Below are 279,962 nucleotides of genomic sequence, written 5' to 3'. Positions count from 1 at the left end.
GTAGTAGAACATCCTGGTACTTTTGGCATACTGCATCTGACATACTATGTATTGGGACACACTAATTCTTTTTCTGGCATACTAAATAGTATGGTAGTATGGGTATTGGAACACAGGGAGTGTCGGTGAAGATTCTCAGTCATCCAGGTCATGGTAATTGTAAGTGCTAATATCGTAGGCAACTGGACTTGCTTGCGTTTCTTGAAGACGTTTCACCTCTCATCCAAGAAGCTTCTTCAGTTATAAATGACTGGTACGAAGTTGCAGAGTCGTAGGGGTCACGTGAGCTCTTAGTTTCATAGTTGTTAAGGTCACAATGTTCCCCTATCCATGGCAATCCACCCCTACGACTCTGCAAGGGTCGTAGGGGTTAGGTGGTTAGCAGTAATTTTAAGGGACAGGGGTGAGGTACAAATATTACATTTTGTAAGTATCATTTGTCATTCAGCTCCAATTCAAGGCAAAGGTGTGTATAGCTGTTCTGAGTAGCCATCCTACTGCCCGATCTTTCAAAAATAGTTCTCTGTCTTTTGTGCATCCTTGTACATAGTCTCAATGCAATGGATAGTGCAAATAGAGATAACAGTGCACATGTTTGGAAAGTCTCTCCTCAAAGGCTTTCGTGGCACTGCATGCTGCAGCCTTAAATTAAGATTTAAAGCTGTTTCCAATCACAGTACTGCCTCCAATATGTACGAAAACACAGCAATGCTGTGAGAAAAAAGACAGTGAGAGTGTAATACCTCCACAAACTTCTACCTGAGGCAGATGTCTATTCAATGAGAATACGTGAAAACATCTGTGTGGATGTGCCAGACCTTCAAATAAATTGTTAACAATTCCTTCTATTTTAAGCCACAATCTATTTTAAAAGATATTTGTGATGATGATATGCACATACAGCAGGTGGTCAGCAGCAACCGGTATTATCTGGGAAAACTATGGGTAGACTCAGATATAGTCAGTAGCCACAGCGACAGATTTGCCTCCTGCAGAGTCCAAATCTGGAACACCAACAATGCTGGGCAGCAGCAACTGATCATTATTTGAAAGCACAGTTAGCTCTATAGCAGCACCTGAGTCACTTTGCCAGTGTTATACCAAGCATTGTTATGATATGAAACCTCCGGTTTTATAATTTACTTATTGTACCACAGAGGGGATGTGCTAAAAATGAATAAGTCAAAGTGCTAATGTTTTATAAGTTCCCTACAACTAAACAGGTTAGAAATGTGAAAATTCTTCTGAAGTCTGTGGTAAAATTAGTTGTTTTGGGTTGATGTTAATTAAAGAAAAATGTTAAAATTAAAGTCATAAATTACAGATATTGCTGCAAAATATTTTCTGAAAATAGAAAATCATAAAAACTTTTATTGCTCCATATAAATTAGTTTTAATTGGATAAAAAATACAACCAGTGAGGTCACTGGGTCAACGTAAAGGCTCTGCCTACACACACAGGTGTTTCCATTTATTCCGGCTGATTAGAACTCTGCTCAGCTGATCTCAGGAATGAATAATACTGATAATGGTATAAATTCTACTGCTGCTACATGGAGGATCAGAGAGATGTTAATAGGCCCTTTTGACAGCAAACTTTTGGACTTGTCATATCAGGAAAAGCACAGGTGTTACTTATAACAATGTCTCTGTCATACTGAAATGTCCCAGTGAGCCAGCATGCACAATACCAGGGCCGTGAAACTGAAGCAGCTAAATGGAATTCAGCCATCAGTAATTTCATCATTTCACACCTTTACCCCTTTTCCTACTGTGAAATGCCACATTTCTTTCATGAAAATGTCTTAACGCACTCACAAAACTAGAATAGCGCGCTCAGTAGAGTGCAGGCCACTCTGGACAATTCTAGCAGCATATTTCAGAAGTGTCCCAGAAAAATCTGCCCTTTGTCTATTTTTGACAGAGTCACAGCATGTTGCACAGAACAGATGTAGTTTTCCTGCTAACAGGCACTATATGTGAAATAAAATAAAATATATGAGTATGAATGTATTTCAATCTTTGATGCATGTCATTGTAGGCTACAGCACCACAAATTAGGAAATAACAATACACACAGATAAAAGAAAATAAATAAACTATTTAACTACATAACCTGCTGACGTACTGATGGTTGAAGCACAAATATCAAGGAAAAATGACCAAATCAACAAAATCTGAGAGTTCACAAAATCAGACAGGTAAAACTCTTTACTTATGCAACACTCCTGGTGTGGTATGGCATTGCGCAACCACGAGATGTCCTTGAGCATACACTCATGAATGTGCATAGATGATATTAAGCTGATTGTTCCAGTAGTATTTGAGATTAGCTGTTGACACACACACACACACACACACACACACAGGACCAATGCGCTGATGGCATAAAACAAAGAAGCAGTCCCAAGCGTTTGTCAGGAGGCAGGTTGGAGTGGTGGATGTGTCACAAAAAAACAGACTTTCGCCTGGGACTTCCCCTGGAGTGGCATGTTCAGATCTGTGTGAACTTTGAGTGAACTTTGAGTCATATAAACGTACATCCTCACCATGTTTCATTTCCAAAACCTAACCACAATAACTTTTACTGCTTAAACCTAACCTGTTAAGTTCATTACGTAACTGTACATCAAGGACGTAACGTCATTCATGGGGCGCAAATTCGTAGGATATCATAGGAACTGTTGTGCCTGCATGTTTTGAAGGATATCATACAAACTGTTCTATGAGACTATGTTGTGATGTTTTACATTTTATGCAGATCTAAAAATGACAATGTCATATAAATAGCTAATCTGGGATTGAAAAAACTTGACGGATGAAGCACAAAGCTAAATGTGCATGACTTAAAGCTTTAATACCTACAGTTTGTTGGAACTTACAGCTGGGTTGGCCACTTTGAGAGGAGTCAGTCTATGTATGGAATTTTAAATGTAGCAGCAGACACAACAGAGTGATTTATGGTTACACCTTAATAATTTATGTTTTGCAATCGAGCATACAGCAGCTGTCAATTCATCACTCTGAATGAGCAGTTAGCCAAACGCTCTGGTAAAACACAAGCAAAATCAAACAAAACAGGCGTTACTTGTACACTTAAACCTTGTTTTCCGGGGGAGATTTTGCATCTCATGTTTCAACAGTTTGCTTTGATCCGGATGATTTACGAGTCTCTCTGCAGCGGGAGCCCAAGGTTGTAACTGCGAATTCAAAATGACCCCACACAACCTGGTTCCTCCCACAATATGTCAGATATGACAGATAATATGCAAATGACCGGCAGTCAAGATTCCACTGATAATGCCTCTGTAAATTTTCACAGACAGTTAACACTTGTGACTCTTGTTTATGTTCCTCGGAATAACTGTTCTACAAGTGTTTGCATAGACACACAGTTTAGACGAAAGTAAACTCTAACCATACAGTTATATGTAGGGTTGCAATGTGTGTGTGCATGCATGTGTGTGTGTGTGTGTGTGTGTGTGTGTGTGTGTGTGTGTGTGTGTAGAGGTATCCCTATAAGACAGGGGGAATATGCTTGGCCCGCCTACAGCTGTGATGAATGGGTCTGAGGCTTTGTACCACAATGCCCCTCACTTCATTACTGTCACATGGAACAGATGGTGCCTTTCACCGTAGCATCACATGTACACACAGAGACACACACACACTCACACTTTCTTTCCGGGGATGCCGTCGTTCTGTGATGTGCACACACACACACGCAGGGGACAAGGAGGCTTAATGAATTCTACACCACATGCAGCTTCTGAGCTCAGCTGAGGCATTAATTTACAGATCTGAAGAGCAACCAAACAAAAAATTAGATCATGAGTATGAAATGTTAAACAAACCAAACAGGGGGTAATTGAATGTGGCAAGGAATAAACAAAGACCTGTGTTCCATCTTCCAAATGGAAAATTGTTTTGGTACTTGGGAATCTTGATTTGCCAGCACAGCAACACAAAACCCCAAGATGTTTGAGGGAAAACAACAGTGTGTTTCCATGTGTGTGTGTGTGTGTGTGTGTGTGTGTGTGTGTGTGTGTGTGTGCGCATAGGTGCCTTAGGGACAGGAGGTTACACATTCTTCTTTTCATACACACCTCAACTATTGCTCAGCGTTGGACAAACACACAAAGTGCAAAGTTTGAGCAAGTGCTTTCCTTTATTATGCATGCAAACACGTTTACTAAGTCAAACATAAAATATGCCAAGAATCACATGAAATATTGCTCTTGTTTTAACAGTCAAAGAGCACCAGATGCACATAAATCAGCTGAGAATAAAAATCTCACCTACATCCTGCTCACTTGTCTTTGTATTCTTCTTCTCTGCTTCCCCGATGAGGCCCCGAAGTCCTGAGCTTGTGGGTGTGTGTCACATTTGTGAAGGTCCTTTGCTTGAACAACTTTCTGCGCTGCCTTAAACCAAATTTCCCCAGGCCTGACCATTAACCCTTCCTTTCCACATGGGTCACAAATTAACAAGTCCCCGCTCACTCAGTCGTGCAGGAGCATCCCTGGAGCGCACAAATGTGGAGGGCAAGTGGAGCACGAGCCAAGGGGGCTGAGCTGTGGCATGGAGAGGTGTGAGGAAGCAAGGCTGGTGGGTGGTGAGGTCACCTCTGGAGAGATGGTTGGAATAGTGATGATGGATGTCCAGTAAGTCTTACTGATGAGGATGATTTTAGATGCTTCTATGTGGGACAGGCATAGGCGGATTATGAGACAATGGGGCCCTGGGCACAGATAAGCAAAAGGACCCACCACCTTTCCTACATAGGAGCAAGACATGCAGACTTTTGGTGATTTTTTTCAAAGAGTCTTTTTGAGGTTTTGTGTCTCTTTGAGTCAGTTTGTGTCTTTTTGTGGTTGTTCTGTGTCTCTTTGTAGTCATTTTTCTTTGTAGTCATTTTGTGTCTCTTTTTGGTTGATTTGTTTCTCTTTTGTAGCTGTTTTGTGTCGCTTTGTAGTCATTTTGTTTTTCTTTGTAATCATTTTGAGTTTCTTTGTGTTTTTTATGTGTCTCTTTGTGGTTGTTTTGTGTCTTGTGGTTGTTATGTGTCTCATTGAAGTCATTTTGTGTCTTTTTGTAGTTGTTTTGTGTGTCTTTGTGGTTGTTTTGTGTCTCCTTGTGGTTGTTATGTGTCTCTTTGTAGTCATTTTGTTTTGCTTTGTAATCATTTGTGTCTCTTTGTAGTTGTTTTGTGTTTCTTTATGGCTGTTTTGTGTCTCTTTGTAGCTGTTTTGTGTCTCTGTAGTCATTTTGTTTTGCTTTGTAATCATTTTGTGTTTCTTTGTGGTTGTTTTATATCTCTTTGTAGTCAGTGGTGTCTCTGTATTCATTTTGTGTCTCTTTGATGTTGTGTTATGTCTCTTTGTGGTTGTTATGTGTCTCTTTGTAATCATTTTGTGTTTCTTTGTGGTTATGTGTCTGTGGTTGCTTTTTGTCTCTTTTTGGTTGATTTGTGTCTCTTTGTAGTCATTTTGTTTTGCTTTGTAATTATTTTGTGTTTCCTCTATGGTTGTTTTATATCTCTTTGTAGTCACTGGTGTCTCTTTGTATTCATTTTATGTCTCTTTGTTGTTGTGTTGTGTCTCTTTGTGGTTGTTATGCGTCTCTTTGTAGTCATTTTGTGTCTCTTTGTAGTTGTTTTGTGCATCTTTGTGGTTGTTTTGTGTCTCCTTGTGGTTGTTATGTGTTGCTTTGCAGTCATTTGTGTGTCTTTGTTGTCATTTTTGTCTCTTTGTGGTTGTTTTGTGTCTCCTTGTGGCTGTTATGTGTCTCTTTGTAGTCATTTGTGTCTCTTTGTAGTTGTTTTGTGTCTCTTTGTGGTTATTTTGTGTCTCTTTATGTTGTTCCCTGTTTCGTTGTGGTTGTTTTGTCTCTTTGTAGTTATTTTGTGTCTCTTTACAGTTGTTTTGTGTCTCTTTGAAGTTAGTTTGTGTCTCTTTACAGTTGTTTTGTGTGTCTTTGAGGTTATGTCTCTTTGTAGTCATTTTGTTTCTCTTTGTAGTTGTTGTGTGTCTCATTGGCATCATTTTGTGTCTCTTTGTAGCTGTTTTGTACTTCTTTGTGGTTTGTCTGTGTCTCTTTGAAGTCAGTTTGTGTCTCTTTATGATTGTTTTGTGTCTCTTTGAAGTCAGTTTGTATCTCTTTGTGGTTATTTTGTGTCTCTTCGTAGTTTTTTTGTGTCTCTCTTTGTGATTGCTTTGTGTTTCATTGAAGTCATGTGTCTCTGTATTCATTTTGTGTTTCATCATTGTGTTTCTCTTTGTAGTCATTTATCTCTCTTTGTGGTTGTTCTGCCCCTTTTAGTAGATATTTTGTCTCTGTTTGCAGCTCCTTTATGGTCTTTTTTAGTCTCTTCCTGGTTGATACATGTAAATTACTAACACTCTGAGCCTCTGGGCCTGGGCCCAGTAGGCCTGTTCAGTAATCCATCCATGGAAACAGGCATCTTATCTCTCTCTGCTTCTCTTTCCTGTCTTTGCTAATGTCATTTAAATCTTTAGTAACATTCTCCTTTTAAAAATGTTATCAAACTTAATTGTTTTCACTTGTGCATGCTTGCACTCTTCTTCTCCTTTTATTTCTTAGTGCTAATTGTGTCTAACCTGTCCTGCAAAAAAAAGAAGCCAAAAGTCTATTCTACAAACACTTGCACTCTGAGGAGCAAAGTTCACAGGACTGCACACTCTCCTTTAAAGTTACACCTGCCAATAAGAGGGTGCAGTAAACCCTATCTCTAACTTAGCACACGTTTAAGCCGCATTATCTAACTGAAAATCAGAGCCACTGATACAAGGACTGAGACCACACGCCACACAGTCCCCAGTCCAAGCCCTATCTCTGCATGGAACAAGTCCAGACTACATGATCCCGGTATTATCTTATTGGTTTAACATTACTAAGCAAACTGTGGCAGCACACCAGACCACCAGCTATTGGTTCCCTTTTTGCTTTATCTTTTTCTATTTACTCTACTTTCCTTCTGCTATCTTGAAGGGGGCCATTAAAGATGCATCTTTCTTATTTACGAGCGAACCAAGACAGGGTGTGTGTGTATGTCCATATGTGTTTAGGTACTTAAAAGAGGTCAGGAGGAATGGAAGAGAAGGAGAAAACCAGGGTAAAGAATAAGAAGATCTTTGATGACCTTGTAGGTGAAAAACATCACTCAAATCACACGTTAAAATTGTTTTAAAATAAAATGAGTAAACAAGGTAGAATATGAGATATTGCATGAATTAAAAATAATTTTACTTGCAATTCCTGAATTTAGAGGACAGAAACTGCCTCTTTATTTCACAACAACATGTGCATACGTTAACACATCAGTGTAGCACAATATGCAAACAATGGCTGAATGAATGGACTTTTTTTTGGACTATTAGTGGAGTAACTGGTCCCAGTGGGCAGCAGATGCAGGACAACCTCCTCACCATGTAACAATAGCTCCCAGTCCATGCTGTCCATCCATCTGTATTTGTCCAATACAGTAAAGAATCCCTGCAGGAAAACCAACTGGCATTCTTCTGTTGTCCATTGTGATGAAACTATCACAGGAATGGATCACTAGGAAGACAATCCAACCTAATTCTCTGATCCCAAACCAAAAAGAAGGCCAGGGATGGACTTTGATTGATCAGGGAACAAATGGACCAGATTCTCCCTGCCTGCTTTTCTCTGCACAGACTAGAATTTGAATGGCTAACTTAGTTAATTTCCGCCGCCTGTGGCTTCATCCCTGTCAGAGTCTGATGGAGTAGCTGGTTTCAGTAGGTGGCTTGTAGTGACCTGGGGGTTCATACATGCTACTAATGCTGCTGGAGGTCCTTGGCTGCTGTCTCTGAGGTGAGTGAATGTGGACCCCCTAGTAGAGGTGAAAGCACATCACACATTCCTGCGTCTACAAGGAGATTGCTTATCACTGTAGTGACACTGAACGCCCCTGGGTCAAACAGACACACGTTCACGTCAACCGAATAGTAGCCTACAGCTGTGCTATTAAATGATCCGATGCATTGAATTCTATACATCAGTCCAAAAACAATGCAGACTTAAACTTACTTAGCAAATAGAACAGGGCAATGCACCATCTAAACATCAGATGGTTTAAATCATTGTATTTGTCATGTCATCGCAGCAGAGTGATCTATAGTTCCTGAGTTGGAAGCTGTCACAGCATGACAAACAGCATATGCTTCTGGGCTACTCTGGAGCGCCAAACTCTCTCAACGCCCAATGCCTCCACAAGTTTTACGAGCTAATCAGCCTAAAATAGACTGGAGATACACTGAGTCCAAATATTTGTATTGAAGATGAGCTTCATAATATATGGTCTAAGACACTCCAAAAATATTAGGAAGCAGGAAGCAACAACCTTCAGCCAAATCCCAAAACTCAAATTTGTGATGCTCTATAGGCAATGAATTGGGAACGGTATAGATGACACTGAGAGCATCTAAGGGAATGCTCCGAGTATATGGGGACATTTTCTGTGTCAGAGCTGTGACCAATAAAATAGAATAAAACTCATTTTAGTATAAAAAAAGACAACAAACATTCAGTGGGTTAATAAAATCAGGTTCCCATTCATTCTCAATAGAGCAGCTCCAGACTTTATACTCAATGATATCAGTAACAGTAACAGTGTGAGTAACAGTAGCTCATGTTCACAAATATTGACTGAACTTTCCTAGGCCATGGAAATAACATATTGCAATTGTTAATTAAGGCGGTGTTTAAATATTTTTACAGGCATAGAGGGGCTTGCTCGCTGGTTTGGTTTCATAATTACTCAGTGTTCCTATGAAATCAGCTACTTACTGGATATCCCAGTAGGTATAAGGGAATAAGGGTGATAAGAGTGTAAGGAATTTGTGTTCAGAAGAGATCTAGACATAAATCACACTGTTGGTACTTTCTTAATTACACAGGACAGGCTAATTACAGATTACATAGACATAGGGAACAGACAGGTAACAAACAGGTTTAGCTCATTATGTCCTTTCACAACAGCTATGACATACTGACTAACAGTTAGCCACAGAAATCTTCACAGTGTCCCTCAGCAACAATGCCAACCACATACCTTTATGGTATATGCCAGCGAGTGGTAAAGTTTTAGTGCTGATGTACTGTAAGTGTGCAGGAGTTGGCTCAAGCTCTGCCTCGTGGGTTTTTTGGGGGCCATGAATGAATAATATAAAAGAAACTGCTGGATCAGACACCTGACAAATGTAACCAGTTGGCTAAAGTGTTAGCCAGGCTTAAGATCTGTCCACACCATAACAATAACCATAACAGTAACTGTAATGATAACGATGTGAGCATCCATAATGGTGAATGATAACATTTTGTAGTAGCGCCAAGCATGCACTGCATGCTCAAACTGTGTCCACAGCTTAGGAAAAAGGATAATGTCAGTGTTTCTATTGTTCTGTCATTGTCGTTAGTGAAATGGACTCGCCATTGACTTGAGTTAGAATGATCCTTTAAACAATATATTTCTGTAGTTATTGTTCTTGGTGTGTACGGCCCTTCACTCAGTGCTATCCAGAGGCTTTAAACTTCAGATTTGAGCCACAGGAGTACTTCCTGATGCACTTAATATTGACATGGACATATTTTATTTTGTCTAGCACTATTTATTGTGGTGATAGACTGCAGCCTAGCTACACTGTAATAGGTTTTACAACATGTTATGACCTGCATACTCAATATTTACTTCGTAATGACCTTCTAAAAGGGGTACCATTATGGGTACTAGCATTTAAGTAGCCAAACGAGTAACATTACAGGACAGTTAAATTGTTATGGAGGCTGATTTAAATGGGTTTCCCTATAGTTAGTGTTATGAGCATAGGTCAGTGTGCTGTCTGCCTGACTGCAGGGTGGTAAAGCCCCAGTGTGGACTCTGCCCAGAAAAAAGAAATGGGGAGGAGGGAGGGATGAAGGGAGGAAGGTTTTCATCCTTTATTGCCCATAAACATCCAGGAGTGGAGTCACTCGTGTGCAGTAAAAAGCGCTCGACACCTGCCGGGATGTTGACTCAAAATCTTTATCACCAATATCTAATCGCTCGCCTTCTCCCCCCTGATAAATGGGCTCATGTCGGAATTTTCCCCCTCTAACTAAGAGACATGCTTAACACAGGTGTGAGTGTGTGTGTTTGACAGATAGAGAGGATATGTGAGGACCTGTGCATTTATTCACTTATGGCTGACGTGGTTAATGCTTAAGCAAGTGTAGGTGTGTGTGTATTGATGCCTGTGTGTTAATCTGTGGATCCTCTATACCTTTAAGGAGGCCATGAACCTGGACATAAAGAGGAAGGAGAGAATGGGGTTGTTGTCTAACGAGCTGTGATTAATGGCGAGCAGAACAGACCTGCTGCCACACGCCATCGAAATTAAGTGAAAACCCAAACGCACATGCACAGAAATTCAAAGAGAGATCGGCTGTTTATGCTTATTATGAGGCGGATAATTAAACTGAATGAATGCAGTGAGTCACTGCTCTCTTTCTCTTATGTCTGTCTTTCTTTCTTTGTAACTCTCCAAGAAATACCTCTGACATTCCTCTCAATGAATAAAAGAGCGGAGAAGAAAGTCAAGTGATGTTCAAAGCCGAAAGCAGGCTGACGGTTTCTTTAGATCAATAACAATGATAGGTCTTTTTCGGGTGCTCCTGTGTGATGTGAGATGCTAAGATCTTACACACTTCAAAGTGTTAGGATTACACTCTTTGCTTCTGTTAATCCCGGGAGTCAAATGACAGGAGCTGCCTGTCTTGTTTTGCGTGGGACGGCATGGGCCAAAGCTGTTACCACCGGCAACAAAAACACAAGGGGTGAGAAAGCCGAGCACTCTCTACCTGAGTCTAAATATTTACTCTGAGGTCTGTCACTGCGTCCAGTTTTCCTTGACTGCTATTCACACAAGAACAGTGATTAAAGATAAAAGCGCTGCACTTCAGAGACGCCATCACAAAAGCAGAAACCAGAAACTGTTGAAGCTATGAATGTTGTTCGCCCTAATTTTTCACCCACTGGTGAATACTCAGTGTGTGTCTAAAGCACAGAGCAAACACCACCTAGAAACTCATCATAAATGCCTTCGTGTGCAGGTACAGTCAATAAATTGGTCGGGTTTGAGGAGTGACAGTAATTGTGATACGCTGTGTCGGTAGCACAGGAGCACGGCAACACAATGTGGTTCAAGGACTCCAGCATATAACCTGAAGGTCTGCCGTGTGTGTGTGAGTGTACGTGTGCGTGTGTGTGTGTGTGTGTGTGTCATAAGTCAGCACATGTAAAAAGAGACTACTGTCAGTAGAACTAAAGTCTCGCCACACCCAGAGGTGCATGTTATAATGGTCCAAATACAATGTGAACAGACTCACACACACACTGAAAGACACAAACACACACACATAGTGACTTGTGCTGTCTGAAAAGGTAAACTGCGAAGTCCAAGTCCACTGGTGGAATGTAACAAATGACACGCACTATACTGATGTACGTATGTGTTGTTAAGTGTCACCATCGTATGAAACTTAGTTCAACTTCACCACATTTACGAAAAATATAGTACTTTTTTTTAATACCACAGAAGTCGTTGTTACCTCTCTCAGTGACAGCTTCCTAGCTCAGAATCGTAGCTGGGAACACGCTGGCTTATTAACATTAATTTTAGCTTGGCTCCTTGTTAGCTTCTAGCAGTCTGGACCACTCTGCAGCAGGAAGGATGGCGAGGCATTCGGGTGCCGTACACTAACAATGGCTTTATTGCAGCCCTCACCACAAAACAACAAACATGGCCTTCTCATGAGATTTACAGGTAGCCCTTAGCTTATTTAGACACTTAATTCTGCTGACTATCATCAGTCTTTGCCGCCTGCCATCTTCACCATGACACCCCGAGAGCTGGGTAGGGAGTAGAGAAGCAGCCATTGGCCTCCCACTTAACACTCCTGGCCGTCATTCCCTTTGAGTTGCAGACTGCTGTATTGCAGCTGGAGTGATTTGCAGATTAAGTCGAGTCAAGTAGAGTCAATTTTATTTATATAGCACCAAATCATAATAAAAGTTATCTCAGGACACTTTTCATACAATGCAGTTCTAGATCATACTCTTTAACTGACTTAATTAAATTAATGAACAGTATAAAAATACTACTGTATACTTAGTATTCTAGAATATATATTAATATAACACTAACTGGGCCTTTTTTTTTTAGCAAACTGGGTACTTTACTTTGTACTTAAGGTGCATTTGCTGATAATACTCTTCTAAAGCAATCTTCTTACTTGTAGTGGTATATTTTTCCACTGTGCCACTGCTGTTTTTACTTGAGTAAAGAACCTGAATACTTTTATCACTGCCCTGTGCACTCAAGACACTCAAGACCACCAACATAGTTATATTTGCAGACGATATAACCCTGGTGGGGCTAATCACCAAAGGCGATGAGTCTGCCTACAGAGAAGAGGTAGTGAGGCTGACAGAGTGAACACAGAAAATAAAATTATTCTCAATAACAAGAAAACGAAAGAAGTCATAACTGATTTCAGGACAAGCATGATGTCCATTCACCACTGCACATCAACAGGGAGAGGGTGGAGAGGGTGACCAGCTTTAAATTCTTTGGTACACACATTTCAGAGCACCTCTCATGGACAACAAACACCATGGCGCTAGTCAAGAAGGCACAACAGTGGCTATACTTCCGGAGGACGCTCAGGAAACCTGTCACAACAGCTTCTGGTGCCGATCTACCACTGCTCCATTGAGTCTGGTTTGGTAGCTGCTTGTCATAAAAACTGCACAGAACATCGTACACCAACAGCGACCTGCCCTGGACAACATCTTCACCTCCCGGTGCCTGCAGAAAACGTATAACATCCTGAAAGACTCATTCCATCCTGCTCATTACCTGTTTGAACTGCTGCCCTCCAAAAAACGCTACAGGTCCATCAAAACATGCATCACAAGATACATTCTCTACCCCAAAGCCATCACCATACTGAACTCTGAACTGAAGCAAACCCACTAAAACACATTACAGTTCTTTTTCTTAAGTGCAATGACTTATTTTATGTGCAATATTATGCACGAGCACTGTTTTTATCCCATTTTAACTGCATATGTTGGCAGTGAGCGGAAATAGAGGCATTTATTTATCTATTTTTATTACTATTAATTACTTATTTGTATATAAAAGCCAAGTCTTTGGGTGCACCTGAATTTTGTTGTGTGTTTGTACAATGACAATGAAGAAATCTGAACTCTGATATACTGAAAACAGTTCTGCATACTCATCTGTGCACGCTAATGATGACTATTAATCTCTTTGATTTCATTAGAGGCCTGCAAAAAGAGAAAATTACAGCTTTACAATGTTTGTGTGAAATCAGTCTTCGATTTTACAGCATTCTTTAATTGCAGCCTAATTACCCTCCTTACCCACATGTGACTCATCTGCTTTATTAACCATAGCAGAATATGTTGCTTATCTGCAACTAATGCAATGAAAGCAAATCTACAAATGAAAGTGAATTAGCGTGTATATATTATGAGGCAGCCCACCTACAGTGCAGGTGAGTACACACACATCTCAAGATGGTCAACAGATAGGAGCTGTCTCTGAACAATAGCAGCGGGGCTGAGGCCCAGCCGGCACTGCGACTGCAGGGGGAGTGCAGACACATACTGATAGTGGATGACCTGATAAATAAAGAGAGAGTGTGTGAGAGAGGGAGAAAAAGGAAGACCTCCTACCAGCAAGGCCACACAGGATCAGCCACGTTTTACTAATTCATCTGACCTCCAGTCGGCTTCCGTTTGTGTTTGTTTGTTTGTTTGTTTGTTGGGGGGGATAACACATCTAAATGCCAGTGATAGCAGTGAACTGGCACGCTGCTCTCTGTTAGAACTCTGTCTGGTTTCATTTATTTGACATACTGGGCACATAGATTGTTCAGTCCCCTGGCATCAGTGAATAAGGCTGAAATGGGATTACACAGTGACTTGTCTTCATCTCAGTCCTCCACCCTTTTTTGTGTGTCCTTTTTTTTTTTTTTTTTTGAGTCCTGCTCTGGACTGGGCCCTTCTCTCAGGTCTATAAAGCCACGCTGATGAGCCTGACTGGCCCGAGCTCTTGGGGCCAGTAATAATCTCTCTTTAGGAGGCTGAGAGGGTGAAGTGAGTCATAAGAACCCTCTCTGTCAGCTTTAACTGGCCAGCAGAAAGAAAAAGTCATAATTATAGTACTCTCTCTGGCTGGATTTAAATAAAGCTTCCTGGCTGGGCCCCTATAGACACACACTCTCTCACTCACACACACACACTTCAATAAAGAGGCACTAATCAATCAGGGGTTCCCCTGCCACGGCTTCATTGGAGCCCCTGTCTGAAAGAAGGACTGACAGCCCTCAACCTCCCAGTATTGTCAGACAAGACTGATTAGGCTTCTGACTGGCTACCTCAGCCACCAGCTAGAAAAGCACAGAGGTTAAAGGGTCTCCATTTGAAATCGACGAGCACTGAAAAGTTCTGGACACCTGCTTTTTAAAGTGATGCTTGTCTCTGCGGTCCTATCCTCCTTTTTTGTTATTTGCAATTTGAGGGCAGAGCAGGCGGGGAGGGAGAGAGTTGTTTGAGAGAGTTAAAAAAAAAAAAAAAAAAGGGGTGAGTGGGTTACTGTGTGTGCTTGTGTGCGTGTGTGTGTGTGTGTGTGTGTGTGTGTGTGTGTGTGTGTGTGTGTGTGTGTGTGGCTTAAGTTTTGAAGGGGGAGCTTGGCTGTGGGCCAAGGCTGGAACAAAGAGGGGACACTCTTTACATGCATAGCCAGACAGAGCAAACTGGCCAGCAGCGCTGCCAGCAAATACAAGGCTCAAAAACAGACTTAGAGAGAACGGAAAGAAGGAGAAAAAAAAAAAACTGGAATATCAGACTAACCCGAGCATCAGCTTGCTCCACCTACTAAAACTTTTCATCCTTCGTGTTTGGTTAAAACGAGTAATGTATTGGGTGGCATGCTCATAAGACGTTAAATAGCACAAGCTGCTTAGATTTTATTGTGTTTGCGTTCAATATGGAGCTGCGTGGCCGTGGGTAAACGGAAGCGATCCCTTCGCAAACACCCACATGATGAACAAATACAGGCAATTAGTGCAGTGCAGCAACAGAGAGATGGGAGGACTGAGGAGAGGAGATGGGAGGACTGAGGAGAGGAGAGGAGAGGAGAGGAGAGGAGAGGAGAGGAGAGGAGAGGAGAGGAGAGGAGAGGAGAACTATTTGATTCATAACACAAGCTACATAAGTAAAAATACAATTGTATGTGCACAGCTTTACATTTAAATTGCCAAAACATGACCATATCATGAGATGTACAGATATAATATTGATCTGTACTTCTTTGTAATCGTCAAGGTTGCCTGTAATCAAATGTGTGTATGCTCTCTCTAGATGAAACACAACAACACTTGGATCTTACCATCATCACAAAACTGTATCCCTAACCTCTGAATGGCTCGGTAGCAACTGAACAATTCCTCAGTGCCATGACACTTCAGATGAATGATTTCTAAAGAAAAGCTTTTTTTCTCTCCATCACTGTTATTTTTAAGAAGGAGGTGCAGTGGATTCCCTATCTTTTATTCTCTCCTTTCCTCCACTGAATTCGGCTTAAAGCTCTGAAACGACTTTGCCCTTTAAAAAGGAGAGCCACTCCATCAATGAGGGACAATAGCATATTCTGACAAAAAGTCCGAGGGCGTTACGCCACCCTGCCATCACCAGGTTCCTTTCCATACAGCCTCTGCCGGTGACTGGTAAATGCCACTTTCAATCTTTTCTCCTTTCTCTCCCTCTTTCCTTTTCACTCCTCCTGTTCCTTGGCCCTCAATGGGTGTGTTAAGTATTGTGCGTTGTGATGGGGGCGGTGAGTCAGTCAGGATCATTAAAAGCAGGCCGAGCCTATGGCCAGATCAAAATAATTAACTGGAGAGGTCACAAGCTAATGAAATGAAATGGGGGGCTGAAAGGAGCCCCTAAATGGTCCTCACTAATCCTCCCTTTACCTTGTTTTAGGGAGGGGGCAGGACTCTGTAAGCCAGGGCATCTCTGCTGATAATAGGTTGTGGGGTGCAGGGGGGACCTGGGACTATGGATTTGTGTGCCTATGTATAAGTGTGTGTGTGTGTGTGTGTGTGTGTGTGTGCATGAATAAGAGAGAGAGAGAGAGCTGCAAAAAACATCCACCTCAACATCTCATTTGATCACATTCTGAGTCACAAAAGCTTTTCCAAAAATGTGTCCAAAAGCAAAACTGTTTCCAGGAGGGTGTTTTCTTTTCAGTTGCTCTAATGCAAATCAGCTTTACGTAATCATGTGTCATTTAGGCGTGGAGGTGCAGTGGGGCGATCTCTTTGTTAGAAGATGTTGACATTTGTTTCTTTAAAGAATTCAGTAAGAACAAAAAATAAGTTAGGTGGCGATACCACACTGTTAAAATATTCTATTACAATTAAGTAAAACTCCTTAAAGGGATAGTTTGGGTTTTTTGAAGTGGGGTTATATGAGATACTTATCTTTAGTGAGTGTACCATACAGTTGGTAGATGGTGGGTGCTGTTCTCCCTTTTTGCAGAGACAGATATGAGTAGCGGGACAAGGATGAAAGTTGAGGCAGTGAAATTCCAACTGGGCTGGGCAGGAGGGAACCAAGAAAGCGGTGTTAACGTCCTGTAAGATTCTGAAGCCAAACCTTGTTCCTTTTTCCTTGACCTAACCACTTGTTTTTGTTGCCTAAACCCAATCATCTGTGTTTGTTGTTCAAGTAAAAAAAAACCCATCAATTTACAGTGTTGTACCAACGTAGTGTTTATTTTGACAGAGACTGTATGTAAACGTTAAATTTCCTGTGACAACGGAAGTGTATTTTGAAAGAAGACGATGCATGTAACAGGCAGAATGTCAACAACCAACGCACCCAGGGTACATTTCACGACGTGGTTGTGAAAAGTCCATGACCAAACGTCAATATGTGACGAGGTAAGAGTGAGAATGTGTTGGTGGATTAGGGTTAACAGCAAAATGTATTTAAGCCCCAAAAATATCAATGTCAGTCTAAGTGGACGCTATATTTAGAATATTTCTGCCGCTTTCGCTACACTTTCTCAACCATATAACTTCCATATTCCTATGCAAAAAAAATCGCACAACTGTGCATTATGCCGCTGGTCAGCTGTTTGGGTCAGAAAGTGCTGATATTGGAATGAAACTTCACTTTTCTAAAAAAAAAAAAAAAAAAAATTTAAGATGGTACATGCTTTTGTTTTTGTGGGCTGTTCACACAAAGAAATGATAACAGCAGTGGCTATTTACACTCAATATGGACATCAACACTCACTAATAAGACTGAGAGAGCTCTGCGTTTGCAGTTACCATTTCTCTCATGAGGTTAATGTAAAACCACCACCAAATATGCAGAGAGACACTTGCTGAGAACACTGCTGTACCCAGCCATCAGGTAAAATTACACTAAATACCTACAATAAATTAAATAACTTACCAAACAACCAGTAAAATGTGAATCGCTGGCATCCACAGATTCAGAAAGATCCTGAGGTTGTGTCGTAACCAAGTCTGGGCAGCAGTTGCTCTCTGGGTCAGTGAGCATGCATTTACAGTTCACAGTTAGCCTGTGCTCTTTCTGGGCCTCCAGTTTCCACAAAAGTTTCCTCTTTCTCTCTCTTTATCACCCTTTATCTCTTTTATCAGTCACCCTCTGCAAAAGTTCTTGCTTTGTATATTTTGGTTCACAGAGTTATCCTTTCTTTCTCCGCAGTCAACAGCATTTCGTCATTGCTGTCAGAATCAATTTGTTTATTTATTTTTTTGTGTATGTTTTCTCCTCCATAAACTGCTGAGAGTCTGACCAGATTAGGTGACCTGCAGTGTAGAGTGCACAGCACAGTTGGGGGTGTCTGTGTAGCAATACATAAGTTATATGGTTGAGAAAATGTAGCACCAAAGAAAAGGACTGTCTGACGGCATGGTAAAGTAGTGAAAATGTACATATAGTGTCAATGTAACGTAAAGCTTCAATTAAAAGCCTAGTCCCTTTTACTAGCTGGGTGTGGCTACACATTTTGACAAATAAAGGCCTGTCTCAATTAGAAGCCTGGTCTGGTTGCCAAGCAGCTCATTTTATAGAAGTTCTTTGGATGTATGAAACTAGGTTGTTGGCCACAGATCTGAGGTAAGGTGAGTTAGCTACTTAGATCACACATGAAAATATAAATGTTTAAACTGTTGTCAATATGGAGATGCTAGGAGAGACAAGAAGGAAAGACAAACATTATAGTGACAGATAATATCCAAATATGTCAATGTAGGTCTAAGATTAAAATGCGGGCAACATCAAGGCTGTGAAACAAGACAAGTGGACAATTTAACTGTGGTTTAACATTACTGAACCACCTTTTACTCAAGTCCTTTTTTATCCTAATCCTGCATGTGCTCTCATGTTTCCATTCAGAGTCCTTACACACAAACCTTTCATGACCAGAATCAAGTGTACACTAAGCTTTGATACCATAAAGAAGGCACTTCTATTGTGTCATGCAGAGATATTCACAAGACATATAAAAGAAAATATCTAAGTATCCCACTGTCTGTCTGAATCGAACAATGGGAGAATGAAGCATGGGATCCGAAGCTGAGGGCGATGCGTGTCAGAGGCTGATGAAGCCATAGTGTGTCACTGTGAACAGGTTCTTCAGGGGCAGGCTGCAACCTGCTGAGGACCCTAGGACATGACTATGTGTGTGTGTGCTTGTGTGCGTGTATGTGTGTGTAGGGAGGGACAGAACTTCTTTGAGTAAAAAAGAGAGTAGAAAAGTGGTTTTCAAGGTTAAAGGTTTGACCTCTGACATGCAGACAAACATACAATTAGCTCCTCAACACCCGCACACACAATCTTTAGGACATTTCAACATATTGCTGAGTGAAGGAATGCACCTGATCAACAGAGGCATGGACTATTTAAACACACACACACACACACACACACACACACACACACAGACAAAAGTGTCCCGCCACCACTACCACACACACACAAACACACACACAGAGCAAGCCCACACATAACATGTTTTTAGAAAGTTTCAGAAAGACAGTTAAACGTTTTTTTCTTTGATGACTTAACATCTCATTTCATCACACACATACACAAGTGAGGGTGGAGCAGGGCTGTATGGGTGAGCTTTTGATGAGGTTACAGGAGGTCTGTAGAGCAGCAAACATGATAATGATACTGTGAGGAAGAACTGCCAAAAATGTATATGTAAGCAGTTTATAGTATCATATACATGAGGCAATCCTGCTGCAGAGATGTGTCCAAGTGTCAGTGTCTTGATGCGCAGTTCCTATAATGGCCATAAGATGCTGGCTCATGAAAAACCTGTATCAAGGTGATTGGGAAAAACCCAACGATTCTTTCTGTGTGTTCAGATCATTGATGTGAGCAGATCATTGATAGCAAATAATAGAAATATTAAATTACAAGTGAAAAGAAATACATGTAAAATTTCACTCAAGTAAAAGCACAAAAGTAAGCAAAAAACACTCCATGTGTCAAAAGTGAAAGTATTCTTGACAATGGGCATGTAAACAGTTCTTGGATTTTACAGCTTGTTGAGGTGGAGCTCATTTTAAATGCTTTATATATATACAGTATATATATATATATATATATATACTGTATATATATATATATATATACACATATAGGTTAAATCTGTGACGCAGCATCATATTGTGTTTACTCATCACATGTTTTGCTTGTAAAATCTTGATATGAAAACTAACTATATCTGTAAAATAAGTGTGGTGGAGTAAAAATATAAAGTAACGTGAAAAGAAAACATTCTAAAAAAGTGCCTCAAATTTGAATTCAAGTACAGTACTTAAGTAAAAGTACAGTACACACTGATTACATTACATTTGACCATTACTTTGTAAAGGATACATTGAAACTTGAAAACACACTTGGTTATAGTCAGGAAAGGCTTAAAACATCCATGTGTGGTGACACAAAAGTCTCAGGTTGGTGATGTTGATGATAAACACCCAGGCTCGGTAGCTCAAACGCCGCTGGGAAACGCCGCAATGTGTCGGGGGGAAAACACCCAGGTTTGGTGCCACAAACACAGCTGGGAAACGCCGCAATGTGTCGGGGGGAAAACACCCAGGTTTGGTGCCACAAATGCAGCTGGGAAATGCTGCAATGTGCCACTTAAAAAAAACGCCTAGGTTCAATGCCACAAGCATTGCATCTTCTGCTAAAGACACCCAGGTTCATTGCCACAAATTCCAGTGGAAACATGGCAAAGGATGGCCAAAAAACAAACAAACAGTGGTCTTGAACAGTGGTCTGCAACTTGGCAACCGTCTCACCTATGGGTGTTACGCCATCCACCATCCCCTTGACCTCCTGATGACAAATTCAGCTTGTACATTTAATTTCTTCAGAAACGTTGGTATGGTACATATGAAATGAGCAAATATAAAAGTATTCATGGTACATGTGAATACAAAAAGAGGCATGTTTTGGGAAAATGTAACAGGTGTCTTAGTCTGTCAGTTTTCAACTGTGATGATTGCTTGTTGCTTATCCCATCACAGCTTTGCAAAGGCTTTAATACATTGCCCAAATTTGGATTTTATGGCTCCCTTAAGTGAAAGTGAAACTAAACCTCAGTCTGAAAAATGTCCCCTGTGAAACCTATGAGTGACGTCTCAGAGGCTGCACCTATTGCTTGTTTGGTCATGATGAAGAGATCTCGAAAAAATGTTAAAATCATCAGTATACATGATCTAAATAATAGATATAGTCTAAGAAAAGTATTGTTTTTACTGCATTCACTCTTCTGTGTCATCATAGGCAATCTTCCTCTCACCACATGTACATTAAAACGTATATTCTTCTACCACCCATCACTAATTATTGTCTCCATCACTAACTTGGTTCTCATGACACCAGAACATGTTTTCCTCACCTGCCTGCAGACTACCCTGCTCTTAAAGGCATCATTCTGTGCCACTGTTTCAGTAGCAGCTCCACTTTATGGTCCCATCATTGTGCCCATCATCCTCTTTCCAAACCCTAACCTTAGCCATCAGCTCCAGCTCTGCTCCTCCTGCCCAGTCAGGCCACACAAGTACAAAAAAAAAAACCTCTCCCTCTCGAGCTCTGGACAAGCAGCCCACTCCAGGCTGCAGGCTGCAGTCTCTCTGAACCATCATTACAGTCATTAGGCAAGAATAAGCTCTGTATCACAGGAGTCCACCAGCATCCAGTTTAACCCAGCACAATTAGCACATCCGTTGGAGTAGAATTACCCTGTAAAATGAGAATGCTCTGGACAAAAGAGGCAGGAGAGTTGGAGTTGAAAAAAGAGGGTAAGTGTGAGAGAAAGGGGGAGAGAGGAGGAGAAGAGAAGTAAGGGAGGACGGGGAGAGATTAAAATTGTTTGAATTGGGTCCACGCTCGCCCCATTCATTTGGTATTCTGCTCAAATCAGGGCTTTTGTTCAGCCTGGCGTAAAGTAGTGTCAATCATCTCGACCCGGTTTTGTAGAATGGGGAAATTTATTATGAATTTGCTCCTGCAAATAATGAGGACTACCCCCTGCCTGCTCTCCCTTCTCCCTCCTCCCTCTCCCCCCAAGCCACCTCTCCTCTCTCCCCCTCGCCTCCACCCCCATATCAATGCTGCAGAATAGGCAATAGAGAGTGAAGTTAGCAATCTCAGGGCCACTCGCACTCTGGACCCACATCAAAGTGACAGAGACGTCCAATCAGATTTGTCTTACAGGCATTACATGATGAATATGGTGCGGCCGTAGCACAAAAGCGCCTTTGTGTCTCCTCCGAGCAGAGACTATTCACAGCCCGCCACAGCCAGCCAGAGTGGAAGTAAATGGCCAAAAGGGCCCAGGCCAAAAAAAAAAGCACCCAAACTTGTGCAGCACAATGGCCCATGCAAATCACAGCCCCCGCCACCTCCACCCTACCACACATCCCCACCTCTTCCATCCCTCCACCCTTCAGGCCTGGGCTTGGTTCCTCCTCTGCTGGGTCGTCTGAAGTTTAGGGCCTATTCACACACACACAGAGGTGTCAGTTAAAAGTGCTGAGCTGCACGCATTCAAACGTTCATTTGAAAAGAGAAAGATTTCTTTTTTTTTTTGGAAAGATAGAAGAAAAACACGAGTCGAATGACTGACTTTTTTGTCAGAAAGTAAGAGTGACTTGGCGGCTGTGGGCGAGCCTCCTATTTAGCAAGACTTTTGCTGCGGGGAGGAGGATTTCCAGCACACTGGAGTGGCCTTGTGGTATTTGCTTGCATTGAGAGAAACGATAAAATGAATGTGATGGCCCCATCTTGGCACAGAGAGGACTTGTATTGATCCACGTATATTCCTTCAACACAGCCATGAACAATAAAACTCAGAGCGTGACACTGACTCTAACTGTCGAACATCTTTAGCAGATATTCACTGCGATGGATAACTCACTCAGGCACAGCGTATCTCCCACTTTGAAAAAATGAAATGTCTTAATAATGATGTCTGAATTTGAACTGCAGCAACTAAACTATCAATAACATTCGCTTTAAGGGCCTGCTTCATCACAGCGTACATTTGCATCTGCACTGGCTCAAATGTCAGTTCCTGCTGTGCTCCTGCTGTGCTTGCTTTTTAAGGAAAATCCGACAAGTAAAACTTGCTCGGGGAAGAAGACTCTCCAGTGAGAAAGAAAAAAGCTTAGGCAGCATCTGCAACACAAAACTCTCTAAACTAAGGAGTAAGGAGGGGAGAGAATACTTTAACTCTAAAAGGCATTTATTGTAATGGCTGAGGACCAATGTGACCTGCAGTGATTGACTATAACCTCTATCAGAGCAAAAGCGGAGTAGCAGCCGCAGTGATTAGTGCAAAATGCAAGTGCGTCAATAGTGCCTCTACTACACAGGACCATACTCAATCAATAGCCGAGGGGTCAACAGATTTGTCTCTGAATCAGCTACATGGCCCTGTGTGTGTCTGTGTGTGTAAATGAGCCTACTCCAAATCAGTTCAGTATGTTTTCAGTCTATGTTAAATATAAAAGTGTCTGTGCCTCTGCTTAAACATTAACACCTCTGTAAGCATTGCCCAAGGTCGTGCACCATCTCTGTGTCTGTGGTCATCCCTCCAATGTCGTATTTGCATCTTTGCAGCTGTAGCTCAGTGTTTCACAGCTAGGTAAGTGTTTCATTAAGATTTTTGCATTGGTTGAAAATCTATCTGTGAAAGAAAATGTAACCATTTCATCAGTTGTATCAAGTTAAATGCTGTGGAAAACTTCCTCATCAAGTTGTTGTCAAAAAGTTACTTGTTATGGAGTGAATGATTTTTATTGAGTCTTAAGCATCATAAAATGATAGTAAAAATGTAACTATAATAGTCTTGATCTGCAACAATTGTTATATATTAAAGAGACACGGACAGATGTGATTGTTGCCTGAAGTAATGCATGGTGAGAAAAGGTCTAGTTTCACTGTGTTATAAGGTGACCTTTTACTCTAGTCTGCAGTTCCTGGTGTTGCTGACCTGCAGGCAGACGTGGCGCTGAGCTTGGATGAGTTTGGATGAGTCACTCACCCACATCTTCCAGGTACTGACTCTTGTGGGGCTATGACTTTGGATTTTTTTTCAAGTGAGGTCAACTTAAAATACTGTTATCAAAATCAAGTGATAAGTAGTCCTTCATGATAAGGAAGAACTGCTGGTGACGGATTTTCATCATAAGACACTTTTCTTGGGGAAAAAAATGAACAACAACGGAACCATGACGACTAAAATCCACTTCAGCACCTGTCAGCTACCTCTACAGATGCTGGCGCAAGTCATCACAGCTGCAAATTTGACATCCAGATGTGCAAAAGTGCAAAAGAAACTACCCCTGAACCGCCTTTTGAAATAATGAATACTTTGTCTATTTTACAAGCTCAGACCAGTTAAATCAGCTGAAACAACTGAAGAACAAACAAAACATCCATGATTTGATCTGTTATCTCATATTATATTGCAGCTGGACTACTTATATGTAATAACTGAATGTTTTCACTACATAGTTTTTGTTTGTTTTGTTTTTGGCCAAATGATAATTCTGTGCATGTCCTGTCTACGTGACTCACAGTGAGATGCTCATACTGAAAGAGAAAATAGTTGTCTTCCAGTGGCAGTTAGATTGTTATCATGAAAATATTGTCTACCTGTAAAATATTTCATGTTGTGGGACATACACTGATAAAAGGGGTTGTTTTTGCTGACGGCATCAAAACATGAACTAGTCCAGCATTGCGTAATTTACGCACGTATTGGAATGGTCTCCAGTTCCTGCAAAACATGTTAAACCTCCATGAGGCACTCTGATGACTGCATGCAGAGCAACAGATGACCCCTCAACACCCCACTCTTGGATAGTTTAGCCCTATATTATAGTCTAGGTGTGAGCGCATTTGGCGTTTCCATGGTTTACGCATACATTGACGCACGAACACGCATGCATAAATGAGCCGCATTTGATTGATTATTCACCATTGGATTACGCCGAAATTAACATCGCCCCTGTGTATTGTCAAAGTGAAAACGACCCCCGGACAAGATGACATGAATAAATCTATTTTCGCCCCTGCTCCTCCCTGTATGGCCGAGGAGAAAATTGCATATCCATCTCAGAGGACAAGAGACAAGCGCTTACTTTCACTCGGTGCCCTGGCCTCTGCCTGACACTGAAGGACATCAGAAACTTCATTTCAAGCGTATAATAATGGAGCAGCGGGGTATTTTGTGCCCAACATTGATTTGTCTTTTTGAGTCCCGGTGACGTAGGAGGTTATAAAGCAGAGCGTAATTAATGTCATTTATCACTTGTTGGATGTTGTCACTGCCTTCGCCGACAAGCCTCACATACGCGAGCCGTTAACCAATGGGAGCGCCGGAGCCTTTGTCACCGAGTACAGGCACGTGGCTTACACCTGCAGGCTGCAGTGTGTGTGTGTGTGTGTGTGTGTGTGTGTGTGTGTGTGTGTGTGTGTGTGTGTGTGTGTGTGTGTAAGAGAGAGAGAGATGAAGTGTGCATATGCCTGTGGCACACTTTTAGTTGCAAGAAAAATAATTTGTGTTGTGTAAGATTTCAAAAGTCCAGAAGGAAAGTTGTGTTCTTCTGAGCTACTGGGCCTACTGTCGCCCATAGACTTCTTTATTTTTTTTTTTATTAATGTTGGCTGGTATATTGTATTTTAGTTTTTGAATCTATTATGAAATACTAAAGCTATAAGACCAGCTTCAATCAGCCTCTCTTGTTCCCTAATTTCCACTCCCACAGAGAGCACCAGGTGAAATTAAACTCGTTATTTCTCGTTCTGCCTCGCTGAATTTGGCATCAGTGTTTAATTACAATAGAAGATCTTCCATAATTGGCATAATGAGGCGCAAAGGCGCGCACAATAGCGCTCACAATGTGGTGTTGTGCTCCCCATTTTGCAGGAGATGGGCTTTTTGGTCGGGGCTGTGTGCGCCGTGAAAAACACAGTTGGGGATACAACTAGTCTACAACCCCAGGTTTTATTTAGATTGATCTCAATCGGGCAATAAGAATTTTGACCCCTCTCATTGTCTCGCTGACTTTCCCCGGGCCGTATTTCAAAGTGTCTATACCCTTTGAGAGGAGTGAATTGCACCCCCCTCCCTCTCTCCCTCCGCTCCAGGCCCCTCTGGGCTATTGGGTAAAGGCAGAGTGCGCAAAAGAAACAATGCAATGCATGAAACGTAATATTAATCTCCCCGTCCTGAATGCAGACAAAGCGCTGTAGAAGGTGCACGTCTATAATGGTTATTGAGTGCTCACCCAGCTGCGCAATTTTCCCCCGTGTGCCCAACCAAGTCGGGAAAAGGTCATGCAGGGGCTTTGAATAGAAGCTCCCTAGTTTGCTCAATTACCGCCACACACACCCCACAAACACACACACACACACATCTGAGCATGAATGTGTGCAACATCAGCTGAAGAACCAAACTGCTGCAAAGGCATATAATATAAATAGATTCATCTTTATTTATAAAACTTGTTTTACACAAAATATATCTGTTAAAATCGAATATGTACATTTTAGGCTACGGGAAACGGAGAACAAGTGCATACATTGATAAAAGTCTCCTTACCACCTATTTTTAAAAAACAAAACAAACTACAATCTGTCACAGGTAGTAGCCTTGATATTGCTGTCCAGTCACTCAACTCATACATGCCAACTCACTGCCTCACTGACAGCTGGCTCTCACAACACTGTCAGGGGAAAAAAGTGGCAGTGGCTGTTGTTCAGGAACATTATCTGTTTGACTCAATGTACAAAAATATGTCTTCATGTTAAAACAATTCGTCGTATGATACAATTTGTGTTATGAATGGGGAGGAAAACAATGTACAGCACGAAAACAAAGTCTTGTTGACGCATCATCTTTTTGCCGTGTCTTCCAACAGACGTGGCAGCTGAGGAAGGCAGTCCTGCTCTGATGAAACTCATCAAACAAGTCCTCTGGAGCTGCAGCGCCGTCTCTGCAGAGCCTGCTGTGTCACGTATTAATTGCACTTATTCAAACATAACATCAACAGTTCTTTACGTCCACGCGCCAACGTGACACCGAGTCCAACTCCCTCCTTCTTGTGGGGACTTCGGGGCGACTATTCATGCGCTATGCAACAAGAGGCTCCCTCTCTCTCTCTCTCTCTCTTTCTCTCTCTCTCTGAGACACACACTCTCTCTCTTTCTCTTTCTCACTATTGCTTTGCTCCTGCAGAAGCAGCCCGGGTGAGGGAGGGTGGCAACAGATCACTTCCAAGCACTGAGGGCGAGACTGATCTGATGCCTTTACCAAGTCTTTTGTCAGCGTTCCTGAAAGAAGTCAGCCGCTTTTACGCACAGACGCTGCTGTGTGGCTCGGATGCTGTCAGCCTCAGTACCTGTCGAACCAGGTCGTAAAGTCCAACAGCTCCTGTTCCTCGGAGCTCAGAGGCTCATAGCCGCCTTCATCTGATGAGTAGGTGGAGTGAGGCGACTCCGGGTCGGCGGAGTAGCTGTTGGAGAGTGTCGGGGATGGCAACCCGCACTGGAAAGCAGCCGACACGGCGTCATGTTCGTCCAGAAGTTGCTGCAAAGCTCTGATGTACTCCACCGCAGACCTCAGGGTCTCCACTTTGCTCATCTTCTTGTTGGCGGCACCGTTGGGCACATGCTGACGCAGCGTCTGGAAACCCATGTTGACTTGTTTGACCCGGTTCCTCTCCCTTTCGTTCCGCCTGGCCACGGCCACGGGCTGCTGCTGAGGGATGGAGTAGCCGAGGCCGTTGAAGCTCAGACGCCGCTTGCAGCGCAGGAGCTCCGGCGAGCTGGAGCGCTGTCTCTTCAGCACCTTGGTTTTGTTTTGGTAGCCGGCACCGTTGGCGTTGGGGTGCACGGCGGGAACAGCGCAGTCCTGGGCCGGGGCGTGCAGGCTGATGCTGGCGTGTCTTTCAGTAAGTCCAAAGGTGAATGCGGTCTGCGTGGTGGTGATGGTGGTAGTTTCCATCTCGCTGACAGTTCTTCAGAAGTGATGGATGCAGAGGGCGAGCGCAGCCTCTAACAGTGGGACAAGAAGAGCGGAAAGGGGTTGGCAGTGTACAGCTCTCGTGTCCTTCGCGTGGGGACCGTGTGGCTAACTCTAGTCCAAGTCTCTCTTGACTGCTTACTCCACGAGCCGATCTGACCCAAACTTTGGCAGCACTCCTCTTTTTCAACACGCGCCCCAACACACACCCCACCCACCCCTTTTTGGAGACGCACGCTTCGTCGCGAGGCCCCGCCCCCGCTGTGTGATTCTTCTGCACGCCGACTCCCCCGGGCCAGGCGCGTGGCTCCGGGAGCTCAATAAACAATCCCGAGCTTTCACTGCGCCGGGAGCACGCGCTGGGCTCATTTACATTCCAATGTCTCTAACTTGAAGGCCCATTGGTCGATTCAAACGGCCTGCAACCGTGCGAAAAGAAAGAAAGGCGGAAAAAAAAGACAGAGAAAGAAGGGAAAAAAAGAAGAGAGAATAAAAAAGTGAATGGTTTGGTTCTTTGAAATGCCTTTTGAATTTGACAATGTACCCCTGGCAAGTCTTCAAATTATCAGTCTTTTCCCCCCTCGGCCATCTTTCTCCTCCAGCTCTTTACAATCACAAATACCAAGGACGCTCTCTCCTGTATCCAGGCTACAGCTTTACACAGCTAAATAAATTGCAAGCGTGTCTCTGAGCACAATAATTGGCAATTATAAAGCTCGCGTTAAATGTAAAGGTTGACACTATTTATGACATACAGGCGTCCGGGGGCCACAACACAGTCACCTCTCACCTCGGTGCTCCACAGGTCCAGTTTGGTGTAACTTGATTGACAGTTAAGTCTTGTTAAATTCAACACAACTCTTAAACTCATCTGAATGCAAACATTTTATTTAATGTTATAGCCCAAATTTGTTCTCCTTTTACGCGCATGGGCGCCCGCACAGACTCTTACAAGCCAACTCAAAGTGCAGATGCAGTAATGCAGCATTTCAGCACCACATCTGACTGGACAGTTTAACCCAACAGCATAAAACATCCTCCATCTGTGTTTACTTGCCGATTTAAGTCGCACTATTTGTTTTAATCAAAACAAGTTGGGCCCAATATCGCCAGAAGACATCTGAAATGTGTCTCGGATGTGGAAAAGTCTCCTTACCAGCAAATTCTGGCAGTGAGGCACTGTGTGTGGAAACTTAAAGACCGTCGCCCGTGTAATAACAATGGGACACTTGCGACCTCTGGCGGCGAAACACGGCAACTGCATCTTGGAGCTCAACTGTTGTGTTGTGTCTGATTGAGGGAGAGGGGGGATTTCCCTGACAGCTAGTCGTTAGTCTCTTCCTCTTGGCTGAAATTGTGCTGATCTAAAAATAAAGCAACACGTTTCACAATCAGATTTTAAGGCAAGATTCAACAACATTCATTCAGAGACCAAAAAAAAACATGTGTTTTATTATGTAAAACTAGAGAAATCAGAGTGAACACTAATTTAGTGACCCTTCTTGGCTTTTCTTCCAGGCTCTTGCGTCAAAGTCAGCAAAATTCAAGCACTTTCGTGTCACTTATTTGCCAGAATATTTCAAGGTTTTGTCAAGCCTCAACCCATTTAATGAGTGTCACTCTTAAATCATTATAGTACAACACAAAAAAAGAGTTCCTTTCCTCTTTCACCAATACATAAAGTTCCCTGTGATGTTTTTCATCGGCCAACCTTGGTGTCCAGAGGGCGACTGAAGATCTCTGACTTCTAGATAAGCAAGATGCAGCACATGACTCAAGGCCAGACTTTTCTTTGATATATTATTCCCCCAGTTTTGACTTAGACACAATGTTTTCAAACCATTTTTCTTCAAACTTGAATTAAGTGTACTTCATAAAAGTGAAAATTACACAATGCAAAGACAGCACATGACCAAGAAACATCTCTTTCCTACAGACAATGTCTCCATAATCATTTTCTTCCTTTGTGGTTGAGGTGTCAGTCATGTATAACCCACACTGTGTGTGTTCTGTACATAATTTGACTGTGCAGTAATACAGAATTCCATTAGCCATGCTTCTCTGACTGACAGTGCTTTGTGTGGCATTCCCCCCTTTCTAACTCTCAGATTTCCCCTTTCTCTCCTTCCTCCGCCTGGCCAACAGCAGAGGGCGCTGAGTGAAAATAAAAATCTCTGTTACACACTAGTTCACTCAGCACAGACTGTTTATTTCCACAGCCCTTATATCTTGAAAGGGCATCTGCCCTGATGCTACATCTGAACCAGTGTCTGATAAAGCTGTCTGTGTCCCCCTGGAAGGAAACATGTATCAGCTGAAGCCTATGGGACCTTAAGCAGAACAATAAACCACAACACTTCATCAGGAAACACTCAGGAATGTTTCACCAGAAAAGTGTTCTGGTTAGTCAACAATGAGTCACGGACAGTCTTTAAAACCAATGGAGGGATATGAAGTATGTAGATAAATAATAGTCTCAAACATATTTTTTGAATTGATGCACACACACTACAGAACTGTGTATAACAATAGAAGCTGATACAAGATCAAATTCGAATGACTCATGCATCACTTCTTAACTATTGTTTTTCTCTGAGTTTCACCCACACACACACACACACACACACACACACACTAATTTAATCTGAAGTCTGACAAAGTGTTATTCATAGGTAAGGGCGTAGCCATTTATGGGAACCCTAGCAGGTTTTTGGAAACACACTGAAACTCCTGTGTCGAAACAACCACCATTTCTGAAGTTGAAAAAAAAACAATACCTGAAGTCAGCAGTGCTTCACATCTAATACATACTTGAGAGATACATGAGGGTGGTTAAGTATGTACATCTGTCTGAGTGTGAGTTCTACAGAGATAGAGAGAGAGATAGCAAGATACAGAGAGAGAGAGAGAGAGAGAGAGAGAGAGAGATGAAAGAGGAAGGGGAGTCTTTAGCTAGAATTCCCTGTTATAAATGTCCCTTTCAGAAATATCAAAGTTTAACCGTAATTGTGCTTGCTTAATACAAGTTCCTCCTCCGAAGACTTGTATTCATACATGTGGCATCTACTGTGGCATCATGCCAGGAGACTAGAAAATGTGCTCAAAACAAAACAGTTGACTTCCTTGTGTTATATGTAGACAGCAGTGAAACAAGTATTCAGATCCTCCAAAGTGAAAGTACCAATACCACACTGTGAAATTACCCTATTACGAGTTAAAGTCCAGCATTCAAAACCTTATTGAAGTAAAACTATGTAAATACACTGCTCAAAAAAATTAAGGGACCACTTAATGGTCACAGTATAACACCAAGTCAGTTAAACGTCAGGGATATTAATCTGTCCATTCAGGAAGTGCAAGTGATTGTGAATCAGTTTCAGCTGCTTTGGTGCAAATGAAAGTGACAACAGGTGCAATGGAGAGGCAAAAGCAAGACAACCCCCCAAAAGGGAATGGTTTTACATGTGGTGGCCACAGACAGTTGCTCTCTCCTTATCCTTCCTGACTGATTCTTCTCTACTTTTGTGTTCTGCTAGTGTCCTTGTCACTACTGGTAGCATGAGGCAGTACCAGCAGCCCAATCAGGTTGCACAGGTAGTCCAGCTCCTCCAGGAGGGTGCATCTATACGTGTGGTTGCAAGAAGGTTTGCTGTGTCTCCCAGCACAGTCTCAGGAGCATGGATGAGATGCCAGGAGATCAGTCCTGAGAAATGACCTCCAGCAGGCTACTGGTGTGTATGTTTCTGACCAAACTGTCAGAAACAGACTCCATGAGGGTGGCATGGGGCCTCGACATCCTCTAGTGGGACCTGTGCTCACAGCCCAGCACTGTGCAGCTTGACTGAGAACACCAGAATTGGCAGGTCCACCACTGGTGTCCTGTTCTCTTCACAGATGAGAGCAGGTTCACATTAAGCACATGTGACAGGCGTGACAGAGTCTAGAGTTGCCATGGGGAACGTTATGCTGCCTATGACATCATCCAGCATGACCCATATGGCAGTGGGTCATTGATGGTCTGGGGAGGCATATCCTTGGAGGGTTGCACAGACCTCCATGTCATAGCCAATGGTACCCTGACTGCTGTTAGGCACCAGGATGAAATCCTTAGAGCGATTGTCAGACCTTATGCTGGTGCAGTGGGCCCTGGGTTCCTCCTGGTGCAGGACAATGCACGGCCTCATGTGGTCAGAGTTTGTAGGCAGTTCCTGGTTGATGAAGACGTTGATGCCATTGACTGGCCCCCTTGCTCCCCTGACCTGACAATCCAGCACCTATGGGACATTAGGTATTGGTGCATCTGACGCCACCAAGTACCACCACAGACTGTCCAGGAGCTTACTGATGACCATTGACCACTGTTACGTCATTTTGTTCATGACCTGAAGATCAAGACCTGATGTATGATTTAAGTGTTCCCTTTTTGTTTTTGAGCAGTGTATTATCAGCAAAATGTACTTAAAGTATCTATGGTTAAAGTATTCATTGTGCAGGAAAATGTCCCTGTCAGTGTTTATATATGATGTTTTTGGATTAATATTACTGCTGTATTAATGTGTATGATGCATTTTACTGCTGTAGATGTTTAAGGTTTTACTAATTTTAACTCCTTTATCTATCAGTGAGTAGTTTCAGCTACAGCAATGCATCGTATTCTGTAAGATCATCATATGTTTGTCATGTGGTTCCCTCTTGAAAACCACATATCTCTAAAAAGTAAGTTTTTCATAGTGTCAGAGAAAAGGCCCTATTATGGGCTTTGTGACAATGCATTTTCCAGCTGATCCAAAAGGGGTTTTAAAAAGTTTATTTAAGCTCGAGAAGTAGTAGAATTTTCTGAACCCATAAAGGAATACTTCATTCTTCAGTTTACCACAAACATTCAACATTAACACATCTGGAGACACATTGTTTTAAATGGACATTCCACCACTGCATGTATGTATAATCTGCTCTATGTTCTGCCTAAAAATATTCTATATTTCCATTTGCAGACAAGTCAACACTAATGATATTGCCTTTACATTGTGAAAAAAAGTGTGAAATAGGATGTGCGCCCTGCATGTGGTCTGTCAGTGACCAGGTTACATCCCTCCTGAGTGGCCTGTGCTTTCTACGGGCACTTTCTACGAGGGCTGAGAAGTGTTTCCAGTCATCATGAAAAGGGAAGCGCTCCATTAGAGCATGTATCACTTCCTTATTCCTGACACATGTATACTGAGCTGTAGTTGCATGAGCCATATTTCTTAAACAGTCAGTGGCAGACTTATGCATAAGCCTTCCTGTGTCTCAGTTCTTCGTGCGCAGTCTGCGGTCAGGACACGGTTGGACAATAAAATGCAATTTTACCCCAGAAGCAAGTAAAGAGAAGTGGGCTTAGTGACCTTTATACATGCACACAGAGAGTACATTAAGTGTTCCCCAAAGAGGGCGAAGAAAATAAATGTCACAGTTATGCTTTCCTGTGCAGTGAAGCTAGGAAACACTCATGGCAGAAAAAAGGAAGCGAGGCCTCATTTGGTGCAAGCTGAGTAGAGTTTTTCTGAAAATATAGATGAAAACGTATGTCATGGAAACAAGGGAGTCCCCACTGCACTCCCATTCTCTATTAATATTCTGTCTCATTCAAACACATGATACAACCGCGCACCTGCAGGATTCTGACTCTGAAAGTCCCACATTACACTTCAACACTGCACATTTGTTATAAATGACGGTGCATTCACTGGTGGATTCTTTTGTCTAACTTCGCTGGAACATGGTTGGTTTCATGGGACACTATTTTTGCAAGCAATACCTCTTAAAAGTACAGGTCAGAGCAGGTGGGGGCTAAATGCCTCTGCCTCCTTACTAACAGTCACAAGTTGTCATCTGAAGTGAAACTACTAAGAAAATGTTCATCCTTTGATCTTATCATTAATATATGAAAATGCAGTGGCATGTTGTAATGTATCCTGGAACCACACAGAGAAAATCATGCAGCAAAAGTATAAACATGATAAAGTGCCCTTATGAATGTTACTTTTGATTCCTTTCCTGTATAAATAAATAAATTAAATTAAATGAAAGGTGTGGTGGCGAAAAGGCCTAGACACACTTGACCCTTCAGGTCAATTTACTTGCGAAGCATGTTTACTAAAATTGAGCAACCCTGAATGGTCCCACTCTGGGGAGGTCCTAGAATAAGGTGACCTGGCAAACATTGTGATGGTGAAACATTGTGATGGGAAACAGATGTCGTTGAGATACAGTGCACAAATGGGTGCCCCTCCACTAGAGAAATCATGATAAAGTGCCTTTAGTGTGGCCTTAAAATGGAGAAAACATGGTCCAATGTCATATAAGCTGCCCCGTATGTTAGAAAACTTGCCGTGCACTGGTGCCCCACTGCATGCAGCTGGTGCCCTTCTACTTTTTTTGGCCTCTGCCCTTCAGACAGCCTCAGTCCTCAATTACGTAAAACCTTTGTAATATAAACCACCTTTTTGAAGTATTTTAAAGGTCTAGTGTGTAGGACAGTGTAGAGGTGAGTTTGCAGATTGCAAGCAACAAAAAAACTTCTCCCGTATGCCAAGTGTGTAGGAGAACTACGGTAGCCGATGAAAAACCACCCAGTTCCTTGAATGTCTACTTGAGACTGGCTCAAGAAGTGAACCAATCCCCATAGACCCCCATGTTAAAATGCTCAACTTTACAGCAGAAATATGTTTACAGCCTGGTACAAAAAAGGTTTCAGTCTCTATGGCTAATTTCAATATTCACGACAACTGTACAGGGGTGGATTTTGATGTTATGCATATTTAAGAGCAGCGCTGCTTGAGTGACAGTGCAAGGTGTCCCTACAGTCTCTGAGTCAGATGTACCACTCGCTCCTCCACAGCTGCACATCTCGTCTACATATGATCAGTTCTGGCTCCCAAAACCAAGATGGTGACGACTGACATGCTGAACTTAGAGGCTTCAAAACTGCACTCCATAGACCAATGGGTGACGTCACAGTAGCTATGTCCATCATTTTATACAGTCTATGGCAAGATCCTGGAAATGCAAATGCCCCTATTCAGAGCCAGTGTTTGTTTGTCCTTTACGGGCTACTGTGGAACAACAATGCGGCCTCCGTGGAAGAAGGCCCGCTCCGTATGTAGATATAACTGGCTCATTCTAAGTTAAGAAAAACACAACAATTCTTGTTTCAAGTAATTATACAAAAATGAAAACATAGTTGTAAATATTGTGTTCAGTTTTTGCCAACATATCGCCTTAAATCCTCAACACTGGACCTTTAACTATTGACCTGATTGTGCCCTGGAGGCACAATCAGTGCCCTACTTCCTCCATCAATCCATCCAGCAATTTCAAGAGGGTTTGTCCACGAAGGTGCAGAGCAATCCCAGGCCTGTACAGTAAAATCAGACACCAGCTAACTGGGAGGGGCACAAGACTGGAGGTTACTGGCAGATCTGAATCAGTGGCTACGCTCCCTATCTGAGATCTGCGCCTCATCTACATCATTGAACCCACTGCGCCCTGGGAGGATGCTGTGGATGAGGCCTGCGAGCGCAAGAGCCTTAAGTACGCCAAGCTGGCAGCTGATGCTGAGCAACACGGCTGGAAAGCAAAGGTTTGCCCAGTTGAAGTGGGCTGCAGAGGCTTTGTAGGGAGGTCAACTGCCACACTGCTTAAAGATATTGGAATTTGAGGCCAAGCCGAATGTCAGGCCATCAAAGCCATCTCTAGCACAGCCTAACAGGCAGCCCAGTGGCTATGGATTAAGAGTAAAGGTGCCACTTGGGCCCCAAAACACCACTCACACATCAGGGTTCAAGAGACTGAAAGCAGAGGGGGTGCCCACCTGGGACGCCAGGTGTTGCCAATGAGCCCTCTGGAAGTGTCTTGAACCTATCATTGAAACACCAGTGAAGGAGGGTACCCACCTGATGATCCCAATTAAGCTTTTACCCCCCCTTAACCCCCATCCCCCCCAAACTCTAACCCACAATCGCAAGTATGTGCAACAACAATCAACCTCCACCTTGATTAATAAAGTTAGGTAAGATTTTCTCCTGTTAGTTTCTTCTCTCTTCTCTCCTCTCTTCCCTCATCAAAATGAGGGAGTAGGGGGAGGTAGGGTGTAGAGGAGAGCTCATTACACACAGATGTCTCTCATTGGCTCTGCCCTCCTTCTTACTTTTCTATCCATCTAAACCTTTGGCTCACACTCGGACCCCCAGACAGCACTATTACTCCCACTCATAGTCTGAGTATGTATGTCAGGGAGTGTAACATCTAGTCCTAAACTGAACTGAACACAATTCAAGAAATACTGTCACTCTTTTTGTACAGTACCACATTATGTACATGAAGTGATCACATCACAAGTTCTCTTTCTGCTTGTTCCAATCTATATTGGGTGACATAATAAAGCCTTCTTATTCTTATGGATGCACCACAACATTTTATAATCTGTGACAGTAATGACATCATAATTTGGCATTAAACTATAGGACATACAGTAGGCTTGTCATCACCCTCTAGAAAAACAAGGTTTGATTTAGATGGATCACAATGCAATGAAGTTATTTGAGGATTTAATATAGCCTATCAATCATAACATGGGGGAGTGTAACATTATCAGCAGGTAGTCTACAGTGTCCCTCTGCATTACACTCAAACACATGTGTTTTTAATGGTGTATTAAATGTCTATATCTCCAGGCGTATGTGGGCGACAACACCTACGAGGAAATAGACTATGATCTCGGTAGGTGGATGATGAAATGCGGATGACGCAATGACGCAAGAAAAATTACATGAGACGCGCTCAGCATAACTACTTTCACTTTCTCCCGAGTCCGATTGAGAAATTCCGCTTTTCTATCCAACCCCATTCCTGCATCCGGTCACAGGAGGGTGTCTTCAATTTCTCAACCGTGAGCGGCTGGATCGTCTGTGTCCTGCTCTGTGTGAGGGAGTGACGTAATGCCTGTCCCTGAATCAAACTCACCCGTTCGTGCCTCGGAAATGCCAAAACAGCTGCGACCTCCCACTGGGGAGGAGTCAGCCAAACCTCATATGTTGTCGCTGGGTTTGCTCCTATTAATTCAGCCAAGGTGCTCCGAGGATCCAGAACAACAACATCTCTGCAGAGAGCAACACTTCTACTGAGAAATATGCAAAGGTAAGGAAGACAAACATCCTCATCTCGTTCCCCCCATACATATTTAGGATATTATCATCCTGTTCTTTTTGCTGTGACATGATTGTGTGTGTTATGGAGTAGAATAGAAAACATGCTGTTTATTTTGCTGAATAAGTTTAGTAAAGTGTGCATGTTGCTGAATATTAATTGGACAAACCATGTTGGGTTACAGGCCTTCTTTATGACTGTCTGTATAAGAACAGAAAAATATTTTACAGTGTATGCTGACTGCTTTCACCACAATGCTGTGCCTCGTGTGTGTGTATGTGGTTAAGGCTCTTGTGACACGTTTGACTCAAGAAGAACACTGATCTATCATGTTCCCTCTCAGCCCTCCAAAGCCCCAGTTCGCCAGCTGGCTCATAGAGCAGGTGGAGACGCGCCAGTACACGGGCCTGTGCTATGTGGGCCGAAACAAGTTCAGAGTCCCCTGGAAGCACAACTCCAGAAGGGACTGCAGTGATGAGGACAGCAAGATATTCCGGGTAGGTTCAAACTCTGTTGAACTTGTCACGGCGATACTGGTGTTATCTGGTACAACAGCATGATTAGATAAAATGGTGATGGCTTTGTTGACATCTGTCTGACACATTTATAGTGATGCTGTTTGTATTTTTGGGTCGTTGTTGTGCCAGTAGCACTCCTCATAGCCGGTTTCTGAGTCAGATGACTGACAGACTGACAGGTTATTAAGGATTCCTTCAAAAACCGGCAGAGTGCTGTTGTATGGCAGGTGCTGACAGAGGCAATTATAGCATGCCAACAATAGTGGTGCACTTCCACTTCCCTTGATTCTAAGTAGAGACACAGTAGCAATACCACAGTGTAAGTAGTTAAAAATACTCTGTTACAAGGGAAAACCCATAAGCAAATTGGACAATCTAATATTTTGAATTTTTTGTACTATTTAAGCACTTAGTGTGAAATACTTGCAAACTCTAGGTTTTTTTCCAAATGCAATTAAAGGGAAAGTGTGTGAGATTTAGGGGGGTTTAGTGGCATCTAGTGGTGAGGACTGCAAAGTGTAACCAGCTCAAACTCCTCCTGGTTAGAATTCCTTCAGTGTTAGTTGTCCAGGAGGTTTTCTTTCAAAGGTCTTTTTTATTACTTTGCAATAATGGACAAAACAGTAACTGTACAATTTAAGACTTTTTCCCCCAAACAACATTCCCCCAAATCCCAACAGGGGGTTCAGGAGGTTTTTACCGGGAGCCAAATTATCCCACAGAGGTCTCCTGCTCTCCCAAACAAACGTACCAGGTGATTAAAACTGGTAAAAACACTGAATAAAGCAGTTTCATGTTACAAATCAGTGTTTCTCCAGTGCAGTTTGGCATATCGGAGACAGGTCGCAAGCCTAGCACCTGCTAATGCGCGCTCACCTTTTCCGTCTGATAGCTAAAGATCCAGACATTCAGTGGATTTTTACCAGGAGTCAAACTATTTGCAGAGGTCTCTTACCCAGAAACAAACAGACCAGATGATTAAATCCAGTAAAAACACAGAGTAATGCAGGGTCACATTAGCATTAGCAAAAAATTAGCATTTTTCCAACACTCTAATCAAGGAGGGGTTTCAATGGCCCTATTAAGCCAGTGTTTAATTTGTCCATTCTGGGCTACTGTAGAAACATGGTGGTACAACATGGCAATCTCCATCGATGAGGATCCGCTCCCTATGTAGCTATAAACAGCTTACTGCAAGTAACGAAAACGCAGTTGCTTATTTTCAGGTGATAATACACTTTAGAAAACATACCTATTATATTACATTTCGGCCAATATATGCTCCTAAATCTTACACACTGAACCTTTAATGCATTTATGATGTAACATCATAATTTGTGTTTGTCAAGTAATCTAAATTCAGAATTCAGTTTCAGAGTGATGGCAGATTCCTGTATGGTGTCTTAATTTTTAATGCAGGACAGCTCCTTCTTGTTTACATGTGCATGTTAATGGAGTGTAACTTATCTTTGTGTGGTTCACAGGCATGGGCAGTGGCCAGCGGGAAAATCAATGAGTTCCCCACCGATAAGGCCAGGTGGAAAACCAACTTCCGATGCGCTCTCAACAATCTCTCTGTGCGCTTCAAGATGATAAAAGATAACTCCAAGAATTCTGACGACCCTCACAAAATCTACGAAATCATCAACACCGGATGTAAGATTGTAGCCCTCTCAATCCAAGCCTTCTACTTCCACCATTTTGAGTTTGAATGCAGTTAATGTTGAATTTGTTTTGTTTATCTGTAGACAACCAAGGCAGCCTGCCAGACTCCCAGGAAGATTCTGACATGGTCCCAGATATCTACAGCTCTCCCATAGAGTACTTCCCCTCAGGAAATGAGGTGCAGTATTACCTGGAGTGCACTTTCACTTCTGTTTTTTGGTTTAATATCAAAAGGATTGTGTTTGCTGCCCTTCAGTACTTACTAAATGCCTTTTTCCTCCAAACAGCACAATCTGCTCAACAATTTCATGGCCTTGGATCTTGGCAACCAGCAAGCAGGTACGGTGTCTCAAGCAAAGGGGAAATATTATATGTGTCATAGACGAAAATCCTCTCCACCTGTTTGTGATTTACATGTTTCATAATAAGGGTCAAATGTACTTTAATCTGCTTTTTATTGTCTGTAATAGAGAAGCAACCGTGGGCAGAGGGCTATGGTCAGCACATTCCAGCTGCCCTGCCCTATGTAGCAGTTGAGAACCACCCACAGCTTCTACCAGATCAGCCTTCCTACTGTGAGGGTATGTGCAGTCCAAATAAAATCAAATTACTTTATTGAAATGAAAAGCCAGACCAGGAAGAAATGTTTCCAATTGATTTAATCATGTTTTTTTTCTTTTACAGTAAATCCTCCACCAGTCATCGGTTCACCTGTGCAACCATCTATATATGACCTGGAGATCTCCATCCACTACAGGAAGAAAGAAATGCTAAAGACCACTTTGTCCACTGCCCTTCTCCAGCTCCACTACCAGCAGGAGGCCCCTGAGCTCAATGCCCATCGCCTCTGCTTCCCCTCCACTGACGGTCTGCTGGACCAGAAACAGGTACATGATGACATCAGCTTGACATTTTGTGCAACTTAATTAAAGACGAACACACCATTCACAACTGGAAAAACACCTGCTAACAGTCAATCTGACTCTCTTTGGCTAGAGTATATTTTCTGCAGTTGACAGTTTTGTTAGCAGCCTCCCATTTCACTGTATTTGCTGGCACGTTATTACCTTTGATGCCATGTTACCAGCACTTGTGGAGCAAAGACCAAACAAAATGGGAGACTCATTCATAAAAACAGTGCTCATTAGCACTACTAGTGGTCAAAAACTTCACAGGGTACCTTTAAAGGAGCAGGCTGTAGGATTTAGTGGCATCTTGAGCAGATAGCAACCAACTGAATACCTTACATTAGGGCTGGACAATTAATCGAATTTTAATCATGATTTCGATTTTGGCTTCTCACGATCATAAAAACATTATAATCGAAGAAAAACGATTAATGCGCCGCACGGCGTGGCGTGTATGTAAGTTCCTGTGCTGGAAAAGCACCGTGAATGCACCGGTGTTACGTGCAGCAAGCATGTGACGTGTGTGGATCAATAATATGTGGAGGGAGCGATTGAGAACATGGCAGAAAGGTAGCCTTTGGTTGAGAAGAAAGGTAGGACAACTTCAGTCATCTGGAAACATTTTGGCTTCAAGTTGACGGACGTCGAGCAAAAGGAAATTGTTTGCAAAGTTTGTCGCGCTGTCGTGTCTGCCCCCCAAGGCAACACGACCAACTTATAATCGTGTTTATTAATCGTGATTTAAATATCAATCAAAATAATTGTGATTATTATTTTTGCCATAATCGTCCAGCCCTACCTTACATAGGCCTTCAGGTAATTATGCAACAACTCAAAAAGCACTCTCCAGGCCATTTTGGTTTGTCTGTTCTGGGCTACTGTAGAAACATGGCAGTGAGACATGGCATAAACCTATGTAGATATAAAGGGCTCATTCTAAGCTAAAGAAAACATCAACATAAACCTCATGCCCGAAGAAGCCCTGCATCCTACACACTGCTCCTTTAAGTGTATATGCCAGTCTAATTTTAATTTTAAGAAAGTTCACCATGTGACGTGTTAATTTGAGCATTAAGTGGAGGAACAAGTTTTTAAAAAATGCACACGGGCTCTAAAAATATCAAACACTTTCAGTTTGAAAGAGAGCTGTAAAGAGTTTGGTGTTTTCCCCTTCACAGAGCTCAGATTTTGTGTTGTGCAAGCGCCTCTTTTGACACTCAACACTTAGAACTGGCTTTCACTAAGAAACAGAAATTCATTACAGGAAGGAGGAAATATTATGAAATATTTAAGGCTAGAATTTTCCCTTATGTTTTTCTCATCACAACTTTCATTACACTAGGTTGAATACACCAACCGCATCCTTAGCAGCATCCAGAGAGGTCTGTTCCTCAGGGTACAAGAGACTGGTATCTACGCCTGGAGGCAGGACAGGTGCCATGTGTTTGCCAGCACCAGTGACCCCAGTGCGGCTCACCAAGGCCCAGCCAAGCTGCCACAGAACACCATGGTGGAGCTCCTCAGCTTTGAGAAATATGTGAATGGTAGGTGTGGATTTTTTTTATTACTGCATATTACTTGTATCACTACTGTTATATTTTATGTAAAGCCTGCTTTGCATTTTCAATTTGCAATAAAAGGTCCCATGTTTTTGTTTCAGAGCTGAAGCAGTTTAGAGAGAACAATGGCAACTCTCCTAACTACACCATCAACATGTGCTTCGGAGAGAGGTTTCCTGATGGAAAACCTTTGGAGAAGAAGCTCATTGTAGTCAAGGTAACAGTCTTTTGTTTTTCCTGAGTTTCACCTCAAAGACACATGTAGTATTTAAAATCACCTCCCTTCAGTTTAAGTTTTTAAGTGCTGAACAACGTCTCAAATGTCACTCTGCCCCTATAGGTGGTCCCTCTGATCTGTCGACACTTTGAAGAGATGGCCCAGATGGAGGGGGCTTCGTCACTTCACAGCGCTAACGTCAGCCTACAGATCTCACACAACAGCCTGTATGACCTTATTAACTCTGTCTTTAGCCTGCCGACAGCTGAGGAGTCAGCACGGGCTGCTGAGTCTTTTCTACCTCAGATCTGAATTTTTTTCTGTCACTCAACCCTACTGGGGTCTATCTTAACTCCCTATGGGACACACTCCCTGCTTTTACCCAAAGCTTTGCTGACAAGTAGCCAAACTGGTGACCTGTTGAATGTGTTAGAGTAGCTGAAGCAGGAGTACATATAATTTAATCGGTCATCGCATTCTGTGCAATTACTGATAAGCTGTAACTCCACCCTCCTGCTTTGCTTTATCTCCTGTTAACTATTAGTGTCACATTAGTCACCAACTTTAGGCAAAAAGTGACGTTCTTATCACTACATAAATAGAAATGAGCTCCTCCACTGTTAGACTGTTACTTTACTCAAGGGCCAATGGCCTTGCCTTCAAACAAACTTGTATATTATTGCTGTAAATGTCAAATCATCTCTTAATGAAATGTGTCCTTTCCAATTGATATATGTATGTTGTGACAAAATGATGCCTAACATGACGGAAAATCCTGTTAAACGTGATGTTTTTGCGCTTTGCTCACGTATTTGTGAGCTTTTAAAATGCAAATTAAAGCTAAATGATGTATGTGACAGGGTTTTTATTATGTGTCTTGCAGCCATTGACTGCAGTATATCCATGTTTGTGGTGGATTGTTTTGCACTTCAGAATTTGTTCACCTTTTTTTATCCTCTGCTGGTCATTTTTGCACTTTTCACACTGGAAAATCTAAACTGGCATTATTTAGATTTCAAATAAAGTCTTTAACCTTGAACAAGGCCTCAGTTCTTTATCCATATGGTGAAATGTATGACTTGTAAATGCTGAAAAGTATTATATGGAGATCATACAGTGGATCAATACAAAAGTAGATTATACCCAAAAGTTCTGTTTTCTTAAAATCAAGCCTTTTTCATAAGCTTTCAAAATGTAAAAGTCCCTTTAGTGGCTCCCAAAGCTGAGCCCTTACAGTGTAACTCAGGTTTGTCCACTGTAACCAAAAAAGAAATGAATATATATATTTCCTAATTAAAACATTGTCCCTAATAAGAAAATGACTACAAAAAAAGCTGTTTTCAGCCTGCTGTGGTGGCTCAGTTTGGAACGTAACAAGACTCACTATTACTATGATTCTCATAGTATATCTTCAAACCCCAAACCCTTGAACGGTGGAATCAGTAATTCTGAAGAAAGACTGTCGACACCTGAACTGAACACTCAAACAAGTAGATTTAGGCTGAATCCAAATGTCCACCCTCTGTGACATGTTCACTGTCATCACGTTAAGTCTGCAAGGGCAGAGATTTCAAGCTGCTGATAGACAGGCCTCAAGTTTGTTGGAACATTCAAGCTGATCACTGCGGTCATATTCCTCACGCAAGTTGATGAATAGTGTCTGCTCATCTGTCCCTGCAGATGACAAGATATAAATCTTATGTATAGCCTTTTTTGGGACTGAACAAAATGATATTCCTACATCTCTATATAACATATAGGCTACACACACTCAAAAATCAAAATGTCTGCAAATAAGGACACAACTATGACTAAATAAAGTGGGTATCACGTACATTAGAGCAGTGGTTCCCAGTCACAGTGGGTTGCGGGTCCATTCTGAATGGACTGCAAGTGACTTGCAAATGTGTCAAGTTTGTAAAAAAACACTTTATTTTTAGGTGTAGTGTATTTCCGGCACATTGTCTTTATTTTGACGTGCTGCTTCCTGCTGTAGAGTTAGTGAAGAATGGACAGCTACTTAGAGAGACTGGAAAAGTAGCTCCATGACATGGCAAAATTCAGGTATGATGATGAATATATTAAACTGTGTGGACCTTGAACTAATGACTCAGGAGATATCTGGAAATCTTTTGTTGTTTTTCAGCCATTTTTTTAGCCTGTTGGGCTGTAATAATAAAATTCGTTTTCACTCTATTCTCTCTACAGCCTATATTTAATACATATATCTGGAACATGATGTGGTTGAATAATATTTCTGACTTACACAACTGAAGTAGCATTTTAATGGACCCAACTATCAATAACTATTTTACACATTCATTAATTGTTTTTTCTTTAGTCAGGAATTGAAAAAACTATGTCACATCTGTATAGCAATGAATTGTGGGTAGTTAAATCAAGGATGTCTGGTTCATTTTGCTCCTAAGTGGACGCTCAGGAAGTCTGCAGAAAGTCTCCTTGAGGCTCCTTGTGGACTGGATAGATTGTGGATTGGGACAGCCCTAAGCACTCCCAGACTCCCAGAACACACCCGAAAAGTCTGCCGTCTTAAAGTGCGGTATAGTCCAGACGTGGATTCAGACTTACTGTCCCTTTCACTTTCACGGTCTTTTTCTTTATACGCCCATGACCTTCCCCCTGTCCCCTGCTCAAGCATCCAGCCAGTTCACTGGTTATGAACACCAGATTTTTTTTTTTTCAGCACACACATCTAGCGGACCATGAAAAAAAAGTGTATTGGATTAGAACTGCTGACTGCACCTTTAAATTGAAACGTCAAGACAGAATGAGAAGTTGTAATTGAATTAAACTGAGACGAAATCCTATTTATTATCAGTGATTTATTATCATACGTGTTCCCTCTTAGAAACACCTGACCTGTTTGATCAAGTAAATGCAGAAAAAAAGTAAAATACATTCAGATAAACATGAGCACCTGTTTTTGTCGATTCTTCCACTCCTCGTCCTTGGCTTTATAGAGCCGCATTAAACGTGACAACACAGTACAAGGCAAGTCCAACCACCCACCTAATTAAACTGTACAGTTGGCAAACAAACTACTGTAGACAACAAAATGGTGAACAAGCAGAATAAAGATTCTGTTAAATAAAGCAATGCAGAGCAGTTAAGGACGTCACCAAGAGTAAGGTTTGGACACAATGACAAAGCAGTCATAATGAGGCTGTAATTACGTACCACAGACGCCTCAGGGTGAACACTGAAAGGATTCTTTTAATGTTCCCAACTAAAGGCATGTGTTCACGTCTATCATACCTACTCGACATGAGATTTTCTATTGTTTTTATATGTGGAAATCGATCCCATGAAATTAGCTTAGTGCTTATTAATAAACATTAAATACAAAATGGAAAAAACTGTAGTTAAAATGTTTATGGACATGAGAGCACCGGGTAAGACTGACAAATTACAGACGTTAACATTTTTGCAAGATAACGGGGACTGCAACACAGCCCATTCAGACATGAAGTCTGTATAATAAGCTTTTTTTCACTCAAACATAAAACCTATACTACCTACTGTATCATGGAGTGGTAGTCTCCACTGGTTAAAAACAGAATGCCCAAAAACAAAATGAATCTATATTACTGAGGGAAATAGTATATTTTTATTATCTTTTTTTTAACTACTTTGACACAGAAACAAAATCCTCCCTGGTTTTCTACATTTCAGTTATGGGTTGAAAATCGGATAATGCTGAGAATCAAAGGTTTGTTTGGAACATATGAAAACAAGTATTCCTAAAAGCATAGGCTGTTTTTCAAGAGGAGTATCTCCATTTTTTGTTTCAAACTGCTTGGCCTAGATTTAACTCATTAGACATGGACATTGGAGATGTGGAAGGCAGATAACAGAGGCTTTCAAATACAAAACATAAACCAATCAACTCTATAAACTAGAGCCATTTATGCCAGTCATTCACAACAGGCAGCACAGATGAAAGAAACATACGAGTGGATATATCAAATCTATATTATTTACAACCAAATCTAAAATTGTTTAGTTACTCTACTGATAAATTTTCTACAAAAATTGCATAACAGTGTTGTTCCTTAATGTGACAAACTTGTTCAATATGCATACTCTGCATACTTTCACACCACTTACGAACCAACAGAATTAGTTTTGCCACTGATAAATACCCCTCGACTCCCCACAAAACAAAACAGCCATAGGGAAACTCAACTCAAAGCCGACGCTGCATCCTCCCAGTGATATGCCTGTGGAGAAAGCTACCTGACTGATCGCTCCATGGGAGGGTCATTGAGATCTGCCTCTTTAAGGCACAACCTCACAGTTTCCCATTGAGTTTCAGAGCTGTACTACACATAGAGACCAGTTCTTGGCAGTGACAGTCCAAGCACAAGACATCACTAGGTGCAGTTCAAGTGATCAACAAAACAAAACAAAAAAAAAGGTTGTCCTCAAAATTCAGTGAAGCTCGACATTATAGAAAATGTTCCGTCTTGAAGCTGAGAGTAAATCTTAGTGAACCGTTTAGGTAGGGTTTGTCAGAGAGATTTGAGATCACACCCAGTGGTAGGACGCAAATAAAAGATAATATAACATAGGAGAAAGTGTTGTCAGTGGGTGTGGCTGTCCTTGCCTGGAATTCACGCCTCCTCAGGGGCTATCAGAAGTTTTCATGGTCTCAGCCTCCTGCGTCTGCCCTAAGTCCTCTCCTTTCTTGTGTTTCCTAGCATGCTTGTATTTGTCCACATATGCCTTGACCAGATTGCCCACCTTCACTGGGTTGATCTCCCCACTCTTGCTGTGGCACACCTGATGACCAGAACACAAGATGATTACATGTAAATTCTCATTCAACTGATGACCCCAGAAACAGATATGCCTGAGTTTAATACTCAAAAGTTATTAGCGCTTTACAGGTATACTACGCAGGATTGTCAATTAGTGTTTGTAAAGGCACTCGCCGGCAAAATGAAAGTAAAAGCCAAACTCGTTTGTTGTTTCGCCTCACTATATTTGCATTTTTCTTGGCACTGAGTCTCTTGGATGCCTGCTGGTTCGCTATCTTTTAGGAAAGCCTCAACCTCACCTGAGCGCTGTAGGCGGGTACACGCCCATAAATGTCCCAACACAGAAAATAGGAAAATATATGCAGAGGGCAGAGACTCTGCAGACACGACACACTTCTTTTGGGTCATAAGTGATGACACAGAGGGATTACTTCTGTATTAGTCTATATATTGTTTTTTTCCGGAAAATCCTGCATAGCATAGCTCTAAGCAAGTCTTGGCAAGACTTTGAACCCACCTTCTGGACAGCTTTGCGTAGAATCTCTTTGTATTCCTCCTTGTTGATGTCCCTCTTCTGGTAGAAAGGCTTGATGGCGAGCTTCACCTCTTCTATAGCTCTCTCCTGCATGTGCAGCTTCTTCAAATACTGATGGTGGGATTAAAACAAGACAAATGCCATGATATAGTTTACACATATATTCACAAAATAGGACGGAGTCATAATGCTTACGCAAAACAAAATACAACACAGGACTAATCTACACATTTTGTTTAAAGATTAAATATTAAAAAGCCAGATTCACCTGGTCTTTCCTCGACAAATCTCCCTCCTCTGCCTCTCCTTGTGCACCATCAGGTCTAGAGGAGGTACCGAGCGCACCGGCAGCACCCTTCTTGGAAGGATGACTGACAGCTCCAGTGATGTCCTAGGAAAATCAAGACACAGTATATGCATGGATGTGACTCAACTAAAAGATTACCCAAAGATAGAATAAAAGATAGATTATATAATTTAGGGCTGCAACTAAAAATTATTTTCTCAATTAATCATTTTGCCAGTATAACATCACAAAACTGAAAATGCCCATTATAATTTCCCACAATCCACAGCAATGTATCCAAACTGTTTGTTTTGTTCAACCAACAGTCCAAAATCTTATGTAATACAGGTCTGTAGATGATGTAATGGAAAGAGTCTGGGATAAGTGGTTACATTAAATGTGCAGACAACAGTTTTGATTTCCTCAGAATGGCTTTTACTTTCATTTACCCTGAAAATGCTTCAGTATCAGTTTTAGTTTCTATCATGTGACTTCACCCAGACAATACATTTGCTCCACCTAGAAGAGCACTGCCATCATGTGGCCATTTAATCACATTAAACACTTGATGTCTGCAAATAAAAGTTGTTTGAAGTATTAAGTATTAAGTTTGCAGTGATTCTGTCCTACCTGACTGGATGTCTGGACAGTTGAGGAGGGTCTGCGACCTTCCTGTTTCAGCTTCAATTTATACAGGGACAGCTCTGCACAAGAGAGAGTTCAAAAAACATTTAGCTAAACTTGATCTAAAATCACTCTTACATCTTATTATTATCCGTATTTTTAGTTGTATGATCAGCAAGAACTTGTGAGGATAAATCTGCTGGTGGATTGCTTTTACTTACTGCTTGGAGATTTCTCTGGTTGAGGCCCCTCAGGCTCCTGTATATTCCAGGTAACCCTCTTCACTTGAGACTTGGATTTGGCCCCCACTGCAGTCGATACCTGTTCATTCTTCCCCTCCTCCACTTCCTTCTTTTGTTTGAGAGATTCACCACTTTCCTCTGTGCGCTCAGACTTCACATAGTCCAGGTTGTCGAGCATCACATCAACATTAAAGTCATCATCAGAGTCTGAGGGTTGCAGAACTTCCTGCTTTACAGGGACAGTCAACCCAACAGTGTCAGATTGTTCTCCAGTGGCTATTAACTCTTGATGAGATGGAGAGACTGTGTCCTGGAGACAGTCTGTTGTAACAGATGTGGTCAATGTAGAAAATGAGGTGACGGGGGGTAATTGGCATAAATCTGGGGAACTTGGCTCAGATTTATCTATCTGGATTTCACAAGTCTCAGTCTTGATTTCACTTGTCTCAGTCCTAATTTCACATGTCTCAGTTTTGATTTCAAATGTCTCAGTCTCAGTCTGGATTTCAATTGTCTCAGTCTTGATGGGGTCTTCTTTGTTTCCTTCCTCATCTATGCTTTTAGCTACCGTCAAGGCATGGATGTCAGTTTCTTCTTTCTTAATTTCCGTAGTAATAGGAGAATCTTCAAACATATCAAGAAGTGGTTGTTTTTCTTTCTTAATCTCTTTTCCAACCTTCATCTCTTTTGCCATTTCTGTTGTTGTGGCCTGGACATCTGCCTTGAGGTCTTTGTCTTTCTTACTAACTACAGAGGTGGCAGCACAGGAGGAAGTCGTGTGTTTGTTCAGTGGAACAAGTTTTTCCTCTTTGAGGGAGCTCCGAGGGATATCCTTCTCTTTTTTCTTGTCCTTTAACTGTTTTGTGTCTTTCAGGGACAAAACACTAGACCCTGAAGTTTTCTGAGAACTCTTGGATGATGATCCTTCATCTTTCCGTTTTTCTCTTGATCTGGATCTAGACCTTTGTCTTCTCTTGTCTCTTGACCGGTACTCTACCTTGTCTCTATAGGAGAGAGAAGATTGTTGCGGTCGTGTGTGGTCTTTCCTCCTTTCCCTGGATCTGGACCGTGATTTTGAGCGTGATTTTGAGCGAGAATGACCACGTTTATGGTCCTTTGATCTAGACCTGGAACGTGATTTTGAGCGAGACCGACCACGTCTCTTGTCTTTTGACAAACGTCTTCTTTCACAGTCTCTCTCTCTGCCGTCATTTCTTTCCTTGCTCCTTCGTTTTTGCTTCCTCCTTCTTGAATGCTCTCTGCTGCTGGAGCTGGAACCAGATCTAAAATCAGAAACAACAAACAAATAATAAAGGTCTTAACGTCAAACAGATGCTTACTACATAGTTGATACCAGGAATTTTGGATAAGTATTACATATTTACCTAGATCGTCTCCTGTCTTTGGATCGCGACCGGGATCGCCGCCTCTTTCTGCGAGTCCTATCCGGGGAATTGGACTGAGAGCTTTCTGAGGATGAATGGGCCCTCCTCTTCTCTCTGGACCTTGAACGCCTGGAACTCCTTTGACTGTCCTTCTCCTTTTCTTTTCGTCGGCCTCCCTGGCTTGATGCATGATGGTCTCCTCTCCTCTCTTTGTCTGTCTCCAAACTGCTCGAGCATCTCTCCTTTGAGGTCTTGTTATGGCCCGAATCTCTTGACTTGGGAGAGGATTTGGAGTCCAATTTAGAATCTGATTTAGTTTCTGGTTTTTGTCTGTTCGTAGTGGGAGCAGAGCTGGATGCTGATGAATCGTTCTTAGAGTCAGGGGGAGCACTGTTGGGAGTTCCAACAGTCTGTCCACTATCATCTTCTAGAGTCTCTCTCTCAGTCTTTAAAAGATCCAGGCTGTGTTGAACAGGTGGTGTGGTGTTTGCTGTCTCTGAATTCAAACTTTTTACACTGTGACCAAACCTTTCAGCATCCCCTGCGTCATCTAACCCGGGCTCCTTCTTAACTTCAATGTCAAGTAATTGGGTTTGTTTCTCAGTCTTTGTCTCTATTGATGACTCTTTTTCGACCTTGACATGTTCCTCTGAGAATATGACCTCTTGTGTTGTGGTTTCCTGAGGACTAGCTCCCCTCGGTCCTTCCTGGAAGTCCTCATTCTCCTGTGTTTCAGTTTTCACAGGAACTGGTTTCTGCTTGCTTTGCACTAAACCCTTCTCATTTCTTAAACTAGGGGCCATCCCCTCAAGTGTGGCACGTCGGGAGCTACCATCCAGGCTTTTGTTCTCAGCTTCATCCTCTGAGCTGCTCGAGTCTGACAGAGTAGGATTAAAGGGATCGTAGATAGTATTACTGTCTTGTTCCTTATTGACCAATGTACGTGATGCCAGAAGCATCTGTTTATCCCTGTGCAGCTGTCTCTTCTTTGCTTCATCTTCTTTTTCTCTGCGGTGTTCCTGCGAACTGCCTCCAGCAGCAGAGGATGAGGAGCTGCTAAGCCGCCTTGCCTGCCAGGAGTTCCCACTGGAGTTAATGCGGAAGCTCACTGCTGATGAAGAAGAGGAAGACGATGAGGAATAACGTTGCTGGTTGGTAGAGGAGCCAGTAGAGGAGAAGGAGGAGAATGAGTTGGAGAAGGCTGAGGATGAGCTGTTTCCATCTGGCCTCTGCCTCTGGGCCTGACCGTCAGCCCTACCCTTTTGCTGGTCTACGCTTTGCTGCTTTCCCTTGTCCCCAGCAAGGCTGTTCATGCCTGTTTCTGGCATGCCATAACCATTACTACTGGTGGCAGAATTTCTACCATTTCCCCTACTACTGCTGCTTCGATTACTGCCAGTGCCGCCCCCTTGACCAGTGTCATCATTTGTGATACCACTGCTCTCCCTTTTTATTTTTGGTATCCTTGGAAGAACCGACACATCTACCCACATGGGCTTTACAGGTGCTTTTATAGTTTGGGACTGTGATGAGGTCTCTACTTTGCTCTTAGAGCTGGAGTCAAGGGTAGGTTGGATGGATGAGGAAGGACTGGGGGCTCTAACTCCATTGGTTCTCCAGTGACCAGGAGGGGGTGTGGGTCTGATTGGACGAGGTGGCAGCAAAGTTGGGTGACCTCGGGGTGGTAAATCAGAATGGGAAGATGATGGGATGTGGCTGGCTGGGGAGTGTAAGCGCGAAGAGCTCTGGGAGAAAGGTCTGTTGGTGGAGCTATGGGAGGATCCTGGCAGGTCTCTGTTGTAGTGAGGCGATGGAGAACTGTCTCCCTGGTTGGGCGACATCACTGGGCTGATCTGGGTGCTGCCATCTCCTGAGCTACAGCTATTGCTGCAACTTGGCTTTAACACAGATGGCAACACTGTAACACAAAACATTCACAAATTATAATGCAAGTTCTTTTGCCTTGCTCAGCAGATGACCTCGATTTACACATTGTGTACTACTCACAGCACTTATTCAGAGAAACACATCACAGTGTTGGGGAAAAACAGAAAATAGGAAATGGTGACAGCAATAGGCTCAGTCAGTCATAGTCAGCTGACACATACAAAACATTTATCTAAATCTGAATGTGTAGTCTTTGTGTTTGAAAATGTGCCACACAAACTTACTCGGCTTCGTAGTTTTAAGGGAACCATCTCGATTAATAACAACATCAGAACTGTCCATTAGCAGGACACTCTGTCCTGATAGGATGCTGCCCAGGAGGTCAGGCACGGGAGCAGCCTCCACAACACTCCTTGATTGTGGAACATCCATACCTCTCCTGGTTTAGCAAAGCAAACCTTTAATTAGATAATCCATAATACTTTAGTATCCATCAAGTTAGGTCTTCTCTTGATCACAAAAACTCAGACAGTTAAGACACCTCATGTTACATATATGAGCAATTGTGATCTCTAGCAGTATGCACAGTAAACTTGTTCAAAGTTTTTTGGTTCTTTGCAAAACTGATAAAGGATCTTTTTTTAACCGATCTAAAAAGAAAAAACAATAACTACTTTTACCTTCAGCAGATTTAAACTGCCATAAACACATTTGTCCTAAAAACCAAGGTACTGTTTCTCTATCACATCATACACATGTTCACAGTTTACAACTGTGTGCACTTTCAGCCGGTTTCTGGGGTCATTATAACTAAAACAGAGGACATTAAAAAACCCTGCTGCAGTAAATGCTTGCTCATGCTATGGATTGATAAGCAGAAACATGTTCTGGATAACCAACCCTGCACATCATGGCAAAAAGGGGACATTACCTTGAAAGGCTCGCAGTGACTGGTCGAGCTACAGGCTGGTGAGAACGAAGAGCAGATCGCGAGATCCCTCGTCGCTTGGCTTCCAACAGTGATGTAGCCTGCTGCTCTTCTTCCTCACTGGTAAAATTAATACCATAAGGCACAATTTGCTTAATAATTAACACTGTACATGCTCAGCTATGCAGAAACACATAAACACAGTGAAATATACAAAAACATCATCCACATATGTACTTTATACTTGAATAGTTAACAGTGAGAACCACATGATTATAATAAGGCTGAACCAAACTAATCAAATATTTGTTTGTAACTGAATTTGTGATCTTAAATCATACTGGGGAGCTATTTGTTTTTCTTTGTTTGTCTACTTGTAAAATAATATTTGTATCACACATTCAGCTGTGTAGAATCAAAACAAAGCACATATTGGGCTGAAAGGCTTTCAGTATATAGGAATGTCAAATAAATCAGTGGCACAGGAGCATTTAACACCATCAGGTGATAAGATAAAAGCTTGGTTCAAAGCATGTGATAAAGGGTTACTATAGGCCCGTTTCCACCGCAGGAACTTCGGGGTAATTTTACGGGGCCGGGGCCATTGGTGCGTGTCTCCACCGCAGGAACCACCCCCGAAGGACAGAGTTCCGGAACTTTTACAGGGGCTAAACAAGTCCCTGCCTCGGGGTAGGTACTCAGAACGGCCCCGAAAGACTCCTGGCTGGGGCTTGGGGATTACTTGGTGCTGATTGGATATACTCAAGGAGGGATGTGACGACAACAGAAAGCAACAAAATAGCCGGCATTTTTAAAACTCAGCAGACGAGAGTTAGCTCGTTCATATAGCTTCCGCCACCATGTAAAAAAACCTCACTAAATGGCCCGTAAAAAAAATATTTTTTCCAGCGAAAATCTTAGTTACAACATGATTGAGCTAGCAAAGCAGTTTTGTGTTGATATGTGTGGTATTTGTTCAGTTTTGGGAAATCACGATGTCTAGAAAGCATCAGCTGACAGGGACAGCTAACAGCAGCAGCAAAGCTAACATCAGGACGTGATCTGTTAAAAGCCTCCTGTTGTCGGCTATGACATGAAACTACTCCAGTTCGCTCAATCATGTTGTAACTAAGACATCCGCTGGAAAAAATATTTTTTTCACGGGCCATTTAGTGAGTTATTACAGACACCGCTAAGGGCTAACAGCTAACGGCATCCCTACGTTGCCACGGTCAAAATGGTCGCGCAACGATTACGTCACATACAGAGCCCGTAACTTTACAGGATCCTTCCTCCTACTCCGCTCTCTCAGTGGAGACACGGCCGTTGAGAGGGCCAAGCGAGAGGACGTTCCTGTAGTAGTTCCTGCCCCCCAAATAGTACCAGGAACTTCTTCAGTGGAAACGGGCCTTATGTCAAGGAGTCAGATCCACTAGACCAGTATATGAGTGGCACTAGTAACCATCTCTATTCATTCCCCACATATTATGCACTATCACAAACATCACTTGATAAGTGAAGCCCATAAAATGGCATTTGGGTCAGCACTACAATTTGCACAAGGGTCTTACCGTTCCACAAAGGGATCCAGGTCAAATGGATCTCCGTAGATAGAGAGGGATGCTGCACCTATGTCAGCACGCATGCTGCTCAGTGTGTGCTCTGACGGCCGATATACTGTTGGAAGTGAAGAGCTCTTCTTGTCCTTTACAATTCCAAGATTGTTAGCGATACGGCTTCGAGGAGTGATTGACTTTTTTAACGCCTAGTGGGAAAAAAAGATACGAATTTATTTTGAGTGAAAATCACCAAACAGCTTCAAGGGATTTTTTAATATTACTAATTATTTATGTTGATTATTAGAAATATGAAAAATTAATAAATCATGGTTCACATGTAGTGTTATACTAAAGATTACAAAAGCACGCACACTCAGACAATAACAAACTAGGTGCTGGACGAGAGATAATGCAAGATAGGAAAAACAGAGTCTGCACACTAGACTACGCTCCCATAAACATTTAATTAAATTCCCACCAAGGTGACGTTTCAAGCTTCACACTCTTCATTTGTCACCTTGGTGGTAATTTAATTAAATGTTTATGGGAGCATAGTCTAGCGTGAGTCTAAGCTAGTGATACAGCTAGTGAAATTTTTAAAACCAAATCACTCAAATCTTAAGACTGATGTTAGTGACACACTCACCAGTTTTTTTCTGGACTTAGTCCTCCTCACTCTCCGTTTCCTCCTCTTGACTCCTGTACCTGCTGCTTTACCATTTTTAGCCATAGAAGAAGACGTCTTCTTGCGTCTGACCTTTCTGCGTCTTCCTGTTCCAACAATCATAAAAGTTGTCTCTCATCACAAGCACATCACCATGTCAGCCTCATAGCTATGCCCTGCTTTTACTTTTGCTACATCTGTTCATGTGTGTTCTTGTAATTAAGTAACCCTTTCTGAAAACTGTTGTGTATTTGTTTGTATGTGCTTACTTACCGGTTTTACGCCTGCGGCTAGCTGGGGCGCGGGGTGCGAAATCCCGTACATACACAGCCGTGTTGAGCCCAGCCACCACAGCATTAATAGTCTCATCCAGCCAAGTGGACTGAATCAGATATGTGGGCGCCAACTAGTAAGAAAAAGTTTGCCTTACTCCACTGGTTCATTTTCACAAACAACTGCTGTCTTAACAACTTCCAAACACATGGACACACGAGCATTTCAATCAACAATCAAATATCACAAATGTCAAAAACTCATGCCATCATTTCTGCTGTCAGGAACACCAAAGTGCATTACCCAAATGCCCAACTCAATGAGTCATGAATGTCATCAGTAAACCCAATCCACACAACAACAAACTGTGGAGCATCAACACACTTCTGTAAGATCCAGCTAGCCTGCCCTATGCTCTGGTAGTGAATTAGAAAGTAAGCCAAGACTGAAGCGTCACGCCTCATGCCAAACCTGTGATGAGCGTGCCTGTGTGATGCGATGTCGGTTGACGTTGGCTCGAACCCTCTCACTCTGCTGAGTTCGGGCGATAGCTCTGGTGGGAGCTGCAGCACCAGAGTGGGAGCGACTGGTGGCAGGACGGGCAGTAGAAGGTAGGCTCTCGGTATCACTAATTTCTTCAGCTGAACCCCCTGAGTGAAAAAGATTTTAAAGTCTGACTAGTGTAAAGATGCTAATGAGTGCAAACAATTCTTAAACATGGCCATCAATTCACTGAGATATGTAAAATACTGTACAATACAAGATTAAATATTCAGATTTAGTTTTCTTCCAGTCTGTAAAGGACTGTCGAATCCAAAATATTGTTTGAGCAAGTATGAATTTAGGAAGTCAAATAACTTAAAAGCCAATGTCAGAACTCACTGGCTATCGTCAAACGACAACATAACCTCTAAGGGCAATGGACAGTATTTTACGGTTTTGGGTGTAGCCAAGCACAAATGCAGGCCAAGACTTCCTCTTCCGTTTGCCGGTCATTGTTTACAGTTTGATAAGCAACTTGAGACAGGTCCAGACAAAATTCCGGGTAATCTCTATAAAACAAATATCTGCCTATGAATGCAGGTAAATTAGAAAAAAACTAAAAAAAAGCTAATCCATTGTCAGACTGTAGCCGATGGGTTTGAAACTCGGCCAGTACGTTCTGCCTCCTTTGCTCTCCACATGGACTGTTAACCTAAATGCGAACAGAAAACAGAACATTTCCAAAACCCAAATCTTACCCCTTGCCTACAGATTCTGCACACATATGCAGATATCTGTTCATAGAGGTTACTTGAAGGCTTACTTGAGTGCCGGTTGTTGGCTACACACTCAGGGCAGAACCATTCCTCCACAGGAACAGAGTCAAGAGGTGGTGTGAGACACTCCATGTGATACCTATGGAACAAAAAGGCTTAACGAATTTCTCTGATGATGAGAAACCTGACAGCAGGTTTTAAGGGTGTAACAATGGCAAAAGCTGCAAAAGCTGACTTTCAACACACTTTTACAGCGGTTATTTAGTACAATAATATCTATCTCACCCAGCATCACAGCCATCGCAGAGCAAAAGGCGGTCCTCACGGTCACTGCCCCCACACACCTCACAGCTGGTCTGCTCCAGGTCCAAATCTACTGTTTCCTCTAGCCCTTCCTTCGCAGGCTTTTGTACTGTGATCTGGATAGAGCATTCATCACAATAAGAAATAAGTCCACATGACACAAACGTATACAGAGTAAGCTGAGTTACTAAATGTTCCAGAAGTTATGCCAAAGACTGAACACACTCACCATTTTCTTCACTTTGCCTCCATAAGATTTCCTTAGGTATATGCTGTTGAAGGCAAGACGGTCTACAGGACACGAGTTTACATTCTGAATAAAGGAGAACAGAGACGCAGAAAGTTAGCCATTGAGCTCCCTCTACCAGAGATGTTTTTAAATGCAGAGGATATACTGAAAATAAAAAAATATAAGATGCTCTACAACAAAATGCTTTCTCCTTATCATACAACACTGAGTCAGACCCACCTTGGCCCATGCAAGGATGCAGTCAAGACAAAAGTAGTGCTGACAGTTCTCTGGCGTTGCAACAGGCTGGCTGCTGAATGAGTTAAGGCAGATGGGACACTTATCTGCGTCCTCATCCGAGCTCATCCCTGCAAGGTCTGCGGAGGCTGCCCCGATAGCTCCATCCTCAGCCTTAGCATCTCCCTCCTCTTCCTCATCTGATAAAAGTGGGTAGAAATGTGATTGTATACATACAATATTTCTAGATGATATTGTTGCATCAACTCTCCAGGAAAACTAAGGCTTCTTGAATAACAACAATTCCAATATAGAAATACGATGAGCAAAGAATAATAAATCTTCTAAAAGTCAGTCACTCGTACCATCCTCCTCTTCGTTCCCTTCTTCTTCTTCCTCCTCATCCTCCTCATCATCCTCCTCCTCCTCCTCCTCTCCATCTACGTGATCCTCCTCTTCTTCCGCACTACTGTCAGATCCTCCTTCCTCAGACTCCTCTTCCACATCATCCGAGTCATCTGAGAGGAGAAACAGTATTAACACACACAAAATACATGAGGTGCTAAACGCTTTTCAGTATGTTTGATTCTGCACTTGTACTGGAAGTGAATGCAATCTGGTGTACAATCAAGCCATCAGCTCTGGAGCTTATACATAACAAACCTGTAATACAAACTACCTGAGATGGCCCACAGCGCAGCCCTTTTTCCTTTGCCATGGGACGTACTGCGGTTGATCAGCTCATCTTGGCTGTCATCTTCATCCATGGCTGACCATCAGAAAAACAGCTGGACAACTTCTCTGACAGCTGTTACTTTAAAAGAGTCCTTGGAAGACAGACCAGAATTAAAGATAGTGTTTAAATAAAAGATAATGTCAGTTTCTTGAGTGTTGGTTTCATGTTAGCCACTCTACTCACTATGTCAAGGACAAGAGGTGAAGGGATGATATTCAACCAACTTTAAGGAATGACAAGGTGATATTTTGCCTCAGTCCTGGAACAGAGAGGGAAAATGATCATCAAGCATGCGCTCTTGGTCTGTGGGATGTGCCGTTAGTCATAACTACAGTGTACACATTAAATCAAGCACCCTTTCCTTACTGACCACGATATTTGACATCTGGGAGCACGTGGGTAGACGACAAATTACAAAACAGCAGTTTTAAATGGACAGAATTTGGCACAATCCTTTATGATTTGCGGACAAACAGGAAAAGGTTATCTAACATTAGCTTGCTAGCTAGCAGCAGTCTGCAAACTATGCTATGGCTACATTTGTAAACAAAGAAGAAAACTCAGCAGCAAACTGCTGTCTGTATGCCTCGTATGAAATGGACATGCAGCATATGTAGAGATATAAACATGATAGATATATGCACTGACACGAATAACGGACTAATCTGTAAGGTTGTTGTTAATGAACAAATGACGGCAGCTAGTAACATTAGCTTCGCTGTAGCGTGTTAGCTAGCCTCAGAATAGCTAAATTTAGCGAACGTCAACTACAAGCTCCTCCGGTGTCTGCACCAACACACTCAGTGTGTGAGGGGATTTACACACGTTCCTTATTTAACACTAATAACTACAGTGTCCTATTCGAGCATTTAATAGTAATTTCAAACCTACCGTATTCAGTAATGTCAGTTATTATTTGAAGTGATTTGAAGTCTCCACGGTTGTTGAGTGACACCACCGGCTGGCTAAAGACGGAAATGGCCGAGTGCAGTCAGACAACTGTGACTCTTAAAGAGACAGTGTCACTTTATTTCAGCTCATACTTCTTCAGTGCACCTGAATGCAGCTGAAGTATTTATGCCTATTAGTGAGGCTTTCAGTGTATTTATGTCTATTACAGTGTCCAGTCACATTAAAGGAAGGTATTTTAACACATAACAAATAAATCAAATGTTTCGTGGTGCTAGATTTATTTTACAGTTGCAGAATAGGCCCATAACAACCTATTTTAGTTTGGGCTGAATGTTATTAGAACTGTTTGAGATGAATTATTTTTTCTTTTATTCTAACAACATGCACATCTCTGCTACAAATAATCAACTATTGTTTTTTCTAGAACTTACCTTTCTTCAGCAATTGCACTGAGAAGTGGTGAAAGTGAAATTTTACACAACATATCCCATGGGTGTGGTTGATTGTAACACGCACAGGGATAGCTGTGAGACACTTGCTGGGAAAGTATGTTTAACACAATTAATTCAATACAATTCTATCTATATACTATAGGTTTCCATCTACATCAGGGGAAGGCTAGGAATCCGCACAGGTATCCATCCATCTGTTAGTCCATCATGGATATTCAGTGACTGGACCGATAGATGTACGAATGTATGAATACTGTGAAACTGAGTCAATAAGATACTTAAAAAATGAAAAATAGAAATTATGTCTCATGTAATTAAGGACATTGGTTCAAACTAAACATAAGTTTGAAGTGCAAAAGTAGAGAAAATGCATTATAGAAGGCTTAGTTGTAACACCGCATTGTTGTAAGGTGTAGATTGTAAGTTGTAACACTGTGTTACAGCTAGCCCTGCCTGGTGGTAATATTAAGTCTAGCTAACACTAGCTGGGAGTTGGTTACATATTTCAAAATGGTGCTTTGTGTTAGGCAACAAGACAGTTGTTAAGATGATATAGTATGTTTGGATTTGGTGACTTAGACAGCTCAGTAATTGACAAACAAGTATGACAAAGTAATTTACTTATGTACCCCCCCCCCCCCCCCACTCCAGCTCTTCATGTGTTTTGTGCAAATGGCGTTGCATTACCCCAGCACAAGCTCAGTTGCTGTGGGTAGGCACAATCAGTGTTAAACACTTTACATTTCTCTATTTCATGACTTCCAAAGGTACTAAAAGGTGGAAAAATAGAATGTAATGTCGGTGTTATGCAGGCTATATCACTGGCAATTGTTATAGTCTTTGTAAAATGTAAGTAGTCTATGTCATATAAAAGGTAGGCTAATAAAAAAATTGTGGTAGTGTGTCACGAAAACATCACAAAAAAGTCACAAAAAGTCACAGTGGAGTAAGTCATAAAAAGTAATTCAAATGGCACAGTATAATATGCAATAACAAAACTTTTAAAGTCAGTGTGTGCACTTTTCCTGTGTGATTCCAATCATAACTTTGAGAACCTCTGATCCAAGGTTTTTGTTTCTAAATGCTGTAAAATGGTCAGTTTAGCTGCTAAGTTTTTAAAATTTCTCCCGATGGGAATCCACCCAGATCCTCTGGAGGGCTGGGTCGCAGACGGTATAGTAAATAGGTGATCACGGCCCTGTTGTTAATGTTGGGATTTTAGGTGCCTGTCTATATTCTAACAGTTGCAAAAAAGCACAACACACTAACTGACATGGTATTGGTATTTAAATGATAGTTCCCATCTTCACAGTTTATATAAGCCTTGTTAAGCTTAGTTCAAAGCGCATGTCACACTATAGTGGCCAATCTAGATGTGTGCAGGGGTAGACTGTTTGAAAAAAGAAACTTTTGAGATGCATTTCCTCTACATCAGGGGTGTCAAACTCATTTTAGTTTATGGGCCACATACAGTCTGATTTGATCGCAGGTGGGCCGGAACAGTAAAACCATTGCATAATATCCCATAAATAACAAAAACCTCAAAAATGTTCCCTTTTTTTAAGTTTAATTAAGTACATTTCAGAGGTGCACATCCATTTACAAAACCAGAAATTCAACTTTAACGATATGTATCAATTTCACATTCAGTCCATTCTATTTATTTCATTTTTTAACTTATTTATTTAGTTGACCAGGTTAAAAAAAACAATAAAACAAAAAATAAATAAAATATATAAAATGCTAAACTAAAGTGGAGGCTATTGAGGAAACAGCAGGTTAATTCTACCCCTGCCTTACAAACCATTTACAAATCAAAACTTTTGGTAGTGTCTGAGCAGCAGGGCTCCACCAATATTATTTTTAAATAGAAGTCCAACACAGATTACAGAGGTATTAGCCTGTGAGTAACCTATCCCAGTAATCCTACTACTAAGATACAAGGGGTGTCACAGGCAGGTCAACACAGTAATCAAGCCTCACTGTCGCCCCTCAGTGGTTACTCTCACTCAGACAAATCAGCTGTTACATAATATAATGTAATCCTGATTTGCTACTTTATGTCAAGGGGTTATGTGTATCCTGGCTGTGAATAATCCGACCGGGCTTTGACAGATAAAAATTGTTCAGAAGGAAGCTCTACCATACAGGTCTATGTATAGGCTACCCAAAAAGTTGTTTGATAATCTCCAAGAAACAAAGAGGGAACATGATGTTCTAGCTGACATGTTAGAGAGGAGGTCAATGAGTGCAGTGATATTTATGTGTATCTTTTTTAATCTATATTCTTATTATATACTGTAATACATGTTCTCTTCTCTAGTAATGGAGTAACCTAACTGAGAAATTAATGTTGTGTAATGAAGTTTGGAAATGCGCCTGTAACTTTTTTTTCCCATGTCGATGTTGCAATTTAAAGGGCAACCATTTTAAAATCCAAATTGTAGCTTCTAATCGTTTTGATGCCATTACACTTTGTTAATGATGTCGGGGAGCACTAAACTCTCACTCCGTTAATAATTGAGTGTTCATCACCGTCGCCCTCCTCCTCCACCTCCTCCTCCTCCACCTCCTCGCCGTCATCATCAGATCAGACTGTCATGCTGCATCCTTGGTACGTGCACAGCCACACTCTGCTCATGGCAACACTGTACACAAGTAAGCCGAGTTCAACCACTTCGCACTGTAGGGGTAGGGGTGTCCTTTGTCAAAGCGGCTCAAAGCTCGCTTATCCCACCTCCTGTGGCAGCTGTCGCATCATGTGGCATCTATTTAAGGGTAAAGAAACCTATGTGGCGTCGGTGTTTGCGATAAATAATCGCCCAGGACAGGAAACTGTTAACAAGAGAATGGTTCGTTCCTAATGTACGACGTGCAGAACTGAACGCGCCGCACCCCAACTATAACTCTACACGTCAACCGAACTTGCTGGCGTCATAAAACCCACCCCTCTTAAACGTTTATTCGTCAGCTACCCGCAATGGGCGTGTCCTTTAAGCTAAACGCGGCATCCTATTGGCTACACACGATGGCAGTTCGCTTCCTAATTTGCATAACCAGGTCGGGTTGCAGATGCAGGGGAGTGGGCAGGGTAGGGGTAGTGCAAGTGAACTCAACTTCTGCGTCGCGCTATACTATATCCTTAAAATGCACCTAACTTTGACCGTGCACCGTGATTTATTTTAGAGAAAAAACAATCTGGATGTTGGGAGAGATGGTCGGCGCGGTCCTGTGGGCGAAAATGACATATTTTTTCTTTTAAAATTAATCCAAAAAGAAAACTTGGAAGTGGTAAGTAGCTCCCTTTATCTGCCACTATTCTTTATTCTGTCTATATGGTGTGGATTAACAGGCCACATCCAGCTTATCATTTAATTTCATTCCTCTATAAATTGATTAACAGCTGTCAGATGTATTTGTGTATTATTTTTGAACTTTTTTTCACAAGTGAAATTGAAAGCATTTCGGTTGATTGTATCGTGGACTGCATGTCAGCTGTAATTTATAATTCTGTGGTACAGTTTGTTACAGTGTTGGGATAATAGAGGATATAAAAGACTGGTCGATTTATTTTAATTGTTATATAATTTTGTGCTGTGTAGATTCATTTTAATAACGCTGTAAATGATATTATTAGAAGCCCCATGATTTATAAGCCTACTGTTTTATTACACAGCCCCATGTCTGTGTCACTCCACAGATTTCTGTGTGCTCATGGCTGTCTGTTTCATATCTCAGATCTAAAAGCAGGTAAGCCACTGACTAACGCACATTGTGCCAGTTGTCAATTCCACTGTGCGTGTGACAGCGGCTAACCTGGTTTTGGGAATACTTCTCAATTGTTTTTTTGGGGCTCGTCCAAGACCGGAGCAGACAAACACCTAGATCTCCCAGCACTCCTTGATCCTGTCCTGTGCACACTGCTGGGACAGGCCTGCTCAACACGACTGCTCTCATGTGTACTGTAGCCTACTTCCTCCTATGTTCACATACTGTTCCTTATTTAGGGTCAATGGCTTTTTGCATGGCCTCCTATATAGAGTCGACCTCTCTCTTATGCTACCTTGCTGGCAAGGCTATTGGTGAGTGTTTTGTTTCAGTTTCTGTTTCATCTGTGTGGTTTAGACATGATTATCATCGTCATACTCACTGGTTTCAAATTTGAGGTCAGAGGGTTCTTGGAGAGGCTCCCTGGGGGCCCTCTGGCAAAAATGAGCGCTACTGTAAAGACACTGAACTTGTTTTTAAACAAATTGGATTTTTAAAAATTCAGAAAATCCAAATTGATTGTATTAATACATCATGTACCATGCTTATTTGTAAAAGGTATTCCTCAAGTAAGAAGTAAAGTTTCTACTCAAATCAACTGTGGCATCGTGCATCTTGCTTTCCCTTCCCCTGTGTAATGCATTTCTTGGTATGGCTAAGGACGTCTCATTCCCATCAGTGCATAATGACTCATTGTGACACAGAGGAATAGATAAGTGCAGTATGTCAGACTCATTAACTTGTGGCCCCCCATTCATCATCATAATGTGGACGTGCAGATGCTCACTCCCGTCCAACAACATGGTGGTTCTTCTTCCCACACACCCACTGCCTTTTTTTTTTATAAATGCACATCGATCAGTTTTCATCCAAAACTGGTCAAACGTTTCTCGACGCCTCGCTTTTACATTCACCGGACACCTTCTAAAGTAGATGTGGATGGGGTTCATGTAGAGTGTATGAGCAATAATAATTCCCTCAGCGTGGTGTCCTGACTCTGAAACATCATCATAATCTGTTAATGTCCTGTTTATGAGATTGGAGTCCTCTGGGTTTAGATTTGAAGTGGGTGAGGTTGGATGTATTTCACCTTGCATGTAGGATAATGGGGGGAAGTACATTAACAACACTGGCCTGAAGTCATCTGAAAATAAAACTGAAGGGTTTGCTTGTAATGTAATTTTTTTCAGAAATGTATTTTTTCTCTACATCATGAAACATCACATGATCTGGCATTTAATATACACGGATTGTCAATGTGAATGCAGTAGGTAAGAAACACGTTGTGCTCTGACTTGTATGCAGTATCTGTCACGTCCACAGGTCGGCGTCAGCGTTGCATCGTGCTGTGGGCTTGTCCAGACAGTGGGAACTAAACAAGGATTTGGAGCTTATCTAACCCCTGCCAAGCCAGACAGTTCTAAATCTTCTCAGTAAAATCCAATTCTGCATAATTAATCATAATATCTAAACTGGGCATCTCATGCACTCCTCAAGAGTGAACAACAGTGGCACAGAGCGGAAATGATTGATATAAAAAAATGGGATATTTTTGACGACTCTTTAGAAATCAACTGGTGTTTATACTGAAATAATAACAAAATATATGCACGCTGTGGATTTTACCTGGCAAATGTCACCCAGATGAGTATTTATAGAAATCCACGGGGTTTCGGTCAGAGGTTAGCCAGAGCGCAGGGGACGCTAACGTCATTCAGTGTGTGACAGCCAGCATATTTACTCTCCAGGGTAAACAAACAGGAAAGGGGTGGAGGACTGAAGTGCTGTCCAGAAGCCCGTAGTTGTGCAACTGTGTGTTTATCCTACCAGGCCAGAGTTTGATTTTTAATAAGCAATGACATAATATAACAAAACAAAGAGCTGTTTTGTTGTCAGTGTTATGAAGAGGGAAGAAGAGAACATAAACATCAACTGATGTCCAATGCAGCTAAAGAAAAATATGCTATTCACTGCTATTAGCCAGGGCTGCTGGATATGCCGAAATTTAAAAAATCACATGGGGATTATTTGACAGATATTGCAGTTGCTTGGGTCTGTATCAAACAAGTCTGATCGCTTGCGTCTAGAATATGATTTGAAGGCCAGGGCATCTCTGTGTCACCACAATGCTTCATTTGTAATGGTATGTTGTGACACATGTAACCTTTATCAAAAAATTACAGCTCCTGTGTTTTGGATATTGCAGCTGGTCATATTACAATTTATATCACACAATGAACCTCAAAAACAATCAACACCTTACAGTCACAGCTACTCAGTCAGCTCTTGTACATGATCACAGGTCACATGTCACTTAGATATACTGTTACATCACCCCTATCAGTAGAGGCTGCGATCCCAGGATGTCTGCCACATTTCCCTCTGCATCCACAGATGCACTTTGTGAACTTCCAATCAGCCACCTGTGAATACCGGCTTTAAAGTGCCCAGCGATGATTCGGCATCACAGGACCCGCTGTACCACAAGCAATGAGGAGAGCATGCATATTTCAGTAGCTATAACATATTCATAATGCATTTCACATAGGAGCTTCATGGCCCTGTCATTTTCAGAAAGTGTGCGGTGGTTGTGTTAATTATTCACTGCAGGGTTCTCCAAATGCACCTCCACTCCTACTGTAGTTAATGCAGTCACAAGGATGGGTAGAGAAAAACAAATCACTCGACAAGAGATTATCTAAAACACAATGCACATGTTTATTATATTTAAATACACAGTAATAGTAATAATTGCTCTAGGTAAAAGGTTTCTAAATTATTTTACATTTCATACAGATACTTTGCAGTGTTTACAGTAGCAAAACTCTGTAAATATATTTGTCTTATGTATATACAGTATGTATATCATGGTCGATTAAATAATGAGTTACAAAGAAAGGGGGTTAAATTAGAGGTGACGGTGACAGAACAGTGAACAACTTTCCTTTGGCCCTGCGGTCCGTGTTTTATCTCCATGATGACTCTCGGGATGTCAGGACTGCAAGACACACAAAAATAAGTGGGGATGATGATCCCTTTGTTTGGAAACATTTTTTTGTTGTTGTTCAGCTAATACACAGCAGGACAGACCGGGGTCAATCCTGATATTCACACATGCCAATGAGAAGCAGCACTCGCTGACAAAAGACCAGGGTTAATTCCTTTACCCACGGAGGGTTCTGGACTGTGACTGAAGTCTTTTAGCCAGTGTGGCATTTTTAGGACAGAATTTCAAGCATGTTTCTATAACAGGCATTGAGATGTCTGTAGTTTACCAAGCAAGGAGCGGTTGTCTAATCCCACAAAGAAAACACCACACTGTAGACGGTAAGGAGAGTGCAAACTCAAACACACGTCACTTTGACCTGTCAGCATAACAGAGACACATAATAAGATGCTAAGTGCTATGATAAAGTAAATATTGGTTCAGGTGGTTATTTGTGGATAAAGGTAATGAGGACGCTAAAAGCACAGAAACCAGCAGCTTCCCTTGTTCGCTTGATGTTTGTTATTTGGGCTTATGTAAGTAAGCTCATCCTAAATCTACAGTACACTGAGGCACAATACAAGTTATGACAGGTCAAATGTTAGGTGTGATGACAGCAACAGAACCATCCCAACAGAGGAAAAGAAAGATATCTTAACAAACCACGGCCCTGTTGCGCTACTTGTGAAATGTATCCCTTCTTTTAGCACAGAGCTTGATAAAAATAGACTGGCAAAAGCTATAAGCTCCCAAAATAAATTGTCTTCAAGCAGAGCGGAGAGAGAGAGAACAGAAGGATACATTTCTCTGTAGGCGAACCAGGGCCGAGGCTTCACACAGGAAGAGAATGGGACAGTGCAATATAATTTTTGCAGAGCCCTTCTGTGAAAGGCTCTTGCTCTTTGGATGTCAAGCGTCACCAAAGTACAAGGCATTGTATAGATACACCCCACCCCCTCACATATAAATAGTATCCATACATAAAAGGCAAACTGAAATGGCATTGGTCTCATATCTTTCCATGTCACAGTATAAAAACAACGCTACAATCAGAATGTCTGCTACAGTCATTCCCAGCGCGACCGATGTGTTACATGGAGATACGGTGGAAAAAGCAGCTGTCGGGAGACGGTTGTTGACTTGAGGGTGGGAAGGCCGCTCTGTATTACAGAGGGAGGGAGTTAGAAGAGCAAGTTCCCAGATGTATTAAAGTATAACGAAAGCAGCTACTGTTAGTCCAGAAGCAAACAGTGACAGAGGAGGGCGTAGAGACAACGTGAAAGGACAGATAGGCCCACAGAATTAAAGCGAATGTGAGAAAAGGGAAAGAGGAATGTGTTAAATCAGCTGTAGAAAGTTAGAGGAAGGAACCAGCAGAAGACTGAGAGGCACACAGGACAAGTCTTTCAGCCTTTAAAGGTAGCTGCTGAGAAGTAGCATGGACCTCCACCAGACAGATGCTTCCACTACCCAACACCAAAAAAAGGCAGCTGTAGCCTTAAACCCAATCAAGCTGGGGTAGAAAGTATGGGGGGGGGGCAAGGGGCTCTGGGACCAGGGGACGGGCAGGGCAGGAGAGGAGCAGAGCGGGGTGGACTTGGGAAGCAGCAGGGTCTCACACATACACACCCTCAGGGTTGAGACTGGACACTAGAGGGTTTTGCAGGTTGCGTGGATGTCCCAGGAACTGTTTGGCAGTGGGGCGAGGCGGGGATTCCAGTTGGGTTACACTGGGGCCTGATGGAGAGAGAGAAAAATGTTTAATTTAAAGCCATCTGACCTTAACAGACGAGTATACAGTATTGAGTTTGAGCTTTAATATATTTTTTTGCTTCCATACTTCCATTCCTGTATCCATCCTGCAGGAGATGTGCCAGCTCTAACTGCTCCAGCTGCTCCTGAAGCTCTGTGCGTGAGTGGGTATGTGCCGGCAGGACACCTGTCTGTTGGATAAACTGCTGCAGGTTACACTGCCTCAGCTCCTTATTCAGCTCCTCCAGGTCCTCCTGTTTGGCCTGAGATGGAAAAAGAACATGGATCAGCAAGGCAAACAAAGGACGATTCAGAGCTCACGTCAGTCAGCTCTGACTCACTTAACACTAACACCTTGTTTGCCCGTAGATGGGCGCAGCACATGGAAATGGGGTGAGCTAAACACGCCTGTTAACCAGTAGATATAATTATGTCCTGCATGATTTTAATGATACGTGTACAAATAACACACCGACAGCAGAATGTATTAATGTATTCAGAAGACATGACTCCTGTATTTTGCCTTTAGGTTACATTATTTTTACTGTAAATGCCAGGTGACTTTTCACCATAAGGGGGCAGCAGAGCCTACGAGTCTAGTGTCAAGTCACTCAAAGAGACTATTGCCTACAACCCATCATCCCAAAACTACCATAAACATTTTTTCCTCATTCCACCAGCCTGAGGCGTACTTATATAGATTGATATGTAACAAAACTAATTTGCCTGCTGCATTTTCCACGTTGTCCTAAACACCCATATGCCATGGGGCCGAGGCATCCATCAAAACGTGGAGTTCAGAGACGCTGGCACCACCTTTTGCGCCCACAGATTAAACTGTGATGCACACAAACAGGCCATTCAATTAGTCTTAATCGACTATCCATTTGTGCTTAAATCAATGTGTCTGCACACAGTACAGGAAGCAGCAGCAGTATGCTACAGTCCTCAACCCCATTGCCTGTGTGTGTGTGTGTGTGTGTGTGTGTGTGTGTATGTGTAATTGATGTTGGACTGAGGCAGCCTGCTGAGACAGTTCACACCTGCAGGTCTGCCTCCATTAGCCTAATGACAGGAACGCTGCGCTCATCACCACCAACACTTAAACACACGGCTGGCAGCCTTGAACCATCAGCTGACTGATGACTGACACATGCGGACATGCTTTCCATTACTATGGATTGAACTTTATTATTAACATGTCATTAACAGGAAATACAAGCCTCGTATTACTTTCAAGTGACAACTGCCTGGGTGGCAGAATGCCTGTTTTGGATTATACAGTGTCGCAGTCCTGCTATGACATGATGGTACCTATATCAGGATGTGTGAAAAAACAAGAGCCTAATATCTCTGTTCTGCAGCAGGATGCTTTCTATGTAATTGGCAAATTGATCATGACACAGTCCCTTTCTGTTCCATCAATCAGGCACTAAATCTGTTGAGTTCACCCCCAGAGTCAGACGCATCCCCACGAGGATGACTGACTGAAAAGCAAATGAGCTTATCGTTATGTTTTAATCAGTTTTGCAGCCAGTTTGCGAGTTATTACTCGTAGCCCGGTGGACTGAGAGCGGGACACAAAGGTCTTTCAGTCTGGCTGGTCTTTGCTAATGAAGACATGGAAACACTGCACTACAAATGTTTTCACTGTACTCCATTTCCTTGTGGCAAAACATTCAAAATGCCCTCAACCATACTACAATAAAAGAGGAATTTAATTTTCTGCACTCCCCTGGCTGGGACTAGTCTGAGAGAGCTTCATGAAGTGGATACCAGAGTCTTGGGTTTCATGTGGATTATGAGGAAACTTGAGGTTCGCTTAAAACTGGGTTAGGCTTTTATTGATACAGCTGCGTCTATGACAACCGCCAAAAGTAAACAAACAATGACACCACAAACTACCATACGTTAAGGCTGATTAGATCCAATAAAGGGGCTCTTGTTCTACGAGTCAGTCCTCTTTAATCTCTTTTCCATACACAGGGTACAAAAACATGTAGATATTGGCAAGGAAATAGAAACACTGTTAGTAACCACGTGTTCAGGAACATTTATACAAGATGATACCTGAATACAAGATGATATCTGCCTAACCAGTTTGGCTAGACTCTAAATAGTTCTTGAGACAAAACATTTTCATACCAGGTAGGTATGAGTATACAGTATTCATGTCATCATAATGTCTTGAATAATTATTTATATATAAAAATGCCATAATAAATCATGTGTTCAAGTGTCTCTGCAGTGCTGTTTGTCTGCTGTGGTATGCAGGTAGGAGAGGGATACAGGTTTACAGTATGGCTAGAAGAGGGTCTGTGCTACATCCCTCAAATAACAACACTCGGGCTGATGTGGATTTATAGCCCTTTCTCCTGAACCGTCACCTCTCTCCTTACCTGCAGCAGAGACTCTGCCTTCCCCAGAGCCTTTTCAGTCTCAGATAGCTGCTCCTCCAGCTCTGTCCCGTGAGCCTCCCGGCTCTGGAGCTCCACCTTCACGGCATCGAGGGATTCCTCTGGTCTGCTGGCGGCTTTCCCTTCAGTCTGGCTTTCCCGCTGGATCTCTTGCTCCAGCTGAGCGGAGCGAACGGAGAACTCGTGGAGCCGCCGTCCACAGTCGTCGAGCTTGGCGTGGAGCTCCCCCAGTTTCCTCCTCATTCCTCGCTCTCGCTCCACCTCTGCCTGAAGCTCTTCCTCCCAGTACTGCTCGTGGGCAAGCTCTGCCTGGTTCCTACGCATCGCTATCTCCAGAGCGTCCAACTCTTCTTGCAAGCGAGCGTCAGAAACTGGTGAGGGACATGGAGATGGGTAGGGACGCTCCCAGGTATGTGACTCCCTCTCTAGGGCTTCTAGCTGGGCCTCCATAGCCCTCAGTCTCTCCTGTTGTTGAAGAACCTTCCTAAAGACCTCCTCTTTGGATGGGCCTATAGGTGGTGATGGAGATGGGGATGGCACGTGAGGGGATACGGGGCTGGGGGAAGGGGAGGGGGAGGTTCTTTGCTCTGGAGAGTCCCGAGGAGACCTCTTTAACTGTTTGGCTTTGGTTTTAGGAGAGGTGGATGGCCCCAGGTTAAAGGTGAGTGCTTTCTTAGGTTGGCTGCGTTTTGAAGGCTCTGGCTCAGGATGCTTGGGCAGCGGGGGTGGAGTTGGTCTGTCCTGTTTTGAGTTGGGTCCATCACTGCTGCTAGGGCCAGTGCGGCGCAGGAAGAACTGAACTTCACTGCCATGTTGGCCTAACTTAGCCAGAGACTCCAGAGGCTTCTCTGTGGCCAACAGTTGCCTCTCTGTATCTCTAAGACGCTGGATCAGAACATAACGGCCTGTCTGACCTGGGGACAGAGAGAGACACAGAGTGAGTACAAAGAAATAAACCCACAAACTGAAAGACAACACAAACACTACCATATCAAACCAAAGATGCTGCAGGACACTCAGCTTTTACAAAAAAGTGTATTACATAAATCTGCCGAGACCTTTCTTCTCCTTTAGTGTAATTACAGCAGTTGGTTTGACTCCTCCTTGCACTTTTATGCAACTAACACCAAGTGAACAAAGGCCATCAGACACAGTGTGATGATGCTGATACCTTTAAATCTCTGCCTCCGTGGACTGGAATAAAAGGCTGCTGCGTAAGACTCACACAACATGTAAAAAATGTTCAAATAAACTGAAGTTTCCACAAGGACCTTGAAATTAGGACAAACCCTCCCTGATGACTTGGCAGGCAGCTCACTCATGGAAGGAGGAGAGTGCTAAATCTGGATTTATGTTGTTCAACGCCGCTGCAGCGTAAGGCTTGAATAAAGCCGGAGGATACAGGGACAGAGAGCCGGCTCAAATCCAAACTGACCCGCTGACAATCCAACAGAGTGCTCAATTCGGGTCGGTGGAGAATGAAAAGGTGAGAGCAAGAAGCGGATTGCTGCAACCTTAGCATGTACAAGTTGATTTGTCTGCATCAGATTCTCTTTGCTGGCCTGTTATCTAATCACTTAAGGCTGTTAAGTTAAACTGTCAAGCAGACAAACAAAGTGCCAAGTAACAACAGCTTGGAGGATGATTGAACATTTTGAGGTACTCACCAATGGCCTGGGCCAGAGCGATGACTACATCCTGGCAGGACGTCTCCTCAGACAGGCCGCACACGACCCGCACCACTCCGTCCACCCACACTTTGAGCTCCATCTGGGACCGAGCAGGACAGGGTGAGGGGTAAGATGGGCTTCAAAACAGATCACTTCAGCTTGGTTTCACTCAACTCAACACCGCATGGCACTGATTCTAAAAGACAAGAACAGAGAGTCATGTTGGAGGTGTGCTGATACGAGTCGTCATTAAACCAGAAATCCGATTTTCCTGTTGTAAGAGAAGATTTTTTTGTCAGTGTAGTAACAATGGCAAGCTCTTCACAAAAAAGACACCACACCAGGTTTCTCCAGGCTTCACTGATGATGATGTAATCTTATCCCAACATGTGACATAACTTGTTGATAACCTAAACAAAACACACTGGAAGATGTCACACACACACACACACACACACACACACACACACACACACGGCACCTTCACTTGTTAGTCATTTTGTTGAAATACCAGTTTCTACACCAAACAGTGCTGACGTCAGAAATGTTCTGTGCTGAGTGAGAGTATGATTGAATTGTAAATTTTGAGACCAGCAGCCGAGGGGTAGAGCAGTGTAGCATTTTGTTAAGTTCCTAGTGGTTAGTTAAGAGCCCCGGCAGTATCTTGTGGACCTGGAAGCATAAATGCCAATCTGTAACCCAATTAAACGCTCTGCTGCCCTCCTTCAAAGCCGTTATGATAGCTTACTGCCGAGGGGAACGGACAGGGAAAGTGGAGCAACTCAAGTGTGTCTATGTTTGGGAGAGGGTGTTTGTGCGGGGTAGAAATACATAGAAACACGGCAGGAGAGATAGGACAAGTGTGTGTCTGTGTGTGTTTGTGTCCCTCGGTTTGATCCCCCCCCTCAGCAGGACCAGAACTGGGTCTCATCAGACTTCAGAGAGCAGATCAGCAGGTTGCCTAACACGCGTCTGGGCAGCAGGTTTAACCTAAATGAATATTATGTTCAGTCCTCCCTCCGTCTGTCTGTGCTTTTTTTTTTTTTATAGCTAAGCTTCAAAACAAGGTAATAAAATACCGCAGTGCTCATAAAAAGTGAAATGCCTCAGGCGGTGGTAGGATTATCTATAGAACTTGGCACAGTAAATGAAACTTTGTAGCCTAGGTGGGTTAAAGACAACTCTTCACCCAGAGTCAGACAGATGGTGTTCTCTTTCTGTCTGTTTCTCCGGTTCTCAATGGGAGGTGTTTAATACTGAGCCCCACCATTATCTTGCCCCTCATTCAGTGCCTGGCTCTGCTCCACTGGCTGCCTATAGGGAGCTGCTTTGGAGGAATGCACTGACTTCATCTGCCAGCCGGAAGAATTCCTGCTTTTCTTAACAAAGCCCTCGCCCCGCCCCTCCTCTGCCGCTGACCTGGCTGCCCCCCCGCGCCACCATTACTTCTCCGCTGTTTAGACGCCAAACACAAACTCTGCTGGGGAGCAACAGCCAATCTGATGTGGCAACAACATCACACAGCTCAACGTGACACCACATACGGAGGGAATGACGGCACAAGCTCAGAGACTGAACCCAGCGGATCAAGATCACAGGAAACAAGCGGGAGATAGAGACGGATGATCACATGTGGTAGAAATTCTTTTGAGTTATGCAAGCGCGGTGATTTCATATGGGGGAGAAAGTTGATATAAAAAAGGGAGTGCTTACCGAAATCAAACAGCAGAAATTTCAACACAGCTGAGATGTGGATCTTTTAGAGGGTACAGAGTGTGCTGTGTCGCAATACATAATTAAGCCTAACTGGTTGAGTCACAGAGTCAGCAGACAATCATTTACTTTTGCTTTGAGGCTTCTTTTTAAAAGACGCAGAGGTGAACAGGAAGAAATACTTAAAGTCGTCAAGCCCCATGCATAGGAATGCTACCTTACTGGCCAGGGCCAAACTTTCCTCTTTGCAAAAGCATCTTCATACCTTAGAGTAAACTGAGAGGAAACTGTTTACATAGCTTTAACAGAGGATGAACTCTTGAGATTTTTGTCAAATACATGCCTGTGTGCATAGGGAAAATAGGTCCTACCTAACTGGATTTGACACAATTTGCATGCTCGCTGAAGAATAAACTTGCAGGCAGTACCCCACCTAAAGGTTTCTGTATCTGTCCAAGATCCCTATGTACCGTAACAATCTCATTAAACGAGAACACAAACACACAAACATCTCTCAGAATGTCACTCTCCCATGATGCTTAGTTCTCGTCCCTCCTGGCTGGTGAAATGTGATAATCTGCACTAACAGGAAACAAACAGGCCTGTGAGTCTCAGGTTGCTGTCTATTCTCTTTGTCACAGGCATAACAACACTGAGAACCAGACATCCGCCTGACCCAGCTCCTTTTCACAGCGCAGCTCTGGAGTCCTGTGTCACCTCTCATTGAAATACAGATGGAGGAGAGGCACCTTTATACTGTTTGTGAAACGAAGTCTTAGAATCGTGAAGCGTACCATCGACGTCGGCTCTGAACAACGATGATGGGGGCTGACATAATGTTCAAAATACTGCAGAAGCCAAACAGTCTGTCAATCAACATGTTTGCTATCCCAAAATGAGGGTGACTCTACATGTGCAAAGTTTGGTTTCAGAGTCAACATGCAAATGCTGTTGACAAACACAGGCTGCAGACTGCTTTGCACGTGTTCATAGCCACCATGCATGTGCACTCATTCTAATCTAAGCCACTAAAGTTATCCGAAACGCATAATTTTATCCATATGACAACACTCACACTTCCACACCCCACCCTTTAACCTCAGGTCACCACCAAAACAGAAAAACACGTCCCAAACGCCCACCTCTACTTTCACCCAAGCCCCACCCACCCAGAACAACACAAGAAACAGTTTCAGTGAAACTCTGAGCTCTGGTCTGTCATGTGTTTTTCTCAGGAGGAAAGGCATCAAGAAAATGTACCACTTTGGAGGTAATAAGGAGACTGAAGCAATCAAAAATATCACACTCCAGGCTCAGACACGAGCACATCCACACCAAAAAAAGCCACTTGAGGAGCTTAAGTTGAATTAATAAAAAAGACTAGCCATACTGCGTGATGAAAGGGAGAGAAAGACAGACAGTGAAGAGGATAGACAGTGAGCAAATGAGACAGAGAGAGAATAAACGTGGGGGTAAGAGAAGTCTGACAGATAGACAGATAAAGAGTGGTAGAGAAAAGAGCAGTGATTGGAGCCATGTGCTATTCCCTCCTCTCCCCTCTCATCATCGCTCACCCATCCAGCTAACCCGCTTTGCGTCTTTCATCACCCTGTCTGTGCCTCTGTCTGTCTCTCTTCAATAACAGCCTCCCGGCTCCTCGCTGAATTCGTCTCGAGGCAGAAGTGGTAAGCGACGCAGCCCTGGGCTTGATGCAGCTCGCCTGTGTGCCATCCGGTGTGAGCAACAGTGTCGGGCTGTGAATTAATGGGCCTTTTTGGACAAGCTGGGCACAGAGAAGTGTCCATATGCCAGAACTACAGCATGGGAGACACCTACTCTCTGCTTTTTCTTCCTTACACATGAGAAGAATCCAAAAATTAGACACTAATACCCAAAAAAAAAACCACACACACATGCAAGCACAAACACTCACGCAGCTGGACAGACACACCCTTAGCCCTCGAATTCCTTTTGAAAAGATTCAAATCTGTTAGTCATGAGCAGTGTTGAGAAACATGTGGAAAAGAGTTGAGCTTATCAAGAAAAATTCCACACGAGGTTATACATGTACTGTAGCTTCTCAACACCTGAGCCCTTAGGCTACATGAAGAGTATGCTTACTGGGTGTGTAATGTGTCTGTGAGCGAGGGAAGCACAGAACACTGTGTCATGCTGGTACAATGGTCAAAGGTTGGGTATGGTTGCGTTCATGTACGAGCCTGTATGTGTAAGTGTGTCTGCAAGCAGACGTGCCATTTAGGCCTATCTTTATGAGATGCTGCTCCAGCTCAGGGTGATTACTGTGCTATCTCTGCAGCAACAGTAGTCCAGGGAACAATGGCAAGAGTAAAGGGAAGAGTGTACATCGCACACAACACACAGGAACACAACAAGAAGTGGACAAACAGTTATCCCTATCAGTATCAACAGAGAAAATAAGACCCTGGTCCAGGCTGGGTAAAGTGTACATAATGGGTTAGACAGTGCTGTTAGAGGACAATGAACAGTGCTGGGAGAAGCGGAGTCCTCTGTGCCACTCTGGTCCAGGTTGGCAGAGACACACAAACACTCAAAGAGCCAGTAACATGCTGGCACCGAGCAGCCTGGTCTCATCTGTACTGCAGAGACACTATTGTTGTCCCAGTTCCACACTCAGCAGACAGTGTTGCCTCTTTTGTGGCCCCTGGCATCGCTTGGTCGTCTGCCGTGCCACGCCAGCTTTTAGTGCCATTCTGCTGTGTCCACATGTTACTGCAGATAAAACTAATAAAATGGAGGACAGACACTTTCTTTTGTCCTCCCTCGCCTCCCGTTTTGCATTCTTTATTCCTCCTCCCCCTTCTTCGTCGTCCAGTGTTTCAGCCAACAAGTGAGCATAGTTTATGTGCTCAAGGACCGATGAGAGCAAAAACAAACACAAAAGACCAGAATATGCCTGTGGTTGAGTGCAGCACGACGATTATTCATAATGGCAGAAAGATATCTTTTTGCTTCAGTAATTAGAAGTGGTTCTCTGTGGAGATCTTGTTAGGAATCACATGGGTATTCTCAGTCACTGCTTTATTACACAGCAAGAAAAATGTCTAATGCCTGCTTATACACTCACTCCAAAAGTGTGATGATACACACACACACACACACACACACACACACACACACACACACACACACACACAGGAATCATACTGTACCGGGACTTTAATCATTTCAAAACGCATACAAACAACTTATCTGGCTCAGGGATCTATCATTGCTTATGCAAGTGCTTAAATTTGGCCAGAAGTACCCAGGTGGTGCTGAAAGCAACCAACTGTGTGGAAAAAAACCATCATCATCATCATTAACGATGAGCGAGCTTTTGCAGTCATAGCCTCGGGGCTCCGGAAAGCTTCCCTACATAGAACTTTAATGAACGAGGCTTTTTACAATTGTCACTTAGTTACTTTTATATTTCTCATTCTCTTCTCTTGTACCTGCACTGTTTGTCTTTTTTGTCATTGTAATTTGCATGATCAAGTATTCTTTGGCTACTTAACATCTCATTTTAAAACATCAGAACTTTTCCTAACAGCAAAAGTTGCTTTAAAGATTAAACTGTGCTAATCCCCGTTTAAAACACCTGTACAAGCTAGGACCAACTTAGACCTCAGGCAAATATAAGGGATATTTGCCAAGATGTTTTGTTACATAGCAAAACTGACAGGCCTGGCCTAGCCTTATCTCTTTAACTGGTCATGACTGTATCTTCGAAAGCTTTCGTCTTGACAGATCTGAATGAAGATCTGTCAAGAAGACAGCAATGCTTTCTAAAGTCTCCAAGAACCAACAGTAGCTCCCACAACACCATAAATCCCATGAAGAAGTCATTATCAGCGGGGCTCCAGTGCCTGCGGTCAGAGAGCAGGGAGTGGTCCACTGGGTACATGAGGAAACTAGATCCAAGATCTAAGGGGTTCTATTGAGCGATATTAAATCTTAATAACTTTCCAATGTAGACATATCTCCAACGCAGGAGATTATTTGCTTTTATAGTTTGTGACAAGGCAGTAAAATGTTGGAAAAATAATTAAGTTGCAGCTGGATGGTTGAGTTTGTCTAGGAGGTGTTAACAAAACATCAAACAGCAGCCTGTTCACTTTGTGGTTTGTGGAAGTTGCTCTACTTTTGAGAAGAAAACTAGGTTATGTATGTTTCTGTTCACGCTGCCGAGATAACATTTAATTTGTGTGCGGGCATTAGTGTTTAAACATTTGTGCGACTGTGTATTTCACTATGACGGTGACTGTGACTGTGCTGCTTCTTCCTCCTCACAGTTAAAGGCCAGGCTGCGGCAGGCTCTCCAGACACGCTGCTTGTTAATTAGACTGAACGGTTGCCTGGTTCCCCGCTAACGGAGCTTCACTGAAGCTTCAACACGCCTAATGAATAATGCAATTTCTCACAGCACATTAATTTGGCAAATATTTCTCGGAACAAAAATCCAAATGCTTGTGACCGACCAGCTCTTTGAAAATGTCCCACGTCCGCCTGTGTCTCCCCTCTATTGACATGCTAATGACTCAGCGCCGAGGAATCAGAAACAGCACTAATAAGCTTTAGTCGTCATACTTGCATACAGGGATCTGTCGCTGCACCCTTCAGCCTTCTCCATTATAATGATTGGCTCGTCCAAGTGTGAAATCTCAATGAGAGTGGATCAGCGGTTCATTAATGCAGGGGACACCTTTGCCTCTAAATCAAGGGCAAATATAGGCAGTGGTAGCTGGTAATTACAAAAGTAGACTTGCTAGTATAAAGGTTGCAAGCTCAAATCCCACATCAGCTGTACAAATGGACAAATTATTCAACTCTTTGCTGCTACATCTCATGTCCACTCACTAAACATACAAGCCGTGTAATCATTGTGCATGTAATTGATGATTAAGGGGGGTTTAAAGGTTGAGGTCGATTACTCCAGTTGATCTGAGGCGGGCCATGACATGGTTGTTCAAAGTCTGGCCATCACCTGTGGCTGTCACTACCACTACAGTCACACTGTGTAAAACAGCACTTAGTGAGAAATCCCAGTCATCATGAATCACCAGCAGCACTCACACAGACAGATGGCAACCTGGCCTGAACCACAAGAGAGAAGGAAATGGAGAAGGTGTAAGAGAAAGAATGTTTATTTAATTTCAACTCAAAAATGCTCAGAAAGAAGGGTTTTGTTATTCTAACTTTGAAAATATAAAGAAACCCTGGCACACTTATGAGTTTCATTGAAAAGCAATAAGGTGAATTCCAATGAGCGTGTGGCCACAATAGTTTACACAGCCCTGACCACAATAAAACACTTCTACATTATTCAACTCACTGAGTGAGAGACTTACTCATACCTTGTTTGGCAGTAGTCATTCACTTGTTCGCTTCGATACCGGAAAACCGAGCCGAGGCGAGTACATTAGATACCAGGAATTTGTTTGCGCTGACTCATGGATCCGCCTACAGAGCCAGCAGCTAATGTTGAGAATGATAATGCAGGACTGCACACAGCCTGTGGAAGACCGGGCAGAGCTGGCGTCCACCGAGAGCTCAGCTCAGGATGAGTGGTTCGACTGCCTGCAGGCTGAGCCCTACGAGTACAGGAGTTTGTATTGTTGGTTGAGCCAGGGAAGAAGGCTCTTTCAGACTGCTGATGGGCACCCATGTGTAATTATATACTCCCGACCTGACTCAGCAGTGCTTGCCAGGGAAGGAGGACATCGCTCTGTTCCCAGCAAAACTCATATGTACACTGCACACACACACTACAGAACACACACACACACACATATAGGTTGTGCAGTGAGTGCATGCACACATGCATGCAGCCATGCAGACATTCATTTATCACAGAGCCAAAATAATATGTTGCATAGACGGCAGACAGGCTGACTCAAACCTATAGATGATTCATGTGGGACTAAAATAACATATAACTGTAAAAGTGAACCCACTAATTTAAAAGGATGCAATTTACACCATATGAATGGAAATTAGTAGCTTTATAATTACCAACAAATGCTATTTATAGTTGAGTTTTTCGCAGGTGCGTGTGTGGGTGCTCTGCTCTCACTTCCTGCGTGCGTGTGTCATTGAGGAGTCAGGAATGCCACGGCCTCCAGTGTCACAGGTTTGAAGCTAAACTCATTAGTAATTTAAAGGTCGCTTCCATGTCTGCTCATATCAATTATGCACACTTTTTTTGTTGTCTTTTTTTTGCCATCTTGGATTCTTGAAGCACAATGTAACATAAGGCCTGAAATTATGCACAAGAAAATGTTGAATGTCATTTAATTTAGTCCAAAAGTCCTTCGACTGTAGAGTTATTGAAGGAGGGCTATTTTGTCAGTGAGTGAGACTGGTGTTAGTCTTTCATCATACTTTAATTCCATGCAATCCATGATGCAATATACACTTGCCAGTCCTTATCTGAGCTGAAGGGAATATTGCCATTAGCATGCCTGAGGAAACAAATATCTATGCGTTGCTGCAAAGAAAATGGCACACATGAGAGCTAAAAGCCGCAAACCTACAACTAGGCACAGCTCAAGCTGTCACATCATGTGCTACAGTGACATACAACACTTAAGTTCAGTCTTAGGTAAGGCAGTTATCAATCCAGGGCAGAGCAGGTGCACATTCTTGTACAGAGCTGGAACGGTAATATTACAACAAAAACATATGACTCCAGCAGAAAGAAAAACACAGACCCGTCTCCTGAATGAATGTCTTCACAGATGAAAGCGAACCAGTTTCCTTCCAAGACATCAATCTGAGGTCACGGACATTACACCACTAATGCAATCCATTCACTGCTGCTTTTGATTAGATACAACTTTGAAACCGAAAGCCAGAGTTCCCTGCTGTGACATTCTCTGAACAACAGCCAGGAAAGTTTGAGAGAAAAACCACAGGCAACATATTACGCCACTGCTAAGGTCAGCCTGCTATGCAAAAACATGTCTTCTCAAACCCTCCTAATATTTACCTAGGGAGTTCCAACATACCTGGCCCTTGGAGAGAGGGATACAGGTAAACATGACCATGGAATTAGAGAGTCAGCATGTGCGCGTATGCGTGTGTTAGACCTTCAGGTAACCTATTGCAGCGTGTAAAATCCTGTTACCGACTGATACGATGTTGTCTTTTCGTTACCATAAAGAGATTCATCCCACAAAAATGCTGTTGTGTGTGCTGAGATACGATTCATACTCAGGGAGGGGGGGCTTTTGAGCAGACAAGAACTGTGGAATGTACAATACGTCATTATCAAACTATGCACAATGTTTTGACTTTAGTTAATAATAAAGCTCTTGTATTGTGAACACACTTCCCAACATTTCCAGTCACACTGCTCACCTGTGGGTACGACTTTATCGTCATATTATAAATAAACAACCTCTCATGTAAAGAACAAGAGGGAGAAACTTCTGAAACATATTATTAGAACAGAGACTGGAGCGGAGATATGAGTTTAGTTGGTGCAAAAATAGAAATAACTCTCAAACAGGAAGAAAAAAAATGATACAATACGTGAACAAGTATAAGAGGAACAAAAGGACTATTACCAAAGGTGGTCAGGCAGAGTGCAGCTTTTCCCTGCAGGCATCAATGAGATATTTTATTTTTTGAAAGCATGAATGAGCAGAGGTTCACCAGTAACCAGTGCCAAGAAAATGAATCTTGCTGGGATGTTTAATGTGTTGGGAAGACAATAAAACCATGTTAACGATGGTGTCAATGCAACTATGGCAAGATACTGTTTAAATGTGTCCACACTAAAACCACTGGCACACCACGCCATGACTTTTGGGAATGATAACAAAACTCTTTCCATTGTGTTATGTAGCCTTATGAGAACACTGCCGAACTAAGACAGTCACATTTAAATCACAAAGTATCTCAAGTAAACATGACTAAAAATCTCACCAGACATTTGATACAGCTAGGTTTTGACACATAGTTCTTGGTTGAAACAAAAAAAATATCGAGGGTTATTACCCAGCCCTAAACGTACCCATCTAAAATACACAGAAAGTAAAGGGTGGAATCTGTTTGTGTTGCATTTGGATCACAAGCCTTAGGGTGGGCCTCTCAATACGCCTGATTTATAGTCTGATGGGGAGGTATCACACACGACTCTCTCCCTGTCATTACTCCGAGGAGGAGCAGCCATCACGCCTATCAGAGCAGTGTGTGGGGAGAGGATGTATGGACGGTAAAGATGAGTAAGGAAAAGGTGGGAGGGCAGGGTGCAGATTTATGGCTAATTCCCAGTATCCTAGGAGCACCTTTAGGACCAAGGCGGTATATCTGTCTGTGGTGCCCCTTCACTTCCAGGGAGCTGCCTTTCACCGCCCTGACTCAAGATCACCAGGGTGATCTTTGGCATGGATTCACATGCATATACGCACTGCTGAATGCTGGCAAGGCTGCTGTTGTTGAGTTTACATATGAGAGATAAGTCGGCTACCCCTCTGGAATGACAAAGCAAGGGGGAGGAGGGGTGATGAAGGGGAGGCTGGACAAGACAGCACAAAGATAACTGTTTGTCAAAGAGGGGAATATTCAACAGCAGGCAGACCGGCACAAACACCATGTCTGAATTATGTCAGATTGAAACTCGCCAAACAATTCCTGTGGTCGGTTTCGTAGGGATGATGACTGGGGCTTTTCATGAGGATCCTGTTCTATGAAGCAAGTTCACCACAATATGTGTATGTGTATTAAGTTTGTATTGTAATCCTGGAACAGTTCATGTTCCACATTTTAGGAAGATTCAGGTTTCATTCTGCCAAGGCGCCCAGGCAACTCAGTAAACCTGAGTCTTGGAGCAGGGCCCAGGTCTGACTCAAACACTGCACCTTAAACCGCAGAGAAGCGGGTAACTTGACGCTGACAGTATGTCTTATCTGCTCATCTCTACGGATGAGAAAAGTGTCCGCTTTGGGCTCTTTGTCACTGAGCGGGAAGCATGGCAACCTAACAGATACACTCATATCCATGTCGAGTAGCACAGATTCAGCTGTGAAAGGTGGAGGTTTGAGTATATTCCTCGTACATGCTGGTGAACTGATGGAATGGAGATGTATGTGACAGTTCACTAGGACTTGTTTGTATCACAGCAGGATTATGGGAAAACAACTAGCCTGATTTTTGAAAAACTCAGTGGAAGGGTGTTGCACAAGCCAAGGAAGAACCCACCAAATAATGAAACTGATGTTGGCAGCTAGTGGTGCAGTGCTAACAACAGCAAGGGTGCTGACAGAGCTAACACTATTAATGGGGGTTAGCTCATGCTTACAGAGGCGACCTCGGGGGGAACTGGAGGGTGGTTGTGGGTGTGGCTTCTGTAATGATATCGTCCCGCCACTATGGGTCAGGACAGCATTATCCGTGGTAACAGCCACATGGGCGACGCCGGCATTTGGCCTTGGCAGAATTCTGTGCTCTCTGAGTGTCCTTCTAGTTTGTTAAGAGCTTTTGAGACCCACTCCTAAAACAACTGCAACACCCATCTTTAATGCTGCTGTCACATGCTTCCACCTCGTCATCATTAGTTTAAAATCTGCATACAAAACAAAGCAATGCTTTAATATTTAGTATACTTGTCATGCGATTTCTTTAGCAAATCATATAAGGAGGAATTTATGTTGATGAAAAGATGGCACATTTGAAAGACTTTATATTTTGGAGCTTTTTTAAATTTATTAATATTATTCAATGTATTTTTGTCAAATTATTGCAGTTCAGATTTTTCCCCAACCTCACTGCAGACTGCGCACCAATGTCAGTGTGTGTACCAGTGGCTGCCATCTACCCATTTGCTTGTTTTGCTTCTAATGTGCTTGATCAAACACATCTACATCCAATGACAGGTCTAACGTCAAGGCTCCTGGCGTGACAGACGAGTCTGTCAAATCCACCTGCCTCTCTCCTCCCCTGTCTGTTGATTTAGTATCTCCAAGCCCCGAGGCAGACATTTTCTCTTTCTTTCTGGCGTCTTGACCCCCTCTCCTGGCCCTGTCCGGGGCCCTTGGCTAAGGCACCATGTTATTTACTGCCCAGAGAGCTCTGTGTGCAGAGAGTCAACACAGCATGGCTGGTTGAGCAAGGGAGCAACCTGCTGCTCACTCTCACATACACATCCACGGATGCGTGCAAACACACACATGTAGTCATGTGACAGTCCCAGGGGGCTGGCAGAGATGTTTACCCGCGCGACAATCACTACACACAGTAGAATTGAGAGCCATGGACGGAGAGACAAACAGACACAGACATCTATAACCTCAGCGACTATAACCTGCCAGCGGTTTCAAGCTGTTACAACAGAACAGGAAATGTGAAGCTATGGGTTTGATGACGTGACAGTGCAAACACCCACGAAGGCTACGGAAAGTTCACCGTGACAGGACATGACAGCATTCACTCAGGTGAACTTTACAGTCAGGTGGACTCACCTGGGAACATATCCTTAGGTTGACTGAGCTCTGTGAGGACATTCTGAGAGTAGGTGGTTTAATCTGACGTCTGACCTGCACATGTTTGATGAATGAAGAGAGATTCAGGCTAAGGATGTGTATGTCGCCCAATGACCTAAAACTATTTTGACAACATTTCCTAAAAAGGTTGACTGAAGACAAAAACAAGTACAATGCCTCGCAGTTGGCAACAAACTATCCCCTCAGGGATATGTTTCTCAAACCTCCAGCTGAGATCAAAAGACTTGTACACTCGTTTCTGATCAGTCCAGAAATTTCGGCAGTTTTACAACACAAAAAAACTGTTTTCAAGTGCTCTTGAAAGGTTCATGTCTTAAGATCTAAAAGCAGTGAAATTCCTTCTCCAAATCCCCTCCTTCCTCTCGGTAATTATAGCCTCCCAGCTGACAAAGTACAGGTCTGTTGTGTTTTTCTTTGCCTCCTCGGATACAACAGGTGAAGCGAGGCCTGTGTTTGCTGGGCTGGATGCCAGTCTCTTTCTGGTTCTGCTACCCAATTACATAATATCCTTTCCTGGGACAACAAAAAAACACCTGGGGAGTGAAGGAGAAACAGTCCTATTTCTTAAAAAATGTACCGTCCAGAAAATCTCGTAAGAAGGAAGATATTTTCTTTGCATCACTGATAATTTGTAACCTTGTACAACAGGCTGAGTACAGCATCCTGCACAAGAAAAACAGAATGTTCCCCTTTATGAAATCCTGAGGGAAAAGTCTGCCATAGTAAACTTGGTGAGGATGATTTATTTAGAAGAGTACAGATGATTTGATAAATTGAAAACTGGGTTGACTTTGGATTGGAAATAGGGGTGTGAGGGAGGATGAGGGAGCAGGGTGTGAGGGATGTGAATGTGATGCAAGGAGGACTGGGATCAATCTTTTATCACTGCAGTGTGCTTTCATCCCTAATGGATCCGACATGAGCACAGCACTACCTTCCGTCACATTGCACAGGCAGGGGAAGGACGCACGGAAAGAACAAGAGGGAGCGAGAGAGGTAGACGGAGCAACACGTGAGAAAGAATGAAGAGAGGGAGGGAGAAAGTGGCTCGAACCACCTTCCCGAAAATAATCGCAACCCCAAACATGCAAACATATTATTTCGCAGACATGCTGTCACAGAGTTTCCAATTACCTCTGGCCCTGAGTGCATCCGCAGGAGTTGGGGAAAAACACTTCTGATAAGGAGGGCGAGAAATTAAGTCACTTCACAGCATGAAGAATGACTTTGAAAATTCCCATCAAGACTCCCAAGAGATATCTCAGTGTGCATGGGTGGACTTGCCTTCCTTGCCATGCGAGCGGAGTGACAGACAGACATCCTGACAGGGACACAGACAGACAGAGAGACAGACAGACAGACTATTCTAGAAGAAGAGGAGAGTCCATCTGTGTATTCGAGCAGTGAAAGAGCAGTAAAAATAACATTGCGCAGAACAAGGCACGACGACTCTCAGAGGACACTCTGCTCTCTCCATGCTGAACAGGCTCATTCATGTGATAGAAAATAAGAAATATCTAGGCAGTGAGGGAGACACAAAAGGGAAGGGGAGAGAAAAGAAGTGCTAACTAAACAAGGCTGGCAAGAAAGTTGAAAGTTTTATAATGTGTTCAGACTGCTGGCAGCCACATCATTATCCTGCCATCTGATAGTTGCTTTAAGTAGGATATCTTTAGTGCTTCAAAGAGAGGAGACATTTAGCAGCACATTATATCACCACTGCTCCGCGCTGTCCATCAAGTAACTGAAGCAAACATACTCAACTTCCTACATTTTACTAGTTCCAGGTAATAAATAGGCTTAGCACAACTGGTTTCTCAGGAAGCGTGTGGTATGCAGAATGAGTATCAGCACCTGACACAGGTCAACTGGGACTAATGGCTAACTTCCACTGCATGGTTGGGCTCGACACAATTCATTTTTAGAACCAGGTGCTTCTCTCTATTTCGATCTCCACAGCAGGTAGTACCTCCTCAGTGTAGGTGGGATTCCCAGCTGACGCCATAACGACACCAAGTAAAACTGCCATGACATCATCTTCAAGGTGACAACCAATGAATCCTTTCGTAGATACCCTATCAGAGGAACTTCTGCGCGTAGTGGACGGTGTAGTTTTACAGGCTGTCATTTTATCTGGGTAAATAACTACCAACTTTTGCTGTTTAATAAAAAGGACAGGTTCATATCAAGCCGCAACCTCCATGGCTGAAGCAAACACAGATGTGCCAAAAACTCCCACTTGAGGCTTGCTCCAGAAGCCAGTCAATCCCACACGTTAAAATGCCCAACTTTCCAATAGAAACAAACATATTTACAGCCTGGTTCAAAAAATGGTTTCTGTCTGTATAGCTAGGGGATTTTCATATAACTCACCATATAAATTTTATTAAGGCTTAAAGTTACACATAATTATGCGTGGGCCGCTTTTAGTGATAGGCTGCCTGCCAATAGTGTCCTCAGCTTCTTAGTCAGATCAGCCTCTCGCCCAAACATGGTCATTTCTTGCTCCAAAAACCCAAGATGGCAATAGCCAAAATACTGAACTTGAGGCTTCAAATAGGAGTCCACCAACCAATGGGCAACGTCACAGCAGCTCCATCCATTATTTTTCCAGTCTATGGTTTGTACAGGATGTCCCGTGTTGCCAAGTGACGATCATCTCTGACCAATCAGTGATCTGCAGTGTTATAACTCCACCTTCTAGTATCGGCTCAGTTTGTTTTGAACCTCAACTGAGGTGATACCAAAGAAAGTGTCTGGTACCAGGTACTATCTACAGCTTTTGCTACATGAAACCAAAACAGAGTGAGCTGAGTTGTTTAGAGCCGTGCTGTACCATGCTGTGGAAACAAGTGTTACCAAGTGCAGGTGCATGTAACTGAAAAAAGAGCTAACAATTAAATGGGATTACTGGAACTAAACTAAATGAATGGGAGCCAAGTTAAATCCATAACATATGCTTGTGTCAACATTGTCCATTTGGTTCTTTCCCCCACAACAATTCATTATAATGACATTATCTCTCTGGAACCAAGTTCACCGTGTGCAATACACAAACAGAGATAACACATGGGGTATAAACTGTGTAACTCCCACAGTCAGTCAGGAACAAAAATAATCACCTCCCGAGGGGGGGTTGGGGGGGAGTGTGAGGAGTGAGGGGTTTCCAATCGATGGCCCCGATTGGATAACAAATACAGCCTGCTAATGAGCTCCAGGTTCCACTATCTGACACATACCATGCTGGCAAATGTTAAATAAGATGCTAGCCATGCATAACGATGAGTCAATGTTTAGATAGGCTTAGAGTGGTTTAGTGCGTTAGTGTTGGCATTTGAGATGTGTAGCACGTTAACAGTTAAATGAGATAGGAACACGCAGCGAGTGAGCTGAACTCTGCTTGTGCCCTCCATAAATTAATCTTTAATCCTACAGTGGTAAAAGGAGCAGCCTGTGTGATGGGAGACCTGTGCAAGAGATAGTCTGCACTTGTCTCATAGTTCCAACACACAAAAACGTGCACACAGAGGCCGGCTCTCTGACTCACACTGGGAGTATTTAAAGCACACACACAAAAAGGAAATACACAAAAAAAGCGAAAAAGCACGAGTGCCCAAAGAGTGGAGTTTCACCCAAACAGGTTTGAGTCCTTTTGTTCCATACTTGGGTGGCGGGTCTTGTGTCAACAGGTACATGTAATGACACAGCTCGGCTCCCCAAAGACGCAACACAAGATTCTCTTTGTTTCTCTGCCACTCACAAAAAATACACACACACTCTGGCACTTATTAATAATAACAGCTGTCTTTACACACATGCTGGGACACACAGCAAAGCCACAGACAAATCGGCTGACTTCAGAGAAACTTCACGACGCTGACATTCAAACAGGCAAGGACACATTCACACAATCCCCAAAAGAAGCTCTTACACTCACCAAGTGAGAGGATCTCCTCCTTCTGTTCTTTGTCTTTATGTCCTCTGTCTGTTTACTGATTTTCTGTCTCTTTGCCTTACTCGGGGAAATCCTTTACTTCTGGCAGAGCAGCAGAGCCGGTTGTGCGGCTGGTGTGCGAGGCAGCGAGTGAGTGCGTGTGTGTGGGTGTGTGTGAGAGAGAAGCGTGCGAGTCCAGAGTCCGGAGGTCAGAGGCAGCCGGACGTGTTCGCGGAGAGATTTAAAAGGATGTCGCGACTCCTCCGCTGTATCTTACTGCCTTCGCCTTGCTTGCTGCCTCAGGAATGCACTTCTCCTGGGTGTCCTTACCACAGCCAAGATCTGAGAGACTGCCAGGCTTCTCTCTCACTCTCTGTCTACACCCCTCCTCCTTCTCTCTGTCTCTCACCCACACAGAAACACACCCTCTCCCTCTCTCTCCCTCTCTCTCTCCCCACCCTTTCTTGCCGTGCTGACAGATCAGGTACCTCCCCCTTTTCAGGTATTTGAAAGCGGGTTTTCGGCTTTGTCATTCTCTCTCTATATCAATTTTCTCAGTTACTCTCTTTGTATTCTACATTCCTGAATGACACAAAAGGCTGCTTGAAAGAAAGTGACACGATAAGACCAGAATAAACCTGAAACTCTTTGCATGCATGTGTATTTACATATGAGTCTCCACTGTTTGTACAATCTATAACTTCAGGCATTAGACATCCACCCTCTGGCCTCCAGTCACATGAACAGCTGATTACACAAATGAGTCTGTCAGGTGATTCTCTTCCTTTTCCTGGAATGAGGTCACAGTCCAGCAGACCAGGTGCAATTGGAGAGTGTGTGTGTGTGTGTGTCTGAGGTGGACAACGCCCTGTGGGAAAATGAGCGGATGAGTCAACCCAAATCTGACCACCCAGGTCCAAAAAGCAACACATGTACAAAACAAAAGCCTTATCGATTATTACTACTCTACATTCATTTATCAGACTGTGCCACAATCCTGAACCTTCTCTCCCCACTGCTTCCCTCCCACACACAAACACAGAGCTAAGACATGCGTGACCAATGGGTCCGGCAGAATGGGTGGGAGCCCCTCGGCATGAGCTGACACCTTTTTTCTATTGATACCTCTCCTCTCACTGTCGTCACATCTTCCTAAATCTTACATTTGAACCATTATTAGCCTCTTTTTCTGCATAAAGTAAAAGCCTATGAGTCTGCAGACTGTGCGCATATGATAATGACAGTAAAATCACGTGAATAAGCACACAGCCGAGCAGTGCCTGCTGTTATCAGCTGTTACTGTAAGATTACCAAGTCTGTGCCACACTGTTGGTGTGCAAAATGAATATGCCCATGGGAAAAAAATACAATAAAGACTTTGCAGGTTTGTTTAATTAGGTTTTAAAGCCGATACTAATATCAATATTTGACAATTTCACAATCTGCTAACTATATATGTATATCTGTGGATATCATTTTGCTTTTACAAATATCTAACACACACAAATGCTTTTGATGTCAATGCCCTATTTTTTTTTTTTACACAGTGACCAGGATATGATCTGAGCACAACATTTGACAGCTGAGAAATGACCTTTTTGGTGCTCTCTGGTGGATAAATTATGAAGTCACTGTTTCTAAACAACCTCGAAAATGTCTCTGGCACTCTGATACACACGCCATTACCGATATGTCCGTGATACGCCAATATCGGCCGATATCTCAATCGCGTTTTTATTTCAACCCAAATTTTTCACGTCCTTCTGGTTAAGTTATTTGTTTCGGCAAACATATCTACTTAAAGTCTCAGAATTTTTTACCATTTATTTGCAACTTTAATTTTATTTTCCATTTGTGAGCTGAGGATATTAGATGATGTTCAAACAAATGCTTGTCGCACAATAGTTAGAATTTGGTGGCAAAAAGGTCCAGGAAGGGATTCAAAAAGTTTAAAAGACAGCCACACAAAAGTCAAAAGAAAACACGAAGCCAGCTGCAAAAACCCACTAGAACATTTCCTGCATAAAGCCATTGCAGCTATGATTCAGCGGCAGCAGGCCATCGACAATACCTACTTCGTCCTTGTGTTTACTTTGCCTTTATCTGACGTCAGATTGTATTCTGATCAGACTAATGAGGACATGCAGTCACAGCGCCTAATAACCAGTGTGCACATTGTATAAAGCAGATGTTCCAAAAATAGACGTCTTGGATTAATTGCATTAATTTGATGAATTAAATCATGCAAACAATAGACCGCTGTGAAGAATGCCGCAGCTTTTAGCCAGGCTGAGTCACAAAGGCCCGCAGAGAGTCAGTTCACATCCATGTGAACCATTTCACTGTTCTGCCCATAAAGCAGAGCTTTTGGCACATCTAAGAGCTGTGTTGTCTGACAAATCACTTGTACCACACTCTGGAATAAAAGTGTGTGTGGGGGAGCCTCCTGAGGCATTGCTAAGGTACTGAGGGCCACAGTGAGAAGAGGCTGAGGTGCCAAGGAAGAGTGACGCTTTAAAAGCAGCAAAGAAGTAAGTACACTTTATGGATCTTCAGTGGCTGTGTGCTTGTCCATCGTCAGACCCACGCCAAGTTAATTTAAAGGCTTTTTTCTTGTAAGACATGACTAATCAATGGTTAACAGGCAGCGAGTCCTCCTTATCGCTTTGAGTCTGAAGATGGAAGGACAACAGGGCTAAAATGTGGTGGGTGGGGGTATTGTGATGTGATGTGGAGGATTATCAGTCCAAAGCCTTCCAGACTTCTCTGACACCTTCCAGGCATTCCTCAGGGAACCTCCCACTGCTGTGCCTCCCTCATCCCACCCGCCCCTGTCAAACCCCACATATCATCCCTCTTTTTCTGCGTGACTCAAACATTCTTACAACCCCCTTTCCTCCCCCTCCTCCTCCTCCTCCAACCCTCCCTCTGCATTCAGCAAAGAAAGCTAAAGAAAACAAAGACGAGGTCTAAAAAGCTTTAAAACCTGCGCTTTCAGAAGAAATCCTCCCCAATTTTGTACTTCTTTACCATTTATCCACATTGCACAAAGGCTTAAAACGCACTCAACTACATACTCTGAATGGCTGTTTGACTGCTTTCAATCACCACCTACTACCAAGTTAATACCTCCACAAATGATAGTAGGTATAAATTTGTCCCAAGAGTAGTGAGCAAGCCATAACTCAGCCCAGACGAGACAGGAAGATGGCTCTCAGGCTGAGAAATAGACTGGTTGGGGCTGGCAACAGTTCAATAGGTTCTGTGGAGGAGAGCAGAGTGAGGGGAATACATGCTGATAGTGTCTTTGTTGGCCATTATTCACCAAGAATGAATAGCATTAAGTTGCTGCCATGGCTCACCCCTTCCCGTCTTCCCTGTTGAAACCCCCAACACTTCTTCTCTCCCTATTTATTCAGGCTTTCACCGAAAACAGCCTTCAACAGGTGGACAACAGGTCGGTCCGGACTAAAGCCTGGAGAGTGAATGGAATGAGAGCAGACTACGTTAGCTCTATTTTCAGAAGCCCAAACAAGTTACAAAATCCTGAACTTCTGTTGACGTCGGTTTTCATATTCATGGCGAGCGACGCAAGGTAGTAATGCTCTGTTTCTGCCAAACACGCCTAAGTATAGCATTGCTGTCTCATTATGGTCAGGCCAGCGCTGTTGCTCCAGGAGTGTAGCTATGTCTTGTGTGTCATTATGACAAGCGCGATGGCTTTCGCCAGCGAAGGTAATTGCACTGTTGAGACGTAAATATAGCGCATCCCACACCATGGACGGACAAAGACTTTTGTTTTCCTCCCAGAAAACCTGGCTCAGGAGATGATTCATGTTTTGGAAGCAAGTGCATGTCACTATATCATCTCCGTACAAACAGCAGCTGTATTGAAGATACATTGCCGAGGTGAAGCTGAGGACAATCGGATAACAGGGGAGTACAAAGTGAAAATGACAGGAAGAGAGGGTCAATTGGATCAACATATACACTGCTGGTAAACAAACTTTGCATTCCTCCAAACACAGGATAGAATGGACGACAGAAAAAAAAAACACCTTAGCTTTTTTTTTTTTTCTTTCTGGACACTCTTTAGATCGCACTAACGAAGCACATAAGAGATTCTCAGTGGGCTTTTAGCAGCTTCCAAGTTGTCAGGACTTTGGCCGCACTCCGGCACGACTCTTTCTCTCCCTTTTTATTCAGAACCAGCCCAGACTGGCTCAGGAGTAAGTAACCACCATTCAAAAAGCACTCCTACCTCTCACATGGCCTCGTGTTGCATTTTTGAGGGGCTATATGGAAAGCTATTTTTACAGAGGAAATACATTTGTACCTGAATCATAGGCTGCAACGTCGTCCTTCAATGCTTTCAAGTGGTCATGTTGGAAGTGGCAAACTAGTGCTTCAGGATGTCTCAACTCCTTCCTTCATCCCCTCTGGCAATACCAGTTTGTTTCATCCTACCTCTAGATGTATAGTCATTCTCTGTCTCTTAAAGATAAGGCTGTACCATTAGTGTCACACTGTGCTGCTCGGTGCTGTTCTTATCAGTAAATGGAAATAGGCTACAGCCAGCCTGAGTGGTACAGGGAGAAAGAGGTGACTGCTGTGCGGACCTCAACTTTTCACTCATGCACAAAGTTGGATGGGATGTTGAAGATGGGGCTTTTTCATTTGCCCCTGTGTCTTCCCATGTAGGAAGTGCAAGTGAGCCAGGGAACAAAACAAAGTCAACAAGACGCAACTACCAGTGACCCCTTCCATACAAGCCTCAACACCTAGCTGAGCCAGGGTCTGTGACGTGAGTACATTTTAGAAGAGACATGTGACCGATGAAATACATTGTAATTGGCTGAAATACACGTGGGGAAGGCAGAATGCTTTGTGCAGTCTTGGCATGGCTCTTACCGGTACTTGAAAAAAATGTCAACAAAAGTTGCTTACAGGGCTACAGAAAGAAAGAGGGGCTTTCCACTTCTGTGGAGGCAACAATACTCCTGGGTGTGTTTTATAGTATCTTATATCAACATTACATATCAATAAGTAAAGGAATGCAACCAAATCTAAAGGGAACTTCATTGTTGTAAATATTTTGTATAATAAATCAGCAAAATTATGAGGAAAAAGAGTTACTTTTCCTTTTTTTTTTGGCTGCCAGGTCAGTAAAAATATACAAAGGACCGGTAAAACTATATTCTACTGGCTAAGTGGGCTGGTGGGAAATGTTGTGTTGGACACTGTGAGCTGAGGATCTTCGGGACAGAAAGGGAACCCAACCCACAGACTACAACCCTGGTCACTGCACACCATGTGCACTGACAGCAAGGAAACAAAGCCTGGGCAAGATGAGATATTGGCCTGTGGGGGGGTTTGAACTGCAGACTTAATGATAATCTCGGTAAAAACAAAAGCCGGTGGAGAGGGGCACTGGATGCACAGGAAATGCAAGTTAGTGACAGGGGAGCAACCAGGTGGGAGCGGGTCAGGGGTCGGAGGTGAACAAAAGCTTAGTAAGCCCCGCGCAGAGCGAGGCAGAGGCCCCCGGACACACTCACTGACGCCCAGTATGTCTGTCTGTCTACATGTCTCCGCCTCCAGTTTGTTTGCCTGACAATGTTTTCTTACATCTGTTTGTCCAGTCTAAGTGCTTTTTCATTTGTCCTAGGTATATACTGAGACGTAACCCTCGCTTTTCTGTCCATTTATTCAAAACGCTGTTTACAATACTGGTCTATTCCACTCAGTGTCTGAGGGAAAGGGCTATCCAAACACCTGCAGGAAAAACAGCATTTAAAAGCTTTCACTGCACCGGGCCTGTCATCTCTTTCCTTCAATGGCTTTGCTGGATCAAAGGAAAGCTGTAGCTGTGTTATAGTAAGAAAGTCTTTTGTAGCTACAATTATGACCTATGAGCACACACAAACCGAGAAATGTATGCACGCATGCGCAAACGCAGACAGACATGACGACAGCAGTGTATAATTGAGTTCTCTAATCATACCATTCTAACAACAGACATTTTAGAGTTGAAGCAGAGGATACATGCATAACGGATTCAGCAGAGCTTCAAGTACAGACACTTGAGGACCTGTTGAATTTTAACGAGGCCGGTGAGACTGCCATCGCAATCTTTATTGGGGTAGTGGAGGGTCGGAGTGTGTACTGGAGTGGGCATGGGCATGAGACTGAATTAATGACATGTGTGTGTGTGTGTGTGTGTGTGTGTGTGTGTGTGTGTGTGTGTCGGTGGATATGCCAGATTACTAATCAGCGCTTAGACAAAGGCCATATGTGTGCAAGTCTGTGCATCTCTCCCACATATCTCCCACATATTGCCCTCCACGTCTGCGTAAAAACCGTATCAGCAGGAATGTCAGGATTGTCGGGTCAGCAGTGGTGACATCATGGCAGCCCGTCAGAAGCAACAACAAGGCCTCAGCGCCAGTTTCCTCCTGGTTGCATCAGCTACGCGATACCAAGGCTGGTGGATCAATGACACACACTCCAGCCCTGCTTCCTGCTCACTTTATGAGTTTTCAAACATTCAATGCAGACAAGCAATTGGTATGTCTAAAACATCATATTCCTTAAAATTTTTCATTTCCACACCGTCTGACCGTGCAGCCTTAAATCAAATATATATGCCAGCAGGTAACAAGAGACTTGAAATGGTAAATGGTCAAATTTGTGGCCTCAAACGTAAGTTGACTCTTTCATTTCAACAAGTCCTGATGCATGATCTTACACCAAACATGGGCTTTTAATGAGCCTGCAGACTCTTCACCTGCTTGAGGTGCTCTAAGGTCAACAAGCCAGACATAAATGGTTTTATTGTTTACAAAGAGACAAAAGTATAGCCTGAGGGGAGGCTAAAGAAAGGTATGCATATGGACTACTTAAGTCCATGCAGCTTTTTACATTTGGTGGCTATTTATTTAATATATATTATCTTATAAGCAGCAAAAATCAGCAAACCTAACCAGCCCAACATGTATGACCACATTATTCCTACAAGAATCAGTCACAAACTCTTCTTTCATGTGTCCCTTGTCAATGTGAGGGGTCAAGTGTCAGCTAACAGATGCTAGTACGTGGTTGTGTAGTGGAGTGTGAGTGTGTATGTGCAAAGGATCCTTCAGGTCATCAGATAAAGTGCACCTGAGGGAGGGGCAGGGAGCCTGTTTTTTCGTGTTGCCACAGTAACCCAATACAGACGCGACCACCTGGTTGGTGGAGCCCGACAAGGGGTGCACAGAGGGCACCACTTCAGGACGGTAGCCATGCCAGAAAATCCTCACAAAGTGGCCCGATTCCCAAACACAACCCGAGCGGAGAGCGCACACAGCTGTTGAATCTTTCATGGAACATAAAAAGGAACTAAGCCTACTGTGCAGCTCTTATTACTGCGGAGAAATAGCTTCTCGGCCCATCTTGACCGAGTTATCTACACATGGTTTTAGTCACAGTCTATCCTGTTGGACATTCAAAAAGCCATGCCAAGGCCAACAGTGGTTATTCACTGGTTATTCAAGTGCCATACCATAACAAATGTAGAAAATGTGTCCCAGACACACACGCTCAGCAGTAATCACAGTACATGATCATACTGGGGCTGAGAGAGATTTCTCAATGATTCGTCATCAGTTAACATCACTTAATCTGATAACATATGGTCACAGGGTTAAGCAGGCATTTTCTAAACATGTCAAATGATGTTACCGTGATGACGAACACAACTGATAAGAGCACCTGTCACATAAACAAAGACTGACTTAAAACTTATTTTAAAACAAAAAGTAATTGTTCAATCAAGGACTAACATCACCTGGCTTCTCTGTTTACTTTTTATGATTTTTGCAGTATTAAAAAGAAGTTCAGCTGTGTGTTCAACTAAAAAAACAACAACAACAAAAGTGTAAACTTAGTGGGGGAAAAAGCACTTAAATCTCAACAAACAAGGCCATTTGTTTCACTCACCTCCCGCAGTCTAATGGTCTCTGTGACTGCCTGCCCGCTGAAAAAGGAGAAGAAGGAGAGGAGGAAGAGCTAACACAACCCCGTCCCTGTCTGTGTGTGTCGTGCTCACGGGCTACCTGATCCAGCACAGCCTGTGGAAGAGACAGAGTGACAGAGAGAGAGACCGGCTCAGAGCAGTGCAGAGGGGAGGGAGGGGGCAGCTGCAGAGAAAAGTGAAGTGGTGCCGCCATTCCCCGTCACCCGGGAAACCAACGCTCTTTCAAAGAAAACCGGCCAATGGAAAACACCGGCAATTGTGTTCAGACAAAAAGTCACATGACTGCCAAAACACCACTCCCTTTACACTGAGTGAGAAGGGAAGAAGAAAAAAGACGTATGGTGTTGGGGGGTGGAGGGTGATGAAGATGGAGGATATAAACAGGCGGGGACAAAAAAGAGAAAATGAGAAATAAAAGTGAAGTAAATCACATAGTGATAGAGGACTTGAGTTGGGTTTCAAGGGCAGGGAGTAGGTCACCAGGCCCGACTTCATCCCGTAACTGCCTGCAAGAGGGAACAAACTATTTCCACCTCATCTTCCTCGCAGCCCTATCTTCACAGCAGCTCTTGACCAAACAGGTTGGCTGTAGCCTATTTCTGTTTGCTAAGAGGAACAATGCTGAGTAGCACAGTGTGACGCTAATGGTACAGCTCTACCTCCAGCTGGCACACTCAGACATCACCTATCTACTTCCATATTAGGCTATTTATATAGAGCGTACAAGGCATTCAAAGTTCCTTCCCTACGCTGTGTTCAACCAATATAGTATTGATCATCACTCTATAACTAAAAGCACTTTTAAAATCTACCTTTGTGTCAATGGTTAATTTGGCAGATAATGTTACATGCTAGGGTTCATGTCATAATAAACTGATCAACTGTGATGTGTCATTTGTTTCCATAGGCTGTAAAAATGATGGTTAAAGCTACAGTGACGTCACCCACTGATTTGTGCACTCCTGTTTTGAAGCCTCGGGTTTGGCATTTTGGCCCTCAAACCTTAGACCCTCAATTAGGTACACATGCTGTCCACGTTACAAATCGCAAATGCATCTGTCAATTAAACTCCATCTTACCATCACTCACGACAGGACCCAAAGATACTTTAACTCTTTCATTTAAGCCTGCACTTTGCTTACAATCCACCTTCTTTCCAAAACAGTATCGTTCTTTAGATTCAGAGGTGCTGCTGACCGTCATCAAAAATGCCTGCCTTCAAACCACCCCCTGTGCGCAGCAGAGGTCAGAGCTCAAATGGAGCCAGCAAAGTGACTTCCTCTGCCATTAGCAGCGATGCAGAAATCCCTTTTCAGGTTGACTAATTTGATTCAGTATTATTAGGCAGCCGAGGAGAGACCTGAAAATGCAAGTGCATAGTATAAGTAATTTTATCATCCTATCCCCTATCAATTTTTACTCCCCTAAAATTATCCTTAGAGCCTCAGGCTGGTCCTACTCAGTTTGAGAACCACTAGTTTGCAGGTTGGTGTCATCTATCATCCTCGACAAGACTGGAACATTTTATTTTAGCGATTTGTATAAGTAGGCAACTTCACTTCTGTCTCCCCAAGTCTCAAAATTCCCACGAATGCAGCTCATCATGTTTTTACTGAGCACACTGGCATCTGCCCAGGGTAGTAAACTAAATTACAGTGAGGATCTCCGGCATATACTCCCAACAGAACAGCGAGACAATACAGTCCACCACTGTTAGACCACAGGTTTATTACCCAGACTGAAATCACACATCTATCACTTTCTCGGCAATGTACACTTGAACACAATCATCTGCCTTGTAATACATCGCCTCAGCCCCAGTAAATTGCCCTACTTCAGCTGCGGCAGGCAGATCTCATTCTCAGCAAAGCATTTACCAAGTGAAAAGAGGCCCAATTACCTCTCCACAGCGTGAATGTGACAGGATAGCAGATGAGCAGGGGCAGGAGAAGGTGACAAAGCCGGCAGTATCCAACAGCATGGACAGCAATGACAAGTCTAACCCTCCGTCATTGATTTTTTTTTAAAAAGGTAATTGAGAGGACTACCTGAGGATTAACAATCCTGTATCAGCTTGTCAATAGATAATAGGCACATTCTGGCTCGGGGCTTACAGCAGATTCTTGGGATATGCTTGCAGATGGAACATGCAACCTGGAGATTAGACCTGATCGTGAAATGACACCAAAAGCAGTCAGCCTTACAAGTTTGGGGAACAATAACTTTAGGATCATGAATTCAAAAGGGCAGATCTGGTAGCTATAAAAAGGTGCAATCTAAGTGTCTTACTCATGCAAGTTCGATCTATAGTGGATCTAAAAACTATCTGAATGCTCCTTAAAGTCAATACATTAGCATAAGGGGTGAGAAGAAGTTGGTGTCGCAATGATTTAGTGTCTGTCAGTGTGAGTGTGTGTGAGTGTGTGTGTGTGTTTCTCAGCTGGTACACAAGCCTTTATGTTCTCTAGTGCTGAGCAGCTGGACAGATGAGTCACCATGGAGGGATTTCATAGTGTGGAGGGTACAAAGAGGTCAAGCAACTCTGACTTTTCACTGTATTCCAGCAGCATTATGACCAGAGTGAGCTGAAAATTTATTTTGGGAAATACCAGAGGAAATTACTAAAATACATTTTGACTGCACCATTGAGCCTAAATCAGAAATACTTGGCTGTTTAAATACAATTGTCCCTAGCTATCACCAGGCTGAATTCCAGCAGGGGTTTTGCCTTAATGATCAATCTGAATAGACAAAAGCAGATTTTGCAATAGATGAACGAGACAAAATGCTGTGGGAAAGCATCCTGTCTCAGCCTCACTCTCAAACCTTTACTCACGCAAACATTATCTTGTAAATCTGTCAAGAATTACTCCACAAACTTATCAGACAGAGAAGACCACACACACTAATGGAAAAGCATCACAGCTTCCAAAGACATACATAAAATATGTATCAAATGCTATAGCCAAGACACGAAGAGACCACAAAAACCATTTATAAAGCCGAGCTATTCACTTGTGGTCAATCTGTGTTGTGGGAAAGATAAAGAAAAGGGAAGAAAACAACATAATATAATACAAAAACTAGGAAGTAAAAGTAAAGAAGAACAAACAACAGAGAAGTGGAGGAAGTACAAACAACAGACAGGCAATAGATCCACAGGGACCAACAAGAAAAGGAAGATGAAAAGTGCATATGTTGTCAGACCAAAAACTGAACAGCAGATTAAAGAAATTTAGACAGATGGGTAAACAAGCACAGATATAATGTTGTGATTGCACGTATACAAAAGTCTTTATACGCATTCAGAACATGTGTGGTAAATAAATACACCTCCACCCCAATGGATGCTGCTCGGGGTGTTTTGGGTAGAGAGCTAAATGTTCAGGTTAATCAGGTTTTGTTCATGCTGAAGGTAAAAAACAAATATTTATGAGTGGAGGTAAAAAAAAAAAAAGACGCAATCAATTTGTCAGTCAATACACATATTAATCAGTCATTTCAATCATTTATCAAGCAAAAACGCCAAACATTATCGGATTCCAGCGTCTCATCTGAGGGGATCAGTTAAGTGATTTATGTAAATAAAATAAAATTACTGCTATTATTGGCAGATTAACCAGTAGTGAAAATAATGATTTCCTGCCCTACAGTAAATGGGAATCACACGAGGAACAAGAGACACAGGAAGAGATCAAAATGTAAAGTACTGCCTCGGTATCATAAGTAAGTTAAATGACAAGCTCTTCAATATATAAATCCATCTATTTATCCAGCAAAATTTAGGTTTTCTCAAAAATTAATCAACAATGGGAGGGCAGCAAATATGCACTATTACTCTTGAAATAATTGAAAATAATACTTCCTTCTGATACAACAATTTGTAATGAAACATCGTTATTATAAAAAAATATATAAAATAAAAAATCTTTTTAAAAAAATCCTAATTCAATCCAAAATGCAAATATGTTGTTGAAAACAAGGGAAATAAAATAAAATAAAACATAATGCATATATCCTGACACAATTTGACAAACAGCAGATGATGATGGTGATAATTAGTAGCCTGATCTGTAATGCTGCTGTTGCTGCTGTTGTTGTTGTTGTTGTTGACAAGTTTATGTTATTTTCATTTCACTTAATTTTAAGCATGATATTCGTGTTTTTTGAACGAACCCAAACTACTTAAGTTACATTATTAACAACTTAACTGAGTTAACTAGTGACGTTAGCATATTGTTAACTAGATTTTGAACATATTTTGTTGTTTAAGTGACTGAGCTAACGTAGTCCACAAATATTTTACAATTTTGGCATTTAATTAAAACAGAAAACGAAACCAACAAACTTACAAACAGCAACTCCGTCGACGAACTTAAGTAAAACTTGTCTGTTACACAATAGAGTGAGTGAGAAAAGTTCAGTATCCAGTTTATCGTCAGCCTCTCATCACCCAGCAGGTGCAGCGCTCTGAGCACACTAACCACCACTTGTTGCACACGTTACCGATGTTAAAAACATTTTAATGTCGCATTCATGTGGCAGAAAACATAAAAACAAGGTGAAAACAACTTACAGGGGTTTAGCAGTCGATCCTGACACGACGGACAACCGAGTGCTTCATCCTCTGGTCGTCCGCGTTGTCAAAAGTCCGGTGTTGTCAAGCTATCCCGGAAGTAGATATAAAACAGCTTCCGGTCAGTAGTTACAAATTAAAGGCATCAAGTGAGAATATTTTTGTAAAAAATAAATGAAGTGAACATGAAACAATAAAACTATACTGGATATATGTGGAGAAATAGTCAATATCTTTTTTTAAATATTTTTTTAACAGCACCCACTAACATACACTTTATTGCAGGGGTGTCAAACATACAGCCCAGGAGCAATTTAAACAGTGATTATACTTAATGTAAAATGCTGCCACAGAAGTGTTTCCACCCTGATCAGAATACAGCTCTCTGAAATAACAATGAATACCTACTGTGGTCATATTTAAAGATATTGAACATTGTGAAAAATATTGTCAACCAGCAGCTTTAGTAGCCTATAAAATAATCTGTATCAGACTTCCATCTTAAAACAGTATTAGTGGAACCCTGTTGCTGAAGCACTGACAAAACTTCAGACTGTAAATGGTTTGTAAGGCAAGGGATGACTTAACCTGCTTCTTCAATAGCTTGCACTTTAGTGAAAAATCTTGAAAATGTGGAAAAACTGAGACATACTGTTGGACCTAATTTGTCTTAGGATATCGTGGGCTGTTCATCATATGTTTTGTAAATGGATGAAAATTTTCAGAATGAACTTCTTTACACTAATAAAAGGAATCATTTGAAGGATTTTGACATCAGTGGGTTATTATGCAGTGGTTTTACTGGTCTGGCCCACACAATTTGATCTCTACTGACACCAAATTACGCTGTATGTGGCCCTTGAACTGAAATGACTTTGACGCCCCTGCGTTATTGATTTGAGAACCACTTCCTTACCTATTATAATAACCAGTGTCAACATGTAGCTTGAGAAAGTCCCAAACACACAGCACGTTGCCAGTAGTAGACTTAATCTGATCCAAATTAAGAGAACAGTGAAGCTTTTATAGTACAGGTAGGTTAACTGAGATGGCAGCAGATGGATTACAATAGGCCACACTGTTGGATTATCTGTTGGATATGTAACTGATTACAAGAGATTACACTTTGGAATCCACCCTCCTTGCACTTCCCCAGACTAAATCTGATGTGATCTGAGATTGGGGAAGTTGACATCATTCACAGAGGCCATGAGGAGATAGAGTGTGACAAAAACAGATGCAGGGAACGTTCTCTTAAAAATATGCAACATGTCACCACATGTGTTTCAGCTTTGATAAGAAGGGAAGTGTTGGAAGCGTAGGGGTGTAATTGCTTCTGTAATCATCCTTTCATCACATAAAACTGTCACTGATAAAGTCAGTGCTGTTGCCTAAACAAAAGGAAGATTGTGTGATCAAAAATGTCTTGAACAGTTATCCACCATAAAGTGCTGAAAAGCTAAATGACCCACAAAATAATCTAGAGCATTAAAAGTTTAAATCATATCACTTAATCCAATTAAAATGGACGCCGGTTAAAATATTTTACATTTACCTGTGTCAAACATGCCCTAAACCATTAAATCATGTTTATGGGGTGACATGTGGCTCTGCCAACATACTGAAAACCAAAGCAAATGTTGCACAAATTACAATTACTCCTCTAAAACAAGACTTTTTAAGGAGAAAACAACAATAGCAAAAGAAGGAATCAGAAAGCATAAAACAACAACAGCTGTCTGTTGCTTTGTTCTGCTGAGGTAGATTATTAAACACATTATTATGCCTTCGTCTTTTTTTACCGAAAGCATGCCAAGGTAAAGTGATATTAAATTCATGTATGCAATACTAGCAGGCCAGAAAACAGGTTTCTGTCCTAGTCCCAAAGCATTTCTTATCTTCCTCTTGAACAACAGGTAATCCCCAGTGCCTCTTGCTGCACATAGTTACTGAACACACGACCTTGAAACAGATTGAGGGGAAAAAATGCAGTATTAGTTGTGGTATATCAATTTAGCATTGCAAAACAATGAGTCAGAGGTCTTATTGCTGGTATAACCTCTCCATACAGTGTGACATTGCTTTAAATAATCTGTTTTATATTTTTAAAAAAATCACAAATGCACAAAAGTTAATTCATTTTATGTTGGATTTAAGTTAAAAACAATTATCTGATATGTGCTTGACACTGCTGACGGCCAACAATGACAAAATTCAGAGAGCTGCAGGTATGAAGGAGTGAATGTGATTACTTTTTTTCCTTTTTTATACCATTATGGACTAAGTGTCTGCATTTGATTGCAAAGGTGTCAAGAGTAAATGAGTTACGGCGCCTAAATACGGTGAACTGAATGGAATGTTCCTTTCGGCGGTATCTTGTGGTCCTACATGTACTGTACAAACTGCCTCTACAGGGCCTGTCTGAACTTATACTGTAGGTATTTCCATTTGCAACGCCTGCAAGGAAACGTGGCCCGTCACAAGTCAAAACAAGAGGGAAGCTTCCTATGATGATAAAATTAAATGAGTATTCTCTTTGGATCAGAAAGTTGTGCTGGTGTGTGTGTGTGTGTTTCCCTGTAATTTATTCACACCCATCTCGTTAGCTGCAGTTACAACACGAAGAAACAGCAGCATCGCATGCGGATAGATTATTATGTGCACCTCCTGTCTCTGACAGCTTTGAGAGAGTCTTTTGGGGAATGCAACTACAACCTACTCGACATGATCCCCGAATTTAATTGAATCACATCAGCCACATCTGGTATTTGTCTTAGTGGTATTCACAGTATGTGTTGACACAGTTTCCCCCACTTAAGTCTGACAGAAATGAATGTAGTGTGCTTAACCCGTGTGTGTATTTGTGACAGAGAGGGACTTGTTTTGCTGTTGCATACTCTATTATCCATTATATTTGCCTTAATAACATTATCCTCCTTCTGTTTTTTTATAATCATCTCTGGGGAAAAGGGACCACAAAGCAAATTTGTAATGCAGTGGCACTGCAGCGCTATAATTGTCTTTTTAATTTGATTTTTGGTTAAAAAGACCACCTCCATGGATCCTGGCTTTTCTAAACACAGCGGCGTTTCATTAAATAAAACAGAGACAGAGGCATGCTTTTTCAGAAGAAACCATTCCCTCTGTTGCAAGTCACAATGCTGTACGGTAAATAAATCAATGCTGAGAAAGCCACACTGTTGTTCACTACATATCAGACATATTAGGGGATATTGTTTTCCTTTACAATCTGATTTCCAGCTTTCCTCACAGCTGTTTACCATCCCAAAGCCACAGAGGAAAAACCAGACCCTTCTGGTTTGTCATATCATCTGGTAATAAGTGGGGAGTGGAGGAAAGCTTCTCACAGGCCAGATTAGGTCCCCAGTCCCAACCAGCTGCGAGAATGATCCCTTTCATAGAAATTACAAGACCATTCAGAGAGAGTAGGTGGACACTATCCCACTTTCCCACCATAAAAAGGCCTCTCCTTTCATTCCACTCTCCTCCATCTGTGTCTTGAGACGTAATAGTGCCAGTGAGACTGGAGCGTGGCTGAAAACACCTGACAGGGAGCAAAGGAGCAGAGCAATCCCACAAATGAAGCAACCCTGAGGGAAGATGATCGAAGGGGATGCAGTTAGTTATGCGAGTTGCCTGAAGGTAAGACAATGAGCCAACCTGTTACATAAGAGCTGTCACATGGTTGAGTGGCTATACACACATCATACATTCCTATGTCTGACATGTGTACATCTCCTAATCCATGTGGTGGGGTGTAGTGGTGCTCTCAAGGTTTAATTACTGCCCATGCCTTGTTGCTTTGACTCATTTATTTACATCCTGTTTCTATAAACAGAGCTGAAGCATGCTTTTTAAAGTGTGTGTGCACACATCAGGTATTTATATAAAAGGTCGGGCAAGTTTGGAAACGTCTTTGTTAAGATCAGTGTGACATCTTCAACACAAACTGCTACTCACAACATTTTATCCTTAACAACTAATAAGGCATTAGATGTGGCTACTGCTCTGGCCCTCATCCACCCAGATACTAAAAGTCACAAATGTGTCTCAAGGAAAAATCAGTCTGAGATTGTCCTTCATGGGTAATTTCCCATAGCTGGAAGAAAACAACAAGCTATGTCACAGTTAGAACATATGAACTCTAAATGGACTTGATTCGTTCCACTCCATTACTCATTTTGTGTGTCAGTCAATACATCATGGAACATTGTCTCCTGGGTTAGCAGTGTGCAGAGCCAAAGCTGGCCTGCTTAGTGCGTGTTTATTGCAAAATTCTGCCTTAGATGTGGACAAGCAGGCAACACAAGAATGAACATTGTGTTTCCAGGTAGTGGATTTGAGGAATTGTTTGCCCAAGGTGGTTGAAGAGTGAATTTATGGATTTAATGTTTACAGATAGTGCCTTCAAGTGGCAAAATTTGATTATTACACCATGACTATCAATACAGTCACTGTCTCGACTACTTCAATGGCAAAATTCAAAGCCTAAAGATGAATGAACACAACCTAATTTCTATATTTTCAAATGTGCACACAGTGGGAGATACTAACTAAAAAGTTAGTTTCGAGATTGTACTGAAATATCCAATTTTAAAGAATCATTCTTCAAAATATATTAAACAAAAATGAAAGAAAGAATCGGACGTACGAATTACAGAGGGGAGGACTGGACAGAGATATGGGAGGCACAGGCAACTACTGCAAACTCAAAGTCCCTGAGGGAGTTTGGCCTGCTATTCTCTATCACCCCTAGACTATCAGCACTGCGACCAGGCCTACAGAGCCAGGGCTTTTGTCAGAGGCAATGCAGAACCTCACTGGCCAATCATTATCATGTTTTCTGGGAATGCCCAAAAATACAACCATACTGGCAAAAGATTGCAGCTGAGATTCATAAGATAATTGGTATGGATTTAGTCTACTCTTTTGTCACATTATACACAAAGGGAAACATTTATTAAATATACTTTTGGCAAGTAGCAGGAAAGTGCAAATGGTTGCAAGTTTGTCCTCAAACACTGGCCCAGTGGCTGGGGATTATAAACAAAATATACTGTATGGAAAGACTTACTTTTATTTTAAGGCTTGAGATGGAAAGTGTACAAATTATTGGGAGAAATGGATTGTGTATAGACACTGTTGAGAAAAAAAGTACGTGAAAAACGCACTGTGATTTGACCTTGTAACACCCATGATGACCTTATGTTCTCTGTTTCTGAAAAAAAAGAGTGACAAAAAAGACTTGTAGGAAACCATAGCTGAAATTATTCTTTAGATGTGACCAGCTTTGCGGCTCAGTTTTGAAGAAAAACAATCTAAAATTGCTAAAAGATTTTTTTTTTATTTAGTGAAACACAACAAAGCAGTAATAATAATTCAATACTTAACCCTGAGAAATGTCAGATATTAGTCACATTCCCTTATTTTTCATCAGGCTAAAACCGCCATCAGAAAGCCAGTAACTCAGTCGCATCAAGAGTAGTGTTGTCAAAAAGATCAATTTGCCAATACATATTGATTTGGAATATTTAAAACTGTTTAAATACTCATTTTCCATAGTATCACTACACTGATACCAGCTGTGCTTTCTGGTTCTCTCTTACTGTTAATGTTTACTACAGTCTTTCTGCTGTTCTCTGCTACTTATATAACCTTATTATATTTATCTTTTAATTAAAAAAAATATATATTTTATACCCTCAATGTCAATTTTTCCCCATGTTATCAAAATCGGAATTAAATATCAATATTGTTCAAGGTGTTGTATCAAAGTTAAATAGTTAAACACTATATCAGCATAGAAAGTCCTCCAGTTACACTGTTACTTGTGTTAATTACTCAGTTACTCATGTTAGAGCACTATGAGTTGAGAGCTCACTGGATGTTGGTATATAGGTTAGTCCCAACATTTATAGGAATGCTTTCACTATCCTCTATATCTTCATTAAAAAAAGGAGAGAGAACATCATATGGCAAAATACAGGTCTTTCCAACACACCTCAAAGCACGGTGTGAGCGAGCAAACATGGGGAACACCCCTTTGTGGTCTCCATGCCGCTACTCTGTTCTTAATTGTATGTCACAGTCACATTGCTGATCACTGGCCAGGCAACTGAACATCTGCCTGTTCTGGTGTCAGTCTGGGTGTGAGCTCCCCCTGCAGGGCTGGTGTATGTGGTGCTGGTGATGTTTCTGTAGAGCTGCCCTGGCCGTGTGAGGGCGAGTAATGGCTGGTCTGTCCACCGGTTTGGATGTCTGAGGAGTTTGACGATGCTTGCTGCCAGACTGAATGCTGGGTAAGTCCATCTCAGCACTGAAAGAGAGAAAATCTTTCTTTAGTACCACCTGATATGAATAATAAACTTAAACTGTTAGACAGTAGTCATTAACATCTGGTCCCTATCAGTTGAGGAATTTAATTCCTAAATGATCACGTCATGCTTTTCAAAAAACACATGACCATCCTTTTTACACACTGACTAATGGTTTTTATTTGAATCACCAGTTCAACTCAGTATTTTTAATAAATATACAATACAGGAGCTTTAAAATCTATCGTTTTTTATACTGTATAAATACACATTGGGTTATAAAAGTAGCTTTTAATGATGCATTACCATGAATTCATGAGCCTTCCACCCAGGGCGTTTGTTGGAGGTGGGCGGGGTATGTGTGCAGGTGGGGGCAACAGAGGCACATTAGCCCTGGTCAGCTGCTGGACCCTCTGGAGCGCCTGCTCCGTGCTTGTACCTGTCCCCGGGGAGCGCCCTTCTCTGCTGAAATCAGGTATATAATCTGAGTTGGTCTGGCTGAGTCGAAGCCTACGTGCGCGGATCCCCGGTGGTTTGCGATTACCAGTAGCTGCTGTGGCGCTGAGAGGGGGTGAAGGGGACAGCGTGGCGTCTGGGGACAGGGACAGCTGAGCCACTTCGGGGGATAAGGCCTCTCTGTGATGCGGGTCTGAAAACAGAATCATTACAAAAGGTTCAGCAGCTGCCATTACAGTTTGTAATCTACTAGTATATTATTTGTTATGTTAGATGTTATTGTGGATTGATTCTCTCAGTCTCTTTATAAGCAGTACGTTCATTCAGTGAGAACTGACCTGGGGAAAGAGACAGGAAAGAGGAATCTGGCGAGGCAGTATCTAGGCTGTCACCACGCTTCTCCGCTTCATATTCCTCACCACTACTGTCATTTTTCATACCGCCAAAGCCTTCTTCTTCATCATCATTATCATCTTCCCCCTCTTCTTTATCACTATGCTGGATAGCCAGGACCTGTGGCAATCGTTCTTGCTCTATGACCTGGAGACGCCTGAAAAATAATGCAGAAAGATGTTTAGTTTCATCTCTCTAAGGTGTACAGAGGAAGCCGAGGCGAGGAGCAAACTTAGAAGACTTCTAAAATCTGTGTTAGCTGTTAGGAGATGCCTCATGGATTGGGACTGGATCATATTCCAATAGCAAGATGTAAAATAAATGCTTTATATAATTCTGTTTGTTTCCATCTTAGGAGAAATGCAGTGAAGTGTGTAAGGAGTTAGTACCTGCTGTGCTGCTCCCTCCAAGCTCTAAGCTCAGCAAACACATCACCGCGTTCTCTCGCATCAGGCTCCTCAAGGTCGTACGTGTGCTCTGGCACATGGATGGGCAGGTCACGGGGGGTGAAAGCAGACCTGGTGGGTGCTGTCTACGAGACCGAGGAGAGGGAGAATGAGCATGGAGCTATGAGAGGAAGCTAGAAAACATAACAGAATAGAGGCCTGAGAGCTGAGGACATTAATTATGGATAGAGTAATGGTTAGACAGAGAGGGAGGGTAAACACAGGAGGGGCAGGCAGACCAGGAGGGGAAGGTAAGAGGAAGGCAGAGAGTGACAGCAGCGGTGTGTATGCGCCAGTATGACAGATAACATGGCATTGGCAGCGAGAGCCCCATCTGTCAAGCAGCTCTGACACCACTGCACCCTTCACACATCTCCATCCCCCGCGACCTCCTCCTACCGCCCGTGCCTGTCCTCTCAGGTTTCTGTCCTCCTGCTAATAATTAGCTCCTTCTGTGTATACTGACATGACATTAAAGAGATGAGCTGGTGGTGTCAGACAGCCGTAATGGCCTGCCAGAGCACATAAAGCGTGTTGTTCCTCTCAGAAGACACTAAATGCTAACAGCATGCACAAACTGATAGACTGGTGTGGAATCATCTGATATCTGATCAACAGAGATCTGTGTTCCCTGGAACAAGATGTTTTTCACTGCAATGAGGAAATTTTGTTATTTTTCCTTCCAACAAAAACCACCTACCCTCAACTTTTCTCGCTTTGCTCGGACAGCCTTGACTAGGTTTCCACAGAACAGGATCTTGCCAGCTCCTTCAAAAAACATGAAATAATTTTTAAAGAGCACAAAATGAATAAAAGAAGGATTTCAGTCAAACTGTTTTCTGACACAAAAAGTCCACTTGGTGGCACTGTTGAGTAAAGATTCCTCTTGACAAAGTTTATGTGTAAATTATGATAGTAAAGAGAAGAAAAAGGAAGTGGCACTTAAATAAAAGAATGTGGCTGTATGTAGAAGATCTCACTGTAGAAACATCAATGCCCCCAATGTGCCTAACCATGTGTCAGGGTGCTGGTTTCTGCTTCCACTGTTGCTAGATCTGAGCCTGCAGATCCAGGTCTGGATCCAGGAGGGGAGAGAACTGCAGGTCTGCTTGCTGACATGGGTCTGGAGCCAGTATGGGGTCTGGAGCCTGCTGACGAGAGGGGCCAGACGTAGGAGCCGCTGGAAGCAGGGCGCCTGGCTGACCCAGGTCTGCTGTAAGGACATGCACTGTCTGCTGTTTCTTCTACGGAGTAAAAAGTGAGTGGCCCAGTAAATACACAGCTGTAATTAACTGGCACATCAATGCACTCAAAGCAACATACACACACCGTCTTCAGTAGCTGCCTGAGAGAAACTGCAGTCTCTTATGGTGTTTCGAAGAATGGCCCAGTCCTCTCCCATGGCGCTGCCGCAGCTCAGCTTGTCCTCCTCCACCCTTAAATCGTCTAGGTAACACAGCTGAGGGACCAACTCCCTCACTGCAGCCCGATAACTATAGTCTGCCGTCTGGGTGGAAGGGAGGGAGCATAGGGGAGAGGACAGACAGGTGTTTAAAGAGGCAATTAAAGGGGACAAAAAGGGGTCATTACAAGATGGATGGGACATAATATTAGTGAGAAACTGTGACTTTAATGTATGAACAGTAAGGTTCACTGTGGTACGCCTTAGTGCTCTTACTCTGTTTAGATTTTGTGACTGTTACTTTGAATGAAATGCAAACGTTTCGAGTGATGTATTGTAGGATAATGAAAAATGGTAACCTGTGACAGACTTAAGCGCCTCATTCATAACAAGTGAACCGTCAAATATTAACTCACATTATGTCATTTTATTCTAAGTCTCATTGACGTCGCAACTGTCTTATTCTTGTGAACGTGATATCTCAAGAAGGTCTGGGGGAATTTCCTCAAATTTGGCACAAATGTCCACTTGGACTCAAATTTGGTGGTCAAAGGTCAAGGTCACTGTGACCTCACAAAACATGAGCCATGTGCCACTGACAATGATACAAGACACTGATACACTAGCAGTCCAAACGTAGGATAGCTCTAGATGTGTCAATAGTCACTAGCATCGTATTAATATACACTCACTGGCCTCTTTATTAGGTGCACCTTAATAGTACCAGGTTGGACCCCTTTTGCCTTCAGAACTGCCTTAATTCTTTGTGGCATAGATTCAACAAGGTGCTGGAAATATTCCTCTGAGATTTTGGTCCATATTGACATGATAGCATCAAGTCGTCGCTGCAGATTTGTCGGCTGCACATCCATGAAGCGCATCTCCAGTTCCACCACATCTCAAAGGTGCTCTATTGGATTGAGATCTGGTGACTGTGGAGGCCATTGGAGTACAGTGAACTCATTGTCATGTTCAAGAAACCAGTTTGAGATGATTTGAGCTTTGTGACATGGTGCGTTATCCTGCTGGAAGTAGCCATCAGAAGATGGGTACACTGTGGTCATAAAGGGATGGACACGGTCTGCAACAATACTCAGGTAGGCTGTGGTGTTTAAACCATGCTCAGTTGGTACTAAGGGGCCCAAAGTGTGCCAAGAAAATATCCCCCACACCATTACGCCACGAGCAGCCTGAACCGTTGATACAAGGCAGGATGGATCCATGCTTTCATGTTGTTTATGCCAAATTCTGACCCTACCATCTATATGTTCCAGCAGAAGTCGAGACTCAACAGACCAGGCATCGTTTTTCCAATCTTCTATTGTCCAGTTTTGGTGAGCCTGTGTGAACTGTAGCCTCAGTTTCCTGTTGTTAGCTGACAGGAGTGGCACCTGGTGTGGTCTTCTGCTGCTGTAGCCCATCTGCTTCAAGGTTCAACGTGTTGTTGGTTCAGAGATGGTCGTCTGCAGACCTTGGTTGTAACAAGTTGTTATTTGAGTTACTGCTGCCTTTCTATCATCTTGAACCAGTCTGGCCATTCTCCTCTGACCTCTGGCATCAACAAGGCATTTTCACCCAGAGAACTGCTGCTCACTGGATATTTTCTCTTTTTCGGACCATCCTCTGTAAACCCTAGAGATGGCTGTGTGTGAAAATCCCAGTAGATCAGCAGTTTCTGAAATACTGGCACCAACATCCATGCCACATTCAAAGTCACTTAAATCACCTTTCTTCCCCATTCTAATGCTCGGTTTGAACTTCAGCAGGTCGTCTTGACCATGTCTACGTACATAAATGCATTGAGTTGCTGCCATGTGATTGGCAAATTAGCTATTTGCATTAACATGCAGTTGAACAGGTGTACTTAATAAAGTGGCCGGTTAGTGTAATGCATATTAGCTAACCTTTATTGTGTTTTTTTGCACTCGTTTTGACCATTATGACACTTGAACGGATCTGTGAAACTTAACTTCTTTGAGAGAAAGAGAGAGAGACAGAGAGAGAGTCAGTCCAGTAAATGACCGAGCCACTGAGCAATCAAATTAGAGCTGGGCACCCCTGCCATTCACCAAGCCACACAGATGCAGTGAATGAAAAAGAGAGTGAAGGGCTGGCAGGGAGGAAACGAGAGAGAAAAGAGGAGGAGAATGAGGGCTGGGTGAGAGGAAGTGAGCGGATGTGTGTGTTTGATGGAAAGAGAGAGAGAGCGAGAGGAGTGATAGTTTGGCAAGCAAGTAAACCCAAGAACCCCTCAGTCACTACAAAGCGCAGACCTAATGCATATTCAGCTCAGCATCTCCCCTCATTGCCCTAGTTTCCTAATTAATGCTCTGCTGGTGGGTGTAAATAAACACATTCACAGAGGCCCAAAAAACTCACAGCACACTGTGTCTCGAATCAGCAGAAGGTGGAAACACAGCGTCTGCCCTGCATCTCCAGATACACTCAATATCACCGAAAAGATCCACGATGCGCTGATTTACGCGCCAAATAAAAATGTATCGGCCAGTTTTCAAAGCGATCAAAACCACTCTCTAATGTAGTAATAAAACATTCTGTCTGTGTCATGGTGACTAGCGATAACTTATGTTTGATTATTTTGATGCCTCCTGCTCTCCCAGTGTGCTATCCGGTGCGTTGAGGACCCAGATACAGAGCGGTGAGATCACACAGATGCTTTCATGTCTCAGTGCATGCTAATTACATTTCGGTCATTATCTGACAAAGCCATGAGGGCTGACGGCTGCTCGCACAGGAGAGACAACTCAGGAGAGACGCAGAACCACAAGTTGCATTTACAAGTTGGTTTTTACAACATCTACAGAATACTTTCATTTGAGGAACCTGGCCCAGCTACTTGCTCAGCCTTGTTTCACTTAATTCCAGGCAATAATCCAGGATTTTAAGGTGTATATCTGGATAAGAACACCAGCTTCATGTCTATTAGACACATGCACAGACAACATGTCAACACACACACCTCCATCAGACGCTCTCCTTTCATTATCATCAGTGCATCATCATGTTTGGACGGTGACACCATTGCTGATCAGATATAAGTGTTGAACAATACAGGCAGGCAGATACATGACTTTTGTAGCTAATTTTGGCTCTCGCTGATGTCTCCAGTTGCACAACAATCCCTTTGGAACAATGCGTATTTATCAAATATCTGCGTCTGCTGAATTACAAAGGACAAACGGGGGCCTGAGAAGAACAGGAAGATAGGTCTGGTGAAGGGACAACCAGCATTTGGGGTTAAACCTGATCTGTGTGGTGACAGATGTAATCATGTTTAGTTTTATGGCATAAATGACATTAGCAGATCGTTACCCTACCTGGACAGCGGTGGGGTTTGGGCGTACACACACAGGGTTTCCCTCCAGGGTGAGTGTCTGGAGTTTGCCACACAACCCCAGATATTGAACCTGAATTAGGTCGTCCACATCATTCCCTTCCAGATCTAACAGCTGCAGGTTCTCCAGCATGCCAACCTGACTCAGGTCGGACACATTGTTATAGGCCACGTACAGCTCCTGAAACAGAGATGACACAAATGACAATTTGGATATCAATTACTCAGCTCATGTTATGTTGAATTCCTGAAGAAAAGATTGTTTTTCTCGCATGCCTCTGGTGACTGAAAAATCCAAAACATTAGTGATTTTTTAAAGAATTTAAGTAAAAGGGGGTCCACGTTTCACAACTGCATAATTATGTCAAAACATCTGTTTACAATCTGTCAGTATAATCCAAGTCTCTTTTATCCAACCATAAGCTCAGTACATCCCAAACCGTATTCCTATAAAGAAATCTAATTCTAAACATAGGAAGTAGGAAGTCAGGAAAGCATGGCACTCGTTTACCCCCAAAAGAAAAAGAAAAAAAAAAGGGACACACTGAAGAAGACTTTCTGTCGAACCGTCTGTGTTTCTGGTAACGCCACCCAAGTTGGTTTATTAAATTTACCAAAAGGACATTTGTGAGTGCTGGCATCTTTTCTTTTTTTTGTTGTTTTTGGCCGTGCACCTGTCGAGTGGATTTATTTTGTCTTTCCGACGTGACTCGTTTACCCCCACCCACAGCTATTTGTAACTGACAAACTCCACCTTGAGGGAGAAGAAAGTAGAAATGCCATCTAGGTCTTGTAGAGAGCAGCGAGACATCCACAGCACCTGCAGGTGGGAGAGGGCGGTTCCCAGGTCTCTGAGGAGACAAAATAGCACAACGTGATTTAGAGGCAGGGGAAGGGAGTTGCACAATGCTGTGAATCATGGGAAAGGCTATCCAGTCCCTTGGCCACTTTTCTCTTCCCCCAATATGCAGGCCTCTCTTCTGCCTCCCACTTGTCTCCGCAGCACACCCCTGCTCTGACCCTTCCAGCAGACTCTCAGTCAGTGTATCTACAACCCTGTAACACCCTCTCCACTACAGCTCCCACAGCCCAGAGCAGGAAATGCTATCAGAGGCAGTGCACGTCCGGCTGGCTCTGCTCTGCTCCTCTCAGGGTGGAGCAGACAGCTCCCTATCTTTCTGTTTGTATTCTCCTATCCTTCAGCAGTCTCTCGGGTAACAATTCTCCACCTGTTCTGTTATAAGGACAATTTACACTGTGTATGTGTGTGTGTGTGTGTGTGTGTGTGTGTGTGTGTGTGTGTGTGTGTGTGTCTCATCCCGGATTTTTATTGCTTTACTTCTATCCGATTTTGATGACACAGCTGTGGCTGCAGTCAAATTGGTAGGACAATCCAGGAGAAACTGTGCATATATCCTGTTTTGTTTCCAGCACTATCCAAGTGGAGACATCCGAAAGCTGATAGGCCACAAACCCCTCTATGTCCTATTGTGAGACAGGTGGGTGAACCTGTTCTCCATGTGTATCTACTGTATCTCCAAATCCGCACTGAAAACCACATCTGTTGGTATCTGCTTTATAAGCAGCGACATGCATCTTCCACACAGAAACACTGTATTACAAGTCCCTGTTGGAAAACCTTGGCAGAAGCAGAGCAGACGACTCCTGCACTGCAACAACGCTCAGTTTTTTTTCCAATCAAGTACACATCCCCGTGACTTCTGACCTGCTATTCTGCTTCAAAGCACTGTCTTTTTATGGCCTCCAAGGCCTCCCACTAAAGAGTGTCTTCTAGCACACATGTGACCGGTGTAAAGCATGACAGTAATCCCCATGTGTCCATCACCGCTCCAGGTCAAATTACAGCTCTCTTTATGGGAAGACCTGGACCTGCTTGCTTTGTTTCTAAACATAAGCTAAACATGAAATGGGTCATACAGTGACAAAACGCTAACATTAGTAGCACCATGTTTCACTTTTGGTTTCAGGATTTGCAGCTTCTTGAGAGTCTGTAGTATTCCATGACGTAATATCAACATAATGTGAGTGTGATCATGTGTGTTCTCCTAGGAACAGGTTGCTTTTCAAGAATAGAAAGCAGAAGGAGAAAAAAAAATTGTGGTCGTGTTGTGTAACTTTACGCTTACCTCGCTGACATAATTGTGCTGTTGTTCATTTTGAGCTGCACCAGCTTGGGCAAGTAGGCACCTGCAAGATGAGAAGATAAACTAATTCTCTCACAATTTCTCTCACTGTCATGTAACAGCGAGGTGATTATTTATCTGGTGTCAAACAAGTCAACTGGTTCAACTCCAAATTCACCTCATCAACGTCAATTAGCTTAAAGGAAGGCTTAGCATGACTCACACGTGCACAGACACTCCTGTGTCATGCCTGCACTTGTGCAATGTAGGATTTTCTGCGAACAAAGGTGGGCATAATGAAGATGTTCCTCCACCGTTATCAGCCCAATCATCCTGCACTGAGGTTAACACACCTGAGAGGAAATCTAGTGTGGATACGTTACGTGCGTCACAGCTTTGTCTTTATTTGTCTCAACCTAGCTGTGGTTTATGATGGTCTATGTGGTCATTAAGCATCTGTTATGAATCATCATTGTGCATATTGCAAAAAAAATCTTGATGTCAGCCTCTCAGTTTTTAGAATCTGAATGTTAATGCATTGGTGTTACTGAATGTCTGGCCAGGCTCGCTTAAAAAACACTCGATATAAAGAATAAAACCGAACAGTGAGTATTATGAGTACACATACAAACTTGTGTAAGTTGTGATTTATGTTTGTAAATGCCTTGATGTGCTGTTCATCTTACCAAAGTTACCCAGTGTGTTTTCTTGTGTGTCTACGCAGATCTCCAGCGAGGTCACTTGAGACAGGTCCCGAGTTCCACACAGCAATTCCTGTTAGGGACAGAAATTACCAGTACACTAGCTGACCTGTACTGGTATACTGAACTAAATTCTGAATTCCCTGTTCAATATTTACCTTAGACATATACCTGTGAATTTGATGCAGCACATTATGTGAAGCCTGTGATGTGAAATAAGTCTGTCTGCCCACCTGACCTTGATACAACAATCTGTACAGTGTGTGCTGCCTTTTCTGTACTAACTGCTCATGGGCTGTTCATCAGGCATAGGAACGAGCGATACAGAATTATTTAATCAAAAAACACACATAATAATACAGGGAGGATGCATACAGCAGATTTTCTCCACAGACATGTTGGAATTCAGCTACAAAAATGCCTCTCATATGGCTGTAAAATACACTAAAATAAAAATAACATAGAGATCTAATTAAGGATATCCTATTATACACATGACCACATGAATCAGACAGAGACTGGTTGTATCAGTTGGATGTACACTTACTGTATCCTTTACTATTTCTGCAAACTTACCAGCTTCTCTGGAGTGAGGTAAAGCCCCACTGCTGTGTCAGAGTCCTCACAGGGTTTCGTGGCAGGAGTTGGGTTGATTTGGCCTGATTCACTACACTCAATCACTTGGACCCGTGCTGTGCCAGGCCGGACCTCCTCCTGGGACACAGACCCATGACAGCAACTCATCACTGACGGCTACCTAAAAATGAAATGAACAATGTGGAAGAGTCGCGCCAACATGCTTTAATGGCTTTCTAACGAAAATGTATCTATATCTAGCCTAACTAGCGTTAAATAAGCTAACAAACTAGCTTTAACTGCTAACATTAGCTAAATGTTGTCAAAATGCGGGGGGTACATTAACTAATATTACTCTCTAACCTTCCAACGACATGTACTTTTAACGGAATATGATTGTTTTGTGTTATACAATGTATATTTACCTGTTGCAGGCAGTTGCAGTCTAAAACGATGTATACATTTCACAGACTGAGAGCACTTTGCTTACAAGCAAAAGTTTGCTTGACAACCATAGACCACTTCCTGGATACGAACCCCGTGGCCCCCTGGGATATGTAGTGCGCTGTTAACAGTTGGCGCCTCAGTGAAACTCCTGAGGTTAATACTTACCCATTAGTTTCCTATATTGCTGCTATAATCAGAGATTAATTTGTAAGCCTCTGATTTTACTACCAAAACCTTAACCCGCTTACGACACTGGTCTGGTGTTGCCTTCAAATGCTCGTTGTAAACTCTGCATTTGGAAATGTGAGCTTTAAATTGAATGAGGTCTTAATTCAATTTTAGATTTAGAAATGCATCTGTTCCTTCTACAAGCATATTTTTTCGTTGATGGTTGTGTTTATCTAAATTAAACACCATTTTGTATAGAGCTACTGTTTGTTGCAGTTTCAGAATAAAGAGGAGCCATACAGGCATAACCTAATTCATGTTTTCTTCTACTGTGATGAAAATAGAGATAATATCAGAGAAAAAATGGACACACATTGTATAATCTGGTCAATTATGTAACTGCTCCTCAAGCCCTAGCTATCATGGAGGACACTGAGGCCATGACCTTACACCCTAATACAGTGGTTCTCAACCAGGGCTCCTTGAGGGACTCCCAGGGGTTCTTAGGGGAGTGCCTGGGTCTCAGAAAAATGGGGAATCATTTATTTTCAGTTTTTGATTCACTAGAAAAGTGAGCTCAATGTGAGGAATGGTGGAAAGAATGACTACTGTGATCACAGATTTAACTTCCTCAATGACTGATTTCACAACTGTACTTGACAACTACAGAATTAATCATATTTAACAACCAAAACCTTTTCAGGCTGAGGTCCCTGAGGTAAATTCTTACCAATCTGGGATCTGTGACCTAATTTGTATCAATTTAGGGGTCCTTGCCATGAAAAAGGTTGAGAACTACTGGTCTTATATCCTCCTCTGACTCTGCATTCTCATATGACGACATCACCTTTTGGGTTAACTTGACCTTATACTTCATTCTACTTGACTTAGACCTGTTGTCCTCACTCATGGATGCTTTTTTGTGGTCTTGATAGCAAGACCACAATACACTAATCCATGTTAAAAACAAGATGGCAGCCATCTCTGCCAAGTCAGTCTGCAGCTGATCCCGACACAAAAGAGGACAAGGTCCAAAACCTGATCAGATTTTATGGATGAAACTTGTTTATTTATGCTTAATAATGTTTGTAGTTTCATATGACAACAAATTTGACCAACTTTAGCAACAGTAACAAGCTAAGACACTGGTAAGTAGTGAATACTTGTTGGAAGACATTTGGACTTTATCGTTGTCTCATATGAGGACATTGGGACTTTATTAACTTTGACAGTGTTAAGCTTTTTATACTTATCAGGTCCTACTGATCCCAAAAAGCTAGGAGAAATTAAAAATGCATACCAAACAAAAGTTAAGGTCTCAGGGCGGATATCTGTGAATTTTGAGGATTTTGATAACAGTTTACATTTTATGATTTCACACATATAACTTTTAATGCTTTGTACTCGTACTCGTCGTACTCGTACTAGTATCTTAGAGTCTGACTGTCCTTAGACGAAAAATGAATGAATGAAAATCTCAACAATTTGATTCTTGCTCACATCTGTAGTGTATCCAGAAGCATTTTTGAGCCAAAATCCTGAGTAGAAAAACTGAGAATTTAGAGATTAAATCCTCACTCAATTCAGTTATTTCAATTTGAACAACTGAGAAAAGTTTTCACAAAGTCTTCCCTATATAGAGGAGGTTTAGGGCCAAAATTTACTAAAGAAAAACAATGAAATTAAGGATTAAGGTCTACAAATTCCAACTTTCAACACTTAGACATTCAGTTTAGCTCAAATGTTCTCTTTAATGTGATCTTAGATTATTTTACAAAGGCTTCAATGTTCTTTAGATTTTTTAAAGCTCAGACCACTTTACAGAGTTTGTTTGGTGGTTAGTTTTCAGGTGGGTGGGGTTGCACTGGGGAAGTGGACTCATTACCTCAGTATTTTTTAAATCATGACTACTGTTATAGCCAAATAATAAAACAGGCCCTCATACCTACATTCAAATATTTGCAGGGATTCCTTGTCTGTCGCGTTTAAGTGACAATCTAAAAACTTGGATTCCGTGGTGAATACAGGCAGTCAGCTGTTCTATACGGTGTTCTATACGGCGAGGTCTCCTTGTTTCCGACGGTCCATGAACGCATCAGTAACATGCATGGTAACCGGGGCGGTTCTATGTTTGATAGAGCTGGGCGTGGGCTCGACACTCCTCATCCCCTCTGCTCTCTGTGGAAGCACATTGTTCAACGCGGGCTCATTTTACCCAGAACCAATGAATGCCTTGGTGCATTTTAGCCACTGAAAATTAAACACTTTATCGGGACACAATACGGTGCAGATATCCGAAGACGGCGGGAAGCGGACCAAGAACATTTTGTTTCCTACTGATTACAGCTGAGAGGCAACAGAGTTGAAAGATTTTTCTTCTTCTTCTCCGGCAGACGAAACGTCGCTCTTGTCGCTAATTAGACCTCTGCTTGTTGTAAGTATGCACTGCACATTCCTGTGTCCGAAATATGTCGGCAGTGACTGTTTTTTTGTCTAATGGTTACCGCTTTCAAACGCTTTCAGTGGTTTTTGGGGGGGCACCGCTGGAGATTGCGGTCCACTGTTAAAACATGTTAGCTAGCTATCATAACATTTGAATTCACGCCCGGCGAGCTTTATATGTCGAGCTCAACAACTCACGCTTGCTTTGTAGTCTTGGCTACATGTATGGGGAATTACACAGGATATGAATTTAACCTACACCTCAGCTTTCAGCTATCTATTAAGACAAACAGTGTCTGTGCAGTTGGGGTGTTGTAACGTTAACTTGGCCATGGAGGAATAACATTACCTCGCCGTGGGTTTCCCCATCTTCTCACTTTAAAATAGAAACCGAAGGCGTTCATGTGAACACAGCAACACTGGGGATTTTACTTTCTGTATTTTTGTCCAGTGTACAGACATTGTTGAGTGTGAGGCTGCTGCTGCTGCTGCCGATAGTGGCCACACAGACAAGTAACGTTAGGGTGACGCCCCGTCACACTGAGTAAAAACCTGAATGTATCACTGCGGAAGTTAGATTCCATTACAAGGCATTTAGAAAGCTGACATCGGATTATTTCTTCTCTGGAAGCTGCCAAACTGTGCAGCAAGTTTAAAAAGGTAGAAGATGGCAGAGACAGCACTAATTTTTAATTGGCTATCACTCAGATTATTGCTAAAGGGGTTGTTGGACTGATGCAAAAACAATCCAGCCATCCCAAAGTGAGGTAAATCTGTGGCAGAATTCACTGTAGTCATCATGTAAAGTAGAGCTAACATTTAAGTTAGAAACAAATCAAAACGTGTTTAAGTTATTGTTGTTTTTTTGGCATATGATTGTGACTGACAGCTGTTCACATCTCATCTTTCTATCCACCACATCACTACTTAAAGGTAACAATAGTTGGTTGGAATACATTGGACAGCATGGGCTCCATTAAAGAGGTCCAGTGTCAGGCGTGTGAATTTGACATCAGCCTCTGTAGCGTTCAGAGTGAAGGCAAGAATTTAGGCAGCTGGAAAACAGCTGGAGGTAGTCCAGCCAGTGATAGAGGTGTGATGTTAATCTCTTGTCCCTTTCTCTGAACAGCTGTAGCCTGGGTGGTGCCCAGCTGCATGCCAAAATAAGTGTGATTCTTCTGGATACCAGGAATTCACAGATTCCAACTTTTCACATTCATTTCACTCACTTGGCGGGTTTTAATTTGTTTAATGTGACAGCTTGAGACTGAGAAATCGCTCAGGGTATGCTCTTGGGTATACTCTACTTTGTTGTTTTCTTTTAGTGAGTGAGTATGATTGTGAATACAGTACATTTCAGATTTCATGTGTAACACAGATTTCCTGATTCACTCCTGTTTGAGTCACTCATCCACAAATACTAATGCAGTCATATACAGTTGTCATCACATGGGATGTTGAATCCTCACCCAGAAGGGGTGTTTTATATATCAAACACTGTCATACTCCTGACGTGATGTTGTTGTTTCTAAGTCTTTAGGTTAGGGAGGTTAATTATTTTTTCTTTGGTTAACTGACCCAACTTTTGGTTGGATCTCCTACAGGTTGTCCGGCAGCTGTGTGACCCACAATAGTGTTGTCACACGCACTCACAAACTAAAACAACTGGACAAAATTCCTCTGATTGCGCAAAAAAAAAAGACCACTGATGAGTTTCAGGGTGTTTGGTGTCTGATGATAAGCCCCATGGCTCCTCTAACTGGCAGGCCTTTGTGTGGAGGTCAGCTGGCCTTTTCATCTCTGCTGCTGCCTCCACCGTCTCACCCTACCCAACAAGCTGAAAGGATGACCCAGTGGGGAAAAGGTCACTTGTACTCTAGTGCCTTTAAGAGCAGCTTGTTTAAGCATGCACGCAGATACACACACACACACAGATGCACGCAGCAACTCTTAATATAAATGTTTGTAAGGGAGAAAATGTGGGGAGGAGGAATTGTTTATTAAAGGATTTGCCCTCAAGATTCTCTTTGAGCAAAATCATAGTTTCATTCATGTTTCAGTGTTTTTTCTGACTTCCTGCCCCAGAGGAGGACTTAAATGGATAGTGCTGCTTTAATAGTGGAACATCTAGAGTTTATAGACTTTGCAAGAATTGCATAAAGTCCTCACGTACTTGTTTCATTGGCCTCAGACAGCAGAGTAGTGATTCCTCAGCTGCCGGTCAACACTAATGTTTGGATGCCGTTTAGGAGGATGATGTCATTGGAGAGCAGTGGGAGGGTGCGGTGGGCTATCGGGGCTCCAGGATGGGTCTTGGAGCCTCAGTATTCGACCGTGATACCTCCCTAGAGAGGGTCTCCTTACCATCATCGCTCCATTAAAAATCTATTATCTCTGCAGTGGGCTTGTGGCTCTGCCAGTATGGATCCTTTAACCAATTAAGAACTTTAATGGAGAGCAGGATGCATGTTGAGGAGGATGGCCATTCATGTGCCCTCCCTCTTGCATCATGTGTTTTGAAGTGATGGAGTTGTTTTCCAGGTTATAGGAAAAAGTAAAGACATGTTTATTGGCTGTAGTTATCAGAGCTATGCAGCTGAATTAGTTGAGGGGAAATGCTTGAGTATGTTGAGCATTTTCATTATTGATTTTCTTATACATTTTTCAGTTTCCAGGTCGACCCCTCCCTCCCTCCTTTGGTTTTCTGTGCCCTTGGCATATAGTAAGAGCAGCCCTCTCCCTCCCTCTGTCGCCCTCAGACACTCTCCTCCCATCACCCCTCTTGCTGCTCTGTACTCGCACCCTCCGTAAGCTGTCATGTAAGATTATCCTCCTGGTCCAGGCGGGGCTCTTGGGTTTCAAAACGAACTGTTAATTTCCCAGGCTGGAGGTGGCGAGCTATAAATAACCCTAAACACAGACATACTGTATGGTGCTCCTTGATCAAAAGGGGAACAGCTTTGAGAAGGTTTCGGGGACTGTGGAATGGAATAGATCAGCGACTTGTAGACGAAACTGCAGCTATAGCCTGTCTCAGAGTCATGTATTTGACAGTGGTAGTAGGAGGCTTGCTCTGTTCATCTTTGCTGTAGGATTATTCGTTTGTCAGATATGAAGTGGCACATTGCGTGTCCTCATCGTTGCTGTACGTATGTTTTTACAGGTGTACTTGTGCATGTGCAAATGTGGCCAACTGTCGCACGTCTGGGGGCAATTAAGGATTTTGCAGGTTAACCATGCACTGACAGTAATTACTGTACAGTATGAACATCTGAACTGCAGAGAAGGACATGACACCGCTATAAGGGCAGGACAGCCATCTGTGTGTACAAAACCAAAAAAAAAGCGTAAATGAAAAGTTCTCGTGCTTCATCCCCATGTGTGGATGAATTATGTAAAAAAGATTGATGCTTTCACTGATAATTATTATCTCCAGCTGCTGTGTCCTCGTCCCTCCTCTCTATCGCCTCAAAGACCAGCTCTGAGCCCCCCACTGACAACAAGTGGCTCAGAGAAAGCCACAGCATCACTATCAATGATTAATTTTTGCCATTCATCTCCATATGTATGTGTGGATTATTAATCAGCTGCTGACTTGGCCTAGTTTGTGAGAAGATGGCACGGCTGTCTGTTTTCCTTCCTCCAGTCTCCCGGTAGCGGGCGCGGGTGTGTTGAATTAGCATTTTAGGCTGTAAATTTTCAATCGTTTGGCAGGTGTACACTCGAGATCTGGTTATGTGGAAGAAACACGGCAACCAAGCGTGTCAGAATCTGGAGAGATGTGGGTGTGTGAGAGAGTGCTGGTGTCAATCTCTTTTTGTTTTTATTTGTGTGTGTGTGTCCTATATTTTCCATCTTAACTGCTTATCAGTTCAATTCGGTGCACTTATTCAGCATGAAAGTTCATAGAAAATAAAGAAAAGGTTTCTATTGAGTTAAGTTTAGATCTGTATTGGTGATTAAAAGGCGTATATCATCATGAGCATTGCCTTGACATAGTAGTGAAGCAGGCATTGAACTTAAATGTATGAGTAAAGTTTGGGTTAGGCATGTACACTGGAAGGGTTGGGAAAATCTGATTAACCAGTAACGTAATTATTACATTTATTGTACAGATTTATCTCCAAATCTTTATGTAATCCATGCTAGTGTTAAAGCCATCACTTGATTGAATAGTTAAGTTAGTGACAGAAGAGTAATCAGCATTCATTTTTATATTTTAAAATTGTAAAAGCCATTTGTCATTTTATATTTTTGAAGCTGATACCGATATTTCAGAGTTTTAAAAAATTCTGGTAGCAATATATCAGCCGATTATTGAACATAAACATTTAAACTCTTAGACGCTGTCTGATAATTACGAAACAATTTCTAAATTACCTCAATCTTTGACATTTCTGTACTCTCATTTCTTGTATTTTTAATCTGAAATATCCACCAATCCTGATGTGTCTGTGCCAGTATTAATCAGTAATGAACACAATCATTGAATCTAGTAATGTCAAAAAGATGCATATCAATACTGAATATTTTAAACAGTTTCAATAGTCATTTTCTGTAGTATTGATACACAGGTACCAGCTGCACTTTTTGCTCTCTCCTCATGTTAATGCATACCACAGTCATTCTGCTGTTCTCTGCTACTAACCAAGAAAAAAATAGTCGTCGTTATGATGTTTGAATCCTATGCCCTCAATGGTACTTTTCCCCATAATATCGAAAATGGTATCGGCTGGTTTTCAAGGTATTGTATTGGAGAGAGAAATTCCAGTATCATGACAGCACTAGTTGCAGCCATGATGGCACACCCATCGTCTCCTGAAAATCCTCCTTCTCTTTTCCCAATGACCAGTCTATGATTTAACATTTCATTTTGTGTCCATGCTCTTTCCATCACATTAACCCAGCCCCGATGTGAATCCTTGCCCTGTCTCGAGCCGGTAGCCAAAGGTGTTCCGGCGTCTGTCTGCCCCTGCACAAGTCTCTCCGCACAGCTGCTGTTTATTTGGTTAAAGGAGGCTGCGAGGAGCGAGGCTGGCTCTGCTGCGGCTCTGCCACAGTCTCTGTACTCCAGCCAGGGCGGGCTGCACTGTGTACCAGGTTGATTTATTTACAGTGAGGGAAAAAGGAAGCTAAATGTTTGGCCGCAAGATTGAGGGGTCAGGATAATTCCCTTCCTGTTGTGCTTGAGAATTATAGCAGCGAGGGTGTTTTTACAAGGAGGCCATTGTTGATATTGGTGACGGTGTTCAGAGCTACCTGTTCCATTAAGGTGAGCAATGGCTTATGGCGTCGAGGATGCTTTGCAAGAACAGGAGTGTGTGTGTGTCTGTGTGATTGAATGAGAGCGGCTAAATGGCCGTGTCTTAAGTTAGCAAGACTGCTTTCCTGTCAATCATTAACATCAGTGAGCCAGTCGTAGTCTAAGCTAATGTTAGTCTGCCCCCTCATCAGCACAACAACACACATCTCAGACACAAATAAGTTTTTCACAGATGTGCACGCAGATTTCACTAATACACCACCACCCTAAGAGACAAATATAGGTGCATGTCATTACTCTTCACTCCACATGACTGCATTGCCTCAATACGTGTAGTTTTCTTTCAATGCTTTGCATGTTGTCGTTTCAGTCAACTGTCCAAAGGATGCATTCATGTCACGAGTTACCCCTCTCTTATTCTACAAGATTCTCCCCAGCTGTGTGTGTGTGTGTGTGTGTGTGTGCTCCCTTGGGAGAGAAAGCACAAGAGAGAGGGTGTGTATGTGTTCTGCTCAGGCTGGCTAACGCGCCAATGTTCACTTCTCTGTAGTGAGCAAGGACTCAGGAGTTTGCCTAACAGAGCTACACGGAGTGCATTTTATGTTAGGGATGACAGTCAGTGCCCTGCAGAAGGTAAAACAGCATATGTGACCCGTGGTGCTCATGAAATCCTGACAGATTGATTACACACTCTAGCAGGTGGTGCAGGTTAGTGATTTTCTTCTTGAGCTCACTTAAGGAACATTCAGCAAAGTGAGACACTGTCGATGAACAGGCCGAGATGCTTAACCACGCGTGACCTTATTTTACTCTGACCTGCTACAACTGAATACGAGAAATGCGACAGACTACTTTTGAGGAACAGAAATTTAAGGCAGCTATGGGTGTTAGGGTGATGCAGATGTAGGTAAGGGTGTCGAACAAGGTATAGCATGATTTGAATGTCATCACTGTAAGTTGAGTTTGAAAGTGGCATTGACTTTTTAATTAAATTCAAAGTATAAAAGCGTAAAAATGTCTGAAGTTGAATTTTTGGCCAAACAGAAAGTGAAACTATCTATTCTGAGGCGTACAGGAATCCCAGTGATTTTCCTCTGCACTCTGATATCAGAGATGACATCGCTGTGATGACATCACCCGACCACTCATTGTTGTCTGCATGATGTCAAACCATCACTGTAACCACGAGAGGCTCCTGCGGTTGCCATGGGCCTCCAGCAGACTTAACCTGTGGTTAGCATAGGTTTGGCCACACTAGCCCTAGCTTGTACTGCATTTAATCTGTCAGAATCTCCATGAGAGCTTCATGTCTTACTTGCTCTGACTCATCATGTGCCAGCATGTCTGCCACAGGGCTGGCATCAGGTCATTTTCAGGTCATAAATTTGGTAAGTTTGTGGTAAATTTGCAATAAGCTGAGTCATGCTTTGCCCCTGTATGTAATGGAAACGCCCATATGACTACTTTTGCTACCCACTGACTCAACACGCCTGGAATTTTACTGGCCAGCGGTGTTGTAAGGGTGGTGGTGATGACAGGGCATGGACATACATGCATGGTTCCAGCTAACTCGATAGTTGACATTGTGATAGTATAATTGGCATTTTCTGCCAGTTTTCACACACCTGATCTTTCTGATGAAATCTGGGAAAGTTGTTCTTCATTGCTAGCCTCCTCCTGTAAAGATGAAGGTGTTACCCATCCTCTTGACAACATCTCAATCTGAGTTATAGAAAATACTCATCACAACTAAATTATTTCAAAACCTGCTTTCAATAAATGGTTTCTTAGATGTTTAGCACTGTGAGGTGAAAGGTGAAAACTTGCTTTTAACATTCTTTTTTGGATGATTAAGCAAAATTTTGCACCTCTTTCCAAGTCTGAATTCTACTTTAAATTTCACCTGTTGATGCTGGAAGTGCTTCACTTGCCTTATTCTGCTTCCAGATACCATCCATAGGTCCATAAATTCAAGTAAAGGTAATGTTTGCCTGCGTTGTGTAAGTTTAGCCAACAGAATATGGATATCACTTATGTTTTCTCAAGAGGCCGACATGTTTCTTTAATAACATGCCTTGATTTATAGTCAGGGCGGCCCTGTTACATCGACTAGACCTCTTAAGTGGGTTCAGTGGGTCCATAGGGGACAACTGCAGGCACACCTGGAGTCATAAAATCCTCTTTTAGGCCTCTCATTCTGTTGCTATGGATTGATCCCGATGGTGAAGCAAGGCAAACCAACAAACAGCTCAAAGCATTAGCTTAGCTTTGTTAGCAATAGTGAATACTGACTATTGAAAGGCAGACTGGTGCTGATCCTTTTGAGAGACACATTTTACTCTTTGAAATCGTTTCATTCACTGTGTTTCTGTCACTGCTCTATTTTTGTGTTTTTAAAAAATTTGATATTCCTGGCGACTGTCACCTTGGGTTCAAAGTTAGACATCAGTAATGTGAAGCCTCAGTGATGAGGACCAGTCTGCCAGTGTCATGCCCCCTTCTTTCTCTCCCCTCGCTGCCTCTGTAGCTCTCCCTCTCGTGCACACTCTCTGCTGCTCACACTGAGCGGGAGAGCATTGGAACATTGAGTACCTTCAGCACATTTTTCACATTCCCCTTTGAGGGTCTCAACCTCAGCCCCCACTACACACACACAGACAGACACACTGCAAAACACACACACAAAAAAAAACCACTAATGTTTCTCACCACTGGGCAGCAATAGTTGCGGACCACATCATGACAGTCCAGTGGCAGAAATTAGCCTGCAAAGGCTCTGTGTGTGCCTGTTTTCTGCTGATGTCTCTAGTCAGACTGCTAACCTGCACCTTTCTGTCTCCCTTTCTTCTCTCCAGCAGCGGTGTGTGTGGTGAGCAACAGCGGCAAAGATGACGGAGTACAAGCTGGTGGTAGTGGGAGCTGGAGGCGTGGGCAAGAGTGCACTCACCATTCAGCTCATCCAGAACCACTTTGTGGATGAATATGACCCCACCATAGAGGTATGACTCTCTTCTGCATGTTCTGCAAATTATCCTCGTGGGAGGCTTCTTGGGTGTTGGGGTGGGAAGGTAGACAGGGGATGATTGGATTGTTAAAAAAATAAAGCATTTCCAGCTCTCCCTTGAATTGTTGTGTGGTTATACACTACTTTTACACCTATGTGGGAGACGTGCATGCTTTAATCTGTGTTTTATACACATGTCCAGTCCCTCAGTCACTGCTGAGCAATATTGCCTGGACCCTACTGCGACGACAGCTCACTCTAAATCAAGCTAATTCAATTAGGTTAATTTAATTAAATTAATCGAATGTCTGTGGCGATTCTCCAACTGATCAGGCCTGATAGAAATTCCTAAATTTCTTTTTAGGATAAATATTTCTTCTGACATTCTGTAATTCTTATATTTTCCTGAAAACAAGATGCTGGAAAAAGATTGCAGACATTGCAAAGAGGCCAGTGAGAATGTTTTCTCCTCTCTTTTTTCCCTCTCCACACTCTCCCTCTCTTTCTCACCACGCCTGCCTCTGGCCAGACAATGTCCTTTTTGTGTATTTGCATTCCTGGCCCCTATGCTCTAACAAACAAAGGGACGGCACTCCATGTTTTTGTGGCTGCGTGTTGGAAGGCTAAACATTGGCTCCAGTACCCTGGTCCTCTGATCTCTAGATGTGCGTTTGACCCGGAAGTGGACGGAGAATTGGTAACGGATACCAGTCATACCCGTATCCGTATGAACATGCGCCTAAACCATAGATCTGTTTTGCATTTCCACTGTAGACAGTACTCTTAAATGTAGGCGGGGTTGTTACCAGATGGTAAGCTCTTAACTGTATTTGCTCTTAACCAATGATGCGGGGGAACCTCTGCACCTCGTTGACCATCAACAGACGGGGTTGTGCAACAATTTCACAACAAAATAGAACAGACTGAAGTCTTTAGAGTTTCCTTCACAGTCGATGGGATGTATTAAAAATAGTGGGTTTATGCTTTCTGCATCGATTCCTTGGTAGGCAAGAGTGTTAAATCTCTCTGTTGACCAGTCAACAGACTGCAGTGTTTGTAGATCCACCTTTTAGTATCGGACCAGTGTGCTTGGTAACGAAAAACGGGACAGAACAGAACAGTTCTACTGGTTTCATCCACATTATTTGGCAGTGGGAACACAAAAATAAGTCTTCTAATGTGTGATGAACTGAACTGAACCAGACTGCTTGGTGGAACCGAGGCTTTTGTATATGGACATGCTACTTAGCACTGAGTGGCCAAGGATGTAACAACCTCAGTGAGCTGCATTTGCCTCAGATTCCACCTGAACCATCTGTTTTGTGTCTGACTTTTGTTACAGGTCTCTCACTCACATATTTTTACCTCCTCTCTAAATGTTGGCCTCTCTCCCTTCTTTTTCTGCAGGACTCGTACAGGAAACAGGTCGTGATTGACGGGGAGACCTGCCTGCTAGACATCCTGGACACTGCAGGTCAAGAGGAGTACAGCGCCATGAGGGATCAGTACATGAGGACAGGAGAGGGTTTCCTCTGTGTCTTCGCCATCAATAACACCAAGTCTTTCGAGGACATTCACCAGTACAGGTGTGTGTGTATCAGTGAGGCAGAGGACGAGGGTTTGGGTTTAGGGATGCAGGCGCATCACAAATCACGACATTGAGCATCGTGAGATCTGTCGTCTCAGATGTGAACACAAGTATTTGCTGGTGGGATCACAGACAGGTCGGGGTGGAGTTCAGACACAAAATCATCCCTGTTAGTTCTAAGGTTCTGCATGTGTGTGTTTGTAAATGCAGTGTGCGTTTGCAGGGACTCCCACGGGGTCTGGATAGAGAGGGGTGTGTATACGTATGTGTGCCAGCTCTCTGCAGTAGTTGGGTGATGTCATGCTGTAGCGTTTAACACGGCTAAAGAAAGCTTAGCCCCCAACTGGAGGATTACAGCACGATGCCAATGAAATCGATCCTGACTCAATTAGAGGAGCGGGGAGAGGTAGCACTTTCAAGGACAGGGAAGGAGACAGATAGGGAGGGAGGAGGGAGGGAGAGATTCAGCTGGAGATGACAGTGTTCTCTCTCTTTGCCACATTTTGTCTTTCTCATCACATTAGACACCCACTTGCCAGTTGTGTGCACGTGGCAAGTAAAAGAGGCTGCGTATTTACTTTGCCACCTCTTCTACAGATATGAAGGATTTTTTTTTGAGTTTCTTACATTTATTTGGCTTGCTGCCATTGCAACCCAGCCTTTTTTGTGCTTTGCTTTAACACAACTGGTAGTATCACTGTAAAAGCATTACGCAACTTGAGAAAGCACACATGGGTCTTTGGTTGGATGCTGGAATAGGTGGCAGCCCAGCTAGAGCTCTTGATTTATTTTAAGATCTGTTTTGTGTTTTACTGGCAAAAATAGTCAGAGGGATTTTAGCAAAACTTCTGCTCTGCTGTTGGCACATGCTGGCAAGGTACCTGCGTAGAACTGAGCAGTGCATCTTGATTTTTTTCTTGAATGTGAACCAGCCAGCATTATTTTATCAAATGCACCAAATATCTTCTTTTTTAACATTCTTGATGACCTGCCTCACCAGCATATAACTAGGCAATGGTCTAAACGGGGCAACATGTCTGCTGTGACATCAGGACTCAGAGCAACTGTGGTCATGAACACCATCAGCAGTGTTGACTGCAGATGGGCAGAGCTGACTGTAGCAGACGCATCCTGCTGTACTGTAGCTTAGGGAGAAGAAGGGCTGAGCTGATAGATTGATCTGACCCACTCCTCTCACTCAGTTCCCCCTGGCTGCCTGGCGTTTGGCGCTGGCTGCTGTAGTGATGAGGTAATGCTGTTCGCCGCCTGCCTGTTGTCCATCCCTCCCTCCCCCTCCCTCCCTTCCTCTCCACATCCCTCCTTCAGCAGTGCAGCACAGCCCAGCACCGGCGGGCCCCGGCTCTTCCTCAGGGTCCTAGAGCTCCCTGGGTGGTTGGCTCTCCAGTGGTGGAGCTGCTGTTGTTTATGAAGCAGGGAGGATCCCAGACGAGAGACATGTCACTGTGACTAAACGCAGTGTTGGGGCAGGTTAAGGAAACAGACAAAAGTTTTGCAATTAAACGGCAATTTCTCTTTTTCTGCAATTCACAGAGAACAGATTAAACGTGTAAAGGACTCAGACGATGTTCCCATGGTGCTTGTGGGCAACAAATGTGACCTCCCGGCACGCACGGTGGACACAAGGCAAGCCCAGGAACTTGCCCGCTCCTATGGTATCCCTTACATCGAGACCTCTGCCAAAACACGACAGGTAGGTAGTGAACAAGAAGCACACACCCACAGTCTCTCCCTCTATCTCTGGTATTTAAAATTACCTTTAAATTTTGCTGATATTTTCATTTTTCCTCCCATCTTTTCAAGCCACAAAACACAGATTCTTTATAAATCTGAAGTCCCCTCTGTATCGCATCATGCTATAAACAAGTCATGACAGTGGGCTCCAGTATGGGCTCTGTGATTTTACATTTTGCATGTGAATTCAAGCACATGAAGAGCAGTGAATGGCCCGTGGTGTGATGTGATTTGTGTTGCTGGAAACAATTTATTATGCTGCAGGCAATGACTCATAGCCAGGTTACCTTGGCTTGAGAACAGTGCTACAGTATTTGAGAGGCTTCGTAAGGACAAGTCGCAGCACAGCTCCCACTGTCTCTGACTCACTGTCACACATTATGAAGGTACATACAGATTCTCGCATTCATCCCTGAACTCGCAGAAAGTCTGTCATTCAAACAGAGCAGCATGCAAAGAACCAAGAGACGACTTCTTTCTAGACATTATGAATTCTCGATTAATGGCATCTGAAATATCAGGGTTGCCATGGTGATGTTGCCAGGCCCTTTCACTGGCGACTACACCTGAGAGGTTTGCTGTCAGTTGTAGAGAGTGCATGCAGTGAACTCCACTTGTGATTGACCATTGTGCGAGTCCAGATCTTTCCGTAACCTTTCTGTGTGCTTACAGGGAGTGGAGGACGCCTTCTACACACTGGTTAGGGAGATCAGACAGCATAAGCTGAGGAAGCTGAACCCACCGGATGAAAGTGGTCAGGACTGTATGAGCTGTCGCTGTGTGGTATCGTGATGCAGGTGAGACACAGAAATTTCTCTCTCTTTGATAGCTATATAGTTACATGGGAAGTCTCAAAAAAAAAAACATAAAAAAATTTTTTAATCAAAAAATAAGGCCTTAGTTGACATTTAAGTGTCTTAACCTTTTAAAATCTGGAGTCACATCACTAGTGTTGCTTTCTGACGCCTATAGCAAGTACTTAAACCTTTGAACCTTGAGGAAATTGGTGTGATATCTTTTATAAACATTGTACGATGAGCAACTTAGTAAGAAATGTCCCACAGATTGCAAAAAAATAAAAAATAAAAAGAAATAAATAGGGTAAAAAAGCTACAAAAACTACAGTAGATTTATAATTATTATATATTTTCAATAATGTCACAGAATTCTTATAATTTTTAAGCACCTTTTCCAAGTCATTTCCCTGTTTGTTTGTTTGTTTGTTTTTATCTGTTCTTAGCTTTTTTTCTTTTCTTTTTTTTTAAATTTTCTCTTTCACACCAATTTCTTGATAATTTTTTGGCTCATTTCTTCTTTCATTGCTCATTGCCTTCTCCCCACATTTTTAAAAGAAGCCAATTTGCGTAGGTTTCAAAGGGTTAAATCAATCCTTGAAAAGTTTTTAAAATGCTAAGACATAGAAAGTAGGATTTTATTAATCTTTTTTTTCTGACTTTGCATAGGAAAATCTCAAAATAATTAGTACCGTCAATTTTTTAAATTTATTTGTAACGAATTTTCTGAATGTCTCTCACATGAACGTCATGCAGATCAGGACAGCGTAACCAGCAGCACTCATTTTGTTTCCGGCTGGAATAGCTATCATTGTACCCTGGATGACACGGGGAAGTTTAAATTCAATGCAAATTGGCTGTTTCACCAAGATTTCATGACATGGCTAAAACTGGAACAAGGCAATCCAGTTGCAGTTTTTCAAACTCAGCACAATGAAGAAATCCAGGCAGTGGTTTTCTACATGCAGAGTGAGAAACATAAAATTAGCCCCTTTTCCACTGCAGGAATTTTTTTCATTTACCTGGGATTTTGAAAAACCTCAGCGCGTTTCCACCGAAACTACCCAGTGAAAAAACTTTCTCTCAACCCCAAACTTTCCCTGAAAAAAGTACCTAGTAGATTACGCGGAATTCTTGAGGGGCGGGGCGGGGCTGTGTGCTGAAGAACGCTGATTGGTGCTCTTACACTTGCAGTGTTCCGCACTTCCTGGCACGGACAGCTGCTGCAAACTTTCATTTCTACAAGCTTCACTTTGTTTGTGTCGCTGAACTCCTCCACACACATACACATCCACACACACACACATACACAAAACGCGACACAGTAATCACGCTAAATCTAAGACATTTTCTTTGAGGTGGGGTGGAAATGCAAACCACACAGATTAGCAGGAATGATTTTACCCAGGTAAATAAATTCCTGGTAATAAAAGTTCCTGGAAATGTTGGTGGAAAAGGGGCTATAGCCAAGAAAATGTGCCAACCAGCACCAGGTGTTTCTCGGTCCTGTTCTACATGACGTCTGTTTATGTTGTTTTTCTTCAGTTTTGATAAAATTGGTCTTAATTTTCATTCCGAGTGGCAGTAAAAAAAGTTTTAAATCTACCTTGTCTTAAGCTACATAAACCCTGTATGCTGGAACTTGTATGCCTTTTATGTGTATCACTGTCTGTTGTAGGTGTAGAAACATCTTGCTCAGTTTAACTTCTCACTATGTCTCAGTTTCCCCAGAAGTATAATATAAAATGGTGCTAACATCTGTCTCCCTCTTGTGTCGTTTGATTCCCCAGCTGACGTTTGCACGTTGAGGAGAAATGCTACAGCGCGTAGTGGCAGCATGGACTTAAAGATAGAACGATAAAAACAACTCAATGATGAAATATAAACTTTTTCAAAAAGAGGATGATTGAAGCAAAAGCTCTCAAGGAAACCACCAGAGCTGACTGAACCATAGACCTTCATGGAAAGGAGGATTTTGGACTGTTGCCCAAGTGGCTACCTGAACTGGCCCGGTCCGGTCCCGTTTTTTTGGTCCACACGTCGACCTGTGAGCAACTCCACTAATGACTCTTTGTCAACTCCAGTGTGGTCTCGCTGGGTAGCTCAACAAAGTTTCCTGCTAACTTATTGTTTTCAGTCTCAACACTGGTCTTAAAGGGGGTGTCTCGGACCCCCTCCCACCTTGAAAGCCTAATTCCACTCCCCCCCTGCCTGCCCACTGGAAGGACTGACCGTCTTAAAAAGGAAAGGACTGGAATGGACGTTTAGTTGCCCCAAACACCTCTCACACAACCCCCCCCCCCACCCCACCCCACCCTCCATCTTGCTCTACCTGCCTTTTGGTTTGCCTCGAACGGCTGTGTAGTCCCCTCATCATTACTGGATCCAGGGGGTGGAGGCTGACATGGGAGTGACTTTAATTTGTTGTTGTTTAACAGTTAGCCTCGCTGTACAAAATCCTTTGATTTTGTTTTTGATAATGGAACATTTCATTTGTGATTTGCAGAATCTGAAAGTCACAGAGCAATATGTGAGCAGATCGCACCTGGTTTGACATTTTTCACGACCTGTAGTTGGAATTCCTTTTGGGATAGAAATGTTGGACGGAGAGTATAAAGATGGGTGAATTTTCCAGAATGCAGCTGCCTTCTCTCTTTACAGGCGTTTTCTTTGCTACAGTAAGAGTTGTCTTTGTGGAATAATAATAGTAATGGCTAGTGTACGTATGTTCTGGTGCAATAGGATTCTTCACTGTCCAATTTACACAAAGTATTGGGAATAAACCACCTGTCATTGCTACTTGTTTTACTTTGGTTTAGGACGGAGGGGGTGCTGTGCATGACGATGTAGTTGTTGTCTCTCCAGTCGCTGAAGCTGGAGAGGTTGCCTGTAGAATAGGAGGAGAGCCCTGTACTTGTACAGTTACACAATGACAGGTTATGGTTTTAAACAAAATGACAACCAGTTGATTTCTCTTGCGTTGCATTTCAGTAGCTGTACGCTGTACAACTCTTATTTACGACACGGTGATCACAGCTATTTTCACATCGCAAGAATCATTCTTTGTGGATTTTAAGGCTCAGGAATCAGGGTCCAGGAACGTCTCACCCGACAGTCCCGGAAACCAGAGTTAAGGATGTCACCGGTTAGCTTTGCAGAGCGTAACGCACAAGTCCTGCCTCAGAGTCGAACTTGAGTTTTTCCACACACACCTCACTATCCTCAAACTGCTCCTCTCTCTCTCTTTCTCTCTGCCACCTCAGCTCTACAATGGAACAATAACAGTTCAGGTGCTAATCACGTCAGAACCATAGTTACTGTATATGTGGGACTATTGTGTGTGACAGGTGATGGATACCGGGTTATGGGAGTGCGTCGCTTTTTGTTTCTTAATACTGACTCGCTTGTGCTCGCCACAACTTCCATTAATTTGCTGCCTAAAATGAAAAAGACTGCTCCGTGTTTACTTTGCCTTATCTGTTAGCTAGTGTGTATGTACCTCATGTGTGCAGCGAGATGATTACGTGTTCTGTTGGCTGCATTGTTTTGTTTATGTTTGATTATGTGTGCAACTAAAAAAACAAACATAGAAGTGTGTTGAATTTAGACATGCGCTGTATAGAATTTGAAAGACAAGGCAAGCCTCTGAAAACACTACACTGATTTTTTTTTAAAGGTGTCTGTAATGGCATTTGCATCTGATTGTGATTCTCTAACAAGACGATAAAAAAAAAAGACAGTTTTAAGATCCCAGTATGAGCGACGTCTTGTTCTCATGAAGTGTCATTCCTATTACATCGGAACATGTGGTAGTGATTGCTAGAAATTGTTACTTTAAGTCCAAATTATACTTGAACGATTCAGAGAATCGGTCATGTATGATTATGTTCGGAGTTCCACACACTACAGGCAGGTTTTGACAACAAGCTTCAGATGCACACCTCAAAGACCTCTTCCATGAAAGACGTCAAATGTTATTTTTGCCTTTGTCTCCTCTTGTCAAGGGAAACAAAACCTTTATTTCTGACCTGATTTTGTACAGTTGAAGTGACTCTTTTTCACTCATAACATGGCTTAAAGAATCGGTTTAGTTACTGCGTGGATGATAGTGGTCAGTTAAGTGTTCATCTCTCTGCTCGGAGGAAGGATAAGAACTGTGAATGTGTTTGAGTCTTTAGATATTGTCTGAAAGAAGCCTCGTGTTTAAGATTTACATTTAAAATAATGCAGCAGATGATTTTCGGTCCCATTTTGGCTGTGTTGTTGCTAACTTTCATTTTTCACCTATTGTACTCAAACCTTTAAACGTGGGGGGAAAAGGAGTGTGGCGTTTGTTACCTGTAATTACAGTCCTGATAGTACACTTGTCCTCTCCCTGTCTTTAAACCGTACATCCATGATTATAATAATAATAATAATAATACATAGAATTCCACAAATCTGTGCGTTCAAATTCCCGTTTCATTCGACATATCGGCGTCATGTTGCCACAGGGACACTCCAGCCAGCAAAACCACAAGTATACATGTCAGAAAAAAACCTGGCGAGCATGACAAAGACTGTACGTAACGGACCACTGGGAGTTTTGCACAAGGATACAGTGGGCTTAAGGGCTTGTTTCTCCCTAGCAAACTGTGGATGGAGGTTTGGAAGGAATTTGTGAAAATGTCAACTGTTTAGCTATTTAAGATGTATTTACTCTTTGAAAATGTGGCAAATGTATTGCGGGACAGGAATAAAGATGTCAAGATGAAACAGTGTGTCTCAATCATTTAACTTTTACATCATGTGTCTCTGAAATTTGGGATTTGCTGCCACCTACAGGCTGCTTTGTGTATCATAATGAGAGTATGACAAACAGAAGGGGACAGATTTTTACACATATACTAAATAAGTGTTATTCAGCTTGTATAAACACAGCTGAATTTAATATCCTTGACATTTTTTTTTGTTTTTATGCAAGAGTCAATTTACAACATTGTGTCAACTATACAGTGTGGGCAAATACAGCTGTGATGAAGGTTCAAAGGACAGTCATAAATGTGTTTACACACGAGCTTTACCATCAGCAGTGCCATTTACGGAAGGTTTTAGGTGGCACAGGCAGACCTGTTTTCCTGTCAGGAAACTTTATCAAGCATTTCAATGGCCAAAGGAAAAAAGATGTCATAATTCTGAATCATTTCTTCGTAGAGTTAACTGTTTCTAAAGTTAGTAAGTAACTGATGTCTGATTATTCACTGGAAACAACTGTATTACACAGAAAAGAGGGTGTGTGCGTGAGTCTGCGGTCACTTCCAGCAACTGAAAAGGAAGGAGGAAGTATGCAAGAGATACCATCTGGTGGGGTGAAAGAAAGCAGCTCAATGAGGCATGGCATCAGAATATTATATACTTGTAATTTGATTCTTCAATTATATACAATACAACATAAATGTAATATCAGATCTGTTAGTTTCAGTGAGACTGGGCTAAATGTGAAGATGTTAAAGAGGAGCCAGTTTGCTGATAAAACTATAGTAAATATGCCTGTTCAAACAGAGCACGAGGAAGGTCTTTGCATTTTATTACTGCTGGTATTGACTTTATTTATATTGCCATGTATGGTAGCCCACACTGAATGGTTTGACAGCAGCCACAGATCAACATAATCATTATTTTTACAGTAATACATTGTAGATATGACTTAAGTGCTGAATAGATGTAAAAGAGAGTGATTAAGCAAGACAAGTGCACCAAAAAAAAAAAAAAATCAGTATGATTTATTGATCCTATTATTGATCCTGATCCAAGAGATGAGACAGCCAAAGCATGAGGTCATGAATTGTCATTATTAATCATGCTAATATACATATATTGGTTTATTGGGTCGCTGTTTTTCCCGTCTTGTTTGTCGAAGCCATGCAGCCTAGTTATTGCTTTTTAGGGCAGATGATTTGCATAGATGTGGGACTGCTCTGTCACTGGCTTTCAGTGGTCATAAAAGATAGAAGGTTATCCATAAACCCAACACAGAGGAAAAGCCGAGGGTTGGTGAGTGTTTGTGAACGAAAAGAGACGCAGAAGAAGTGATATTTTTCTTTCTGGATAAATCATAATCATGCCACATGAGGAAACGATTAAGAAAATGCTGCCTAAGGTAAGAATAATCATCAGTTATTAAAGGAATTCTCTCTAAATCAACATATACTGTGGATTATGTGTATTTTTTTCACTTTTTGTTTCGTATTCTTTTGTTTTGAAGACGTATCTTCGCAAACATGTGGCCAGTGAAATAAGCATGGTGCTGACTCACTTCAAAAGCCTTGTGCCCATGATGGATAGATACGGTAATAACTGCTGACAGTCTGTTAATGAACTTATTCAGCATGTGCTCAAAATAACATTTATTTATTAATGTTCACAGTTTACAACGATGGAGCCACAAAGGACTTGATGAGTCTAACTGGAACCATTCCTGTCATGTATAGTGGTAACAGTGACTTTGCATTTTACACAGTTTGACCCTTTAAACAGCTACATTATTAATAGAAGCTGACTTTGATGTGGATTCTGATCTATTTCAATTAAAATAAGAGAGATTAAGCTTATTATTTCTCAGAATATGCTGGATAAACTAACTTTTTCACATGTTCTGATACAAGACAAGACTTACAACATCCCTGTGTGCCTGTGGATTGAGGAGACCTACCCCCAAACTGCTCCCATCTGCTACGTCACACCTACACGTGAGATGATGATCATCAGTGGGAAGTTCATCTCCAAGAATGGTGAAGTTATGCTGCCGTACCTGGAGGAATGGAATGTGAGAATTTAACATGTATTTTGTATTCTTTAACAATAACTGACATCGGGGTTATTACTGATGCCATGCTACATTGATGTGACTTTTTCCTTTCTTCTATCAGGGTGAATGTGACCTAACTGGCCTACTGCAGGTGATGGTTGCCATGTTTGGAGACTTCCCTCCAGTATGTATGCAGCCTCATCCAGAGCCTGAACAAGCTCCTTGTAAGTAAAACTCACACAGGCAACAAGCAAGCCTCCATGTGGTTTCAAAACAACACCATCTATGCCCTAGATACAAGTTCATGCTGATAAGATAGATCCAAGATTCATGATAGCGTGACACATCAGTTTGAATCTAGGTTCATCGCTCATAAATCTAGGGCTGAAAAGACTTCTCCCTTGTCAACATGTTTATGAACTCTGTGACTGATAAGGACTCCTCTAAAAATGCAAAAATTTTCTTGTAGGTTGGCTACAGTTCCAGAGAAATGCAGAGGTGCTTTCAAAGACAGATGGAAGTTTGTATCTGCATATATCCACAGAGGATGGTCTACCTTTTCAGCGAGAACATGAAACCAACTGTTAATATTTTGTGGGATTAGACAAGGATATTTTACTGTGTGTGTAGTGCCTGTGATGAAGTGGTAATCCTGTATACAGTGTTAGATGGTATCCATTTATTATGTTATGTTACTTTGTTGACAATTTCAGAAAAAATAGCATGTTGCTTTCTATTCTTCAAATGATTTAGAGTGCAAATATCAAGCAGCACCTGATGAAATGAAAACACATTGACTGTTTGGTGTGTATGTACTGACGTCATTTTAATATGCTTTTGTAATTTGGCATTTGAATGCCTGTGTGTAAAAGGCTCCAATTGCTTTACAAGTGGCTCATAAAACTGTACCTTGACCTCAACCAAAAGCATTTATTGTGTTCTTATCCACAAATGTTGTGGACTTTTGACCAGTAAACAGAAATGTTGGTAATTTAAAGAACACTCACGCAGCTGTGTGCAGCCCAAAAAACCTGATAACTAAGAACAAAAAGTAAGGAAATTTGTGTTTAGTAGATTATTTCTTTGTTGTAACAATGCTTCTTGGCAAAAAATCTTAGAAAGCCTGTTTATTTCCCTTTTAAATGGTGCCACATTTGTAAGGAACATGCATTTGTGGGATGAGCAGCAGAGCTGAGCATGTGGGTTGCGCCCATGAAAAATTTGTCAAATCTTCTCTGCCAATGCCGAACAGCTTTTTTTTTTTTTTTTTTTGCTGTTGACTCTTGTTTGGTGTTGTTTGGTGGATTGGATGATTGAAGTCTGAAGAAACAAGACATATTGACAGTCTAACAATTTATTCATTTAACAAACAGGAGCCTCAGTAGCGCCATAGTAGTGACTTGTTTCGTAAAAAGTTGCAGTGGAAGCGTTAGCTATTAACCTCAACTTTTTACACAGAAAATTAAGTCAAAACTTTCCCCAAGGACAGGACGATGAAGGTCTCTGTAAGTAAAGAGTATGGTCTAGACACTATATGAAAAGTGTCCTGAGATAACTTTTATCATGATTTTGAGCTATATGAATAAAAACTGGCTTGTTGTATAAAGTAACTGATTGATTCTGGTATTGTAAATAATGAGTAATTGAGGGATACGTTCAATAGAAAAAAAAAAGTTTTATAAAATGACTTAGTAGACTACACTTTAGATTTTGCCCTATATGTGATGTGTGATAAAAACTCACCAAATTGGGACCAAGCCTTGGGAACCACACATCTACTGAAAATTTAATAGAAATGCTAAAAAACCACAGGCCTTTACATCTATATATTGGTCCTTGGCTTTTTAATGTCTAATATCTTGATCTTTTGTGCATCTCGCCTGTTTTGTTGCTTTTGTTGTTTAAAAAAATATATGTTTCTCTCTTGAATGCTGTTTATTTTGTATTAACTGTGTTGTAGTAAAGCCTAATTTCCACCATTTACTGAAATAGATACGTCATCTTTCTTCTTTTCCTAGTGCTAAAAGGCTACAAATAGATAGATACATGAATAAAAAATAAATAAATAGCTAAACACTGTTGTTAACGTCATAGTCAGACCGGAATCATACAGGCAGACCGGAAGCTGTCAGTGGAATACCGGAAATTCCTTTTGTTGACCATCGGATATTTGTTTTTCGCTCCTCCTGAGAACTTTTAATTATCTGTTTCCTGTTCTTACTTAATTTATTGAAGCTTGACACGTTAACAACCGTGACATCGCTCTTGTTGGACTGAAGGGTGTCATATAGACACCTAATAATTCGCTTAATAGTTGTCGGGCCCGAGGCTGGGCTAACTTTAGCCTAGCTAGCAATCAGTGAAGTCTTGCTAGCTAGCGTTAGCTTGCGTTAGCTGCCGCTCTAGCTGGCTTGTAAGTCGGCCGTTCGCTTACTTAACTTATTAATAAGAACGGTGTAAACAAAAACTCAAAAACAATGGCAGTTGTCAACGAGGGTGCCCTGAAGAAAATGCTGAAGGTAAGTGTTGCGGCACTTGCTGCCCAACTGTAGCACGTTAGCTTAGTCACCGATACCAAACATGAAACTAGCGATTAGCAGGGTAACATTTCCTGGAATGGGTAATGCTCAATAAACGGCCCATTCTCCATTTAAGTCTAGTACGTTTAACATTTGGTTTTGATAAATGATTACTAGTGTGATGCCTGTAGCAGATACACCTTGTACAAATCTTCGTGTCAACCAGCATCTTACAATATAGAATAGCCACCCAGCTAACATCATTAGCATGTTAACTATAAACATGACCTATGACTAAGCCACCATTCTTAGTTTTATATGTGGCTGCTTTGTTGATGCCTTTCAATTATGGACAGGATCAGAGTAAAAATTAATAATACATTAATAACACAGACTTAAGTGTAATCTGTGTGGATGTCTGAGTGATAGGCGGTTCCACCCCTCTTTTTAAGGAATTTAATTATTTCCAAAGTTTGTAACTTTGTTGGTGAGGTAACAACTTTTCAAATTCATACCACAAATTTTGTCGATGAAGACCAGATAGAAAACCTTTTGTATATAAGCAGACAGCAGGTACAACAACTGCAAACTATCGGCTATGCCAAAATGACTTCATAAGTAAATAACTTCGAACTCCAACTTGAACTTTCAGTATACTGACACACGTTTTTTTCCCCTTTCATCTTTTGTTGTCCTTATCCAGCAATATAAATACAGAGATCTGACCGTGCGTGAGATAACCAATGTCATCTCCCAGTACAAGGACTTGAAGCCGGTTATGGATGCTTACGGTAAATTAAATCATACTGATCTTCTGTTCTTAACTGTCTGGTCTCAGTGTTTGTATGCTTATATGGTTGTATATGTCCAAATTGTTTAGCTGGTTGACATGAGATGTTCTTCTATTTCAGTGTTTAATGATGGCTCCACAAGAGACCTGATGAGCTTGACAGGAACTGTTCCAGTGAGCTACAGAGGTAAAGAATGTTTACCTTGCTTTAAAAAAAAAAATCACATTGTTCCTTTGTAGAATCTGAAAGACTGGGACATAAAAGGTTAAGTGGGAAGTTTCTGTTTAGTGTTGTTTCTTTGCTCACCTTCTCTTTCTGTCTTGTGTGCTCACAATAGCTTATAAACAAACGTGTCATTTGTAGGCTCAAGCAGAGTAAGCAGGAAATGGGCAAAAATGCCTTTTTGTGTCATCTGAGGCAAGAATCTGCCTGAAGCAAAACACATACAATCTCAGAGGAAGCATGTGTACCTGCAAACAAACGTCATCTTGTACTATGTTGCTCTATTTCTTCTTTAATGTGCAAGCTTTCCTACTGTTCTGATATTATGACTTAAGTCACATTCAAGAAATGGAACACATCTTTTGACAGAACATTTTATAGTGACTTTCAAATCAAACCCATAGTTTCCCAACTTTGTAGGTTAGGATTACTAGTGCATATTGCTATCTTGCTTTCTATCAAAACAAAGTAGCAGTAGATTTTTAGACTGTAAAATAAAAATTTGTTTGATATACAGTACATCATAATTGTTGTTTAATTCATATAGAGGTTCTTATTACTCCAGAAAAAAAACGAAAACAGAAGTGTGCCTCAAAATAACAAAGTTTCTCAAGTGTGAATGGTGAAGCGATGAGAATTTTAAGTCTTAAAAACATTTAATATAATCAAATATTACAACAAAGTGTGTGTTTCTGTTTCCTGTAGGCAATGTCTACAACATCCCAGTGTGTCTGTGGTTGCTGGACACATATCCCTACAACCCTCCCATATGTTTTGTCAAACCTACCAGCGCTATGATGATCAAAACTGGCAAACACATCGATGCCAACGGCAAGATCTACCTGCCTTATCTACATGAGTGGAAGCATGTGAGTGTGACGTCTTCAGTCAATACTTTTAATCATACAGTGTTTATTTAGGGAAAGACTGTGAACTGTTTAGAATGTAAAAACATAGATTCGAAAAGAAAGAAAGAACATTTAAAGAGCAATACAAACACATTGCGTCATGCTGTCATAGAGGAATTAAGGTCTCACTGCAGTATTGACATGTTTAAAATCTGTAGAAGTGGTTCTATCACTGTATCATACAACACTGTTAGTATAAAGGTAATTTAAACTGTAGCTTTCTGGAATATTTGGCAATATGTCTATGATTACCAGTCAGTCAGCACAAAATGGCGCAATCATGATGGCCATAAATGTACCTGTGGCTGTAGATAATATCTGAACAGTGGCTTGGCTGTTGATCATTTGAAAAAGCTTCCTGTATTTGTTGTCTTGCTTAATTAAACATTCCCCTCACTGTATGTCTTACAGCCTCAGTCAGACCTGTATGGTCTGATCCAGGTGATGATTGTGGTTTTTGGAGAGGAGCCTCCTGTGTTTTCTCGCCCCACCACACAAGCCCCCTACCAAGCGTTCCAAGCAGCTGGACCCCCTAACCGTGAGTGACGTACATTTTTGTTGTGAACAGGGTGATCCAAGGGGCCAATGCATTGTCTAAAAGAGTAAGAAGAACAGGCTGATCCACAGACTGTTTTCATACAGAGTGATATGCTAAGAGAAGTACTAACATACTGAATGCTTCTCAGTACACTGAAACATGCTTCTAATATCAGTGATAGCAGTCTAAATATTAGAAACTTTTCTCAGTATAAAACAATGCAGTTCATAAGCACCACCCACTACAGCTTCCAAAATATCCATAAAGTTGAATAAACACTTTTCTAAAACAGAAAGAAACTTTATGACCTTCATGAAGGTACGTTTAATTACAAGGCCTAATTAAACTGCTTTAGGTTTAGCTAGGTGTACCTAAAAAACTGCTAACTGTGTGTAATATATTCCAATTATTAATTGACTAAAGCACAGTTGGTAACTTTTATGAAATTAACTTTTTGTTATATTTACTGAAATTGTCGCTATATTCTGAAAGAAGCACATGAGACGCATAACCTGCGAAAAAAATCATGTTCCTCCATCTCGTCCTATTGCTTCTATGGCATTTGCTAGAATCTATCACAATGCACTAAAAACAACCAATCAGAGCCGAGGAGACTCCAACACAGCTGTCAATCACTGCTCCCAAACCGCGGTCAATCTGTCAAACTAGGCAGCGCTGATCAAATATAAATCAAGATTCTGTTCCTGCATTGCCTGTTTCTCACCTCAAATGTTTTCAGAAACAAATTTTAGGGTACTGTTCAGCTGTATAATGAGAACGTTTGTGACCCGTCTGCCATGATGGGTAAAGTCGAGCCAAGAACTCAGCACGGCCCACTGGCTGGACCAGCTATGAAAGTTACCATCTACAGCTTTAATTGTAATTTCACACATGATGAAACACTTACAAAATTACAAAATTACAAAATAAGCGTGGGTCATATTCAGTTCCTCAAATTACTATGAATAAGAAAGCATTTCCAGACTTCTTACTTGAGTGAATCTTGAACAGATATGTTACTTACCACAATTATGTGAGCTTTTACTTATACCATAGCTTATTATTTTGTATATTAGAGACGAAAGGTTGATATTGTAATGCAGCAAACAACAGATTTAGCATAGCCATACATGCTCCCCTGTGTATGCATTCACTCTTAAATTAATTTCGGTTTTGAGTTAAATTTACGATTTTCATTTTCATGTTGTGGCAGATGTTTAGCTAATTTCTCAGCAGAATGTCAGGAGTCATGTTCAATATATTATGTTAGTAGAAGTTTTGTATTATTGTTGATATATATTGGTATACGTGCCTTATTTCTGCCTTACAGTTCAGGTGATGCATTTATTTCCTTAAGCACTAGATGGAGCTAAGATATCACTTCAGCACACCACGGAAAACTGAATATGTTTTTGTGATAATGAAAGAGATAAAGAATATTTCAAACTGTTTGTCCTCAGATCTGATTCCTTCACAATCTCTCTCTACCTCAGCTTCCTATATGCCTGGCATGCCTGCGGTCTCACCCTATGGCCCCAGTCCTAACCCAGGGTAAGATGTTCACTAAGCAGATCTGAACCTTTCCTCCAGATAAGAGTGTGTAGTGTATTTCCAAACAAACCTGTCCTGGCATGTTTGTTTTCATAGTTTCTTCAGCAGCATATCGCACAGAAGCATATATGGTAGTGACTCTGTACGACTGGCTCACTTATGTTTATCACTGAAAGTTAAAGTTGGAAGTTATAGGAAGAATGACCTATTTCTTGATCATTCAACTATTTGCAGAGGCTATCCAGGATACCAGTACCCAGGGGGCAACTCTTACCCAGCCACTGCTGGACCTGCACACTACCCCACCCAGACCCCGGTTTCCACAGTGGGTATGTATCACATTTAGTATCTGGGGTGCTTTATTTCCCTTTCTTGTGGGCACATTTTAAAGTTTAAAATTAGCACAGGTTTCAGATGTTTTCACAAACGGCACAAGCACAGCAAAATTAATATGTCCACTCAGAACCTGTCATTGTCTGCACCTGCAGGTTTCCTTTATGTCTTAATATAACAATAGAATAATTCAATACTTCATTCAGCCCGGAAAAAACAATACAATTTCTCCTTTCCTCAGCCTTTAAATGACCCTGAGTTGAGACACTTGACCTTTTGACTCAAACTCTTTCGCCCTCTCCGTGACTTCAGTGGTGCGCCGAGCCGCCAGTGAAAGGTCGTTAGTGTAACCAGAGTGGGGAGCATTAAAGGTTAAAGGGTAGGATGGATCTGAAGGGAAAGGCACAGTCCCCCCCGTCCAGCCATCACACCCTACACCTCAGACACAGTGTTATATTTAGAATGGAAACAGTAACTCCACACAAAGACAGACCTATGATCAGGGTACCCATCTGCTGCCCCCAAATCCGTTGGCAGCACTGTACTGAAATGCAAGTGAAGGACCAGCACGCAGGAGGGGCTTTGAGCTGACTCCTATATTTAGTAAAGGAGGAGAAATGGGTTTGACCGTTCAGAGTGCTCAGATCTCAAGACTGAATCAACTCTGACATTTGTAGTGCTGACTCCAGACTGCACATGAGGTGGTCTTCATCCCTCTGTGCTTTTACACTTACATAACCTGGTATTTGTTGGCTTTTAGGCTTATGTAATTCTCATGTACATATACCTGGGAACAAAATATCATAAAACCTGTAGCATGGAATTATATTGAGTTTGTGAACACTAACAGAATTTTGATAAAAAAAACATGACAAAAAATGCAAGCACCTGAACACCCCTCTGCTCACCCCTCCTTTTCCAAGCATGTAGTACAACCTATGGTGACCTTCAGATAATGGAAAAATGTTACTGGCCCTCTCTAGAGCCAGTGTTTGGTTTGTCCACTCTGGGCTACTGTAGAAACATGGTGATACAACATGGTGGAAGAGGACACGCTCCCCATGTAGATATGAAGGGCTCATTTTAAGCTAACGAAAACCAAACGGTTCTTAGATCCAGGCGATTATACATAAATGAAAGCATTAGAGGTGTAACGGTTCACAAAATTCCCGGTTTGCTTCATTATGGCACTGTGGTGTGTCACAGTTTGATATGTTTTCCATACAGCAAAATATAGGAAATGCCAGAGATATTTCCTTGATTTTTAAAATTTTAAATGTATGAAAACTAACTACGTTACTACTGATAATAGAGTGCATAGTATCAGTGTCATTTCTATTGCCAACTGTGTCAGCATTGAGTTTGCTATGTCCCCCGAGCTCTCTGAGCTCTTTCAGTCTAATAAATACATGAATAAACATCCCTGTAAAATGCCACAATTATATGAACACAATCTAATAAGCCGTCACTCACATACCTTTCAGTCGTTAAGCCAGAATCGCCTACCTGGTCCGCCAGCAGTTACTTCTCAGTCACTGCTGTGGGTGTGTGCTTTGTAATAACATTAGCTGTTGAACGAGAGGCTAAGGCCGCACAGCAGCGCTCGCTCCCTGATTCGGAGTGTGTGTGTGCTGTGACTGTGAGTGCTACTGGCTTAGCAGCTAAAGAGGGTCTGTCCCTGCACAACAGCTCGTGCTTTGGCTCAGGGGTCGTGTATGTTACTGTACTTCTGTGTTAGCTGCTAAGGAGAGTCTGCAGCTGTGTTGGGGCTCGTTCTTTGGTTCAGTGTGTTTTCATCCCCCACTCTCTCTTGCAATCGCCCCCATAATTACAGCGAAACTTGAGTGACCCCAAACACCAGGCCTGTAGGTTATTGAAGGAGCCTCTATTTTCAGTCTGGTAATGGTGTTACTAACCATCCTGCAACGAGGTAGCTTAGCATAGTGGGCCTCCCAGTGTGTCTCACTGGAGTGCAATGTTTTGGTTTGGGGATGGGAGGGGCAGACAGCATGTTGCCTGCTCTGTTGTGTGGGCTGCCTTGTTCACCAAAAGCCTCGTACTGAACGGCTCGATACAAATATGTGTATTGTTACACCCCTAGAAAACATGCTTATGACTATTACACTCCGTTTCTGCCAGTAGATCCCCATAAATCCTACAAACTGCTCCTTTAAATAAAGTGGCATAACAGCTCCACGTTGAACAACTGTGACCTGAGGATCCCTTACTCTGATGACTTTCTTTTTCCTAATTAACATGGAAATTGAGCACTACTGGGATTCATTTATTTCTATGGCGAGAACACAGAAGTAGATCTATCTGGATTAAAAACAAGTGCATGTATGTATGTTCGGCATGTTCATACTAAACTGGATTGTTACCTGGATATTGTTTTTTTGTTATTACTGTTACTTTTTGTATTGTTTGTCCGCTGTCTCACGTCACTTCCTAACCTCTTTGTCTTAAGGCCCAAGAAGTGACGGCACCATTGGCGAGGACACCATTCGCGCATCTCTGATTTCAGCCGTGAGCGACAAGCTTCGCTGGAGAATGAAGGAGGAGATGGACAGAGCCCAGGCAGAGTTGGACGCCCTGAAGCGAACAGAGGAGGATCTGAAGAAGGGACATCAGAAACTGGAGGAGATGGTCTCAAGATTGGACCAGGAAGTGGTGAGAGATCCTTCACTTCTTAATATTATACCTATATTTTTTCTTCCCCCTTATACAGCTGATTTTTCTTTAATAACAAAAATCATCTGGTTTCTACTAGTCTGAAGTCGACAGGAATATCGAGCTGCTGAAGAGAAAGGACGAGGAGCTGAGCGAGGCCCTGGAGAAGATGGAGAACCAGTCGGAGAACAATGACATCGACGACGTCATTGTGCCCACAGCTCCACTGTACAAACAGATCCTGAACCTGTATGCTGAAGAGAACGCGATTGAGGACACTATCTTCTACCTGGGGGAGGCCCTCCGCAGGGGCGTCATAGACCTGGAGGTTTTTCTTAAGGTAACCACATCAACACAACTACACCTAATGTCTAACATGATGTCTACTGACCCATTTGTGGTTTTTAAACTAATGACTTGTATTCCGTTCTGTTACAGCACGTACGGCTTCTGTCCAGGAAGCAGTTCCAGCTTCGTGCCCTCATGCAGAAAGCCCGCAAGACTGCCGGCCTTAGTGACCTCTACTGACCCTCGCCGACGACCCGGAAACATTCATATCTTCATGCTTTCTTACTCTCTTCTCTTCCTCCACTCTTTTATTCCCTTTTTGTCTTCGTGTAGCTGTCCTCTTTTGAATCTCTCCATCAAATCTGTTGTGAGACAGAAATCTGAACAACAGAACATTCATTCATTCATGAAGAACGGACTGTCCACATCTCGTAGGACATCATTTGTGTTTTGATCTGACAGAATACTTCTTTGAGATCATGATGCATTAACAGTCGCGACCCATTTGCAAGATATGGCATTACTTTTGTGACCCACTGTGACGAGTCTCTGTGGCGTAGCTGGGTTGGCGCACAGTGAATTAAAGAGGTGACCTGTATGCGTTGCACCACAGGGGCAGCCTGCAGGTGCTGTTTGCGATCCCTTTCGCCAGACAAAGTCATTTGGCTAGTAAGCACAAATTGTTAGGGGCTAGTAAAGAGGGGCTTTGTAGAGAGCTGCAAATGTCCAGCCCTCTCATAATGAAAAGGTTACGCTCTGATATAAATACCCAGGGCAACCTTTCAGGAGGGACAGCGGGTTCAGCCTCAGGATTTAATGCTCTCTGGGTCATGTTCAGTAGCCGTGGGGTCAAAGGGATCATTTTTCATACAGTAGAGGTGATGATGAACATGGATATGAACTGTGAGTGTTTTAATGGGTAAAGTTTGAGCTTCTCTGCCACTCGACTACACTATTATTTGTATTTCCTGTGTCTCTTTATAAGGGTGAGTGAGGTTCTTCGTGTCGGCTGCTCAGGTCTGCCCTTCAGTCTGACTGCATTAACCAGTCAATCGTACTCTGTACAGCGTCTTTAAAGTGGATGACAGTCTTCACATACTTTATTCTAAGGGATTACAAAGGAAATCCCGTATTTGTTTCTTTACTGTTCTGTTTTCCTTGTGCTGTTCACTTATTCTCAGTCCTGCTGAGGTTTAGGTTTTCAGTAAACGGGAGAAAAGTTGTGAATAAAGTGTGTCGGAGGGTACAAAAAAAAAAAGTACTAATCAAGAAGTTAACTTATGTAAAGTTTAAAAACAGGTCTCATTTAAATTAGCCTTTTACTAAATGCACTTTGAATTGTATGATAGAATATCTGCTGTTATTTTTTTTTCTTGTTTCCAATTCAACCATAGACCACCTGTTCTTTTATATCTGTAGATTAATGTAAATCAGTACAAATAAAAGAAATCTGATTTAGTGGTTCATCTCTTTGTCGTCATTTCATTTGGTCAGTATTTCACTGTATTCTTTGTCACACACAAACCACAGAAAGTATTAAAACATTTACACTGCCATATATAGAAGCTTGGGAATCCATTTGGATCTCCTGCATTAAAACCTCTTATCTGCCTCATGTATCGACCCATATCTGTGCACGAAGAGCGGCTGAGTCAGCTGCTCTGCAAACACACACCAACTGCTTTTTGCTAGTTTCGACAACAAACACAAGAGAGGACAAAGGACACACTTGTATTATCATTATCCTGGCAGATTTATTCGATGTTACAGAAAATAAAAATCAATATCCAGCTGCCGTGACGGATACAGTTCTTAGTAAGTCAGGTGATTCATAGATCCTATCCAAGGTTGTAACATTAATACATAAATAGATCTTAACAGTATTAGCAGTTATAAATAATACTTTCTCTTAATTTTCTTTTTTTGTCCAGAGTCAATTGAAGTAGAATAAATACAAAACCCTTTGAGGGTATTTAAGGGTGCGCAAACAAACAACATGTTCAAGATTATTACCTCCTGTTATGATTCATAACTTGACCCTAGGTCATGATTGAAGCCGACTCTTTCCCCTTTTGGTTCTCTGTTATATCTTTGCTAAATTGAATTAGACCACTTTAATACTCTCAGATGGAACCGTGTTGCTTCTTGCCAGTTCTTTAAACCTTTAAGCCTGAAATAGTTTTTCTGTCAGTGCACTTGTGGTTAGGTATGTTTACAAAGGCTTCAATGCCAACCAGTAAAGCATTGTTTTCTTAAATGTTAAGGTACTATCACTGGATTGTGGCCCAGTGATATATGCAGCAGTGTTGTTATAAGTGTAGGTGGGTAGGAAGCCCTCCTCATAGGGAATGGAATGTCTCCATTATACTCCAAATAAAAAACAGAGATTACCAAGTGGAAAAAACAACTGGCAACAATCACAGCATAAATACGAACTACAGACAAGGAGTGTACGGATTAGGCAGAAACAGTGTACAGTAACATACAGTACATAGAATGTATACGCTCGATATGCAAAGGCCTTACTTTTCTCGTGTAGACAGGACAACATATATATATACGCCCTCACTCCAGCACAGGCTGAGCTCAAAGGCTAAAAAGGTATGAGTGGGGTTTCCGAGAATTCAGTCATGACGGGAGGACGGGTGGGAGGCAGCAAAGGAAAATGACACCACTGTGTGAATATCTGAAGGTACAATCTAGCTTCCAGTGGTTTTGCTACAAACACTTGGCCTTTTTAGATATTCAGAGGTTTCATTCGCCCGTTGCCACGAGGGGGCACAGGAGGTAGGGTAGGAGGGATTCGACCACACGGTTTTGAGTGTGGTTTCAGTGGAGTATTCAGAGGAGCGCTCTTCACAGGGTGAGCTCCTTCTGTACGCCCCACAGGGTCTCAGCGCTCTTCACCAGCTGCTTCTCCTCATCGGGCTTCAGTGTCATGTGAATCACGTCTGTAAGGCCGCTGTTGCCCAGGACGCAGGGGATGCTAAGGAAGACCTCATCCTTCACTCCATGCATGCCCTACCAGAGGAAGGTCAGGGTTAGCGTGTCATTTCATCATACATGGAGAATGTACAGTATGTTTGTGTGTGAATTAATCAGTGCGATGAATTTCATCATGTGGGATTTGCCAGACAGCTAATGTGTGGCTCGCTCCTTCTCACCTGGACCAGTGTGGACACAGGGTGCACTTTGTGCAGGTTCTTCATGATGCTTTCCACCAGGTCGGCCACAGACATACCGATGGCCCAGGAAGTGTAGCCCTTCAGCTTGATGACCTCATAGGCTCTGCAGTGCATACACAGAAGAGAAGACATTAAAACTGAGAACAGAATACCTCCTGGACTCAAGAAAAAAATCAGTCTGCTTTGGTATTTGGGACTTTGGTTGCTCCCACTTTGTCATTTTCCTCTAATGTCCCTCGTTCATCGTCTATCCAGATGTTTTCATGCTGAGAACTCAGCTGTTTATCACCATGAGAGAAGCGAAAAATTGATTCACACTCTCTATACACACTATCTATGGTTATTTAGGGGAGCTTTTTAACTCTTCCAATGTCTGCAGTGAGCTTGATATATGCATGTATGCAGAGTGATAAATAAATAAATACCTCATACTGAAGTTAACACCCATTAAAGTCACATCAGTTACTGTATCTGGATTTGTACAGTACTGTTTCCTGAGTATACCTTCAAACTAACTCATGAACAAACAGATATGTCTTCCTGTTTCACACAGTTACCTAAAAATATCAAACACGTCTATTTAAAATAAGGCCTCTGCTCTACGGGCCATGCACATGTAGAATGCTACGCCTTTGCTCATGCTGTTTTTTCATTGCATGCATTTACAACCTGTCATGTCTCTCTTTCGACATCCTTTATTTCATACTTCCAAACTATGCAAACAGCTTTGATAAACCACCTTTTGTCTAGTACATGACTGACCTGCCTTAACACTGAGCTATTGAGAGATAAGTCAGGCTAGCTGACAGTAAAATAGTGGCACAATATCAAAGTTTACGGGACAAACTGTCGTATAACGTAACTTTGGAAGGAGTGACACAACTTCAGATTATAAAAGCACAACAACCGGCTGAGTAACAAACATAGCAACACTGATTGGGTGAGGTCATTTCAGTTATAAATTTATGGCGAAGCTGTCTTTGATCAGGATTTAACATTGTCTTTGTATTTCATCAGTGCAGGCGTGGGAGCAACAGTGAGGTCACGGGCACTACTGTACAGTATTATGTTACCGGGAGTAGCATAGCTATTGTGTTTGTGCTGGCTGCCAGGCTCTAGTGAGCCCTTAACATAGTAGTGTACAGTGTGCACCCGCCTCTGCCTGCCTTTTGGCCCACAGCCCTGATCAAATTCCTCACCAGGGCTAGTCAGCTCCATGGGATTTAATTGTGCCTGTTGGCAGTTTGTCTCCTGTTTGTAGGCAACAGTGACTGTAAGCCATTAAGCCCAAAAGGTCTGTTTCAATAAATCATAACGTGTATGGCTCAGTGCTGTGGCCTGTATGCACATGGCCAACTGCTTTACAGATTAGATTGATGAGTGTAGGACAGAAAATGAGGTTTGCATGAGTTCAAGGATTACAGGATCATAGTTTGGACTCACCCATCAACCACCAGCTTATGAACTGCCTTCCAGTTCTCACTGTCACCCTCAGCACCCATCTGTGGGTTAAGGGCCTGCAGAGAAACTCCAGCAACATTCACACCGCTCCATACGGGCACTATGGGAAACAGTAATAGTGATAAATTAGTTTTTCATGAATACAAATTCTATACACAAAGGCAATCATGGTAACTATAGCTATATTCAAAGTTTTGCAGCAGACTAACAAACAGGTACAGTAGAAGGCTGGCTGAGATTTTATTTTTAGTCAGGGGCTACATACCACTGGAGTCCCCATGCTCTCCGATGATCCAGCCGTGGCAGCTGGAAGGGTGGAGGTGGAGCTTCTCTCCCATGAGGTGGCGGAAACGGGCAGAGTCCAGGTTGGTGCCGGAGCCGATGACGCGGTGACGGGGGAAACCGCTGAGCTTCCAGGCCACGTAGGTCAGGATATCCACTGGAAGTGTAAAAGGGAAAACTCTTTAAAATGATAATTTTATCTGTGCTGAGCTACAGGTGTTCCTTTCCAGTGCCCCTCAACTCTATTTCAAGCCACACCGCACTTTCTCCTCTCACATTTCCCTCCACCCCTTCACCATCACTCATCCACACCCCCCTGTCTGACTAACCTGGATTAGAAACCACCATCAGGATGCAGTTGGGGCTGTACTTGACGATGTTCGGGATGATGAACTTGAAGATGTTAACGTTGCGCTGGACCAGGTTAAGACGGCTCTCGCCCTCCTGCTGGCGGGCACCGGCCGTCACCACCACAACTTTGGAGTTGGCTGTCACACTGTAGTCTGACAAGGTGACAAAACAAGAGGTGTTCGGATGAAACTACAGAATGATAGTCTCAGTAAGGGTGAAGTGATTCTTCATGAGCAAAAGGTTGTCATTATTTTTGTGCATTCTCACCTTTGTCCGCTACAATCTTGTGTGTCTTGAGAAAGAGGGATCCATGCTGCAGATCCATGGCCTCACCCTTCAGCTTGTCCTCCATCACGTCAACCAGGGCCAGCTCATCACACAAGTCCTGATTATATACATAAATACAATAAGTCATCCTGACAACTCTCTGCACATTTTATACAGTGTATCTTAGAATACAAAAAGCTAGAGTAAGGCTCATTTAAAATGGATGACCTCTGTGTTACTTCGAAATACGGATATAAAAGTGTGCAACAACACCATTCATCACTGCCTGGAATGTTCAGCAGCATTGTTAGTTGTAAGACGTGTGACCTGGTTTTTCTCTCGCCTCGGTTGTTTCTCAGATGGCACAGATCCAGCTCTCACTTGTGTGTTAACAGAGCAGGACAATAAAAGGGAAATGCAAGGTTTCCTGTCCAGTTTTGTATAACAGGGTCACATGCAGGTCCTTGGTTCTAACAAGCTTTACAGAAGTTGATTTCACTGTTCAGCACATTCTCACTGCAGCCCTTTGAGGCTTCTCAGTCCAGAGACTATTTTGCAAATCCATATTCTTCCATTCATAATGGAATTGGTGATATTTACAGATTTGCTTAGCCATACAGACCACAATCAGAATTGGTAATACTTTATGGATTCCCTGAGGGGAAGTTGGGACATGTTACAGTTTCTTTTATACGGTATATAAGTAATAACCGGTGTAAAGATTCATTCATCATGATACAAAGTGTGTTAAATATAAATGCCAGAATAGTATAAGTAAGAATCTAATAAGGAGATTGCTTTAAAAGAGGATTGAACAGTTGAATTATGGTGCGGAGAATTGCGTGGGGGGAATTATTGCGCAGGGTATTGCACAGCTTAATCATTAAACAGAGTATCGGACAGTTGAATTATATATTGCACAGTTAAGTTAGTATGGCAGAGAATTATATTCATGTATATTTAAATTGATACTCTTAAGTAACTTAAGTTTATCTAAGTTTGTGCTTTTCAAAGATTTATCTGAACCACTTATACACACTCATGAGCTCTCTTTTGTTTCTTGTACTTTGTACTTTAATAACTGTGGCCCAATTTACTCTGTGAGCTGTCATCTACCCTACTTTCAGTTTCCTGATTTCAAAGTTCTTTACACACCCAGTAACACACCTCCGCCACCTCTCTCTTTACACCGTCTATTTTCCTCTCTGACTCACCTTGAGCAGTACGCTGATGGCAGAGGCCATGCCCACCATGCCAACACCGACCACCGTCACCTTGTTCCTGCAGCCAATAGGCTCCTCCTTCATCACATGGCCGATCAGCTTCTCCTTGGTGGACATCTGTGGAAAAGTGAAGAGGTGTTAGGAAAAAGTAGGCAAGCAGTGAATCGAGTATAAAAGGGGAAGGAGGGAGGGTGAGAGTGGAAACAGAGAGGTAGTAAAGTAGTCCTGCATAATACATGTGACAGTTTGAGGGTGTTGTTTCTAATAGGCCCACACAGAGGTGTACGTGACTTCTCTCTCATCCGACAGTGACTGAGTCAAATGCGATTTCTCTTTTCATGTTAATCACAGAGCTGAAAATGTGCCCTTTTCATAACCTAAAAAAAAATCACCTCCTAAAACCACAAGTTTCAAATTCATTGTCACAGATCTACCGCTCTTGCCTCATGTCTACTTCCTTAAATGGTTTCAGACTAATTTCTCCCTCACAGCGCCTCCCTGGGTCTCCATGGCAACCACTGCCTGGGAAAGTACTGCAGCCTGCCTCCGTGCAGCACACAGGCTATCCTTAGCTGACGTCACACACTGTTATTTATGTTTCCGGGTTGGGCATGCAGGCAGGCATGGCCAAGTGCTCACCCTTACAGAGGTTTACATCATGCAGCGTGACTCGCCTGGTTCTCTGTGATGTGGAGACAAGCACGTAGTGGAGGACCTCATAGGATTAATGCACTGTAATGCCTTCCTTGAGAGGATATTTAAGACCTCTCAATGGTGAGTTTGCACACAATAGTAGGATGTGGTAAGTGGGACGGTCATATCCCTTCATCCAATTATCTCACACTCAGAGGTGATCTGAAAGCTTACTACATACCAGGCCCCGACCCTGAGGTGAGCTGGGTTTGTGCTTTACAAGAGGACCCTTTGTTCAGTGTACAGTGAAGGATTACTGTACATGGTCAATACTGGCCAGAGTTGCTTTCTTTAGTGTTGAAATTTGAAGCACAAACCAGCCAAATTACAACTGTAGCATACCTGAATGATGATTACAGACAGAGACTGTGACAAACTTCAGATTATATATTTCTGTGAATTAAAATAAATTGCTGTGGCACACAACTGCATCATGTAACACGTGTATTCTCATATTTCCCTGTACTTTCTGACATTTACATAATTTGATCACCAGCAGGTCAGCAGGGCTTTACTCAGCTCTGATGCGGTGTCCGGTATCATGACTGAAGGTCAGCGTCTGGTCTTTCACATGACCAATTTGAAAATGACTGTAAATACATCTTGATACTCCCTCTATTTGCCTTCAACATGCTGGAGTATCAGCAGTAGTAGCAGGAAAAACTAGATTTAGGTTTCCACTGTGTATTCACATTGTGTAGCCAGACAGTCCACTGCAGCTGCCAACAGGCTGACGCTGACATCCTGAACACTGTGCCAAGTATAACATTAGTGTGATTAATCAGAAAGTGTGAGCAGCAAGAAGTGGTAAGGTATATCAATATTGTAAAAGGGAATTTTATGCTTATGGCAAAAACACTGAAACACCACTTCCCTCACTCAGATCTGCTCTCCCATGTGTCAGCACATGAATGCAGTGCATTTCCTGTGCCAAGTTCATTCATGGCCCAGACTGCAGTGTGGATGGTGGTCGCCTTGGGCATCACAGGGCATGCGTGACACACGCTTGTGTAACATTGCGTACATTACATCAAAGATGGAGACAGATTCACTTTCACTTTTTAGGTAATTTTAGAAACCTTATCCTATTGCTTGTTTCATATTTTGTATATTTTACTCGCGTGGGCCACATGATACAAGTCGTTTCTTAAAAGGTATATTCCCATAATTCATGGCATCATTCTTAAAACCCATTCATGAACGTCACTGCAACAAGTAGGAAATCAAACCGGTAGGCCTGCATCCTGTGGCTAACCTGCTACTCTGTTTTACACACGCCCGAAACTTAATTACAGACATGGAAAACATATCAAGAGTCAACCTGTCAAAAAAACTGGAGTTAGTGCCAGCTTCATTCACAACCAATCAACATTATCGATGTTAGCTAGCGACACGCCCCTCTCCGTATCCTCTAAAAATGCGCATCAAGTTGCTGAAGCACTTTAATCAATGAATAAGTTAATGCCTCAAAATAAATGCTAGTTTCCGGATGTACCTGAAGTGTACACGCTCCGTAGTGTGAAATAAGCTTGTGTTACCTTTGGGTTTTTGTTAGGCAGGTGGAAACGCGAGCTGGAATGTGTCTTGCTTCTCCTCAGCACAGTGTCCGCAGAAGTGGTGCGGCAGTGGGGGTGTCCTCCGGTATTTAAAGACAGCCTCCTCGGTAGACGTTACGTGCGTACATACTAATGAGCTCGGGTGGGTCTGTGTGGACGCCGCGCGTGCTGCATGTCACGTCCTCGGCAGGATGCGGCGATGAGACATCTCCATCTCTTGTAGCGCTGCTGTAGGTAACACGCTATACGTCATAGTAGTAGGCTCTAGGAGTATGCGACACCATTTGTTTCCCTCCTTTTATCATAATATTATAACTATCACGGGAAGGCTGTGTGCTTCATAAACGTGCACGTGCCAGCTTAATTAGAATGACATTAACACGTCATTAAGTTAGCCGGCAGACTTCCGGTTACTCAGCGAAGATGTAGCTGGAGGATGGTGGAAAAGATTATGGACGGAAAAGATGCTCTCAGTTACTAGAGAACTTCTCTTCCGCAATTATTCTGCACGTATGACCACAGCAAATGACCCGGATTTAAACCCTTACAACTACAGCTCAGTTACCATATATAAGACACGTAATACAGTGGTGTAATAATGAAAGTCTATAGGGTATTTCCTGTGACTAATGTCAGTGATTCAACTGGAACATCAGCTTCTGCAAGTCCATTCATTTCATTGGGCTGCTGGTATGAGAGAACGCTATGTCCTAGTTGTAATGTGGCGGACACAACCAGGAAATGGTCCCTGTTTATCAAATAATTCTACCAAATAATCAGCACTACAGCGCCCCCTCCTGTCTAGATTAATTAATTACAACACAAAGCATTACCTAAGAGTTGACCAGATCTTAACCTCTGCTGTTACCCAACCCAGCAAGCCTTTTGTGTCACCAATCTGAGGAATTTTCTCAGTCTGATAGTGCTGATTCGACACAAAAGGCACAAGAGTTGCATATTTGTTACAACATAGCCTTTCCATTTTAGTATTGTTCTGTGTCTACTGTTTGGGACCAAAGATTCATGCTCTTAGACTGTCTAGTTCTAGATGTACTGTAGCTTATTTGCACTTCCTGGGTGTTCTTGGGTCATCTCTGTTGAGAAATGTGTAAAGGCCTACTTGCCGTCATTTGAAAGAAAAAAGATAATAAACTTAATTTATATAGCACCTCTCTGTACAAAAAACTGAACACATGCAACACAAGGAGAATAAAACAACTAATATGTCTTAAAATGTCACCAAAGGAAAAGATAAAATAAAGAAGGCCTAAACTAAAGTAAAGATAATAAATGGGAATTAAAATCAATAAGATAGCAATAAAATAGACAGCCCAGATAAAGTCAGGATATGCTTTCCGATAGAAGTACGTTTTTAGGACAAACTAAAATGAAACCAGTGACTCAGACATCCTTATATCCTCGGGCAGGTAATTCAAAAGCCTCGGGGCCTTCATTGCAAAAGGTCTGTCCCCTTGGTCTCCAGCCTGGACTCTGGGACAAGTAGAAGTAATCTGCCCGAGGATCTCAAACTATGCAGAGGTTCATAAGGGACTAACAGGTCTGAAATGTATTCTAGAGCCAGGCCATTAAGTGTCCAAAGATGAGGCTCTTTGTAGTTTAGCAACATCAAGCACTGAATGTCAGGCCATGATTCACATTACGCTGACAAAACACCAGCAATAACGAACAAAAAAAGGTTAAAGCAACTCCACGATGGTTAAATCAGATATGATACTTTAATCAGTAAACTGTATCCAGTAAACAAATCTGGATGTTTTTGGTTGTGAATCCTCTGAGAAGCAAATCAAAGCAGATTATCACTTCCATCATGCAAACAGATGTGCTCGGTTTAGAGCGAACCACAGGTGTAGAGTAGAAAACTGCCTGTAGCTTAGTTCTTAAATGGATACAAAATAAATTCCTTTTCATGCCATCGTAGATTAAACTCCTGCTTACATCTATGTTCCTTCTACCATTTTTGAATATTTGGTATTAAACTGATGCAATGGGCCCCTGGACACAGATATGTAAAAGACCCTACAACCTCTCCTACAGAGGAGCAAGACACACAGACTTTTACCTCTGTTTTTTGTTTTTTATTCCTTTGTAGTCGTTATGTAGATAGTGTGTGGTCATTTTGCGTCACCTTGTTGATGTTTTGTGTCTCTTTGTAGTTGTTTAATGTCTCTTTATAGTCACTGTGTCTCTTTGAGGTAATTTTGTGTATCCGTGTAGATGCTTTGTGTCTGTTGGAGGTAATTTTGTGTCGCTTGGTAGTTGTTTTGTGTTTCTTTTGAGGTCATTTTGCGGTCTCCTTGTGGTTGTTTTATGCCTCTTTATTGTTGCTGTGTGTCAGTTTGAGATCAATTAGTGTATCCTTGTAGCTGCTTTGTGCCTCTTTGTAGTCATTTTGTGTCTCTGTAGTTGTTTTATGTCTCTCTGAGGTGTATCTCTTTGTGGTTTGTTTTCCAATTCTTTAATTCATTTGTGTCTCTTTGCAGTTCCTTTGCTTCCTTTTTATGGTCATTTTGTGTCTCTGTGGTCCATCCTGATTGGTACCTGTTAACTTGTGTGACATTTTGCAGGTTAAGGCCAGGGCGGGCGACACACTGGGCCTCCTAAGCTGTGCCCAGAAGGTCCACTCAGTAATCCATCCATGTCTACATACTCTAGATATGTTTTTGAAAAAAGTACATTTTTGTATAAATGTACTTTCTTTGTTTTGTCTTCCTTTCCAGTCAGGTCAGATTGCAGCCACAGATGACCATTACTTGTGTTTTCCTGGTTTTAGTACTTTGCTTTAGGACATATTAGCAGGCTAGATATTTACTGACATGGAGGTTTGAATCCTCTAGATAATTTATGTGATTTCTATACTTCATAAGGCACTTCCACACATCATTAGAATCAGGGTGTCAATCACGAGAAAACAAAAGTGTGTGTTGTGTTTGATACAATTCATTGATAGGACTAAATGCTCCATGATGGCAACATTATGCTAGATTTACTCTGATGGAGTCCAGATACCGTGATATACAGATAGAATTCTAAAATCTATCCCATTTCCAATTTAAAAACAAATATAAAAATTCAGAAACAAGATATGCATTATAATGCTTTTCCATGTAAGCCTATATTTGATCATTTACAACAAGTTGCTTACACTAAATAGTGTGTTGGCTGCTGACAAAGATGTCTGTTTATGATATGATGATGTTATTAGTCATGATGAGCCTTCAAACTGCCATCTCTGCTCTGTTATTATGTGATGATTTCACATCCTGCCATCTCCTTTCATACAAATATGTAGTGTTTTAGCATTCTGCAGTAGCTGTACATTGGGCAAACACTCTAATCAGCTGTAAGGTGAGGTTGGCCTATTGCAGGGTAATTTTCTTTTATTTCTTTATTTGGTTTGGAGGGGCAGTACATTTACACAGAAAGAGGTAGTGACATTTGTACATTCAATCAGAGGAAACATGAGAAAACCAGACGAAAAAATAGATGTAACAATAATAATATGGACGCCAGTTATTGTGGTTATACAGGGCACACACATTACAACAATACATTCATGGCATTGCGAGGGTACTAGGGGAGGTCAGCTTGGATGAGTCACTCAGTTATTTTGAGTTTATCTGTCTCAAACCAAGCCCAAACTTTATGCAGGATGCTGGTGCAGGATGATGGACTGAAACCACCCACCACAGGGTAGGAATCTATCAGCACAATCACAGGATTCAGCAGTAGTGATACAACACAGTGAAAAATATGATAATTGAATGATGTGTGCATCATGTGCAAATGAAACGACTTCCCTGTCTTCCCAGACTACTGCAATAATTGCAGCATTTTAAAACAGTATGTGCCAAGCCTTTGTAGGTAGTTCAGATGGGAAACTTAAGTTCATTGCTGCTCTAACAACACATCCCACCCTTTGCAGTTTCGTGGCATGTTTACGGCGTCAGTGTTCTAGTAACTCTTTGTTCTGCCACGCCTGTTTATGTACTGCTCTCCTGAAAGCTGCTCACCTGTAACTGTTGCAATCACATAGTGCCATCTCTGCTGCTCAGTGGCTCCACCTGTTTAATTTACGCCTCTACTACAGCATCCACCTGTGGGCTCTGAGTTTGTAGTCAGAAAGGTAATATTGCCACTCCTCAGTCCCTGTTGTGCTGAGCTTTGTGTATCCTTTAGAGAGAAGGAAGCCTAGATGCCAGATATAAACTACTATATGTAGATAATTCTGCATTAAATCATCCACACTATGTGAGCTGGCTGACTAAACTGTGTCAGTCAGTTGTCTGATCAATCTGATTATTATAGAAGAGGATAGATGACTTTAGATCAGAATAAAAAATAAGTTGAGAGAATACATTTGGTCTCTCACACACACACACACACACACCAGTACATTAAACTGTATATTCGATTAATTGTTTGGGCTACAAAACATTTAAAAACAGTGAGAAAAGCCTGTTATAAAATCCTAGAGCCTGGGTCTGCAATAGGGGGTCCATGACCTCTAGGGTGTCCTCAGAGTTACTGCAGGGATTATTGTAAATCAAACATATCCAAACATCACTGAACCTTTTCATTTAAAATGTATTCATTTTCATTCATTTCTCGTAATAGCTTATCCTGTCAGGGGTCACAGGGGGGCTGGAGCTTATCCCAGCTGACTTTGGGCGAGAGGCGAAGTACACCCTGGACAGGTCACCAGACGGTCGCAAGGCTAACACATAGAGACAGACGTTCATTTATGTCACATTCACACCTATGGACAATTTAGAGTCACCAGTTAACCTATAGCCTGCATGTCTTTGGAGTGTGGGAGGAAGCCGGACCCACGCTGACATGGGAAGAACATGCAAAGTCTACACAGAGGGGCTCCCCAACCCTGGGGTCCACTCCGTCTCTCTTTGAATTAAGGGGTCCTTGTCCTGAAAAACAGTGAAGATCCCTGTGTCACCAACTGGCTCAATGAATGTGACAAGCAGGCAGTCCACACAAAAGATTTAATTAAAACAAGCATACATTTTATTAAACTAAGATTAATGTAAATAACCAATGGAGTGTGTAGGTCAGCAAAGTCAGTAATGAAAGCCATGCATGGATGTGTGTCAGGTGTGCTGTGGAGGTGTCGAAAGTGAAAACCAAAAAGCAATGACACATCCGCTGTAGGAAGAGGGAGAGTGAATGATAAGCTGCTTTTATAATCTGGAAGGCCCAGGTCAGCTTAATCAAGGCAACAACCCTCCAATGTCAGCTAGCTTCCTGATGAGGTTGGCTAGAACATCCTCCAAGACAGTGGGAGGGGCTTCACGCCTGTCTTTTCGCCTAAAGTAACTTCATCAAATATCTCGTTTTGTCCAACCAACATTTCTACAGCCCAAAATTATAAATTTCCTTTAACGTAAGACCAAAGAAAAAAGCAACTCCTCACATTAGCATCTTTGCTTGAAAAATGGCTTAAACAATTAATTTGTTATAAAAATCATTATTTGAAAAAATATTAGTTATTCTGTTGATTGAATTGTATTATTGATCAGCTCAACTTTATATGCCATATGAATTCCCTTTTCATAGGTATTATCGAGCACTGGCTGAATACAAGCAGTTTACCAGCAGGCGGTGCTGTCATAAAGGCAGTAGAGCAACCTCTAGGCTCCTCACCACTCTGATAACATTGCCACATGGAGTTGAATTTTAATTTTAGCACTCGTTTCTACTTGAGTAACATGAAGCATTACCTGATAGTGAGGGCTGTAAGTAGTCTGTGGAGCATCCCACAGTGCATACTAACATCACAAAGATGAATCTGCCTCACCAAGTATTTCCATCCAGCTGAAGTCTTTGGTCTCAGCATGACTGATTAAGTTATTGGTTTATGATGATGTGATCAAATCAAATTCTATCACATTTAAACTTTAATGTTAAATTAAGCGATGGCATGCACTGCATATGCATATAAATAGCAGGCCTTTAGCTGCTGACCCATGCCTAGGAGTTCTCTAGGTTATCTTCGTGGATCAAAGCTGGAGAAAATTGGTTTACCGAGACTTACTTCACAGGTTTGAGGCAGACCTGTACTCTATCCTTAATAATATACAGTACTGAATTGAATCAAAGGTGTCTACATTTTCCACTCAGATCCCCAGGACAGTTCTTCTCCAATTGCAGTCCCTCGCTTTCAGTTTAAACAACATCTATCACATGGGCCCTGACTTGAAAAATAATGAAAACTTCACTTAAAGTGTGTGACTATGGCAGTATAAACACTGCTGGAGACAGATGAAGTTTCATTAGATGTGTGTGAAATCACACTTCATCTCCCGTTGTTTAATGTCCTCAGTTTGCCTACAGCGATGTACTCGAAACTTTCCCAGACTCCAAGCAACTTCTTGTCCTTGCAGCTGAAATACTTGTCCCCATCTTCCATATCCTCTTTCAATTGGTCTCTGAAGCGTGTGCCAATTGGATCACTGCTAGCCCCCCAGTGGAATAAAGAAACACTAGTTTGTCATGTTAGCTTCCCCTCTCACACCACAGGGTCAGTTGCCAACATGCTGTTATTGCACAGGGCATTGGGACCGAGGTGTGTCTGCAGAGGGTGATATCCTACCTGTCTCAGCCTGCCGTGTAATGGAGAAGAATCTAATCACCTCGCCACAGCCTCCTCCTCCTCCAGCCTCTGTTTAGAAATAGAACTGAGGCCGAGGAACAAGGCCACATCAATCATAAAAGGATTCTCCCGGGAGCGAGATCACTCTTACAACTCTCTGTCAGAACAACATCCAGCCCACTGATGTTACCTCACTTCACCTCGGACGGACACACCCTGGAACACAAACATTTCACCCCACAGTTTCTAGTTTCTCCCTTTCCCCCTCTAATTTAACCTTCCTTGTCTTTCAACATGAATCAAACACTTCTTCAAGTCACTTTCATCCCGCAGTCATTTCTCACCTTCCTTTCCTTCACACACCCCCCCCCCCTTCCTTCCCTGCTCCCAGCCCTCCCTCTCCTTCCCTTTCCTGCCTTCCAGTTTCGCTCCATGCACACCTTCTGTCTACGATTGATAACATCCCTGATGGAGCTCCTTTATTAGCCACCCACAGGCAGATTAACCAGAGCAATAATACACCAATCAACAGCAATTATGCTGAGATAAGCCCAGGGAGAGCTCTGCTGGGTGCGGGGAAGGATGTGGCAGTTGTAGAGTGATTGGGTGTGCTTTAGTGCAGAATTAAAGGTTGTGTGTCTGTGCATACATTTACGTGTGTTCTACAAGTACATTTAATTGACTGTACTCTTTTTTTTCTGCAGCCTTAATCCCTTCATAGGGCATGTTATTATAATCAGATATGAAATCAGTCCTAGTCCCGTGGTCCTTATCAGGTGCTAATTGGAGTCATGATCAGGCAGGTTGTATTCTCATCTGTGCAGTCTCAAAGTTATTATTGAAAGTACGAGCGTGAGTGCAGCAAAGCAGCAGGGTAAACAGAGGTTTTGAATCAATATGGTGGCTTCATTAGTCTCTGAGTGTACTATTATGATTGAAGGCATCCCTTCTATCATTACAGCATATTAAAACACTTCATTTGCAAAGTTGGCACTTGTTGGTTTTTGGACTTCGCTGCCTAAACAGCAGCCTGGCATTGTTATAGAGCAGCTAAATGATGATGAAAACGAGTGGAAGGGTAGATATGAGTTCCCTGCCTGCAGGCATTCACGCACCAGCCAAGTCTGATTTCAAGAACAGCTGTGTGGATTTAACCTCCCCCCTCCCCCTCTGTTTTTTTGGGTTTTTTTGTGCACACACACACACACAAACATGCATTCACACACATGCAAGCACACACCGGCACGTGCACATCAAAACACACGAGCAGGAGCTACTTCTAATGGCAGATCAAGGACCCTGGAAGCTGTTTGCTGCTGTGTAACTGGGAAGCCCACCAATCTTTCAATTCCAGATCTGCTTTATACCAGAGAACTTGCCAAACAGTGTGTGCGGATGCATCAGATTAGTTCCCCCCCAACTGGCTTCAGAAACAATGATCCGACTCTCATATCAAAGTGGACCTCTAATTATACTTTGCTTATTTCATTTGGCTCTTTTAAGATTCAAGCTCAGCGTGGCAGAATTTGATTAATTCTTTCAATTTCGGTGTCAAAAGGCTGCGGAGTAATTCGGGAAAGTGGCACATAGAAACTCTCACACACTCGTAGTGTGTAGACGCTTCCTTTCACCTTAGTTTCACTGAACATGTATGTCTCCTCCAACCTTGAGGTGCCTCAGCCCATGACCTCCAAAAGTTAATCCTGGAGCAGAAAATGAAGCAGACATTTACCATTTCTTCGAGCATGAAATTAAAAGCGTTTCCTTTGGCTGTCCCGGCTCTAATTATTTCAGAGGATTTATGACAGTGTCGCTGTTATTTGTTTAAGTACAGTGTATACACTGTGTTGTAGACTGAGGCAGGTAGCCTCACATTCTTTCACATGTCACTGGAGGAGCTCTGCGAAGCTTCTGTCACCAGTCCGGTGACCTCAACACCTGTGATTGATATGGGAGGGGAGATGTGCGTGTGAAGGCATGTGATTGATATGGGAGGGGAGATGTGCGTGTGAAGGCATGATCTACCCGGGGTGTGTGTGTGTGTGTGCGTGTGTGTGTGCGTGCATGAAGGGGTAAGGTTAATTGAAGTTGTTAGAGTGAAAATGATTCCCTCAGGGGGGGACTCGGCAGGTTGGAGGCGGTGGGTGGGTTCAGCAGTGGATGACGGAGAGAGACCAGTAGAAGGGGATGGAATTCAGGGGGTGAAGCAAAGGGGGGTGGGTGGGGGAGTCAAAGGGATTGCTCCTCACCCCCAGTGCTTAGAGGCAGTGATACACGAGGACAGAGAGATGAGATGATTCATCTAAAGGTCAGGTGCGTCTGTCCTTCCCTGGATCCGACCCCTCACCCATCCCTGTTTTTGTCTTTCTCCGTCGTTTTACTTCAGCTAAATGTGGACAGATTAAGTGTTTTGTCACTGGGCGTCCTATTAATTTACACAATAACCTTCGCTAAACCAATCTGCGCGCCCCTCCCCTCTCCTCCCTGTCTCTCACACGTCCCTCTCTATCTCTCGTCCTGTCTGTCTGTCCCCTCCTGTGGCCTTTCCCCTCTTCTCCCATACTAGCCTTCATTTCACAGATGACAGGTTGGCTGACTGTAATCCAACAGATGCCGGGGCGGGAAGGCCTGACCAACTGTTTTAACTCCAATCAGCTTTTATTGCTCTCTGGAGGAACCCCACACAACCCCCTGCTAGCCTGACATTTCAGAGAGCAGGAGAGGATAGGAGAGAGTAGGGCAGAAAGCAGCACATATGTATATGTGTATATGTATCTGTGTGTGTGTGTGTGTGATTATGTGTGTTGATTATGGCAGGGGGCTGATGGGGAAAAAGGGTGACAGTCATTACCCTCTGTGCCTGGTGTGGGGCCAAACCGCTGGCTTCAATCAACGAAGACGCATGTGTGCATGTGTGTGTGTGTGTGGTGTGTGTGTGTGTGTGTGTGACAGGGAGAGAGTCCGGCGTCAGCGGGGATGGAGATGTACAGGGAGAGAGTCCGGCGTCAGCGGGGATGGAGATGTCGCTGGTAATGCATCTGCCACTGTCGCTCATCCCCAGCAGCCTGAGCCACCCCTGCATCGCCCACGTCTGTCGCCTCCCTTCTATTCTCCATCCATCTCCCTCTCTTTGTCCCACCTCCGTTCTCCACCCTCTGCCTCCCTTCATCCCTCCCTCTGAGACAAAGACAAAAGCCGCTGCAAGTTGCTACAGTGTGACTTTGAAGCTGTTGTTCAAACGAGATGATGCTATATTGCTGTTTGAGTCATCTGAACGTCCTTCAGTCTAAACTACCTCTAGAGTCTCCCAAAATGTCACAGTACAAATGGTTATTAGCTCGAGTGTAGCATGTTTACCACATTACCTGAAGTCACAACAACATTGTTTTTGAGTTGTTGGGTCCTTGAGGATCGTTCAAAGAAAGAGCAGCCTAATTTCCTGGACATTATGCAGGCAATTTTAAGCTATCATCATTGTGCTCTGGTAACTTTAATGCAGCTACTTAAACTGATAAGCAATGCCAAAGGTTTAAGGAGCGGTACTTCAAGCTAATTTAGTTGAGATCTGTGTTTGGATTTATCGTCTGGTAATTGAACCTCATCCTTTGTGAGCTGTAAATGAGATACCTCAGAGTCTGTGTTGTAATAAATACAGTAAAAGTTCGTGCTATATTCTCAGAGGTGTTCAAATGGTGTTCTGCTCTCTGATTGTGAAGGCATCCTCATTTTTTTCCACTTCAACAGCGCATCAGCAGACTTCCAGAAGCCATCAGTCATTTAGTAAAAGGGTACCTCAGTTTACCTGATGATTAATGGGGTTTTAGTGCTCTCTGTAGAGCCGTGGGCCACTTGAACTCTGCAGCCTGACCTGCAGGATATTAAAGCCAATAAAGATCATAGAAACATTTTACTACTGCGAACACAAAGGCATGATGTGACCTTGGCCGTTACGGTGTGATGTTCAAACACACAAGCACACTTTCAACATAAGACACATGCATACATCTTGTCATACATGTGCATGCTCATGACAAGGGTGGCCCCTGGGCACAGATATGCAAAGAGCTCCGCCATCTCTTCTACACAGGAGCAAGACACAGACTTTGTGATGGTTTTGCGTGTCTTTGTGGTAATTATGCATCTTTTTTATCTGATTATATTTGACTGTTTAACTTTAACCCCCCTTTCCCTTCCACCAAACCAACATGAGAGTAGTACCCACACAGACAGAGCAGAAGGTCCTTTAAATTAGGTGTCAAGTTTGTCCACATTAAAACATGTTTGGACGTGCATCATTGACTCTCGCTGAAGACAGTTCCAGGTAAAAAATGTCCAAAAAGCTTTGGAGCTAATGAATACTTGGCATATCATGAGGGGGTTTCCAACACTGGACCAAAATCTTCTTGGCTGCAGTCAGGCCTGCCAGCCAGATATTGTGAATTCTAAGGGACAGGTGGGAATCATCATTTAAAAGATGTAGAGCAAGATCCATTGGTTTTTCCACTCCCGTTAGTTCAGCAATGGTACTTATAATCTTTCCCCAAAACCCAAACCCTGTGGACATTCCCATACAACATGTATAGAGGAGCCAACAGTTCCATGGGGGCAGAATGAGCAACAGTCTTTGTGGTTTTGTGTCTCTTTGGGGTAATTTTGAGTCTTTCTTAGTCATTTTGTGTCTCCTTGTGGTTGTTTTGTGCCTTTTTGACATTGTTTTGTGTCTCTTTGAGGTTGTTTTGTGTCTCTTTGGAGTAATTTTGTATCTTTTTTTGTGTCTCCTTGTGGATGTTTAGTGCCTTTTGTAGTCGTTTAGTTCTTTTTGAGGTAATTTTGTGTCTTTTGTGGTTGTTGTATTACACTTTGTAGTGCTTTTGTGTCTCTTTGCAGTTCTATTGCATGTTTTTGTGTCTTTTTGAGTCTTTCCCAATCTGAAAGTGATTTGAGTGATATTTTGAAGATGAAAGCCAGGGGGGGCCCTGACACTTTGGGCCCCTGGACCAGTGCCCAGTTGGCTTGTTAAGTACTCTATCCATGTGTCCTCATAAGAACCCACTCACTTCATGCTGACACAGCACATGATATTGCAGTCAACACCAACTGTATGAATAGTATGTTGGACCACTTTACCTGCGTTGCAAATTAAAGAACAATATATGCAATTATACATATTGCTTTAGGTGTTTTTTGGTTTTTTTTGCAGTCTCAACAAGCCACTGACTTGCTTTCTTTTTCAAAGCAAGCACCAGTAATAAAGCTGCCTTCACACGCACAGCATCTTGAGGCAAGTTTTCTTAACTGGCTCATATGAATGAAGCCAGAGCAGCATTGGAAGCTCTCACAGAAAGGTTCAGTCAGCCTTCATCTCCTCTCTCCCTTCAGAAAATATTTTGCCTTTATTATCCTTTCAGCAATTACAAGACAGGTTTAATGTCCCAGAGGAACATTTCTTTGGATATCTGCAAATGAGGCGTTTCATATCTTCTGACGTAACTGCTTCACCAATTAGCCTCCCGTACAGTGATGTGAGGGGATTCATTTCTTTTTAGCTTAAAAATGGAAAATTTGTTCTATTCACTGCTCCGTTTCTGACGTGCGAGCTGCCAAGTATAGCTCGGGGAGTGGAGGAGGGAAAAAAAAATCCAGCTTCATACACTACAATGTACATGATACATGATGTGCCATATGTTTTGCTTTCAAGGAAGTCCATTAGAACATGTAGCTAGCGCACATAGCGAGGTTCTAAAGGCGAGAGCGAGTGACATTGCCAGGAGCAGATTTTGAATTGGCTAGAGAGGAAAGCATGCTTTAGTATGTGTGTGAGTCATTTTCAAGGGTACTCAGCCAGTTTACGACAGGGAAAGGTCACCTATGTAGCAAGCCCCACAAGCAACTGCTCTTAATACTGGCTAAATGGGTGTTGGCAAATAGTCTTTTAGAGATGGCTGTGTTTGCTTTTGTCAGGTCAGGAATCAGAATATACATAATAGGTGGTAAAGTTGGAATGATGGAGGGTCAGTGTGAGGATTAACTGTGGATAAATGGGAAAAGTGTGAGGAAATAAGCACTGGATAAGCAACAGACACCTGGTGACTGATGCTTGTCTAATGTTCAACATACACAATATAAATGTACAGCAAAGGGTGCTGCTAATTCAATCCAAGAAAGCTGACACCATGGAGTGATCACAGCGGAGGATAATGTTATATTCTTGTACTCTGATGCGTTGCGTTTCTCCAGACTCAAACAGATAATGAGCCGGAGATACATCAGGGATTGTGCGTGCTGAATCAGGGATCAGTGAATTTATTACAGCTAAATGTAGTTGTTTTAGTCCTTCACCCCATGCTGCCATTAAATGTCCCTGTGATTAGTGAGGTGCACACAGCCAACCTAATTATCCAACGCCACAGCCAAACCCTTCGCATGATTACAACAGTTTGCTTCTTATACTGCAATTATGTTCTTTGCAATGGCAAAAAGCTATAATTAAAGAGGAAATGCTTGCTCTGTGTGTGCGTGTGTGCGTGTATGTTTGTTGTTTGTATAAGTGCTCAGGTATGGACATGCATACATGCATGAAAACAAACAATATGCTGCAACACATTAGCTGCAGCTCCTCTATCCACCTCTTTCTGTTTTAGGAGTTTTCAGGGTTTGGTTGAAGTGGTCTTTTGCTGTGCAGTACAGGGATCCAATTTTCTGTCTCAATAGGACAGAGAAATCCACCTTTTTCTTTCGCTGTTAACGGTGCTGTTCAGGGCTGCAGCACCACAGAGAAGAAACAGAGGTAAAGTGGGTCAGATGACTGTGGTTGTGATTTCATAAAGAGGTGAGATATGCGAGACAGTGTGAGAAAATCCAAGACAGAGTCTCTGATGCTCTGCTGAGATCCTGTTTCAACAAAATTTGTTTGAAAGTGTGTATTGCCATAATTGGAGAGAAATAGTGCTTCAATATCCTATTATTAGAGCAGTATGGATTTCCCTGTGGGGAAGGTTGGGGGGTTTCGGGAGCGGGGATGGAGTATGAGAATGTGCATTTTTCTAACCAGCAGAGGGCAGTGGAGCAGCAGCTGTGCGCCTATGTGTGTGTGAGTGTGCGTGTGTGTGAGGGGAGAGGCTTATTCCCTCTGGTGAGTATTCCCTTCACAGCCTCTCTCATGGGCATGTCAGTGTACAACCAGCATACTGTAGTGACATTTGAAATGAACACCAGCCGACCACTGATCATGGTACATGAACATGCTGTATAGTGGAGCAAATGCACATGTGTGTGTGTGTGTGTGTGTGTGTGTGTGTATGTGTGCATTTGCACGTGTTTGTGTGTGTGATCTGGCTCATTTGCATACAGAAGTGGCCAGGGCTCAAGTGTCCCACACTCAAAAGTCCTCACGCGGACTCAGAGACGTGCACAAGTGTCCTCCAGTGTCTGGATAATTACAAGATTTCTTCCCTACATACATGTGACTACAAGACACATTTCTGCTCCTCACATGGAGCCATCTTCTTTTGTTAACCCTGAAAGCTATATCTTTGCTGGGTGTATGGATATGGTTACCTTTTCTATTTGTAATGCATCTTTTATTTCTTTAAGAATAGCTTTGCAGACAAAACTTGTGCACACAAACCTGCATGTGAGGGATGGAAATGAGAGCCTTCCTGTCAGTCATGTGCCTCTGACAGAGATCTGTGAGGGAATATGGAAAGAGTAACCTGTCCCATTGTTTCCCTTGGGTGCACCCTTCTTGACCTTCCCTGAATCCTTTGTGTCTGCGGTGGGAGGGTGAGCTATCTATATCACGAGAAACAGCGTCACTTGAGCAGATTCTTTCACTTTCTCTCCTGTGCTGTCACTTTTTCTGTCACTCATGCCTTTCTTTTAAGTCTGACACCCCTTTCCTTTCACTTCTTTGTATCTGCACTCAATAGAAGACTCTTACATTTGTCAGGCAGAGGTCTGGCCATCCCCAAACCCACCTTCATTGCCCTTTCACTCATTTCTCTCCCCTCCAGTTCTCTAAATGTTTGCAGATGAACACTAATAGTCTCCTCTGTATGTGGATGACACGCTAATTAATCAAGCACACCATGCTGGCCAATCCAGTAATGGCCAACAGCTTCTAGCACACAGCTAGCTGGCAATCACCAGTTTGTACAACCCTGAAGGGCTGCGAGTTCACGTGTATTTGTGTGTAGCAGTTGTTCCTGGGTGGAAACATTTGTACCAGTTTGTGAATTTGTGTGTGTGTGTGCACATTTAGTGTAACGTAATGTGTTTATGGCCCCCTGTTGAATCCGTCAGACTCTGCTATGAAGCTGCTCATTTTTCGGTTGCATGGTGGAGATATTATGCAGTCTGGGCTCCCTCTCACCTCCGAAGGTTATTGGACTCTTGCCACACATCAAATATGTTCCACTTTTTGGTAAAACTCTCCCTCTCTGTCTCTCCCTCTGTTTTTTTTTTCTCTCTGGCACACCTCAACTTTCATCACACCTCCCTCTAGCAAACAGAATTTGTTAAAAAATAAACTTGATAAAGAAGTCTTGCACTACACACAATATTCCATGATTTGTAGCCATTCGTTATTGTTTAGTTTGATCAGTTGTTTGGGAAGAGACTATTAGTATGCACATCCTGTTGAGTACTGGAGCTTGCAGTTGCACACAATTGCTATCTGTCCAATGGTAAATTTATCTAACAGGACTCTGATAATTCTCGCCTTAGTGAATATTCCACAAACATCCAGAAGACAAGGAGTTGTTTTGAATTTTGTTTATCCAGTTGATTGAATTCTGCAGCGCGGTGGCTCTGTGGGCTAACACACCTACATATGTGCATAAACACATGTTCACATGCACACAATGACACACGAGCTCAAATGCAAACTAAAAAGACTTCTCATTAATTTCCTCGCAGGGAAGAGGAAGAGAGGGATGTAGGCTGTGAAGGAGTGGAGAAGGATTGATGGGAAGCAGGGAGGTACAGGCAAGGTGATTAAAAACTCAAGCTACAGATGTTTCTGGAACACTTCAAAGTGGTGTGCCTGCCAGTGCCAGCGCCGGGCATGATGCATTATTGAGATGGTGCCCACCTGGCACCTGGCGCTGACATCACATGCCCGGTCCACCTGGCACCGTGCAGTCACGTGGGTGACACTTTGGGTCACACCTCCCCGCACAAACCCCAGCTCCCAGCGTGATGAAGGGCATCGGGGGAAATGGCACACATGCTCAACACAGACCTCAAAGGCACTAAACTGGGGCATGTGCAGTTTGTAAACTTCAGCTTCATGAATGAAAAGTGAAGGGGAACTGATCATGTGAAGCTTTGCAATGCATTTCCTCTCTTATTTTTCTTGTATATTGACTAACACATGGCAAGGTGTGAATATTTCTCTACAGGATATATACCTTACATAGAACTGTATTCCCTCACTGGGCTTGTAGCTGTCTGTTTAAGTTTACAACACAGCACAGTTGTGTTATGTTAAAGCAATATTGTGCTTTGTCTTGCGTGCGGGGGGAAGATGAATGGATATTAGATGATGCACTACAACAGTGTAATTTCCCATGCAATAAATTATTGAAATGCAATGACGTTAATTCAGTTAAGTCCGCATTATTAGGAATATTAAGAGAAAAGCCTGGGAATCTTTCTGGAACGGCTTTGAAGTAGCCCACGGTGAGGTGTTGATGCAATCCCTCCTGCTTAATATTTCAGCAGCCCCCTCAACCTTGTATAAAGAATAGTTAGAGGTCACATAGTGTGTTTGTGTGTGCGCATGAATATCCGTGTGTGTGTGTGTGTTTCTCCTGCATGTGTCCCCTGACACCTGTACTCTCTCAGGGTGTGAGGAACAGACAGAGGCCAGAGCCACAGTCACAGGTCTCAGACCAGTGGGGTGTGAAATGAATCAGAGGGCCAACACACTCTCCCCCTGCTGCACACAGACACACACAGACACATTCAGTGTGCGGTTGTGTTTGTGTGAAGTGTACATGTGTGTGTGTGAGACTGAGAACACTGGAAGTGCACACATAAAAAGAGAGACGAGGGGACAGAGAAGAGAAATTCTCCTGCACTGTTGTGCAGCTCTTTGCTGAAATAGTAGCACCTCAGTAAATAAAGTCTGTATAAATATTTGAGAACGTTGTAATGGTTTCTGGTAAGAGATGGCGTTTGGAGTAATGAAGGTTTAGCTTCAACAGTTTACTTCAGTCCCCGAGGCTGGATTACCAACTGGGCAAAGTGGGCAACTCTCCCAGCACTCCACTCCCCCAAGGGCCCTAGAAGTTCCACGTTCACTGCATATCAATTGCTTTCGGCAATTTGGTTAATTTCAAATTTGTTTGGGAATTCGTACCACTAAGGTGCATGGACCCTGTGTTAAAATCTGGCTTTATTGCTCATATTACTGTATTTTATAACGTGCTCACATGATGTGTTCTCATAAATAAAGTTGTGTTTAAAGGTGCTGTATGTAACTGTGGAGAAAAAATAGTTGAGTGTTGAGTCTCATTCCCAGGTTGTCAAATATCAATGCTTTGGATTGTCGGACTGATCACCAAACCAAAGCACTGGTATCCAACAACCTGAGAATGAGACTCAACAATCGACTATTGTTCTCCAGAGTCAATTGTAGAGTCTCATTCCCAGATTGTCAAATACTGCACTTTTAAATGACCACAAATTAACTCAAGTCAAGTGTTATTCTAGCATAGGAACTGGATTTTGCACCACACTTGATGGGAATTTGGAGGAAACAAGTTGTACAGAGCCCAGTATGTGGAGGGGTCAGTAGGGGTCCAACACTAACAGGTTAATGCAACCACAGTTTTCTGATGTGGGGAATTTGGCTTGTAGCATGGCAAAGCCAGGCACGCCACACCAAAGGAAAAAAAATGTGCTGTGTTTATTGTTTTACTTCTTTTGCATATTCATTAAATGGCAGAATGATGCATGTGCAGAATTTGATACTAGAAGGCTGTTTTCACATCCATGGAGGTGGAGGTGGAAAGTTTAAGACGTGTGTGTACAAGATGATTTTGTGAGATTACAAATAGTTTCAAAGACAAATCCTGGTCCAAATAAAAAAACAAACAGACAAAAACGCACTTCAACTTGCATCTTGAGACCTCCAGTGTACATAGACTGAGGATGGCTTTTCAGTGAAGTTTCAGTAAATTTTGCATCTGTTTTATAGCTTGCTTGCATTTTTACTCTATCCATCCATCCATCCATCCATCCATCCATCCATCCATTTTTATCCGCTTATCTGGGGCTGGGTTGCGGGGGCAGCAGGCCAAGCAAAGCACCCCAGACGTCCCTCTTTCCAGCAAGGCCTTCCAGCTCCTCCTGAGGGGTACCAAGGCATTCCCAGGCCAGATGAGATATGTAGTCCCTCCAGCGTGTCCTGGGTTTACCCAGGGTCTCCTACCAGTGGGACGTGCCCGGAACATCTCTAACGTGAGGCGCACAGGAGACATCCTGATCAGTTGCCTGAACCACCTCAACTGACCCCCTTTGACGTGAAGGAGCAGCTGCTCTACTCCGAGCTCTTTACCCTGTCTCTAAGGCTGAGCCCAGCCACCCCATGGGGGAAACTCATTTTGGCCACTTGTATCGGCGATCTCATTCTTTCAGTCACTACCCAGAGCTCATGACCATAGGTGAGGGTTTGGACATAGTGCCCACATCACTGCAGAAGCCGCACAGAACTGTTGATCCATCTCATGCTACATCCTACCCTCACTTGATAACATGACCCCGAGATACCTGTTACCAGTAACTCTCTCCAAATCCAGAGCGAGTGATTCACCGATTTCCGGCAGAGAACCATGGCCTCAGATTTGGAGGCGCTAACTCAAAATTTAATTGTAAATCTTTTACTTTTGTTGTATTCTATTTTTGTATCTTATATTTGCCTCACCTTGAAATTAGTGACATCTTTCCAGTAGTTACACTTGAATGAGTAATATTTGAATATTCATAGACTCAGTTTTTTCCACTGAGGAGTATATCTAATTTTTTTTTTTAATTTTAACTAAATAATTGAACTTCTTTGTGTAAAGAATAATATAGGCTATGTCTTACATTATGTCAGGAGGGGATCTTTAATAAAAGGTTTCAGCATCTCAACACTTACTGAACTTGAACAGCAGTGAACAAAAATCTATTTTTATTTTCAAAATGGCCAAATTGATTTTTAAAATGCAAATTGTGCTCTTAAATGTGTAACTGCGTTCTTCAATTTGCTCTAAAAATAATTATGTTAAAGGTAAGTTTATGTCGGTTTAAACACTCCTGATCATAACCTACAACTTTTCTGGAAAAGAAGCAGAAATGCTCCAGCAACAAGAAACAGGGCGGTAGCGTAGAGCGCATCCGGCTCTCTGATTGGCTCAACCCCCTGTCAATCATCCCCCTGACGGCTCCGCAGCACCTCCCACAGACGCACAGCGGCAGCGCAGCCTCCACCGACAATGATATTCGAGGCACTTGCGGCTTGTCTGCAGCGCTAGGAGAAAAGAGGAGAGAAAGAGAGAACCTCACCTCCTCAAACAGCGAGTGAGGTAGAGGAGAAAAAGAGACAGAGCGCGAGAGGAAGACAAGAGGCTGTGGAGTAAAACGGAAAGACAACAGCGGCTTGGACCTCCAGCACAGGAGTGTTTAATTGTCTGCAGCTTTATTGTAAAGTGTCTAATTTCCACACAGATCCGACATGTCATCGTCCGGTAAAGACAACAGCGGTGCCCAACATGCCAATTACGTGGGACCTTACCGTTTGGAGAAGACGCTCGGGAAAGGACAGACAGGTTAGTTGGGACAGCTTGCTCACCGCATCCCCTTTTAATTGCACTATTTATTTTCGGAGCGCTCCGCAGCGAGTTGATATTTGGCCGGCTGGGTGTCTGCAGGTGATAAATAACTAACCGCTTAGTTACAAACACCTGCCAAGGCTTGTGGGGAATATTTTGGAGGGGGTTGTTATTTCTTCGGCGAGCTGACATAATCATTGTTCACACAGCGGGACGAGGGAGAGAGGGGGGGATTTAGGTGATGTTGCTTTACATTGGTTTTGCTGGTTGTGCGTTGGCGTTGGACTGGGTGTGTGTGTGTGTATCCAGGAGCCGAGCAGCGTGGACACCATCCAACGCCGACAACGATGACAGTGAGATGGGGCTTTTGAAAATGAACTTTTTGTGCCCCCGTGTTTGTGTGTGTCCTGTGATTGAAGCACAACGCCGGCCGTTAATCCCGATTTGCCTGATACATTGATCTATTCTTAGTCCGCAAGCAGGCAGGCAGCGAGGCAGGGAGGCAGGCGTTTCTCCTATAGGCTCTGACTGCAATACGTGGGTTTCCTCCGATATGGAGTAGAGGGTCCCACCTTGACAGATTACACCATGGGCTGCTTACATAGCTGGGAAGTGCAACACTGATCCACATCCACACAGCCCTGGGGATGCAACTGGGCTCACTCAATAAGGAGCACATGCTTTATCTCAGCACAGACAGCAATGACACTGCAGTTTGTCAAAGTTGCATGGCACATGTACAATAAATGCCACTTCTTTTAATATTGTATGCTATTTTAGGTGATGCTTGCATCTTGGTGTGGCTTGTTTGTGTGTGTTTTTCCTGCACAGTAGTTGCAGCATGGGTGCCACAGTGAGAATCCTCTGCGGTTAACTACATGCAGCCAGTGGAGCCATGTGAGAGACAGAGGCAGGCACAGCCCCTGTGTAGGCAGAGATGGCAGGAGTGATGCAGCATGCTCCGTAAGCTCACCACCCTTAAAGAGAGGGAGAGAGAGTCAGAGACTTTTTCCCTCTCCTCTCTTCTCCGCCGAGAGATTTTCCTCCCATCTGTTGTCTAAAACGGCTACAATAGGCGTTGCTTCCCCTGCTCAGTCCAGCTGGTCATGCTGAGCAACCCTGTGTGTGTGTGTGTGTGTGTGCGTGTGCGTGTAAATGTTTGTGTGCTCTCTCTGACAGTATGCTTTCTTGAAATATTCTCCTCTGTCACTTCATTCACCTGGCGAGTCCCCGGTGTTCATTAATGGAGTTGCCCTCCCCATGGTGTCAGTGTGTGCCTTCATAACTCATGCCCCTCTTTGACTGTAGAACAGTTCGGCACATTTTAGTCACAAATCCCCAAACATGTTGCATCAATGGTTGGTATAATTACAAAGCGAGATATCTGCTGTTATCTGCGGTGTGATGCCTGTAGTATGATCTAACAGTGGACATTGATGTTGCAGGCTGTGTTCCAGCTGGTTCTTTCATAACAAACGCAGCATTAAAACACATTGGCTCGTCTCCCTTTCTCCTGCTACTCATGTTTAATCATTTGTGTTTACAGGGGGATCTCTCGCTCACAGCCAGACTCGGCTCTCTTTTAGATCGCTCTCAGGAGTGTGTAATGGCTGTTTATGGTGGTATAGAGCTGGCACTACGGTCTGCTGGGTACAGACGTTTAATGATACAGTGTCTCTGAGATCATCCAGCTCAGGATGTATTTTCCTGCTACCCTCAGATATCCGACACATGGAGGCACAGTAGGTCAGCGTGGCTCGTGGCAGCTTGACCCTCACTTGCAGTGTAGTGATAGTTTATGAAGTAGGCGACTACTAGGTAGATGGGTAGGATACCGAGGTGGAAGTGGGTATGCTGTCCTATATATTCCAAAGGCTAGGTGGGTGCACTGTTAACGGCCGAAAAAAGACCTGCATACACCCTCTGCAACCCCACTTGCACAAGTCAAACTATTTTGATTTGAAATTTGGCAAATTTCACTTAGAGGGAAATTTCTAATTAAATGATATGTATTCATTTTGAATGCTTTGGGCCTGGTTTTTCAATTACATTTCCATGTTTCAAATGGGCAGCAATAACAGGGGCCCGGCATTATGTGTGTGTTCTGTGTTAGAAAAATCATTTGGTTACTGGCGTCTGTGCGGCCAGTCCATGCCAACCCCATTCAGATTAATGACAGTGCATAATATCCCATTCGCCCATTAACCATTCGTTAATCTGTCAGATCTCTTTCCCAGGCCCCACGGAAAGGGCTGGCCTGGCAACCGTGAGCGCCCAATGGGCCGGGGCTTGATCATGAGTGGCAGCTGGGACCGTCCACTGGGCTAAATCCCCCGTGAGCTTTCCCAGGCTGCAGTTGGCTGGTATTATTAGAGGGGAGAAAGCGGAAGGCCTCTGGTTGATCTGGCTGTTCTGCTCGGAGGAGTGGTGCTGTTCCGTGTTCATTAAGTGATTAGGCCTTGTCCTGACACACACACAGACACACACACACACACACACACATGGCCACCACAGTGGTTCTGGTTTGGCTTCCTGATTTAATCCCCTACACAGCCAAAGTCTCCTTGGCTCGCACTCATGCACTCACGTGGCCAAAGGTAGCGTGGGACTAGCAACTTAGCACCTGAGCATTGCTGCTACATTGTGTAGTGCATACTATAAGCAGTATGATGTATTTTCTTTTTAAACATTTTTTTTCTAGGCAGAATACATTGACAGAATATCTACTCAGTGCACACTAGACTTGTCATGTGTACGATTCCTTCCTTGTCAGGTATGCAGTAGGGCCTGATAGGGGCTATAGATATGGAGTGTCTGCATGGCTGGCTACTGATTGGAGCTAAAGCTACAGAAACATGGAGGCCATTTTCAAGCCAAACACAGTTATCACATGTGAATAGTGGAACCTAGCGATGGTGTTGTGGAATGGTTTGTCTTACTGTTTAGGGTATCTGTGTATGAATACATCAACAGCTGAGCAATATCCTCATATCTGCGACATTTCCAATCAACTTCTTCTATCTCACACTGAATCAGCCCCATGTGTTGTCTACAATGCACTATATTTGCCTCACAAGCCTCTAACCGATGTCACAATGCGACGGCAGCTTGACAACCGGGGTAACATTTGTTAAAATTCAGAACTCCCTTTGAAAGTCTCCATCGCAGTCGGGTTTGGAGTAACAGCCTTGGTGTATTTCGGAATCTCGAAGCTTTGTTTGACAAAGCCGAAGATTGTGGATTTGTGTTTTTGCCAGTGTGAAGACTTAAGACGGGCTGAATCACTGCTCTGTTCCACTAATGCATCAGAAAACAGTGCCGTGCTTTGCCTTTTTAGTGCGTTCCTGAAGGCTGTTGATTAGCGGAATAGAGGCCTATTGTGTGGAAAAACACTGCCTGTTAATCCAGTGTAAGTCCTTGTTTTTTTTTTTCACGAGACTTGGATATTGACAGGCTAAGAGTTGGAGGTTGATGTGTAGGCTCCTTGATTCTTTGATTGACATTTAAAGAGTGAAATCATCTGTGCTTCGGGGGCTTTCATATTGACTGTTCATCTGACAAAAAGCTGCCTGTGATGTTGCGTCTTGCTCTTTCTTTCTCTGTTAGGCGCTCTCTGTTTCTGTCTATCTGCCGGAGAGTTCTTGCTCTGGGTTCACCGGGCTTACAAGGCATTTAAGCCAGCGTCCAGCTGCTTTTGTTGTCTCCGTGTCAGCGAAGGGCTGGCCAGTTTGTTACTCACACTGTTGCACCGTTTGGTCGTATTTGTGTAAGAGACTGAAAGAAAGACTCTCATTTGTCTTTCTTTTCACATTTATACACGTGCACACATTAACCGGAGCGTTCTGGGGGTCTGGTTTGTTGCAAGGTAACATAAAACCGTTAATTCGACGTTGATTGATAGCTGGCGAGCCGGGTATGGTTGATTCAGATCAATGGGCACTCCCAAAGATTTCCTGTCTGGTGGAAGAGATCCATACTGTTTCACAGCACATGATATTCCTGATGATGACAAGTGAGGAGGGGATGCTCAGTCGATGCTGTCAATGAAAAACCACTTGGCAAATCCACAGAAGCCAAAGGCGACTGTGTGCGTATACTTGTGTGTGTGTGTGTGTGTTGCCTGTGAGCGGTGCAGGTGCTCCAACACCTGGTGACCTGTAACCCCATGTGCCATTAAAATAATCTTGATACCCGTGTCAAGCTCAAACGCAGGTGTCTATCTCCCCTGTGTTCGCAAAGATTACCCAGAAAAAGTTGGCAGCTTTGACCTGAAATTGCAGAGTGAGGGGAAATAAATGAAAGGCTGCGATGATAGACCCATGTTTCAGCGGAACTGCTCAGAGATTCAAGACAGAGAAGCCCTGACCCAGTGGCTGTGCCATGTTGCTCCCAGCTGGGTAGAACCCTGTGTTAGCAAGCTGGAATCAGAGCTGTAGGAGCAGGAAGCCAAGCCTGCATGGTCTCAGCTGTTAGACTGTCTGGCTAAAGCCAAAGCCCTGTTCCCTGAGCCCTGAAATGTATCCTAAATGGTGGGAGTGTATGTGTGAGTGTGTGTGTGCCTCAGCTGATGCATATGTTTACTATTTGTGAGCTTTTATGAATGTATACCCTCTAATGTGTATGTGTGTAAAAGCGCTATTGCGTCATTGTTGCAGATATTTCTTGGCATGGCGAAGAAACTATGCCTTAAGTAAATTGAACCAGGACTTAGCCCGTGGTCTTTTCACTGTCTGTGACTTTGGCTGAGGTTATATAATGATGATGGTCTCTGTCATTTAGTGCTCCTCTCCTCTCATCCGCCTCACTCCGTCTCTCTCTCTCCCACTCTGTCCCTCTTCCCCTGGCCAGTCAAGATTCATACAGGGATTCAGCCATGTGGTAAATCAGACAAGACCTCGGTGGAATTGCATCGATTGGGAGGAATGTATGTAGCCAACGATTTTCAGAGATTAATGATGAGGAAAGAGGTGGAGAACTGGGAGGAGGGGACGGAGAGTAGAGGGATGAAGGAGGCAAGGCGAAGGAAGAGGAGGAGGAGTTGAAGAGGAAGGGAAAAAAAAGAAAACCTTGGACTGAGAGAGCATGAAGCGGTCTTGAACGTCCTGACTGCAGCGGAGGTTATTAATTAAGGCCAAGTATTGATCACTCTCTTCATTATTCTCCCCTCCTCCTGGATTTTCATCTCTCTATTGCTGACCTCCAGAGGAGAAAAGGGCTCAATCTTTAGATGGGAGGTCAGTGAAGAAGTGAGGGATTGCTGGGAACACTCACTGTGGCCAATCATGAACGAGTGTGTGTATTGTGTGTGTGTTTTACGGACAGGCCCCATCGCGCCCTATTTGGGTTTCATCCTAACTGTCAGTGTGTCTCTGCCATGTTATATAGCGTGGAGAATCAAGTTAGGAGGCATGGTTCTAGGGTTTATTTTCCCTCGTTTATACCAGGACACACACATCCATGCTCGTACAACACAATATTTTCCCCCTATTCTGTCCATGTCTTTCTCTCTATCGGAGAGGTCCCTGGCCCTGCTCAGCTGCCGTGTTTCGTGTAATGTGTTATCGCCTCATGCTATTTACAATTTCATTGTGCCAGTTTTCCAGTACGGCAGAGAGAATGCAAGCAGAAACGCATCATTTCTCTTTTCACGGGTGCTCCAAATTGTTACATTTATATATGACTTCACACTGTTGCTTCAGTGAGATACGCGTGGTGATATGCTTCTCTCTCTGTGCACTTTTGATGCCACCAGGCAGCATTCAGGCTTCGTCAACACGGGGCATTTAAGACGTACAGTATATTAAACGTCTGTGCGCGCAGCAGTAGGCTTAATCAGCCCGGTTCTCTCTCCCTCTCCTCTCTCGCCCAGCTCAGATTAACCCTTGCTGAGCCGCCTGTCTGGCTCTGACTGTGAGAACGCTGGGTTGGTTGCCAAGGTTGGTTGTCTGGTTGTCATGGTTTCCCTGCTTCTTGCTGGTTCCCAGTCTGCCCTCGTGAAGAAAGAAAGGGAATGCTCTCTCTCTCTCCTCTCTTACTTACTCTCTCATGATAGCTCTCTCTTTCTCCGGTGCTCTCGTTTCTCCTCCTCTCACGCTCTTTAAGTGGCTGCAATCTGAAGTTAACATCCTCCGTCGCCGTGCGTGTTCAAGTTTGTCTGTATGTGACTTATTTCGGTGAATCTGCCTCGTCTCTCGAGGTGTCTGCAGGAATGAGTATATGAATAACTGTGTTTTGCACATGTGCGCTGCATGTGTGTGTGTGTGTGTGTGTGTGCGCGCGCATGCCGTGTGCTCAGACATACGGTCATGGATCAGACAGGCTTGCCCTGCTCTGTGCTCTGCGCTCTGTGCTGTGTTCCCATTTAAATCTGGGAGATTAGCACATGTGGGGAGCCTCGGCTTTAGTTGCTGTCAGCTCAGCTAGCCTTGGCAGGCTGTCCTCAGATCAGGGGGGAAGCTCTGTGCTCATCCCCTCATTGCTGTCTGCCCTGCTGTACCTTATCCATTAACAAATAGATGGGTGGGCCGGTGACCTTGACTTTGGTACAGTTTTCGAACTGCTGCAGCACACTTGTACAATTCACACGGCAGCGTTCGTCACAGGCCTGCGTTACAGTGAAGTTTACAACATAGTGAGAATGAGGATTTTGTTTCATTATGTCATAATAAATTTGACATGATCCTGAAGGTTCCCAGAAAAGTATTACGTATTATAATTTTGGTGCTTAACCATTTCCTGTAAGGTGTGCCTGTAGGTATATTTAAGCAATTTTTCTTGGTGATGGATGGCATTGTGTGAATGTTCTTCAATTTTTTAATATCACTTTTTAAAAATTGAATATTTACTCATAGATGGATAAAATGCTGTATTGACAAAACACACACTAAAGCCCTTTTGCACATGTGAATAAAGTTTAAAGTCAAGTAATACAGAATTTACATAAACCTACTAAACTTTTTGCAGTTTAGTATTAAAGTATAGGACTTACTTTAATTTACATATTTAGTCAAGTTGGCCATTTCACCTGGGATGCTTTGCCATTAAGAAAATATCAGTGTGCAAGTTTTACTTCCTGAAGTATTACTGCATTTCCAGGGTGAATACACTGAATGACTGACTTTTAAATTGCATGAAACAGTGCCTTTTGCTTCAGCAGACCTGCTGGCAACTCCCCCTGGACTGTTTTCCAAGAAAAAGTACATGAATGAAAATGTGCGCTCATTTACTGTGTGCAGCGCATCCCAGATGGCAGGGCCAGGGTAATTGTGATGCATTCAGAGTTCTTCGCCGCCACTCGCTCTGTTGTCAGCTCTTTAGGCTATGAAGCACAATGTCGCCCATGCCTGAAACACCTGAGATGTGGCTTGGCATGTGAAGCGAAGCAGACAGCCCTCAATGAGATTAGGTTAGATGAGCATGACTGGTCACAAACCAACAACCTGCGCTGGGTGCTCGTCTCTGTGTGGCAGCTACTTCTGACACTTGGCCAGACTAAAGAGAATTAGCACGATGTTAGCCAGGTCGACTTATTTTATCTCAGCTGGGGACATCAAGGAGTCTGTTATTCACAGAGAGGGGAAGGAGGGCAGGCTCGGTTTGCTATGCGGATGACGTTGTGGAGTGTTGTTGCCAGTTTACAGGGGGGAAAAAAAAGCCACCTGGATCACAGGTGTTACTGCATCAGTGGTCCAGCCAAGACAAACTGTTTCTTCTGTTTGCTTTTCCTGTGTTGCCACTTCATCAGAGAATGGGTCAGCGCTCTGAGTCCGCTGCCAGTTCAAATCCTCTGTCATGACTATGTATTAGGATGAAATCAGATCACAGAGAGGTGTCGTACTCGAAGCAGCGAGTCCAGTACGAGTCTTTGTGTTTTCCCCTCCAATCTGGCCTGAATTGTTGGTTCAGCCTGTGCTACTTTCCTCCAAATCTCTGGCCTTGTAGTGCTGTACTGGTTTGTGAAAGTATTTCAGCATAAATCTTTTAATACGGCCAGCACGCTCTCCCATTTGGATTTTGCCCTATTTCTATTGGCTGACAGCTCACCAACAAACATTCAGCCTTTCCCTCTGTATTGTGATGTAACCTCTTTTAATGGGCGGCTGCAGTGTACTCACAGGAACTCTATAAACATCTGAAGATCAGGGGCTGTGTTCATAATGTATTATGCATCACCAGACGATTTCCACTTTGCTGCAAGTTTTATGTGCTTTGTCTGACCCAACCAGAAACCCTACATCGATTCTGCTATCATTGGTAGGTTTAAAAAAGAGAAACATGCCCTTCAATCTAAAGCTCATATTTGTTTTGTAATGAATAATACGTTTGCTTTCCCCTTCAACAGGCTAAAACTCTGAGTAATGAAGGAATAATCCATCAGTGAAATGACCTCTTGGCCTTTTACAGCGCAGTGGGTGCACTCTGTTACTGCAAAAAAAAAGGCTTTTCAGGTGTCAAAAGCACATTTGATCTCTTTCTTTTTTACTTTCTTTTTTGTGTTCTGTCTTGGTATCTTTTTCTATGTCTTGCTTTGCCTTTTTTTTTTTTTTTTTTTTACACTTTTTCCTGACTAATGGAACAGTTGATGGAGTGATTAAGGGAAAGAGCGACGAAGTAGGGGAAGGTTTCATCTCTTTATCCCAGATGGTTGACTTTTTTTTTTTTTTATTCATCGCTAAAAGCTGCTTATTTCTGAGGTGGCTGCTGCTGATGTTGCTGCTGTGTGTTGTGTGTGTGTGTGTGTATGTACTTGTCTGAGTGCTAGTGTTTTAGTGTGCACTGCGTGCTTCTGTTTTACGGGCTCTCTGCCGATACATAACAGCGTCTGAGAGCTGTAACTCATGGGACACAGATGAACATGAGAGTAACAGAGGGGCGGGGGAGCCCGGGCTCACAAGAGGAGACAGTTTCTGAGTGAGAAAAAGAGTCACAGCGGTAAAGCATCTCTCAGGGTCAGTGCCTCTATTATCATTTAAATCCAGCACACACACAACAACACAGATACACACACACAATGCAAAATAACATAGGCATGCACACAGGCACAGGAATGTGCTGTGCAGCAGTGGAGTGGATGCTTTTTAAACTCTACAGGAATCCCAGCTCTCCCTCCGACTGCAGCAGAGCTCTGACGTCATCAGTGGAGGAAATGCACCCACAGCAGGAAGAACTGCTCGCAGTACGGAGCCCGAGGACACACACACGCTAACACACACACATACACTTCTCCGTGCCTTTAGGACATTTAGGAAGCTTTTTCCTCTACCCTTCAATCCTGTCCTCTGTTTAACCTCACAAGAGTTTACCTGTCAGTGCATGCACTTTGCAAAGTATCTCAAACAGTCAGTATGCAGAAAGTTGGAGTGATGTAGCTGACTTGCACATACATGCATTTTTTTTTTTTTTTTTAAACCAGCGGCCTCTGTGCTTTGATGTGAAGAGTCAGTAGCCATAGCAACACAGAGACACATTTTCATGTGCTATTTCACATGCTGAGGGCACGAGTGTGGCTCTGCTCGAGTAAGTTATTATTTTGGTTGGTCAGCTGCCGTCCTCAGCGCTGCTCTGATGTATTATGGTTTGTATAATGAGAGCGTGAATGTGAGCCAATGGTGTCCATGTCCATTTGTCTGTGTCAGTGTCTCTGCGCACACAAGCCCGTGTGGGTTTTTAGAAAAACTGACGACATATGCAGCCCTGCGTGTGGCACTGCATGACTCATGTTAGTGTGTTATTATGATCATTATGACAGTTGCGTTTCTCTCTGTGTAATGCACTCTCCACCTGTTTGCTTTGATGGACATGCAGCTTCCTGCGGGCTTATTTTGAAACTAGGGCTGTAATAAAACGTTTTTGAGCTGCATTTGCTCACTTCATCTTTTTTTTGTTATTTCAGCTGAATGTTAGCATGGCGCCTCTGGGAAATATTTAGACTAGAGGTGGGCTCAGCAACCAGCGATAACCGGCTTTCACCAATATGTTCTTTAAGGGTTGCTGACCTCTTTCTGCTGCTGAGTGAAGTCACTGAACAGTGTGTTGCTGGGTAGTCTCACATAGCCAGACATAGTGTATCTCCACACTTTGTCTCAGTGCTGTGCCCACTGAGCAGTGGCTGCCATTTGTTCATCGGGGGCAGACCATTGAATTAGTAATGATACCAAAAAATCACCCCCCAAAAGACAACTGGCAATGTTCTCAGCCAGTCGCCGCTAGCTGATATATTCGTCCAATCACCCAACGCTAACTTAGACACAGCGTATAGACTACATCCATCAAACAAATAAACAGTAATGACATTATTTTGGGGTTATGTGTTGAGGATTGCACCCTGCCTTACTCAGTTATTGATGAAGCTGACTTCTTGCCTTTAAATGAAGAATTTATTTCAATTTATTACAGAACATTTTAACAGAAAATTGTGCAGATAATGAAGAAGAAGTTCTTTCCTGTGTATATGTTTAGTCAGAAATATGATTATGGTTACCTTAATAGACACACCGAAACCAACCCCCTCTTCAGTATCCCTGTATCCATTATCGGCGCTTTTCCTACACGTCTTGCCGCCCCCTTACTTCTTGACCCTTCTCCCTCCTGCTCCCTCGTTTCCTCGCTTCCAGCCTAATGGAGGTATTCCCCTGCAGCCTCCCAGGCCTCACACTGCCATTCTGCTCAGGTAGGGCTCATTTCATGCAGCGTGATTAGATCTCATTGGCGGCAATTCAGGGCTGGATAAGCCAGAGTGTTGTGGGCCTGCACAGTAGCAGGAGGAATTCAATTAAATCTTTACATATACTCCCTCACAGTACATAATCTGCCAGTCTATGCACATGCGAGGGCATGTCACATACAGTGTGCATACACTCATTGACTTCCACATTCGAAACAGACACACAAGCACGTATGAGTGCAAAAAATACAGATTTACATAAAACACAGTCGACATCCTTACACATACACTATAGTGGCCATAGCTTTTTAGTTTTAACACCACAGCCAATGAATTGCACCTTCCCCCCTTCCATTCTCCTGCCTCACCTCTTTCCCACTGTGATGGACAAAAAACTCGTATCACTAAAAATAGCAACTCACACACATAAAGATGTGTGTGAGTAAATGGGCAAATTTAATGTGAAAGGAGACTATCATAGTCCCTCTAATGGAAGAAGCATATTCTGTGTTGGCTTTATGGACCAGAGCCGGTAATTGCTTGTAAAGAGTGATTTGAGCAGAATGTATCATTGTACCTTGTGCAGCCAAACCACAGGGGAAGATGGCAGTAGTAATTGGACACTGATATCACTAAAACGTGTGTGTGTGTGTGTGTTTTTTTAAGTCTACTGGCACTGTGCCAATATTTTATAGTTCAATGCTTTCACTATTTGTGTCAACTAGGGATGCAACAATTAACCCATTAGTGTATAGTATAAATTAATTGCCATCTAATTTGATACTCGATTAATCAAACCTTTACTCCATTATCAAATTAGTTGGCAGTTGATTTAATAGTAATTTTTAAGAAGAAGAAAGGTCAAAATTCTCTGATATCAGCCCCGTAAATGTGAATATTGTCTGGTTTCTTCACTCCTCTATTAGGGGTATGCCATATCATCTCATTCAGGATGATACTAGTGTAATTTATAATATCATATGAAAAATTCATATGGTGATACTCTATGTATTTGTTATTTACGGCAACAACAAGCATGGCTGAAAACGAAATTATGACGGACTCCGCGGGGGTTCCAAAAAGAGGAGCAGCTTCAGTGGTGTGGAATAAACTGTGGTGTCATTAGGCCTGGGTGCACTGAATCTTTTATGAACAGCCAGTTGAACTATTAATATTGTTTACAGAATCTGAATCTCACTCTGAGTAATTGTTGTTGTTGACAAACTAAAGAAATGAGGGATCATTTTTGTTTAGTTTTTACCGAATATTTGAAGGCAGACTGTTAAGCTGACATGGTAGCTATATGTTGCTGGTTTTCTATGCTCTGACATTATTAATAGAGTTTTTATATTTTTGACCTAATTTGTTGTCAAGAATATCGTTATTGCGAAAAATACCCTTAAATATCGTGATATTATTTTAGGTTCCATATTGTCCACCCATATCCTCTATGACCGTAAACTAAATATCTTTGGGTTGTGGACAAAACAAGACATTTTCGGACGTCGTCTTGGGCTTTGGGAAACACCGATTGATATTTTTAACCATTTTTTGCCATTTTATAGATTAAAAAAACAAATTGATTCATCGAGACAATATTTTCGACAGTGAAATAATCTTTAGATGCAGCCCTGTTGTTGGCATAAAGCCGTAATGAGGAATTCGGTAATAATAAATAAAGTAAAATTGTATACATGTCTGCAGATTGGATACGGTAGAGCATATGCATTGGTAAATGCTATCAATGTATGTATGCCTGTTTTGTTTTACATTGTTTGCATTATTTCTAATGTGTCTTGTATGTAGTTCTTTGTCTTCAGTAAGCTAAAATGAAATAGATTGAAAAGATTCGTGCAGCCCTCCACTCCATTCCTCCTAATGGGAAATGTAGACGGATACTTGATTTTTACGAGGAAAAATAAAGGCTGTCTTTAAAAAGTTTAGTCGGACCGAGGAGATGCTTCGTCTTCAGCGCGGGAAATGGGGAACATTTGGTGTAGTTGGCTCGTGTTTCTAATGCCCTTAAGCTTGTGATTGTGTCTGTACGACTCGGGCTGATTAGGCTTGCATGGGATGTGAATTTATTACTCTGTCTTCGCCGGTGTCATTATACTTCAACCTCTTATATTCACTCCTTAATGAGACTTTATGAAATATTCAAACCCTTACCTGGAGGAGCTCGGTGAATGTGTGTTTGTCTTCCTGCGTGTGTGTGTGTGTGTGTGCGCTCAACTCTGTATTCTTGCATATCCCTGACTGTAGATCAGCACTTTTTGATCTCTCTTTTAGCACTGACATACATACATAAATACAGCCAGACAAGAGACAGACAGACACAGGAATACATTTACGCGCACCTGCAGACAGACATGATTTGAGTCGGCATAATGATGTGTTATTCCAGATTTTACCATCCCAGCTGATGATGAGTCTGGGCAAGATCAGGCTCATTAAGCCCCAGAGAGATGTGCTCGCTGGCCGGCTGTGTGTTAGCCTTACTGTGGGCCTCCTCTCTGTTTATTTCATCCTCTCCCTCTTTCTTTCTCTGTCCGTCTCTCCCTGAGCACAACACTAAATCAAGCAGACCTTTTAATTAAAAGACACATTTTCTCTGCCCTATAAATAGGCCGAGCTGCCAATGGACACAAACACAAATGCACACACAAAACACACTGTACCTGTCGCCTCCTTTTCTGTGACGTATGCAGACTGTATATCAAGCTAATGCAATGAAAGGCGAGCTGAACTTTGAGAACACCACCTGATTCCTCACGCCTTTAATTCTCACACTTGTCCAGGAGAGGTTGTTAATATACCCCCCTCGTCTTGTTTGACTTTAGGAAGAGACCTTCCCTCCTGCCCTTGTCCCCTTTGAAGAGTTCTTTAATGAAGTGCTCTTGTTCCTTGTGAATTATACTTTAGCGGTTTCTGTGTCATGTGTGAGAAACCCCCATGTATGAGGGCACAGAGATGAGAGATGAGAGCTCACAGAGGCGCTCCCCTGTGGCCCGGGATGTGTGTCCAGACTATGGAGCGATTCATTAAGCGAGTCCCAGGACTCACATCAGGCCTCTTCTGGTACAAACAGAGGCTCACCATCAGACGTGGCCCCTGCCTTTGCATGTGCCTCACACACACATGTCTCTGATGTCTTGCGGCAGGGCTAAGAGTGATTGGTGGAGAGGGGCAGAAGGGTCCTCTATCTATCTGGGCAAATATAAGCAGTCCTGTATAAAGTGATTACTGCTCTCCCTTTGGGCGAGTTTACAGTTTAATGGCTAAAGCAAATGAATGGTACTCATTTTAAAATCAGCTTCTAGGCAGCTTGTGTTTTTAATGTTGTTTGAATGTGTTTTAAATGTATTTTAACTATTGAAAAATAGGGATTTGTATTAGCTTGGATATGCGTGTACAGTGGCCGTGCGTTCTAACCTCAGACACAGAAGTTGCATTACGCCCACGGGGGCTTTGCAGCTCAACTCAACTAACAATGCGTGAACTCACATACCCCCACTTGCACACATGTGTACGTGTATGCAGATGCTTCCTATAGAGGATAATTAGGACCAAATTATTCAGTGATAGCCGGATGAAGCTGCTTCCCCAGTCATCTTCAGATGAGCCAAACACACATGCAGACTTCTCTATAAAGACCTCGCTGGTGCACATGTAAATATGGACACATTTTTCACATGTCTGCAAGTACGTATGCACGTCATATCAGTGTTAGCCTGTGTGTGTGTGTGTGATTAATCTCTGAGGGCCAGAGGTGATGGGGTCAGAGTGGAGGTGCCTGTGGAGCTAATGACAGTGATTAAGAGGAGAGGTTGGAAGGGTTTAACCTTCATCAGGTTCTTCCCCTCAACACGCTGCCCCGCCTCAGGACATCAGTAACCTTATCGGGGACGTGGAGATGAGCAGAACGCTGGTGAGAAGAAACCAGCCAGACATGTACCATCTGACATGGATGCCATAATAACTAGAGCTAACTGTCTTCTCATTTTCTCTGTCCCCAGGTTAATAGCTAGATCTGATAACATTGTGACTGCATGGAAGGGTGACTTCATTTAACCTTTCACTTAAAATAGAGCTTCTTTGTGTGTGTGTGATAGATTTTGTAGGTTTTTAGTCAGTCTATGTGAAATAATGTGTATTCTATAATACAGTAGCGCTCTCCCAAAGGGTAGCGCTTATTCATTTTAAACTAGTTATTTAAACAGTCAAGTATGTGGCTATTAGCAAAAGCATTAAGTGATGGATCGCCTCATTTAGCTGAGCAGTGCGTTGTGGGGCAAGTTTAAATGTGCCTTAAAGCTCCTATTGGCGATAAGCAATATTGTTTGAAACAGCCGAGTTTGCTCTTATAAATTTCTCGCATAATGAGCCTTTGTCATTTTGCAAGGCTGTTATTAAGTTTTATAAACCTCAAAAAGAGTCTCTAGTGGCACATGACGACAGCCGCCTTGTCCGTGATGGGAAAGAAAAATCTCGTGTTTGCATTATTTGGCAAAAGCAATATTTAACTTCCAAAGTTCTTCAAATGTTAATCATTTGCATGAGCGATTAGTCCAATTATAATAACACAAATAATGGTCTGCGCTTTATATTAGTTCAGCCAGTTAGTAAAAACAAGTTAATTAAGCCAAGCCACATTAGCCTACGAGATATTATTTTATTTGGACATGTAATAGCTTTTAAATTGCCTGACTGCTCGCATATTTCCAATCAAATATTGCAAATGATCCCCATCATATTAAAATCACTGGTAGCCTCGCTTTAATAGGGGTTCCCCGAATTCCCCAAGCCAGTGGTGATATAGGAGTTAAATCCACACCCTCATCCCAGCGAAGGGGTGAGACCGAACTAAGAGCCGAGGTCTTTTTAATGGGTTTTACCAGCCTTATTCTTTTTCTTGCTCCGGTCGCTTTCCTTTTTTCCGCCAGCTTCCTCTTCGCTCCCCTCACCCCGCCCTCATTTTCATCCTCTCTGCCCGTCCAACTCTTCCTTCCTGTCTCCCAACCTCCCTCACCACTTTCCCCGAGCCTTTCAGCGTCTCCCTGCTATTTCTCTCTTCCTCCATCTCTCTGTATTACCCTTTCTCAGCCTAATGGGATCACCGGTGAACATGTCTCCCTCTCTAGCTTTGCTCCCTGCGATATCCTCACTTATCGCAGTGAAGTTAATGAAATGGAGTACCAGAATGACCTCTGCCTTACCTATAGTATCTTCATCCCTTCATCCCAGCCCCCTCTCTTTCTAAATATCTCCATTCTCGTGTCCATGCTGTTCCGTCCCCCGACTTCATTTCTTCTGGTTCATGCCTCAAAAGACTGTTTGAGATATTATTTCACTCCCTCCTCTGCTGTCTTTGACTCTTAATCCTATTCTTTGCGCACAATCAATAAAGCTGTAAATGCATTTCTTCCCTTTCATCAATATCGTTATCTCCCACAATCCTTTTTTTTTTTTTTTTTAAATTTCTGTATTCCGCAGCCTTACCTAATATTAAAATGGAGCTGGATGCACATATTGTTGTGTGCTCTGTAAGCACAAACACCACCTGCCTGCCTACTCCCCCGGCCGCCTTTAACGCTGTCTTTTTTTTCTCACAGGCAATATTAGGCTTTTATCAGTGACCCAGAGTATTTTTGTATAGGTTATAATGTACAGACCGAGAGAAGGTGTGTGTATGTGTGGGCCTGGGTGTGTGTGTTGTTGGGAGTGTGTTGCGTATGCATCAGCGCTTTCATCTCAAACCTCTCCACCTGTCAGAAATGTCACACATGGTGGTGTTGCCCACACAGATGGCTTTGTTGGTGAGCTATGCATGCGTATGATGCTGTCACCGCCTGTGCGTGTGTGTGTGTGTGTGTGTGTGTGTGTGTGTGTGTGTGTGTGTGTGTGTGTGAGTGAGTGTGTGAGTTTGCGCTGTCTGACTGGTGCACAAACGCTGCCTGTAGCCTGGCTCATGGGTTAGTCAATAAGGAAAATACATTTGTGCTCTGGAGAAATTATCTGTCACAAATCCACTTTACTGATGCCGAATATAGCCACTCACACACACACACACACACACACACACACATGGACGCATCGAGCACATGCAAGCACACCCGGTGAGTTCAGACAGCATGTCAGCATCTCGCAGTGAGTGGTTCCAATCAAGACAGTGATGCTGAAGTCAGACCCCCCTCTGCTTGTATTCAGTCACCCTTCTATAACCCCATCCACCCACACAAACACACACTCGAACACACATGCGCATTGTTATATATTCACAAAACACTTGAGTGCAAGAGGATGCTGTTTTTGATTTGAGCGCATGCTGGTGGGTGTGCCCATTATTTACATATCCATGTGTGTGTTACTGCACCTGAGGGGTGTGCCATCAAACAAGTTCAACAGAGCCAGGCACTCTTTGCCTTAGCTCGACAAACCCTAGAACCTCAGTCAGAGATAACCGGTACCACAGAGATCATTATAAATGTCCTCTGTTAACCCAGGCTTTCTTTCTCAGGCTCCATACACATTTCCATTAAACGAGTCTCTTAAAAACTTTAAAAAAGATCAATCTGTGTTGCCTACGTCCCCCTTAAAGAATCTTAAAACTTATTACAGTTGCTTCAACTAGGGTAGGGCTGCAACTAACGATTATTTTCATTGTCGACTAATCTGTCGATTATTTTTTCAATTAGTCATTCTTTTCAATCATTTTAGCGAAAAATGTGTTAAAATGTTGAAAAATGTCGGTCTGTCTTTCCCAAACCCCAAAATTATGTCATCTAATGTCTTGTTTTGTACTCACGCCAAAAGGTTTTAGTTCACCGTCATGGGAGAGTGTGTAAAACTGCCAATATTTGAACGTAAGAAGCTGCAATAAGAGTATTTTTGGGTACTTTTATAGTACCTTTCTTTGAAAAATGACTCAAACCGATTAGTCGACTACTAAAATAGTCACCGATTATTTTAATAGTCGATTAGTCATCAATTAGTCGACTAATTGTTGCAGGCCTAAACTAAGGCGAGAGTTAGTCGACTAATTGTTGCAGGCCTAAACTAAGGCGAGAGAGGAATAGTGGCAGAAAATTACTAATCTTGTGAATTCACAAGTTTATACATATATATTTATTTCTATCGTGACAGCTGCGCATTTGACATTTAAAGGTTGCACTTAAGAACTGCATATGTATACTGACATGAAAACAGGAGGGAGATGTGGAAATTAGTTGTAGTATTTTGGCCAGTCAAAGTGAAATGAACTGTATTGATTGAATATTTTCTGTGATAAAGACCAACAGACTGATCAATTTCCTAATCAGTGCTCTATTAGCTGTAATATACCAGCAGTGTATAACAGACCAGAAAATCAGGGCCAAGCATAAAGACACAATACTAAGTAGTAACGTTATGGTGGTTTCAAGGAATTATATCATATTTCATATTCAAGTAAACATCATTCTGATTAATATTATAGGAAACTATTAAGGTATAATGCTAGCTGTGATTGTAGAAGGCTTCTCAAATGGACCTTAATGGACCTTAAACTAGAAACACATTCAGTAGTTCAGTAAGAGCAAGAACAAACCGTGTGAGTAAAATAAAACAAAATACTTTCTCAGATTTCCTACACTGGTGTTCGTTGCAAAAACAAATGAACAAAAACGCAGCGTGATACATACAGTGAGTGCTACTGTAATTGCACGGTTTCATCCGGTGGCATTTCTGTACTGTTACTGCTCAACAAGTTGGATAAAGTGCATTCATAATGTATTCCCTCAACTGAGAATCTGTATTACTCAAATATTGCATATTGACTAAAGAGTGACGCTACTCAAAGGAGCTGTCAAAAGGTGCTTTTTAACAAATTTCAAGCCAAAACTCAGAGCAAAAACAGGTCCCATATAGGTGCAGCATAAGTTACTATGGCGATCTAGCCAGGTTTAAAGAGAGTCGCCCTCGTAAGATGGGAAACTCTGGTTTTAGAATCAACATACCTTGCAGCTAATCTCACTTTGTGGTACACCCCTCTGTTTGCGTCTGTACCTGGTTGCCCTCATTGGCAAACACCATTACAGTCATGTATGGTCACCATGGTAACATACTCAATACCTGCATGGGCAGATTGTATAGAAGCTCACTAGAAGTGTTTTTGCTCAAGACACTTTCATGGTGTCTGTCTATTTTTTCGGGATATCTCCACCCTGCATTTCTCATTTAATTCCAGTAATGGCTACAGACTTCATGGTTTTCCCCCAACAGCTGTGATCAGAGAAGCAAAGATAGAGAGGCCTCGAGAAGAGAGATAGGTGAGGCTGTTGCTCCCGGCTTTGATGATGCTCCTCATTCACTCATCCAACGTAAATTTCACTGGGCCTTTGAAACTGTGGGCCATGTTACGCTGGGGGGACTGCCTCTAATTGAAGGGAATATTATGTCATCAAAGGCTCACAAGGGAATGGCGCAGGTTTCACAGAAAAGCAGAGGAGATCAGAATCTAGGACCGCTTCTGACGGTTGTTTTCATGATCAGTTAATCTGTCAATTATGGTTTTGATCTGGAGATAAATTGTTTGGTCTCTGAAATGTCAGAAAATAGTGTGAAACGGCCATCACAGTCTCACAGAGCCCGGGGAGGCACCTTCATATTGTTTGTTTTGTTTGACCAAAAGTAGAAATTGACCACAGTGAGTCCATAGTGACATTGGTGAGGTCCAATCTGAATGAAGAAAGATTTTAGTGATAGAGATCTGTGCAGTGTGAAAAGGAAATACGATGATTTTACTTTGGGAAAGTAAGCAGAAAGCAAATGCAGTGGAAAAGAAGGAATAAATGGATAGATAACCGATGAGAGAAAAAGAGAGGGATTTTATCTACAAGGATTAAATCTCGTTCTGGCCTGGCCCGGCAAGATTACCAACTTGCCCACTCGAGTGCTATGAAACGCAGGCAGATTAGGCACGCACACGTGTGCGCACACCGACACGAGCACCCACGTGCATGCACACAAACACACAAACAATATAGTGGATTAGGGCTCGCTGCTAACCCATGGGCCAGGGTGAAGCAGATGGCTGCCCTTTGTATTGTTATGTAACCTTCCTGAGAACCAATCCACATGCAAACAAAACGCAGTTCTCTGGCACTCATACAGACAAAGTCACGTGCATACATTATACTACGTTATATTTGATGGATTTTTTTAGTTGCCACATCAGTTTGGAAAAAAAAGGTGCAAGGAATGATTGAAAAAGAGGATGAGCAGATTTACAGAGAAGAAACGGAGAAAGAAAACAGACGGACCGTCAAGAAGTGGGAGGGCAGAGTGGCACAGTGCCAGGAGGTTTGGAGAAGTGCCAGATAAGGACGCTCACACACACATACATACACATTAAACACACACACATACACAAAACACTCCCAGTAGGGTGCTGGGGCGAGCCAAGGTGACCTGACTAGGTGATGGGAGGGTCACCATGCCAACGGGGCTGAGTGATGTTACTGTGGCAATCCATGTCAAAGGCTGCTGAAAGAGAGGGAAGGGGGTGAGGGGCCAGGGGGCTCGTGCGTATATGTGTGTGTGTCATGCGGTGGCAGGACCTGTGTGTGTTGGGTAGTCAGATGGAGTCAGGCCCTCAGAGTACTCACTGACAAGCTGACATTGAGAAAGTCTGTATGGTACAATATGGGGCCATTGTAGGGCAAGAAACCCATTAACTGTGGTTGGTCTTTGTGCTGCTTTGAGACAGAGACGCAGAGGTTCATTTTAAGACAATACAGCAGGTTGTGGGAGGTCGGTCCATTGATCAAAGGAGCTGATAATTAATGAGAAAGTATCCAAAATTGTATCTATGTTGCACAAAACACTAAGTTAAATATCAGGAAAGTACTTTATAACCCTTTGAGACCTGAGCAAATTGGCTCGATTTCTGCTTAATTAAAAAGTTTACTTGAAAAAAAAATTTCAAAGTTGCTAAGAATTGTCTTGATGCTAATCAAAAGATGCTTTTAATTTTGATTTAGGAGTTGACCTGTTACGGTTAAGACACACCCGATAGCAATATTATTGATAGAAATGATCAAAATATAGAAAGCTTATCAGTACTTGAGTAGCATTCTCACTTTCTTGGAAACCAGGAAGTGAGACAGGAGTCCTTTGGTGTGTCTCAAATCACATACTTCCGTTAGTACGCTTCCATGTAGTACACTATGTGCACTATGTACTTATTGGCGTAGTGCGCACAGGGTAGTGATGTCTCGAACCAAACACGGCCGTTGCGCACTTACCGGAAATGACGACCGCAAATTTCGACCTCTTCTTCTTGTAATCAGCCAGTGGAGCACTACCGCCACCATTTGCCTGGCCTCCAAACGTAGCAAACTAGCATTAGCATTCGCGTTATTGTTCGCGGTACCAAATCATTACAGACTGCTAAATTAACCCAATAAACATACTGCTGACGTATACCCGACAACAATATAGTGGTGCTTAGTGCAAAAAACACATGTATTTGTACAATGCAGCGACGTTCACGGTCACACAGTCCTCGGCCGCCATTTTCATTTTGAGAAGTGGTCCCTCCCCTTCCGCTACGTAGCCAAGATGACGACCATTGAGGGCGAGAAGTGTCCATAGTTCCACACTCAACTTCTTGACCGTTTTGAGTGCACCATCTGGGTACTCATAGTGCGCTGCATTTTTCCATACTTCTCAGTGTGAACACACTTACGCACTCAAAATAGTAAGTGTAAGTAGGGCCTACAGAAGTACGTGATTTGAGACACAGCACTTGTGATGCAGCTAACCCCTTTTATGCCTGATTAAATCATGTTTTTGTAGAAATCTGAGGGAGCTGAAAAAAATCTGGGACACATCTTTAAAGAGACAATATTTTCATCAAATAGATTTTAAAACAAAGATGATCATAGCAGTGCATTTTTACACCGATGTTATTAGTAGATACTGTTATTTTTAGTCAATTTTTAATTATTTGAAGTCAGGAAATTTAAGTTTAGAATTTAAAAAATGAAAGCAGATCAAAATGTTTTTAAATCATATTTTTATATAAATAAATCCTTTAAAAATAATGTTTTTAAGGGGTTTTAGTTGGATATTTGTCCCAATTCTTCTACCTAGTTATTGCAAATTGCAGTAAAGTTCTTGTTAAGTTGCTGATTGCCTTTTTATCCCATATCAAGTTTCAAAGGTTTAAATGCTTTTGAAAGCTCAACATTGTTTTCAGACTGAGAGTGAAACGATTGATACCACTCTCATATCTGTAAGGCTGTCAAGGCTACAGCTAGCAGCTAGTTAGCTTAGTTTAGCACAAAGTCTAGAAACTGGGATAAGACTGCTAACATGGCTCTTGTCATGAGTAACAAATCCACCTACCAGCTCATGTAAAGCTCACTAATTAAATTTAGTTTATGTAATCCACACAAATAGCTAAATATAGAAAAGAAAATTTGCTGTTTTACAGGTGTTAGGTGCTGGACTATTTCTTGGCTCGGAACAGTTGCCAGGCAACCAGGGAAGACTCTGCTTCCAGCCAAGAAATGGAAAAGTAAAAAAAAAAGAGAACAGGCATGTTTCCCAAAATGTCTAATGTTTGCTTTAAAGCCATATTTTCCACCCTGAAAGTAAAATGTTAAATAAATCACCATGTAGCCGTGTTTAGTAGTTTTGTGTAGGATATTTACATGAAATGACAACATACATTTTTCAATGTAAAAGCCTTTAGAGCACTCAGCAATATGACAGTGCTCAGCTGTCAAAACACATACTCGTTAATAACTCACGGTTGCTGTGAGAAAAATAATTGTCCACTTCAGCCTCAGTGGTCGTTGCCCGTGAATCACCTATATCTTTTTTCTCCACCTGTTTCAGCCGGCCTATATATATAACAATGATTCATTCAGAGAGGTCTCCGTCAGCCTTGGTGGGGATTCTTTGTCTCGCTGTCACCCTGCTGTCCCACGTATGCCTCATTATTAGCTGCAAGCTAGGTTGCAAGGGGCTCATAATCTCCTCCTCTCCTCAGTCCCCTGTCCCTGCTCCCTCAAGGATGAGACTGCAGACAACACGGGAAACTAATTACCCACAATGATTCACTGGCTTCCATTACACATTGCAGAGACAGACAGATAGACAGCAGGGTGATCTAACCAACCCCTCTGGGTCTGGGATGACATCACGCTCATTTGTATATTCACACAAGCGCACAGGAACTCGAGCATTTATACACACTCGGATGCGCGTCATGTTCAGTGTCATTGCCTAAAATGTGTCATTTGCACACAAAATAGTCACTTGCTCATCATTTCTACGTCATAAGGATGCAGACTTTGACGGATATCGACCTTTTGTGCGAAGGATAATAAGCAAAAGATCCTTTAGAAGTTGCTTCACATTTGTTGCACTTGAACTAGGATTTCACATTGGGAGGCGTTTTTGTAGACTTAACGCGGCATTTTAATCTTTAGTGTAGCGCCAAGAGGTGCCAATGGAAATTCAACCATGCTGTGACACAGTGAAGGATCCCAAGGAAAAAAAAACCCAACAAGATATGGAGGGATAAAGATGGCTTAGACAGAATTACTGTCAGAAGAAACCAGGAAGTAGTGTTTGAATGTGACCCAGAAGTTAGAAGCTTTCTATTGATTTCTAACTCACTAGAAGGCCTTTAATAGCTCATTGGGGAAAGCAGTGTTTATGTGGGGTGTTTATGTGAACAAGCCCTAAGTAAAAGTCTTCCATATCATATTTTTTACACATTTTATTGCCGTGGCAGTTTTCCTTAACAGCTATAGAGTTTAAAAATGTGGACTGAAAATGGTTTGGGTGATAAAAACTCTATAACGTGATAAGTCATATAGCCCACATTGAGAGTGGTCATCTCTAGTGTTGTGTAGAACAAAGGGCTGACTGATGGTACACTGTTTGCCCATTAATGCGGCAAAGGTTACTCTGAGGTTAGCTCACAATCTCTGGCTTGTCTCAGTGTGAGGATTCTCCTGGGAAACAAGTGTTAAGCAACCACTGTTTCTCTCACTCCGTGTGTGACTCTCGACTGCTATTAGTTTCTGCTTTTAGTTCATCTCTTATTTATAAGTACATAGCCGCACATGCATACATATTCAGGCCAGGATCAGTGCCGGGATGATCGGGGCTCCCATTACTCACTGCGGAGAGTGAAGGAGGAGGGGTAGTGCGCAACCTCAGGCGGTGAGGTGAGTGAGGCCAGCCTGAAATCTAGGTGACGCACTCACGCATGCACGTATACACATGTGTGCTGACACATGCACATTGAGACTCCCTCGCAGACGATAATGATAGTCTCACATCCATTATTTTTTTTGGTGAGAACAGTCATTACTGTCATCACTGTTCCTCTCTGAATCACTTACTGTCAGTGCACGCACACACAAACACAAAGACACGCGCTCTAACTCACTCTCAGATGTTACTTACCCTTTCAACCTCTGCTTCTGTATTTCTATTTTTCTTCCACCTCCCCTGCTACTGGTGAATCCCTGACATGACAGAGCCCCCCTCTCGTTCGGCCCCCCACGGCTGCCTGTCAGCCGGCAGACAATGGGGACCGGGGCGTATTTGCCTTTCTAAAGAGGCAGCGCTGCTTCACCCTTCCTCCCCACCACACTACCTCTCTCTCTCTCTCTATCTCTCCTCATCCATCTCTTCACTCCATTTTTCCCCTTTGCTTTCTGTCAACTGTGATAACTCATTAATATGTCACAGACCTGTGTGTGTCTTTCTGGGTGTATTACAGGAGGCCTATCAGTGTAAAAGAGTCAGGGAGCTGTGTGATTGGGTTAAACATAGGGACACGAGTGAGTGCTCTCTCATGTGACCACAGACTCATCACTGTGTGCAAAGCCAGGTAACACAAATAAAGGTCGGAGTAGGCAGAGCAGGCACCCACAAATGCAATGTTTATTTTATATTAACAGGATGAATGACAACAGGGCTGAACAGACGGTAGCTGCTACACTTTCACAATGACTGTCCAGATATTGGTGGTAACTGCCACTGAGCGTAGTGCAAAGCGGTGGCAAATAGCTAGCCAGTGGGATAAGCATTAATATGCACATGCAGCTGCTAGCTTACATTTTACTCACAGAGGTCGCGTGACTTTCAGTGTTCAGGATGCCATTAAGGGGGATTTATACTTGTGTGTCAGCTCCATGTAGAGCCCTTGCTATAGCCTATGATGTGGCCCACGCCGTTGTGAGCATTTATACTTGTGCGGTGGTGTGTCTGTGTCACTCTGCAGTTACACCTCCAAAACACTAGTTGGCAGTGGGGTGTCTGTAAAGTGCTGTAAAGTGTAGTTCAAAACACTCCCAAAACACACATTAAACATGGCTTAATAGCAACAGTTTCAGTTTCAGCAGCTAGTGGACTTTTCCTCCACTCATATGAAGCCAGGGACAACAGCAACATGCAACAAAGGTAATGTTACCAAATTCGGTTCCATTACAACTCACAAGGTTCTCCAACAAAACAACTGTCTTATACTAAACACGTTTTCCAAACAAATATAACAAGCTAGCGTTATTAGCACAAGCCTATGGCATTTTACATTGTATAGATTAGCCTAGCGACTAGCGGAGATTTCCTCTGCTCACATGAAAACAGGATAAATCACTCACAAGACATGAAATGCTATTTTGTGGAGGCTTTACTGTCTTCACAATTTTTTGTTTCTTATCTGTGAAATTAAAGTAAATAAAAGCTTTGTTTCCACCGAGGGAAATGGTTTCAGCTTCCAAAAATAGACAGGAGATCGGCTTCACCACCACGTGTAACTAAACATTTCTGGGGAGGTGCATGTCAGGCTACGGTGTAGGCTACGGCGCAGATTTGACGCAGAAGTATAGGCCTAAATCTTGCGTTACTCCACTATATCTTTTCATAACAAATGGTGGTTTGCTGCTATATTAATGCTCCAAATGTCACATACAGAACCTTTCATAAAAGAAAAATGGGGATTCAGAAAATTTTGTGAGTTCGTAAGTTCGTCAGTTTGTAAATTGTATGGATCTTTGTTTATGGCTGCATCCAAAGGACCTTAAAGGAATAGACTGACCATTTTGGGAAATGCTCTTGTTTGTTCCACTTGTTTTGAGGCCTAGTCCACATACAACTGTAACCTTTTCTATGCATTCTGGCCTTTTAACTTTATGCAATCTGTCTCTTAGATCACTGAAAACTATCTTTTGTAGAACTTTTCAGAAGCTCTGCTTTAAGTGTTGATGTGTAAACAGGGAAAACTGAGTTTTTGGCTTGTAACATCAGAGCGTGCGTCGAGAGAGGCAACATTGTGTACAAAGGCAAGTGCTGGCTCTAACCTTGCTAAGAGGACCTCTTACATGTTTTCACATAAATGCACAGAAATTCTTCAATATGTTGAAGAATAGAGGCATCAGGATGCGCCACTGAGGTCACTGCTCCAAGTAGCCTTCTTATAACATCTTTTTTCAGGCTTCTGATCACCCAACATCATCGTATTCTTCACTTCGGGGCTTTAGGGTTACAGTTTTACTGCTGCCTGTTGGTTTGTTTGTTTGGTTAGAGTTTTGTGTTATAATAGTGCTTGTGTGGAAATTATTTTTTCATGAAGGAGGGAAAAAGAATTTCAAAAGTTTACATGTACGTGTGGAGGAAGCCTAAGCTAGCTTTAATTTAAATGCAGCAACTAACAGACGGTTATGTTCTTTGTTTAGCATACAGTGTGGAAAAAGATATGGTTTTCTACTTTTAATTTAATATATTAGTTTATTCCAATATTTGTATGAACATCTGCCTAAAGTTGGGACAATCTGTCTCTGCCTGTATATTAATTATATAGGCATTCACAATTTATTTTTTCAAGATTTTTGTTGTATTTGGAGAATGAAAGAGAGACGGCGAGAGAGAGACAAATAAAGGTTAAAACACACAAAGAGGGAGACACAGGGAGACGCTCCTCCAGCACCCTGCCCCCCCCTTCCTCCCTCAGGAAAACAGATTCATGTTTAAAACATCACAGTGACTGAGCCAGGTTCAGCTAGAGTTAAATGCTTTGATCAACATGCTCTTTGTGTCGTGCGTCTGACCCATGTATGCATTAACCAGGGCTTCTTAGGGGTGGATGCTGCTCAGCATGGGGACTTGGCAGTTGTGCAAACTGAGCTCCGCTCCGCTTCAGGCTGGGTCTTGAGTGTGTGTGCCCCGGGCGCTTCTTCCTGAGTGGTCCCTGGGTGCTCCTCAAACTGACATAACACTCATGCACACACACACACACGAGCAGTTGTACAAGCACACCTGGGGATTGACATACGCAAGCACTCGCAACACACACAAATGTACGCACACACCCATTATATTTAGACAAATGTGCACACACGTACACATAAACAGGCATGCAGACAGGCATGCTCAGTATGGCCCCAGGCTGCAGGGATCAGTCAGGTGCTTATGAAGGCTGAGGTAAGGGTGAAGACAGGGTGAATGCAACTTACACTGCACGGTATCATTTGAGGTCACAGCTCTAAACACTGTAACCTCACCGCAGTGGATTACTGAGCCACACTTAGTGTCAGTTGAGCTCAATAATCTTGATAACAGTCTTAATCATGTTTCCTAAATTCCTGAAAATTATCCATTATATCAAAATAACAAAATTCTTCCAAGATGAATGGCTTTTTTATGATTGCGACTCCTGGATACTGATTGACGCGTCACCCTTCTAATGCACTTGACCCGATGATATTTCTTTGTCATTAGACTGCAGTTTGATGGGGGCGAATCTTCTTGTCGCGGATTTGTTTTACTGGCCTAGATCAGGACTGCCAGCGCTGGTGGTAGAAGGGGGGTAGGGATGCATGTGTGTTGCCGTCTGTGTGTGTGTGTGTGTTTGTGTGTGTGTGTGTGTGTGTGTGTGTGTGCGTGCGTGCAACAGCACTGCAGAGCCCCAGTGAAGTTGATTCCTGTCAAGCCCGTAGCACCACACTCAGACAGGGCTTGACCAAGCGTTTAAACACTGCTCTAGGATTTCCCGCTAGTATGGACTGAGTGGAAGTGTCAGTCAGTGAGATGTGTGTGTGTCCGAGCGAGCGTGCGTGTGTGGAATTGGCAGCATCGATGGGTGTTGGCAATTCAGAGGGGCCAAGGAGGTTGGAAGGCTAGCTTTTAGCTTCAGAGACAAAAAGCAAGAGAGAAGTTGGGTTTGATTAAAATACAGAGGTCAGTTGTAGCAGGGTGGAGCCTGAAACCACTCAGGAGAGTTTGGTATTTTCCTGACTTGGAAATTCACTTTGGTATTTTGGTACCCAGTGGGTGGAGAACCGTTTACAGGTGGCAGGTTCATTGAACTAATTCAGTGTTGAGTTTTTGGTATTTTGGTGGAAAATGTGTCTTAGATGTTTTGCTGACCACAGACATCTCAGTATCACTCAGCTGTTTTCTGAAGATCTATCAAGTTTACTCAAGCCCCTTTTTATGCTGCCTGCTCAAGGCACCGTTATTTTGTCTCACCGTTTTGTAAAATGGTACGATCGCAGAATGGGGGGGGACAGAGTTGTCTCACCTCTGAGCTGGAAACGGAGGTAGTAAAAAGCCGAAACGATGTCTGTATAAAAGGGACAGCTGGCAGAGAGGGATCATGGGTGGTACAGGTATGACGTTTAATGATGTATAATGTATGCGATCCACATGGGATATTTAAAAAGTAGCTGTTAGCAGTTAGTGGCAAACTCAAAAAATTGGCCAACGAGATCTGGGAGCTCCTTACCCTCCGAGCAGAAAATGAGCTAAGCCGCCATGTAACAGAGAAGGTGAATGATTGTTATTGCCATGCTAAAGCCATTTTTGTTACTAAAGTGCTGCAGACACGTAAGTTATATCTCACACTAGAGCCTGACGCTGTTGTGTTATATGTCTTGCCTGTCACGCCTCTTTTGATTTGACGTTGCCGGCATCATGTAGCCTAGTTCTGTGTAAAAATACAAAGGTGGGGTAAAGAAGGGACTACACAGCAGCCTTATAGCACAATCTCTGTGTAAATAGAGCTTCAGTTTGAAAATCTGAAACCAAACTTGAGGACCGTCCAACTTTATATGCAGGAAGGATCCATGTTGATATTTCACCTAAAGGTGGTACTTAGCAAGCATCTGTTGGTCAGTAAAACTGATTTAGCTCAGATTGGAGTTGTTTCTTAGTCTGACATTATTTCTACTGCATTGAATTTCTCATTTTGCTGGGAAAGCCCTGGAACCCACTCCAGGACCCCTGGGAGTTTTCGGCTCCATTCTGGAAACCACTGCTGGAAATGAGCTACCAGAAAACAGTACATACAGGCAGATATACACACACACACACATATGTATGCATGCTGAATCAGGTGATGTTTGTGTCCACTGTGAGCGATAGACCTGAGAGACGGGTGATGGAAGTCTCAGGAGAGACAGAGGGATGATGGGATGAGAGGATAGTGAGGTAGTGAGAGTGATTGGATGAGGGGTCTGTGGTGTTGCTGTGGGTGATGGGCAGGGCAGGTGGTTAGCGACTGGCAATGAGAGAGCAGGGTGGTGTGTGTGAGTGTGTGTGAGGGGAGGTCAGTTTGATCTCTGCGGCTGGACAATCTGCTGGTGTGGGGCTTTGAGATTTGGAGGAAATGTGCGTATGTATGTGTGAGTCTTTTGTGCCACTGTGCTCTTGAAGTCCCATTAAAGCAGGAGAGGGGTGGGGGTGGGTGGACTTGTCACTTCAGAGGGGCGGCTGTGACGCGGCGGTGGAGAACGGAGGGATTGACTGTGTGAGTTGGCCTTGAGGGAGCCGAGGCCTTGGGAACATCAGTCGCACGGTGTGACAAAAGAACAGTTTTTTTGTTTCTGTGTGTGTGTGTGACAAAGTTGATGAGAGTCCAAGCAGGCAAATGTTTATTTGTTTTGTGAGTGCGTGTGTGTGTGTGTGTGTGTGTGTGTGTACCGTGTTAATGTGACTTTTTAAATTGGGCTGCCACTGCAAGATTTAAATGATAATGGATCTATTGACCCTGAGAAATGCTGCATTTGCAAGTGTGCAGTTTTGTGACCGTGATGGGAGGGTAAAAAGGGGCAGCGAGTGAATTCACAGTTTTTTTGTGTGTGTGAGGGTTTTTTGTGTGTGTGAGGGTGTGTGTGCGTGTGTGGGCTTCCCTGCACCGGCTTGCTTTGTCCTCTCTCCCAGTTGAAAAGGACTGAATGAAGAGGTGGGAGGTGAACTTTTTGTCTCGTGTGGATGTGTGTTTATTTTGGTGAAATGTGTTTTCCTGTTTTGATTGTGCACAGGCTTAAGAAGGGACCACAAAACACGCACGCACACACACACACAAGCACACACACTCACTTGGCTTTTATTAGAGCAGACAAAGCACACAGTCAACCAGCTGGCTGCACGACAGCCACAATAACATTAATGAAACACTTATCTATCCAAACATATTAGCGGCCATTTGGAAATAGTGCGTTTGACTGCGTCTGTGTGTGTGTGTGTGTGTGTGTGTGTTTCTGCTGCTTTGTGTGCTCTGGTGTGTGTGGAGTCGCACAGTCCTACAGTCCAAGGTCAAAGTGTTTTTTCTTTCTCCCTGCCATCTTCACTCACAGTCTTTCCGTCAATCTGCCAATTTCTCTGGAACACGGTCCCCTGTCCCTCTCATCTCTTCCCCTCATTTGGCCTTTTGCTCTCCTTCTTTCTTTTCCTCTTGCCTCTTTCTCTCCTTTCCATCGTTCCAATTCTCCCAGCATGATTATCCATATGTTTCTGGCTATAGGACAGATGCCTCACTTTGCACGTTCCTTTTCTTTATCTGTGCTGCACCTTTTTATATTTGCTCTCGTCCTCGCCTCTTTACCCTCTATCTCTTCCGCATCCTTCTCTTTACTCTCGCTCTTTCCATCCTTCTAGCTCCCTCTCTCTTTGTTTCGCTCCCTTTCTCTCCTGCTCTCCCTCTATTGTCCTGGTTAATCTGGCCTGCTCTCCGGCTGTGCCCTGGTGTCCAAGTGATGCATTAATCCAGGTTACCCCAACCCATTGTTTATGCTGTACAGCCCTCACAATGCTCACACACACACACATGCACACACACACTCCCGCACACACACGTTCATATGCTTACAAAGCTCCCCTTGTGTTGTCACATCATGCAGGCTCAACACATGACAGACAAACAATAGCCCGATGGTGCTCCTGACATTGTTGAATGTAATCTCAGATCCTTAAACACTCGGCGTCACTGGCAGTAAATGAAGCCATCATTTAATTTCACAGCCAACTGGAATCACCGTGATGAATTCACAGAATGCGTTTACGTGATTTATCACTCTGGACGTGTGACCTGCGACCCCGTGTGTTGCTCAATGCATATATCTGCCTGTTATCACGCTGGCATACCCAGTGTCTCCAGGCCGCCCCCTGTGATCAGCTTCCAGAGAAAATCTGCATCCAGTTCTTCCCAGTCTTCTTGATTTGGATTATAAATGTCTGGTGTGATAAAGCTTGATAAAGGTCATATAGATCAGAGACTTCGGGCTTTGCTGTTTGATCAATCATAAATTCTACCTTCTCTAATATTCCCATTTAGTCCCTGGGGTATTTAGAAATGTATTTAACTTATATCGTTTGCAACAGTGATTAATTTCCCTGGGAGGTAGATCTGAGACTGTGGCTGTATTGTGTGTGTGTGCGTGTAAAAGACGCTGTGTCCTTGAACGGGCTTATTGCTGCAGCTGGAACATCATACGCTCCCCCCCTTTCCAACAGTTCTCTCTCACTGTTACGCACACAGGCACTCTAACTCACACACACACAAAAGTGCACACCCCCTTTACCGCCAGCCTTTTCAAACCTTTTCTCCTTCTTTAGCAGAGGATAGGGAAGGCGTGAGATGGAGGATGGCGGGGAAAGAGGGCCACTAAAGCAGCTGATGTTTTTACAGGGCAACAGTAAATCAGAGTCGCACGCATACCAGAAGTTGATCCTCATTGCGTTTTTCTCTCACACATGGAGCAGAGATGGAGGGATAAAGAGCCAGAAGGGGTCCTTGATTGAACTGTAATGAGACTAAGGCTGTGGCTTGTTTTATTTGGGAAAAGACTGGCTGGACGATTAATTGAATTTCATTTTCAATTATGATTTTGGCTTCCAACAAAAATGAAAACAAGATAAGACTTTTTAAAAACCCTCTTAGTGACTGTTGTTGTCAAAAATATTGATTGCTCAGTGCATGAATATTTGAAACTATTATAGTGATCATTTGCCGCAGTATTGATACAGTGGTGCCAGCCTCACTTTCTCGCTCTCTCTTATTGTTAGTGTTTACTTCAGTAATTCTGCTGTTCTCTGCTACTAATCAGGAAAAGAAAAGACACTGTTGTTGCGTTATAGCCTTGTTATTTTTATCTTTTAATAAAAATTTTAACTTGTATGACCTCAATGTCAATTTTTCCTCATGCTATCGGTTCTTCTGCCAACAGCCGGCTATTATTTATCTTATTCATTTATCTCAATTTTTTTACATATATTTTTAAATGTGTTTTCCAGTTGAATTATATTTAAAGTTCAAGAAAAACAGCTGTTGAAAATGTATTTGAAAATGCGTGATGTTTTTAAAGTCAATGAGTAATCGGGTTGAATAGTTTTTATCTCAGTACTGACCAAAATAATCATAATTTTTGCCATAATCGAGCAGCCCAATCAAAAAGTCAAGGGGATATCCAAAGCTTGATTGGGTTATGAGCACAAAAAGCATCTGTATTTAGCTTACATTTTAAATTCTTTTTAAACAGATCCCTATCATTTATGTTGCCAGAACTGAAAGGAAACTTGTAAGTAGGGTTGCAAAGGTATGAAACTTTTACTGTATAATAACTGTCTCAGAAAATATCAGTTTCACGTAGGGCTGCCCCTTGAAAGTTGGAGATCTGGATCTTCAAGTTCAGTCAAGTACAGTCCTTTCCTTTTTTCTTTTTTGTTAGTCAGTGTGCTGTGCAGTGTACTTCTGTGGATGCGGATGACTTTAACAATACTCTTTGGTGCCTGCTGCTGCGGACACAATGTAGCAGCCTGGAGGAGGAGAGACTCTGCACCTTAAGGCTCTGTGATTAGAAGTGGTGAATTTACAGCTCACAGGAACTTAATATGATATAGCCTCTGGCTTTTGTGTGATATCTGTGTCTGTAAAAAATGTTTGCACATTTCCAATACGTCGTTAGTGCAGTTAGCTTGTTTGCTATATGATGTGCATGCTGCCATCAGTGAATGTCCCACTGAGCCCATTCAAACTTTTGAACTTTATATGGACAAAAAAAACCCTAAATCGTCAACAATTCGTATTTAACAGCCAAATCTGATTCGAGTCAGGTACAGGCGTAGTTTCATTACAGTATACAGTATTACACATTTATTATTAATATCAGTTATGACCCTTAAAGGGATAAAAACAGAAGGGTTTGTTTTTGGTTCATCATTTTCTTTAATGGCAGTATGTCCGAAAAGTCTGACAGGCATCCAAGGAGGAAAAGAAATACGCTCGCAGGCGAGATTCTCCATCCAGTTTACTGTTTTTTGAATCACCATAGACAAGCAAGTATTCATGGTATGATTACTGTCAATTTTCATGGTATACCACTGCAGCCCTAGGTGTAATACCCCCCAAAATTTGGCCCCGGTCAGACCGTAATACTTATTATCTCCCACAGATTTTTTTAACTGGCTGCTCCTGCACACTCTCTGGTAATACATGTAAGAACAGATTTGCTCTTTTATAGTCTGTTTCCATCATTGCATTTGGGTTTCACTTGCTCTTTCTCCATTTCCCTCATAATTTCCCCCTTTTTTCCTGTGTCTTTCGATGCTGAGAAAGAGGTGCAGAAGAAGCCCGAGGCTGGAGGAACAGTGTTTTCATTCTCTCTGTCGCTCACTTTCTCTCTTGCTTTCTCTATCGCACACTCACACATACATACGTACGCAGAAGGACACACATACATACGCACACGCACTTGCTTCAGGCCCCTTTCCGTTTTTGCCGCAGGTCAATCCTTACGAAACGCTGTGAAATAATTTCTCAACTTCATCCTCCTTTACAATCAGTGCGTGGATTTATAATGCAGTCAGGTCTGACCTAAGAACTCAAGCAAGTCTCAGTAAATTGAATAACTTTTTATCCTTGATTTCTGTAGTCAGCCCAGGGTGCCTCACTCTTTCTCTCCACTTTCTGCATTATCCCCTCGCTGTTATGAAAGTTATTATAATAGTGATTGGGCTTTAAAATGTATTTTCAACATGTGCCGCAACACGCAGCACTTGGCACTGCAGAGCAGCCTCCGTACCCCCGGTGCGCGTGTCTAACGGCGTGATTTCACTGTGTTTTGTGCACGCCGTGGTGAATTTCTTGTCCCTTTTTCTTTCTTGTGAGCGCAAGATGTTCCCATGATTCCATTTTGCAAGCAAATCATTTCATGGGTGTCACTACAAGTTGTGTTTTCTGCTTGAGCAAAGATATTGAAAAATCTTCCACTACATCCATTTGTGGATTATTGTCCAATCTGTTTGATGTCAGTCTCCATTCCAGTCTCTCTCTAGTGCCTCCGCTTCCTGTCTTGCTCTCTCCTCCGCTCCCTCTCGTGACACCCTCTCTTTACTTTTGCTTGTTATTATCTCAAGCCTGCATACCTTAACAACTCCTTCACTTCATTAGCTGTTCACATGGAGGAGAACACCCCTTTTTATTCACGCCTCAGTGGAGGGATAAACCAAAGTGATAAAAGGAAAAGGAAAAGGGTTCACGGCCCGTGCATTAAAGGAAACCTGAAGGCTAATAATTATATGCTCTCCAGAGGCACTGTTCTTGGTATACGCTGGCTGTGGCTCGGTTGGCCAGACAGTATGAGCATTAGCAGGAAAGGGAAAGCCCTCTTAGAGCTCTGGTTGAACTTTGACTCTGCAAGAAAACGAAGGGATGAAGAGAACGCTAGCTTTACTTGGAGTCTCCCGGCTTGATGGGGTTTTACAGTCTCTCTTTCCAATCTTTTATTCTCTAACTTTGTGCACGGACCGTTGCAGAGTAGCAAGCGAAACATTTTTAGAGTAAGACGTAGCTATTTCTGCCTTGGCTATGCCCAAAAATCAATAGGAATATTCCAGAAAAAGCTGCGCTGTGTCCCTGAGTAGCTCTCTAACCCTCTGTACCCAAAACCAGCCTTATCTGCCTCTCCCAGCTGGGCCTATGAGCATCAGAAGTGTGGAGTGGTATAAAGCTTGGATAAAAAAAGCTTTAGATTGTGTGTGCATGTGCTGTGAGTGTGTGTTTTTAGAGAGTGGGTGAGTGTGTGGGTGCAGAGGTTTTCATGCAGCATATGTGGTTATATATATGTGTAGTATAACTCTGTGTGTGCGTGGTCATAAACATGTCAGTGGCACTCAGGAATTGAAGGTGTGATGATCTCCCTGAGCTGCTGCCGCCGCAGCTGTCAAAGTCACACATGCCTTGTTTCTGGCCCCTGATGCATCGGGTGTGAACCGTGTAGTCGTTGACAGTTCAGAACGGAGGATGGAGACGGACAATTTGTCACAGACGAATACTGGATGGTCAGTGGAGCCTACTCCGGGGGCTCAGGCGACAGAGGCTGCCATTGTCTCTCTAACCTCAGCTTCAGTCTTTCATAAGAAAAGCCTTGTTGCTATCTTCTGTGTTGTTGCCTGCAAAGTGAGTTTCAAATGGTTCTCAAAGAGAATTGACAGAAATAGAAAAATCCACCGGGACATGTTATACCCCCGGCGGCGTATACATTACAGGCACAATTATGTCAAAAAAAGAGCAGGAGTTCTGCTCAGTGTTTGACTAAACAGGCCTTCAAGAGGGAAATGACTCTCTGGTTTGAACAGAGGTTCCAGAAACAGCACAGCCAATCCTTATGAGGATGAAGCGCTTCTTTGATCATTACTTAAGAGGCAAAAAGACCTTCTCTCCGTTTTAATTTCTGCCCGTCTTACCTGGGACTGGAGGCAAGAGCACAGCCAGGGAGGCAGCAGAAGAAAAGGCTGTGCACTTTGAAGTTATTGAAATGAGGGTGGAACGGGCGGGAAAATACCAGGGAGAGCTAAGTAAAGAACTTGTTGAGCTGCTGGAGAGGTTCACCCAAACTGTCAGCCTCAGCTCTTCGTCTCTGAAGTATTTTTTTGGACTTGAAAGTGAGAATATTTGATGGATTTTAGCTTTGTGTCTCTTGGTAAATATACTGTGCGTTTCTCACCAGATGTATACGTCCTCTGAGGGGGGAAGAGAACAGTTGCCCCTCCTCTGTGTCAAAAGCTGCATTTCTGTGATGGCCATATGTCGTCTCTAATGAGACACGTCTGCTTGTGTTAACCTGTTTGCTAACTCAATATGGTATGGTTTATTCAGCGGCGAAGTGAGAAGCTGTCAGAATCCATTGATTCCTTGGATGAGAAATCCTGCAACAGCCATCACCCTGGAAGGCGTGTTAACCCTTAAGAGAACGGCTGTTCCTGACAGGGTCAGACTGATGTCATCTGCAAGCAGGCGGGACCTGACACCACCAGTGATAAGCATAGAGAAAGCCTCTGAATAGAACTATGGGCATTGATGATGTTCAGCCTGTCAGGTTGTGGCAGAGCGTGGAAGTTTCTAGAGCGGCATCCTCAAAGGACAGAGGAGGGGACGTCGAGGTCGGTGTAAGCGAGATGTAACTGAGGCCTGAGAGTACATAAAGAGCACGAAGGGATGGAGGCATGCAGAAGATGAGATTGTGACTGACCTCCATCTGTCCAACAGAGCAGAATATGCTTTATAGTCAAAATAACAGTGTTGCATCGGTTCATTCTGTCCGTGGCATTTCTCTTGTGCATATAGATTGGACTTAAGATGAACTTGTGGTAGGTGGGGATGTGAGCGCGGTGCACAGGTGGCACAGACAGAGGCGTCTTATTCTTTTCTGTGCAGATGGACCTCATGCAATTTTGAGCAGGTGACATGAATGATACAATTACCATGTCCCGGGGTGCAAGCCAAACCCTATTTCCACCTTAATACTGGAAATAGCTGCTTATCATTCCAAAAGAGTTGATTTTTTTGTGAGTGTTGCAGACTTTCTCCCTTTCAGTGGGAATAAAGGCAAAGTGGACCAAATGTATTCAGGACTTCAAATTGAATAAAAGATGTAATTTCTTTATGTATGTAATACAAATGGGAAAAAATACAATCCGTCTTTGTGTTCGCCTTCGGGGACAGGAAAAATTTGTTTACTCAAATTCAGCAGTTTCCTCACACTCACACACACACATACACATGCATGCTAGTATTTAGCAAATGCTAGAAGGCTAAGACTTGACTTGCTAATTCCCTATAAATTAGAGTGTAGATGTTTTGCACCTCTCCCAGATTGCTTCACAGCTTAATTTGAGTACTAGATCTGATAAGTGTTCTCCCATTACTCTGCTACTCCCTGCTTAATATTTTGTGTGCATTTGCGCCTGTGTTTGTGGAAGGTGGTTACACTGGCCTGGAAGGATTTAGATCCATGCACGCATGTGTGTTTACAAAAGACATAAACACCCCATACACAGAGAGTGTTTTTAATAATCATTATGCAGCAGAATAGCTGCTTTGATGCATACAGCTCTCAGGCAAATTTATTGTGACTTAGCGATTCAACTCCAAATATTGGCTCTGGCCTGCATGATGAAATGCTAACACAATTTTAACCACTTCGCCGTTTGATTCTTAGCCGCACTGACAGGTGCACATCACACAGCTTTAATATGGGGGGCATCAGCAGAAATATTCCGGGCTAGATTTGCAGAACCGGAGGGCGCAGCAAAAGAGTTCATGTGCAATTTACATGGTTAATATGCCGTTGAAAGCTGCACAGGGCCTCTGTGATCGCGTGTGCCTGCGTGCGTGCATTTGTGTGTGCACATATGAAAGCAGGACTGCTGCGGAACGTTAATTAGTCCTGATATGTTTCCCATTTCATCCACAGCTGAACGTTCCCTGTTCACAAACCTTGATCAACGTTCATTCATTTTCGCCCATTACAACCCCCAACCCCCTTTCAATTTTTCTCTCTCCCTCTCTGACTGTCTCTCTCTTTCTCAGCTTGTAGATGTGTTAGCCGTTACCCTGCTAATTTACACTGCAATGGGAAAAGCGGGGGGAGGGGGAGAGGCGGTGCTCTCTTTCCTCGTGCCTGTCTGTCCTTCCTAATAGCTAAACGTTTACTACAGCTTGTTCATGTAACGCCAGCTTGGGAGGCTCTCGTTGACAAAGAGGTTTCAGGATGAAATATAGCAAATTAAGTATGCTTAATCTTCCTTTCTGTGTAAAATAATAGAACTTTAAATGATGGATCATGTGGGTTTTTTTTTCTTTTCGGGAGCCTAACGCCACATCTGCTGTCAAAATTCGCCTGAGTTAAACAGCGCAGGTGTGCGCCGATTGGGACTTATTCAAATAGGCTGACAATTGCTTGTTTCAAGTGTGTCTAATCAGAGTTCGCTACCACCCTAATTCTTTGATATGGCTGTTTGCTGTCGCTTATTTATTCCATTATGTGTGTGAGGGTCTGTGTCTTGGAAAAGATGACATTAAAATGCTAATAAATTAAAAGGCAGTCCTGCTGTTTTAGAAGAGATGGTCCAAATGAAAATGGAAAAGATGAATTTAACTGGGATGTGGACCACTGTCCTGAAAAATAACATTTCAGGCTCCTCCATAAATAAGTCACTCACCTGACCTACTTGTATCAAGACCTTAAGACCGTATCAGAAATAATATCAATAGCAAATATTATTAATAAAGCGACTATAATAAATACCCAGTGATAACATTATGCTATTTTGGTTGGACCTGAGCAGCCTTAAAATAATTTGCCACCTTATTCACAGGCAGAAAGTAGGCCATTGTGATCCTATACAGTACATGTAATTGTTACATTGCGGCACACACATGCACACACACTCACGCACACTGCTGTCCCAGTCATTCTCAAGGTCACGGTCGTCCCATCCTCCCCTCTGTTTGTCCCCATTTATCCCATGTATAATGGGAAGTGCTGACTGGTTTAGGACATACATTTCACCCCCCCCCCCCCGCCCATACAGGCTTTTGTAAGTGTGTAAACCCAACACGGCTACATGCAGGCCTTTGTGTTTAAAGCTCTATATGTGTATTGATTGTCGTCCAGCTATAATCAGTCCACATAAAACATAATAATGGGAAGGTCTACATACAGTGCTTCATTTCTGCTTTCATTGAACCCATTCATCGAACACTAGTGCAAAATAGGTGCGAGGGAGAACACAGAGGTCAACGGCAGCAGTGGATGTACTTGTGTTTTACCTCCTCCCTCCTCTTTTCTTAATTAGTTGTGTGCGGCTGTATTAAGGTTGCGCTGCGGGGAGGAAAGAAAGAAATTAAAAATGGGCAGGGGCAGGGAGCCTGACGGACACATTCATATTTATTGTGCCTTCCTGAACTGAACCTGTTTTGGTCTGTGCGTGTGTGTGTTGGGCAAATACAGGGTTAACGACTCCCAATGCCTGGGGTCTGTAGCTGCCGTAACCCTGTCAGTTAGTGAGGCCAGGTAATTACCTCAGAATGACAGGTCTGGAGGCCAGTGCGAGTGTGTGTGTTTGTGTGTGTGTGTGTGCACTTGAAGCGCTTGGGTGTACAGCAAGTGTGCACAAATAAGTGTGTACGCTTGCAGGTTTGTGCTAATTTATATGTGCGTGCAAAGGTGTGTGCATGCATTGTGTGTGTGTGTGTGTATGTGTGTGTGTGTGTGTGTGTGATTGCAGGTTATTTGGGGGGCTGGTAGAGATAGGAGATGGATGGCGAGCGGCAGCATTTCTTATCCCATTCAATTCAATTAGACAGGATATATTGACGTGTGCAGAGGACCACCTGCTTGCGTATGCAAAGCACACAGCAAGGGGGCTTCGCTTGACAGCTACACCCAAATGCACCCCTCCCCTAAGATCAGCACATATTGTCAGTGGGTAGACGTTATTTTCCTCCTCTCCTCTCCTCTCCTCTCCTCTCCTCCCCTCGTCGTTAGTTTTGATGGAGTCTCAACACTCAGGCTTCACCGATTTATTGAATCAAGTCTGGAGTGAATGTACTCCGTAGTGTTGCTGTAGTTACATACAACCAGTTTTAGACACTATTGTCTGTATGTGTTTTTCAGTTTGAATGCATTCATCTCAGGTTGCTGTAAAGCAAGCCAGGCGCCCATAATAGCGTCAGTTGTTACAGACATAAAGTGATGAGACTCAAAGGGGTAGCAGATAAAGAGTTTTGTTGCCATGCCTGTGCTAATGATCACAGACATTTCCTTAACAACCTCTCCACTTATCTCTCCCCTGTCCGTTTGTTTCTTTTCCATGCTACACACTCATCTCATTTCTCCCTCCTTCTATGCATCCTTATCCTTCGTCCTTTGTCCATCCCTTTGGTGTGTTTCAGTACAGTACAGTGTGTGGGTATGTGTGTGTGTGTATGGGTAGGTGTACACCCCGATATGTATGCACTCGTGTCCCCCTGAAGCTTTAAGCTACTCAGCTTCCCGTCATGGTTCCATCACCGAGGTGGGATTTATCCAAGTGTGTGTTCAAAAACGACGCGTCTAGCACAGCATATTACAACACCTTAATCCACAGTGGGTTATACAGAGGAGGAGCGGGAGAAGAGAAAGATTGAGGACACAGAGGACAAGAATAAAGGTGCAGGAACAAAGGCGAGGAGTAAGAGGAAGAGGAGGAGAAAGAGCAGAGGAGGTTGGAAGATTAGGACAGAATCCCAGAGAATGACTACAGAAATGTAAACTGGATTACACGTTGTGTATAGACGTAGTCATCAGAGACTATGTTAATGCAGGTTGGCTGTATCACTGTGGTGCTGCTGCTCCAGGGTACAGTTGCAGAAGTTTGAATTTGCTTGGTTTTTGATTGATAGTGTCACAGTAAAAGCATGCATTAGGCTGGTTTAAGATCATTAGAGCAAATTTCTAAAGTCATGACTCCTGGATTCATATGTCATATTTGACCCAGGTGCAGTGCAGTTGCTGCAGTGTACCTGTCTTTGTACGAACAAGAGCATGTTTGAGTTTTTGTTGGGTGCTGAAAACAGCTTTAGTCTCTATTTATAGAAGCCACATTACATCATGGTGGATTTTGGAGCCTGAATTAATTCTTTGACCTCTAAAGTGACAGATAATGCTGTGGATAGGGCTGCACAATTAATCAAAATTTACTCAAAATCGCAGCATGGCCAAGTGCAATATCCAAATTGTAGTGGTTGCATGTTAGTTAGGTAAAATGTGTCACAGCATTCACATCATCATCATTTTTAATTTGAAAATGAAATGCAAAAATCTCTGGTCCCACAATAATTGTGACTCGAATTGCAATACCTGTCCTATGTCCTATGCAGTCCTATGTTTGATGTCCGTGCCTGAAATAATTCTTTGACCTCAATGCACAAAACAAGAGCGACAGATCATGTTGTGGACGAGTAATAGAGGAGCTCATCTGGTGTTCTCTTGGGCAGGAAGTGTAGAGTTTAAGTGCTACTGTTGTTGTAAGTTGGTAGTAGTATTCCTGATATTTTGGCTAATATATGTGTCACTGAAATTGATCTATTATTATGTCATTAGATGTAAATGATGTGTGGAGGAATTGCCCAAAATATGATTGTAACACCTGGGGAGACTGGGCTGATATTCCCAGTCAACCCTGCTCACCCTTCCCCCAACCTCTCCTCCCCCAACCCTCTCTCCCCTCTTCATCCTATCCTCTTTTCTGCCTGTTGAGTTCTTTAGAAAGATATCTCTCCTGACCACACATCATGCTTTAATCTCATTCATGCTCCCTTATTTTTTTATTTTTTTTTTCATCACAGCTTCTGAGCTGGCGGTCGCTGGTCTTAGAGTATTTGCAGCACTTTTGCAATTCCCCCTGGGCTGGAAGTATCCTCAGCTCTAATTCTGTGTTTGTGCACCACCTTTAGTCCCGTGTTCACAATAAGGGGAACTAATTTAAAGGGCTTCTGAGTGTAATCTTTTAAGCTACACCTTTACTTCATAATACCTCTCCTGTGATTGCCTGTGAGGGGCTATTTAAGATGCTTGTTTCTGGGACTTAGACATTTCATAATCACTCTATGATCTTGTTTCATGGGCTTAGTATTCTTTCATTCAGTGTGGCTATGGCAGGGCGGAGCAGCAGGTTTGATATTAATGTTTGCATCGAGCACATGAGGGGTCTTAATGTATTGGGATGGAAATCCTCCAAATCAGTTTTTCTAAATAATTTCACCTCAAGCAGGGCTGGGTCACATGACTGAGACCAATATGAATTTTGGAATATTTTCTCGTCTTTACCTTACATGTGAACCGATCGAAGCAACGACAGACCTGCAACTTGTGTGTTCTGTGAAGTAAAATTACTGTGTTGTCGATGGAGTCTGGTGGCTTTGAGGTAACGGCTACAGTTCCCTGTTGGCAAGGGCTGTCTAAATGTAAGATAAAGCGGTAATAGTATTCAAAATATAGTGTACACTGGCTGTGATCTTTATAGGTAGGCCCTTTTTAGATGGCTAAAACCTAAAAAGTGTTTGCTCAGTGCTGTTTTGTTTATTGTATGTGAGGCAGGGGTTTGCCTTTACCCACTTACTGATTATTACTTACCAACATCTCATTGTGTAAATATTTTGTTGAAGCACCAATAGTCAAAGTTACAATATTATTTGGTCAAAAGTATTGTGATGTTTCTTCATATTGCCCAGACCTAGCATATATAAACTTATTAAGTTGGCTTTCAGTCACAGTTTGCTCAGAATCATTCATTTGGACCTTTTAATTTTGGGAAACAAGCACACAGCATGATCATATTGTAAAGATATGATTACATCAAAAGTCTATAGACATTGGAATTCAATTATGGCCCAGATTTACCTGCCAATATATGTGGCTAAATGTGCTCTTTTGGGGTTTAAGCATGTTGTTGTGGTTGTTTAAAGCAGTAGTTCCACATCCTTATTTGCTTTCTTGCCAAAAGTTAAATGAGCAGATTGAAACCACTCTCATATCCGTACGGTACAGTACATATAAGGCTTTTATGGAGACATTTCATCTGGTAACTGTGGAGTTGTGGCATTATTGTCATCACGATTGTAAATGCAGTGCGTAATAATCTTTGGGGGAACGTTTAAGCTAACTGCTCTCAGAAGGGATGGGAGGTTAGCTTGCTGCAAAATGAGTCACATCACATCCTGTAGTAAATGTGGGGCCGTAGCTGAGGCAAAGGCAGGAAATGAAAAGGGGGTTTTATTTTGGGGAAAAAAAAGGCAAGGGGATCTAATCCAGAGCCATACTCCCCCTTCTCACTCATTGCTGCTTCCCCAGACAGATTACTGGGCTTTGAAGGCGCCCTCTGCAGAGGCAGATTTTTAAAATGGGGGCTATTGGATGGGATAGAGAGAGGGGGGTTGGGGTGGAGAGGGGATGGGATATAACTCAGAGAGGGAGATTAGTATTGCTGCGGTGTGTGTGTGTGTGTGTGTGTGTGTGTGTGTGTGTGTGTGTGTGTGTTGGGAAGGCCTGTCAGCCAGAGAGTGACAGAATGAATAGTCTGAGTCTTTATCAGTGTATGTTTGTGTACTGTATGTTCCCATGTGCAGGTATTTATTCAAAGTGATAAACGTTTGAAAGGTGTGACAGCGCCTTCTCAGCCGCTCTCACCCATCCCCTCATTTCTCTTCACCGTTCCTACCTTTCCGCCTCTCCCCTCTGCTTCTCCCTTCCTTCCTTCCTTCCTTCCTCTCGCTCCATTCCCCTGTGACGTGGTATAGTTATAATCCACTCAGACATGTTCTGATGTTTTTTTTTTTTGGTTTTTTTTTGCTTTCTGTTGAGTGTTGGCACTCACCCACACACTCTCTTTCACTCCCTCTCTGTAAATCCCTCACTCTGTCTATTTCTACTTTCCCCAGAGAGAGGAAGAGAGGGGGAGAGCTACTGTATGGTCTGCTGTTTCTGTGGCAGCCATTATGGGAATCTGCTGTTTGTTTATTTGTTTGTCTTTGTTTGTTCGTTCATCTGTGTATCCCATAAAGATGGCATGATAATGTGTGTCTGCGTGTTTTTGCGTGTATACGCGCATCCATCTGAGTCCATGTATTTTGTCAGATGGAGAGTAAATATTGTATCTCTGCGTAGCATGTTCTTGTATGACTGCGTGTATCTTTGTATGTGCGGCTGTGTTGTATCTGCCGGGTGCTGTGTGGTCCACAGTGGGTGCTCCTTGTTCACTGCAGGCCAGGTGTCTCTCCTCTCTGCTTCTGAGCTCCCCAGAGCTCTGCAGGCTGTTTGATCTCAGGATGAGCTGCGAGTGTGTTTGTTCTGACGGTGCATACATAAAGTAGTGGGTTTTTTTCTTTTTGCCTGCAAGGTAAATCAAAAAGTCGCGAATCAGGAGGCCAGTGTTGAAGGAATGCATGCAATACACTCAACTGATAAACCAACAGGCATCGCATCATCCACGTGTGTTGCTTCAGTGAGCAACAACGGACTTTATAATACCTTAAGACTGAATGTAGGGCAACCAAAGTTGAGAGCTGTCAGATGTGAAAAAGATGATCAGATGTGTTATCTTGTTGACTTGATCTCTGATCAGGGGGTGCCCCATAGTTTAGGGATTAAGACTCTGACCATTAACTGCGACGTCCCTGGTTTAAGTCCAGCCAGGGGCCCTTGTTGCATCCCTCTCTTCCTTATTTCCTGTCATCACTGTCTATAATAAAGGCTTTAAATGTCCCAAAATTCCTAATATTTGATGAGATAGTTCCTGAGTTGTATGAAAAAAAAAAAAACACTTTAGAAACACTTTACACGTTACAAACAACTATTTAATATTGAATTTCTGCTTGTTTTTAGATTACTATTCAACTCGTCTTTTGTTAAATGAAAAATAATAGTTCCCTAGAAAAACACCTGTGCACCTCTTAAAGTTAGGTATTGAAAAAAAATATTGTTTTGGCATTGGAACAAAAATTCTGCTGTTGTACTGGCATTAATATTTCATGTGTGAGAATAGCATATTATAAAATAAATGAAGATTAAATGCAGTTGCTATTGTGAAAAAAGTAGTATTATTCTCATTTTTTTAAGAATTGTTTTAAGTACATGGGACTTAACCTGCTCTTGTACAAAGTGTGATCATTGATAGGAGACACAAGTAAAGACTGTGCTCGTCTATGTACCAACTAAGCATGCCAATATCAGCTACATTTACCTAAATCTATGAATCTAGGGTCCAAATAATTAATGAATAACGTCTGCCACTGTAAGGTATAGCACAGGGGTGGGCGATGTCTACTGAATTGGCATAAGATGATGTCCAGGGTGAGGCCACCTGAACCAGACCCACAAACCACCAGCTTTATGCATCATTGTAGCACTGTTGTCATTCCTGTGGACTGACACAAGGACAGAGACACAAGGACAATTTTAAAACAAACAAGCAAAAAATGGCAGTCAGTTTAGCGTATGGTGACGACAACGACAAACTTGGCCAGTAAAAAAGGTACCACTTCACCCTTTTCATTTGGCAGATAAATCAGGATTATGATATAGTACCAGTGCCCTGGTGTTTGAGTGGAAGGACAGACAGATGGACTGTGAGGGGGGCCTTTTAAATCATGATGGTGGGCTCAGTGGTCTGACTGACTGCCAGCCCAACCTTAGTACAGTATCAGTTCATGATGAGCTGTAGTGCACAGCTATGGCAGCACCTATTCTCTGTTTTCATTTTTAGTATTTTTAAGCCTCTGCAACCATTTTTCTCTTCCTTGGATGCAAACTTAGATTCAGCCTACAGTCGCACAATAGATTAGACATGTGCTGCCGGCGCAGACGTCATGTATCTGTCCCGTTGCAAATGTTTTCCTTTCATTGCAGTCTGATCTGACGACTACCAATAAATGGATTAGCAGATTCGGGTCACACTCTCCATTCCTGTCATTCTCTGTTCCGTTCTTGTTGGTTATCCATTCATTATTGCTGAATAAAATCTAAACACCAATGTCTGCCTCACTGAGTGAGCCATACCTCCCAGGCGTAGGAATACCCACAATGCAACACGCTGCGTTGCTAATCCTATTGGCTGCTGACGAATCACCGGCGCTCTGCAGTATGCGTCACTGCCGAGAAGAGTGCCAGAACAAGGCGAGGCTAAATGCTTAACTACACCTTAAGCTTGTCAGATATGAATGAGCTGGAGGACACAGAATGAAGCTGCCTGGGCTGAGATTTGTGGCGTTTTATGAGTGTGCAAAAGTGTGTGTGTGTGTGGTTCCCTGCGTGTGTGTGTGTGTTTCTGCAGTATGTAAGTATCAGGAACTGCGGGGTGTTGTTTGAGGGGAGAACCTCCCCTCTCTTCCAGTGAAGTTGAATTAGCAGAGCTTATGGAACGATTTCATGTTAATGCTGCCAAATACAGTTCCTTAATCTGTTGTGATTCCCTGTGCAGCATGGTCTTACTGCTTAAGAATACCCTGATTACTCTTCTATCGCATACATTAACTTTTACTGCCCCCTGAATTAAAAGCAGGAGTGCAGAGAGAGGTTTTGGAGAGTTGGACAGACCCAATGGAAAGGGAAGTTGAAGAGAGACATATGACAAAAGAAGATGGTGGTAAACACTACAGTACCCATCATCTACGTTTCAGTTCAGAACTACAACCCTCAGACGGCAGCCAAGCATTACGATTCCCATTTAAGAACAAAGCACCGACGCTCCGCACAAAAATAAAGCATCATTTACCTCCATTGACATGGTTACATGGGCAGATGGGAGGCATGTTGAAGAACAAGAAAACGAGGGGCAGAGGCAAAGGAGGGGGTTCAGGGCCCAGGATTTAATTTCCGCTTTGCACTGTGAGATAAGTCAAGCTTAATGAGCTGACAGAGAGAGATGGAGGGAGCAGGGGGAGCCATGAGAGCCGGGGCATGGAGAGCAGGGGAGTGAAGAGGAGGAAGAGAGGAGGAGGTGGAGGAGGAAGGTCTCAGCAATTTGCGGAAAGAGGGGGTATCCTGCAGATCCTGTCAGGTTGGACACATGAAGACAGGAGAGCAACGGAGGGAGAGGTGATGAAGGAGCGAGAGTCTTCTGTCAGCCCTGGGATCCCTTTGTAAATGCGTGTGTCGGAGAGATCCAGGATTTTCATTATGCGAAAAATCCAAAGTGTAGATAGGTGTATTCACACAGTCCTCAGGAAGGTGTTGAACGATTTAAACGTTTGCTTTGCTCCTGTGCGTGTGTGTGTGTGTGTGTCTATAGAGACTCTCGGATGAATCCCAGTGATTCCTACTATGCTGACAGTAGCTTCATGACTTTTGCTGACAGCAGCTTATTTACTGTGTGAGTGTGTTTTGTTTTTTGTTTCCTGTGCGTGTGTGTGTGTGTGTGCTTGCTTCAGTTCTTAAGGGATTATACACCTTATATACTGTAGTTTTTTTCATCTCATAGCAGTTTCCTGCTTGTTGTATTAATTGAAATCGTATACAAATATTGCATTAGAGAGAAGGTTTAAGTGTAAAATAAGCATCAGCTTACAACTGACTTGGGACGCTGTTTCTTTTATGAATGTGTCTGTTTTTACTCGGCTGGCTGATCCAATTCTGAGACTACAACTACAACCTTTTTTTAAGGGCAGCATGTAGGGGGGAAAATTAGATATGAAATTAACAGGTAACACCCTGAGGCTAGAGGTTGTCGACTGCGGGGAATAGGGTAATAGTGTTACCTCGAAAGCAGGTGAAAGGTCGCACACGGAGACTTAAAGGAGCTGTCCCGGTGCTGTTTGCATAAGCCGTGACTAGGAGCTCTCCGTGGTGCTGAAGGAAGCATGAGCTCCCTTTGCCTCCACTCGCAGTCCTTTCCTTCTTTAAGACAATTCCTGAGCTGTATTGACGTCGCTTCACATTATTGCAAGGTGCCAATAAATCCTTCCTTTATTAGACCTCTCGTATTGATCCATTTTTTCTCCTCGCCTCAGATCTCTAACTCTCTCTGCCCGTTGCTGCTTAATCCCTGCTATTTTTTCTCCTCTTGCTTTCTCCTTCTTCTTCATTCGGAGGGAAATGTCAAACTCTATCTCTGTCGCAAGTCCGTGAGCTCTGTGGAAATGGGGTAGGGGGGTGGACGGGTGGATGGTCCGAGGGAAGCAGTGCCGTGACCCCCTTCTCTGGGGCTTAAAGTGAGAGATTTGCCTAAATGCCAGCGAGGCTTTGATGGTGGCATCGACAGGATTGAGGCAAAGGGAATGATATTTACATTCTCATATTACGGCCTCGTCACGGTCAGCTGGAGCTACAGCTAATTATTGCCGGGCCAACAGTGTCCATAGTGTGCCGGGTGTCTCTTTGAACGCATACATTTGTGAATAAATGCTTCCCTTTGTGTAGCTTGATACTGATATGATGTCGCATGCACACAGGCACGTATCTGAAAATGCTAAACAGGTGGGAGATAAGCTTGAATGATTTGCTGCGCGGCTGTGTGCATACGTGTGTGTGTGCACCTGTGATAATGTTCCCCTGAGATGTGACTCCCGATGTGTGATGATTTGTGGAGTTCCGTGTGTGTGTATGCGCGAGAAGGTGTGAGTGTGATGTTAATCAGGCTGTCACGCTAAGACAGATTCCTGCAGGGAAAAGCCTGTTGTGTCTGGAGTTCTCCACAGGACACCCCCTTCACAAACATACAAAGCACGCACACACACTAATGCACACACACACACATACACACAGTCGTTTTCTCTTTGTTTTCCCTTTTTCTCCCCGAGTCTGTGTGCTGAGCTGACAGATGAGCTCAAGGCTTTATAGTACACAGGAACTCTGGTCTTGAAAGTTAACACTAAGTATCAGAGTCAGGTCTCTCTGTATCAGTGAGGACGTTGGTTGGTCAGTCCACCACTTATCTCAACAACTGTTGGATGAGTTGCCATGAAATTTTGTACAGACATTCTTGCTCCCTAAAGGATGAATCCTACTGAACTTGGTGATCCCCTGACTTTTTCTAGCTCCATCATGAGGTAGGCTAGAGGTTTGTATTTCTGAGTGAAATATTGGATAGACTGCTATTACATTCTATCCCCTTTAGGATGAATTGTAATAACTTTGGTGAGTAATACCTGCAGGACTTAAAGGGCCCATACACATGCCGCGTTTTTTGCACCTTCAAATCCATTGTTGTCAATGTCGTTGCTGAAAGGTGCTCTCAAAAGCGACTTCATTGCAGCACACAAGTGTTCCCATGACCTGTTTCTCAGGACACAGCAGCATTTGGAATGCAGCAACATGCACCACATGTCATGTGATGAGGAGCAACCAATCATAGCTGGAAGATATCTTCTCTTTCTTCCATAAATATCAGTCTATGATAAATTTATCATTTCAGCAAGGCTGCCCAGAGCTTCATATCTGTCTAACAGACAACGTTTTAGGCCTAATACATATTTAAAAAATCAAGCACCTGAGAGAAGATGAATTCCAAACTCAGGATTTCTGGTAAGTAGGCTATGATACCATGCTGGTTATGGTTGCTTAGCAACTTTGGATGCAACCTGTCTCTGCACCCTTGAAAGCTGGCACAGAGTAGGCACAAGAGTAGCACCCAGTGCCCAACGTTGTGCTTTTCAGGTGTCATGTGTCCTGGCCTTAACATATTCCCGTCAGCATGTTAAAAACCAAACATGTTAAACACCAGGTAGTTCACATTATAGCTGATCATGTTAGCATTTAGCTAACATAAGCATGTGCCTAAGTACAGCCCCGCAGAGCCATTAGCATGGCTGTAGACTTGTATCTTGTTCCACTGTACAGCATTCAGATGTTATTTTGTTTCCAAAAATACACTAGCCATTCTAGTTTGCTGTGAATGAGGACACTTGCAATGAGCATGCATCAAAATATCACGAAGTGCGGAGAACAATGGGAAGAAATCACTGACTAGTTGCTGATTATACCCCAGATACCCCAAATTCTGGAACTACAGAATAGTTTAAAATGATGTAATTCATATATTTAATTTGATTTTCAACATATTCTATTGTATTCATTCAAAATACTGATCAATTCTTATATTTTTTTTAGGTAAACCAAAACAATGAGCTCTACAGGATGTAAATATAAGACATGATTGTAATGAATGAAAAATGAAAATAAGAGGAAAAAAGGAGGAGCATGGGTGCCACACTATGGAGGAGTGACAGCTTCTTTCATCACCTATTTTCACACATACCGCAGCTGTTTGTGATTTCCCGCTGCGCACATCTGCACGCACAAACACACACACGGCCCGGAACAACTTTGTCACACGACGTCGTTACACGTGTTCGAACTGGTAAAGCCACTCGCACGCTGATGCTCCTTCTAACACTTAAACATCATACATTTCTCTTCATGCTCATGCAGGCACGTGAACACTCACACAATGTGCACACAGCCTCTCACACACACACTGACTCCAGGGCTGTAATTTGTCTTCTGTTATCCATTAGTGAAGGTGGACGGAGCAAACGGGAGAAACGGGAAATTGCAAATGAGGGAGAGGAAGTCATGGAGAGGTATAGTTTGTAGCTGCAGGATAGAAGAAAATGACACAAGAAGACGATATCAATAGAATGTCTGTTTGCGGCTGATGCGTAATCTCAGCGTGTTTTCCATCTTATACTCTGTACCCCCCTGTGTAAAGGCGAGCGGTAACAGACAGCATGCCCCAAGGCTGTAAAGGCCAGCGAACCCTCGGCATTTGCATTATTAGATGTCTGCTTGTATCTTCTTTACAGCTGTCAGGGTTACGCTGTAGAGGGTAGACACTGACATTTGTGAATGTCCGGTTAGCCCCGACCTTGCTTTTTTTTTTTTTCTCCCTCTCTGCTGCTGCATCCCCACATCAGCACACACACACACACACACACACACGGGTTTGTACGCTTCAGGCTCAAGGTCCAGATCCTTCTCTGTTTCTCTGGAGATAAGTTCCGCGCACACACACTCGAAGCTCTGTTTGATTTATATCTCCAATGTGAATGTTCCACACAGATATGCAGCATCCTGTTGGGCAAAGGAATATCAGATCAATTACTCAAGTGAGCACATTTACATTTGCTTTTAAGAAGTCAAAGTAACAACAACAACAAAAGCAACACTGACATCGTCACCATCAAAGTGACTATCGGGACCCTTGCTCACTCCGGAGAGCGGTGCATGGTGGGAGAAGGTCACCCCCATTCTGAGAATTGGCCGCTTCATTTCCCAGAGTGCTGCATGAGTGACTGCTTCAGTCGGCTGTGCGCGTGGATGTGCGAGTTAGAAATAGAGTGAGTGATGTCAAGGTCCTGAGTGGACAGCCTTTTTTCAACTGCTGTTAATCGCACTTCATCTATGACACAAGAACAGTGCTCCGGCCTTTACTGTACTCTCCTCCTCCTCCTCCTCCTCCTCTGTCCAACACTTCAGGCTGCTCTTTGTCTGTTCCACTGCTGGGCCTCCATTCCTCAGTTCCTTGTTTTTGTCCCCCACAATCACATGAATTGCCGATGGATCCGTCTACACTCTGTTCACTCACTAGTTCCGCCCTGCCTTCTACCTCACAGGTGATGCTCAAGCGGCAACCTCCGGGGCTGGAAAATGAAGCCAACATATACATATATTATATACATCCATTGTTTGATACAGTCTATAGTGATGCTTCATGTCCCATACCAAAGGCCCCTTAACCTCTAGATGCATTTTTGACCAATCCTGGGAAGAGTCAGCATTTTTGGGTACACCCTAGACAGGCCGCTAGACTATCACAGGGCTGACACATAGAGACAGACAACTATTCACACTCACATTCACACCTACAGGCAATTTAGAGTCATCAGTTAACCTAACCTGCATGTCTTTGGATTGTGGGAGGAAGCCGGAGCACCCCCCACCCGGGAACCCACTTACTGCAAGGCTACAATGCTAACCACTGCACCACTGTGCTGCAAACTTTGGCAACTTGTATGTGTAGAAATGTATATTCCTCCTGTTGAGTCACATGACAGAATTGATGGACTGTATAGAAACTGCTTCAGGTAAAATGCTTTGCAATCTTACCTTCATGAAGGTGATATCTCTCTTTTTCTCTTGTATATCATTTTAAATCAAATATGACGGGGTCTTTGGCTGTCAGATGGGCAACACAGGCAATTTGAAGCCGTCACCTCAGTCTTTGTCAGCTTGTGTTGACATTTTATAAACTAAACAATTGGGCAGAGAAACCAACAGTGGAAAAAAAGTTAGTTACAGCCTTATAGTCGAGTGAGTTTTGTTTAATCTAGAGGGACTTACATGCTTGTCCTTCCCTTTCTCTCCAAACACTGGCTCAGAGACACAAACAAAAACAACCACACAAAGCACACAGTTCACACCGAAGACGCTGTAGTACTTGTCATAAGGGACTAATACTTGTTAACGTGACAGGCTCGTGGAGCAGCTGCCCGTACACCATATGGCACTGGGACACAGACGAACACAGTTACAGAGTCGTATAAAAGGAGATTTCGGTGAAAAGTGAGCGGGAGAGGGAACGCAGGACTCGATAATATCATTATAGCACAGCGAGTCTCTCACAGCAATGGCAGCAGCACAAGTAAAGCTGATAGAATGTGATGGCTGACCTTCTCAACAGTTAGTGCAGTTTAGATACACATTCATCCACGCAGTTAATACGCCCACAGTCCCTGAATAGCTACATGCCCAAATTTAATTTTTCTCATGCACTGGTTTGTAAGGAAATGAACATTGTCTGCTATTGATATCACGAAAGGTCAGCGCAGCGTCTTGTCTCAAAAATAGTTTTCAGATGTTTTCCTTTTCTTTTTAAACAAAGTTGTGTGTATAAGTTCAACTCCACACTTTCTGTGAACCTCACCACCCCCCCCCCCCCCCCCATCCTCCTCGTCCACCCCCCAGCCCCCGGCCTCTCTTCAGTGCCAGATGGTGCAGCTCATCACTGTTAACAGGCAGAGAAGGGGAGAAGGAAAGAATAGTGAGATGGGGATAGCCGTGCAGGCAGTCCATGTATTATTAATTGTGAGTAATAGAGGCTTGTATGGCTGTATACATTATTGAGGCCAGGTCCTTCTGAGGGCAGTTAAGCTGAAGTGGCGCTTGGCTTAATGGATTGGGACAGAGTCGGGCTGAGAGCACATTTACCAAGTGCCTGGTGTGAAGTTAACACCTGTTTATACCACGCTTCAGACGAGTACAATTCTGAAACTTTAAATACTTCACACAAGTGAGGTGCAAATGTGTGGTGAAATAAGCTGGCAAAGTTTGAAGATACATCACTGACTACGGCTAAAAATAAAATTTAACACATTGTTAATTGTTTTTGCGTTATACTCCTGAAGACACTGTACTTGGTGTAAAACATATACACTGCTCAAATTAAATTAACACTTAAATCACACATCAGATCATGATGAATGAATTATTCAAGTTGAAAATCTTTACTGATGTACACTGTGTAACTTGTTGAGAACAAAATGACGTAACAACAGTCAATGGAAACCAAAACCATCAACACACTGAGGGCTGGATTCAAAATCAAACCGAAAATCAAAGTAAAAAAAAATGAAATCACAGACTGATCCAACCTGCGTGAATTTTATCACAGCGACTCATAATGTGACTCAGTAGTGTGTATGGCCCCAGCGTGCCGACAGTGTCTGGGTATGCTCTTGATCATTCGGCCGATAGTGTCCTGGGGGGTCTCCTACCAGACCCTGATCAGGGCATCAGTGAGCTCCTGGACAGTCTGTGGCGGTACTTGGCGGTGCCAGATGCCCCGATACATAACGTCCTATAGGTGCTCAGTGGGATTTAGGTCAGGGGAACAAGAGGGCCAGTCAATGGCACAAATGCCTCCATCATCCAGGGACTGGCTACACATTCTGGCCACATGAGGCCGTGCATTGTCCTGCACCAGGAGGAACCCAGAGCCCACTGCACCAGCATAAGGCCTGACAATCGCTCTAAGGATTTCATCCTGGTACCTAACAGCAGTCAGGGTACAGTTCGCTATGACATGGAGGTCTGTGTGACCCTCCAAGGATATGTCTCCCCAGACCATCAATGATCCACCGCCAAACCGGTCATGCTGGATGATGTTACAGGCGGCATAACGTTCACCACGACTTCTCCAGACTCTGACACATCTGTCACATGTGCTCAGTGTGAACCTGCTCTCATCTGTGAAGAGAACAGGACACCAGTGGTGGACCTGCCAATTCTGGTGTTCTCTGGCAAATACCAATCGAGCTGCATGGTGCTGGGCTGTGAGCACAGGTCCCACTAGAGCGCGTAGGGCCCTCATGCCACCCTCATGGAGTCTGTTTCTGACAGTTTGGTCAGAAACATGCACACCAGTAGCCTGCTGGAGGTCATTTTGTAGGGCTCTGGCAGTGCTCCTCCTGTTCCTCCTCATACAAAGGAGCATATACCAGTCTTACTGCTGGGTTAATGCCCTTCTACGGCCCTGTCCAGCTCTCCTTGTGTAACAGGGGCCACAGGAAGTTGTTTGAGAGTTGCTTTTGCCTCTACAGGGCACCTGTTGTCACTTTCAGTTGCACCAAAGCAGGTGAAATGGATTCACAATCACTAGTCCTTCCTAAATCCTAAACAGATTGATTTCCCTGAAGTTTAATTGACTTGGTATTCTTATTTTTTTGAGCAGTGTACTTTAAAGCGACACTAATCAGTTGTCTCACACTTAAAATGACTCATGTTACTATGTATAATGTAAAAGTAATGAGAATTACCTTCAGACTCTGCAGCTCCCTCCAGCTCTGTTAATGTGCATTTTAGTGTCTTTCAGCTCATTGTTTTGGTTTTCTGACCTGCCACTATTGTACAGTCTCACCGGTCTCTCCAGATGCACCAGGCAGCTGTTTCCAGCAACAAAAGCTTCAAAACTCCACTGTACACCACCTGCTCAGCACCAACAAATAGAAAATGTTATTGAGTAGCTGGTGAACATAGTGAAGCATTTATCAGCTCTAACAAATACAATCACGCCTCCAAATGAATGTTAATGTCGCACCGTATCTGCTGGATGTGTAAATACGCTACTGTTTGCCAACACATTTCGCCAGAACAACTAAGGCAGTGATGGGTCAATAATGCGTTTTTTAGCTTGTTCCACTGCCCCCATGTGACCAAGTAATAAATTAATGCACCTGGCAACACTCTGCAGAGGCTTTTATGTGCTCCTTTTGTGTTGCAAATAGTTTTTCACTTTATGTGGCTTCCCTTGGGAGATGATGTGCCCTGATAGAAAACTGGTCTTACATATTTTTCTAGCAGGTAACTTTTGTGTGTGTGTATGGGTGTTGGTGTGTGTGTGTGTTTACTAGAAAATGCTAAGCTGGATTTGTTGGCAATGTTTTTAAATCAGTGCAAATACCATGCTGGAAAAATGAATCATGCAAGATAATAAAACTTTTCAAGTACATCATTATTTATGTTGTCATAAAACAGGCATGAAAGCATCAAGCATTTGGTCTAAATAAAGTACAGATAAGAATCAACACAGTTAAACTTTTATATATTATAAAATTATAAAGCATCTAACCAAAGAATAAGTAAACAAAAATGATTAACTTGACCTCGGATTAAGCCAGTTTAAGTACTCTTTGGCGAAACACTTACAAAGGATTGAGGCTTGACACTCATCACTAGCTGAACATGAATCACAGCACACATGTTCGTCTGTCAGCTCTGCACTAGCCCTATCTATATTTTGCTGCTCCTGAGAACACACACATAAACCTACACACTTAAGGCGGCGCATTTTGTCTGGATAAACTCTTCTCATGAGACACACTGTTGAGCTGCAACGCGAGTATGTCATATTTACTGTCTGATACGATCTGCCTGCCGTTTATAGTGTGTGGTCTTAATATTGCTGCAGATATCTGCCTACCTTTCACAGCACAGATCTAATCTGATATTATTAGTATTGTTTTCTGGCCTGCATTAGCATGCAGAGTTGGCTTCATGTGTAGGTGTATAAAAACATGACACTTATACAGAGAATCTGATATGAGGGCTGTTGCATAAGCAATCTTATACTTCGTCTGTATCGGTTGACTTCACACACACACATGCAAACACACATAGACACACATAAACACAGAGAGCTGTTGGACTGTGCAGCTTGGAGAAGTGTGAATGTTGGTTTGAGTGGGAGGAGTGTGGGGTGATCCTCTCAGCTCGGTGGCAGGTCCTGTCATTGGAAAGAACAGTATCACTCTGCATTTACATTGATCCTTATTAGGCCTGGAGATTAAACCCTTTGCAAGTGTGAGCTAGCTTTGGCTGCAGCGCTTTGGAGTTTTACCGTAAACCACTCATACATAGGTCTAAACACACACACATGCACCTACACACACACACACACACACGCACACACCCATACATACTCTGTCCCAGTCACTCAGCACTTTGCAGTCATGCTTCGACGTTAATCTAGGACACAGCCACCAGGAGACATTTCTCTGTCTTTTTTTTTTTTTTATTCGTGTGGATTTTTCTAATTCACACTTTCACAGCAAGTCAGTGTTTCTTGTGATATATTTGGCTCGCAGGAATCCCAGCTCCTGTAATTCTGTTTTTAAAATAATTAGTATTTTTTTAATCAGCAAAAGTTCCCGTCAGAATATTAATATTTTTCCTCAAATGAAAGCATCAGGTGTTTTTTTTTTTTTTAACTTGAAACCAGAAATAGCTCTAAATTTTTCTATTTATTCCATTTTTAATTCTTGACTTTCTGTTATTGCTACAAGTAGCAGCACCACAGCCACTAATCACAACCCTCCATCCTTTGTGGAGGAGGTGTGCGCAGCTGAGTATGATGGGAGAGACGGAGGTCTCCAGGGTAACAGGACAGGTCATGCCTTGTTGTCATGTTGTACACTTTCCAATTATATTATGGGCTGTTTGTTTCCTAACCCCGCGATGGGGTGTCACCCTGGCAACTAGCCAGCGATGCGGAGCACAGGACCGCAACATCCAAAGCACCTGTGTGTGTGTGTGTGTGTGTGTGTGTGTGTGTGTTTGTCGGTGCTCATGTTTGCATGTGAGTCACACAGAAGATGAGAGCAAAGACCAGTAAAAGTGGAGAAAGAGAACAAATACATTTATAAACACACCGCCTCGAGCACAAACAACATACAGTATGTTTTTAACCTTACAAATTTCCATATCCATTAAAATTCCGGCGCACTCTGGGACGTAAGAGGCCCATATGACTTTCACATATCAGCTCATATTGTCTGAAATGCTCCACTAAATATGGATGGACCTGCCTGTGCTGTTGGAGCAGAGGACATATGTGCATACTGCAAATAAATGTGTGGTTTTTTAATGTGCACGTGACAGCCATTACTGTATGTGTTATCTGTCTCTGCCTCTGAGAACACCTTCTTATGTACTGATAACGTAGGTTTTATACATTCTTTTCCCCATAGGGACGAGAGGCTGAAATCACAGGGAATATATACACACACTTAGACTTACATCACAGGGACATGGAGGAGAGGAAGAAAGAGGGAGACTGACAGAGAAAGACAGAGAGCGAATATCATTAGCTGGGCGTCTCACGTTGTGTATTCTACAGGGAGCGAGAGAGATAGGAATCGGGGTGTGTTTCTGTTCTGACATGGACTAAGAGCTGCAGAGCACAGACCAGAGCACAGATAGAGGGAGGAGGGGGGGAGTCATGAGGGGACGGAAAAGAGGGAGCAAGGCAAAGAAGAGCGTTAGAGAGATACAGATCAGGACCTGGAAGCTGTTCTCCTGCGTCCTGTCATAGATGAGAGGCAAGATGATAAGGAGAAAGAGGAAAGGACAGACAGAGGAGGGCATGGAGATGGAGAGGTGAAGAAAGGGCAGCGCGAGGGATTTTACTGCTTGTTTTCAAATGGAGCAGTGGGTGAGGGGATCGGTGCGAGTGAAAAATGTCAGAGTCACCACAGTATATAACGGAGAACAAGAAAGTTCAGTGGAGACACATTTGGTTCAAATGTTCTTTTTCTGCATCACGCAACTCCCAAATGGCGTCTCTCCATCGGTATAGCTATTTCAGAGCAATGTAAATGGGAATGCAGCGTGAAAACAGCAACATTTAAATGCAATGATCATCAGAAGATGCCTCATTGACCACCATATAAGCCCATGCAAAATTTTTGCCGTTTAGTGTCACATCTTTTTCCTATAGCTCACACGAAAATGTCAGAATGAATACATAGTTGTTTCGTAACATATAAAGTTTTAGCACACTTAAAGGTCCAGTGTGTAGGATTTAGGGGATATATTGATATTTATTTTTATTGTAAAATCACCTGAAAATACGAATAGTTGTGTTGTTCGTGACCTTAAAATGAGCCCTTTATATCTACATAGGGAGCCGGTTCTCGTCCATGGAGTCTGCCATGTTGCACCGCCATGTTTCTACAGTTGCCAAGAATAGACAAACCAAACACTGGCCTTAGATAGGGCTGTTCACATTTTTATATTAGCCACTTTAGTTAGCAGCCCCTCTGCAATGAGCAGCATCAGAAAAACACTGATTTGTAATGTGAAACTGTTTTATTCACTGTTGTTACCTGTTTAATTCACCTGGGGTCTCATTTATGAAACAATGTGGAGGATCCATACTAAAAATGTACATACAGGCAAAAGCCAAAAGTGGCTTGAGGCAAAAAATATTTGACAGTTTCTACAATCAGGCTTTCACCTCACCATCTGCATCACCAATTTCCCATCTCCAAAATGTTCGTAAGCATGGGTGAAAGTTTCTCCTATCAAGTTTGTTTTTATAGATCACAACTTTTCCATGGGAAGTGGTGTACGCCTCTTTAAGGCCTCAGGTTTGTTGCGTATGCAGTGTCTATAAATGAGACACCCCGGTCTGTTTGTTTTGGAGAGCAAGAGAATTCTACAGATAATTAAGCTCCCTGTAATAGCCCCCGGAAAGTCCGGATGTTATCTAACTTATCACAGTAAAAAGGTGAGCGTGCATTAGCAGGTTCTGGGCAAGTGGCCCGTCTGCGAAGAGCTAAACTGCTTTAAAACGTAAAGCAGCTTTATTCAGTGTCTTCAGAGGTTTTTATCACCTGGGGTCTCATTTAAAAATGAGTAGGATCCATACTGAAAGTGTGCATACGGACAAAAGCCCACAATGGCTTCCGTCAAAAGTATTCTGATGTATAAAACCGGGCTGAAACTATGATGAAATGTGCGGACTTCAGTGAGATTTGAGTTGTAGTTACGGCTCAGTAGCAGAGGCACAAATAACACTGCTGGATTGAATGTTTATGACAAAGTGGATCTATAATTAAATGTGTGAAAGGCATCATTATACATATAATGGTTCCTCTCAAGTTTAATTTCTACAATCTTACTTCTGTTCACCACCTCACCATCTGTGTTGTCTCCAAAATGATAGTACACATGGGTCAGCGTTTTCCTACAGGTGTGCACAGTCTCTCATCAAGTTTGTTTTGGTAGATCACAATTTTTATGTAGGAAATGGCGTACACTACTTTCAGGTCTGAATTTGTGCTTATGCCACGGTTATGAATGAGACCCCTGGTCCGTTTGTTCTGGAGGGGAAGAGACCTCGGTGGACAATTCGGTCTCTCTTGAACAATGAACATTGAAGGAATTCTAACCAGAAGTTTCAGCTGGTTGCAGTGTACAATCGTCACCACTAGATGCTACTAAATCCCCTAAATCTTACACACTGCTCCTTTAAAAATGCAGTGTAGCATTTGTAATTTCCACTTTTTGTCTTATATATAACCCCTATGTGTGTAAGTATAGACATTCCTTGCAGAATCATTTTCCCTGTGATGCATGGCGTGAGTGTGTAGCTGAAGTGTGTGACATCTGGCATTACACCTCCTCATAGTGTGAAATCAGCCATGCCGTTGCCCCGTAACGCATGACAACTGCCTCGTCTTTGCTTTGACAATAATGTTGTTGTGATTGAGCCATCCAGTGATGGACTAGTGAGAGTCATCATCCATCCATCCGTCCATCCATCCATGTTTCATCCATTCCTGTCCATTCCATCAGCTTACAATAGCATCTCTTTGTGGATCTCCTGGCTCTGCTGAAGAGCCTCCTGTGGCTCACAGGCACCTAGTGTGACATGAATGAAGTGGCACATTCATTCAATAACGCCCACCAGTATTTTTCACTCAGGCAGTAAAGAAATGTATGTTACCGCCGTGTGATCTGGCAAAATAAACCACAGTAATAGCTCACAGAAGCCCAGTAGTGCATCTGTGAACATACAGCAGTATATAATTCAAATATACAGCTACAACAGACACATGAAGAAAATATGTGCATGGAAGTCCCATGGTATAAATACAATACTTTGTGACAGAGAACTATAATGAATTTTAAATGTTATAGTGACGTTAGAAATGAGAAGTTTAAATATGATAATGTCACTTTAAACTCACTAAAGCCTGACAAATACTTTCTAAGTCCTTGTAAGGTTCTTATAGGAATATTATACACAGCTTGAAATGATCCACTAAGTGAACATGGTGCTGTGGAATTATTTCTTTTAATGTTTTAGTACTTGTTAATGGTATTTCCCCCCCAGAATATTGCTTGCCTCTAACACACACTGAAACCAGCAGGCTATAAAGTTCATTGAAGTGAAGCCTCTTTATTTTGTTTCTGTAAAAACCTCCTTACATCAATGATGGATAAATCAAGTAGCCCTAATAGCCTGCTGTTAGTCGTTTGGCCATTTAGCTATTAAGGTTATGGGTTAGTGATGGTGAGCAAAATTACATTTTTACTGCAGTTCTGCTGTGTAACAGAATGCCTCCCCTGCCTCTTTCATAACACAAAATCTATAACAAAGTTTACACCTAATTGTTATGGAAGAAATGGAATTAGTTACATAAGCTACTTTACAGTTGATACAAAATACTGTAAATGACACAATTTGATGGCAAAAGAGAGACATTTCCTTGCTTTTCAAATGACTGCTGGAGTCTCTACTTCTTGCCTTGCAACCTAGTGGTGATGACAATACTTAAGGATGCCACTGCTCTCAGCCATACATAGTCTGGCACACAAGCTAGCCTAAAAATAAAGAATTTGTTTTTTACTTTTTCTATATCTGCTAAGCTAAGATAACCCTTGGCAATGAAGCAAACATCCATCCATCCATCCATTTTTAACTGCTTATCCAAAGGCAGGTCACGGGGGCAGCAGGCCGAGCAAAGCACTCGAGACGTCCCTCTCCCCAACAACGCTTTCCAGCTCCTCCTGGGGAACCCTGAGGCATTCCCAGGCCAGACAAGATATGTAATCCCTCCAGCGTGTTCTGGGTCTGCCCCGGGGCCTCCTACCAGTGGGATGTGCCTAGAACACCTCCAACAGGAGGCGTCCTGTTCAGATGCCTGTACCACCTCAACTGACCCCTTTTGACTTGAGGGAGCAGCAGTTCTACTCCGAGCTCCCTCCGGATGTCCGAGGTCCTTAACCTATCTCTGAGGCTGAACCCAGCCACCCCACAAAGGAAACTCATTTTGGCGGCTTGTGTCCGCAACCTCATTCTTTCGGTCACTACCCAGAGTTCATGACCATAGGTGAGGGTTGGGATGTAGATGGACCAGTAAATCCAAAGCTTTGCCTTCTGGTTCAGCTCTCTCTTCACAATGATGGTCAGGCATAGTGCCTGCATCACTGCAGATGCTGCGCCAAACCGCCGATCCATCTCATGCTCCCTTCCACCCTCACTCGTGAACAAGACCCCAAGATACTTGACCTCCCTCTCTTGAGGCAGTAACTCTCTCCCAGCCCAGAGGGGGCCACCCTCTACTTTCCGGTAGAGAACCATGGCCTCAGAATTGGAGGTCACTCTCATCCTGACTACTTCACACTTGGCTGCAAACTGCCCCAATGCATGCTGGAGGTCACGGCGTGATGAAGCCAACAGCACCACATCATCTGCAAAAACCAGAGCATTATGTATCTGAAAAATCAGAAGATGAGTGATGAAAACTAAAAGGTGATATAAGCGAGGATGCCACCCCCCCTGACCTGAATGCATCCATCCCCCTGCTCCATCCCTGGTAGCAGAGAGAGCGTTGGGGCAGAGGAGTTATTTGGTTGAATATGTTAGTTTAGACTGCCTGACTCATTGGTCCTTTATCTGACCGAGGTTTGTGCAAGTTATCACCCCAACCGTGGCTCTGAAATATCAGAGGTCTTACTGTGCTGTGTATTGATAAATCCATGGTGCTGTCCTTGGTGCTGAAGGAGCAGACGGTTTGTAATTGTGCCTTTTCCTCTCAGTGCCACTCTTCTGTCAGTTTCATCTTGGATCTATGATATTCTCTAAATTATATACTAAAAATCTCAGTTCTATAGTAGGCCTATATTATAGCCTATACACTCCATAGAGAAGTGTCACCTTCATGATCAAAGTGACAACATGTAGTCATAGAAGAGCGAGAGGAGAGACACATTTTTGCCTGTAGTATTCCTATAATCTTTTTATGTCTGTCATCATTCAGTAGCATCTGTGCGGCTAAAAATACACCCCTAGACCAAGTTACCTCTGTAGCGAAATATTTTAGGGAAGACGTGACTATGGTCGTGTAACAGTGTCCTTTGGGAGGTGTAGATGGGGGTGTGTGTTGGTTGGTGGTATGGGAGCAGGGGGGTGCTTTCACTGGATCATCCTACAGTTAGAAAGTAACAAATTTTTCAACTGTTGACAATTCAAGCTGCAACGATCAGTCGATTAATTGATTAGTCGATCAAAAGAAGACAAACTAGACAAAACACCAACTATTCTGATAACAGATTCATTGTTTTAATCATAATTAAAGCAAATTTGTCAAGTGTTTGCTTTTTCTAGCCTCTTAAATGTGAGAATTTCCTTTGTTTCTTTGTCGTTTAAGATAGTAAATGAAGTGTCTTTGGGTTTTGGACTGTTGGTTGGACAAAAGAAGCTATTTGTAGATGTCATTTTGGACTGTGGAAAGTTGTGATGAGCAGATTAATCGATAATGAAATCAGTAGTTGCAGCCCAAGTGACGATGGATTTAGACACAGAGCAGTAAATTGAGAGCTTCCTATAGTGACCCTTACTGTAATGATCCAACAGTAGTCATAGTGTATCCTGAGGTTAAAAATTGTGCCTAGTTGCTGAGCAGTGAGAAACTAGTGTTTGATTCCCTTTCCAACAATTTCCTCTCCAAACAGTAAGCATATGTGTTTCTAACTGTAGGACTCAGATGATTTTTCCATTTGGCTGTGTTTACATGAGAGCATTCTTAAGATTGAATTTTAAACACAGATCTGAGCGCATGGGCTTTGTACAAATACTGCTTTTATTTGCATAGACACACACACACACACACTCATGTGAAGAGTGAGCATTGCTGGGTATCACCCTGACACCTCATTGCTGTTATTCCCAGCCTGTTGCCCAGGAGACCGGCGGCATGTAGCTGCAGGTGGGTGCAGAGGTGGGTGTTGATGCCTTCCTGCCTCCTGTTGGAGCTCAAGGTCTGAGGATCACATGCCGACATCAAACAAAGGATTTGTCCACAGGCAGAGTCACAGGCTCACAAAAAAGCACTGAGTACTGTACAGTAGGTCGCAGCTGGAATGTCCTCTCTCTCAGCTCATTGTCCCCGGTCACTCCCCGAGTCTCGCTCATCAGTAGATCATTGTTTCTCTTCCTCTACCTGTCAGCATCCCTCACCCTCTTTCTCTCTCTCCCTCGCGCTCTGTCTCTCCTCTCGGTGTTTGGTATGATTATGTTACTAAGCAGAAGTCTCCTATCAGAATGTTCATTGGTGGAGCTCATCTTTGGCTGGTATTACATAACCGCTCCCTTTTCATCTCGGCGCCGACTTACTTGGATCGTAAGATAAACACCGGTTAAGTGGAAGCATAAAACTCTGTGAACATTTTCACTGAGTTCACCGCTCTGTTTCCTTACATCTCCTGCTAAAAAGTCAACATGTTGCTGAGAGAGGGCAGCGGGTAAAGAAGAAGAGGAAGAAAAAAGACATGCAAATACACTCACTGCTCCGAGCAGAGTTTTTTTCTTTTAAACGGAGTTCAGAGTCGTCAAAAGAATTTGCTGAGCCGCCACTCTTCATTTGAACACGCTCCCCTTTATTCTTAATGTTGGATAAATATGTAGCTGATGTAGACAGCCAGAGAGACACAGAGAGTTCACACAGAGGAAGAAAAGGTTAGATGGGGTGGAGGGGGACATTATTCTTTCTCGGACTGCGCCGGCCGTCACGCTTCTCCGGACTGCCGGTGCTTCACGAGGCTTCCCTCATCTGCCTCAGATATGGAGCGGATGGTTGCTAAGGCGGGGGCTGTGACCCAGCTGATTCGTGGGTTTTGGTTGCTAAGGCGTAGAAGATGTGATCCATCTGTCAGGTTGTGATCTGGCTGTGGTGCCGCTCAGACAGAGAGGGAGCAGAGGGAAGCAATCGAGAGAGAATGAAAGAATGGTATTGTGTAGGGTCTGTGTTTATAAATGTATGTGTATTGTTTGTGTGTGTGCATCAGGTGTGTGTTGTTATAAAAGGAGGGGGGGCAATACAGTTAAAAGCCCCTGGCTCTGAACAAAGAAGCCTTAAGGCTGGAGGTGTACGTCACATCAAACAGACTCCTGCTTCAAAGCAGCTCTATAGGTTATGCCTCATAGGAGAGAAAAACTTCAAACATACACCTAAAATTCAGCACGACCAAGACATCAATACAGGCGTACTGTTTGAATAGTACTGGAATCAGCTATGATGATACTCGGCTTTAGATGAATGCTTTATCTATGTATTGGCTCGGCATCTAAGGTCAGAGATTGGCTTGATTTACAGATAAGTCTGATAAGCTTTTGTTTTTCAGGTTGTTTGATCTGCTTTTGTCTCAATCAGAGACAAAAAAAAAATCATTTTACCAATGTGGCATGTGTCTTGTCCTGTGCTGCAGAAGACGCGTACATCCCCGCACACCCTCCTCCCTCCTTCTTTTCCTCCCTTTCCTCCTCCTTGCAGGAGCCTTTGAAAAATAATAGCCGTGCACTGGGACCGCTATTGATTTGGTCTCGCCGTGCTCAGGGAAAAAAGTGAGCTTTATTTTCTTCAAAATACAGACCAAAGAGGAAAAAATTGGCTATGTTTTAGAGGGCCTTTCACATCCAATTTGTGTCTGCTTTCTTTCTTTCTTCCCCTTTTTGCTGTTTTGTCTACTTGTTCACTTCTGCCTGTTTTTCCTCGACTTTGTTCTGCCTGTCTTTCTTGTCAGTCTTCTTTTTGTTTATGTGGTTTCTTTCTCAATTCACCGCTCCCTCCGCATACCCTGACCACTTCTATGTTCTTTTTCTGCTCGTGCCTCTCTCTCAGTGCTGCAGCTGTCTTTTCTAGTCTCCGTTTCATGTGTCAGGCGCCAGGTAAAGCCGGACACACACCTACGTGGTCCGCTGCTGTATCTCCAGGTGCCTTTGTGACCGAAACCTACGTGTCCGTACTGATTCTCCCCCCATGTGTTCACAAATCTTATTTCTTCACATCCAGCTCCAGGCGGAATGGCACAGCCTTGTCGCACACGCATAAGCACACTCTGCACATATATGTCTGCGTGTGTGTGTGTGTGTGTGTGTGTGTGTGTGTGTGCAGAGAAAAACAAGCCCGGACTTGCACAATTGCACAGAAACACATAGATAGACACAAACACAGGGAGAAGGCACATAGTAGCTGGGCAGTGTTGGTGAATGAGAAGTAGCTGTGTTGTGTGTGCCTGAGGCACTCCTTCTAGCTACTGATGTAAGTTCGAGCCAAGTGGCTGCTCTTTCATGTTGCTGAAACAGTGTGTGACCACCCATGCTAAATGTTTGCAGACGTAGGGCATGAATGCATGGTCAGGTGGAATTTGAATGAATAGCCTAATTAATAGATTTATCAGCAAGTATATACTGTAAGAGGTTGACTAGGGAAGGAAAGCCTCAAAGACTTGATGTAACACCCTTAAATGGAGTATAACTAACCAGAATATCACACAAAGGTCATGACCTCTACTAGATTTTATACCATAAACTATTCTATCACATGAAAGTAAAGGTCACAGCAAAACTTTCCTCCATGATTATTAACAAAACAACAGCTCCGTCCTCTCCTCACAGTGATGCATCAATGCTACCACAGATTTGAATGCATATTACACAGTTGTGGCGTTGCTGGTATTGTGACAACTTTCACACAGTAGCTGTTGGAGACACAGCAGATGCGCGAGTGTGACATTTGTTGTGATCTATAATGCGAGGCTACGATAAGACGCCAGCACACCAGACTGTCGATAATGCGTAGATGTGTGCCGCCTGTAGATTTGAACTCATCCTTATTCACATTTGCGTGCGCATTCCCTGGCTCCCTCCGACCTGACGGCACCGAACATACTGCGAGGCAGAATGAATGGGAACAAGGAGGACACGTTGTGCAAGACGGTACTTTTTTTGTGGAGAATTTCCTCCTGCTCTATAAGCAGCTACCAGCGTCATCGCTCTGATTAAGTCGCATAAGAGAAAAGAGAAAATTTGGCCTCATTTACTTCCCCTGGGAGAGAGAACAAGTGTGGAGAGAGGGCTGGGGAGAGAGCGAGGCGTGGGGGGGGGGGGGCAGAAAACAAGGTGTCCTTGTGATCACATTGCAGTACTTTGAATGTGTTTGTCATTTGATTGCTCAGAGGTAGAAAAGCTTTTAGAGCACGTGAGAAGAAATGGTAGGGAGGTGGGAAGAAAATGAAGAATGGAGAGAGGGAGGGAGGGTTCCAGCGAAACGGAGCTCTATAAATAGCGTGTGTGTGTGTGTGTGTGTGTGTGTGGTCCCTGCAGCCTCATTGTGGCAACTTTGACTGTGGACCTCAGATTACGCAGAAGGGATTTAACCTGTGGCGTCACCCCAGGCTGCAGCTTATACCTATGGTGGTTTTCTGTGTACGTGTGTGTGTGTCTCTGCCAAACACAGTCATTTTCACCTGTAAGAATGTGTTTCTGTTGATCAGCACCTCGATTTTGTGAACAAACGCAAGATAAATTCTCCCACAGGTTTCTAAGCACATGCTAAGAGCTCAGTCATACAACATTGTAAACAACACAGTTTATTCAAAAATTGTGTTCTGCTTGAAATATATTCGTGTCCCATGAGGGGGTGCACACAGTGCCACTTGTCTTGCCTCTCCACTGGTGTTGCCCCCCCCCCCCTCGCCTTGGTTCAGCTACACTGGGAAGAAACTTGGGCCTGTCACCATATCCCAGAAGACACCAGCAGGCTGGCTGTCGTGGAGGCTGCTTACATCTACATGATGATATGCACTCAGCAGAGATTTGAGAGACAGAGGGGTTGACCTGGCAGGGACTCCAAGGAGACGGATTCCTGAGCAACACAAAAGGATAGACTCGACTGAGTACAAAAGGAATGATATGATATGAATATACTGACTGAGTGCTCTTTTAAATCACACAATTCCTTTAGGTTGCGTTGGTTTAATCTGCTTTCGGAACACAGAAGGTGCTAAATGATTAATAGAGCTTTGTGAACTTTCATTTTATGTGTCATCTGTTTTTTGTTTTTTTGTTCTTTTTTTCATTTTTGCACCTCCTCGCTCCATATTGCTTGGATATGAAGTAGCTCTTTTGATGTTTGGCTCTCTTTTTGGCCCTGTCTTTTGTAGCTTTCACTGCCCATTCCAGCTCCTTCTCAATTTATTCTAAACAAACCCCTGTTATTGCTGCAAGAAATGTAAAATGCATGACTGCCTTTACGTCAATGTACTTTGAAAGGACGAAAGCACCAATTTCACACTTAAAGTTCAGTTTACTCACCATGTTGAGTGCTGTGTAGCCTTAATAGCATTTCATGTGCAGCTTTTGACGGAGCTGTCTAACAATTATTAGAGTTATCTCGGTTTGGGCTTGAAGACTAGTCTCACGGAAGATGAGCTGCGTTACAGGAAATGTAGGATCCAGCGGTTTTGGAGCTTGACCCATACTAGGAACTCCAAGTCAAGATATTTCAACATCTCCTGCGAGATCTTTGTGGAGGTTTTGTACTATGTTGATGGAGTTCCCTTTTACCGTGACAATGATGTACCTGTGTCCTATCCCGTAACCATAGGAAGAAACAAAAACAGTCCAGGAGCAATGACATCTGGGAGCACACAGTCACAGAGAATTATTGACCCTGATGAAGCAGAACCCCACTGCCTTTAGTTACATCCAACATTTATGGGATCCATGTGATTTCAGTGAATTCATATCAATATATTCTTCCCAACATGCATTGACACTGTGTATTGCATTGGTTATATTATTAATTATTCAAGTTCCCGTATCAATTTGCAAACTTACTCTGGTGTAAGCGGCTCCAACCTCCACAGGCAACGAGCCAAAAACTTTAAAATAAAAAGTTGAAATGGAATGCATCTAACTACAGTCCGCCTCCTCGATTTGATTAAAAGACCCTGGTGGTTTCTAGATGGGTGGGTGGATGAGAGCAGCGTAGCTTGGTTGAAATCCAGGCTCACTAGAGTTAGCCATGAGCAGGATATTTAAAGGAATGAAACATATACACAGACAAATGTCAGGGGAATACAAGCTCACAAACACATGTAGACACTATGTATAGACACTATATATATTCATGGAGATATAGTGGATGAGGATGCCGCTCCTCCTTTGAAAAAGTTTGACATTTATGGACATCAATTCCCCAGAGGACTTGGCTCATCCACAGCTTTACCACTACAGCAAAGCGGAGACGGAGAGTCAGCTAGCTGTCTAATGAGGTGATGATGGTAGCGGGCATACTGTGTATGATAAGAGGCGGCAAGGATTCTGAGTCGCAGTTGAATATGGAGTGGTAAAGGAGGGCACACAAGTGTGTTGGCTTTTGCCGGATTGTCATGCAGTACCACAGAATTTTATGCCACTGCTTTGATTAAGAATGGATGACTACGCTTTGCTCTTCTCTCCCTTCATCCTTCTTTCATATTTTTATTTCTCTCTCTCTTTCCATCGCTCTCATTCTCATTCCCCCATTTTTTTGGAGGGGAACCCAACACAGAGACGTATGGATGAGGAAAGATGTCAGAGAGGGAAAGGTAGGAATAAGGACCAGATGGAATGATGGAGTAATAGCTGAGTGACAGGAGAGATGAAGGGGGGAAGAGAAAGACATAATTGGATGAAAGGAGAAACGGATCCATTTCCAGCTTATATAAATGTTTGAATTTTAAAGGTGCTTCTGCTGATGTGCGGCTGCGGATGTGCTGCACTACACCCCCCACCCCTGCTCCTTCTCTTAGCCAATCATCGCACCACACTGCTGTATTTGGGTCATAGCAACGTGTTGCTGCTGTCTCCACTGGCAGATACATTGTGCTGTAATCTCCGAAAAATAGGCTGGGAGGAGGAGAAGAGTGAGAAAAGTGGGAGAAGAGAAGGGGTAGTGACAGAAGCGAGGAGCTTTCTCCCTTTCCAAAAATTGAACCTCCTCTTTTTGTGATTTTCTCCCAATACAGAATCTGTCTTTGCCTTCTCGTCACCTCTTCCTCCATCCTTATTTTGAGCTGTACTTTGCGCGTCCTGCAGCAGCCGCAGGAGCCTCATTCCCCCCGTCAGCCTCTGTGCCTCCCTCGCTTTTATTCATGAGTGGATTCACACTGTGCCCAAATCATCAATGAAATCTTCTCAAAACTCCTGCACTTAAAGTGGATCTGAAAATCACTGGTGTTTAAGGGGGAACGTTTGAGCCATTGATTTTCCTACCGCTCAAAAGCCCCGCTGATATTTAATGGATGGTCCATGGGGAGAGAGAATGAGAGAGAGAAAGAACAAGTAGACAGGGGGGGAGGCAGATGCACGGCAGATGGGATGAGAAGACGTGGATCGAGACAAAGAGAGAGATGATGAGATGACTTCACCTCTGAAATGGTGGCAAAACACCTGAGGCACATAGATGGAACCGCACATGTTGAGATTGAGGGCTGCCTCTCATTCACCTTCAAATTCCTTCATATTCTGCGGCACTCTGACCCACGGTAGAGCGTGTTGGATTGACCTAGCACGCCGTCAGCCCACTGTTAGCCTGTTTCCCCACAGAGCTGTTATGGACATGCTCTCTCACCTCTCCACTTGCTTTTTGTCAGAGGGAAGACTAATGGATTTCAATCTGATGCTTGATCTGCTGAGCTGACCCTGAACCCTTTCGCTGTACACTATATATGTGTTGTGTGCATTTCTCTTCCAAATGACTGACTATAGCTGATGCTTTAGATGGCACCTCTTGTTGTGATCGCCAAATAATAAGATGATATTTATACAGTCTTCGCCAGCTTGCAAACCTAGGTGCTAAATAACAATTGTGTAAAGCCAACAATAACATCAATTAATTCACTGAATCTGTGCTGGATTTGATTTTTTTTTTAAACAACAGAACCAACTGTACCCAGAACTACAGTTAAATAATTCCCCAACCAGAGACAACGAATTACCAGAACCATCCGGGGTGCCATAACATGCACACTGCAGCCTCACAGGAAACATGGACAATTAGAAAGCAGCAGGCTACAATGTAAGAAGAGGCAAAAAGGACTTAACTGCAATGCACGAGTTGAAGGAGCTGACAGGATCATATCTCACTGGAGTTGTGCCTTGTGTGATTCCATTTGACAAATAAATGATGATTGAATGATTAAAGTAACTCGGTGTTTAGGTACAGGGCCTTCATCAAGGTGTTTTAGAGAGTCTGGTACACTAGTAGTTGCTTAAAGTGCACCTCAAACAAGGGCTGGGCAATATGAAGATACTTCATTATCGAGATATGAGACCATATATTGGCGTAGATTTTGGATATCGTTGTATAGTGATATGACATAAATGATGTATTTTCACTCATTTTAAAGGCTGCGTCATAGCAAAATGATGTAAATATATCAACTTACCGGACATTTACTTAGTTTACATATCCACATTATTGATGATGAGTGATTAAAAATCTTTTCTGTTAAAAAAACAACAGCCATTCCTACAACTTTTTTGCATCAGAGGGGGTATTTGGTCAGAAATATTGTTATATTCGATTTTTTGTCTCCCACGAAGCGCTTTTGAGGAGATTTAAAAATACTGAGATATGTATCATGTATCATGTATCGAGATATAGCCTAAAAATATTGTGATATAATTTGCAGGAAATATCGCCCAGCCCTACCTCAAACACAGACATTTCAAATTAAAAGTACACAAAAAAATGTAGCATTAAAAGACCACACAAACCATCCAAAAATACAGCAACAGAAGTAGGGACTTATACTCAAGTATATATTGAAGGACTAGTTCAACATTTTGGGAAATGTGCTTATGTTCTTTAGGTTTTTCCACTGCAGCTTTTGCATAGATTAATCAAAGGGGTGTGTACAGGGTAAATGTAAAAGATGAACCCCTTTTAAGTGGAAGTAGCATTTCCAAGTAGTATTATTGTTGGTGCCACTGTTAGAAAGACAACTGGATTGCGTTTGGTTTTCCTCAGAACTGAGCAACTACCACAGTTACTTTGGCTGCTCCATCATTTGCATTTCGGCCACTGGGGATAGTTACAGCAAAGAACTTACTTTGCTTACTTAAGACAGCTACCAATAGCTACTGTAGCAGGGATAACAAAAGCACTCTTCCTGTTTTGGTTGCAATGGTTGATGCACTTCCTTTTTGCCGTAAATTGAGCCTTCATTTTTGTGGGAGATAGCACCCGGTGGCAGACAGAATTGCATAGTGAAACTGATGCTTGTAGGGGACCAGTTTTAACGCAGGGTTTTTTGTTGTTCTATAGGCATTACATTGTGAAGTCAATTTTCACTTCATAATATTAAGTTAAAGCAAAAAAAAAATGTCTGTGTCCACTTCAGTTAGCTTAATATTTTCAATACAGGCATGAGAGAGGTTTTGATTTTCCAACTCACATCTCGGCAAGAAGATGAATAAGCACGTTTCTCAAAAAGTTGACCTGTTACTGTAAAAGTGGTTAATAAATTGCAAAATGACATACTATAAAAGTCTGTATTCAGTCCTTTGGTATACATGTGTCTGAGATTTTGAATACAGAACACTTCTTTCCATTCAGGTTAGTATCCCTCCCCCTTAGTCCCAGAATGACCTTATCAGTACCAATAAAAGAAGTAATTGAATGCTTGAATATCTGGCCTCCAAAAATGTCTGTCCACTCAATATTTTACATCTAATGGTGCAATGATGAAGACAAACTGCTGGAGTAGCCTTTAAATGATGAGGATAGATTATTGTGGCAGAGTCTATTGCACCCTTGAGTCCCCACTACTAAATATTTCAAATTAATAAAAGAGAAGTTCGATGGCAAAAAGTTGAGGCTTCACATCAGCTCGGTTTACACTACATAGGGACTAACTTTACTATACACGCACAAGAGGACACCCAGAATGCATCGCTGTGTCTCACCTGCGGGTGCCCTCTAACTGTTTGCAACACAGACGTCTTTAATCAACCACGCTGACACGATGGAAGACTTCACCAAAGTTGTGTTTATCAGTGCAGCCTGCCGGTGTTTGAGTCCTCATAAATATGAATAAGGTTATGAGTCACGGAGAGTTCAGAGGTGTTCGTGCGCGTGTCTCGTGTCTAATGTGTGTGTCTGCTCCTCTTGGAGATGGTGTGTGTTGGGCTAGAAAATAATGCTTCCCCGAAGGCTCCTTCATGCAGTTTATTACACATCAGTCCCGTAACGACTACCATCTCTCTCTCCCTCCTTTCCATTTATTCCTCTTTCTCTCCCCTCCATCTCCTTCCCTTCACCCGTCCGTGCCGCTCCCTCACTCCCAGCACTCAGCGCTAACAGCCGGTCCCTCTCCTCTCTGTATGGTGATTTTCTCTCCTCGACGCCCTCCCTCACTGCCCGTCTTGCTTTCTCTCTCTGGCGGTGGGTGTGGGACGCCGGGACCACTCCACGGCTTTCCCTGCATCATTGCTATCTGGTGGCAACGATAATGACGGCGGGAACGAGGGATGGAGGAACGGAGGGGTGGAGAGAGGGAAGCGGAGAGATGGAGTGCTCTTCCACAGCGGCTGCCAGTGACTGCATTAAGCAGCCCTCGTACGCTGGGAAGGGCCTGACGAGGGACGTTGTCATCTACCCTCTGTTGCTTTGTGCTTTCTCCTACACATCCAGAGTGATAAATGAGAGTTTGTGAGGGTTTTTGTTCACTTGTGCGGTAAATTACCTGTAGCTTCACACATGATGGTGTGTGTGCAGGTGGAGGCGCTTGCTTGCACATCCACATTGAGCTGCATTGCCATATGTGAAGACTCTTGTCTCAGGCTTCCATTCTGTGGACAGAAACGCCTCCACACACTCTCCTGCTACTACTTAACCTCACCAGCTCTGAGGTGAATCCGCTCCCTTCACCCAGCCTGAGGGCTAAGGACTCAATTCAGATTCTCACCCCCACATGCAATAATTTATCCACCAATGTGATAGAGCCCGTGGGGTTCTGGTCAGTTTTATTAGCTAGTTGGAGGCTGAAATAGACGGCAATTCATTGCAGCCTTTAGATTTAAGATTTAGAACTTGTTAGGTCGTCTTAATCTTGTTGTTGTGATCCTCTGAACCACTCTGTTTCTATTCTTGGGATATTGTGAAAGGGGATGCTTGACCCCATTTCCCTACTTGACTGGCACATGTTGCACCCCGTGGGGTGAAGTAGGAGAAGAATTAGTTATTTATCTCTGTGTGTGCAGAAATAGGTGTTATATTTTTAGCAGAGGGCTCAGGCTTTAAAGGTTGTTGAAAACCTTCTTCTCATGTGGAGAATCTCATTTGTAGCTGTGATTTTATTAGACTTTTTTTTTTTTTTTTTTAACAAGCTCTACAGCTCATTCCCAATCCTGCTTTCCACCCCCTCTCTCCTTTTTTTGTCTCTGCAGTCAAGGGTGAGGTGCTGCAGCAGTTTGGGAATGTTAACATGGAGTGCCGGAGATCAAATTAGATATCTCAGCGGTCTATTTGTATGTTACCGCGTGTCCTTTTTTTCGTTTGGTGTCGCTTCGGTGACAAGGGAAAGCAGGAGAGACAACAGAAGCAAACGCGGCGCGACACAAAGTTGGGCAACGATGTCCTGGGTGTTGTGTTTGTTGTCACAGCAGCGCCACGGATACTTCTGAATTAGCATGCTTTATTTTGTCACATTTGTCTGTGCTACTCTGCCGCTGTTTGTTTGTTTGTTTTTTTTCTTAAGGCCAAGAAGACAGTTTTATTTGGATGATATTATAGCAGTAACATTACACAACTTAAGAACAGAAAAACAAGATCAGATTAATTAATTAAGTCCTCTGTGGTCTAGAATGAGTAGATCTAATCTGCAGTCCTTATTGTGTGAGATTTCCCTCTATCATTTTAATAATTTATGGAAGGAAATTTTCTCCCATCCTTCACATGTTGTCTCTTTTTCCTTCTCTCTCTATCTCTTTTTGAGTCTCTCGGTGCCCCATTAGTCGAGCTGTTTGCTTTCTTCTCTCTTACACCACTTAGGCCCATAGCATAAGTACATCCACACATGCAGAATGTGTACACCAAGTTGAACTGGCCTCTAAATATCCTCCAGTCTTCACATTTTCCCATTCTCTTTGAAGGATATGTTGTTTTAGATGCCGTGGCATGCTGTGCTCGAGTCTTCTCTGGCGTAAATATCTCTCCTCTCCTCTCCTCTCCTCTCCTCTCCTCTCCTCTCCTCTCCTCTCCTCTCCTCTCTCTTCTTGTCATTTCCAATACTGTGCAGATCCTCACTTTGCCTCTCTGACCTCCCACGAGGTAAACTCATTGACCCCAGCTCCCGCTGTCTACATCCTGCATGGAGAGCTGGTCCTCTTACTGGCTGACTTGGCTTTTGCTCTGACAGTGTGGATGCATTTATGGAGCTGAGCGTCTGCAGCGGAGCTCTGGTCTGTTGCTTGACCTAGCTTTAGTTTAGCACGGCCTCAGATTTGTGTGCGCGCGCATGTGTAGTCACGCATGTCTTCTTCTGCTTGGTGTGTTTGTGTGTGCGAGAGTATGACAGTTCTGTTTCCCAACACAGTTTCCCTGCCCTGTTGCCTTTCCATTTGACTCAGACTAGGTGAGCCCCAGCCTCCATTGGCTGCCGGTCACGGCTGGCCAGAGTGTTTTAAGCCCGGGCACGAGGACTCAGTGAAGGTCCGGACTGTGGTCAGGGCTCCCAAAGTGCCTTTTTTAAAGTGTCCTTACCAGCCGGACAGGGAAATAAACCATCATTTTCAAAACTGGACGGGGCTATGAACCCAACACCGCTCTTTCACGCTCTCTCATTCTCATTATGTCCACACTCTCTACTTTCCGTCTCTCTCCTCCTATAATATTCTGACCCTTCCAGCCTCTCTCGTCACATCCCCTGGCTATGGGAGTTGAATGGTGCTCATTATTGAGGCCTTTAGACCAGTTCTGTTGGAAATGTGGCTCTCTGCAAGCTGTGAACCAGCTAGCTAGTCCGTTCTGACTGGCTCTTTGTGTGGCTGCCTTGGAAGCAGGGAACACTCCTCTGCTGTCCTGAGAGGGTAAAGCTCAGACGCAGCTGCTTTAGAGTCAGAGGCACAATAAGCACGGTTCACTGAATGATGGTTGAGAGAAAAGAGGCAGAAGGAGTGAGAGAAAGAAGGGAATGGCAAATAAAGATGACTGCAGAAGTGAACGAGAGAGATTCAGCAGTACTCCACACTGATGTGTTGCCACAGGGATACCTACACACACTCACACACACACAAACACACCACAGATCATTAGTGTCACCAGTTGTTGCTGTTTCAGTCATTGCTTTAGATGTAACATACAGTAAGCAAGAAAAAAAAAATAAAGGCAAAAACTCAAGAAAAGAAATGAATCTGTAATTTGTCACCAAGGTGTCAGTGTTGTAGCATATGATCACACAGTGAGTAATGAGGGGGATCCACAGGGCCTGTATCACATCTGCCTGACAGCTTCATGTTCTTTAAGTCTTTCATGATTAAAAATGCCAAATTAAGGATGTAAAAATTAGTGGAGCAAGGTAAAGGATTGTTAGTGTTGGGTACACATACTTAAAATCAGGTCCACACACTGGAAGATATAGTATAGGTGTTGTGTTTTCTCTGGAGGCAAACACATGTTTTTTCTTTTAACCTCAACACCAGAGTTGTGTAGAAAACATATGCTCTTTTACCTTTTTGCTCTCCGCGTCATGTCAGTAATTCTATAGCCTTAGTGTTAGTTTATTGTCTGATGGCAAAGTGGATTGAAAAATCAATAACTTCATTTTCTGTCCCTTTTTTTTTTGTGGCAGTGGTGATGGTGGCGGGGTTGATACACTGTGAGGCTTTTCAAAGGGAAACAAAATGTACACAAAAAAAGGAAAAAAAAAAAAGAAACGCTTGAATTTCTGAAATGGATGTTTTCATCCTTGGAGTGAATTGAAAAGGAATCAGTATTTTTCAGTGTCAAAGATGCTGCTCTGAGTATTTTACCTGACTGATACTTGAGAACTGGGTATGAAAAGAATACTAGAAATTGTATTCAAGTAAGTGCTGTTCTTAAGTTGAGTTTGGTTCCACCGTTGCCTCGTTGTTGCCTTGTTGTTGTCAGAGACATTTGTTTCTGCCCTCTATTGTTTGCACATATGTCAACATAAATGATGCATAGAGGTATGTGGGCAGTGATGATCTATCTATCTGTTTTTGTATGCAAAGGTAGCATAAATGAGTCTTTCTTGTGCACAGCAAAGTCCTCCTTAATCTGCTGTAGGTTAAATGTCTCTGCTCGTTTGAGCTTGATTAGCACTCTGTAGTCACAACTGTGACAGCCATTAATTCAAAAAGAGCAAAAAGGCCTCACACACCTTGCTGATAGCAAAAGGTTCTACATGAATGTAAAAGTCCCTGCTGGAGGATCCACCATAATTATTTTAGCCAGACACAAATGCCCCAGTTGCAACATTGTGGGTGTGTTTGATTGGGGTCACTTGGCATGCTCCACAGATGTTGCATCAGTGATTAAATAAGGTAGATGCAACCTGGCGTCTACTTGTGAAAACAAAGCCAATTTAGAAGCGGAGGCTCAGGCAAACATTCAGTCCCAGAAGCTCAATTGACCCATTTATTTTTCTGTACATGCACACAAATATTGATTAAACCAAAAACAATGTGAGAGTTACATAGATGATTGCTATTTCAATGTAAATTTTCTCTTTTCTATCGATTTTCATTAACTGCTGCAGTATCCTATTCTTTCAAGACCCCTTGGTGGAATTTTTCATTAAAGAGAAAGCAGGGAGTGTAGGTTTTTTTCTTTCTTTCAGGCCATTGTGCGGGTGGATTATAGTTGAATTTCGCCATGGGGGCACAGAGAAACCTTTTCTTCCTCAGCTCCGCCACAGCTTCTTCTGTCTTCTCCCTCTGCTTCCCTCCTCTAGAGCTCTCTGTAGACAACATGAGCTCTGCTCTCTCTTTAAAGAGGTGTGTGTTGGTAATGTGTGTGAGTGTTTACTCTAAGAGCAATGCTCCAAGCTGAGGGTTAATGCCAGCAAAGAGAGGTCTATATCTCTATTAGCAAGGGGCAGGACTGCCTCTCTCCGTGTGTTAAGGTTGTTGGTGGCAATCTAAGAATGATGAGCTGATTAGTCCTCCCTGTGGAGATCACACTGGTTTGTGGGGAGTGGAAATCAGACGCACACACACACACACACACACACACACACACACACACACACAAACAAAATTTGCAATATATTGCAATATCTATCTCCATTAATTTTTCCAAGTCATTGCCAGAAACACCCTGTGTTTTTATGCTTGCCTGGGTCTGTGTGGGTTTGTGTGCAAGCGCTGGGTGTTTGACTATCCCACAAGTAGATCGCTCTAATGAATTCCAGCAGGTAGTTTGTGCTCTGTGTAGAGCGGTGTTGGACTACATCCCTCTGATTTCCGCTTTACTCTGACCACTTTCTCCCCTGGAAAGCAGCCATAACCTCACCACTAGCCCATCAGACTGGGAGCTGCCCAGTGCCAAATGGACACCCTGGCTTATTACATGCATTTCTGCGTGTGGAGTTTGGTGTGTTAAAAGGACATGGGAATAATTTAGGTCTAATAGTTTTGTGTCTGGTGTCTGCTAGGTGGATTGGGGCTGTGAGATCATGGAAAATTAGAGTTCTTATGTATCCCACTGGTACACTGCTTTTTTTTTTAAAAACAATTGTGCACCCAAGCAAACAGCATTTTTTTTTCTGCTTTACTTATTTTAGTGCAGAATTTATCAAAATATCAAAGACGAAGGAGTAATACTGCATCTTCTTTCTACTGTTACAGTCTTACTTGTGATATGCTCCAACCCAGCTGGCCACCAGTGCTTTTCAATGTTGATGTTTGGTTGAATTTAGGTTGTGACAAAGGGTGACCAAAATTCAATGTCAGGACAACATCTAAATCCAGCGTCAATTGATGTAGAATACAGACAACAGATGACAGTGATATTGTGTTGGTTTTAAGTTGTGTTGTTGAGTAACCAGAAAGCAGTCTTCTTAACATCTCATACCAACGTCATCTTGAGGTAGGTTACTGACATTTAGTTGTAGGGCATGGAGAATAAAACCCAACCTTAAAAATTTAAAAAATATCTTCAACCTAATTTTTTGGGTTTCTTCAGGTACTTCAGCTTCCTTCCACAGTCCAAAGACATGCAGGTTAATTGGTGACTCTAAATTGCCCATAAGTGTGAATGTGAGCATGAATGGTTGTCTGTCTCTATGTGTCAGCGCTGCGACAGTCTGGCGACCTGTTCAGGGTGTACCCTGCCTCTCGCCCAATGTCAGCTAGGATAGGCTCCAGTCCCCCTGCAACCCCTAACAGGATAAGCGGTTACAGAAAATCAGTGAATGAATAAAATTTGACGTCTGTCCAACGTAAGAGTCAAATATTTTTCTGGGTTTATTTTGACGTCTGGTGCCAGCAGGGAAGACTCATACTGCAAACCGTACAGAATTCCTACCTGTATAACTGTACTAAAATATGCTCACACTTTAAGTGGGGATAATGATTTTAGTCTTTATCTGTGGGGCTGGGTGATGTGCAAGGTGTTATTATTGGTCATGCTCACACATAAAGAAATGTTTGGCTATCTGTGCCCTCAAGGGAACTGAAAATGTGATAATCACCTCAATATTGCCAAATTTGCATGACTATTAATTCTGGAAATGGTAATATGGAGTTACTTGTGACTAATTATGCAGCCCTAATGGCCAAATATCATTGGAGTGTTATAGGAGTGATTACTAGAAATTGAAAGAGAAAGAAATGGGTGGAGTAAAGAATTGGAAGACACTGACACCCCCACCTTTATTCACAGGTCTTAGAATAACATTTGAGAGTTAAATATGACACAGTATTTCCTGCAGTGACTCAATCAGTGACACTAGTTGTAGCCATGTCTATGTTCCACTTTTGTTACAGTTGTACTTCAGGTTTCGAAGCCGCGTGACAGAGTACAAGATTATACATTACATCAATAATGTATATAGGGATATGATTGTATTTTCAGTGTTATTAGATTGTACTCACGCAGAGTACACATGATTAAATAGAGGATTTGTTGAGATACTGATTTGGTTTGCATTGTGTTTGCATGGCTTAGAGTGTGTATGCTTTCGTGCCTTGTCAGTGTATACAGTCATTTGCATTGGACTCTCTTCCCACCCCTCTACCCCCTCTGTGTATACATAATTCCCCTCATTGATTTCTGGCTGGACTATTTGTCACCCACTTACTCAAGTCAAATTAGAAAGCACTGTTCGTTGTATCCACAATTCAATCGATTAAAGGGGGGGTTGGGGGGCACTCCCAAACTAAATGTAATGAATATAATGCTTACTGGGGGGGAAAGCCTTCATGGATTGTGCGTGTTTGTGTGGAATTAATGGGAAATTTCCAGCTTGACAAAGCATGAGTTATCCAGTATGCGTGAGGATAGAAGGGAGCTGCAGCGCAGAGCTGGTAGGTGTAATTTACATTAGTGTGAGTCACTGCCTCTGTGGCCCTTTGCAGCACACAATCCCACAACACACTAAGCCCCTAGAGATATACGGCATTAAACATAAACATTCATTTGGAAATAATGCTTAAATATACAGTGCTCTCACCTCTCTTTCTCTTTTGCCTCGACACATACCAGCTTTGTGTCCTGCGACTGAAAAGATATGATACCCTTTCATTATTCATTGAAAAGACTTGAAATTCCATTTCTCACTTACCTGCTCATTTGCCTAAAATGCTCGATACTTCTCCTGAAAAACAAATGAATGCCTTCCTCAATTAGAGAGATTGACTGAAAATGGGCTTGGCTCAGTGCCTTCGAGTGTGTGTGTTTGCAAATGTGTGTGTAAAAAGGTGAAATGAGCTCCGGGGTACTCACGTTGTCGCTCCTCTCCTTCTCCTCTCTCTTCATCACTCGTCTGTTTCTCGCAAGGAGCAGGAAAGTTGACACGGGGAGAGAGGAGTGCAAACAAATAATTTTTCAGCCGTCCATGGTAATAGGTAATATGCAGCAGCTGCACACCCTCATATCCACACACATACACACCCCTCTTTCTATGGGACAGTGAAAAGTAGTGTTAATGAAGCCCTTTAGTGGAGTGGTCTTTGGAGAAGCTGCCAAACATGAGCCCCATAGCCCCCTTCACCAGCCCCCCCAGCACAAGAACTCATTACTGCCAATTAGCCCAGCACTTAGAGTCCTAATGGACCCCGTCACGCATACACACACCCTCACTCACAGTCGGATTCACACACAACTACTGTATGACTGGGAAAATAGCAGCCTAATTTTAGCTTTTGTGCTGGAAGGCTGTGACTCAAGTACGGGCATTGTGCCATTGTGATGTAAATTCAGATTACAGTATAGATGTTTGTGGTAGTGGATGAAGTAGCTGGCTCAAAGAGTCAAAGCAAAACTGTTTTTTTTCCTCTTAGTAGCACCCATAAACTCATACATGTCTTATCTTGTGTGCGATGCATCTCTTGGATAAAATGCACCTGTGTTGTTATCGAAATGTATTGCACAGAAATGCCCTTTGAAACATTACTTGCACTGAAAGTAGAGAAAAACAAGAAAACAGCAGTATATGCATTGATTTGTTTTATCTTTTGAAAGTACCTCCATTTTCTGCCCAGGTTGAGAGGCTTTGTACTGGATAAGTCGAAAAATCTTTACTCGCTGTGTGATGTGAGCATGTCTGATCAAGCCACTTCATACTGAATCACCCAAATGCCTGTTGCATTAGCTATAGTTAAAGTTCAGTGGAGGTTGGCTTTTTCTGCTCGTCTCAAAAGCAAGAATTATTTCCAAAGAACTGTCTCCGCGAGGTTGTCTGGATGTCAGTTCCTCTAATCATGTTTGAGGAAAACTCGTCTCGGCTCACAGAAAACAAGGGAAACTCATCCCGGAGAAGAAAGCGTCGAGCGTGAAGTATACACAGAATAAACAGTGAAGATAATGTCGCCTGTACAAATCAATTCAGCGTTAGGGCCATCAAGCATTAACCCAGAATCTTAGCAGGGAGCGTTTTACGGTGCCTGAGTTCGGGGAATCTAGTGTGTTTAGAAATTTGGCAATCAGGTTATCCGTGAAACATGATCATGCACACTTTCTCTCTTCATGAAGGAAAACTTAAATGAGAGATAGACGGAGATAGCAGCAAGAGGGACGCCGAGGAGAATGGGAGGTAGGGAGGGAGCGTAAAAAGATAAGCCGGACAAGGTCAGTACATTTGAGCTTGAGGAAATGAGCTCAAATCAGAAGAAGAAAGGGGTGAAAATTGAAAAAGAAATAGAGCATTGTCCTATACGGCACAAGTAGCGCATGAGGTAATAGAAATATGATTAGCGAGAAGGGATTGTCATGGGTTTTACACTGTGTGTTTGTGTGTGGTCGCGGCGCAAATCTGTGCATTGTCTCTGTGTGACCTTCTCTCTTTAGTATGCAAGTAACAGTTGGTCGCAGCTTATTGAATGAGAGCGAGATTGAAATGATGAAGTGGAGCTGCACAGAGAGGTCAGCGGGTTTCAGTCTCTCTGCAGCCAGCTTTCACCTGGTGTCCCAAGTGTAACATAGTCTGAGGTCTGAGTCAGCTGTGGAGCTGTTAAGAGCTGCAGCTAATTATTGTTGCCATTATTGATTGTCTGAATTAATTTTTGATGAATTGATTAACCATTTAATCTTTAGAATGTCTCAAGGTGATGTTTGAAATCAGCTTGTTTTGTCCCACTAACAATCCAGACACGTGAAGTGCTCAATTGTCAATCGAATTAAACAGAGAACAGGGACAAGCTAGTTTTGGCTTTGTTGCTTGATAAACCACTTTAACAGGCAACCAGTCCTAAAATTAATGTCAGTAAAAGAATGCATACTAGAGCTGCTTTCCTTAAACGAAAACAAAACAAAAGCTGGAGGGGGATGGAGACTAGTCTGTGGACAGTGCGTCTACCGTGCGTGTTTGTGTGTGCATACTACACAGTGGTACAGATGTAGAGGGGGACACAAGCTGAGTGGGAGTGTGTTGCTGTTTCTGCAGGTATATTTTTGTCTGGAATTGATTTATACACATGGCTCCAGTATACGCCTGCGTGCATGTGTGTATATGTGTGTGCGTTCGGTGGAGCGGGGAATCCCGGGTGGTGTTTTTTGCAGTTCAGTGGGATGCACCTGAGCCCCGCTCTCAACCAATCAGATGCTTGTGATTCAGGTCAGGTGCCTCATCTCGGGTGGCACAGCCGTAGAGCTGGATACACACATACACATGCAAACACACGAGCATAGCGCTATTATTGGTTTTCATGTACCAGCAAACAACTGGGAAGACATCTGCACATTTATTTTTATAGTGCAAAACCAATTTAATAAATGCAATTTGGAATTTAAATTGTTGTTTTTTCTTGATGTTTGTATTTAATTTGGAATTTATGTTGAATTGTGGGTGAAGATTCTCAGTCATCCAGATCATAGTCTGAGTGGGCGGAAGTTCGCTGCATAGATCAGCCTCTCATTGGGCGGAACGAGCCACCTGCTGAAGTCCCGCCCTACCACCTCCGGTTGTCATAGTCGACAAACGTCCTTTACTAACTTTTGCGGTGTTTGATCTTGCAGGGATGTAGCCATTTTTCTGCCATGGTTCGCGTCCTGTAGGCGATATTTTTGTGGGCGTGTTACACCAAAACCTGTTTCCCCCCAGCAATATTTTTGCAAGTGCACTGTTGCTGTGGCACCACCAAGAACGATTGTGATTGGTTGAAAGAAATAAAAAAAGCTGGGGCGTTTTTTCCTCCAATCTTAAAGTGAGAGTCGGCGCAGCCAGACCTTTCTTTTCTTGACAAAGGTCTGGTGAGCGAGACTATCCAGGTCATGGTAATTCTACTGTAAGTACGGTAATTATTGAAGAAGTTTCACCTCTAAAGCAAGTCCTGTTGCCTCCGATATCGCACTTAGAATCACCATGACCTGTCTGACTGAGAGTCTTCACCAACATTTTGCCAAACAATTTGGGAGGAATGCCCTTCGACTGGTACGGGAATTTGAGAGAACATCTAGAAGGCAGGCTGATTACAGAAGCCACCTGCGTTTCAATATGAGATGCAGGCGACACTGCATCATTCCAAACAGCTTATGCCTGGGTTTCACCATGAGGGGACACAGGGCTGCAATGATCTTTCAGAGGGCTCAGAACCAGCTGTTCACAAGAGAGTGAGACAGCTTCACTTCACCATTGATGTACTGAGAGGTCAAACATCTTGAAGAAACGACAGCAAGTCCAGCTGCTTGCGATATAGCACATAGAATTTATGTTTGATTGTCAAAATAATACGATGATCCTAATTTTCAGACACTATTAGGCATTTTCTAAGTTTTCTTTTACATGCAAAATGGTACAAAATACAAATGTAACTGTTTTTGGAACTTGTTTTTGTACAGTATATATATACACTTATAATCCTATACCATGTGGTCCTCTGTGTTGTGTGCATGTCCGAGGGTCTGGCCAGGTCAGTATGAACAGCGTGTCTGATTGTATGGACTGGACAAGTGCCAGCCGCTGACCTCCCCTCATGACAACACACCACAGCACGCAACATGGCTCAGAGGCAGGAGGAATGATCAGATGGTCAGAGCGAGGGAGGGGATGAGGTGATTGAGGGTGATTGGAGGAGAGAGGAAGCGAGGACAAGAAGAGGGGAAGACGGGGGGAAGAGGAAAACGGACACAGGAAGGAGTAAGGGGAGGAAACAAAGGAGGAGAGAGCTTTCACAATCCAAGCACGCAACAGTTTCTGTTTCTGTGAGTGGAGAAAGTTCGTAACAGTCGTATGGGTGGCCGGATGGTTCCCCTGGAGAGGAGAGAGGAAATGGAGAATTAGAGCTGTTTTCCACTCTCGTGGTTTCATTAATTTAGGTGATGGTGTGTGTGTGCTGTTGCTGTTCTATAAAAGACTGGTAACCAAAGCTGACATGAGACTTCCACCGTCTCACACACATACTCACACTTATACCAGACAGCCTGGAGCTCTGTCACCTCCTTCAATGAAACTTGTTTCTGGAGAATTTGGTGTGTTTTTACACAAATGACTTGAGGAAGTGTAGTGTGGAAACAACAACACCATTTCGAACCTTGCTTGTTAGTGTTCCAAGTGGGATTCATCAAACTCTCTCTGCACAAACTTGGCATAAATCATTTGTTCCTACCTAATAAATGCCACCTGTTGATGACTAGGCGTGTTCAATAGAGTTGATCGTTAGCATAATTAATGCTCCCTAATTGCTGCGTAATGCTACCCATTCCCCGAGTATATAAAAGAATTCAACACAGCAGAGATTCAAGTCCTGCTGTTGGAAATAATCAGACAAATCCGAACAAATTTAGCACTCTCTGTAGTCGTATAGGGGCCCCCGAAACAATTAGAAATTATTGCCACAGCTGCTTCAGGAACCTGTAGTGGCACAGCACCTCACTAATAACACCTCTTTTATAAAACAAACACGTGTTTGACATATTTCCACTGGAATACATGATTATAGAAATCCAGGAAAAAAGGCACCTGAGTTGTGACACAACTGCGGTGACAAAATGCGTCCACAGACCGACATATAAACACCTGGCACATTATTCAAAACACTTTCTTTGGGTGTTCCTGTTACAATAGGTGCATCCAGTACCACAATTTGCCATGCTAATACACAGATAGACTCACAAGGTGAAAACAATGCCACCCTGGCTGTCATGGCCATTAAAAATGGAGCTCAAAAGAGAAAACCAACACCCACCTGTAGTGTCGCTGACAATGCAACAGCCCATATGATGAGTGTTTACATGGTCATACTCGCCTGATGGCTGTAGTTTTTTTCTGTTGTCATATTGGTTTCCACCAGGGGCGATTGCTCTGAGACAACAAGGGAGGCTGAACTTCCCCTAAAATTCCGTAGAAGAAATGATCAAATATGCACTATTGAATTTACATTAAAATAAGAATTTACATTGTGTTAAACGTGCGCTAGGATGCGTTTCACATCATGACTATGTTGTTCAAACGTCAGCTGTTTATCACCAGTTTTCAAACGCGTCCTCCCTGTCATTTCTCGTGTCAGCATGGTCGACGCGGAGCCTCCAAGCATTCCTATGAGACAGCGCTGAGCAGGTTTTTTTCATGCAGCAAAGCGAGATGGTCATTGGATAAATGTGACAAAATTGTCACTTCCAGGGAGGCTCAGCTTCCCTGGGACCTAATGGAGCGGTAGGCGGGAGAGGACGCTCGGTGTATGCATGATGATTGGAGGAATTGTCTAAGAGGCTGAACCCCTTTGTGATTGACAGCGCTTTGGAAATACACACCGGCATCATCACATTTCAAGCTCAGTCCCATGCGGTGGAGTCTTCTGACAGAGTGCTGTCCGGAGTTCCTTATTTCCATAAGCCATTTAGCTCATTTTCACTGTTTAACCCATCTGAAAATCTTTGAGGTGTGTTTTGCCGTGGTTCTATGGCATGAATGTGATTGAAAAACGGCTTCAATTAAATGCTCCTTTTACAAGTTACTGCCTCGCTACAATATGACAAATTTTATGATGTAAACTTAAAGTGAGCTTCCCCTGTTTGAAAGAGCAGTAGCTGCCACTGGTTTCCAAGTAGGCCTATATTCTGGTAGCATGTTTCCAGATGAGCAGAAACATCCTTACTTCCTTTACTAAAACATCAAACTTTACACTGAGATGATAAGAATGAAAAAAAAAAAGTAGGACAAGAAGCCCTTTCCTGTGGAAAAAACTCAGAGATCCACTTTTGAATTCAAAGATGGCGCTCCGAACAGGATTAAAATTACAGAGGACCAGCTAGGCTGTGGAAAGACAGTAGGTAATTGTAGCTGTTATTATTACCGGGGTGGGGGCGAAAATGACTGACCACTGACCAATCACCCCACCTCTGCTGGAGAAATGCAGGCTGAATGGGGCTTAAGATGCTTTAGGTTGTTGATTAAACTTAAATGATTGGCATTATTAATGTGTTATGACTTAACATGATGACTGTAGATAATGTGTATTGGATTAAAAATCTAATATTGATGGGAAGTACATACAAAGGCTGTGTCCTTGCCGCAGCAGCTTGTGGTTTGAGTCCTGCTTTCCCTCCCCACCTCAGGCCATAACTGTCCCATCAAATTAAAGGCAAAAAGCCCCAAAAAATACTGATTGAACACCTGCATCTTTAACACAGTAGCAGTCTTGTCTTTTCATAAAAGCAACAACACACCCTGTTTACCGTCACTGTGAATCATGGCTGCTCATAGCGTATGTCCCGTAATGTTACCGCACATGATGTCACTGTACATACAGTATCATCACATCCTGAGTTAGCGGTTGGTTGCTGTCAGGAACCAGTTGCAGAGCGCTGCTTGTTTTACCCTGATGGATTAGAGAGTGACGTCTGAAGCCAGGGTTGGATTAATCTCTAAAGATACAAGACTCATTTAGATTATACTCTAACACGAACACACACACTCACTCACTGCGAGCTCACACGCTCACACACAGCACATAGACACTGTTAACATTCCACCCGCTGCCCCACTGTGTCCCTCTTTGTGTCTTTTCAGTCCACTCTCCGCGTCTGCCCATTTTGTTTTCTTCTCTTCTATTCTATCTCTTTCGTCTTCTTTCTCTCTCCCGCTGTTCAATCAGAGAAAGCCTCTCTTCTTTTAATTAGTAGTGGTGTTGTTCTCCGCTTCTTCCCCCGGCCAGGACCACTAATATTGCAATTAGCTCCTGTAGGAAGCTTTCAACCACAGCCTTTGTTCTTCTCCACGCTGTACAGCAGCCCACGTTCCTGCATTGCTGCACAGAATATTATATGTGTGTGATGCAGAGCTCCATTTTAATAGAGGAGAGAGGCATAATCAAAGCTGGCCTCATTTTACTCTGTCAGAATCATAACACACATCGTTCTTGTCGGTGGGGGGGTGAATGATTCTCTTTTCTCTCTGCTGGGAAGGCTTTTTATTTCCTGCCTCTCTTTTTCTCCTCTACTTCTTCCACTCATCCTTTCGCTAGTCATCTTCCCTCCGAATTTCTTTCCGTCACTTTCCCTCTCCATATGCTGCATCTTTCACTCATCGTCCCTTCTGTTTCTTCGGATATCTCTCACAGCCCCTCTCCAGCCTGCCCTTGGGGACCGATAGGAAAGGTCGTAAAAAACCAATTGAATTTAACGGTGTGACACCGCACTGTTAACCTATGAGTGGACCAGTGTTGTACTACAGTCCGTAGTGTGACAGCTCGAGAGGCCGGTGGTTGTTTAGGTCGTAAACCTTCTGACACAGTCGCCCTCTCTGCCCTGCAGTCTGACTTTTAAAGCCTCCGCACGTGAAATAGGTTTTATCGGAGAGGGAAATGTATATCATTTAGTGTGTGGGTAGAGTGTTGATTAACGCTGACATGGCTGGCCTCCACAGTAAAAAGTAATACCAGGTTGTTACAGAAGCTGTAGCACTATTATGATTAGTTTAAACATAGGGTGTATAAAGTACACCAAGGCTCCACAGCATTTCCATATTACCAGTGTGGCATCTTATCAAGTTTTGGGTGACTTCACAATTCATCCATTTCAAACTATTTGGCTTCTTCACATATCAGTGAGTTGCACAGCCTGTATTTGATGGTCCATGATCATGGAGCAGCATCCCTCTGAGGGTAGGGTCAGAAAAATGTATGATGGTATTTTATTGATTTATTCCCTGAATTAGTTCGCGTTCTCTGAAAAGTTTGCTTGTATTTGATTTAATATGTTATTGAAATGCTTTAGGAGATGCATATGGGAGATGAGAAATGCAGTTGGAGCCAGAATGTGCAACACGTGTTTCCTACTTTCAAGTATACTGACAGTGATCAGCACCTCACTACAAACCTTGATGTACGTTACTTTCCTATATTGTAGATTGAAATGCTTTCAGCACCTTTTTGTAACTGTGATGCACTTTGTAACCCCAGGTTTGGAGAGTGCCTTATAGATTAAGTTCAATTTACTTACTTATTATTTATATTAGTTTTTATTATCTGTAATTTCCATCTGGAATATGATGTGGAGAAAAATAAATCACAGTCAGTCAGGTGATCGTAGAGGATGTAAAGCAACCTTCAAGTTAGAAAGGTGTTGGACGGGGGGCTTTTTACAACCTCTTTAATTGCCTGACCACTGTTTTTGTTTTGTTTTGTTTTTGTCTTTTTTAATGTAGTGCTGTGCCTCGCTCCCAGATCTCAGCAAGTACAATGTTATCAAAACCACTAGAATTTATGGCCAAACAATAAATATAACACCTCGGTTGCAATGAACTAGAATTATTATTTTTTCTAGGATGCATAAAGTGAGACCAGGTATTTTTGGCTGAATCGCAGCAAAGTGGGGGCCAGGCCTATAAATGCAAAGGTCTGTCACTAAGAGAGTGACTGGGTGATGAAATCTCATCATTGGCTGGTAGACTGTTGGTGTTTCCCCACTGGCCATTGCTCTTTCCAAACGGGTGGGCACAACAGTTTCAGCTGGTAGCATCTTTGCCTCTGTGATAAATCATTGGATGCAATTCCCCAATGTACATATAGTTGTTGTTGCTGTGCAACGAGTTTGTTACTCTAACCGCAGAGCGCGACCCAGGAAGCCTCATTTGGGAAATTTAAAGGGAGCTCTAAAATATGGCAATTCTTGGTGTCTTTTTTTCTGTATACATTTATATTTTCCTGTGTATGTGTTTCAGACATGGTGTTTTAATCATGTATTTTTTTGGGTGTTTTAGAGTGGTGAAGTGTATGCATAGCAAGTGTGTGGCTGTGCAAAAGGTTTGAGCGAGGTTTAAGATACTACAGCTGACTGTTCCTGTAACAACTGGCCACAATTTAGCATTTTTGATGTACGTTCTTGCTAAGCATCAGATCCTTTGTTCAGGGCAAATAGAAGGGAAGAGACTCCTCGGTTACCATGGATGATCCATCTCAGACTGATTTGGAAAGTGGAGTGTAAGGAAGAATCATAAGAGAGGTGTGTTGATGTTAATGCAGTCATATTTGTCTGCGATGGAGATGTATTTATTTTCCACCTGCCATAACACTATGAGGGACTTGGTTTGATTGTATAGGGGGGCTTAATCTCTGCTGGTCGTGTGTTTGCGTGTGCATGCTCACACAGAGGTTAGCACGCTACCTAAACATCTGCCTTTCAGGTTCAACATCTGATTCCCTTTCCTCTCCCTTCTACTGCGACTAACCCCAGCAACTTTTCAAAAGCTGCCTCTCTGTCGGATAAAACTTTCTCCCTGTGATCATGGGGACAGAGATGGAGGGATGGGGGGAAGGTTGAGGGGAAAGTGAAAGAGTGTCACACTGTGCTGAGCGAGGTGGGGGAAAGAGCAAGGGGAAAATCTCTTACATGATATAAAAATAAAAAAAAGAAGACAGCAACATCTGTGCGGGAACTTCAAACACCCTTTGAAAGGCAAAATGTGATTCCGTTCGGGATTCTCTGGCTTGGTAAACAGCCGGGTTTTTATTTTGGAAGTTAGTTGGAGCGTGTGTGTGTGTGTGTGTGTGTGCTTGAGTGCATGTGTGTTTAGAAGAGGGGTGCTTTGTAGGGGATGAGGGACTGTCAGAGCTGGGATCGTAGAGAGAGAGAGAGAAAGAGGAGAACACACTGAGAGAGATGATGAGGGCTCCAACTGCTGAGAGCAAAGTCCAGTGATTGGCAGGGATGTATTACAGTGTAAATCCACCCTAAACCCAGTTTACTCACTTTTTGAGCCCGACATGTGTGCCTTCTTAATCACTTTGTTGTCATTTGTGATTTGATGGGATCTGCTCAGTCATAAATTCGAGGATAAGGAAATGTGTGACTTGAAACTCTTCTATTCTGTTAATCTTATAGTATCTTGTCACTAACTTTGATTCTCTCTGTTTTCTCTCTTTCCCGCCTCTCCTGACTGGATGGAACCACAACAAACATCTCAATGTCCTCCTTTTACCTGTCTACCAGGTAAGATACACTCAGCCGTTAATGAATTACCATATCATTGAAGAACAGATGCTGAACCACACATCAAACCTTGAGAAGTCCTTACTTTCTGTTGAAATGCAATTAAAAATTCCTTCACGTAAGGCTTACTTTTGTGAAACCCTGCCAAGCCCCGTGTTGCTGTGAGTGCACTCAAATTCAGCAGCAGTGCAGTATACTGTATATACACCTCTCATGAGGTTATACAGTTAAGGTGACTTGCATATGTTTTTCTATTCAAGGACACAGGCAGAAAGAAACCTGTAGGAGGCATGTTGAAAGAACCACCTTGTAGTTATGTTCACAAAAGTGTCCGGTTTGCAACAGTGGAGATGGAAAGGATACAGTTATTGGACTTGTTCTTTATTTAAAAAATAATTAATTTGTAAAGATTTCAAGGCTGATGCCACAAGCTGTGCCCAGGTCTTTTATTTCTGCTGTGAAGTTCCTTATAGATATATGAGGCTAGCTATGAAAGTACAAGTCCACATGAAATCTTTATGTAAAAGAGGGAAAGAAATGTTAGAGTGATGTTTTGCAGTGCAGAAAAGTGCACCTTTGGTTGGTTTACAAAGCTGGTGGTTTACCTGGTGTTCGACAGTCTGCTCTGACTCACAGGGTTGGAGTGAAATAACACTTAAAATAAATTCTTCTAATCAAGTAACACTTTATTTTAAAGCTCCAGTGTGTGGGATTTAGGGGGATATATTGGCAGAAATCCAATATAATATAGTGAGTATGTTTTCTCTAGTGTATAATCACCTGAAAATAAGAATTGTCCTATTTTTGTTACCTTAGAATGAGCTGTTAATATCTACAAAGGGAACAGGTGTTTGTCCATAGAGTCCGCCATGTTGCACCTACAACAGTTTCTGCAGTAGCCTGGAACGGATGAACCAAACACTGGCTCTATATAGGACCATTTGCGTTCTTGCATCGACCACCATAGTTGGCAGCTCTTCTCCGACGAGCTGAACTACATTGGAAAAACATTGATTTTTAATGTGAAACTGCTTTATTAGGTGTTTCCATGGGTTTAAATCACAAGGTGTGTTTGTTTTGGAGAGGTAGAGACCTCTGCAAATAATTCGGCTCCAAGAAAAAAACCTCCTGAATGTCTGAATCTCAAGTTACCAGAGAAAAAAGTGAGCACACAGTAGCAGGTGCTGGGCTACTGACAGGCTTTGGAGAAACACTGATTTGTAACCAGAGACTGCTTTATTCAGCGTTTTTCCGGTTTTAATCGCCTGGTCCATTTATTTTGGAGAGGAGGAGACCTTTGCGGATAATTCAGCTCCCGGTGAAAACCTCCCAAACAATGAACACTGGAGGAATCCTAAGCAGGAGTTGAAGCCTGGCACATGGGAGAAGTTCCAGCTGTAGATGCCCCTACATCCTCCACACTGCGTCTTTAAAGGGAAATTGGGTGTCGTAACACTTCTTGAACTGACTGTTGAAGAGTGAGGGGTTCATGCAATTAGCACAAGCGGCAACTTGTCAACAGGGCATCTCGTGTGGTTGCCATGGTACTTAGATCGTCTGTTGATAGACAGAGCTATGATGGGGAGAAGTAACTACACAGCAAACTCATGGGTGTACCACTTATACTTCTATCTCGTCTGCTGTATTTATCTCTCTTTTCTCAATTTTCTCTCTGTTTCATATCTCATTACTCTCATTAGCGTCTTTCTTCTCTCATCTTTACATTATTTTCATTCCCATCATACTCTGCTGCTCCAATCAGTGTTGTATCCCTGCTTTCTTCCTCTGTGTCATTCTTCTTCCCCATTGTTCCCCTTCATTGGCTAAGGCTATAGCTGTCGTATGTGTGTGTGTGTGCATGTGTGTGTGTGTGATGGAGTGGAGCAAGCTCTGCAGTGAGGTGATGGTATGTGAAATCACTGACATTACAGACTGGGGGAAGGTGGTGGCGGCGGCAGTGGTGGCGTTTCCACCACGCCGCTGTCCCCTAATCGACAGGGGCACCATCCATGTATCACATTCCTCCTCACCTCCGTCTCCCTTGCTCTCTCTGTCCAACCGTCTCTCCATCAACCCTTCTTTCCACTCCCCCCTCTCTTCATCTTCATCATCCTCCTCTGGCCCCTCTCCCCCTTCCTCCCCACCTCGCTCCTCTCCTAGCAACAATAGCGCTGTCTCCTCGTGAGTGTCAGCGTGCCTGTGACTCTACGGATCAGTTGGTCTCTGAAGCGAATGTGTGTTGTGTATTTGATGTCCATATTTATTATTTTTCAGCACATTTTTTTTTTATCATTTACATCCAGAAAAAAATATATCCCCCTATTTTCCGTCTTATTTTTAAATCACACATTCTCTCTCTGCATCTCTAGTCTCTTATCCCTTCTCTCTCCGACTGTCTTGTTTTGTTGGGTATTCCTCTTTTCTGTGTGTCTCTGCAGTAAAATCACAGTGGCTGGACAGGATTGCAGTGCCTGCAAAAAGAGACCATCATAAAGAGAGAAAGACAGAATGGGGGTGAGATTGAAAGCAATAGGAAAGGAGGCCAGTGAGAGAGAAAAAAAACACAGCCACAAAGGGAGAGAGTAGTTGAAAGGCATCAAATACAAACAAAGTTACAAGGCAAATGTAAAGGATCTCTCTGGCAGAGATATGAGGAGAGTCAGGAGGAGAGTGTGAATGAGAACGAGGGGAGAGGAAATAGAGTGGATGGGGGATGAGGCAAAAGTGCAGGTGAAAGGGAGCCCCCAACTGGCTGGAGCTGGTACTGGTCCCCAACACCCCATCGCCTCCTCACACAGCTGTCCTTCTTTCCTTTACCTTCTCATCTTTCTTTACTCAGCGTGGTCTATCTCTCTCTTGCACTAGGAGAGTCGTCACTTTATTGGGTCAGAGTTGATGCTCATGCAGATTAGTGGTAGTCTCACTTTCCCTGATGGCAAAGGCCACCATGTGAGTGTATGTATACGCTTGCAGGACAGTTTGCATTCCACTTACAGACACAGCTACAACTCTCAGACCGTAATCTCCACTCTCTGTCCCCTTCTCTCTCTCTCTGTTCATCCCTCTTTTCTTTCTGTCCCTCCCTATCTGCACTTGAGCGCTGCATCAAGCCAGAGTTATAAGGCTATTTGCGTCATCAGCTTCAGGCAGAGTGTGTCTTGTGTGTGTGTGTGCGTGTTTGACCCGAACTCTCCACATACAGCGGTTGAATGTTAAGCTCTGACTGCTGTGTGTGTTTCTCATTATTGCAGGCCAGGGACGCACACATGCGCACACGCTGGTGTGTCATCTTTGCGTGTATGCAAATTCTAGAGTGCACGCTTAAGTAAACACAAGTGCGCACGTTTTTTTTCTCATTTTACTTTTAACTTCTGGCGCGGACCACCCGTCAACGTCCATCATAAACCACTTCTCCCTCCGCCTTGTCTCCATAGCAACGCCATAGCAACCTCTTGCTTGCAGAGCCCTTGACATGAACCCAACCCGCCCCTCTCAAGCCTCTCCATCTGTCATCAGTGGCTGAGAGGATTGTCCATCAGCCCTCCTGACATCTTGATTGGCAGTTGCTGCTCAGACATGCAAGGAGAGTGCATCTCTTCAAAACGAGATGGGCCTGTGAAGGACGAATATAGGAATGCAGAAAGTGGTTTACTTGAACTTGAGTTTTTTTTTTTTTTGTTTTTTTTCACCATCATGAGTGGAAACCTGAAGAAGGACGGCCCTTGCCTTTGAAGGATAAGTGAAAAGGTGTCTGAGAGGGCTTCAGTCAGATCTGTGTTCCTGTCTTTGATTGTCAAGTGATGTAGCGTGTCCAAACCCGCCTCGCACACATCCATCAGAGAAGCGCAACGTGCATCACGGCATCATGACAGACTCATTCATAGCCGTTATGCCAGGACACACGTCCCAGTCCAGTGATGTACTACATGTAATAAGCATGTCAGGGATACCTCCCATGTCTGCAAGGCTCCAGTGACAGCTTCATGAGCATTACCATGATATATAAAAGCCATCAGTACTGCAAACATGACTAATGTTTCAGCACTGTCGGCACTGACACTGGGCAAGTGATCACTTTATGGTACAAATTAACTATGTTTAAGCAATTTTTGCATCCTGACGTCCGGCAGTAAAGAGCTACACACAAACATGCTTAATATATACAAGAGGCTAACACACTCACAGTCTTCCTCATCGCACGGTTGTGTGTGTAGGGGGGGCGTTCCAATCAATACATCGTCAGTCGCTCTGACTGTATCATTATCATTTTAATGACTGCAGTATTTTCCCCCGCTGATGGCCTTGGAGATGAACAAGACCGCACCAGAGGTCTCTAAAAGTTCACCGCTGCCATAGGGCTGCAGTCAGGTGTCACGTAATGCCCGGTGACATTTTGAAAACGCCAAACTAATGAAGACAATGCAGAGTTTATTGATTCACGCTATAATTCAACAAAAGGCTCATTTTTAATTTTTTTTTCTGTAAAGAGGCTGTCCTGAATTGAACGTGTTCTTTGGCCATACATGACAAAGTGATATCAATACTAATGTAATTAATGGGTTATGTTTGGGGTCAGCTGCCCTGCTCTGGTTTACATAATATGAGCCTTTATGTAATATCACAGAGTGCTTAACACTTGGTAAAATCCTCTGTGAGCTTATGTTTGCTGCCTCACTGCATGGCAGTGTCACCCCGGATTAGGGCTGCAGCTAAGAATGATTTCCACTATTGATTAATTTTATGATTATTTTTTCTGATTAATTGTCTAGTTTGTAAAATGTCAGAGAAGGTGCTGTCTCCAAAACCCAAAGATATTCTATTTACAGTGCCATAAATCAGAGAAAAGCCAAATATTCTTACATTTTAGCCTAGGAAAAGCAATTGTTTTCCATCTTTGCCTCGTAAATAACAATTAATTAGTCACCAGAAGTATTGCTTATTAATTTTCCCTCAGTAGAACTGACGTTTTCAGCGCTATTCTGCGTAATCAATATACAAAGTGATGGAAATATCTGTCTGCTCGGGAGATTAATAGCTTTGTTTGATCCATTAGCAAAACAAATGTAGCATAAAGCACTTATCAAAAGCTTATGATTACAGACAGATTTTGAAAAGCTTTGAAAAGATCAAGTGAGAAGCTGAGAGGATGAAGCAAGACCTCCTTAGTCCTAATACTTGTCTCTTTGTAAAGGTTGGTTTTAGCTGTGGATTTTCATAGAGGAGGGTGAGATAGAGAGAGGGGAAAGGAGGAGAGACAGTGTATGCTATAGGGTGTGTGTGCGCGCGTGTGGCGTGTGTACTCTCAACGGCTCCCAGCATGTATCTACTCCTGCGGTCCTGTATGTGGTGACAGGCTGACATCAGAGTAAAAGCCCCCTGAAGTTGTGTTGAACAGATGTCTCTCTGCTCTCTCAGTTTCCCTGGTGGTGGAATACACAGACCTGACCCTCTGACGTCTCTTTTCTCTCTCCCCTCTCTTTGTCCGTATTTCCCTCTGTCTTTTCAATTTACTGTTCTATTAAATTTCGCTGTTCTTTCTTCAGTCAACATTTCCAGACTCCCTTTCCTCCTTTTCATTTTATCTCTTTTTGCTTTTTGCCATTCAGGCAGAGTTTTCCCTGGGCTTTGTTCGACATCTTTCTCTCTCATGTCAGTCTTTGTTCAGTTAAAAAGGCCAGGTGAAATGGACTCTTGGTGAAGTGCCCTTGGTGTTCTGCTTTGTGTACTTTCGCTTAGTACTTCCCTGTGTTTCTGTGTGTGTGTGTGTCAGTGTGTGTGTGTGTGTCCAGTATGTGTGTACCTGCACTTTTTGTACAAGGCAATGTTCCAAGCCCTGTGACGTGAGCCCTGTCTCTGAGAAAGCAGGCAATCTGGGCATTGGCTTTCCTCCAGAGCCGCTTTCATTTCCATTCAGCAGTGGGATGTTACTCACTGGAACACACGTGTGCACCACTCATGCATATACACACACACACACACACACACACACACACACACACACACACACACACAGATACGCACACACAGAGTCACTGATAATTACAGACAAGCTGAAGAGTGTTCAGGCAGTGTCAGCGCCCAGCTTTCTTTGCCTCGATTAAACTTTCTCTTTTTTGTCTCTTGTCTTTTAGAATTGGATATTTTCTTGCAAACCCTCACTTATATACGTGCAGACCCACATACAAACACACACACACACACACACACACACACACACACACACACAAACTGCTGTTGTTATGGTAGGAGCACATGATGCAACAGCAGAGCCATCCCTCCTTATGTCCCCTGGGAGAAATGGGGGGGGTGCAGAAAAGAAAGAGACGTATCAGGCAACAACAAAAACAAGGGGAGACTGAGTGGGAAGGAAGAGTGACTGATTGACTGAGAAGAGGGAATAGGGGACAAAGTGAAAATGATAGAGGGACTGGAGCTAGAGGGGGGAAAGGAAGAGAGGGAGAAATACACAGAGAGATGGAGCTTTCGGTGGCTAATAGAAATTCCCATGTTGCCTCATTGAGATGCAGCGGTGGCTTGGGTAATGAGCTAGCTGCAGCTGACGCATTGATTTAGCCAGAAGAGTCGCTCAAATTATCCCTCTCCTCGAGAGAGAGATGTCAACAGCTCCACCAATGGCTGCCGGGGTAATTACCGACGCATCCTCCCGCCATGACACCTCCCACAACTCGTCATGTATTCCATACTGCTACACGACAGTCTTTCCCCGCCTCCATCCCACCTCCTTCTGCAGCCCCTCCCCCTGGGATGTCCCACAGCCCGACATATTGTCATAGTATGAACAAGCGAGGTTTGCTGGTGGAAGCTTACAGTGAGTGGCTTTGGAGGGAGTTCTTACTGGATACATGTTTGACTGGAAGAAGCAATAGTGGAATTGCAGCTAAAGAAGCAATTAAAAACATCTCTCAGCAAAATATAGTCATGTCCCTTTAAGATAATATGCAAATAATCATTATGACTATGTGTGATCCTGCTCTGCAGAATGTGCGTTTAAGGTGGATTATGCATATATGTAAAAATAGAGAAAACAGGGACACGTTCCAAGTCAGATGAGTCACTCATCTCAGCAATTTGAGGGGTGGCATCTGAAAATGGGTAAAAATAAATCTGTATAGATGTTTAGATACACGAGAGCTTTTCTATGATTATACATATCAGAGATGGGACCAAGTCTATCTGTGTGGTCCAATACCCGTACTACCATACTATATAGTATGCCAGAAAAAGATTTAGTATGTCCTAATACATAGTATGTGAAAAGCAGTATGCCAGAAATACCAGGATGTTCTGCTACATCTGTTGCGTTTTTGTAGTATGCCAGCCAGTGTGCTTTTCTGGCTATTCTGACCCACAGTCCTTTGCACAGCGGACAATACATCACATCCACTGAGCAGCAAACAGATGACGGCTTGACAGCTGATTGACAGTTGTCAGAAATCGCAAGGATGAATGGCAGCACATTCAAGTAACTGATGACCAGTTGAACAGTAATAATAGGAATATTAATTTAGTGGGAAAAAAAAAAAAATATTACAAACAACAAAACGACATAACCGTGAAATAACAATGACACAGAACTTATTCATTCATTCATTTATTTTCTGTAACCACCTATGCCATTTGGGGTAGTGGGGGTTCTGGAGCCTATCTCAGATGACATTGGGCAGGAGGCGAGGTACACCCTGGACAGTTCCCCAATCCATTGCAGGGCTGACACATAGAGACAACCATTCATGCTCACATTCACACCTACATTCAATTTAGAGTCACCAATTAACCTGCATGTCTTTGGACTGTGGGAGGAAGCCGGAGTACACGGAGAAAACCCACGCTGACACAGGGAGAATATGCAGACACACAGAAGGGCTCCCCCACGCTGGCTTCGTACCAGGAACCAAGGCAATGGATATAAAAGGGATAGGGGTCAAAGTTCAGGGCATAATGTTATGAGAAAGTAGTATGTCCTGATTGTTTGCATACTGCATGCAACAATACATACTTTTAAGGGCAGCTGCAGTACCTACTAAAAGTAAAAAAGAAAAAGTATGCGATTCAGAAAGCAATCTTTGTTCTGCAAATCACAAGTAAGACACAAGTCTTTGCACTCAAGTGCCAAGTCAAGCCAGGCAAGTCCCAAGTCCAGTCCCAAGCCCTAAACTTTGAGTTTCGAGTCCTAAACAAGTCATAATGTGCTCTTCACTAAATGAAATGCCATTTTACCAACATTGTAATTATATATTAAATATATGAAAATCATCAATGCTTTTGAAAATTTACATTTATTTGTCAAAACAAGTTTGTTGGAAGTTGTCGCATGTCTGTCGATAGCTTTCGACCCACATGTTTTGCATACTGCAGTTCATTTTTGTTGACCACCACATAGTTCTTGTACAAGAATGTAGCCATCTGTGGTATTGTTTTCTCCAACTGGCACCCAGTAACGTACCGTCAGTTCTTCATGGTTCTCTGCTGCTACTTGATTGGATGCTGTCAAACTGGTTCAAACAAAGTGGATCTGGGGAATTAAGTGTCGACTTGCTGGGAATGAAAAGTCAAAAGCTCAAGTCTACAAAAAGTCAGGAGTCATTGGTGTTAAAGTCCAGGTCAAGTTGCAAATCTTTTCTGATTTTGTCAAGTCTAGTCTAAAGTCTAAAACTTGAGTCCGACTCAAGTTTGAGTCATCTGGTTTGAAAACACACCTCTGGTACATAATGTATCTTAGTTTATACTCATTGAATGATGGCACAGTGATTCAGTGCCTCGAGTTTCAACCACTCAACTCGATGCAGAGCAGTTACCAGAGAAGCATCTTCACAAATCCCCAGATCTGATCTACGGGCCAAGTTCACAAGCATTCTCAACCTCTGGAATATGGAAGAAATCCAGGAATCTAAATGGTGTGTTTTCACTGTTAGTAGTAAATTGGAAAAAATCTTGGACTGAATTAATCCAGCAATTCAAATCATGTTAATAGCTGTTTGTAATCACCCATTAGAATGAACAGGATTAAAGTCAAGAGCTTGACAGAAGCTACCTGTGCTGTATTATCTACAGGTGATAATAGTTTGCTCACGTATTGTGTAGATCTGGAGCTAACGTGGATGTTTTGTTGAGTTATTGCTTGCACCTCATACAGCAGCGATAGGGGAAGGTGAAGATGCTGTACTGCAAGACAATTCTCTCACACAAATGCACACGTCTTGTCTTCATTGTTTCCGTGCCTTGGGATGTTTCTGATGGGACCGTACACTAATGGTGAAGCTTTGACACTGTGACCTTTCTCCTGCGCGCCATTTGTTCTACGCTGGTAGAGAATAAAGGCTGTACAAAGACATAGGAAGGAGGGAGAAAAGCTGGGAGAGGAAACCAATTGCCAGTATTTTCGAACCTGTTGACTTCTGATCTGGAAAAGTGTGCGTGTGTGTGTGTCTATGAAAGTCACACACCAGGAGGCGGCCCCCCACCTTGAACACACATACACACACATACTCCCCCTATAGAAGATTGTTCTGTCCTAAATCCAGACACTGTTTGTCCATCTAGGAACAACCTTGTGCATATTGACCATAATAGTGGGGTTTGTGCTCACCTTGGACAATCTCTCCCGCTGTTCTTTTCTTTTTTCCTTTACACTTAGTAATGAACAGGCTGAATGTCAAAGCCCATTCTAGGTTAAGGAAGCATATGTCAGAAAATAAGCATCAGTTTGTCTTTTGTCCTTTTTTGTTTGCTGTGTTTTTCCTCAGCTGTTTGTACCTCAGCGCCGGTGCCTCTCGCTGTCCATGTTAAAACATCGCGGCGGGGCTCATTTTCGGTCCATGTGCTCAAGCCGTCATCTCCTCTGCCTGCCCCAAAGCGGGAACGCAGCACCCTCATTGCCAATTAAACTCAAATCAACAAACGAAGATGGAGTGAGACATCGAATTACATCCAATATCCTCTCCCATACTCAAGCCTGTCTTTGCCAGCCACGAATTAGCTTACAAATTAAGGCTCTGAAGATGGGAGAAGTCGAGTTGCCAGATAACAACCGAATAACATCCTGCCGGCGTCTTGATGTGTCTTTCCAACTTGGATCCAGCTTCCTGCCTTCTCTTGATGTGCGGACAGAGTTAAGTTGGGTTTTTTGCTAGTTGAGCTTCGACCGTCCATTTCAATCACCATTTGGAAGAAAGCTGGTTATCAGGACAGTTTGATGAGAACTCATCTCACTGAAGTCTGTTCCGGCCTGATCCATGTTTGATAATGAAGATGTTGCAAAGACAACCCAAACACTGTTAATTAATGAATTAACTCAAGCTGAATTATAGATGAGCAAGGTTTGATTAATTGCTTCTTAGATTTCCTCTCCCCTCTCTTTCCTAGCCCACACAATTGGCGCCTCTGAATGCTTTGCTTGCCAGATAGTGTGCGTTTCTCCTGCTCGCTCGTGTTGGCGTGCGCGCATTCCAGCGTGCATGTATGTGAAAAATACAGAAAGAGCGCACTGCCACTGCCAGCGTGTCTTTCTATGGTTACAGCGAGGTTTTGTAATATTATCCAGTCAGATGTTTAATAATTCATACTTTTATATTGGGGGTTATCTAACACATGACAGGCAGACAGTGTGCAGCTCTTTGAGTGGTGTCTAGGGGCTCCTCTGACTGTGAAGCCTATCAGAGTCATCACCAAGGCACCAATCCTTAGCTCATCATATCGCCTCTTTATTTGACTCCCGTCTCCCCCGGAGGAGTGTGTGAGTACGATGTTTAGCATGCACACACATATGTTTCAAAGGCGACACACGTATGCGCACCGGTAACATCCTTTTCTGTAGACCACATATCTGTCTGTGCGTACGTATATACTGTATAGGTGTGTATGTACGTGCGTGTGTTTGTCCCGTCTGCTGCGGCTGCTGCATCGGGCCTAGTGTGGCTAATTAAAAGAAGCCTGCTTGCATTATTCATGAGGCTGTAATTATACATTCCTTTTGCTGATCCCCAGTCAGAGGCATTAAAAATAGATCTGAGTCTCCGTGCCCCGCCCTCCTAGGCCCCACTTTCTCTCTGTGTTTTGACTATGTCTCTCCCAGCATCTCTCTATTTATCTATCCTTATCAGTATTGCTCCATCTCCCTGTCACTGGCCTCATTGTCACAACTTTCTTTCTTTTTTTAAAATTTGTTCTTTCCATCTCTCCTCTCATCTCTCCCATATATCTGCCCGCCCGTGTCTTCATTTATGTTTGCTCTGATGTTCCCATTTGGGATTCGGGCAGAACATTCCTCTGACAGTGTCACTCTCGCTCGGCTCTGTGGCCTTAACTCCAGTCACATCAGACCAGAATTCAGAGCGGAGCATTTTGAATCCGCGACGACATCTCGGCAGTAAGATTCAGAAGAGAAGAGATATCACTGTCTGTGATCAACTTAATGGGGGAGACCGGCTCCTCGCAAGAGGCGAAATTCCTGCCCAAAAAAGTTCTCCCTGACTTTCTTTTAATTTGCATGTTTAATCCACAAAATCCGCAGGAGCTGAGATCCATCTTTCAAATTCAAATGTGAGATGGCTTCAGCACGGATAAACTCGAGTGTGAATGCCTGGCAAACACGAGGATATTCGGTACGTGTGCCATATGTTTCTAGCAACATCCAGGAACTTTTTGCACAGTCAAACATATGACAGCCTGAACCTTGGAGCTATTTTCTGCTGTGCAATCACGCGTTAGTTACCTCTGGCAATGGGACTTGTTTGCCTCACTGGCAGAAACGAGTGTGTGTGAAGCTTGCGTCTTCCACTGTGCAGGTGATGAACTTCTGAGGACGTATTCGTGCATGTATTTACATGCTGATGAGGCTGATGCTGCAAGGGGGTGGGGATTTTGTAAGATCTGCCAATCAGAGAGCTTGTTAGATAACTAAGTGCGTCGCTCAGTAGTTGCTGCCTTTTGGCGATGCGCTGGATCGTTCTCGTACTTCTTTTGGAATGTAAAAAATAGATTTGTGCCTTGGAGCCACCCAGAACTGCATCGCCTTACACCACATTTCACTCTCTTTGTGTTCGCTGGGGCTGCGTTATGGAATTGGCTTCTTACACTCGTGTGCTCCCTCTTCGTATAAAGAGTAAACAAACATGAACTCTGGAATACAATAGAATAAACACACACAGGGCGGATGATAGCTGCTGTAGAGAATGCACTTTAGTTCTGTGTACAGTATGTTTGTGTACGTTATGTGTTTTTATCACTGATTTCTGATAATGTTATTCTTGTATCTGTTACAGAGACAAAAGGTAAATGGTGACAAGACACATTTTGTGGTAGTATTGGATATTATCCCAGGTTAAAATGCTGGTATCTGTAGTGAGAACACTAAGACCTGTGCACCAGGTCACACATCAGTGCTGAGTAAAATGGCTTTCAGCTGTTTTCATGCAAAGGTTGAGCTTTCTGTTGAAGGGGAATTGATCATATCCAAACCAAAGCTAATGCTGTAAGTCCGTAATTTTCAGGAATAATAATGCAGTGCATACTTCATCACTTAACAGTCAAAGCACCTAGAGTCATTGTGAGAAACGCCCTTCAGCTGCAGGTTCATGTAATACCTACCCTCTCCTAGGTGCCCTTGAAAGAAGAAACACTTTCTTTTTCCGTTTTGGGTAAAGTAACATTATTGTATTTACCAAGAGATCCCCGTTTGGTGCAGGGAGTTAACTTATAAAGGAGCTG

At 42.9% G+C, this 279,962-nt stretch overlaps 10 protein-coding genes and 1 long non-coding RNA gene across 19 annotated transcripts in view; 6 read left to right on the top strand and 5 right to left on the bottom strand.

Moving 5' to 3' along the window:
- Positions 1–26,159: 26,159 nt before the first annotated feature.
- On the bottom strand, positions 26,160–27,902 carry ascl1b (achaete-scute family bHLH transcription factor 1b). The gene has a single exon (XM_050073754.1). It carries the CDS (start codon positions 27,693–27,695, stop codon positions 27,084–27,086), a length of 612 nt encoding a protein of 203 aa, XP_049929711.1. The 5' UTR covers positions 27,696–27,902; the 3' UTR covers positions 26,160–27,083.
- An 8,839-nt stretch (positions 27,903–36,741) lies between these two features.
- On the top strand, positions 36,742–45,953 carry irf7 (interferon regulatory factor 7). The gene is made up of 10 exons (XM_050072769.1): positions 36,742–36,890; positions 37,243–37,396; positions 38,902–39,073; positions 39,166–39,260; positions 39,370–39,421; positions 39,553–39,663; positions 39,767–39,969; positions 41,333–41,534; positions 41,651–41,766; positions 41,890–45,953. The coding sequence occupies exons 1-10, from the start codon at positions 36,883–36,885 to the stop codon at positions 42,076–42,078; spliced, it is 1,302 nt and encodes a 433-aa protein (XP_049928726.1). The 5' UTR covers positions 36,742–36,882; the 3' UTR covers positions 42,079–45,953.
- phrf1 (PHD and ring finger domains 1) lies at positions 45,672–58,676 on the bottom strand. Its single transcript, XM_050072768.1, has 20 exons — positions 58,586–58,676; positions 57,878–57,953; positions 57,638–57,785; positions 57,324–57,476; positions 56,962–57,158; positions 56,722–56,805; positions 56,475–56,608; positions 56,237–56,328; positions 55,402–55,580; positions 54,931–55,063; positions 54,640–54,764; positions 54,006–54,199; positions 52,438–52,554; positions 51,791–51,945; positions 49,620–51,537; positions 48,214–49,517; positions 47,999–48,072; positions 47,351–47,473; positions 47,065–47,193; positions 45,672–46,569 (listed from the first exon to the last, which is right to left on the bottom strand). Exons 3-20 carry the CDS (start codon positions 57,723–57,725, stop codon positions 46,411–46,413), a joined length of 5,358 nt encoding a protein of 1,785 aa, XP_049928725.1. The 5' UTR covers positions 57,726–57,785; positions 57,878–57,953; positions 58,586–58,676; the 3' UTR covers positions 45,672–46,410.
- A 3,373-nt stretch (positions 58,677–62,049) lies between these two features.
- Positions 62,050–63,256, top strand: LOC126408013 (uncharacterized). Its single transcript, XR_007571832.1, has 2 exons — positions 62,050–62,349; positions 62,759–63,256. It is a non-coding gene; the product is annotated as an uncharacterized LOC126408013 (long non-coding RNA).
- Positions 63,257–65,528: 2,272 nt separating this feature from the next.
- Positions 65,529–100,512, bottom strand: rassf7a (Ras association domain family member 7a). Of its 3 annotated transcripts, XM_050073093.1 has the most exons (7): positions 100,418–100,512; positions 95,805–95,935; positions 71,649–71,847; positions 69,964–70,895; positions 67,653–67,827; positions 67,442–67,549; positions 65,529–65,824 (listed from the first exon to the last, which is right to left on the bottom strand). In XM_050073093.1, the coding sequence occupies exons 3-7, from the start codon at positions 71,749–71,751 to the stop codon at positions 65,793–65,795; spliced, it is 1,350 nt and encodes a 449-aa protein (XP_049929050.1). In that variant the 5' UTR covers positions 71,752–71,847; positions 95,805–95,935; positions 100,418–100,512; the 3' UTR covers positions 65,529–65,792. The 3 variants fall into 3 exon arrangements, with proteins under 3 accessions (XP_049929050.1, XP_049929051.1, XP_049929049.1); XM_050073094.1 differs by lacking the exon at positions 95,805–95,935 and having other exon boundaries at positions 100,418–100,483; XM_050073092.1 differs by lacking the exons at positions 95,805–95,935; positions 100,418–100,512 and adding an exon at positions 87,828–88,245.
- Positions 100,513–105,621: 5,109 nt separating this feature from the next.
- On the bottom strand, positions 105,622–116,731 carry lrrc56 (leucine rich repeat containing 56). 2 transcript variants are annotated; one of them, XM_050073345.1, is made up of 13 exons: positions 116,651–116,731; positions 116,226–116,406; positions 115,635–115,722; positions 114,952–115,012; positions 113,559–113,655; positions 112,788–112,985; positions 109,377–109,554; positions 109,061–109,291; positions 108,748–108,815; positions 107,991–108,133; positions 107,547–107,758; positions 107,059–107,401; positions 105,622–106,754 (listed from the first exon to the last, which is right to left on the bottom strand). In XM_050073345.1, the coding sequence occupies exons 2-13, from the start codon at positions 116,391–116,393 to the stop codon at positions 106,577–106,579; spliced, it is 1,965 nt and encodes a 654-aa protein (XP_049929302.1). In that variant the 5' UTR covers positions 116,394–116,406; positions 116,651–116,731; the 3' UTR covers positions 105,622–106,576. The 2 variants fall into 2 exon arrangements, with proteins under 2 accessions (XP_049929302.1, XP_049929303.1); XM_050073346.1 differs by lacking the exons at positions 115,635–115,722; positions 116,226–116,406; positions 116,651–116,731 and adding an exon at positions 115,172–115,238 and having other exon boundaries at positions 105,623–106,754.
- Positions 116,732–118,999: 2,268 nt separating this feature from the next.
- On the top strand, positions 119,000–136,437 carry hrasb (HRas proto-oncogene, GTPase b). Of its 2 annotated transcripts, none has more exons than XM_050073475.1 (6): positions 119,000–119,274; positions 127,404–127,544; positions 128,957–129,135; positions 130,689–130,848; positions 131,562–131,686; positions 133,474–136,437. In XM_050073475.1, exons 2-5 carry the CDS (start codon positions 127,434–127,436, stop codon positions 131,679–131,681), a joined length of 570 nt encoding a protein of 189 aa, XP_049929432.1. In that variant the 5' UTR covers positions 119,000–119,274; positions 127,404–127,433; the 3' UTR covers positions 131,682–131,686; positions 133,474–136,437. The 2 variants fall into 2 exon arrangements, with proteins under 2 accessions (XP_049929432.1, XP_049929431.1); XM_050073474.1 differs by having other exon boundaries at positions 119,001–119,274; positions 127,401–127,544.
- Positions 136,438–137,666: 1,229 nt separating this feature from the next.
- zgc:123278 (uncharacterized protein LOC641569 homolog) lies at positions 137,667–140,444 on the top strand. Its single transcript, XM_050072422.1, has 6 exons — positions 137,667–137,822; positions 137,928–138,012; positions 138,090–138,155; positions 138,328–138,488; positions 138,592–138,694; positions 138,940–140,444. Exons 1-6 carry the CDS (start codon positions 137,784–137,786, stop codon positions 139,056–139,058), a joined length of 573 nt encoding a protein of 190 aa, XP_049928379.1. The 5' UTR covers positions 137,667–137,783; the 3' UTR covers positions 139,059–140,444.
- Positions 140,445–140,592: 148 nt separating this feature from the next.
- Positions 140,593–149,756, top strand: tsg101a (tumor susceptibility 101a). Of its 2 annotated transcripts, none has more exons than XM_050072419.1 (10): positions 140,593–140,989; positions 141,693–141,780; positions 141,901–141,966; positions 142,708–142,871; positions 143,322–143,448; positions 144,909–144,999; positions 145,234–145,328; positions 147,800–148,002; positions 148,103–148,342; positions 148,441–149,756. In XM_050072419.1, the coding sequence occupies exons 1-10, from the start codon at positions 140,948–140,950 to the stop codon at positions 148,528–148,530; spliced, it is 1,206 nt and encodes a 401-aa protein (XP_049928376.1). In that variant the 5' UTR covers positions 140,593–140,947; the 3' UTR covers positions 148,531–149,756. The 2 variants fall into 2 exon arrangements, with proteins under 2 accessions (XP_049928376.1, XP_049928377.1); XM_050072420.1 differs by having other exon boundaries at positions 140,594–140,989; positions 144,942–144,999.
- A 263-nt stretch (positions 149,757–150,019) lies between these two features.
- On the bottom strand, positions 150,020–157,447 carry ldha (lactate dehydrogenase A4). The gene is made up of 8 exons (XM_050072421.1): positions 157,291–157,447; positions 155,051–155,176; positions 153,837–153,954; positions 153,548–153,721; positions 153,202–153,375; positions 152,919–153,036; positions 151,455–151,578; positions 150,020–151,311 (listed from the first exon to the last, which is right to left on the bottom strand). The coding sequence occupies exons 2-8, from the start codon at positions 155,174–155,176 to the stop codon at positions 151,147–151,149; spliced, it is 999 nt and encodes a 332-aa protein (XP_049928378.1). The 5' UTR covers positions 157,291–157,447; the 3' UTR covers positions 150,020–151,146.
- An 18,973-nt stretch (positions 157,448–176,420) lies between these two features.
- Positions 176,421–279,962, top strand: part of LOC126407807 (serine/threonine-protein kinase BRSK2-like) — a 198,809-nt gene continuing 95,267 nt past the window's right edge. For all 4 annotated transcript variants that reach the window (XM_050073031.1, XM_050073030.1, XM_050073028.1 and 1 more), the window contains exon 1: positions 176,421–176,748. In XM_050073031.1, coding sequence (XP_049928988.1) covers positions 176,655–176,748 — 94 coding nt within the window. In that variant the 5' untranslated portion in view covers positions 176,421–176,654. The remainder of the gene's footprint in view (positions 176,749–279,962) is intronic.

This window comes from Epinephelus moara, chromosome 20, assembly GCF_006386435.1.
Source record: "Epinephelus moara isolate mb chromosome 20, YSFRI_EMoa_1.0, whole genome shotgun sequence".
Classification (NCBI taxonomy): Eukaryota; Metazoa; Chordata; class Actinopteri; order Perciformes; family Serranidae; genus Epinephelus; species Epinephelus moara.
This window is presented reverse-complemented; position numbering and strand designations above follow the sequence as displayed.

Excerpts from the sequence above, each read along its gene's own strand:
- lrrc56 (XM_050073345.1), bottom strand. The coding sequence starts at position 116,393 with ATGAGTTGCTGTCATGGGTCTGTGTCCCAGGAGGAGGTCCGGCCTGGC. Across the intron at positions 109,292-109,376 it reads TCAGGCAGCTACTGAAGACG|AAGAAACAGCAGACAGTGCA; the intron begins GTGTGTGTATGT and ends TTTACTCCGTAG. Across the intron at positions 107,759-107,990 it reads TGGAGGGAGCAGCACAGCAG|GCGTCTCCAGGTCATAGAGC; the intron begins GTACTAACTCCT and ends ATTATTTTTCAG.
- hrasb (XM_050073475.1), top strand. The coding sequence starts at position 127,434 with ATGACGGAGTACAAGCTGGTGGTAGTGGGAGCTGGAGGCGTGGGCAAG. Across the intron at positions 129,136-130,688 it reads GAGGACATTCACCAGTACAG|AGAACAGATTAAACGTGTAA; the intron begins GTGTGTGTGTAT and ends TGCAATTCACAG. Across the intron at positions 130,849-131,561 it reads CCTCTGCCAAAACACGACAG|GGAGTGGAGGACGCCTTCTA; the intron begins GTAGGTAGTGAA and ends GTGTGCTTACAG.
- rassf7a (XM_050073093.1), bottom strand. The coding sequence starts at position 71,751 with ATGGAGCTCAAAGTGTGGGTGGACGGAGTGGTGCGGGTCGTGTGCGGC. Across the intron at positions 70,896-71,648 it reads CGCTCTGGCCCAGGCCATTG|GTCAGACAGGCCGTTATGTT; the intron begins GTGAGTACCTCA and ends CTCTGTCCCCAG. Across the intron at positions 67,828-69,963 it reads AGGCAGAGTCTCTGCTGCAG|GCCAAACAGGAGGACCTGGA; the intron begins GTAAGGAGAGAG and ends TTTCCATCTCAG.
- ldha (XM_050072421.1), bottom strand. The coding sequence starts at position 155,176 with ATGTCCACCAAGGAGAAGCTGATCGGCCATGTGATGAAGGAGGAGCCT. Across the intron at positions 153,376-153,547 it reads GATGGTGGTTTCTAATCCAG|TGGATATCCTGACCTACGTG; the intron begins GTTAGTCAGACA and ends TTACACTTCCAG. Across the intron at positions 151,579-152,918 it reads CATAAGCTGGTGGTTGATGG|AGCCTATGAGGTCATCAAGC; the intron begins GTGAGTCCAAAC and ends TATGCACTGCAG.
- tsg101a (XM_050072419.1), top strand. The coding sequence starts at position 140,948 with ATGGCAGTTGTCAACGAGGGTGCCCTGAAGAAAATGCTGAAG. Across the intron at positions 142,872-143,321 it reads ATCTACATGAGTGGAAGCAT|CCTCAGTCAGACCTGTATGG; the intron begins GTGAGTGTGACG and ends TATGTCTTACAG. Across the intron at positions 145,000-145,233 it reads GGCCCCAGTCCTAACCCAGG|AGGCTATCCAGGATACCAGT; the intron begins GTAAGATGTTCA and ends AACTATTTGCAG.
- irf7 (XM_050072769.1), top strand. Across the intron at positions 39,074-39,165 it reads CGAAATCATCAACACCGGAT|ACAACCAAGGCAGCCTGCCA; the intron begins GTAAGATTGTAG and ends GTTTATCTGTAG. Across the intron at positions 39,970-41,332 it reads GTCTGCTGGACCAGAAACAG|GTTGAATACACCAACCGCAT; the intron begins GTACATGATGAC and ends TCATTACACTAG.
- ascl1b (XM_050073754.1), bottom strand. The coding sequence starts at position 27,695 with ATGGAAACTACCACCATCACCACCACGCAGACCGCATTCACCTTTGGA.
- zgc:123278 (XM_050072422.1), top strand. The coding sequence starts at position 137,784 with ATGCCACATGAGGAAACGATTAAGAAAATGCTGCCTAAG. Across the intron at positions 138,013-138,089 it reads GCCCATGATGGATAGATACG|TTTACAACGATGGAGCCACA; the intron begins GTAATAACTGCT and ends TAATGTTCACAG. Across the intron at positions 138,489-138,591 it reads CGTACCTGGAGGAATGGAAT|GGTGAATGTGACCTAACTGG; the intron begins GTGAGAATTTAA and ends TTCTTCTATCAG.
- phrf1 (XM_050072768.1), bottom strand. The coding sequence starts at position 57,725 with ATGGATGAAGATGACAGCCAAGATGAGCTGATCAACCGCAGTACGTCC. Across the intron at positions 48,073-48,213 it reads ACCAGAGAAATCTCCAAGCA|AGCTGTCCCTGTATAAATTG; the intron begins GTAAGTAAAAGC and ends TCTCTTGTGCAG. Across the intron at positions 47,194-47,350 it reads ATTTGTCGAGGAAAGACCAG|TATTTGAAGAAGCTGCACAT; the intron begins GTGAATCTGGCT and ends TCCCACCATCAG.